We start from the raw sequence: 236,480 nt of genomic DNA, 5'->3' as shown, positions 1-236,480 counted from the left end.
CCATGAGGACCAAGACTGTCCAGTTTTGCTCAATTTCTTATTCCTCGCATAGTGATGGTGTTAAATGAATAGTTCTTATCAAGGCAGTTTAGCAGAGTGGCTGAGCTCACAGCTTCTAGAATCAGCTCTCTAGGTTCAAATCCTGGCTCAGTCTCTCACTAGTTGTGAGTGGCAGATGGCCGCCTCTGTGCATCAGTATTTCACAGATAAAATGGCATGTAGAATAACACCTACCTCTTAGAGTTGTTAGAGTACATAATTTAAAACATGTGTTTTACATTGTTTTAAGAACATGCCTTTTGCCATATCCATAACTTCTTATTCAATGAATATGTGTTATTAAATAAATAAATACACTCTGCAATTGGCGTCTCTTTAGGACCTGCCAGCTCTTCTCTCTGGAAGCTCTTCAGTTACAGGTTTTTTTTTTTTCTTTTTTAATTGTGAATGATATTTTATTTAGCATTTCTGTTTGCAGTTGAAACGCTGAAAATTCAAAATTAACATCCTTGCCCGTGGGCTTTTATAAACACCAAAAAAAAAGTGTCAACCTTGTGTCCCACATTGCTCCGCTGTGTTTATCCAGCGCCATCCAGTTTCAAGCAAATTCTCTTGCCTGCAAATCACACTGGAAGACCGAGTCCTCCCCGATGGGGTCAGGCACTTTTCCCAACTGACTTCGGCAGAATTTTCCTCTGAACAATGGAAACGTCAGGCTTCCCTTTGAATTTTCTGTCCAGTTCCCGTATGGGCTGAATTTGGATTTTCTGGAAAAACGTCTGTGGAGGAACGAGAATGAAGAATAATAGCTTTCCGACTACCACCAACTTCAATTTCCTTGGCTGCTATTGTATGTGGCTCCCTCAGCTGGGGTTTGAGGGCTTAGTTCATAACCAGCTCAAGGGTCAACCCGGCCCCGAGGATGAGGCCTCCTCTTCTGGACATGCGCAGAACCGGCTTCACTGTGCCAACGGCTTGGCGTATCCATTACAACCGAGAGGCCCGAGCTCCAGTTAGCTTGGGTTCCAGACACATAGGGTCTTCCTGTGGGCTCGGAGACATCATCACAACCTATGGTGCATGTTCACAGACCTGAACTTAAGCTACCTGACACCACTTTCTTTAAATTTCTACTGGTAGTCTCCTCCTTTTGTTCCCCCTGGCTCTTGGGGTGGCTTCCTGCATTTCTGCCTCCATAATACTCAGTGTTCCTTTCACCTCTTAAGTTGTCAAGGTATGGCATGGTGGTTTTAAGATATGTCCACAAGTTCTTTCATTTCCTCCCTTCAAGAGGTAAAGCTTAATTCCGCTTTTGAGTACAACTGTGCGTGGTGATTTGCTTCTGCTGAACAGAATAGGGTGACAGTGATGGAGTTTGTAAAAAAACATAGTGACTTCACCTTGTTCTCTTTCTTGAGTCACATGGTCTGAGAGAAGTTAGCTGCCATGTGCTATGGACAGTCAAATAGCCAATGGCAAGCTCCATGTGATGAAGAATTGAGGCCTGCCAACAGCCAGCAAGAAACTGAGGCCTCTGCTATGTGCGGGAGCCATCTTGAAAGGTGGATCCTCTAGTCCCAGTCAGGCCTTCAGATGAAACTGCAGCACCTGCTGACAAATTACCCCAACTTCCTGAGAGACCCTGAGCCAGAACCCCTGGCGGCAACACCACTTCTGAATTCTTCACTCACAGAAACTGCAAGGTAATAGATGCTTATTTTAAGCCACTAAGTTTGTGGGGTAAGTTGCTATGTTGCTTAACAACATTCCAGCCGATGACAGTTGTCTCAATAGGCTATATCATCTAGGTTTACGTAATAACATTCGGTGACGATCATACAAAAATGAAATTTTCAGTGATGCATTTTTTAAAACATCCCATTGTTAAGTGACACATGCTTGTATGTGGCTAATTCACTTGGTTAACAATTCTTTTTTTTTAATGATGTGATATTTATACATAGTGAGAAATGACCACCACAATAAATCTGCTGAACATTCATCACCATACATAGTTATACTTTTTTCTTGTAATGAGAACTTTTAAGATTTACCCTGCAGGCAACATTCAAATATACAATGTAGTATTATTAACTACAGTCACTGTGCTGTACATTATATCCCCATAATTTATTTATGTTATAACTGAAAGTTTGTGCCTTTTCACCCCCTTCACCCATTTTGTCCACCCTCATCCTCCTGTCTCTAGCAATCACCAAGCTGTTCTCTGTATCTATTCAGGTATTTTTTTTTTCTAAGTAGGAACAGGGACTTCCTTTAGATTCCATATATAAGTGAGATTATAATGGCCTTTGCCTTTGTCTTATTTATTTCACTTAGCATAATGCCTTCTAGTTTCATCTATGTTGTCACAGATAGAAAATTTCCTTCTTTTATGATTGAATGATTTTTCATTATATAGATAAGTACATTACATATACATACATACTTTTATATATAGTGTGGTTTCCATGTCTTCACTATTGTAAATAATGCTATAGTCAACATGGGAGTGCAGATATCTTTTCTAGTTAGTGTTTGAATTTTTTGAGGAACTTCCACAGTTCCTCAAAAACTTGCATTCCCAATTTAAAGCAATTTACATTCCCATCAACAATGAACAGGGTTTCCTTTCCTCCACATCCTCACCAACACTTGTTATTTATCTTTTTTCTGTTTTAATTTAGTTTTTCATAGAAGAACTGGGGTGTAGGCCAGAGGTGCAGGTGGTGAGAGGATTCACCAGAGACAGAGTGGGGAGCGGAACAGGTGGACCTACTGAAATACACTGCTGAGGAGAGCAGCGGGCGAGACAGGAGAGGTCTGCTGCGCCATGTGGGTCAGCTCCCTGGCAGGTCGGGGATTGAACTCAGGCCACAGTAGCTGGCAGTAGCTTGACAGTGCTGAGATTGGCTGCAGCTTGATAATGCTGTGTCTTTAACCCCTGAGCCACCAGGGAGGCCCATTAGTTACTTCTTTATGGTTTTCCATAATGCTTGACTTTTTAAAAACTGGCCTATAATCAGGGGGATAAAACATTGTCACTCTTTCCAAATTGAGAGGGGGAATACAATAGGAATAAAAGATCTAGGGAAATGATACCAAGAGCTAAGGCATTTTTTAAAAAAACATATTGGCTCGCAGGAGGAATGTGTGCAGTGTTTCCAAAGAAATAAAACTTCCCTGGAAATGCAGCTTTCTTTAGTAATCTGGTGTCTCTCTCCACCCACTGATAAACTATCATCTTCCCAGAATGCCACAATGATCTGTTCATACTTGTCAACATGAGGCTGTGTGTTTTGCAACGACTTTTGTGCAGGTGCCTCGATTCTGGCTCTTGTGTTCCATGAGTGCTGTTCATTTCCCTGCAGCCCCCTGGGCTGCAGCCTTATCATATTTTTATGAGATGGGACCAAATCCAGGCTGCCCTCACCTCTTAATTCCCCCAAATGATTTGCAATTGAGAAGATCTGGGTCGCTGTGGAAATCTCGACAACCTGAACAACACTGAATAAGTCCTCTGAGATCCTTAGATGTCAAAGATGTTGAGAGCTTTAAAGATTTGCTTCATTCGCCTGGAGATTTCCCCTTGACTCTCTCCTCCTTACCGTCCCTACCTAATTTCTCCTTATGGCCTCTTCAAACTAGAGTGTAAGAAGAATAGACTAGAAAAAAGAGTTCTTATTTTTCTCTTTGGGGGCTTGACATCAGCCCCAGAACTTCACCTGTGTTTAAAAACAAGTTTCCCCCTGCAATACAATTCAAAGCAGAGTTTCCAATGTATGTTATTCTCAGAGAGTCAAGGTGGATGATGCTCATTAAATAATATTGAACAATAGTCTGCTGAGCAGTGATACCAACTCAAGTTTAGCTTACAAACATGGTTTTAACTCCACAGATATTTTTTGAGCTCACACTATGTTCAAGCCTGATCTAGACAATGGAGATACTGACATCACACATCCTCCCCCTTCCCTTCCCAAACAATTCTCATGAATTTCAAATGAAACCTTCCTATTGGTGCTGTTATACACCCCATTTTACAGGTGAAGAAACTAAGGCACAGGGAGATAAAGAAAGGTATTCAAAGTCACACCTTAGTAGGCTGTAGAACGAGTACGGACAGATCATACCTGAGATGGAAGGGAGGAAGTCGATTGGTAAGAGGGACTGGGCATATGATCAGGGAAGCCCACTCTGAAGACATGCCACGTTTCAAAGCTGAGAACTGAAGGTGCAGAAAGAGGCACCAGATGAAGATTTCTAGAAGGAAAGAATTGAGAAGTGCAAAGACTCTAACACAAGAACAAACGGATAGAATAAGTGTCAGTCACTTATGCGACTAGCTGAACCAGAAAGTTGAGCACAGTGGATCAGCTAGAGGGAGCCCATGTGCTTAAGGCTCTTAGCGCAAAAAAAAAAAACAAAGTCATATAAATCTTGAATTGCCCATCTCTGACTATATTTATCAATGAGGCCAAATTATCTTCTATGTTGTTTAAGCTATTGTTCTGCGATTATATGCAACTGAAGCTAACCCTCATTGATCCATTGTCCCCTATGTGTATGTATTCAAATAAGATGTATGCATATATCAGAGCCCAGTGTACTGATTTACTACCTGGCTTGCTTTTGTTGCTATCCCTTGATTTCTTCATCTTTTTCTGGTCTTTCTGTATTCTTTTTTTACTTATTTAATTTGTAGTTTTTTTTATTTTTTCACCTTTTTATTTTTATTTTATTTTTATTTTTCTTGTTTTTCTCCCCAGTTCTCTCATACTTTTTTTTATTTTGCCCTTTGTAAGTCTTTTTTCTATTACACCCGTCTCCCTTCTGAGTCTCTCCTTGGCTTCCCACTTCTGTTTCTGCCCTTGTTCTGGTTTCCTGCATTTATTCCTTCGATAACATAGAACTGAAAAACACTGACTATAGAACGGAGGCATATGGCCAAGTAGGGGCATGGGGGGCAAAAAGAAGAGGGATGAACACAGGCAATGTGGTGATGGTTCACAGGTGTTACGGTGGCAGGAGAAAAGCATGTCCATATGATGGTGCAGTTTTGCTTTTGGTGGTGATCTTAATTAGAAATCATTTTGTTGGCAATGCAGAAATTGCAGCTCTTCTGCCCATCTGTGACTGTGCAGGTGTTTCTTTTCACAAACCTTTTCCCTATGCAAATTTGGAGCAGCAGCTCTCCTCCCTGCCTGTGACTATGCAGGTGCCTCTCTTTTTCTTTCTCCTTTTCCTAATAAACTCATCCTTTTAAAATGTAAAAAAAAAAAAGAAAGAAAGAAAGAAAAGAAAAGAAAATGAAATTGTGGTTGCAAGAAACAGGCACCTGCTAAAGTTAGATTATAGAAGGACTTATTAAAAGATATCAGCTGTCTCAAGGAAGTAATAATAATAATATAAACCTTTAATGAGCATTCACATTTAAGATAGTCTCCTGTGATTCACCCATTTAACTCAATGAATTCTTACATTAGTCCCAGCTTTTTGTTAACAGGTCTACTAAGATCTTATTTATTTATTTGTTTGTTTGTTTGTTTGTTTTTCCTGAAGATTTATTTATTTATGCATACAAGAACTGGGGTACAGGCCAGAGGTGTGGGAGGTGAACGGATTCACCAGAGACAGAGCGGGGAGCAGAACAGGCAAATCTACTGAAATACACTGCTGAGGGGAGCAGCGGACGAGAGAGGAGAGGTCGGCTGCGCCATGTCGGTATCTCCCTGGCTGGTCGGGGGTCGAAGATCAAACACGTGCTGCAGAGGCTGCGGACAGCTTCGTAGTTCTGTGCTTAACCCCTTATGCCACCAGGAAGGCCCTGAGATATAATTTAGATATCATGTAATTCATTCATTTAAAATACCATCATCAAAATTGTAGAACATTTTGGTTAAAAGAAAGGCAAAAAGAAACCCATAGCCCCACAGCCAATCCCCCTACATACTCCCTAGCCCTAGGCAACCACTAATCTACTTGTATGGACTTGTCTCTCTACTGGGCTTTTCACATAGATGCAATTGTGCAATAAGTGAAGGGCTTTTTTCACTTATGTTTTCCAGGTTCTCCCATGTTGTAGCATGTACCAGTACTTCATTCTTTTATATATAACTGAATAATATTCCATTGTTGTTGGGAATGTAAAATGGTGCAGCCACTTTGGAAAATAGCCATTCTTCAAAAAGTTTAACATAGACTTATCCTGTGACACAGCAATCCCACTACTGGATATAGATCCATGGGCATTAAAAACATATATCCACACAAAAACTTGTACATGTTTATAGCAGCATTAGTCATTTAATTTTAAATTTAAATTTTATATTAAATTCTTACATAATTTTTTATTTAAAAAATTGAAACAATCTCATGCCCAAAGAATCAATAAGTAAAATGTAAAACACACAATGGAATACCAGTAGGTAATAAAAAGGGCCAAAGTACTAACACATGTTACAACATAGATGAACCTGGAAAACATTATGATAAGTAAAAGAACAGTCACATGTTTTATGATTCTATTTGTATCAAATGCATTGGGACAGAAAGTAGATTCATGGTTGCCAGTGACTAAGGAGAAGAAAGAATGGAGAGTAACTTTAATGCATGCAGCATTTATTCGGGGGATGATGACAATGTTCTAGAATTAGATAGTGGTGATTGTTGCGCAACTTAATGAAGGTATTAAAAACTGCCAGGGGGCCTCCTTGGTGGCCCAAAGGGTTAAGATGAAACCTATGAAGCTGTCTGCAGCCACTGAAGCACAAGTTTGATCCCCAGCCAGGGAGCTGACCCACATGGCACAGCAGACCTCTCCTTTCTTGCCTGCTGCTCCCCTCAGCAGTGTATTTCAGTCAATCTGCCTGTTCTGCTCCCCACTCTGTCTCTGGTGGAATCCTCTCACCCCTCCCCCCTACACCTCTGGTCTACACCCCAGTTCTTATATGCATAATTAAATAAAATAACTCTTAAAAATATATATATATTTATAGGTGATCCATTGGTAAAGTAGCAAAATTAAGAACTTGAAAGTTTTTGAGGAGGAGGATATTTACCTCATATTAAAGTACCTCTCCACAAAATACTTAATAAAAAGAAAAAAGAGTAAGTATACAGATGCAAACCTCAGAGATGACACCTTAATCAAGCAATAAACATGTTCTTCCAGAAACCATGAAACAAATCCCAACCCCAATCATGTGCCTCCTGATATAATGTAATGAGGACAGAGCATCTTGGGTGTTTGGTTTTCCTATCAGAGATGTATAACCTGGATCAAATCATGAGGAGACCTCACCAGTGGAGGAACATGCTACAAAATAATTGGCCTGTAATCTTCAAAAGTGTCAAGGACAAGAAAGTCAAGGAAAAACTGAAGAACTGCATCTGGGGCCTCCTTGGTGGTGCAAGGGGTTAAGACACAACCTATGGAGCTATTGCAGCCACTGCAGCACTTTCAATCCCCAGCCAGGGGGCTCCCCACATAGCGAAGCAGACCTCTCCTGTCTCACCTGCTGCTCCCCTCAGCACTGTATTTCAGTTAGTCTCCCGGTTCAGTTTCCTGCTCTGTCTCTGGTGAATCCTCTCACCCTTTACACCTCTGGCCTGTACCCTGGTTCTTGTATGCATAAATAAATAAATATTAAAAAAAAAAAGAACTGCATCTGGCATCTGACCACAAAGATCTTTTTTGCTACGAAGGACATTTTTTTTAAACTAAAATGAGAAGAAGTATATTTTTTGAATTATTTTATTTTATATAATTCTTACATTATTTTTCATTTTTGCACAATGTATGCATTTTCATTTTGGTTGCATTCCTCATATAATTCCCACCCCCCAAGGGGGAAGAAAATATTGTTTTAAAAAAATTAAAAAAAAACAATTCCCACCCCCCTTATTCTGACCCCAATCCCTCTTCTTCTCCCCCCCACCCCATAGTGTGTCTCTGGTCTATAGTTGCTTGTTAATTTTGACTTTTACTTTATTACAATTAGTCTTTTTCCTGGTCCCTTATTTAGGTTTTCTAAATCCCTGCAATGAGTGAGACCATCCAGTATTTTTCCTTTTCTTTCTGGCTTATTTTGCTGAGCATGATCCCTTCCAGCGCCATCCATGTTGCTGCAAATGGCATGAGTTTATCTTTTTGATTGCTGAGTAATATTCCATGGTGTATATGTACCACATCTTCTTGATCCAGTCATCTATTTTTGGGCATTTGGGTTGTTTCCATAGCTTAGCTATTGTAAATAGTGCTGCTATAAACATAGGGGTGCAGGTGCCCTTTTGAATTAATGTTTCTGTGTCCTTACAAAGGATGTTTTTGGACCAACTAGTGAAACTTTAAAGGGATCTGAGGATCATCTGATAGTACTCTATCACATTCATTTTGTTATTTTTTTTAATCTTTCTTTCTTTTTTTTTTTTGTCTTTTAGTTAGGTTTTTTTTTTTTCTTATTTGGATGGTTCTATCACATAGAAAAAAGTCTTTGTTGTAGGAAATATACACAAGTATTTGGGGATGATGAGCTTTCAAGTCACACTTACTCTCAAGTGATTCAGAACTAAGGAGGAAAAGTTATCTTTTCTTGCACAAAAGAACTATTCTTACAACTTTTCTGTAAGTTTGTCTTAAGAAATTCATAGATCAGGTTCCAATGAAGTTTTATACTTTCTCAGTTAACTTACTTTAGCATTAATTTTTCCTTCACTTTTCATCCTCCTCCTTAATTCAATCTCATTGAATATAAATAATATCTACCATTTATTTGGCACTGAATTCTTTACACATATCTGACCATGTGAATAAAGAACCCTGTAATTTATTGTATCAGAGTTCTTTGCAAGCAACAAAACCCAGCTCTGGCTAACCCAAGCAGGAAAAGGAATTTACTGGAAGGATATGAGATAGGTCAGGCTCTGTTGGAAATAGTTCTTCCACTTAACAAATGTATGTTGATCTTGGGCAAATGACTTAACTACTCTGTGTATCATTTCTGCATCCATAAAATAGAGGAAATTATAGTACCTACCTCATAAGTTTGTTGTGAGGGTTAAATTAATACATACGAAGCACTTAAAAACAGTACCCAACACATAGTTAGTGCTCTATAAATTTCTTTATTGTCATTAACTGACTTGTCCAAAGAAGCCAATGAGTGGCCAATACAGAATTTGAACCCTAGTTCATCTGAAACCCAAACCTAAGCTCCTTACCATAACAACCCTTCCCACAACATTTCCTGAGCCATAGTTCTCCCTCTTTTCTCCTAAATGCTGATGAAAATCAAAGGATGATCATTCTCCCACCTCACCAGCAGTTACTTCCTTTTGCTTTCTCCTAGGGCTTATAAACAAAAACTTGTCAAGCCGGCTGGTCCCTTTCAGAAGCACAGGTTCATGCCCACACCCTCCAAAAGCTTTTGCTTCACTGGTATACTTTGTTTGCTTTGGGTAATATTATTCTTTTAAGTATAGAGGACATTTAATGTAAGTAATGATGTTTGATCTAGGTATGCAACAGCTGTAGCTGTGATGTAACACGCTTGCTTCATGCCATATCTGTCTGTTTGGTGTTGAAGTATTATCTGTCTCTTTCATATTTAATGGGAAATATCAAGTCAACGTCTGAGAGCAATTTCATGGAAGGTGTTGTGTTAATAATGTCTTTATTTTTAAGCAAGTCTTTACTCTTTTTTAAACATTTATTTTATTTATTTATACATACAAGAACTGGGGTGTAGGCCAGAGGTGCAGGGGTGAGAGGATTCACCAGAGACAGAGTAGGGAGCAGAAAAGGCAGATCTACTGAGATACACCGCTGAGGGGAGCAGCAGGCAAGAGGTCTGCTGTGCCATGTGGGTCAGTTTCCTGGTCTGGGATTGAACTAGTGCCACAGTGGCTAGAGATAACTTGATAGCACTGAGACTTTAACCCCTGCACCACCAGGGAGGCCCCAATGTTTGGATATCTTTAAAAATTGTTGGGAGAGAGAGGCTGTGCCTCCCAGAACTACTCAATTCTTATAGCTAGCAAAGGGCTCAGCTGGGAGTACTTCTTTCATATGCACGCTAACCAATCTCCAACCTCTCGCCCCAATCACCTCTCACACATCAGTCCACTGTTTCTCCAGTCCTAAACACCCCCTAAAACAGGTACCAGGCAACTGGAGACCACCCTTAAGCCCAGATCCCACTGACTTTATTCAAACTAGTTAATCCTAAACTGTTTACTCTGCGCTGCTTTGCCTCTCCTGAAGAAACTCCCAAAAGGCTCTGATTCAGGCTGTTGCCTTTCTCCTGGCGTCAACCACCAGCCCAAGACCCTGTGTCTCCCCTATGCCCCTTTGTGGCACAAGTGACCCCCTTTCTGGGACTGGGGAGAACAATAAACTTCTTCCTTGAAGAAGAAGAGCCTTGGTTTCATTTCCTCCTATAGTTGCATCAACTTTACCCTACTATATCCCACACTTGCATTCCTAGAAATGATATTGTAATGTGAGACTTTTGGGGGAAAATATATTTGACTTACATTTATTATGAAAATACCATTATTGTATGTTAATCATATCAACCAAAATATATAGTAAAAACAGTTATAAGAACATAAGGGAAATTTGAGGAAGAGAAAATACTTACAGTCTACCATTTCAGCAAAGCTATCACTTTCATTTTTAATCTTCCCTCTAACTTTGTTCCATATGCATTCCTCCCTTTATATAACTAACAAGAAAATACTAATGATCCCCATCAATTACAGTGCTCATAGTTGTAGAACATTTTCATCTATCTCATTTTGAGATCTTAGGAAGACAGAAAGTAGTACCCAGAGAAATAAGATGAAAAGTAGGAGAGAGGGCCTCCCCGGTGGCGCAGCGGTTGAGCGCTGGGTTGCGAAGCTGCCCGCAGCCTCTGCAGCGCCGGTTCGATCCCCGGCTGCTCCCCGGCCACCGGAGGAGGGTCCCGCACGGCGCGCAGACCTCTCCTGCCGCCCGCTGCTCCCCTCAGCAGTGTACTTCGGTCCTTCTGCCTGCTCTGCTCCCCGCTCTGGCTCTGGTGAATTCTCTCACCCTCCCGCGCTTCTGACTGTACCCAGTGCTTGTATAAATAAATAAAAATTTAAAAAAAAAAAAAGAAAAGTAGGAGAGAATAGAATCTAGAAGCCCAGAGATAAGTGTATTTCTAGAAAGGGATGATGGACTATGTCAAATTGTGCTGAAAGATCAAGCAATGAGAAATCTGAAAGTGCCCATTGGATTTAGTGACATGTTTTAATCAAGTATTGGCCAACTTTTTAAGAAGTTTGGCTATGAAGGGAAGGAAGAAAACGGTATGGAGCTGGAGAGCAAATGAAACTAAGGAAATTGTTTTGTTTCTGTTTTTTACATAAGAGAGACTCAAACGTGGAAGTCTCTCAAGCATTGGAAGGTTCTAGCTAAGAGGTAAAGTCTATATATTCAGAAGAGGAAATGAATCATTGATAATTTAAGATTTATAGGAAGGAGAGAGGACATACAATCAACTTGGATAGAAAAGACGCCAAAGGGCCTCCCCGGTGGCGCAGCGGTTGAGCGCTGGGTTGCGAAGCTGCCCGCGGCCTCTGCGGCGACGGTTCGATCCCCGGCTGCTCCCCGGCCACCGGAGGAGGGTCCCACATGGTGCGCAGACCTCTCCTGCCGCCCGCTGCTCCCCTCAGCAGTGTACTTCAGTCCTTCTGCCTGCTCTGCTCCCCGCTCTGGCTCTGGTGAATTCTCTCACCCTCCCGCGCTTCTGACTGTACCCAGTGCATGTATAAACAAAACAAACAAACAAATATAATAAATAAATAAAAACATGCCTCTAAAAAAAAAAAAAAAAAAAAAGACGCCAAATACTCCTAGAATAACAAGAGGATTGGCTCAAATGCACATAGATATTTATTTTGGGAAGATACACGAATCTTCCAATAGAATGGTTAGAAAATGTAGCACTTTTTCTGGGCACATAATTACCCCCAAAATAAAGTTGGAGTTCTATTACAATTCAAAAAATGGCAACATAACTGTAGTTAGGCAACAAATGGACTTTCCCACATTGTGTAATACTCATATTACCAGATATTACAACAGTGAAAGTTCGTGTTGCCTCAGAAATTAAGGGTACTCTTAAAACAGACAAAAAACTCAATTGAAAATGGAAGAAAGACTTGAATATTTATTTCTCTAAAGAAGACAAACAAGCACCAAAAAGCTTGTGAAACGATGCTCAACATCATTAGTCATTATGAAAATACAACTCAGAACCACAATGAGATACCACTTCACATTCACTAGGATGGCTATAATAAAATAGTAATTATTGTCAAAGACGTAGAGAAATTAGGAACTTGTACATTGCCAGTGGAAATATAAAATGATCAGCTGCAATGGAAAAGCGCTTGAGAATTCCTCAAAAAGTCAATATAGAATTACCATATAACTCAGCAATTCCACTTTGAGGCATATACCAAAAGAATTGAAAACAGTTACATGAATGTTCATAGCAGCATCTTCACAGTAGTCAAAGGTAGAAACAACGTAAACATTCATAATTTACCAAATTGTATATACCAAATGTACAAAATTGTGGTATATCCATACAATGGAATGTTATTTGACTATAAAAGGAAATAAAGTGCTGATACATGTAACAATGTAGGTGAGTCTTTGAAAACATTATGTCAAGAGGAAGAAGTCAGACACCAAAAATCACATATTGTATTACTCCATTTATATGAAATATCCGAAATAGGTAAATCAATAAAAACAGAAAGCAGTTTGGTGGTAGCTGGAGGTATGGGGAATAACTACATGGTTTCCCTTGGGAATAAAGAAAATGTTTGCAACAACATAGAGGTGGTGTTGCTCAACAATGTGAATATACTAAATGCTGCTGAATTGTTCACTGTAAAATGATCTATTTTGTTATATGAGTTTTACCTCAATTAACAAAAAAAAATTCAGGGGAAGTAGTGTAATATTAGGTATGATAGGGCTTCCCCGGTGACGCAGCGGTTGAGCGCCGGGTTGCGAAGCTGCCCGCAGCCTCTGCAGCGCCAGTTTGATCCCCGGCTGCTCCCCGGCCACGGAGGAGGGTCCCACATGGCGCGCAGACCTCTCCTGCCACCCACTGCTCCCCTCAGCAGTGTGTTTCGGTCCTTCTGCCTGCTCTGCTCCCCGCTCTGGCTCTGGTGAATTCTCTCACCCTCCCGCGCTTCTGACTGTACCCAGTGTTGTATAAATAAATAAATAAATCTTTAAATATATATATATATATATATATTAGGTATGATAGCGAAGTCATTTACCAAGATACAAGTAAAATATTTTTTCATCCCCACCCCCAAGCAAAATTTTAAACCAAGATAATAAACACATGACTGTGTAAGTATGTTCTCACTTTTTTAAAAAAAGATTTATTGGACCTCCCCTGGTGGCGCAGGCAGGTTGAACGTGGCAAGCTGCCGGCAGCCTCTGCAGCGCTGATTCAATCCTGGCCGGCCAGTGAGAATCCCACATGGCACTGCAAACCTCTCTTGTCTCCTGACTGCTCCCCTCAGTAGTGTATTTCAGTCAGTCTGCCTTTTCTTCTCTGTCTCTGGTGAATCCTCTCACCCTCCTGCATATCTGGCCTGAACCCTGGTTCTTGTATGCATGAATTAATAAATCTTTTTTTTAAAGGCCAATGCAGATTGTGTGTGTATGGGTGTGAGAGGATTCACTAGAGACAGAATGGGGAACAGAATAGGCAGACTGACAAAATACACTGCTAAGGGGAGCAGCAGGTGAGACAGGAGAGGTCTGCTGTACCATGTGGGTCAGCTCTTGGCTGGGGATCAAACTCGTGCTGCAGAGGCTGCAGATAGCTTCACGGTGCCGTGCTTAACCCCTTGCGCCACCAGGGAGGCCCATAACAGTAATTCAAATACAACATAAAGCATGAATTCCAAATTTCTTTTCAGCTATGTGAATACAAGTGTATATTAGGAAACGGTTGTGTGCTTCTTGACAGTACTAGAATTTGAAAACCCAATGATGAAGAATTTTTATCCACCACCATCAAGACAAAAAAGAGAAAGAAAAGAAGACAAACCAGGAGGCAAACAAGGAGGAGGAGAAGAGAGAAGGGAGGATAATGTGTGTGTGTGTGTGTGTGTGTGAGAGAGAGAGAGAGAGAGAGAAAGAGAGAAGAAAAAGTTGATTTCTGAGTATAAAGTACTAAGAAACATATTTGTCTCTTTATATGAGAAAGAAAAACTGTACTCTCAAGAACAATGATTCTAAACTAGAATACTATACCCAACCAAATTATCCATGAAGTATGAAGAGAGAATAAAGATATTTCCAAGTATCAGTATCTCAAAAACCTCTCTCCTATATACTTTTCTCAGAAAGTGAATGGAGCATGAAGTTGAAAATCATGAAAAAGAAATTCATGGAATCGAGGAAACAGGAGATCCAGTCCAGGAAAGAGGCCAAAGGAAGTTCCGATGCCACAGTTCCAATCAGAACAGAACAGAGAGCTGCCGAGTGAGGCATGTTTTCAAGAAGAAAAAAGAAAGTTGTGGATTACCTGACGTGTTTGAATCTATTGCAAGGAGGTTTCTATTTCTGTAAGATTTGGTGGATCAACTGATGATAAACACATAGGAAAGTAAGTGTAGCCGATTTTTTGAACAGATGGGAGCTATGGGGTGTAGGCAGAAAACGTTTATTCTTGGATGCAAAATTTATTCTTTGCATCTTTGAATTGTCTCTGTGAAGCCAGTTCTCTGCCCCCCCGCTCTTGATCCCCTCACCCCACACCCTTTACTGACATCTAGGGCAAGTTCCATGACATTTTTAGTCACTTTCAGGTAATTAAATTCTCTTGGTCACTTAAAATCTCCAATCCCAGTTCAATAATTTAAAAGTCCATGCTCATGCATTAAGCTGAACCACATGGGATTGCCATTTCTGTGAGTCATAAGTGGTTAAATAATGGCACTTTTGGTTGATTTACTCTAACAAGAGTCAAAACTTTCAAATTCATTTAAAGTTGAATCATCTCCCTTCTGCCATTTAGGCCTGCTGAGGACTGGCCCCTTGAGGTAAAAAAGGCTGCCTGGTGGATATCTCTGTTCACCACCCAGGCCTTCCACCAGCCGCCTCCACTCAGTGCTCAGTCTCTGGGTCCTCCAGACAGTCTCTTCTGAGCAAACCTCTCAGAGCAAACCTCACCAGACCCACGCTGGTGTTTCTCCAGAATAGCCGATCAGGTCCTCAGGACGCATCACATACCCTGGCACCACCCCCTTCTTCTTTGCCATTGTCAGAGCCACGAGGCAGCCAGAGCCCCTTCCTCTTATACAGCAGGTTTTCAATGTCATTTCATTTAACATCCTTTCATTATAGCTTTTTTTAAGATTTATTTTTATTTATGCATCCAAGAACTGGGGCATCAGCCAGAGACACGGGGGTTGAGAGGATTCACCAGAGACAGAGTGGGGAGCAGAACAGGCAGATCTACTGAAACACACTGCTGAGGGGAGCAGTGGGCAAGACAAGAGAGGTCTGCTGCACCATGTGGGTCAGCTCCCTGGCTGGGGATCAAACTTATGTTGCAGTGGCTGGCTATAGTTTGATAGCACTGAGACTTTAACCCCTGCGCCACCAGGGAGACCCCTAATAAACTTTATTTTTAGAACAGATTTAGGTTCACAGCAAACCTGAGTGGAAGGTTTAGTGATTTCTCCCTTTCCAGACACAGCTTCCTCCACTATCTGCATCTCCCACCAGTGATATGTTGTCACAGTCAGAACCTACAGTGACATGTGGTAGCTTACATCACGGTTTACTCTAGGTGTTGTATATACTGTGGGTTTTTTTTACAAATGTATAATGACATGTACCAACCATTATAGTATGTTCTAGGGTAGTTTCCTGCCCTAGATATCTATCTTCTGTGCTCTCCCTGTTCATCCTTCCCTCCCTCCCACAAAACTTCTGGCAACTACAGGTTTTTTTTTTAAGAGTTAGCATAAGCCTAGTGTGTGTGTATATATATATATATATATATATATATATATTCAAAGAATTGTTGAAGGCAAAAGAGAATACTTAGATGAATAAGAGACAGTCTTGGAATTTAAGGAATTGCCAAGATCGATAGTAACTGTCTCCATTCCCAGAATGTCATATAGTTGGTATCACATGGTACGTAGCTTTTTCAGATTGAGTTTCTTCACTAGTGATGTGCATTCAAGTTTCCCCTTTGTCTTTTCATGACTGGACAACTCATTTCCTTTTAGCACAGAATAATATTCCATTGTTTGGGTGAACATAGTTTATCTACCCATCCACCTACTGAAGGATCCAACCTACTTGGTTGCTCCCAAGTTGTGGCAATTATGAATAAAACTGCTATAACCAGTTTTTAATCACCTCATTTACAAGTCCCACCTAACCAGAGTTACTTTGCAATGGGGAAGCATCAACTGAAACTGAGATTGCAAGAGCTCCCTATTAACATCCTGCTATACAAGAAAATGAAAAACCAAAGCAATCAATAACTTCAAGGGTAGGGAGTTATATAAGAAATAAAATGTAACCATAATACTCTACATGGCTCAGTGGTAAATACTATTCATATAGTATTGATAATGTAAGTATCAAATATTTATTGAATCAAGAATTATGATATAAAGATGGGAGAAGGGTAACTGTGTGTGGGAGTGAGTGGGAACAAGACTAAGAGAACTAAATTCTCATATTCCATAGTAAGCAATCAACAGCAGGGATCTAAATGGAAGAATAAGAAATATCTTCCTAGGCGTGTCATTTAAAAATATGAAGGGGGGCCTCCCTGGTGACACAGGTGGTTGAGCACCGCACTGTGAAGCTGTCCGCAGCCTCTGCAGCGCTGGTTCGATCCTGGCTGGCTGGCAAGAATCCCACATGGTGCAGCAGACCTCTCCTGCCTCTCCTGCTGCTCCCCTCAGCAGTGTATTTCAGTCAATCCACCAGTTCTGTTCCCCACTCTATCACTGGTGAATCCTCTCACCCCCTGCACCTCTGACCTACACCCCAGCTCTTCTATGCAAAAATAAATAAAAATATGAAGGAAGATAGCAGAAGAGCTGAAAAAGTTGAAAGTGAGTGAATGGGGGTGTTGTTTCTTTTATTTAAAAAAAAATTCTTGTTTTTCTTTTAGGAGTATTGTTTTTCATGATAAATTTCTTGAAGCTCCTTGACTCTTCAAACTATGGATCTATATCACATTGATTAAGAAATACTAATTTTAGGGCCTCCCTGGTGGCGCAGCGAAGCTGCCTGAAGCCTCTGTAGCGCCGGTTCGATCCCCGGCCACCGGCAAGGGTCCTACATGGCGTGCAGACCTCTCCTGTAGTGCCTGCTGCTCCCCTCAGCAGTGTATTTTGTCAGTCTGCCTGTTCTGTTCCCCGCTCTGGCTCTGGTGAATTCTCTCACCCTCCCGCGCTTCTGACTGCACCTAGTGCTTGTATAAATAAATAAATAAATCTTTAAAAAAAATACTAATTTTAAAAACAAGGTAATAAGACATAGAAATTACATAGAGACTAGGTAATATTTGATTATAAGAGCAACATTTATGCTCTTAATGAGAAAAAAATCACACAAAGGCAAAAGCTATTTTGCATGAACAAAAAGTATCCTAGGGCCTCCCCGGTGGCGCAGCGGTTGAGCGCTGGGTTGCGAAGCTGCCTGCAGCCTCTGCAGCGCCGGTTCGATCCCCGGCCACCGGAGGAGGGTCCCACATGGCGTGCGGACCTCTCCTGCCGCCCGCTGCTCCCCTCAGCAGTGTACTTCGGTCCTTCTGCCTGCTCTGCTCCCGCTCTGGCTCTGGTGGATTCTCTCGCCCTCCCGCGCTTCTGACTGTACCCAGTGCATGTATAAATAAATAAATAAATCTTTAAAAAAAAAAAAAAAGTATCCTAACATTTTAGGGGGAATATCTCCCTGTAGACTTCTGCTTCTAGTATAATGTGAAAATCCACCCACCTTTTTCCAAATAACCTTTGGATAAGCAATGGAGTCTCCTACAGGATCCATTTAAACTATCACGAGGAATTTGTTTTTTCCCATTGGATTACTTGGTATTAAATTTGAGAGCTAACTAGGTCAACTAAATGAACAGGAGCTACCTTGTCGACATAGAACTAACTCATGATCACTTCTCTTCTTGCCCTGGAGCCCATAATATCCCTGTACAAAATTATATGAAGATTTTTTTGTAAAGATTTATTTATTTATTTATTTATTTAAGATTTATTTATTTATTTATACAAGCACTGGGTACAGTCAGAAGTGCAGGAGGGTGAGAGAATTCACCAGAGCCAGAGTAGGGAGCAGAGCAGGCAGAAGGACCGAAGTACACTGCTGAGGGGAGCAGCGGGCGGCAGGAGAGGTCTGCGCGCCATGTGGGACCCTCCTCTGGTGGCTGGGGAGCAGCCGGGGATTGAACTGGCGCTCCAGAGGCTGAGGGCAGCTTCACAACCCAGCGCTCAACTGCTGTGCCACCGGGGAGGCCCAAAAATTTATTTATTTATGCAAGCACTGGGTATAGTCAGAAGCACGGGAGGGTGAGAGAACTCACTAGAGCAGGGAACAGAACAGGCAGACCAACGAAATACACTGCTGAGGGGAGCAGCAGGCGGCAGGAGAGGTCTGCGTGCCATGTGGGACCCTTGCTGGTGGCCGGGCGAACTGGCGCTGCAGAGGCCCCGGGCAGCTTGGCAGCCCAGCGCTCAACTGCTGTGCCACCAGGGGAGGCCCATATGAAGATTTTTAAGGACATTGGTTAAGAGAAGACAAATTAGGAATAAAAACATAAAGATATGCTCTTCATATAACCTCCATTAAGGCAGATGCGTATCTTGCTCATTTTAGAAATCTCAGTGCCTGGCACATAGTAAATGCTCAGTAAATGTCTAAGTATATACTGAAAAAGTAAATTAATGGGTAACTATAACACCTCACTTTCCCAAGATATATGAACATTAGAATAAAATTACCATCAACTGTAGTTATACTTCATAGATCTACAAAAAAAACCAATAGGCGGCCTCCCCTGGTGGCGCAGCGGTTGCGAGCTGGGCTGCGAAGCTGCCCACAGCCTTTGCAGTACCGGTTCGATCCCTGGCCACTGGCGAGGGTGCCACATGGCGCACAGACCCCTCCTGCCGTGCCTGCTGCTCCCCTCAGCAGTGTATTTTGTCAGTCTGCCTGTTCTGCTCCCCGCTCTGGCTCTGGTGAATTCTCTCACCCTCCCCACTTCTGACTGTACCCAGTGCTTGAATAAATAAATCTTAAAAAAAAAAAAATCAATAGGTAAGATAGCCCTCAAAAAGGGATTTTCAGGGCCTCCCCTGGTGGCGCAGGACAGTGAAGCTGTCCACAGCCTCTGCAGCACTGGTGTGATCCCAGCCTGCCGGCGAGGGTCTCACATGGTGAGCAGATCTCTCCTGTCTCGCCCGCTGCTCCCCTCAGCAGTGTATTTCATCACGCTGCCTGTTCTGTTTCCCGCTCTGTCTCAGGTGAATCCTTTCACCCTCCTGTGCATCTGGCCTGTACCCTGGTTCTTGTATAAAATAAATAAATAAATCTTTTAAAAAAAGGGATTTTCACTGTATATTTTATGAAACAATTACCAGAGAAATGTGAAACCTCCCATGAGGAGATATGCAAGAATGTTTGTAGCAAGTACATTAGGAGATTGGGTGAATACACATGGTATATTTACTTGATCACATACGATATAGCAGTGAAAATGAACAAGCTAGAGCTACATTTATTAATATAGATGAATCACCCAAAATATAATATTGAAAGAAAAAAATAAGAAGAATTCAAATGGTATGATATCATATCAAGTTTATTTATAAATTATTGACTTTTATTTTAAACTGGCTTATGTTGAACCACTATCTGTTCACCAGTTGAAAGAACATCTTGATTATTTCCAAGTTTTGGCTGTTAGGAATAAAACTATTATAGACATTAATGTAAGGTTTTAATGTGAACCGAGTTTTCAATTTATTTGTGCAAACACCTAGGGCTAAGGATGCCGGGTTGTATGACTAGTGTGTGTTATAGGAAATTTCCAAGCTATCTTTCCACATGGGCATACTGTTTTGCTTTCCCCTCAGCAATGAATAAGCATTCCTGTTAATCAGCATTCTTCTACTTGGAGTTGCCATTTTATTTTATTTTTTTTAAAGATTTATTTTTTATTTATACAAGAGCTGGGCTACAGGCCAGAAGTGCGGGAGGATTCACCAGAGACAGAGTGGGGAGCAGAACAGGCAGAAGACACTGCTGAGGGGAGCAGCGGGCGACAGGAGAGGTTTGCCACAACATGTGGGAATCTCCCTGGCCGGCTGGGAATCGAACCTGCGCTGCAGAGGCTGTGGACAGCTTCACAGCACTGTACTCATCCCGCTGCGCCACCGGGGAGGCCCCAGTTGCCATTTTATTTTCACTCCTTTAGTTTGAGCTATCCTGACAGCTATGAAATGGTAGCTCATTGTGCGTGTATACTATTTGCATTTTCCTCATGGCAAGGCTGTGCAGTTCTGCCTCGCTCTCTGGTCTTTAAGTCCTAGGCTGCCAGGTAGACAGTTCCACGGCCCCAAGGTTGCCATGCAGTGAGGAAGCTCAAAAATAGTCATGCAAATAAGCCCTGAAGAGGTGGAGACTTCATGAAGGGAGAGGCCTAGCCAACCCAAGGCCTTCAGTTCCACATTAGAGATCCTGTTAGAAGAGCCTAACCAAGCTCTTTCTAAAACCCTGGCCCATCTATGAGATGGCAAAATGATTGCTGTTTTTCTTAAGCCACCTAATTTGGGAGTAATCTGTTTTGTAGCAGTATTAATGGGAACCTGGGCCACGTGCCATCTTTCATGGCTTTTGTAGGTGCCATCTTTCCCTATTTGGAGCACTTCCTTTGCCTAGTTACCCTCTATGTATGCTTCAGATCTTTGCTAATGCTACAGTGCTTCAGACTGCTCTGTCCCTGAACTCCAAGAAGTAGGGTTCCTGATTTCCTCATAACACCATTTACTTTTCCTTTCTATATGTGTCACAGTTGCTTTTGTTCACTCTTTTTTTTTTTTAAAGGTTTATTTATTTATGCATACAAGAGCTGGGGTACAGGCCAGAGATGCAGGGGTGAGAGGATTCACCAGAGACAGAGTGGGGAGCAGAACAGGCAGACTGACCTAAGTACACTGCCGATGGGAGCAGCAGGCAAGTTAAGAGAGGTCTGCTGCGCCATGTGGGTTGCTCCCTGGCTGGCCGGGGATCGAACTCGTGCTGCAGTGGCTGCGGATCACTTCATAGTGCGGTGCTTAACCCCTTGTGCCACCAGGGAGGCCCCCGCATTTTTTCACTCTTTGGCTATCTTTCTGATGAATCTTCAGTTTCACAGGCCAGCTTTCAGGCTATGCAGTTACCCAGCAGGCCAGGCATTGCGAACTCAAATGTCAACAGGAACAGGAAAGTAACATACATGAGAAACGTGGGCAGGGGAGGACCTGTGGGGAAGTGAAGAGAAAGTCTCCCATCTAGAGAGTGCAGCTGCCACTCAGTAGGCTCTGCACAACCCAATCTGCCTCTATTTTAAAGAGATTATACAAACCTAGATTATTATGTAAGTAGTAGGATGATAGCAACTAATTAAAACTAAAAAATAGACAAAAAAGAAAAGAAAGGAAAAATAACAGCTATCTCTGGATTCAACACTCCTTGGTTTTTTTTTTGTTTTTTTGAGAATGACCAAACTCTCACTTTGTGTAACCAAGAATTGTATCTAAGTGAGGCATAGGTTAGGCCTGGGGCTGCTTGGGGTTTAGGAGTGGGTCGCTTCTATCTGCTTTTCTCTACTTGTACCTAGATATTGTCAGTCAGATTCCTGGGGCCTGAAGGCTTCTAGATGACTTAAAAATAACTAGGGAATGAGCCTCCCTGGTGGTGCAAGGGGTTAAGATGCAACCTTTGAAGCTGTTTGCAGCCACTGCAGCATGAGTTTGATCCCCAGCCAGGGAGCTACCCACATGGTGCAGCAGACCTCTCCTGACTTGCCTGCTGCTCCCCTCAGCAGTGTATTTCAGTCAGTCTGCCTGTTCTGCTCCCCACTCTGTCTCTGGTGAATCTTCTCACCCCTGCACACCTCTGGCCTGTACCCCAGCTCTTTTCTTTAGGAACAGGTATAAGAAACTGTGACCATTAAGTAAGTTTCACTAAATTCTGTATGTTCCTTCTCAGAAGATAAATTATATGTATTTATAGTGAGGAATGGGAAGATGCAAAGCTCTTTAAAGTCCTGCGAATAGTTGATTTTTATCTCAAAGTTATACTTCTTGTTATTTAATGTATCTATTAAAACTCAAAAAAGAAAGAATCTATCAAACCATGAAAAGATACAGAGGAAAATCCAAAGTGAAAGAAGCCCATCTGAAAAGACTACTTACTGCTTGATTCCACCTATAGGACACTCTGGAAAAAGCCAGCTATAGAGGTAGCAGTAAGATCAAGGTTTTGGGCCTCCCTGGTGGTGCAAGAGGTTTAGCACAGCACAATGAAGCTGTCCGCAGCCACTGAAGCACAAGTTTGATCCCCGGCCAGGGAGCTACCCACATGGTGCAGCAGACCTCTCCTGTCTCGCCTGCTGCTCCCCTCAGCAGTGTATTTCAGCCAGTCTGCCTGTTCTGTTCCCCACTCTGTCTCTGCTGAATCCTCTCACCCCCTGCACCTCTGGCCTGTACCCCAGTTATTGTATGAATAACTTAAAAAATCTTTAAAAAAAATCAAGGTTTGCAGGGAGTGGGGGGAGTGAGTGCTGTAATGATGAATGACAACTGGATCAAGGGGTGAACCATGACTAACGAGCATATAGTAGCCTGGGCTGCTCAGAGCTTGCACACTGAGGACCTCACAGCACTAAAGAGAGTCCTATCACTCTTCACATAGAGAAGATGAGACGGGGTATAAATCTCTTAATTCGCATGAGCCCTGGTTAGATAAGAAATTGTTCCTATTGAACCAATAAGGAAGAAACAGAGGCCCAGAAGTATCAAGGTCCAAATAACAGAATAAAATCCAAAGTCTAGGGTTTCTTGCCTTAAGGTATGGAAGGAGGGAAAAGTATTGAGACTGGAAATCATAAGCCCATCACTTGAGTATCCATGAGTGACCATAAAATGAGTTACTTTCACTCCCCTCCACCAGAGATTGCCTGACTGTGCCCACAGACCTTAGCTTTGGGTTTAGTAAAATTCTTTTATGTCTCTTTCTTTACCCACGTGAATTATGGGATCCAGACTACTTGAAAGTTAGAAAAAAATTACCTTCAGCAGAGGGCTGGACAATGTCTTCATGTTGCTTTCTTTTTGGTGTCATAAAATTTAGTCTCAGTGCATTTTACAAGAACCAAAGTAAGGAAGCCTCATTCAGAGAAAGCATTCCTCCCTGGCTGGGGCTAGGTTCCAAAGCATTGTTTGGAGCAGCCCCTTCAGCAAATCAAACTAAATTGCCTTGGCAAGAAAGATTGAGCAATAGTTAGATTAAAAGATACTGTTTGTTTTGTGTGTTTGTGTCTGCAGAGAGAACAAAAGAATGAGAGAGAGAAAGAGACACAGTAATTAGAGGGAAGCAGTAGGTGAGAGGAGGCCAGGATCTCTGCAGTTTCCGCACTCCTTCACTCATTTTCATACCCTGGACTCACACAATGCATGCATCATTTGCAAAGTGTAATTCTAGAGTCCCTAAGAGCCCCCAGCTCCAAACCCCAACCTGCCACATATGAGGGATGCTAAACACCACTTTATCTAACGCTGGGTGGAAGACATAGCGTTCTGGCACTGCTTGCCTCATTATAAAAATTTACTAATTTTATGTACTGTGTTTTACCCCTGCTAGGATGTAAGTCCCTTGAGGGCAGGGATTTGCTCACCACCCTAGTCTTAGCTCTTGGAACAGTCAGTGCCCTTCACATAGCAGGCCCTTCGTAAACATTTACGGAGGAAGAAAGGAGGATCAGCGGCATCAAAAGACGAAGGACAGCGATGCAAAAGGCAAGAAAGAAGGCGGGCGTGAGGATGGGCTGAGAAGTCCCAGCTCCGCGTCCACGCGGCCGGCAGCTCCCCGAACTACAACTCCCAGCAGGCCGCGGGGCTGGGGCCGGCCTAGCCGCCTCCGACGAGACCAGGCCCCGGCCCGTCAGGTTCCCGGCGTGCATTGCGAGCGTCGGCGCCGCCCCGTGGCCAGCCGGGACTTGTGGTCCCGGCGGCGGGTGGGGGTGCGGCGGGGGTGGGGTGGGGGTGGGGCGGGCATGGAGGCGGGCGGGGACCGGGGGCGGGCGCAGGCCCCTCCCCGTCACTTCCTGCCGGGCTGCGGGTGCCGGAGCGGCTCCTCAGCGTTTGCGCCGGCGGCCGCCGCGTCTGCCTCGGCTCCCCCCTCCTCTGACCCCGGCCCGGCGGCGCCCGCCTCCTCGCGGCCACTCCGCCTCCTCCCTCGTCCCTTCCTCGGCTCCCGCTTCCTTCCTCCTCCCTCCTCCGCGCCGCCGCCGCCCAGGACCGCCGGCCGGGGGACGCGCTCGGGGCCGCGGCCAGGTGAGGCGCCGGGCCGGGCCGGGCCGGGCCTGGTGGGGCCCGCGCGGGCGCCGGGGCGCGGGAGGGGGCGGCGGGTGGGGCCTAGGCCGCGGCGGGCCGCGCGCCGACCGCCTCCCGGGCCTCCCGCGCCGCGGGCCTTCCCGGAGGAGGCGGGTCCTCCGCGCCCCCCGGCCGGGCGCCGGGGCCTGGACCCGGGGCGCCTTCCGCCCGCGCGCCCCCGCCGGGGCCGGGCACAGGTGCCGCCCGCCCGCGCTGCCGAAGTTATTCCCGGGGCGGGGGGCTGGAAAGGGCCCCCCGCTCTCAGTCCCGGGGAGCCGGCGCCCCGGACTCGCCCCAGCCGGGGTCCGTGGCTCCCGCCGCCGCCCACCCGGGCGCTGCCCCCGCGCCGCCCCCCGGGCAAGTCTCTCCAACTCCTCGTGCCCGCTCGGACAGGCGGGGGGCTGACCCCGGCCCTGCCTCCCCGGGCCGTTTAAGGTTCAGGGACATGGGGCGTGTAGGGCGCTTATCAGGGTGCCAGACCCACAGCGTGTCCCAATAAACCGTCTGCATCATTGAGAAGCGCGATATTAAGGTCTAACTTCATGGCGGAGCGGCCCGGAGTTGACCGGCCCACCCGGTTGGCCGAAATTGTTCTGCGTGCCCGCCGCCGGCGCCTGGACCTTGTTTTGGGGTGACATCCGAAGGGGTGCCTGTTTAATTGGGACACTCTGTCGTAGGTAGTCTGTGAAAGCCAGATGCTGTTATTTCCAGCTCCGCTGAGCCAGCTGCAAGATTGTCCCCAGCTCCTTCAGCCTGAGCAACCTTTCCATTTTTTTTTTTTTCCCCTGCCATCATCCGGCTTGTTGTCATTCCATTTCTGGGAAAGTTGCTGGCAGAAGCTTCTCTGGAGTTCAGCAAACCGTGCTGGAGCACTTACAGCGTGTCAGGCGCAGGAGGGGGGTTTGTGCAAAGCCTGAAAATGTCTCCTTTTTGCGCTCCATCTCTAACTTCTAACTTTTTTCCACTGCAGCTTTGCTTTTATTTCCCTCCGTCCCTGTTGGCTGACTTTGCTTTTAAGCCTTTGCCCCTCCTCCGTGTTGCAGTCTTGCTTATGTGGAAGTTTTCTTCTGTTCCTGCGAAGATGTGCGCTTCGGTCTGTCCTGCCTCTCTTCTTCTCTGGCGGTGGGGACGTTTTTAAGGTCACTCCTCCCTTCTGCTTGGTAGCTTTGTTTAGAGGGTGGTGGAAAGAGAGTTCAACGAGGTTTTTTGGTTGATTTCGGCCTTTCAGGAATCAGTCTGCGTACCAAATGTAAACTAAACCACTGCTTATTGAGGTGAAAACTATAAATACTATTGGATTATTGAGAACAGTTTCAGTCAGTCCTGGTGACAGGTGAGATTTTAAAAACAGCAATTTCTTTTTTTTTTAAGTGGGCCGAGTTTCTTTTAATTCTGTATTTGTTGTTTGGGTGTACCCTTCATTAAGGAAATGCAACTTACGGAGTTAACGCATTTACGAAAGAGTAAGAAATGTGTGTTTGTGCTACTGAATCGTCCTCGTATACCAGGATCATTTTAGGCAGTCCATTTCTTTATTTAAGCTGTCTTGATTTACATCCATCTCTCAATAGTACACATGATGCAAAGTGGCTTTCTTGTGTGTGACAGTTTCCTAGAAATTCCTGACATAGTGTTTCCATCATTTCTAATTTAAAATCTTTGTTTGGGGATGGTTTTTTAAAAACACCTTTAAAAAAAATACCGCAAAGCAAACAGCTGTACAAGAAATATAAACCATGTTTTCTGCTATGTGGAAAATTGTAGTGTTAGTAAAGTGGTGTTTTAATATTGTAGTAGATGACCTAATTAAAAAAAAAAAACCACCAAAACTTATTATGGAAGACATACAAAAGTCAAATAATATAGAGAACCCCCAGCTATTGGTCACTCTGCTTTGGTAATTATTAACTCATAGCCAAGGTCAATATTGTTACATGTATCCCCTCCCCCAAACTCGGTTATTTTTAAACAAATCCTAAAACATGTTTCTTATCACATTGCTCCAGACTATTAATATATCACAGAATTTACTTTTTACAGAGTCAATGTTATTTTGTTTCTTGGATTTTTCACCTCTGTACACAGTTACTGTGCAGCAGGAAAAATGAGCAGCCCACTTAGCTCCATGCACTGCTTACACCCCTCAAAGTCTTATCTAAAATACTGCCTTGCTTCTTTGTGTACAAAAACAATTTCTAAGCTATTAATGACTGTAATTGAAAAGCAGTCAGAAATACAGATAACCCTAATCCTGTTTTGGTGGAGACCTACCTGTTAAACCACTTTTAATAGAGAATAACTTTGTATCCAAGTTAAACTACAGTTAATAATTCATAATGAAGCTTTCAAAGTTTCTTTCCAGTAGTTGTGTAAATATGCTATCACTTTGGTTAAGAATTAAGCAAAGGATATTTGATTTCAAAACCTTCTGTTGTAGGTTGTTTTCTAAAGACTGCCCCCACCACCAGACTTTGCTGTATTTGCAAAGTTTTAGCAAGTATGAATGAATTCACAGCCTAGATGTTCTTTTTTTTTTTTAAAGATTTATTTTATTTATGCATCCAAGAACTGGGGTCTAGGCCAGAGGTGGGGAGAAGGGGTTAGAGGATTCACTACAGACAGAATGGGGAGCAGAACAGGCGGATTCACTGAAATACACACTGCTGAGGGGAGCGGAGGGCAAGACAGGAGAGGTCTGCTGCCCCATTCCCATGTGGGTTAATTCCCTGGCTGGGAATCCAGCATTTTTTTTTTTTTTTAAAGATTTATTTATGCATACAAGAGCTGCGGTGCAGGCCAGAAATGCAGGGGAGAGAGGATTTACCAGAGAGAGAGTGGGGACCAGAACAGGCAGATGTACTGAAATACACTGCTGAGGGGAGCAGCGGGTAAGCCAGGAGAGGTCTCCTGAGCCATGTGTGTCCCCTCCCTGGCCAGGATTGAACTCTTGCTGCAGTAGCTTCATAGTGCTGCAGCACCACCAGGGAGGCCCGGGAATCGAACTCTTGCTTCAGTGGCTGCCTATAGTTGTCATTGTGCTGAAACTTAACCCCTGTGCCATCAAGGAGGCCTGTTCATGTTTTGCTTTATTGTTTAAAAAGAGATCTCTCCCAGAGTGGAAGTTGATAGCTACAGTACACTTGTCATTGTTAACTTTTCAAATTTCTGGTTATGAACTGTTTCTAGCTTTAGATCTGTTACATTCTTATTTGAATTCTGTAGGTCTGCTTTCTGAATCAGGTGCAGGGAAAATATGTTATGTTTTAGTAACTACAGTCCAGGAGATGGAGAGAGATGTGTATCTTTTATAATAGGAGCCAATTTGGTATTTAGGATGTGCTTTATTTAGAAAAATGCTTAGTGCATTCCACTAGGCTGAAAGTAAAGCTTAAGTATTTGATATTGGTACCATAAATAGTTTGTTCAGACTAAATTGCTCTTTTAAGATGTAGCCCAAAACCCCATTTATGTACAGATTATGTTAAATTTAGAAATGAGTATGTCTCATGAACACCCAACCCCCCCAGTTCTGAAGTTCAACCCATTAACATTCTGGATGTAATCATTAAACATGGGCTGCAGGGTGCTGTATCGTCCAGTGTCTCACCCCAGTAATGCGACAAACATTTACTACAGGGGGCATGGAGTGGGGCTCAGCTGGTAGGGCAACTTTTTTTGATGCCCTTTTACTGGGTGGAGGAGAGTTAAATTCACCAGCATGAAGATGAAACTTTCATGAGAAAGGTACCTTTTTGTGGGATGTCATAAGTCAGTTCCAGTGGCCTTGTTTTTATGAGTTTCCAAACTGGATCATCATATTTGATGTCATACTTAGTGACACAGAATTCTCCACTGGAGTAAAATGTAAATTCCTCCCCCTCAATGAGAGCTTTGTTTCGTTCTCTCAGAATGAGTTTTTTTTTTTTTTTTTAAGATTTTTTTTTTTTTTAAATTTATACAATAGCTGGGGTACAGGGCAGAGGCGCGGGAGGGTGAGAGGATTCACCAGAGACAGAGCGGGGAGCAGAACAGGCAGAAGGACCGAAAGCATTGCTGAGGGAAGCAGTCTGCCACGCCATGAGGGAATCTCCCTGGCTGTCTGGGAATTGAACCGGCATTGCAGAGGCTGAGGACAGCTTCACAGCACTGTGCTCAACCCGCTGCGCCACCAGGGAGGCCCTCAGAATGAGATTTTGGAGCCTTCAGAAATGTTTTAGAGAATTTACGGGGAAAGATTTTATTTCACGCTACACCTTAACAGGTGATTTTAACTTCAGGTGATGGAGGCCTATTTGGTTAAAATGTTTCTGGTGTAATTTTCTACAAGAGCTTTCCCTTAAAGAAAGCTTTGTCAAAATCAGGACTATAGGACTTATGCTGTACCAAAAAACAATGTATATGTTAGAGATTGGCTATGAGAAGACCTATTTGTTGCTATGGTTATTTTTTTTTTTAAGATTTATTTATTTATGCATGTAGGAACTGGGGCACAGGCCAGAGGTGCGGGGGGTGAGAAGATTCACCAGAGACAGAGAGGGGAACAGGCAGACTGACCAAAATACACTGCTGAGGAGAGCAGCGGGGGAGACAGGAGAGGTCTGCTGTGCCATGTGGGCAGCTCCCTGGCAGGCTGGTGATAGCTTCACAGTGCTGTGCTTAACCCCGTGTGCCACCAAGGAGACCCTGCTATGGCTATTTTCCCCCAACATTTTATTACAATAAATTTCTAACAACAAAGTTAATAGGATTATAAAGTGTATCACTATGTTGGTGTTAACAAATATCACTGGATGGATATCTTGGATATCTGTTTTGTTGATAACAATGCTCTGAACTAAGAAAACCTTAACAAAGAAAATTATTTCTAAAATGGGGAAATTGCTGCAATAGCTTAATCCACTCTTAAAATAGTTACATTCCCATACTTAGGCGATAAGGTTAATGTGAAGTCATTTATGTCACCAGATGGATGTAGAAAGATATACAGACTGTTAATTATATTTTCTGGGATTATACATCTTTGTTTATTAAAGGAGTATATTCAGGAGGCTCCCTCTATTTATTGAAAGCAAATTTAAGAAAAGCTATCCAAAAAAGTATTTGCTTTCAATTAAAAATTCGTCTTCTAAATATTAAATCTGTACCCCATCTGCTTCTGTTTGATCTGGAATCTAACTTGGGAGAGAAGTGTGATGACTTCATGAGTTTATAACAGTAATGAAAGCAAAAACAGGCCCTTTTATTATAATATGACACAGAGGTCATAATTGTCCTAGAAGATTTTGTCATAGCTACGAGACTACAAAGTCTAAGAAAAGCTACTTAAGTACCCTGAGGTCTTTTCTCAATGAGAATGATTGCTCATCACAGTGTTTCTATATTTGATGTCGCTGTAGAACTAGTTGCCCAGTGAGTAGGTTGATTTTAGTCAGCATGTTCTCTATTCCCATTTTAAATCTTTTTAACAAACGGAATTTAGCTATATATTTATATTTATAGGTGTTTATGTGACTGAGAATAGGATTAGTGAATTTGCTAATAATTTTTGCTACTATTTTTTGAGCTTTTACCATGTACCAGGTTAGGATTACAGGGTAAGAGTTATTTGATGCGGGAAAGGAATCTGAAAGGTCAGATTGAATTTATCTAACAGTATAAAAGCTGCTCTTCAGTGAGCTCTTCCTTTGGGCCACAGGTTGAAGTAGATGCTTTATGTTGTGCTTCAGTACTCAAGAATGTCTCGCTAACCGAGAATATGGAGGTCTTTCTGGGGGGCCTGATAGTTGCTCGGCTTCTGCCCTCTTCCACCAAGCCACACTGCCGCTCATTATGCTCAGGTGCTCTTTGTTTAGGGTAATTTATTGTGTGTCACCAGGGCTTCCCCTGCTCTCCCTCCTGCTGAAGACAGGATGATCACTAGAACTTCAGGCCAACTTGGAAAAAATAAGTCTAGTTCGGTAATAGTCTTTTAAATGAACTCTATTTGTCATTCTCTTGAAATAGTTTGAAGATGTACAGTTTACTTTTGTTGTAATAGATTGCTGCAAAAAAAAAAAATAGATTGCTGCAGTCAAACCAAATTATATACTGATTCAGAGGTTTCTGGGGGGGGGGTTAGAAGTAAATTGGTGGGGAGGAGGAAGTTTTAGTAACCTTTGTGTTGAGGGAAGCTGCCTCCTCAATGACTGCTCTAATCCTTCATGCAGCTCACTGGAAATGATTTACTAACCACAGGCAAAGTTTAGAAGATTGGTTTTGTTAGCATTACAGTATTGTGCTTTATTGGAAATGAATTAATGTGGCTTCCAGTTGGCTCTATAGGGATGGGTGGTTGTTAACGTCTTTGTTTCCCAGACATTTCTAACATAAGTTTCCTGGCTAATCTTGGGAATATTTACTGTAATTTACTATTTGGTATTGAATTGCCACCTGGACAATTTCCAATTTACTTTCTTTAATCTAAGTAAAAAGCTTCCTTGGTTGACCACCCAGTCGGTAGTCATGTCTTACGGCTGATCTTAAAGTCTAGATCAATGAGATTAAGTCTGCCTTTGGATCTGGGTTTTAGTGAGATGATGTATGAGTTTCCATTCTGTGTTTAGCTTCAACTGAGGTGACCTAATCTCTTCCTCTGTGATGACATACATTTGTCTCATTAATCATGGAAAAGTGTTAGAAATGTGTCCTGAGGATGAAGTGAGTAGATAATGCTGCTTAAATTGTGACTATATTGACTCCCCTCTGGGATAAGCTTTATAACCTAACTCAGTCTTGTCAGATTCTCTCACATCTCTGCTTTTTTGAAGTTTGTATTTTCTATAGATTACAGTGAACTGAGATAGGAATTTTAAAGGGGCCATTGTCTGCTGATGTCATTGTGATTTTTGTATAGGATGCTAGATAGTCCTTTCCTCTCCCAGAAAGAGGCTAAGTTATATGTAATAAATTTGGTTATACATGGAGACTTGTGTTCTTTGTTGCAAATTTTTACCAACCTGCTCATTAAGTTCTGTGACCCTTTCCCTAGATGCCAGTCAGATATAGTTAGGTAAATAAGTCTTTCAGTTTGTTGTAAAAGTGAACCTTTACAGTCTGGAACATTTAGAATCTGACTACATCTAGCTACTGCTTTTCCTGTTAACTGAGAACTTATCTATTTATTTATTTTTTTTTTAAAGATTTATTTATTGATTGATTGATTGATACATACAAGCACTGGGTACAGTTAGAAGCGCGGGAGGGAGAGAGAATTCACCAGAGCCAGAGCGGGGAGCAGAGCAGGCAGAAGGACTGAAGTACACTGCTGAGGGGAGCAGCGGGCGGCAGGAGAGGTCTGCGCGCCATGTGGGACCCTCCTCCCGAGGCCGGGGAGCAGCCGGGGATTGAACCGGCGCTGCAGAGACTGCCGGCAGCTTCCCAACCCAGCGCTCAACCGCTGCGCCACCGGGGAGGCCCGAGAACTTATCTATTTAAACACCACATAAAGAAGGATAAAGCAAAAAAACTTTTTTTTGATGAGCTTCTTTATAAATTTTCTTAGTATGTTTTGAACATGATTAATATCATTTTATAATATTGGTTGTGGTGTACCCTAATAAAAGTCATGTTTAACAGGTAACTTTGGTACGGCATTTCATAATTTACAAGCATTTCATCTATGTTACCAGTTAATTCACTCAAGAATTGTAGGAATATTGTGTCAAATTGGCGGTGGCAAGCCTGGTCAGTGTTAAAAGGTTGAAGCCTACAGGTATACTTTACTCAGGGTTGTTTAGTGAGCACCGGAGTTGAAACCTAAACTTAGGTCCTGAATCGAGTTTTCGCCCATACCTTTCCTAGATAGGCAGTTCACAGCAAGGTTTTTTTGTTTTTGTTTTTGTTCTTATGATCTTACGCATCTTTGGTCTTGAGGTAATGAGTATTATAAATAATTTATTACTACCCAATTAAAATTCCTCTGTGAATTATTTCAGTTTGTCTTAGATTCCAGGTTATCACTGTATGAATGTGAATTCCACAAGAACAGGGATTACATCTTATTTACAGGGATTACATCTCCAGTGTCTAGAATAGTGCCTGTAAAATATTGGGTGTTTAGTAATGATCTGATGTGTGCATAAAGCAATGAATTCAGTTTACTTTCTTGTATTCTAGCCTGCTTTCTTGGGGAGGGGGCAGGGAGGGAATTTTGTTAGCCCAGTCTTCCTTATCTCTGCCACTGCTTCGAGTAAGTGTGTGCTGTATAGATACGCTGGTAACAATTGTGATGGCTTGGATTCTCATTTGAGAATGGGGATATAAAAAAATGAGTTTGCTCCTGTGTGAAGGTATATACAAATTTTAACCATCAATTGTACTTGTGTAAAGATGTTTGAAATCCAGATAGTTGCAGACTGCTATATCCCCCCACTTCCTGCCCACTGATTTTTTTCTTTGCTGTTTAATTGTTGGCAGTTGTTTCTTACGGTTGTCATTATGTCTGAGTCTAGCAGCTCCTTTTTTCCATTCTAATTATTTTCCATTCTAATTATTCTAATTATTTCCATTCTAATTTATTTACTTTAGTTTAGAAAACTAGATCCCTAAATTTACCATCATTATTAAGTATAGGTGGGCTTGAATTGGTGGCAGCCCCCATAGGTAAAAGGTGACTTTTACTATTTGTTGAGCTGCTCAGAGACCTTTTTCAGTTCCTTGTCATCGCAGTCTTCTGAGTGGATTAGGCTGTAAAATAACAGGTTTTTAGACTGGAAAGTTATTACTACAGTATACTATTAACAACATGAAGAATTAGTTAAAATACTGTTGAAAAAATCAGAATTTATGGTTTTGTTCCTGAAATCGTTTGGACAGTATACAGCTACTTTTTGTTACTTATTAAGCCCCAATAGCAGTTAGAGATTGCAATCACTTTACTTTGTAAAAATGCAGAAACATCCATACATACAAATAGGTAAGGAATTCTGTTTGTTACTGACTACAACATTTAAAATGGGAGAAACCTCTACAAAAATAAGACCTGAGAGTTTGAGAATTTAACTCTTAGGTCACCTGAAATCTGGTTCTAAAGAATGATCATAATTTGGATTTACTAGATATAAAGTGCTTTTCATATTTTGCAAATTAGTATAAGAATATTTATATACAAAGTATCTTTTTATAACTCTTCTCATGTAATTGTATTTGCATCACCAGGCATGTGGTAAGGACATTTATGAGTAAAACAGCTAGCTAGTAATTTAAGGAGAGCTAAAACCCCATAAATTTGAAAACCAGACTGGTATCATCAGATAGTATATGATATCCAGTTCCTTTGGGGAAAAAAAAATTCTGACGATTCACAGCCCTCTTACAGGAAGTATTGAGATTGAAAAAGAAAATTTCTGATGTTTCTTGTGTTCATGTCTCTGCAAAATATTCTTTGTTCTGATCCCAGGCTATCATGTCTTTTATAGACTCTGCAGCGTGCTCCTTCATGCCATGACATGCTCTCAGAAACTTTACTACTTGTATATTTTATGCTTTCCCAAATCTTTAACAAAATATATCTTCATTTTCAGAAAGAGATCTACTCTAGTAAATTATTGTTTCTTATTTTCTAGGAGTTTGCTAACCATATAACATCTCAGAACTGAAACAAAACAACATTATTCCTGGAGCTCCTCTTTTAAGGTACACATAACTTGGTTCTGTAATTTTGTGCCTTTTCATAATTTGTATTGTTTTTGAATTCAGTGACTTCCGTGGAAAATTATATACTTTGGCTGTAATATTAGAGAGACAAAAGAAATTTTATGCCATTTGAGTTTCTTTTTATGCTTGAGGCTTAATTAGAAAGTAAATACAGGAAAAATTGTTGGCAAAGATGTAAAACCCACTAGCCAACACTGCCATATGCTTTAAGTATTGAGAAATGTATGAAATTATGAAATTTAACCACTACAGTTGTCATTAATTATAATTTGGTCAACAAGCAGCTTGGTCAGATTGGTTTCAAGCTTGTGGAAGTAATTCAGCATTGTCTTCTGTTGTGTGAGAGGACTTTAAATCAAGTTCCATTTAGTGTTGGCTACTTGTGATCATTTAGACCAAGAAAGTGTTCTAAGAATTCAGGATTTTATGGTTTCGTATCTGGGCGTGGCAAAATGTATTACCTTGCATGGACAATGCTTTGTGATTTCTTAGCATGTTCCCTCTAAGAATCAAAAGCACTTCATCATGTATCTCTGAGATAATTATTAGTGGATAAATTAACCCAACTTTCTTTGGGAATGAGGAAATTGAAGCATAAGGAAATTAGAGATGTACAAAGCTGGGTGAATGGATGCACTCCTCACACTGAATGGATACACTCATCATACCGAATTTGTATAATGGTTGCTTTCCAAACTCCGGAAGAACTGTTATCATGCTTCAGAATTCCTTCTGTGTTTTAGCTTTCAGGATGCTACAACTGAGGCTTTATCAAATATCTGATTATAAAATGTTTTGGAGAAACTGAGGCACCAGGCATTGGATTGCCAAGAATTGGTTATTTAGTTGTCATCTGAGTTGGTAGTAGAATTGAAAGACAGCACAGAAGTTTGATCTGATTTAACATTGTTGGTTGCTACTTAGCAGCATGACTGGTTTCTTAGAAACAGGGTGTTGGCACTGGTATGTTTTGCATCAAGATGATAGTAGATGCAGTCGTGTTTCTAGGTGGATGGCACATGATTTCGGACTATTTCTGTTTTCTGAAAGGAAAAGACTGTTAACTTATTGAACGAATCCTCCTTATTCTAACATGTCACATGGGTACTGCTCTTAAAAATCTTCAACAGATCATGAACAGATACTCAGTTTGGTTGACTTAAAACATTTTTCTGTTTTTATAAGTTGACTTTTAAAAACACTTCTTTGTTTACAAAAATAACATTTGAATTTAGTTATTTTTAAGAATTTCTCCTAGGGAAGGGAAGGGGGTGGGAGAGTGTTAAGGTTTCAAAACAAGAAAAGAAGGTTTGCAGTGTGTTAAGCTGAAGCAACAAAATTTTTTTCACTTTAGTACAGACTGTGGTGTTAAGTTTTTTTTTTTTTTTTTAAAGTTGAACAATTAATAATGAGTTTTCCTTTAGCAAGAGTTTTCTTTAAATGGACCACCCAGTGCTTACATTTGTGTGGAAAGAAAATCCTCCACTGCCCACTTGGCTTTGGGCCAAGTTTGAGCTGGGGCCACATTCAGTTACTTGTATTGGATGCAAAGGTCTTGAACAGTCTGGGTTGTTTCCAGGCGTTCTGTTTGACTGATTTTATTGTCTTGCAAGTGATGGTGCCTACTCAGGGTCTGGTCTCTTTCTCTTGAGCACTGAGGACATAGTCGTCTTTTTTCTTTCTTTTGAGTAGCTTGGTTATATTTCTTTTAAAGAACTTTTTATTTGTGATTTGATTTATGTGCCTGCTGTTGAACATTATTTGCTTGACATGACGTCGTCTTCTTGGAAACGATTATGTAGAGTGATAGTGCCGCCGTGTTTCTGTACTTTTGCTGCCCTGTCTGTAGGTATTCCACTGTTTGGAGTCAATGAATTGCTATTTCCCCAGGGCCAGGGGATGACAGGTCTCCAGGAGGAGGAACGCAGGCGGGAGGCCAGTGGTGGCAATCCTGGGGGTGCGTTTCCGCAGAACGCATGTAACATCGCAGCTAGAAAGACCTGTCAGAAGAGGATCTTAGAGCTGTTAAAAGAGTTGGGTGGCTATTTTAGTTGTACTTCAGGACTGTTTCAGAAGAGTGCTCTTATTAATTCATTTTTTGTTGTTGAAATTTCTCTGAGTAAAGTCTCAAAAACTGAAGAGAACAGATTAATAGATTAAAAGATTAACAGGTTTTTTCTATTTATTATGTCTTCAAGAGAAAGAAAGATTCTTTCCAGCCTTTGAGACTGTACAATCTGCCATATAAATAGGGTTCACATGTAGTAGGTACTTAATTTTTGTTGATTTTTTTTTCCCCCACCCTGGGATCAAGCCATTTTATTGAGGGGCTCAGGGAGATGGTTGAAGGGTGAAGAGGATAAAAACTGATATTCACAAATACCATTTTTTTCCATCAGGCCATTTGGGGATATCCCCAGTTTAACAATTGCAGAAAAGCCAATATTGAAATAATGTATCCTAAAGTTGCTGTTGATATTGCTGATGCCATATCATGACAAGGAACCAAGTACTCCTTTTATATCTGTGTGTCCATATGCATAAAATTTAATTTAGGATTTTGAAGGGGAGATAGTGAAATGTGGCTATCTTATAAGCTTGTCTGGAATTGAGATTACTTGTACTGTACTGCTTTTTCCTTTTTTAAAAAATACCTTGTTTGGGGGCCTCCCCGGTGGTGCAGCGGTTGAGCGCTGGGTTGCGAAGCTGCCCGCAACCTTTGCAGCGCCGGTTCGATCCCCGGCTGCTCCCCGGCCACCGGAGGAGGATCCCACATGGCACACAGACCTCTCTTGTCACCCGCTGCTCCCCTCAGCAGTGTGCTTCGGTCCTTCTGCCTGCTCTGCTCCCCGCTCTGGCTCTGGTGAATTCTCTCACCCTCCCGCGCTTCTGACTGTACCCAGTGCTTATATAAATAAATAAAATAAATAAATCTGAAAAAAAAATATATATATAAAAAATTAAAAAAATAAAAAAACCTTGTTTGGAAAGGTCACTTATTACAAAGGGAAATTATGTGTTTATTACACCAAAGTATAGATAAAGTCATGTAAATTCACTTGAAAGATTGGATATTAAAAATCACCTTTTTCATAATTGCTGAAGTAGTTATTTCATACAATTTAACAATCTGTTGAAAATATCACCAAGCACTACTGCAGATAGTTCTGTAAATGGTTTTTAAAAGGATCTGCTTTTTTTGTGTGTGTTTAATAAATCTCAATAAGGTATGGGTAGATTCACTGCTGAGTGAGGAAATACGTATTTTGTGCCTGATCACTTTTTTACACATCATTTATAATTTTTAAAAAAGCTTTGCGTATGCCCATATTCCGCTTCCCAACTCACTAAAAAGTACTTGACACTTGTAAAAAGGAAGCCAAGGTGAGATATTTTATTTTATTTTTTTTTAAAAAGATTTATTTATTTTTATACAAGAGCAGGGGGTACAGGCCAGAGGCGCGGAATGGTGAGAGAATTCACCAGAGATAGAGCGGGGAGCAGAACAGGCAGACGACTGAAATACACTGCTGAGGGGAGCATCGGGCACGACAGGAGAGGTCTGCTGCGCCATGTGGGAATCTCCCTGGCAGGCTGGGAATCGAACCGTGTTGCAGAGGCTGCGGACAGCTTCACAGCTCTGCACTAAACCCGCTGTGCCACCGGGGAGGCCCCGAGATATTTTATTTTTATCGGAAAGTTTTTGTATCACCAACCAAATGTTAGGACCCTGGGTGGCTTGGAATTAGGAACCTTTTTTTTTTTTTTTTTTTTTTGTGGGACCCTTGCCGGCTGCTGGGGAGCGAACCGGCGCTACAGAGGCTGCAGGCAGCCTCGCAGCCCAGTGCTCAACCGCTGTGCCACTAGGGGAGGCTTGGAATTAGGAATCTTTTAAAAAGATCAAACTATAACTGTCATATCAGCCCTCTCAATGTTAATAATGCTTGTGTATGCTCCATAAATTTAGGATTAGAGACCAAGAGGAACGTGTTTTCCCGAGTTGGTGTCTAAAGTTCTTCAAATAGGAGAAAGCCCAGGAGACACTTTTGTGTTTCAAACTTTTCAGTGGAATTTTACTTTGTCTAAAATATTCTCCTATAAGAAAACTGTTAACCAAGCATTTCAGTCTCTCTTGAGTCCTAATTTAACAGGTAGAAAACAGTCCTTAAAGATAGGTCTAAAGGAAAAGACAAGTTTTCAGAAGAAGCATCCCCAAGATCCCATGACTCCTCTGGATGCCACTGTGACCCGCTCAGATAGCAGCAGTGAAATGCTCTGTTCTTTGAATTATGTTGGCAGAGAATATATTTTCCCTGGCCATAACTGATACCTGCCTGGTTTTTCTTTGGGAAGGAGCATCTGTTTGAGTAAAGTGTTTTAGAGCCTTTTTAGGTGAAAAGAAGATTTTCTTTTCTTAAGGGTAGGAGCTACATATTACATTAACAAGCTTTTACTTGTGGATTTGTATGTGATTTTAGAACAGTCTCCCTGGCTCCTCACTCACCAATATGTCATCCATTTCCCAGTTGTGACAACCAAATAATGTCTCCAGACATTGTTGAATGTCTTTGGCAACCAAACTTGCCCCCTCTTGAGAACTACTGCTTTAGATTCTCTTCCAGGCTTAAAGACACACAGAAGTATTAAATTAACAAATAAGTACTGTTGAATTTCAGTCTTGGTCGTGTTGAAAATTTGTAATCTATAGAATACATAGACTTACTAGGATCAGACTTTTTTTTTAAAAGATTTATTTATTTATGCATACAAGAGTTGGGGTATAGGCCAGAGGTGTGGGGGGCAGGTGAGAGGATTCACCAGGGACAGAGTGGGGAGCAGAACAGGCAGATTGACTAAAATACACTGCTAAGGGGAGCAGTGGGAGAGACAGGAGAGGTCTGCTATGCCATGTGGGTCAGCTCCCAGGCTGGGGATGGAACTCTCTGCTACAGTGGCTGCTGATAGCTTCACGGTGCTGAGATTTAACCCCTTGCACCACCAGGGAGGCCCTGGAGTGTATTTTTAGTTGTGGTTTTGAATTACTTGTTTCAACCAATCTGTCTAAAACTTTAATTCTTCTAGGTGAATTTGAGGTTAACATTTTTTGGGGGGCAGTCTTAATTAAAATCCCGTTCTCTTTCTCAACTTGTAGAAAACTTATATATATATTTCTGGCTGGAAACGTTGGCACTGGGCCTACTGTAGACAGCATTAGCCAAAAATGATCCCTTTGGGCCCCACCCTTTCTAAGTTTAGCTCGTTCATTCAGTCTCAGAGTCACCAGGGCAGGGTTGTTGGGTTGTGGAAGCAAAGAGGGGTGTGGATGTGGAAGCGAAGTGGAACTCTGGAGCAAACATTTTGCCTTACTTTTTTGATGTTGTGACCTGTGGTTGGTGGTGTGGAGTTGTAAGTACTCTAGAAATGATTTTTGAGGGGTGGAGATAGGATAAAAATGCCCTCTAGAGAGTTTAGAAAGAGTGGAGGGGATTAGGAGAAAACATTTGTATTTTGGCAGCTGAAGGAAATAACAATAATGAAACAGGGTCAGAGCTGACTTGTAAATGGTTCCGGACTTGTTTCTGGACACTGGCAGCTTGTTTGCTGAGATAGTTATCTAGACCTTCAGTGGATCTTCTTTGTTATTTTGTTGTGATTCCCAAAGTAAACAAGGAACAACTGAGATGTTGAGGATTTTGTTGAATAAGGTGATGTTTATGTCTCTGTTATCCAGTCATTTTTAAACTTAGTGGGTTTTTTTTTTTTTTTTTGAGGTTTGCAGTCCTTTTTTGCTCTCAGCCAAAGGGAATGTGCTAGGTAGGATTCCTCAAATAACTTTATTGGTCTGGTCATTCATCTTTTTCTAAAGGTCCAACTTTAATTACACATCATCCCGAGACTTTGAAAAGTGTTTATGTAACAGTTACTCTATAGTACAACTTTTAACATTGTTAGTTTGCTGATCTCTACTTTGGTTGACTATCTGTTCTTTGTTGCTACTGGTTATTTTTTACTACTTCTGACTTAAACTTTTTCCGCTTTTTTGAAGAATGGCCATGAGAATGAAAAGAAATGTCTTTATTTTTGACCTGTGAAAAATTTAAATATATTTAGAAATATTTGGAACATACAAGATGGAAGAATACAATCTCCTTTGCTCCCCAGAATCTGCACCTTTCCTCCTTACAGTAAATTGCCAATCTAAAATCTGTTCCTCTTCATCTTCTCCATTTTTTGCTTTTAATCGTACAAATACCTTAGAATGTTCTTTGCTATTCCGAGAATTTCTCAGGGTTATGAACTTTGATATGGGCGCAGCCCTTTCTTGTTTGGGGCCTGTAACTAAATGAACCTACAGACCCTTTCTCATTTTAAGGAGAAAAGAAACAATGCAAATGGGAATTCCTTCCTTTCTTCAGTCCACTTAAAGGAAAGCTCTAAGGGTACAAATCTGAGGTGTGGCCCATAAATGGCAGTCATATTCACTTTCACCTGTGAATGGACTAATGGTGTTAGGAACCCAGCTTGCTTCCAGCATCTTATAATTTTGAGACCAGAAACCTTTCTCCTATCTCATACACTGTGGAAGACCACTCCATACTTCTAAATTTGCATTTTTGAATATAAACAGTAGTTCATAATTCTTAATATTTAGCAATAAATGTTACACCCTACTGATTCTGTTCATAAAATTAATGCGTAGAGCATGTGAATATTGTAAATCATTTAAAGACACTGAGAAAGTCACAACGCTAGGAATCTTACTATAGACCAAGGAGAAGTACACTTCTAATAAATCAACATAGCTGTATGCTCAGCAGAGCTATTTTCAGACTCGAGTAGTGGACACCAGTTTTGACTGAATATTGGCAATTACATATCATCTCTATAATTTACCTTTTTATTTTCTTTCCCTTACAACTTTCAGGTAGAACTTTAGACTTCATAGCACTGAATTAATCTGCACTGAAAGCTGTTTACCTGCAGTTGTTCACTTTTGTTGAAAGTGACCATGTCTCAAGTTCAAGTGCAAGTTCAGAACCCATCTGCCGCTCTCTCAGGGAGCCAAATACTGAACAAGAACCAGTCTCTTCTCTCACAGCCTTTGATGAGTATTCCTTCTACTACTAGCTCTCTGCCCTCTGAAAATGCAGGTAGACCTATTCAAAACTCTGCTTTACCCTCTGCATCTATTACATCCACCAGTGCAGCTGCAGGTAAGCTTATAAATCCAAGTGTCTGCTGTTTCCAATGTTTTCTTAGCCTGTTTTCTGATCTGATAAATAGATTGCAGATGTAGGAAACTCCCACATTTACCTGCAAGAAGCAGAAGAAAATTATTATAACCCACGCTTCTTATCCCAGCTAGAATACACTTTATTGCATATTGTGTTGCTGAAGGTCTCAGTTGATAGAGCATTTAAAGTGTGAGAAAGACATACTTTCTTGGCAGGGGAGTCATCAGCATCACAAGGGTGGTTTTCCCCGGGTGAGGTTTATCCATCACACTCGGGGTGTGCTGACCCCAGCCATTTCCCCAAATGCGGGAAACTTGACTGCATAAGTTGTGGTAGTAGGGGACTGCGTTCGTTACTTTCCCCTGAAAAATAATAAATATATAAGAAGGAAAATAAAAAAATAAGCCATTAAGCCTGGTCTACTGTAAAGTGGTGAGTGGAAGAAAGAACTGAACAATAAAAACCACTTCAGATATTTATTGTTGTATTAAAAATTCTGCTTTTAAAATTATTTCTCAGAATTGACAAAGAAGTCTTGTTATGTGTAAGCCCCCTTTTTCTGTATGTCGTTAAGATTATATCCCAAGGGGGTAACCAGATTTACTAGGAAGCAAAAGAGTATGTTGGCGTTTCTTAATTTTTATTTTGAAAAAATAAGTAAATTGAGATTTCAAAGGTAGTTTAGCAGTCGTAGTGAGGACCAGTTAGCAATTGAACAAAGCAGAGATTTTTTTAAAAAGGAAATAAGCTTAGCATCATTTAAATCTGATTTTTAGGAAAATGAAATGGACTGAAGGTAGTTACTGATTAGAAAAGACTTAACATTTTAAAAAAAAACCACCCTCAAACCAGTATTCTGCTCACCAAAGTGACAAACAAACCCAGTTACATAAAGGGAGTGTCAATGAGGTGGTCTCCACACCAGGGGCACCTATGGCAGGTTCTTTTTGACCCTTTCTTGTGCCTGACAGTTTCCCTTGCATTTCCTCCTTTGTCCTCTCCCTTCCTTTCCTTTGTGAAATCTGTTCTTAGAGTATTAACTTCCCCACTCAGCTGCATGGCATCCATCACACTGCTGCCATACTCCCTCAGGCTGCTTCACCACATAGCACTCTTGACCTGTAGTCCACAAGAGACTTAGTTTTCCCCAAATTTTGCCATTTAAAACTATATGAAAAGGAAATTGTACAGTCCTTTGGAATTGATTGCTTTTTCTTCTAATGTGTTCTGTCCACATCCTATTGACTTTAAACCCCCTCCCACAAGGCCATTTTATTTTACTTAAATTAATTGTCAGAAAGAGGTAAGGTCTGGGGATAGCAACCTCTGGTGAAAAACTTAGGGGGACACCCCAGGAATGAGTCGTCAGCTGAGTGGAAAGCAACAATTGTTGTTAAGAGAAATGGTATTGACATGCTGAGTTTTGTGAACTAACAAGCAGGGTACAGCTAATAGCTGTTGCGGTAACCACTGTGTCTCTGCTCAAAAGACCGCCTTGTTTATTCCCTTGGTTGATTTTAATAGCAGTGCTTCATCTGACTCCAGCTCTTGCTGGCCTGCCGTGGTTTTGTTCTGCTCTCTCTCTTGAAGACACACCCTCTATTAGGTCACCTGACTTCAGTGAGTGCAGAAAGACCCCAGTTGTGTCTTCAGGCATGTGTCCCCCAGTGTGGTTTGCAGTTTTGCATCTGTGCTGCTCTAAATCCTTAGACCTTCGATGTGTTTTCAAACTCTTTTCTTATATCTCTGGGAGAGCAGCAGTCTTAAATACTGCTAGTTGACTTCAATGCTCTTACATTATTTTTCAGTTCCTTCTAACATGGCACACCCCAAAGAGAAAACCCCAATGTGTCTTGTGAATGAGTTAGCCCGTTTCAACAAGATTCAGCCTGAGTATAAGCTTTTGCGTGAGCAAGGTCCAGCTCACTGTAAGGTAAATATTGTCCATACTGCTTGTGCATTTATAACCCACCAGGAATGTTTTTTCTGTCTTTTTATATTGTTGAAAGTGGTGCTGTGATTCAAAATTTGTATTTTCAAATTGCTGAGATTGTCTTAAAGAGATGCAAAAGTATAGAGTTCTGGTGAGTCACTACTTTTCTCATCCTGGCAGAATGGGTCCAAGAAAAGATAGACTTCTTTGGGGGTTAATTGGCTTTAAATACTCCACTGAGTGTGTGGTTGTTTAGGATTCTGAATAGAGACCATTTCCAAGCACCTGCGAATGATTGCCTATGTGTTTTCTGGGCTCTGAGCCTCCTGGCTGCCGCCCGCCTCTGGCTCCGTTCCTGCTTGTTTGCATGTGTACCTCAGGCTGGGCAGCAAAGGAGGTGACCAGGAAATCAGCCACTTGTTAGTGATCCAGGTAAAAGTTTTGGAGATGAGAGTTGGAAATTACTCTCAAAATGAGTATTTTCGTTTGTTTAATTTCAGTTATCCTTGTTATTCCACTTATCTTAGAGATTGAAAGACTGACTGTAATTAGAAATTCCACAATTCAGGTATTCAGTCGTAAGCTTGTTTGAGTCCTGTGCTAGTGTACCTCTTGGCGCTATCTTCTGCATCGGTAGTAAGAGAGGATGTAGTATGAGAGAAGGAACTGGGTCTCCTGTTTCTGGTCCTTGCTTTGCAGTAAAGATAATACAATTAAGGATGAATTGTCTCTTGATGTCTTGTTTTTCTTGACCTGCAAACCTCAAACCATGAACGATCTCAAGTTTCACCTTTTATTTGACTTCAAGTAACATTAGCCACAACCATAATCAGGCACCATAGCATTGCAAGATTAGGGAAGGTGTCTTTGGGGTTTGAATCCTAGTTTCTTACTAGCTGTGTGAACTTGGGCAAGTTCTTTTAAATCTCAGTTTCCTCATCTGTAAAATGGGGATAATAATACCTACCAAATAGGTTTATTGTGAGATTTGAATGACAGATTGTATATTAATGTGTGGAGCACAATGCCTGGCACTTAGTAGATGTTTGAGAAATGGTAGCTATTATTATTAAGTAATTGTGGATTTGAGAGAAACAGAATTTCCCATTCACATGAAGCTAGTTTTAATATTTGAAAGCTTAATTATATTTGAAATGTTTCTTTATGTTTAGAAGGCAATTAGTCATTTTCTGTAACTGTTCTATTTCTTCTACAGGGTTTTTTTTTGTTTTTGTTTTTGTTTTTTTTTTTTGCAGAGCTTAACTTTGGGATTCCCTTTGTTAACTGTTTTGGTATTTTTAAAAATATGTACTTTCTCACTTGAACTTTTAATACTTCAGGCAATTTGGCTGTGTTTATAACCACATTTTTTTTTTTTAACTTTCAACTTGTTCAAAGAAAAAAGTTATTCCCGCCTAGGTAACTATTTAAAAAGTCCGGGGTCTGGTGTTCTTTTAATTTTATCAAAACCAGGATTCTAACCTTGCTACCAACCCTCCACCCAGAAGGCAGCAGAGTGGCAGCAGCGTTGGACGGGGAGAGTCCTGGAGGAAGGCAAGACTGTTAATAATTTTTTTTTTTTTTTTTTTAGCATTTTCCCTTTAGTGTCTTTCCATGAAAGGACCATGAAAATTACCCAGGGATTGCACAGCACTGCAGACTTCTGCTGTTTTACTTCTCAGGCCAGCCAGGGCTTTGAGTTCATGCTCTTGGTGCTTAAATGAGTAACCTTGTGAGCTGCAGCGTGCATACAGGAGATCCCTCATGTTTCAAGAGGGATGAAGGATTATTTAATTTTTTTCCCTTTAGTGGAAGCTGTGCACTGAGGGAATCCTGAAGTTAAGACCTACAAGAAAAATTAGCTGTGAAGGCAAGTTGGCCCCTTTCCCTTCAGCACCAGATTTTTTTCTACCTGTTTATACGGTGCTCAAATCAAGGTTTCTCATGTAAATTACTTGTAAAGGAAATGATGTCCAGTGATAAAGAAAAGCAGAAAAATATAAGCTCAAATTGGTTTTGCTAAATTTAAAGTAGTGTGTCTCAAACTTTGGGTGCATTACAATCACTTTGGGAGCCTCTTAAAAATATGCAAGCTTGGTTGCCCCTATTTAGTCGGAATTCCTGGGCTTTTCCAGACTTCCCAGATTCTTTCCATGCACACCAAAGTTAAAGATCACTGCGCTAACATCATCCATTTTTTCCTTCTTTTTTTAACAGAATATCAACAGCACTGACAGGATTAACAGTACTGATAGGATTACATAGATTAATTTTAAGGATGGGATGTGTGCTTGGGTTACCTTTATACTTAAAAAGCAAAACAGACTGACCGTCATCAGTATTTGTTAAGGACAAAATTGACTGTTTTGTATGCAATTTTTTTTTTTAAGATTTATTTATGCATACAAGAACTGGGGTACAGGCCAAGGTGTGGGGATGAGAGGATTCACCAGAGACAGAGCGGGGAACAGAACAGGCAGACTGACTGAAATACACTGCTGAGGGGAGCAGCGGGTGAGGCAGGAGAGGTCTGCTGCGCCATGCGGGTAGTAGCTCCCTAGCCGTCCGGGGGATCGAACTTGTGCTGCAGAGGCTAGAGGCTGCGGACAGCTTCACAGTGCTGTGTTTACCAGGGAGGCCCTGGATGCTTCTATATAAATGAACTTAGAAACTTTTTTAGATCTTTGCTTGCTGTAGACTTGATTTTCCTCTGAAAGTGGAGGCAGCTTCTGAAGAGCAGTCTAGGAAAATAGAGGGCATTGTTTTAGAACCCGGCTAGCACTCCCAATTTATGTAGGTGTTTTTTTTTTTTTTTTGGTCCTGATGGTGATGTGTTTTCAGACAGTTCACAAGCACATCAGAACAAACATTGTCTTAATTTGTATCAGATACTAATGTGTGTCTAAGTATGTTTGTTAAATTCTCCCATGAGCAGTAATTGGAAGACAATTATTATTTTGATGGCTTCCAAATAATCAGTGTCTAACATTTTAATACATACACAAAACATTTAAAAATTAGTTTCTGTGCTTACCCCCATCTTCAAAGCAGTTTTTTTCATGAAGTGCTGTGCAGTGCTAATCAGTGATACAGATATCTTTTTGTGTTTATAAAGACAACAGAAAAGGGGTTGAAGGGATAAATTATGAAGCTAATGACCAAGCCTTTTAAACCATGACTATAAAAATGTTCAAGGTCCAAGTGACATCTATAGTCAACATCAGGTTTCATGAATTGAGAGCTCACAATTTTCATTTGTAGGTGTTTACAGTACAGCTAACACTTGGAGATCAGAACTGGGAAGCTGAAGGAACTAGTATTAAAAAAGCCCAACACACAGCTGCTGCCAAAGCTTTGGAAGAAACAAAATTTCCTAAACCCATAGCCCGCCCTTTTCGTAGCGAAGGAAGGAATCCAGGTATTATGCGTGGGCCAAGACAGGTTCCTTTCAAAAGTGTGTCTAGAGGTACCCTTTTAGTATGTATTGAGTTCTTTCTCAACTAACGTGTTGATTTTGAAAGCACAGATTCTGCACTACCAGTGGCAAATGCTTATCTTTTCAGAATTCTTAACCTCCTCTGAAGCAGTGGTTCCCAACCTGTGGTCTCCTGACATCCAGGGAGGTCGTCATGGGGATGCCAGGCTTGGGAGGGGTGCCACCAGATGACTTATAAGATTCCAGAAAAGCTTAATGCAAGTATATTTTTTCCCTCAAAAAAGTTTTAATTGTCAAGAATGTAGATTTTAGTTGAAATTGTTTCAACAGAGTTTGGTAATATCAATTATAACATGTTGATCTGAAATCTTGATTGTCAGTTCATGTCTCCTGATCATTAAGAATGAGAAAATAAATACAAATCACTGGATAATATCCCTGCAAACAAGGGACCCAAGCAGGGACGATGCTAGTAAAGAAGAGTGTCTGGTGAAAGGTTGGGAACCACTGACCTGGCGGGTATGGCAGTCACTACCTTGAGCACTGGGGTCACCCTGGACCTTTTGTGTGTAGGAGTGAATCCTGGAAGAACGTGGTCACCTTTTGTTGCTTATGATTTCTTTGTAGTATTTCTTCAAATTCACTATCTACTGCAGATAACTTTTATGGGTCAGAGGTGCTCTTAAAGTTGGATTCAGGTTATACTTAAAATGCAACTATATAAATTATGTAAAAAATGTAATTCTGATGTTAGCAAGAGAGAGGTCAGCTACTCATGTGACTCTGAATTTGCACCCAAAGTTATTCTTACAAATTTTATTCATGTGCCAAATTTAGTTGAACTGGTTATAGTACAAAATAAAGTCTTTTTTATTTTCCCCTAAACTCATCCTAAAGAGGCATTTTAAAGTGATTTCTGTGTGCATTTAAATTGAACTTTGCCATTGCTAGTGTTACTCTGTGTTTGCTGTGAAAGTGTTGTTTTTTAAATGTGATTGTGTACTGACTCTAATCTTTCCAGGCTGGTTTTTTTAAATGATCCTTAAACGGTTTATGAATTAGATTAATTGTGAGGAAAAAAGAAAATGAATAGCATGTTATTTTCTAAAGTTGATATTTATGAGATGACAACCCAAGATAAATGTGCTTCAGTTGTATATGGATGCAAAACTCATTTTCCTCATAAGCATTGCCACAGGTTAAACCCCCTTACAAATATCAAGACTGGAAAAAACTCACTATTTTGTGGGCCTTCTCTGACTTCTCCAGACAGGATCTGTATGCCTCTGCCCATATTGGTCTGCTGCTCTCTGTATAACACACTTTCCATTGTGTTGTAGTTCTTTGTGTTTTGTGATCTTTCAACTTCTCTGGGCAAGAATTTCACTCTTTCAATGGCAGCAGAATCTTTCAAGCTGTTTAACACAATGCTTTGCATCCAGTTAGTACTTAATAAATGCATTGTTCTATGAAATAGTGTGTACAGACATACTTCTAAGTGTAAGCCAATAACCCAGTAAATCAGCACAGTCAAAGTTATATTGGTTAACTTTTCCCAAACAATAAATGATTTGGACAGTCACATGTGATTTTCTAGTCATGGAATTTGATATGTATTGAAACTTCTGACAACTGGAAGGCGTGGCTTTCACTCTTTCACTGATAACATCTTGTGTTAATTTGTTGCTCCTAATAGTTTACAGTGTATTTTGTGCTGTTGACTGTGTATTAATAACTAGAAATGGCAGCAGAATCTTGGATTTCCTCATGTACTTAGCAGTGAAGCGCTTAGACCATTTCTTGAAATGCATCGCGAATCCATTAGTAGAAAGCATGCTGCCTTTTACTTTAGTGACTGTTGTTCACATGTTAGAAAGAAACTAGTTCTTTGTGTTTATTCTGTATTGCAGAAAGCATAACTCCTACCGTAGAGCTAAATGCACTGTGCATGAAACTTGGGAAAAAACCAATGTATAAACCCGTTGACCCTTACTCCCGGATGCAGTCCACCTATAACTACAACATGAGAGGAGGTGCTTATCCCCCAAGGTATGTCTTTGTTTTGAAAAATGCTGAAAATACATCTGATCTCTTTACATAGACTAAAATCTGTAGATGTGGAATGGAAAGTAGTTTTGTTTTCTTTGGAACTGCCAACTGTTGACGTCAGTCTTAATTGTGCTAATACCTTTGGAATTTTGTCTTGATGGTGTCTTTTTATTATATTAATTTTTTGTTTTAATTTATATTTTTTACATAATTGTGTATTCCCCATAAAATTCCCACCGCCAGTTCACCTGGGAACCAACACCATAGTTCCTTGTGCTCTTCTCTCCCTGTTCTGATCCTTCTCCCATTCTCCCTCCCAGGATGTCTCTGATTCATGGTTGCCTGCTAGTTTTTTAAAATTATTGTTCTTTTTTTCTTTTTACGATTTGTTTATTTATGCATACAAGAGCTGGGGTACAGGCCAGAGGTCTGGGAGGTGAGAGGATTCACCAGAAACAGTGGAGAACAGAACAGGCAGAGTGACTGAAATACACTGCTGAGGGGAGCAGCGGGCAAGATAGGAGAGGTCTACTGCACCATGTGGGTTGCTCCCTGGCCAGCCGGGGATTGAACTCGTGCTGCAGAGGCTTCGGATTGCTTCACAGTGTGGTGCTTAACGCCTTGTACCACCAGGGAGGCCCTATTTTTTTTTCTTCTTTTTTTAAAAAGATTTATTTATTTATTTATTTATTTATTTATTTATTTATTTATTTATTTATTTATTTATTTATACATACAAGCACTGGGTACAGTCAGAAGCGCGGGAGGGTGAGAGAATCCCCCAGAGCCAGAGTGGGGAGCAGAGCAGGCAGAAGGACTGAGGTACACTGCTGAGGGGAGCAGCAGGCGGCAGGAGAGGTCTGCGCGCTATGTGGGACCCTCCTCCGGTGGCCGGGGAGTAGCCAGGGATCGAACCGGCCCCACAGAGGCTGTGGGTAGCTTCACAACCCAGCGCTCAACCGCTGCGCCACCGGGGAGGCCCCTATTTTTTTCTTGTTCCCTTATTTGGTTCCCCTATATTCCTCCTATAAGTGAAACCATTTGATATTTTACTTGTTCTTCTGGCTTATTTCACGGAGCATGATCCCTTCTAGCTTCATCCATATTGCTGCAAATGGCATGAGTTTGTCTTTTGATTGTTGAATAGTATTCCATCATGTATTTGATGGTCTTTTAACTCCCATAATTAGAAAGGGCCTGAGCACATTCCTTGCCAACAGTATGGCTTGTGCTGCCCTCAGCAGTCTGGTTAAAGATCATCCTTGTAACGGCTTTTTGTGATGGAGTCATATTTGAACATGATTCTGCAACATGTTCTTTAGTCTGCATTCTTAGATTTCTTTTTTTTTTTTAAGATGTATTTATGCATACAGGAAATGGGGTACAGGCCAGAGATGTGGGGGGTGAGAGGATTCACCAGAGGCAGAGTGGGGAGCAGAACAGGCAGATTGACTGAAATGCACTGCTGAGGGGAGCAGCGGGCGAGACAGGAGAGGTCTGCCGTGCCATGTGGGTAGCTCCCTGGCCGGGGATCGAACTCGTGCTGCGGTGGCTGTGGATAGCTTCATAGGTTGTGTCTTAACTGCTTGTGCCACCAGGGAGGCCCAGCATTCTTAGATTTCTTAATTATTGTTAATGGGGTACTTTCTGACTTTTGAACGTGTGCTTTGTAAATAGCCTTGGAGTGCAGGTGCAGTAAAATATATATTTTTTAAAGATTTATTTATGCATATAAGAACTGGGGTACAGGCCAGAGGTGCAGGGGCTGAGAGGATTCACCAGAGACAGGGTGGGAAACAGAACATGCAGACTGACTGAGATACACTGCTGAGGGGAGCAGTGGGCAAGATAGGAGACGTCTGCTGCTCCATGTGGGTTGCTCCCTGGCTGGCTGGGGATTGAACTCACGCTGCAGAGGCTGCGGATAGCTTTCACAGTGCTGTGTTTAACCCCTTGCGCCACCAGGGAGGTCCTGCAGTAAAATACTAATTGAAACCTGAAAAAGCCAAGCATTAAAACCTTGGGTTGGCCATCGTAAGAAATTAGTAGGTAGATGGATCATCAAAATGGAAATCTTTTTTTCCCTGTCCTCCTGGGCGGGGGGTGGGGAGGGGGCAAATCCATTTTAAAAATAACAGCCTTTGGAAAGTGTTTTAATTTTAATGTATTTTCTAATCCAGTGTGAGTATAGGAAACCAGGCTCTGCCAGGCTATAGGTTGTTGAAATTTCCACAAGTGGAGGCTCTTTCTAAATGACTTCTGCTTAAAAATTCCCAGCCTTTTCTGGAGACATGGATGTGTGAATCATTCTCAGAAAATAGAAAATATAGAGCAAGTTAAGTTTCTGTCTCAGTCAAAGCTTAACTCATTTTAGATTTTGTGAACCTGGATTAGTATTATAAATTGCATGTGTAATTTGTAAATCATTTTGTTTGATGCAACGTAAGTTTAAGTTGCTGAACAGTAGTTGCTTATACTATGGCAGTTCTAATCCAGTGTGAGTGTAGGCAATCTCTGAATATTGACGAGAAGTCATTTTTGGCCAGCAGACTCTAATGTGATAAGGAACCATGATGAAGGAAATAGCTGTAATTTGTGAGAGAATTTAGAGGTGGTTTATCAATTTTGACTGTCATTTTCCTAACCCCCTTTTATTTTTAGGTACTTTTACCCATTTCCAGTACCACCTTTACTTTATCAAGTTGAACTCTCTGTGGGAGGACAGCAGTTTAACGGGAAGGGGAAGACGAGACAGGCTGCGAAGCATGATGCTGCTGCGAAGGCCCTGCGGATCCTGCAGAGTGAGCCACCTCCCGAGAGGCCGGAGGTGAGGAGCGTGGGGACTGCCCGGCCTGTGGGGCCGAGGGAAGCTTAGCTTAAACCCAAGCTGTTTTTCTTTTTCTTTCAAAGAATTTGCTGTCTGCAATTTTTGTTACTTGATAGCTTTGAAGATTTTGTATCTTGTAGCATTCTTGTCTTTTCCTCCTCCCGTTTAAGAAGATGTCTGAGTAACAAAATCAGATTCCGCCTTTTTCATTCTGTGGTGTAGCTTTGAGTGAACACGCTAGAAAGATTGTGACTCAAGATTGAGTTGTGAAGAGCATGCGTGGATAAATTCTTAAGTGCTAAAGATGATGCTGGTCAGAATCTACTGTGATTTATGGGTCCAAGTTAGAGAATTTCTGACACCATTTTGACCAGCTACTCTTACTATACTAAAGTGCCAATTTCTGTCTCTGCGTAATAAACCGTCACAAAACTCAGTGGCTTAAACACCTAGGGGCATTTTTATTTGCTCACCGGTCTGTAGCTTAGGCAGGATTTGGCAGGAGAGCTTGTCCCCGCTCTGTGTAACTGAGGCAGCTGTGAAGGGCCTGGAGGATCTGCTTTCGGGGTGGTTCCCTCACAGGGCTGGTAGGTTGGTGCTGGCCGTCAGCCAGGAAGTAAGTGGGGCCTCTGGCCCATGCAGAGTTCACCACCGTTCCTGTACTGTGGCGAACCTGTCCAAGGGTGAGAGTCCTAGAAGATTGGAAATGGAAACAGCTGCCAGTTTCTTAAGGCCTGTGCTCAGACACCAGCATGGGCACATCCCTTCTGCCATGTTCTCTAGGTCCAGTAGCCACAGAGCTGAAATTCAAAAGGAGGAGATATTGAATCTTGCTTTTTTTTATTGACACAACATTCACATAACATAAATAATACCAGCTTATGCATACAGTTCAGTGACTTCAGTCCATTCAGAGTGTTGAGAACCCCACTTAAGTATGAAAGGAGTATAAAAGCTTTAGGGGCTATGTTTTAAAACTACTATGATAGGGAAAGGATTTTATTTTATTTTTTTTAAAGATTTATTTATTTATGCATACAAGAGCTGTGGTACAGGCCAGAGGTGCCGGGTAGGGGGGTGGTGGTGTCAGAGGATTCACCAGAGACAGAGTGGGGAACAGAACAGGCAGATCAGCCAAAGTACACTGCTGAGGGGAGCAGCGGGTGAGTCAGGAGAGGTCTGCGGCGCCCTGTGGGCTGCTCCCTGGCTGGCCGGGGATGGAACTTACGCTGCAGAGGCTGCGGACAGCTTCATAGGTTGCATCTTAACCCTTTGTACCACCAGGGAGGTCCGGGAAAGGATTTTAGCTCCATGTGACTAAATAGGGATTTGGGTCTTAGGAAAGCAGTCATTATTCCATGCCATTGAAGGGCTAAAGCATTTGTGGATCTGTCTGGTAAGGCAGAGTCTCAGCATCACAGGTTCAGAAGAAGCTCACTAAATAGAAACATTGGGACTTGGTGATTCTGTATGATCACAGCAGGAAACCATACCTGAAAATATCCCCAGGTGGTATTTGACTTTTCCTCCTCAGGAAACAAGTTCACAAAGATAATATCTTGTGCACAAGCTCCATCTTGGGAACACCGGGCTGTGTGTGTGGCGACAGGTATGAGCCTGCTCGGTTGGCAGGGCGCTTTCTGAGGCTGATGTGTCCTGATGCCCACCAGGGAAATCCAGCTCAGGATGGTTCTGTGTGGATTCCTCGCCAGACAGGAGGCCTTTGTCTTTCTTTTGTTACATTGTCTTCCCTTTTTCAGTGCAATTACACTTTCTAAAGCAGATGATCTGCTTCTCAGGTCCACTAAGGACCATATTAGAGAAGATTTATTGAAATTCAAGGGATGAGCTTCTCATTGGTGAGATTTATTAAAATACTGAAGTAGTATAATCTGAGTCACTTTGGAGGCTTTTCATTTTTTATTTGATTCTGGTGCTAATCAGTGGAGTAGGTATTTCTAGGCTCCTTCCGAGCCAGCAGTTCGTTAAACTATTGCTCAACACTGACTGATATGTGGGTTGTCACTTTTGAAGTGATTCTGAAAAAATCAAGAAAATTGATTGGTCCATCCCACACGATTCTAACAGTAGGTCTAGGTCTAGACTCAGGAATTTGGCTTTTTCTTTTTTTCTTTTTTCATGAGCTCTTAGATTTATTCTAAAACATGGTCAATGTTTGGGAACCTCAGGTCCTGAGTATTATCTGTGCATCCCAGGCAGTTCCTTCTTGGAAGTACTCGCAATATTGCTGAAAAGATCTTGATGCTGATCAGCACTGGAAGGAGCAGAGCGGCTGTGGCAGACCTGCTCCCTCAGGCTGTGTTTTCATGGGCTCCTCCTTTCTTCCTCTTTGCCTCCTTTCTCATTGAATATATAGTTCAAAGTAGAGACAGGGCCCTTCTAAAGTGGCCAGAGACTGGCCTACACTAGTGCCTCCAAGATGAGAATCATTAACCAGGACAGGACTTTTTCTTTGAAGTAATAAAATACTTGGCCTCCTGCCTAAACTAGCTGCCCCCTGATTTACGACTCCTTCTGGTGGCTGGGTAGTAGGGGTACTACTACCGGGACATGTCTATAAGATAACTCATTTATAAGCAACGCATGTGAACAATAAAAATTTCTTAATTCAAAAAAATGACTAAATTTGCCACTCATAGATAATCACTGTAAGCATTTCGGTGAATGTTAGTACAAAAACGAGCATCTAGTCCATGAAAATGGGGTGATATCGTACCATAATCACTTTTCCACTGAAGTGTTGTGTTACGCCATTTACTAACAGCTCCGTGGAGGACTCGGATTGAACGTGCATCTTTTTAATGGCTGCTAAGTGTTCCATTGTGTGAAGATACAAGTTTGTTTTTTCAACAACAAAGGTTTGATTCCCAAGGTTGTTTGCAGTTTTTCTGGTTATAATACATAGTGAAAAACACTGTTAAACACTGTTAAATCTTTGTGTGTGTCCCTGATTGTTCTTTTGAACCACAGTCCTGGAAGTAGAATCGCATGATTCTATATATGATCTAGTTCTCCATCAGAGAAGTGGTACCATTTTATACCTCAGCTAACATGGCATGACCAGCCTGTTTGCCCATGGCATGCCTGCATTGCAAATTATCATTTTAAACAAATTGTCTGCTTGGTGGTTGAAATTTGTAGAGCATGTGATTGTTTGGTGGATCGATTCCTCTTCTCTTGAACATAGCTAGTGAAGCTAGCCGTTTCTTTTAAAAGCAGGTGTAGTCTGGTCTCTTGGTTACAGGCATGAATGAAGATAGTGGCACTGCCCCACACCAGTTGAATGGAGCTGACAGGTAATTAGCATGAGTATCATAAAAAAGTACAGCAAGCGCTAGGATGGACAAGTGTGATGAGAGTATAAGATGAGTCTGTTACTCTGTCTGGAGTAAGGGTGGTGTGTTCAGAGAGTCCCCTCTGAGGAAGAGTGATTTCAACTGAGACTAAAAAGAAGTGAAAGGGCAGGGGAATGAACATTCCCAACAGCCTTGTAGTCATGATGATGACTTTCACTCAGTGTCTGAGCTGTTAAGAACAAGGTGGTCATCGTTAAAGGGTGAGTAGGAGAAAACACTAGCTAGCGAATGCCCATTCTAGGGAAATAGTTAAATACGTGGGAATGTTTTTCCAGGAGGTGCTAGATTGTGGCAGTCTGTGTACAGGAGCATGAAAGGGCTGTAGCTGTTGAGTAGGGGGAACCTGGCCCAGGGGTTTTATTGTGTGGATAGTGTGATCTGGTTTGTGTTTCAGTAAAATAAAGAGCCAGTTCTCTGTGTGCTTGAATGTGCATAGTTTCTATCTTACAAGTAGTTTTCTCCTGATGATAGAGGTAGAAGACAGGTTTTTAAAAACTGTGCTGATAAAAGGTTTTTTAAAATGCTATTCCTGTAGAAATAAATAAACGCCACTCTTTATGGTCTTGAATCCTTACTGTCACTTAATTTCATGTTAAAATAGAACTAAAACCAAAATTGGAGATCTGTGTTGCAAGTAAATGTGACCATGTTATACCACACTCGCATTTTCATTTTTGAGCTGCTTTTTCAGGCTCTGGAAGGCTTAATATTGCATGACTTCTAATTCTTTTTTAGAAGTAAGAGATCTTACAAAATACAGATAGAAAACACTTATTTTTAGGAATGGAATAAAACTCATCCTGCCTTGCAGTGATCATGTGGGTCCTTTAGGTCCTTTTATAGTTCTTTCCATTGTGCAATCTTAATTTTCCTATGTTTTGAAACATTTTGCTGTTTGTCATCCTACATATCACTTCCGTGTTATTCACTGGGTGTTCCCAAGTATGCTAAGCAAGACTAAAGAATAAGAAAATGGAAGAATGATAAAATCCCTAGGTCCCTGGTATACAGTGAAATCATTGTCATTATTGCATCGATGTTCTTAACTGCGTTGCTTAACACAATGCATCATCTTTCAACATACATAAAAGAAGATCAGAGACACCATCTTTCTAGTCTGCTTTTTGCTTTCTTTGAATCCCATGAAAATTCAGGATTTTTCTTTTCCCATCTGTTACGGAAGAAAAAGAGAAGAAAATGGACAGAGGAAGACATTCTGTTACTAGCCAAGCCAGAAGATGAGTGCAGAGAGACAGGTAGCAGCACTCAAGGCCCTGATGATGATGGTGAGATTGAATATCTAGTGAAATCTCAGATGATGAGTCCTCAGATGGTATCTTTCAGGAGTGTTCCCAAACTCAAGAATTGATGGGTGAATAATTTATTTCTGTGGTGTGCACAAGGAAATGAACATTCTCTTCTGTCAGTCTTTTAGCGGGAAAGACTTTTTCACACAATATTTTGTGACAAGAACCTGGACCATCCTGTTTTGATCTTTATCAGAAGAAGTATGTGTAGACAGCATTCTCCCGTCTTCCGTGTTTTGCCACCAAAACTCATTTCTTGCCAAAAGTTAAGTGGACAAATGCAAAAGGAGGCATGTGTCTCCCAAGGTGTTCGGAAAGAAGTAAAGGAAGTAATAACCAAAAAAACCGATGAGATTTTTCTATGGGGGTTAAGCTAAACATGAGAGCATTCTGTAGCCAAGATGATGTGTCCTCAACAAAATTAGGAGCCAGCTTCAAAAGTAGTGGTTTGACAGGGATCAGTGGAAGGAGGAGAAGTCGTGATAACTGGGCCCTGTTGGAGGTGGCGTCCCAGCCTGGCTGCGTGGCGAGTGGGCTGTGTGCTTGGCGGGGCACGCCTGTGATGGGCACTGCGGGCACGCACACCTTCTAGACTGTGAACGTGGACTAAAAACACGGGCTTGCTATTTTAAATTCTTGTGAAAATCTTGTGAAATGCATTTCTGTTGTCTTTATTTTCTATATATTATTTGTATAAAATGGCTCTTAAATGTAGAAAACTGAAAAGGGCCTGTTGGAGGCAGGTAGTAGTAAGTGGTGATGACTAGTTTTTCCTAGCATCGTGAGGGTTAAGCTTGGTTCAAAGTGTTTTTTTCTTTTCTCAGTGATGCCTAGATTTTATTGCTGACCCATACTACACTTGCCCGTGTTGCTTGGAATATATTTGGATTTGTTTGGAGTCATTTACTGCTTCCCCCATTGCAAATTTTGTCTAGTCCAGATGATATGAAAGTTATTCATGTAAAAGAGCAATTATAATCTCTCTCACTCTTTGGTTTTTGTTTTATTTATTTATTATTTATTTTTTACATAAGAACCAGGGTGCAGGCCAGATTCGTGGGAGGGTGAGAGGATTCACCAGAGACAGAGCGGGAAACAGAACAGGCAGACGGATGAAACACACTGCTGAGGGGAGCAGCGGGCGAGACAGGAGAGGTCTGCTGCGTCATGTGGGAACCTGTGAACAGCCTCACGGCACTGCGCTTAACCACCTGCACCACCAGGGGAGGCCCACTCTTTGGTTTTTATATTGCCTTTTTTTTTTTTTAAACTGGCTGCTTTGTCCCTGCTGAAACTTCTTTGGCAGCAAAGGCTCAGAGCAGTGAATCTCAATCCTTTTTGCTTGTAAAATCACCTGGGCACATAAAAAAAGGAGTACAAATGCAGCAGACATCCAGGCCCTACCTGCACTCACTTGTCAAGAGTGGAGCTCCAGCCCCTGCCTGCGGCGCTGCCGTGGGGACTTGATGCTGCACCGCTCGGGCCCCTTCTGACCTGGTTTCCTGGTGGCCGACCATTGTTTTCTGCTACCCTCATGTGAAACCATACTGTATAAAATGTGGCTTTATATGGTAGCATTTCATTGCTATGTACTTTTAAGTTTGAATTTTATAATGCAGATAAAAGCTATCTGAGAATGATTTTATGTGAATTTTCAAAGTACAGAATTGCACCCCATGTTGTTTTCATCCATTAAGAAAATGGCTGGGAAAGAGAGTCCCCACGGTGGACTGACCACACCCTGCCGTGGGGAGAAGAATAGAAGCCTTCCTTATTTTCCTTGAAGAAGAAAAAAATCTGATGTCAGTGGAACGCGTTGCCATTTCTTCAATCCAGCACAGTTGCCTGTTACATTATTATCTATACTTTTTTGTATGTTTGAAGGTATAACTTTAAATAATTTAGAGTTTGTAATTTAAAGTGAATATTGAAATGAATTAAGTCGGTATAAGAAAAAAATGGAAAATTTGGGTACATGCATGGTAATTGAGGTCTGATGTGTATCAGCGTTAGCACGCAGTTTATTTCAGAATTTTGTTCTGGTTGCTTGTAAAGAGAACGTTCTCATGATACATATACAACAAGAGTGGCCTGGTTTTTTACAGTGCAAAAAATCTTTTTGATATTCTTCAGCTAAACAGATGTTCAGAAAACTTTGTTGTGCACAAAATGAGTTAACCTGTTAGCAGAATTAATTGATGACTTCTAGTGTGTTAATATTTGGCATAAAATATTTTTTGTTGCTTTTTAGAAAACTAAGATAAAATATAAAGGTTGCCATCTCCCCTGTTTTTAAATGTACAGTCCTCTGACGTGAAATAGTCTTAGTTGTGCAACCATCACTGCATCTGAACTCTCACCATACCCCAAGGAAGCTGTCCACTTTACACACTTCTGCCCGTCTCCCTCGGTCCCACGTGCCTGTTCTGCTTTCTGTCTCTGTGCACTTGGCTGTTCTAGATCACTTCGTACAAGTGAATATTTGTCCTCTGGTGTCTCACCTCATTTATCATAGTGTCTTCAAGATTCATCTGTGTTGCAGCATGTTTCTGAATTTTACTCCTTTTCAAAATTAAAGCTGAACAGTTTATTCCATTTTATAAACATTCCATATTTTGTTCATTCATCTGCTGATGGATTGTTTGGGTGGTTTGTACCTTTTGGCTCTTGTGAATGGTGTTGCTGTGAACATTGATGTCCAAGGATCTGTTTGTGTCTCGGCTGACAGCTCTTGTGGGCGTGCACCTAGGAGTGGGATTGCGGCAGCTTAGGGCAATGTTTTGCTTTCTGAGGAGCTGGCACAATTTGCACAGCAGCCACAGCGTTGTGCCTTCCTGCCTGCGCCGCCAGCAGTGCACACTGTGTCCTCACCTGCACTCGCTCTTTTCTGTTACTTGATAATAGCCATTCTTAGGAGCATGAAGTGGTGATTCGTTATGATTTGGACTTGCATTTCCCTCACGATCAGTGCCTTTGAGTGCCATTTCACATGCACTTTGGCCATTTGTGTGTTTGGGGAGGGAAATACCTGCTCGAGTCCTTTCCCCATTTCTAAATTGGGTTGTTTGTGTTGATGAGCTGTAGGAGTTCTTACATATTCTGGGCAGTAATTCTTTCTCAGATACACAACTTGCAGATATTTTCTCCCTTTCTGTGGGTTATCTTTACTCTTTTGTAGTGTCCTTCAGTGCACAAAAGTTTTTTTTTTTATTTATACAAGCACTGGGTACAGTCAGAAGCGCGGGAGGGTGAGAGAATTCACCAGAGCCAGAGCAGGGAGCAGAGCAGGCAGAAGGACCGAAGGACACTGCTGAGGGGAGCAGCGGGCGGCAGGAGAGGTCTGCGCGCCATGTGGGACCCTCCTCCAGTGGCCGGGGAGCAGCCGGGGATCAAACCGGTGCTGTAGAGGCTGTGGGCAGCTTCGCAACCCAGTGCTCAAACACTGCGCCACCGGGGAGGCCCAAAAGTTTTTTTTTAAAATAGATTTGTTTATACAAGCACTGGGTACAGCCAGAAGCGCGGAGGGTGAGAGAATTCACCAGAGCCAGAGCGGGGAACAGAACAGGCAGACTGACGAAATACACTGCTGAGGGGAGCAGCGGGCGGCCGGAGAGGTCTGTGCGCCGTGTGGGACCCTTACCTGGTGGCCAGGGATCGAACCGGTGCTGTAGAGGCTGCGGGCAGCTTCGCAACCCAGCGCTTGACCGCTGTGCCACCAGGGAGGCCCAGTGCACAAAAGTTTTTAATTTTGAAGTCCAGTTTATTTTGTTCTCGAGTTGCCTGTGCTTTTTGCTGTTGTATCAAGAAACCATTGCCGGATCCAATGCCGTGAAGCTTTTCCCTGATACTTTCTTGTAGAGTTTTAGTGTTAGCCCTTACCCTTAGGTCTTTAATCCATTTTGAGTTAAACTTTGGATATGGTGTGAGGTAAGGGTCCAACTTCAGGTTTTTTTTGTCTGTGGATATCTGGTTTCTCAGTACCGTTTGTTCTGACATACTTTTTAAAATTGTGTGTGTGTGTGTGTGTTTTAGTTTAAAACTTTAAAAATTCCATACCAAACCTCTGAAACCCCAGTGACCTGAAAGCACTGTGCTGGAAGCTTTTTGGTCTTAAGGATTCACTTATAAAAAGGCAGGCCCTCTTTCTGCTTAGGACTTGAGCAACTAAAAGGGTGTTTAAGTTAATAAACTGCCAGAAATGTTATGCAAAGAGTTTTGAAAAGACTGAGGAGGAAAAACCAGATTGGAAGGGAAGCATCCCAACGGGAGGAGCTCTGGCAGTGTGTCTGGCTTTAACTGACTTGTGCAGAGTTATAGTTTTGCTTGTATTCATGGGTTTTGAAACAAAAACCTTAGAATTTGTTTCTTTTAATCATAGCTTAAAATATTAATGTAGTGTAAATCGGGAATCCACTTAAGGAATGCACAGCAGGTAGTCCTGGGTAGCCTCACACCTGCCTCCTCTCAGGTAGTTCCAGCCTTAGAGATGTGATTTTTTCAAGTTCTTTGAGAAGAGTCCTGGTAACATGAAGGAAAACGCAACTTTCTTGCCATGTGTTGGGGGACACTTTGCTATTAGTGTGCTTCTTACCTGGTCTCTCATTGTCCCTGCAGCGCAGTGTAGAGTACCTGTCGTCAGCAGTCGCAGCAGTCTCTCTCTTTAGTCCCAGTTTTGGCTGGAGGGCTGTGAACGGACCATGTCTCAGGCTTTGTTCAGAAGATTTTATTCGCACCTTGCATTTTTGCCAGCAGCACTAAGTATGAGAGAGATGGCAGGTTTATAATTTATTCCATGGCATCCTTATTAAAAAAGTGCTTCTCAGCGACCTCTGTGCGCATAACGAACCATACTTAGGTGGAGACACTTATATTTTGAACTTGCCATGTCCCACACAGATGTCTGTATTTTGACTTTTTCCGCAATGTGGCTTGCCAGTCCTTGAGTGCCTTGGCAGTCCCTCTTCCTGCATTGTGGCACCGAGCTGCCCTGCGATTAGAATTATGCTGATTCATACCCAAAAGTCTATTCTGTGTGGTGTTGATGGTGGATTTATGAGGTTCAAACCAACCCAAGTTTGATAGGACACTAAGTTGTTTAACCTTTTAAATTCACTGACATGGTGGTGTGTGCGGCCTCAGTCACAGGGTGCTCCACCCACAGAGCCAGGGTCAAGTGCTTTTTGGGTTTATTGTCATAGCTGGGATGTTGATGGCTTTCATAAGAGTTAACTATTAAACAGTTATTTTCTCTTTAGGTGAATGGAAGAGAATCAGAAGAGGACAATCTCAACAAATCTGAAATAAGTCAAGTGTTTGAGATTGCACTTAAACGGAACTTGCCTGTGAATTTCGAGGTGAGCTCACTTCACGTGTAGAACTCTGTGTGACAAAATATTGTTGGTATTCGTCATAGGGATTTTTTGCTTAAGTAACATTGGGGTAACACTCACATACTTAATGAAATCTCCAAATTTAAGATTCAGACTTTGTATTTAGCAAAACGATTTGTATTTTCTTCTAGGAGTCGTTGACTCAGGGCAGCCCTGGGGTGCTGGTTGTCATGGATGGTTGCATTTTCTAGAATGTTCTGAAGAATGTTCTGATTATGTTTACATAATCAGAGCCTAGAGGCTCTTTTTTTTTTTTTAATTATAAAGATTTATTTATTTATTCATACAAGCACTGGGTACAGTCAGAAGCACGGGAGGGTGAGAGAATTCACCAGAGCCAGAGCGGGGAGCAGAACAGTACACTGCTGAGGGGAGCAGCAGGCACGGCAGGAAAGGTCTGCGCGCCATGTGGGACCCTCGCTGGTAGCCGGGATCGAAACCAGCGCTGCAGAGGCTGCGGACAGCTTCGCAACCCAGCCTTCAACCGCTGCACCACCAGGGGAGGCCCTCTCCTGGAAGCTCTTTATTTTCATTACATTCATATCTCAGAGGCATTGTTTCCCCCCAAAGTATTAAGAATCTCCTTAAGTGTTCCCTAAAAATCTTGTTAGGTGGTTGTTAAAAGGAGAGGTTTTGTCATTGTCTGCAGTCTCCTGCTCCCTTCCACTATTCAATAACCCCGTTTGTTGTTGGAAACTTGACAGTATAAGAACAGTGGTTAACAGGTGGTTCAAAGTGGAAAGCAAGGTATATTTGGTCTGTTTCCTTTAATGACTTGATAGGTCAAGAGGGAAGAATTTCTAAAAAGTTTCCCTTAATGACTGACACTTGGAAAATTCTTTTACTAAAGTCTTTTGATTTCCATGTTTGGTTATACAAGGTTGTGTTTTCATACAGAATTCTGTTAAATAACTCAAGCAAATTTCTGTGTCAGTTCTTTGCTCTTTCAAAGTTATAAAGAATATGTATTTCATCTTCAAGAGAGATTTAAACTCACATTGTTACTTCAGGCAGATGCAATTTGAATTTTGGAACATTGATTCATAGATTTCTTTTGGACAGATTTATTTATTAATTTTTTAAAGATTTATTTATTCATACAAGCACTGGGTACAGTCAGAAGCACGGGAGGGTGAGGGAATTCACCAGAGCCGGAGCGGGGAACAGAACAGTCAGAAGGACCGAAGTACACTGCTGAGGGGAGCAGCGGGCGGCAGGAGAGGTCCGCGCGCCATGTGGGACCCTCGCTGGTGGCCTGGGAGTGAACCCGCGCTGCAGAGGCTGCGGGGAGCTTTGCAACCCAGTGCTTAATCGCTGCGCCACCAGGGGAGGCCCCAGTTTTATTTATTTTTTAAGATTGATTTATTTATGCATACAAGAACTGGGGTACAGGCCAGAGGTGGGGGGGATTGAGAGGATTCACCGGAGACAGAGTGGGGAACAGAACAGGCAGATCTACTGAAATACACTGCTGAGGGGAGCAGCGGGCTAGACAGGAAAGGTCTGCTGCACCATGTGGGGAGCTCCCTGACTGGCCAGGGATTGAACTGGTGCTGCAGAGGCTGCAGGTAGCTTCATGGTGCGGTGTTTATTAACCCCTTGCGCCACCAGGGAGGCCCTAGACAGTTTGTTTTAAAGATGACTGTCCTATAAAACAATTTTGTAGTGTTTTGCAATTACAGGTGATCCCCAGATTTCATGCCTAATTTTCATAGAACATATATACCATCTCCTGTTAATGCTGCTAGCGCCCTAAACTGGCCTCAGTTCAGTCATTAATCCATCAGTTTAGTGATGTTGATTCCTGCATTACCCCAGGCCATTGCTTACCTGCCTGCCCAGGGGCATGAGCGGGATAGGACTTTGGGCTGCCACCACAGGGCTATTCTGCACCCCCTATACCCACCCCTATCCTGCCGTGGCGGGGAACACCAGGCTTACACTGTCCCCTCTTGGAGTACAGAGCACCAGTGGGTCAGGACGGTATCTTCTCACTGGGCCTTCCATCTCTTCTAGCCTTTTTCACTTAGTTGGCAGGGGTGGAGGTTAAGGAAGGACAAACAGAATGATAGGGCCAGTTGTTGGGTGGGAACTAAGTGTGAACTTAGTTTCCCTTAGTTCCCCTAAGAAGCCAGGGGGTCTCCCCAGGTCCATACTTATTGCAGGGAAGGTAAGAACTGCTCTCTTTTGCTTCTCAGTTGTTGTTAGTATGGCACAGGAGTGGAATTTTTAGAATTGGAAGCAGGGATGCCAGAATTGTAGGAGTGGGAAAAGCCTGACCGCCCACATTACCTTGGAGTCACAGAAGTGACTTCTGGGGCCAGAACTTGTCACCTGTTCACACTGCTTGTTGCTCAGCCTGAGAGTCACAGAACTTTTGGAAACTTAGTGAGGCACTGCCATTTTACTTTTTGGGTTTGTGAGCTTTCGGGTCTAGATTGCTTCTGTCCGCCCTTTTTAGGTTTCAGATGTGACTTGCAAACCTGTGTTCAGGAACACGCACCCTAGAAGGAAATGGTCAAGTAGTCACGTAAAGGAGTGCGTGGGCGCGCCCTCTGGTGGTGGAGCTCGTTAGAGGAATGTAGAACTATCTTTTGTGGCGATGATGACGTTGAGTTAAATGAGTAATTCTGCTAAATAACTCGCATTCAAGGTTTATATTAGTTTCCATAATTAGACCTTTTTGTTTGATCAAAGTTCAGGCTTAGTTTTTAGTGTTTGTTCCCTTCTCTCTTGACTTATTTTTTAACATGGAAAACAATAAATAGTGCCAGAAAATAAACTTACTCAAAAAGATACATTCAGAAGCGTCACCACGTGCTCTCTCCCCGGGCCCTCCTGCTTGCTGTGGGCCACTGACCTCATTCGTTTCCTACTTGTGTATCTTTTTTTTTTTTTTTTTTTTTTTGTGGCACCCTCGCCGGTGGCTGGGGATCGCCTCGCAGCCCAGCGCTCAACCGCTGCGCCACCAGGGGAGGCCCTTGTGTATCTCTTTTGCAAAAAATGACCTTAGAAACACGTGTGTCTACTTGTGTATACACGTGTGCACGCTCCTTTTTTACACGGAAAAGTTGGGGTACCATATACATTCTTGTGCAGTTGGCTTTTTTCACTTACCGGGTTCAGCGTCACGATCAGTGTTCAGAGGTTTCCTCCTCCTTCCTTGCAGATGTGTAGCAGCCGGTGTTTCATAAGCTCGGTGGTGGCCGGAGGCTCAGAGCAAACATTCAACTTGAACTCCTTGTGCTCCGATTATTTCTGGGCTTATCGGGGCCAACTTCCTTTCTGCTAGTGGGGTCAGTGGGCCCCACTAAAGACAGGCCAGCCTGTCAGCCTGGGTGGGGGGCGGTCAGGAGAGGGCGGGAGGAAGGAGCGGCTCCCTACCCGCGCCTGGCGGTTCTGGCCGCGTGAGACCCAGGAACACGAACGCGCTTGAAAGACAGAAGAAGGGAAGAAAACCCTCCAGGGTCATTACCGTGTCCTTGGGTGGATGCACACGCCCTCATTTAAGGGGCTCCTCCTCTCCCCGTTGCCGAGTTTCCCGGGGGCCGTGTGCTGACCAGTGTGTCTCACAGCTGGAAGTGAATGTCTGTCACGCTTTCACGCAGTCTTTCCCTCTCGAACAGGTCGCCCGGGAGAGCGGCCCCCCCCACATGAAGAGCTTTGTGACCAGGGTGTCCGTTGGGGAGTTTGTGGGGGAAGGTGAAGGGAAGAGCAAGAAGATCTCAAAGAAGAATGCTGCTATAGCCGTGCTGGAGGAGCTGAGGAAGTTGCCCCCGCTGCCTGCAGTCGAGCGAGTCAAGCCCAGAATGAAAAAGAAAACGAAGCCCATCGTCAGGGTGAGAACCCGCGCGCGACGGGGGCGCGAGGGGCTTTTGTTTCCCAACTGCGGTTCGAGGGGGCTGTTTGCTGACTCCAGTAAAAGGCGTCGGGAGCTGATGCCAAGTCCTGGGCCCGGCAGACCCACGGCCCCCACCCACAGAGGGCACAGGAGTCTGTGTGGAGACTGCCGCGGGCGCTGGGCTCTGTTCTCCTGTGACTGTTGGTACAGCTTCCCCTGCCGCAGGAGGCGGGCTTTCCGCTTTCCTTCTGCGAAGCAGTAAAACCATGTTCATGTAGAAACGTGAGTGTGCGTTTGCAGGGTTTTTTGGTTTTTTTTTTTTTGGCTTAATATATCCTAGAAATCACTTGTGAAAGGGCCACTACAGAGTAACCGGGATGCTTAGGTTCTTCCCCTGTGGCCTCAGCTTGAGTTGGTTTTTTTTTTTTTTTGTTACTGGGTTGTGAGTCGCCGTTGAGAAAGCAGGCAACACGGCTTGTGGAAATTTTAGGAATCGTGTTCTGTGGTTTTTCTCCTTTATTCATTGTCACATTAGAAATTTATTTTTAAAGTAGACATGACAACAGTTGACTGTTCATAGTAAAATGTTGTTGGTTTGCTAAGACCTTAAAATCACCTCAGTGCAATCACAGAAAATCATCATGTATATTTTAATTTAAAAAGGGTTTCAAAAAGATTTGCTTAATTTCTGAGCCATTACGTCAGCGTAAAAATAATATCCTGTCACGTCCTGAGCTCTGAATTGGCAAGGTTCTTCTTGTGACTAACATGGCTTCTACATTAATTGTTCCTGACAACAGAGTAGCCCAGAATACGGCCAGGGGATGAACCCGATTAGCAGACTGGCCCAGATCCAGCAAGCAAAAAAGGACAAGGAGCCAGAGTACATGCTCCTCACAGAGCGAGGCCTCCCACGCCGCCGGGAGTTTGTCATGCAGGTGGGTCATGTGTCGTGGGCGGCCCTTCTCGGAGTGCCGGTTCTCTGGGCCTTCCTCAGGAGGCTGGTCCCGGGGTAGCAGAGGGATGGCTGTGCCAGCAGACAGCTGCTGGGGCATAACGCATGTGTTCAGAAGGATGATGGGGTGCTGGAATTGTGGGTGAATTCTTTTCTTCATGACATTGTATATTCTTTTCCGAAGATAAATTTTATAAATGATAATAAAGGATCTGATCTGTTCCTGCTCTTTCAGTCCTTCTGTCACATCTGGAGTCCATAGTTGGCTCTTCTCAGATTGGAATGGACAGAGTGTTTTTCCTTGGGCTTAGCATATTAAATAGTTGCTCACTCGGGCATCATCATTGTGATTTGAATTTAATAGTGTTTCTTGGTGAAAAGCAGAATACCTAATTCTTGCAGAGCACCTTACAACGTGTAAAGCACATCGCTTAGTAGTGTGTCCTGCCTACCCAGCCAGAGGCAGCGAGCAGTGAGCCCGCCGTCCTGCTGAGAGGGGACCAGCGACTTGCCCAAGACCAGCGGCTGGTGGCCCGTCACAGACTGGACAGAGCTTCCCTCTCTGTTCTGTGATGTGGGGCTCTGGGTTTTGGTCTGTGGTTAAGACCAGCTTGGGAAGGGATTGTAAGTGGTGGTGTTTGCTAGAAAGTTCAACAGCCACCTCTTAGGGAAGGTGTGAGTGTGTGGGTGTTTGTACTCTACACATATGCATGTGTAATTACCAGTTTTTCTGATAGAAAGGACATGTAACACAATTTACATATAAAACATATAAATTTCATGCAACTGGAACACCACTGTGACTAGCAGCAGTGATAGCCGGCGCTGTAACAACCGTGTCATAAAGATCGGTGTCCAGTGCAGCAAAGAAATTGCTTTGACACTGACAGATGAGTCTAGTTCTAATACACTTTTTCACATTAACAAGTAAGAAAGAAGAAAGTAAAATAACAAAAACATGTTGGAACTTCACTCATTTGTTAACCATCTGAGTAACTTCTCTGCTAAATCAGGTAATTTACGAAAACTGTATCAAGTCTAGAACAGACCGCTGGCAAAATAGCTTAGTCCTTGATATGTAGTATTTGTCAATTTCTTCATGTAGATACTCCTACCTTGGCCATCTGAGTGACCCCTCTGCTCCCAGAATGGGATGAGAAGTGCGGCAGACACCATTGGGTGACAGACACAACAGATGGAGAGAATCTCAAAAGCATAGAAAACTGCAGTGTGGTCGTATTAGGAAGTGATGAGCTTTCAGTATTCATTACTTCTATTAAAACTATTCAATTACAAACTTATGTAATTTAGTGTTTAAATAATTGTCACCTTTAACAGTAACCAGCCTAATTCCTGACTATTTAATAATTGACCCCGACAGGCTGGTGCGAGCCAGCTCCCAGCACTTCTGGCCGCCGCTGGGTTCTTTGCTCAGCACATCAGTTGCCAACTGGTCTTCACTTGCAAGGTTTGAGTGCTCCACTGAGTCCTGACTTCTCTATGCAGGTGAAGGTGGGAAACCACACCGCAGAAGGAGCTGGCACCAATAAGAAGGTGGCTAAACGCAATGCAGCGGAGAACATGCTGGAGATCCTTGGTTTCAAAGTCCCACAGGCTCAGCCCGCCAAACCAGCCCTCAAGTCAGAGGAGAAGGTGACTGCTTGGGGCTCTGTGTCCTTGCTCTCTAATGGCAAGATGACCTCCTCGCCTCATCCTAGGGGACTCTGGCACTTCCAGGGCAAGCTTCAGGGCAAGGATTCATCCTCCTGGCATAAAGCCGCCCTGCTGAGCAGCGTCTTACCATTTGGACCATTATAATGTGGTCAGAAGGGGACGTGCATGTCCATGGCTCCAAGCATGGCTCTGGGTTAAGTCCTTATTGTTTCAGTATCTTTGTGGTCTGGGTGCTTTGCTGGAGGGCAGCTTGCTCCTCTCCATTAGCAGGAAGAGGGGTGACTGGGCTGGAAATCCGGGAGCGTGTGGTTCTGTCACGTGCTCTCAGAAGGCGCCGCCTGCAGACCACCAGGCCTTGTCTCGCAGGTGCAGAGCAGGCTTTGGTCTTTCTGGCGTCTAAGACTGTGTGATTCTAGAGTCAGGTCCAAAACCATAGTTTAGATTTGGGATTTCTTTAACAAACACAAGATAAAAGTAATCCCCTAGTGAGAATTTTTATTTTGCCAAATTTATTTATTTTTAAGATTTATTTATGCATACAAGAATTGGGGTACAGGCCAGAGTTGTTGGGGGTGAGAGGATTCACCAGAGACAGATTGGGGAACAGAACAGGCAGACTGACTGAAATACGCTGCTGAGGGGAGCAGCGGGCGAGTCAGGAGAGGTCTGCTGTGCCATGTGGGTAGCTCCCTGGCTGGGGATCGAACTTGTGCTTCAGTGGCTGTGGACAGCTTCTAAAGTTGCGTCTCAACCCCTTGCGCCACCAGGGAGGCCCTATTTTGCCAAATTTAGACTTTCACTGAAGCAGTGAAAGTCCTGACATTGTTTCCAGTCACCAAAGGGTCCTGTCAGGAGAAACTTGAAAATACCAGAACTGATTCTCGCCTGCCAGTCCAGTCAGCAGTGAGAAGAGACATCAGCCGTGGCCATGTAGTTAATAACCAGGGCCCTGCACGGTCGTCAGATAATCTGCATGGATCCTGGACTTGGCTTTTGGGTTTTTCATTCCAAAGTCTCCCAGCACATTCATAAGCATCCTTGCCTTCTCAGAAAGGAGACCGCTTGTTGACAAAATTTCTATCTGGTAACACTTTCCCCAAGTCTTTTGGAAATGTCGCCTTATCTTTTAATTGGACATTAACTCCAGGAAATGTAATTTGATTTTTTTTTTTAAAAGATTGATTTATTTATGCAACAAGAGCTGGGATATAGGCTAGAAGTGTGGGGTGGGGGTGGGGGGGGATGAGAGGATTCACCAGAGACAGAGTGGGGAGCAGAACAGGCAGACTGACCGAAATACACTGCTGAGGGGAGCAGCGGGTGAGACAGGAGAGGTCTGCTGCGCCATGCGGGTTTCTCTCTGGTCGGGGATCGAACTCGTGCTGCAGAGGCTGCAGATAGTTTCATGGTGCTGAGACTTAACCTCTTGCACCACCAGAGAGGCCCAATCTAAAAGCTGCTTTGCCCACCTTGCCGGGCTCTGCCCCCTGTCACCTTCTGGCTCTTCTGGTGAGACATGCCTCTCTTCTGTCAGGTGCTCTGTGGGGAGGGAGTGGCACGCCACGATGGCCTCGGCAGACAGTGGGCAGGCTTTGCAGCAGGGCCTCTTGTTGATTGCCTCGCCTTTTCATATTCTAGAAACTTACAAAACCAAAGGTTGATGTTGGGTGGAGTAGTGTAGCACAGTATTAGACAGCAGAAATTAATTTTAAACAGCTTGATGCTCATGGTCTTCTTTTTTTTTTTTTTCTTTTTTTTTAAAGACACCAGTAAAGAAATCAGGGGATGGAAGAAAAGTAACATTTTTTGAACCTGGCTCTGGGGATGAAAATGGGACTAGTAAGTGTGATGTTAACATTGTCTTACTCTTAAGTGATTTGAGAGTTGCATGGCTCCTGGTGCCTGCAGGTTGCAGCAAATGTCAGCGGGCCTTGCTGCTGACGTGCTGCTACACGTGCTTAGGGCGGGCCAGAGTGGGGCGCACGTCTTCCCAGCAGCGCCTGTGCACCCGTGTTGACATGTCTCTGTCCCTCCCTAGGCAATAAAGAGGATGAGTTTAGGATGCCTTATCTTAGTCATCAGCAGCTGCCTGCTGGAATTCTTCCCATGGTGCCCGAGGTCGCCCAGGCCGTAGGAGTCAGTCAAGGACATCACACCAAAGATTTTGCCAGGGTAGCTCCGAATCCTGCCAAGGCCACGGTAACTGCCATGATAGCCCGTGAATTGTTGTATGGGGGCACCTCGCCCACAGCCGAGACCATTTTAAAGAGTAACATCTCTTCAGGCCACGTACCCCATGGACCTCTCACAAGACCCTCTGAGCAGTTGGACTATCTTTCCAGAGTTCAGGGGTTCCAGGTAACGTTCGGCACGGGTGGTGTGGGCTGTACTGCGGCAGAGGCCTCATCTTCGGGTTTCTCAGATAATGAGCTTAGTGCCTGTTTTTTAAACAAGTGTCTAGGGGGTTGAGTGAGGAGAGCCTGATAAGAGGGTGGTTTTGAGGAGGGTGGTAAGCTGTGGAGATGGTTACAAGTCTGTATAGCAATCAGAGAAAATACTTGTTCTTCGATAATAAAAATTTAAAACCCCACGTCAGCCATAACAGTCTCTAATCGAGTGGTAGTTACCAATTTAGACTTGGGTGAGAACAGTGCTGACCCTCTCATCCAGGCAGGAAAGGATGTGGTTTCTTCTGGGCCAAGGTTTTTAAGTAGACATCTAGGTTCCTGGAAGGTTCTGGACGCTGGGCGCCTGTAGAGCACGGTGCCCCTCAGCGGCAGGCCAGCCCACTCTGGCTGAGCAGAAGTGACTGTGGGTGGAGCCGGTGGGGTCCTCTCGGGCTGAGATGGGGAGAGAGGTCACCTTCCTGGGTGCTGGGCCCAGCGCTGCGGTCCCGAGCCGCGATCGTCCGCGCCCCTTCTCCAGCCTTGCCTCTGACTTTTCTCTCCCCCCCTTTTAGGTTGAATACAAAGACTTTCCTAAGAACAACAAGAATGAGTTTGTATCTCTTATAAATTGCTCCCCTCAGCCCCCTCTGATCAGCCACGGCATCGGGAAGGACGTGGAGTCCTGCCATGACATGGTAGGTTCCTCGGCCCTCGCGCGGGGCCCGGCTCCGGCTGCTGCTGCTCGGAGTGATGGCAAGGGTTTGCCCGTAGACTTGAGACCAGCTGATTAGCTTAGATTTCACATTTCTGAACTTTTTTCCCTGAAGACTTTGTCTTAGCTTCATTTTATTGGTTTCTCGTTATGTTTATTAAATAATAATGTAACAGCTTTAACCATCCCTTCCCCATGCTGGCCGGGGGTGTGGACTTGACTCCTGGAACCCCCCAGACACTGTACTCAGTTCATCTCTTTCCAGCACAAGGGCTGCAGGCCCAAGTTCTGGCAGCTGTAGAAAACCACTTATTTTGGTATTTTGTTCAGTTGAAATTACTGTAAGAAATACTAAATCTGAGAAAAGAAATGGGGTGAACCGTGGTATATTCACCTGGTGGAACATGATGTGTAACGTGGCCATGGAATTTACGTTTCTAGAGACGGGTATTCCGGCGTGGAAGCGTGGTAGGCTTTAGTCTAAAGCAGGATATAAAATTCCAGGTTTTGGTGACCAGGTTAAAAATACTAGGAGTTATATGAAAAAAAATGACCAGGCGACTCCGTGAGATAACCGTGGGTGTTTTTTTTATTTGTATTTGAAGCTAAAAGGGCTGTGGGGAAAAGGGCTCCTAGCAGTCAAACAGGAGGAAGTTTCGGGGCAGCAGGAGACTCCCAGCCTCCCCTCGGCATCCCGTGCTGTGTCCTGAGCTGGGGTTGAGGTTTGACTTTTCTTTCCCTCCCCGCTAGGCTGCGTTGAACATTTTAAAGTTACTGTCTGAGTTGGACCAACAAAGCACAGAGATGCCAAGGACAGGAAACGGACCAACGTCTGTGTGAGTGAATCGGCTTCCACGGCAAGGCCATTCTCTTCCTCTCGCGTGTCAGAGTCAGTCTGTCTGCTCAGCTCGGCAGCGAGACGCTCCCGGTGTCATTCCTGTCCCGGGCACAGCGCTCTCTCCTCTCTGCGCCGGGAGTCAGGAGCCCGCTGGCGGGTCTTGGCAGTGGAGTGAGGACCCGCCTCCTGCGGTCCGCGTCCTCCCCGCCCCGAGATCCTTTTTCGTGCACCTTCCTTGCGTTTTCTTGTAAAAATATTCAGAGATTTCTCTCCTTTCTCCTGCAGAGGTAGCATGCGCAGTTTCTCCTCCTCGCGTTTCCCATGGGACCTTAGGCCCTGGGAAACCTCAGGCCAGCTATCGGGCGCTCGGTCCTGTCCTCTTTGGACTCCTCAGCGTGTGCTCGTTTCATTTTTAACAGGGGCTTAAATTCTCTTAATATTGCAAAACTGGTGTCATTTTCATTTTTTTTTTCCTTCCTTCCTTAAAGGTGTGGGAGGTGCTGAACCTTTTTTGCCCAGGAACCATTGTAAAGTCCCAACATATATACTGAAAATCCTGAAACTGCTTTGAGAATTTGGAATTTCTTGATACCTCCAGTGGGCCGAGACGTGCTGGGTAAAGACCTGGAGACAGCAGTGGTGACGAAGGTGGGCGCGCAAGGAGGCGGCTGCGGCCACTTGTGCCGAGGTTTGTCCCCACACGGCAGCAGCTGCAGGAAGAGGCGGGCCCGCCACGCGGCCGAGGCTCGTCGGGAACACCAGCACGTGCACACCGCAGGTGCCTCGGGGCCTGGGCTTTGGGTTTTTCTGTCTGCGTGAAAACAGCACGGATCTTTTTTCCAACTGGCTCATCAAACGATTTGGGACAAACCCTGGACACCCACGCTGGAGAGCCTTAGACCGGCCCGTGCTGACAGCACCAGATAATCAAATGCTTCCTGCTCAGCGCAAGCCGACCTTCCTAGAGCGCCGCGGCCACCGCCTCCCGAGTACCCCACCATCACCACTGCTTTCTCTTCCACCAGATACGTATTCTTAGTTTTATGATTTTCTTTTGATTGAAATGACACTATACAAATTTTCATTTGAGAGTTTCTCAATTGTATCTAGTTACATAGTTTAGAAACTTGTCTGAGACTGACTTTTTCAGTAATCTAACGGGCAGAGGTCATACCCGTGTGTCTGTGGTTAGATGTTTTTATTTCATTGGACTAACCCAGGACCATTTCAGTGATGCAGTTGTGTGCCCCTGGTTTAGCTGAAAGAGTCCTGGACTTCTCAGAAACCTTGATGAAGTCTCCCACTGTTGTATAAATTGGACAGTTTAGGAATTTTAAAATTTAAATGATCAGTTACTTTTCTATTTCACTTTTTGTTAAAGCAACAGAACTTAAGTGAGCTTTGGTCTTTGTTTTGAAGTGACAGAAGTGATGATGTGCGTATACACACGGCTCTCGAGGACACCGCTGTCACTGCACGGCGGGGCGTGAGCTCCATGTAGTGCATCTGAAACCAGATCGGTTTTCCTTGAGCGCTTTTTATACTGTTGATTCCATCCCCAAGCAGGACTGAAAAAAATGACCATGTTTCACTCAAAGCGTTGCTGTTCGACGTGCACAGCCGGCGCTGCGTCCTGTCCGGGTAGAGCACACGGTAGCCTTGCCAGCCACTTAAGTTCTGCTTCCATTTTCATTGTTTACCCTGGAATTTTTTCTCCCCGTGGAATGTAAGTAAAAAGAGTTTGTCACCAAATAAATGGTAATACTAATTTTTTTTTGTTAATTTATTCTCAAATGCCACTACTGCTAGGTTGGTCCCCTCCCAACCTGCCCCCTCTTTTTTATTTAAAGAGAGCAAAACATGCTTATGATTCCACCCGGGTGAGATTGATTTGAAGTAACTTTATATGAAACCCTTGATCAATAAACAATACTAATGAATTCTTGGTCCTGTTGAGCAGTAACTAAAGGAGGGAAGCTGGCAGGGCACAGAAGCATGCCATGGGGGGCACCGGGGCCAAGGGAGATGCCTCTCGTCTGAACCTGAGTGTTCCCTGAGGGAGAGACGCTTCTCAACACTGCGAGTCTCTTCGCTCGGCTCAGGTGCTCTCGCACGTGGAGGAAAGGTGAGGTGTCGCGTCCTAGCCTGGCTGACGAGCAGGCTGGCGATGCTGATTTAGAGGAAGCTCATGAAGGTGGTTCACATAAAACCAGCCTGTGGCCTGGAGCATCAGAATAACCGAAAGGGACCAGAGGGTTACGGGAAAATGCTAAGAGGCGGGCAGGAGTCCAGCATCGCAGGGAAGAGCAGCAGTGCAAAGACATTCCCTCTCCCAGCCCTAGGTTCAGCCGTGTCGCCAAGGCTGTCCGCGCCCCGTGATGGATAGGGAACCAGTCTGCGTGCTCGGTGCTCGGCACCTCTCAGCTGTTTGTAGGTTCCCTGACAGCTAGGGAGTGTGTGTGGTGTGTGTGTGTAACTCGTAAGTATTTCCTTTATACTCACAGCCCCTGCATCCCCAGGCTCGCCCTAGAAGGCTTTCCTCATTGTTTTCAGCACTTTCTACAATGTTGAGACCAGATCTCCTGGGCTCCCCAGCCCTCTCCTAAGCGTGTCCAGGGCTGTTTCCCTTCCTCCTGCCTCAGCTCAGCCGAGGTCCTCCGCGCTGGGGCGGGAAGATGGGAAAGGCCCGACAAAAGCCTCAGAAATAACTCACAGCTTCCAGGTGACTGACAGTTGGTCCTCGTGGACAGCACTTCGAAACTGGGAAATCCCCTCTTTATCATGCAGGGTTTTATTATGAAGGTTTCCAAGTTTCTTTGCTAAGAGGTTTTTTGAAGTGAATAGTTGTCTGACTTCTTTGGAAAGATGCCCAGGTGGGGTGTCCTGGAGGCCTGTGTGCTCCTGCAGCCACTTCACTTCTGGGAAGGCCTGTAGCTGCCTTCTCCTGCAGACGGGCTCTCAGCCTGCAGTGCCCTGCTCCCTGTCTCGGGAGACTTGGGAGCGCTGCCCAGGAGCTGGGAGTCTGCACTAAGTTTTTATCCCAACAGTTTAAGAGTTGTAAGAACTTTTGAGCCAAACCTACGTACTTCAGTCCTTGGGACAATGTATGTGGTCCCGGTTTCTAGACTGCTGGCTGACAGGGAAGCAGGTGGGAAGGCAGCTGAGGCAGGACTGAAACCAAGGTCTGTTTGTTTTAGCCCCCTGGCGCTTTGGGGAGGGGTGCCCATGGTTGGGGGTGGATGGGCTCCATCGCCCCACAGCCAGTGAGGCAGCAGAATGTCATGACTGGTCAAGTTCTCTTACCACAAGCAGATATCTGAGTCAAGGTGATTTCCCCATAGCTGTGGCATTGTCTCTAGAAGAGCTGACTGAACCAGTGGTGTGGAAAAAGCTGTCGCTTCAGAATCTAGAATTCTTCCACAGCTGAGCCAATGTGTGGCTTTTCAGGGCAAATGCCCATTGACAGCTGCCTGGCCCCGAGATCTGTTACATCATTGGCGGGCAGGGCGCGGCTGCCAGAGATGAGCCACTGTCATCTGTGACTTGAGGGCTTACCTGTCAGTGCGCCCTGGGAAACATGCAGCTTGAAATGTCCACATCCAGATGTGATGGATTGGTCAAGCAGTTCAAGTTGCCAGTGCGGCAGGAAGAAGTGAGCTGGTTTTCTTCCATGGGCTTTTGAAGAAGTGGATGTTTGTCTTCGGGGCAGGGGGTAACTCGGGTGGGGTGGGGTGGGGTGGGGTGGGTTACGAGAGGCTGAGCTGCTCTTGGGATCTGTCCGTGTGGACTGCAGGTGAGAGACCTGCTGATTGTTAAAACAGTTTCCCGATCGGCCTTTGTAACTTACATGGCAGTCCAGTCTTCCTCAGCAAAAACTGTACATAGGAGATTTGTACTGGTTGGCGTAATAATCCACGTTGGGTGGACTTCCTTTGGACACTGTTGGATGAATATTCGTCAAAACCGCTTTTGATTTTAAATCCTTACCAGGCTGCACCAACAACAGTAAAGCAGTCTTTGTATCGTGGCAGTTTTTTTTAAATTTAAAAGTAAAGAATTTATAAGCGTAGCCATCATTTGCCCCTCCTTCACTTGCAGTTTTTTCAGAATGCTGAGATGTGGGGGGTGTGGTGCAGCTACAGGGTCCGCCACACCCCTTCTGCCCCGGCTGTCCTCGACTGTTCCCCTTAGTCCGCAGTAGCAGCAGCAGCGGGGCGGGTCTCTGTTGACATCGGTGGTGTTGACTGGGTCAGTGCTTGGTCTGATGCTGTGACGTAATCCTTTGTCGCTTCTTCAGACTGCTGTGCTGTATGTAGCATCTGCCTCCTTAATCATGGATGTGCTCTGGCGGCCAGAAGGCCTTGCCAGAATCCAACACAGAAGTCTCTGGTCTTGGTTTTGCTGTGCAAACACTGTAATCCCCAGGATGTGTCTACCCTGCTGAGTGTGTCTCACCTAGAAAATTGCTGGGAATGTGCTGGATTGGGGGATGCTCTTGGACATTCTCCTCTAAATTGCTGGGGGATTCACGAACAGATGCAGTATAAACGTGGGGGACGTCTGAAGCACATTCTGGCTAAGAAGGCAGGCCATGCGCTGCCTTCCCACACCCAAGGGCCACCCTGCTTTTTGGCATTGTGACTGCATTTGGCAAGTGAGGCCCCAGAGTGTGTGTTGGCGGCCAGTTTGTCACCTGAATGACCCAAGGTGGTTTGACATCTTTGTCACTGTCCCTGGAAGCCTGCGTGAGCAACAGCATGGGGGATTCTACAAGGGTGAGGCTTCTGCGCTGGGAAGTGCAAACCATAAACACATCTCGGGAAGGGTCAAAATTCTATATTGTAAATCGGTAAGTATTTCCAGTTGGCAGAGGAGGAATCAGAGCCAACGCCAACCGGGTGGAGGCCTGCACGAGAGCAATGCCCAGTGCAAACAGGAACAGCAGGTGAGTGAGTGAAGCCTGGCTGTGGCGGAAGGTAAGCTCGGGGGTCCACCCTGACTTCAGTCACTTCCTTAGAGATCGCTCAGGCTTTTTGCCTCCCTGAGTCTCAGTTTCTCTCTCTGTAAATTGGAAAAGACACGGACCTCACAGGGTAAGACAGTGCATGTAAGGGGCTTCTCGGCGTGTCCACTGCTGTAAACACTAAATACCGTCTGTTCTTCCCACTCAGATGCTTGGAAATCTGTTACTCCGAGTTTGCTTTTCTAATCCCGCTCAGGATGGCCGGTGGAGAGGAATCTGCCGAATTCCCAGATGGAGACTGCTCTCTGGGATGCAGATTCCAGGGGTCTCCCAGGAAAACGTGTGTAGACATTGCCTGAGGCCTGTGGCTCCTGCAGAGCCTACCTGTCATAGGTGTCTCTGGGCTGCCACCCTCTTCTTTGCGATCCCTTCTTCATTTTGAGGCCGTAAAACTTTAGATCGCTGTTCCCGAAACTTCACTGTCATGGTTCTTGTGCTGTATATGTTTGCCTTTTTTGACTCACTTTAGCTTCTGTGTACCCTAAGTCATGGTTCACCAAACTGAGCAGTGAGCATTGGGATACCTGGGGAGCTGTGATTAAGGTTGCCAGGTTCTATTTGCAGCTTCTGAAGCAGCAGGTCTGGGGTTCAAGAGCATTTCCAGTAAGGTCCTGGATGACGCTGATGGTACTTTGAGAATCAGCCATAACCTTAAGCATTAAAATCCATGAAACTGCTACAGTTTTTTCCTGATAAGAAACATTAACCATAAATGATAGGCAGCCTACAAATCCTTTGGGTCAGGCTTACCCATAAATGCTGCTGAAGGCTAAATGGAGGGCAGCTTTGCCGCTTTCAGACACACCTCTGGCAGCTCTGCAACAGTGTTCCAGCGTCCCGTTGGGGGCATGGGGGAGCTTCGGAACAGTGCTGTGTGGTAGGAAAAGGGCAGAGCTTAAGGGTGGGATAGTTCTAAGGCTAGGGGTTCAGAATGCCCACCCTGCGGTGGTCACCTTAATTTGTTGCCCCCACCTTGCTTCTCCTTGAGAAGCTTGGGCAGCCTCCCTGACAGGCCTGGGTGCTCAGCGGGCTCCAGCCTGAGATTTACAGTCTCCCCAGAGGTGTCCGGAGGGGACTGTCCAGCCTTCCAGCCTGGCAGGACCCCTCTGGGTGCCAGGTTTCTCTTCTACCTGCCCTCAGACCCACTTGGAGACAGATCAAGATCTGTCTTCTTACCTGACACTGCTGCAGAAACCCGTGCTCTTGGGCGCCGTGGTCACTGCCCACTAAACTCAGGTTGACCCTTTACGCTTACAAGAAGTGCGCCGTCTTTCCAGGGCGAGGTAAGTAAGACTCTTTCCTCGTTTTGCTTCCCACTTCTCCGGTGGGTCTTTTGGTATCTGCTCTCCTTGAAAGTAAGTGGAGATTCTTTTTCACATGGATAGTGAGTAGCTGCCACACTGGCAAGCTTTTCTCACTTCATCCAATTTGCAAGGGAGGAAACCCAGAAGCAGGGAAGCGACTTCATGCGGTTTGTGACAGCCTTTCCCACGGAAGGTGGATGGGGGTCTGTGCGCCCGAACCCGTTCCTGACTGTCAGGGGTTCTCAGCTCACGCGGAGAGCACAATGGAAACTTGTTCACGAAGGTCCTTTACTCTTCCAAGCAGCCGTCCTACTGAGCACACCCCAGGGTGGATTTGAGGGGGAGTCTTGCTACCACACCGGGGCCATCAAGTTTCTTGGACAAAGAGCAAAAGCAAGAGAAAGCTGGACTTGGTTACAAAGCAGATGCTCGGTGTTTCTGAAACAACAAAAGGTCACAGGGACAGAGGAGGAACTGTGGCAGCGAAAACGCTATTGTCAGCAAAGACTTCACAGTTGCCCTTACTGAATGGAGACTGGTTTCCTACCTTTGCCAAGCCCTGGCTTGCACGGTGCCTGAGCCCTGTATTCCAGAAGTTAGGCTGCCTGGGTTTGAAGCTCAGTTGCACCTAGCGCTAGGACCAGGGCAGTCCCTACATTTTTAGGAGTAAGGATGTGGCCCTGCCAGATTCTCAGACCAAAGACACCATCAGGTCTCCAGCTCCTGTGGACAGTGGGACAGGGAGGCCTGACTAGGAGCGCTGGCATCTGCCCGAGTTTACACTGGCACACAGGAGTCAACAAGCTATAAAGCACCTCAGAAAAGAGTGGAAGGCATGCCGTGCAACACAGAATGAAAAAGCTGATAAACTCCAAGGAAAGGTTACCAGAAAGGGGCCAAATATAACACAAGCTAAAATGGGGCCTGGCTTGAGCAACTGAAGGCATATGAGGAAAACTAATCCACCCGACCCCACTGACTCTCATGAACACTCTCTTGAGTGGAGCAAAAGCTAAGACATCGACCTGGAGAAGAGGGAATGTAATCTCTCTATACTGTGGGGCCCAGCATGGAGCACACTTCTTTTTTAAAATTTATTTTTATGTATACAAGAGCTGGGGTACAGGCCAGAGGCACGGGAGGGTGAGAGGATTCACCAGAGACAGAGCAGGGAGCAGAACAGGCAGACTAACGAAATACGCTGTTGAGGGGAGCAGCGGGCAAGTCAGGAGAGGTCTGCCCACCATGTGGGAATCTCCCTGGCCAGCCAGGAATCGAACCAGCACTGCAGAGGCTGTGGACAGCTTCACAGCATGGCGCTCAACCCGCTGCGCCACCGGGGAGCCCTGAAACACTATTTACAGCATCAAAACTCAGGTATTTTACCAGGTCTCACCTTTTAAGAGGGACCTACAGAGAAGGCGCAGGAAACGGGACTACCCGTACAGAATGAGTGACTGTGCAAAATGAGGATAAAGCTGGCAAGTTAAAGCAGTGGAGGCATCCTTGTCATTATAGAGAATTGTAGAGACAGTGGCCAGAACTGATGGAACAAGAGTTAAAGATAAAAAGCAGCACAGAATATTACTTTTTAACAAAAACAAAAAACCAACCAACAAAAACCTAGCAGGGTAAAAACAGTATGAACTAAATTCTTATTTTTCATAGCAGGGAGTTAAGAGACGTCTTTAAGGCTGATGTATCAAGAAGATGAAGCACGCTAAAGGCAGTACTAACTGAGAGCTTTTGCTTCCAAGAGGGTAAGTAGGGATAGGGTAGAAATTCAGTGTTCAGTTATGTAAGCCCTGCATAGTATCAGACTCTCTGGCACATGCTAAAATGACTATGCCCCAAAAGGAGAGAAATGAAATACCATTTTCACCCATCAAAAGAAATGATGCATAGTGTGGGTCAGGGGGGTACTATTCAAACTGGCATAACCTTCACACAAAATAGGAATTGGCCTAGAACTCCCACTTTCAGGAAAAAAAAAAGATACAGATTAATGTATATGGTTGTTCATCTTACAAAAATAAGACTCCACATGTCCAGCAATGATTGTTATAATTATATATTAATATTTGATATCAAAATAAGCTATATAGCACTAGAAATGTTTGTACCAAATGTTAAAAAGTATTTTTAAAAGCATATATAAATTAATTGTACACACAGAATGATCTTGATTTTGTTAAGGGGGGGATGAACCACAACGTCTGAAGAAAATAGGAATATGGACGACTTTTAAATTTTTCTAACAAAGAAAACAGCTAATCATAAACAAGTTAAAAATCACGTTTCTCAGAAGGAACAACCTTTGCAATGAATGACATTTCTCCTGTCTCAGAGTGCCCTGGGGTGAGTATCGCCCTCTCTATAAGACCTTCCCCCCGACCATGGCAGGCATGTTGGGGAGCCAGGGCAGTGTTCAAACGGCCCTGTACCCAACACTGCCTCCCAGCCAAGCACCCTTCCCGCAGTGGGTCAAACAGCACTTTAGTCTTCCAACCATCCTGAAGTTATTCTCATTTTCCCAGAGGAAATAAAAGTGTACAGGTCATTGCAACAGTTAGTGGAACTGTCATTCAAACTCAGGTTGACCTGCTATCAAAGCGTGAGCCTAGTTCCTCAGCACAAAGAATTAACATTGTTACTATGGAGGAAGAGCTACCACAACACTTCAGTTTATCAAGCTCTTAAAAGATGACGAAATAAGAAACCTCAGTTTAAAGCATTTAAAAAGTTAAGAATATTAGTGAACTCTATTCAGGGCGAGATAGTAAAGTGTTCCAGTCTGCCTGTCCAGAACATGTAGAAAGCATATTTGTGAATCCAAACCATCTTATATTTAAATGTTTTAGTTAAGGATGGAAAAAATGCAGAACGTGCTCATTCTTCCGAGTGTAAGATGCTGAAAGAGGCTCCTCCAGAACAGTAACTACTGTGCCTTTACTGAACTCACCAACTGCTTGAGCAAGAGCCGATACTCTAAACTATCTGAACATCAATCGAAAACCATCAACACCCATTCTGTTTTCTAATTCAGACTTTACACCTATGTTAAAATATTCATTTATAGTTTAAAAACAAATTCCAGTATCTCAATATCCTCTGCCAATGACCATGATTCAATGCTCCCATTACTATGTTAAAAAAAAAAAAAAAAGCAGCCCTAAAGGTGAGATTGATGCATACACACATAAGTTGGAACTTCAAAAACACTACAAAAAAACCTGAGATATAAACAAAGTGTACCTCTTAATTCAGATAGCCCGTTTTTTCAGTCCCCAAAAATGAATGCCACAGAACTCCAGGCCACAGGAGGATGTCACTGCAGGCAACCTTTGTTCTTCCTTGCCCTTTGAATTCTAAGATGCCAAGGTTCAAAAAGTTACAGGTAACCTCTGATCTGCAGAGAAGAAAGTTACTATGAAAGACAGCAAGCACCCACGCCGTCCAAAGTGCTGCCTACAGCCTCGTGGAACCAGGCACAACATTTCTCCCCACACCACACAGAGAGCCGCGCACCCATGCTGCCACTTAGAAACTGGCATAAAAAATTCTAGTTAGCCCCACACCTGTACTAACATTCTTTTCTGTTATTAGAAAGACCAATCTAAGTTGAACTATTTAGAAATTAGGATAATATCAAGTCATGGAGGGGGAAAATTACAGAGCATCAAAAACCTGTCCTTAAGATGATCTTAGGTACATACTTTAGGACTTCTTTTTATTGCTGATAAACAGATTTAAAACTATGTGCATTTCTTGGCAAGTTATACAAGTGATTCACACTTATTCACATTTCCAATAAAAGCTAAAGGACAAAAATACAAAGAACAAGAGAAACACAAAGGCAACAGTCTCGAAACAGAAGAATTTAGTAACAAAAAGTCTCCACAGTCAACGTCCATCAAAATCTTAAAATTATGCCAACAGTGCAAATGCAGAACTCAAATCAATGTCCTACACCAAACTATTAATACTTGTCCCTTGAAGGTGCAAACTGGAAGTTGCCCATTTAAATGTATGATCACATAAACCACCTAATTTGCTCAAGGTTCAGCTTAAAGCAACATTTAATAATCTTTACAAGATGGGATTTGTGACAAGTTCAATAAGAAAACTTGCTTGGTTTGAACGCTGCTGTGCTCAGAAGTCTGTGTAATTTCCTCGGAAACCATCCTGGGCTTAAGTGAGTGAAAACACAGTTCAGAGCAGAGTCACGCTGGCCGCCTGCAGGTAGCCCTGGAGGTACTGTAGCGCTTCTGCATTGAGGCTGGTGCTCACCATGGAGGGAACCTGCAAGATACAGAAATACACTGGCTACTGGGGAGCCCGGCCTAAGGAATCCCCAAGGGACTCAAATGTCCCTTCAAAAATGGACCCATGTAAAGAGTTACTACTGTCTGGTGTGACAGTGGTACCCCAAAAGCCAATGTATGTGTGTTTTTAAAGTCGTGACCAATTACTATTCAATTTATATATGGGTGGAATAACATTGTCACAGACTTGCTCTAAAATTTTTCACCAAAGGGTGGGAGTGGGTAAGGATAGAACAAGATTGGCAGAGTTTACTGGTAACTGTTTAAAGTGAGGAGATACAGGTTCATTTTCCCATAATAAATGAAAAATAGAAAATTTATCAGGTAGTATGTCTTACAAGACTCCATAATAGGTGCTAATTCAACTATATAACCATTAAATTTATTACACGATTCATTAATTTCTGAGTATACTACAGTTAAAATGTAGGCATTTCCTTTAAGGATTATTTCAACCTGGGAAAGACTGATTGTAAGGTTTTTTTGATCTTAAAATCATTCATTTAAAGTTTTTTGTAGCACATCAACAGGGGAAAAGGGACCCACCATTTTTTATTAAAGTCAAGCTCTAACTGTACCTCTGGATATTTTTGACCAAAGGAACAAAGCACCAGAACTACTACCAAGACTCCTGCCATTCCATAAACTAGGTTTCCCTCAATCACAGAAGTTTGTTAATAAAACAGTTACCCTTCCTGGACAGGCGGTAGACAGTTTGTGAAGTGACTGTGCTAGGTGTATTTTGGGGTTGTTCACCATCTGACCCACAGGATCATGCTCTTTTTTCCCTGCAAATGCCAACTGTGAGAAGGCAGTCTGGTATCCTGGTGTATCTTCTATGTCAATAAAATGTTCTTCATCAGGAATGGTATCATCTTCAGGTAACTCAAAAAGGCCAATCAGAGACTGTAATAAAGGAGTCCTGTATTGGAAGAAAGCAAGACCACAGTCTAAAGTAAATACTTTGCAGACTGCAAAATAACCAATTCTTCAGAAATAATATTGTAGATACATACTCCCAAAAAGTAGCAGGAATGGGTACCATTGTTATCCCTAGCCAAAAACCATGCTTCCATTCTGTCCCACAGCACCCCAATTTCTCTTTTGAAAACTACTCTGTGGCCAGAGCTCTCAAGTTGGCTGTTTTATATAGACCTAGAGGGCCTTTTGACTTAAGTCAAACTCAGGAGACTCAATGTTGTCACTCAGAAGAAATAAGCTTCAAGGTGAATCAGATCACTCTGGAAAAGGCTGGCTGAGTAAAAGCCCTAGTAAGGAAGAGCAAGAGTGTCAGATAGTGAGCACAAGCATGCAAGATCTGCTTTTTTATGGACTCAATTCCTCCTCTTAATACTTAAGCCAGTTAGGTTGAGTGTCATGAAATAGACTAGGGACTGTCAGCAGACTCTGAGACCTATGAATTTCCTGTCAAACAGTTAAGAAAGACAATGTCTCCAGGCCCATAAGGATCCACAAGTTATGTCCTGGATCTGATGATTGCTGTGGAAATGCAGAAAAGTCCTGGTGCTCAAGAGAACAAGCTTGGCTAACTTCGGTCATGAAGGAAGGACCCTGCAACTTCCAAAAACCTTAGCCAGAGTACTCACCACAGCTTGGTATACTCGGTGTCCATCATCGGGGGACATTCTGTTAGTAATTTGGTTATGCCAACTGCACAAATCTTTTTCTCTACATTTCCAGATACTTTCTGAATTTCAGGAATAATGATCTTTTCCAAAACCATTCCAAACATTCTATTAATCAAAGCAAAATAAATCTACTCAATATTACATGTCTGTTACTATAATTAAACAATGAAATGGTTAGATGCTTTTTATTCGATGACATCTTAAAAGTATAAAATACAAAATAGTAAGTTTGCTATTTTTGGTTAACTAAATGGAAAAGATAACTACAGTAACATCAAAACTCTACCCTGTGGCAAATGGGCCCCCTTTGTGAATGCTGCTTACGCCTACCATCACGCAGAATCTTGACAGCCATTTTTTTTTGTTTTTCAAAAAATTACTTGAATATTTAGGAATTAGAAGAGCAAGGAAAAAAACTAAGCTTGCATCTCAACATCCAGCAGTAACTAGTTTTTAATATCCTTAGGTTACAAATATCCCAATTTTCCATATTTTATGACTTACATGTGTTAATGGCTATATTTTAAAAACGACTTGATCAATAACCTTTCTTGTTGCTGACATCCTAGAAGTAAAGTTTCCCATGGTTCTAAATGACATAGATGTCTCAGTTTATAAATGTTTTAAACTGTAAATAGTGGGTGTGAAAGAGTATTGATATTTTAATGCTCTAAAGAGTGTTCATTTTTTGTCCTGGCTTATTTCATGATCAATGCATAAAGCTGATTTCCTTGTACTAGTTTTCTAGCTAATTCATTTTTTTTTTTTTTACTAACTTTATTTTTTTTTTAAAGACTTATTTTTATTTATTTATACAAGCACTGGGTACAGTCAGAAGCGAGGGAGGGTGAGAGAATTCACCAGAGCCAGAGCGGGGAGCAGAGCAGGCAGAAGGACTGAAGTGCACTGCTGAGGGGAGCAGCGGGCGGCAGGAGAGGTCTGCGCACCATGTGGGACCCTCCTCCGGTGGCCGGGGAGCAGCCAGGGATTGAACCGGCGCTGCAGAGGCTGTGGGCAGCTTCGCAACCCAGCGCTCAACCGCTGCACCACCAGGGAGGCCCCTCTAGCTAATTCATTTTTTACACCTTGGTTAATCTAGAATTTTCTGGATATAATACAGAGACAGGGATCTAACTTCAATTTTTTTCTCCGAAGACTTGTCCTTTATCATTCTATATCCTTCCTTTCCCTATTAGATGGGAAATGCTACCTAATCACATTCTTTGTGTATCTGTGTGTGTGTGTGTATTTATATATAAATGTATTAAAAGTCAAAATCAAAGTTTTATTGATTCAAACTTTTCTCATTTGAAAAATCCCTTTGCTGGCCTTAACAAAGTCAGGTTCCTGGAGACACACTGGCCAACAACACAGAACATGAGCTGCAGGGATGCCAGGAGGCCGAGAAATTCTGGGAATCGGGGAATTTTGCAGTATTTTCTTCTTTACATTTCAACATCTCAAGATTCATTTGAAAACCACAAAGTTAACTATTATTGTACCAAGAACCATGAAATCATCTATAAAACAGATACTGGTTTGTGCTTAAATACATCACATTTTTTGCTTCTAAAAATAAAATAAAAGCAAACTTACTTTGGTTGTATACCATCGAATATTTCTTGTAACGCTAGTGCCCCATATTTTATGCAATACAAATTAATAAAGACTAAGAAACCTGTTGAAGAAGATGCAGAATGTCAATAGTGAGGACCTGCTGCACTCTAATGATTTAGTGCAAGTGCATCAAGTGAAATTCATGGAACTGTTAAAACCCAGTGACTGGCTTTGGTATCACACCTTGCCTTCTAACTTCTGCCTTTAGAGTATAGACATATGAGGGCTTTACATAGAGCCCCTCAGATTTGTATTCCTTTATAATTTTCTATTTAAATTGTTTTGATATTCAAACTTACAAAGTATCCTTTGTTTTTTCTCAAATTTTATTGGTTTGCCAATTGCTTATATGGCTGTAATCAAGGGTCGACTTCCCACCTTTGCATGTGCACGTGCTTCCCTCCCCCACACCAAAGCCCAGCGCCAAGGCCTCTGCCCTTCCTCTCCCCCCCCTTCCCTCTGCTAGTCAGTCTATTTTTTCCAGAGTCCAATAATTATTTTTGCTGTGCTTTTGCCAGACAAATTGACCTTTGAAACACATTGTGTTTGAAAATGATCTAGGGTTTGGAGAACATTTCAAAATACAGTACTTGACATGTAAAGTTTACAACTTGATAAAAAAAAAAATTTATATATAATCATAAAGTCTGAAAGTTTCAGTTACTTCATTTCTTTAGGAATGATTTTACTTACTCTTGATAAACTTTGTTGTTTTGGAATTCTGAAGTCTTTGGAATAGCAGAATGAAGATTTGCTTCCTGTATTGGTCAACTGACTCACTGAATAGGATAAAAGCAACAATATAAAGTCAGCATTTTCCTAAATACCTAACAGAATCCTTTATTAAGTGTACAGTGAGGCTGTATTATACTCACGGAGGCATATGCTCTATTATACTGTTTAGAAGATAAAAGCCTTGGTGGTCATTGGCTTTGGATGCAATCAGCTTCTGGAAGACACCTAATAATCCAGGCTACAACAAATTAGATAAAATAATAATAATCAGCTAAAGAGGCAAGGATTAAATGTTCCAAAAGTTAAAAAAGGTTCATGCTGTAAAAATCCAATTAGCATTTTCTCCTTAGTTATTATTTCTCAAGTGTAGAGATAGGGCCTCCCAGGTGGCACAAAGGGTTGAGACACAACTAATGAAGCTATCTGCAGCCACTGCAGCATGAGTTCGATCCCCGGTCAGGGAGCTACCCACATGGCGCAGACCTCTCCTGACTCGCCCACTGCTCCCCTCAGCAGTGTATTTCAGTCAATCTACCTGTTCTGTTCCCCACTCTGTCTCTGGTGAATCCTCTCACCTTCCACACCTCTGGCCTGTACCCCAGTTCTTGTATGCATAAATAAATAAATCTTCAAAGAAAAAAAGTATAGAGATAAAAATTCCACCATAATAAGGCCTTGAAGTGCTTGAAATTAATCTGGCTCTTGAATTTTCATTTTCCACTATAAGATAAAAAACTAAATCACACCCGATTCTAATAAAATGTTAACATTTCCTACTGATTACTTCCCATTTAGTAGAGAATCTTCCCTAGTTTTTCTTTCAGCTACCATAGAAAATGACTCACAATTTTGTCAGCTGCAGCATTTGCTATTGTATTTGAACCACGTTCCAAGAATGCTTGAAGAAGCCTCACTAGAGCAGGGATATTGCCTGTTCTTTCCCAAAGCACTGGCTGAAGGAGATGAGGAAATAAGGCCATGTAGGAAGACGGGATATCATTTTTGTGTGTTTCCAGAAGCAAAGACATCACTTGAAAGACGTATGGAATAAATTCTGTTGACAAAAGCAAAAACAGAGCTGCCAGCTTTAGAATGACTGGCTATGACATGAAAATCACATTATCTCTTAGGCTACATTTTGTGGTAACTTTGATATACATACTTCATTTGAAAGAAAATAACTTCCTTTAACTTACCTTGCACATCATTCTGTAAAATTTCAGTGAACACCAGAAACAAAGCCTCCTCAAAATTTACAACAGCAGCAGGGTTAGCTTTGCAAGTTATCCTTATAGATAAACATATGGCTTCAAACATGTAGTGATTAAAGTGAGGTTTGCTTGGGTTCTGAAATTTAAACAAATGAATTACTCTCCAAGTGACTATGTTAACATCTAAAACACACCTCACCCTTTCAAAACATGTTAAGAGCTGTCATCTTTTTAAAATCAGTATTAAGGAAAAAAGTAGCCATTATACTGAAAAGTCTGTACATTTGTTAAAATTTTACACTGACTTTTAAATTCAGAAAATAATACTTGCTAGTGCAAGTATTATAGTGTTTGGATTTCTCTTCAAAAGTCAAGGCCTACTATGAAAAATGTACTCCAATCCTAGGAAGGTGACTGCACAAGCCCGAGCTCCTAGCACTAGAGCTTGGCTTACACCCACATGTGCTCCTAGAGCTATCCCTATAAACAATGATGGAAACAAGCCAAGGACAAAAAAGGTGACGGGTTTGCAACTAGCCTTGTATGGGACTTTTGGCAAACCTTAGCTTCTATGGCTTTCAACATCTCTACCTACAAAGTGATGACTCTTCATATCAGCAGTATTCAATTTTCTTCCAGCAAGAAAACCCTAATTTCTCTTTAAAGTCTTTTTTGGAGGGCTACCATGTAAGTCGATAAACTCAAATATGAGTGTTTTTATATATACAGAGGATACAGGTAGAAAGATCCTTTATCTTTCTCAATTTCCCAAAGCCCAAAATAGTCCAAGACCTGTACTTAGCACGCAGAGTAAAAATAATCACTCTCTTCTCCAACATCCCTCTAATACTCCAATGAATCTATCTCCTTTTCAGAGTAACTTCTGGGAACAAACATCTAAAGAGGAGTTTGTCAGCCTTAAGCTGATTTTTCATATTCTGAAACTTAATTTTTATCAGAATAAATATTTCACCAGAAAGGTGGACACTGATCATCATTTTATAGATATCCGATGGGCTTTTATGTCCATTTAGTACAAAGCCCACTTTCCTCCATCTAAGAACATTTGAGATCATCTGCATTTTCTCAGTTTTCAAAGAATGTATTTTTAAATGAGAATTAAAATGTATTCAAGTTTCTGAGACTACATTTACTCTAATGCCATCTGTATAGTTCAGATAGGTAAAGTAACTGCTTAGAACTTTTCCTAAGTCTGACCTATTGCCAAGGCATTCTAAAGCTTTGAGTTTGGAGCATAAGTTAAAAAGCAGCACTCGCAAAATTGATTGTTACCTTACTAACAGCTAGTAGCTTCTGGGTAAGCTGAGTGATGAGGGTAGGGATGTAAGGGATTATGGCTTCTTGTAAGAGGGAAAAACTTCGCATAATAGCTGTAAAATATAAAAACAACAAAAAGAGTTTAAACTTCAGAACAAAACAGTGATTACATGGGGGAAAAGTTCACCAATGCATTAACTAAATGGTAAAGACACATTTTATATAGTGGATAAGGTCTAGTATGAACAAACACCCCAGTCCGAGGAAGGAACGAGTACACAAGCACTAGCTCCCAGTGCTGCACCGATGTGTAATGCCCTGGGTAGCTCTCTTCATCTGCAAATAATCTAAATTGCCCTTTCTTTTAAAGCTAGACCAGGTATTGGCAACACAATTTAAGTGGGAATATCCAGAAGACCCAAGGCTTACTTAAATAATTAAAAAAAAAAGGTGGGGGGGAAGGGAACAGTGAAGTAACTGAAGAGGGGGAAGAAGCTGAGAGCAGCAGGTAGAAGGGAGCAGTGTTTGAAATCTCTTTCACTTAGAAATCAGGGGCACCGGAAATGTGAGCACAGCAGCCGGTCATCAACTGAAAGAGAATGTCACCTGGCCATCATCTGCTCCAGAGAGAACAGGAGCCTAAGAAAAATCCAAAAGTAGATCTAAATTTCTGGGAGGAGCCATATTACAAAAATACTGCTCACACATGTCATGGGAGTCAAATACACTATTAAGCTTAAAAAAAAAAAAAAAAAAGTAATGATTGTTTTTCCACAAACAAATTTAAGAATATCTACTATATGTCAGGCATGGGGGACTAACGGTTATCTTCTCTTGCCCCCTAAATTTTGCAATGTGGTTACATCTATGTGAGCCAAAGAACCCCTCACCCCCTTTCACTAGCTAATCCCTCATGTCAGTTTATACATTACTTCAAGAGAAAGTCTATCCTGAGCTGCGTTAAGAGCGTTAAAGGATGGATTATCCTCTGGGCTGACACAGAATCCTTTCATTCACTCACAGAACAGTGTTTCTTGAGACGGCATTGCACACTGGGCACTCCTGAATAAATCAGGAACATAATAATGGAGAAGACAGACCAGTTAGCTGCCTCTCAGAAATGACATTAAACAAAAGTAATTACATGTCACTGTTGGGAAAAGTAGAGTGCTGAAACACAGAAAAATACACAACTAGATAAACACACTATAAACACATTTTCACATTGTCCTAACCTCCCTCCTGCAAAAAAAAAAAAAAAATCAGGGACAGTTTCTTTGAAAAGCATTTCCTATGAGTCAGACAGTGTGCTTAGGCGCTAGACTAAAACTGTCCCTTAGGTCCAAGGACACACGAATGTAACACCTGGCAGATGGTTACAGCGGCCAGTGTCCGTGGCAGCAAGTCCACGAAGGCATAATCTGTGTGAGATTATCAAATGCACTCAGGTATTCACACCAAGAGAGCATTGCAGAGCCATCAATAAATGTCCGATTTGATTTTTACCCTCAAAAAATTTAATCAAGGGAAGGAAAAAGGGGGTTTGCCACTTTTTCTTTAATAAGAAGGGTTCTGATCAAGTTAGGGCAAGAAATATTTTCTGCAAACTATTAAAAAGGAAATTTTATATTTAAAATATCTCCACCTACCTAATTCTTGGCAAACAGTTATCTGGTTCATAGACTAAGTAACCTGAAGTAACCTGAAGTACAACTCAAAGTGTTTATCCTTATAATCTGAGATTAGAGATTAAAGTTGGTACACCAGGGAAATGGCCTACCTTTCATAATATATTCATTTTCTGAAGAGCCAGGAAGTGTGAGAGCTTTGAAAAGGTTTGTTAGCAGAATCTCAACAAACGGTGCAATTTCTGCAGCTGTAAAGCTATAGATGAGAAAACAGCTTTCAGTCACTGCCCACTCTTGTGCTTGTCACTATGGAATACCCTGGCAACACTACATCACACTTCTCAGCATAAAATGGAGCCATCTCCCACCATGGACTATTGGCAGACAACTTAAGGAAATCATTTTTCAAATATGCTCATGCTGAGTTCCTAAGGTAGCACATCTGAGACCAAACAAATCCACGTCGAAAACCGTAAAAATTGCCCCTGGTTCTTATCTATCATCATGAAGAACAGAACTCATACTCTCAGCGTTCTGGGTCATCTTTTCTTCCTGCAGATGGAGCAGATTCAGAACTGTTTTCTGTATAAACTTTGGGTCTGAAGACAGGTAGGTACTGGCTTATCTCAAAGGGCATCTTTTCAACCCTTAAAATTGGCCACTGAGAGTATCTGTACTTCAAGTTCTTAATGAAGAACCTAAAATGGTTTTCCAGTTCACACCCAAAACTCAGATTCAAGACTCAGGCCAGAAGACCATCTCTTTTGAAGTCTGTGGAATTACTTTTATTCAGCTGTGCCAAAATACAAAAACAGCTAGGTGAAAATAACTCTGTTGCTCCACATTGCCAAGAATGCCACCACCAAATAGTCCCTTCTGAGATGCCCACTTGTGAGATGCCTTCAAAGTGAGTATTTAAATTTTAATCTCATGGACACACTGTGCAAATTTAACTAAGTTTTCTGTGACTTGGTTGCTAGGGGATTCCACATAAAATTCTGGCTTCCTTAACAAGATCCTTTGACATACATTAGCTTATTAAGCCAATCTCAGTTATTTTCTTTTGCTCCAATTTCCTCCACTTTATTATAATGTTTCTATTTTTTCATGCTGCCTCTTAAATCCTTTTGGAACAAGAGTGAGGCAGTGTAATGAGTAAAAACAATGCATTCATTTTCCTAACTACTAATGAAATCCCGAATACATTCAGAGATACAGCTGACCAGTACAGCACAGACCCCACCCTTAGCTTAAACACATACATTGTTTAGACTCAAATACTCACAGGGTGGCGTTGTTAGGCCCTCTCATAGTGAACAGTCTCTCAAGAGCATGTGCCGCGTAAGTATGGACAACAATACTTTCAGCTTGAAGATGACTAATCAAGAGAGGAATAGAGACTAAAAGATGCTCTTTTGGTACCTGAAAAACACAATAAACCAATGATGCGAACTAGGAGTAAAAGACAACCGGAAAGGAAGGGTTTGCTGGTTTTAAATGTACTTTCTCTGACGTCCCAGCTGCAGTTAACACAGCTGGGAAATAAAAAACTATCTTTACAGTGGCTCAGGTCACATTTCATTTTTCACAATTTTTTTTTTTGAGCATAAAACTATGATGCTTAAATGCAGATAAATGAACACACCACAAAATGACATCAGAGAAGCAAATTAAGATCATTAATATTAAGAACTATATTCTCACTAGTAGGTATGCTCAGAAAAGTATTTCAAGCTCTTGGTGCCTCATTTTCTCTTCAAAAAAAAGGGGGACAAAAGAAAGATTACCAATCTTCAAATTTGGCAAAACTGCATATGCACTTACCCTCTAGTCCAGAGATGGTACTTTTAGGAATTACCCCACAATTTGCTAAGTGCTAGACACCAGGCATTTATATTAAGGGCAGTGCTACTTAAAACAGTGAAAGATACAAAACACCTTAACTACCTATCTACAGGGATACAGGCTGAGTAAACCATGGGAGAGCCACCAATCGGAGTCCTATGCTATAAAAAAACTTAGGAATATCTGTATATATTACTTTAGAATGACTTATTAAATGAAAAAAAACCAGGTGAAAAATGTGTTCAGTATGCTTTCCTGTGTGTAAGAGGGGTATACAAATAGATCCAGGATAGAAGTAGGTTGTATGTTCAAAAATGTAGGGGACAGAGGAACGAGATAAACCATACTATGAGGATGCAGTAAACCAAATCTAAAACATAAAAAATTGCAAGAAAACGATGGGTTTCTCTAGCAAAAAACAGGCCTAATGAATGGGGAGGAGGACTTTTCTGTTGTAAATGAAGAGACGTGAGATGTAATCAACCTTCAGCAAGGTGTGACCCTGGATCCTAATTTTTAATAAAACCGTTGTAAAATGACATTTTTGAGATAACAGAGGAAAATTAAACATGGTCTGGAACCATGAAGTCTTTTAAGGGTTTACTGCTAATGGTTAGATGTGAACGTTAACTGTAACTGCACAGAAGGGAGAAGCTGGCATGCCTCCTGAGATTTAACAGCATATAATGTAAATGAAGAGATACTTACTTGGTTTCTAAAAATCATAATATATTTGATACCATCAGCTTTAAGGACAGGAAATTCATTCACTGTTAAAAAAGAAAGTCATAGTTATTTAAGTGCTAAGGACTGTCACTATCAAATGGATGAATATCAGATTTTTGAAACATGATTTTGGTAACCAAACTGTTAAGTAATTGAATTAATTATATAATGACCTACTGTAATGTAGTATTAATTCTGGTAAGATTATAAATATAATTCAGTTTTATCCTTTTTTAAGTTTGAATTTCACTACATCCTTAAATAATTTTTGAATACAAATGATTTGGACCCTAACCTAATGACCATATCATCTGTTTCTCAGAAATGAAATCTCTCTAAACTAGCTAGCATTTGCTTTAAATTGCCCTGGTGGTGGGAAAATAACATTAATAAAGGGATAGACGACTGATCAATTGTTAACATTGGTTGACAGTAATAAGGAAGTTCATTACAATATTGTTTTTTTTGAGAATACTTAAATTTATCCATACTCTTTTTTTTAAAAAAAGTATGTGAATCCTGATTAACATGGCTTCATAAAATACAGCAAGTTATCCTTAATTTTTATCAGTTTCAAGTCTCTGAGTGAGTAGGAAAAGCTAAATACAATCCCTAGATTATATACCAGGATAACAAAGCTGAATTTCAATTCAGTTCTACTTGTTTCTATTTTCCTTTTACACAGCAACGTTTTCTTCATAATGTTAATTCTGCCCGGGCAAGAGCTAGGACACCATTTTAAATTTTTATTCGATTAAAAAAAATTAACAGTGCCTTCCCAGGGGCCTAGGGGTTAGGACTCAGTGCTGCCTGAATTTGCTCCCCAGTTAGGGAGCTAACCCTCATAAGGTGCAGCAGACCTCTCCTGTCTCGGCTGCTCTGTATTTCTGCTCCCCACTGTCTCTGGTGAAGCCTCGCATCTGCTGCACCTCCAACCTACACCTCAGTCTGTCTACACAAAAATAAATAAAACGTAAATAAAATAAATTAACAGTAAGAGCCACTTTTCCCCCCTAGGATCATAATCATGTAGACAGAATCCTTACGACTTTTACCACAATGTTATTTATTTTGTAATTTAAAATAACGTAAATAAAAGTTGCAGCCATGGTGTTTAAGTTGCATAAAATTATTTTTTCCACAAAACTCACCATTAGCTGATTTTAAATCAGGGAGAATATGATTCACAAAGAACTCAGTCAAGTTTACAAGTTCATTTGCTTGTGTAATTCCATGCTGAAACATAAAATTTAACAGGGTAAAGTAACATCAAATATCTGTATTTAGCTATCACAACAGAAACTTTGGCAACTTTAATTTTAGTTAAAAATGGAAGTGAATATTTCAAAAGAAACTGCTTAAAATATAAAATAAGACTGTCTTATAGCTAATAAAGAAATTTTCCTAACTTAAAAAAGCAGCTAAATTCAAGGTAACTGTATTTTTATAGTTAAAGCTAAGGAAAAGTTTTTTGTCTGTAAGAAACTTAAATGCTTATTAATACACCAACAAAAAGCTATGTTTGGAACTGTATGAATTCTAATCAAAATGAATAGATTATCTAGCAGAATAAGCTGTTTCATCAGAAATACAACTTCTTTCTGATTCATGATTACCATTAAGTCTGTTTTAGAAACAAAATTTTATTGAAAAAATTCACCTTCTGTGTTTGGGCTTTTGATGCCAAAGAGGTCACTAGGTAAATAGCTGCATCTTTGTGTTTCCAGTTGACAGATGGATTTTTTGCATATTCCTGCAGCATGGAATTAACATAACCAGAGAAGATTCCTGTCACTGGTCCCTCAAAAAACTTGCATAATCCTCGTACTAGATCACAAGCAGCCCTGCGTCTAGTATCAATATCTATAAAATCAAATGGAAATACATCATGGGAGAAACAATTACCAACCAAGTTCATAAGAAAAAAGCAGCCACCTTGTAAGTTACCAGCAATATAAACCCAAAAGAAACACAAAAAGAAATCCAGATAATATGATAAACACATTGATGTAGCTCCTGAGAGTTGCTTTTTAAGGTGTACAAATTGGAGGAAGAAAACAGTTCTCTAATGAAAGCTGGGTGAAGTGACATGCTTATCTAACCCCCACTCCTCCCTGTATTTACTAGAAAGAGAGCAACTTTAAAACTGGTTTGTGAAGACACTTAACAGTTAAAAACCAAAATACATACCAGATCCTTCTAAATCTCTTCTTATGTACTCCTCAGAATTATCTTCAAAGGCTTCTTCATCAGCAGCTACAAACAAATTGACATTTACAGCTGAGTACACAGAAGTGTATGTGGCACTGCCATGTTTTACAGTGAAGCATGTTTTCTAACAACTCCTTCATATACTCTTAACCATCACTTAAAAGGGTACTTTAGGAGGGTAGTTAATAGGTAGTTCATATAGCTATGATATTATAGAGGCTCACTTGCTCTCATTCGATGTCAGTGTTCCCAGAATTGGATTTCACCATGAACTTTCAAAAGCCGAGTGTTGGAGACCAGGGGCCTCCCTAGTAGGGTAGGGGTTAAGTTTCAGCATTATCACTGGTATGGCCTGAGTTGGATCCTCCACCAGGGAGCTGACCCACATATGGCGCAGCAGACCTCTCCTGTCTCGCCTGCTGCCCCCCCCTTAGCAGTGTATTTCAGTCAATCCACCCGTTCTGCTCCCCACTGTCTCTGGTGAGTCCTCTCACCCCCCCACACTTCTGGCCTATACCTCGATTCTTGTATGCATAAATTTAAAAAAAAAAATCTTAAAAACCATAGCCTAACAATTATAATCACCATTATTCATAATAAGCAATGTCAAAACAAAACAAAAAACCAGAATGGACACTATTAGGATAAATATGTTCTTTATACTGTAGTTTTATGAAAACAAAGGGGGGGAAAAAAACCCTCACATTATATTGCCCTTTGTTCTAGTCTGTTAAACTGAGAACCACTGATCTCTAGACTACTTTGATATAAGACACAATTTCTTATTCATATTACATGCTCTTCCAAATATGAGGGAAGAGCAAATATGAGGGGAAAAGACATTTTGTATATAGACTAAATGGGCTTCATCTTTATATTTAAAAGGTATCAATCAGGGGGCCTCCCTGTAGGCACAGGGGTTAAAGACACAGAGCTATCAAGCTATTGCCAGCCACAACAACATGAGTTCTATCCCTGGCCAGGGAGCTGACCCACATGGCACAGCAGAGCTCTCCTGTCTCACCCGCTGCTCCCTCAAATCAACCTGTTTAAAAACAGCTGCTGCCTTGGTAGACTACTGAATCAAACAAAACCAACAAATTGTTTCCTTAAGATCCTGGATAGTCTCTCTCTTTTCAATGTGATAGTATTTTTAAAGATCTTATTCAACACTTCTGTGAAAAAACCTCCACAGTGTAGAACAAAGGTCATTACAGCAACATTCATTTTACAAATGACTTGTACATTTTCAGTATTGGTTTAGAAAATAAACCCAGTTTTTTGTTGTTGTTGTTTTAACACTAAAAAAAGACCGACTTGATTACCAAACGCAACAAGACATTAAGTTTATATTCATGTGGGCCTCCCTGGTGGCATAGGGGTTAAAGTCTCAAGCTATCGCCAGCCACTATGGTCTCAGTTGGATCACTGGCCAGCGAGCTGACCCATATGGTGCAGCAGACCTCTCCTTCCTCGTCTGCTGCTCCCCTCGGCAGTATGTTTCAGTATATTTGCCTGTTCTGCTCCCCGTTCTGTCTTTGGTGAATCCTCTCACCACCCAACCTCTGGCCTAAACTATAGCTCTTGTATGCATAAATAAATATAAATCTTAAAAAAAATTATATTAATGCACTTCAAAAACTAAACTTTTAATCTCTTGAATAAACCTTTCCACTCTGCCATAATTACCTCTAAATTCCATGTTAGGCACAATAACCTTTTCACAGATACTTGTCAGCGTGTTCTGGTCCTCAAAGAGATTCTTATAGTGAGGTCTCTCACAAACCGAAGCCAGAAATTGAATTGCATTACTTACCAACTAGAATAAAACACAAAAATATTTTTAAAAGCAAAACCAAATCAGGTCTTTCTTGGAGGAGATACGGAGAGAATGTCTTATTTGTCTCCAGCACAATCTTACCAAGTCATATTTAACCTCTTGACCTGTAGTAACTAGTAAATTCCAGATGGCTGTGACAAAACGAGGCAGGTACCGCTGAAATTCTTCATCGTACTTCTGTGCATAGAGTGCAGCATTATCACAAATCTGGGACTTCAAGAGTTCCAATAAGCCTGCTTCTTCTTCATCCTCACATAAGAGAAAACAGAAAACTCAAACATATAATTTTAATGCTACCATTAATATGGAGTAACTGAAATTCCTCTACTAGAGTCTCTAAAATTGAAATTCAAGGCCAAGAGTTGTAAATTATATCTATACCACCCATTTAGTCACTTAATCTTTCAAATAAAGTGAGGTATTTACTGATAACTGAGAGCAGCTCTCTAAAGTTTTTCCATAAAGCCTTTTGTTTTGATTGCTGAATTACAAAATACTGACAAATGAAACTGAAAATAGTATATTCCTACAGAAACCCTAAGGATACAAATCATACCACACTTTCCCATAACACGGTTAGCTGTACTGTCTTGTCTTTTAAAGGGTTCTCATTTCAAATACATTAAGATCTATTCTTCCTCTCCCAATAAGGTAAGGCTACAGGATTCTTAAAATAATACACTGCCAATAAAACATTTATCTAAATCAGTGGCCAGTAAACTATAGCCTGTGGTCTATTTTTGTAAGTAAAGTTTTATTAAAACACAATAATAATTCTTTGTCTTAAATATAGTATTATCTATGGCTGCTTTCAACTACAGCAATGGAGAGGCTGGATTAGAGAACTGGTAACTGAAGTCAAAAGGATTTTTACTATGTGGACCTTTACAGAAAAAGCTTGCCAATCCCAAATTACATGATGACAATGATTTACAGACTATCACAGCAATTCACAAAAAAATTCTGAGTTATAGAATGTGCTAAAGAACTCCCTAACAGCTGGCTCGAGGCATAAACATAAGGGGTGTTACACAGCAAGATGACACAAGGGAGAACACAGTTATATAGGCAAATAGTTCCCTGTAAATATTCTAAGTAAAAAATTTCTGTTAGACTTCTGTCCCTGCACTCCACTCCCAAAACCTTATTTTAACCACCAATTTCATCTCATGATAAAGTATTATCAATGTTTTAGTTTTAATAGTTACTTCCCTTGGTAAAGAGGCAGATCATAGACCCATTAGTAAACAACGGGTCACACAGAATGAGTGCTGTCTGCTGAAAAGGACAGGTGACACGATCCAGATCAGAAGAAACTTTTTTTTTTTTTAATAGAGGCATGCTTTATTTATTTATTTATTTATTTTGTTTGTTTGTTTTGTTTATACATGCACTGGGTACAGTCAGAAGCGCGGGAGGGTGAGAGAATTCACCAGAGCCAGAGCGGGGAGCAGATCAGGCAGAAGGACCGAAGTACACTGCTGAGGGGAGCAGCGGGCGGCAGGAGAGGTCTGCGCGCCATGTGGGACCCTCCTCCGGTGGCCGGGGAGCAGCCGGGGATCGAACCGGTACCGCAGAGGTTGCGGGCAGCTTCGCAACCGAGCGCTCAACCGCTGTGCCACCGGGGAGGCCCCAGATCAGAAGAAACTTACATGTTACAAATGATCATGTTCTTGCTTCCCAATAACTTTTTTTTTTAAAAGGGCCATTACAACAGAGGCTCACGTTTTTAATACCATCAATGTCAGCAAGTTCTGGTCTCCAAATACATTCTTAGAGTGAGGTCTCTCACAAACCAAAGCCAGATAATTTCATAAAATGTCCACAATCTGAAAACTCTTGAGGCCTTACTTTCAATTATGTAACGAAATTGCCTTCTCTATACATTGTGACAAAAGCCAGGCCCACAATAAAGGAATAAGTCTGTACACTACAACCACACAGGTATGGAACATTCCATAATTAAGTATTCCCTGCACTCTTTAGTAGCAATAAAATGATTTCTAAGGAAGCAGAATGCTGTTTGCTCTCAATTTTATTTTTCTTAAGTTTATGCTCCAAAGTTCAGAGGGCACTTAAGTAATTCTAAAAAAAAAAAATAAATAAATAAAAGACTACTTAGGAAACAGTACTTACATCAGTTTGTAGAAGCTTATTATCTAGTGTCAAGAGGGTATGGAAATTGTTCATCCACGTTTCCATATTATCTTCAAAAAATTCAGGGAGATCCTAAGGAATAAACACTTAGTTGAGATGTGCTAAAAATAAGGATGCTATTTTAATGTTTTCCTTACCACACCAAATATTTCCCACAGGCCTACAAACTCAAGTCCTCACATCTTAGTCTGAGCCAACCATTCCCTATTTGACAAGCATTCTCTGCTCTATCTAGGTACAGCAGCTGAATAAACCATGCTTACTTCTGCCTGTTTATATGCTTTCAACACAAGTGATGTTACCTCTAATTCCTGTCCCAATCTAAATCTACTTCAAGGTCCAAGTAAGACTGCATCAAGCCTTTCCTCACAAAACTCTGTACACGCCAATATAGTCCTCTCCCTTTCTAACTAATGCATTTATTGCAAGATAATCACCCATTCAGACTCAGCTACAGCCTTATACAGTTACACATCTCCTGTGGCACAACACTGCCTTCATAACGAAGGACGCACCCTCCAAGGGTAAAGATTATGCCTCCTGCCTTTGGTCTCCCTGACTAAGCCTAACAAATTATTAAAAGCCTCATTTTACCTGACTTCTAAGAAGAATTCAAAAGAAGGTAGTAGTAGTAGTACAGAAGTATCCTTTTGTAAGAATGTCTCAAATTGCTGTCCTGCTGAACACTGACGTAGGGATGTCATTTTAGGTTGTTCATCTCCTATTCCACCTATGCCTTTTGGGGAATGCTCTCCCTGTGGCTATGAGTGTAGTCATATTGTGAGGGTTAAGTCCAGGTACTTGGCTCTGGCTATGAACAATGAAAAGGTCAGATCTTTCCTCTTGCATCTCAATAATCTGTATAAGTAATCTGTACCAGTAAGACCCCCTTCCCTTCTTGGTCCTGGAGCTCTGAATTGTAAAGATTTAAGAAGAGAAAAAATGGTTGAAGGCCATCTCAGTAACAATAGGGTGACTAACTATTCTGCTATAAAACTTTGGTTCTTTCTTCTGAAATGTCACAACTTCTCAACATTCTACTGAGTCTGATTCTTCAGCTTTCTGTCTTCACCATATGCTTCCAAAAACAAAACAAACCCACTCTCAACCTTCAGGTATAATCTACTCAGAGACCACCCCCCCTACTCAAAAATAGCCTCCACACCCCCTACAATGATAACCCCTTAAATAAACAAAGAGGGGTCCCCCTGGCAGCACAAGGGATTAAGTCTCAGCACTATGAAGCTATTGGCAGCTACTGCAGCATGAGTTTGACCCCTGGCCAGGGAGTTGACGCATGTGGCGCAGCAGATCTCTCATCTCCCCGCTGTTCCCCTCAAGCAGTGTATTTCAGCATATCTGCCTATTCTGCTCCCTGCTCTGTCTCTGGTAAGTCCTCTCACCCCCTCCCCCATACTTCTGGCCTACACCCCAGCTCTTACATGCATAAATAAAAATAAATCTGTAAATAAACAAACAAAAGAAGACCTGAGGATGTGACTTCTCAGAGCCTTTAATAAAGTAGTACACAGGATGACTTTCCAAAACAATGATTTAGGATGAGGTGTTCCCTAACTTATTGGACTACAAGAGAATGCTACTTTCCCCCATGAAATATACACTAGTATCTCCAGAAACTACCATAAAGCAGAACATAAGTTTGTAGATAAAGGAGGGGAGAAAAAAATATTTTTCTTTCAGAAAACTCAATACTGGTAAAGAAGTCTATCAAGTGGAAAACTATATATTTGATATCAAAGAATAAGAATCAAAAAAGCAAGAAATAAAACTTACCTGAAAGTTTAAACTGTAGAATAGCTTTGAGATCAAGATCAGGGAAGAAAAAAGAATCCTCAGGGCAGAGGCATCATTTGCGTGGGTACTGCAGAGTTCAATAGTGGCCTTGGATAAGGAATTTGGGAACATTGTTTTAGTGTATTTTAAATCTAGCACACTAACCTGCAGGCTGAGACTACTTACTTCTTTCCCCAAATCTGGCATTTAAATAGTAACATATAGCCATTTAAGATATTCTGAAAAGTATGCTAAAGTATATATTTTCAAATCGTCCATACTAGCACTATTGAAAAGTCCAATGTTAGTGTTTTGAAATAGATCCTTCTCTCCTCTACACATAAAAATATATTATAACAAAAACTGTCTTTATATGCTTTTGTTAAATAGTTGCCATTACTTAGCAAGTGGGCTGTTTCTGATCACCCACTGTTCTAATAGGCTTATTTCTAAGACTTTGTGCACACCTCTAATTTTTGCAGTCTGGGATGATACAGGTGTATGTATGACTGAAGCAGCACAGTATGTTCTCTGAGCAAAGACTAGAAACCAGAGGACCTGGTTACAAGCCAGACTGTCATACTCAAAATGAACATTATTTGGAGCAAGTAAGCTGTTTACTGAGCCCCAGTCTCCCATTTATAATATAAGGACAAAGCCCATCTCACAGTGAGAATGTGATAATCAAATAAGAAGTCATACACTCAACCTATTACTTCCTATGTCCCAAAGTTAGGAAATACAGTCTATTCCTTGCATACATCAAGTCTTCTTTATAAAACATTAAACGCTAGAAAATTAGTACCTTTTACATCCCAATGCACAGGACACCAAAGTGTTCATTTTATTATACTCTATGCCCTTTTAACATTATTAAAAAGAAATAAAAATCTCTGCCAATTTAATAGGTAAGGGGAAAAAGGACATTTTGCCTAATTTTATTTCTTAAAGTGAAAGTGTACCATTACTAAGTTATCCTAACCAATCTGTGCATCACTGCACATTTCAGAAAGTTGTGACCCACCATCATGCCAGTTTTCTTTCTGAAAATAAGAAATGAATAGCTTTTCTAGTTAGCAAAACTAGCCTAGAGGTCTGGTTATTTTTTCTTATTAGCTGTGTGTACTATACCCTCTCTTTCCTTACCTGGACAGTAATACATCTCATTTCAATCATATAGAATTCTCACAATGAAGAACATTATGTAGGAAAGTCGCCTGTGCAGTATAAAGTAATGTACAAATATGTAAAATAAACAAAACTTCATTAACGCTTAAAATAAAAATATGGATTTATCCCTTTAGAGAAATGTACTCAAGTAACTTGAGTGAAATAACGATAATGATTTGCTGGGTCTCCCTGGTGGTGCAGGGGTTAAAGACAGCAGCATCAAGCTATTGCCAGCCACTGCAGCATGAGTTCGATCCCTGGCCTGCCAGGGAGAGACGCACATGGCATAGCAGACCTTTCCTGTCTCGCCCGCTGCTCCCTCAGCACTGCATTTCAGTAGAGCTGCCTGTTCTGCTCCCCAGTCTCTGGTGAATCCTCTCACCACCCCGCACCTCTGGCTTACACCCCAGTTCCTGTATGCATGAATAAATAAATCTTAAAAAAAAAAAAAAAAAACAATTTGCTTTAAATATACATGAAAAAGAGGAGGAACAGATTTTAAAATAAATAAAAATGGCATTTGTTTTAAATTATTACATTGAAATGTCACTCCATACCTTAAAGAGATTAGTCAATGGCAAAGCAAAGGCATCCAGAACAAGTTTAATTTCAGTCCATAACTCGTTTGACTTAAATTCATGGCGATATCTAGAAAATTGAGGTAAAATAGGTACATTTACAAATTTTTGTTTATAGACTTTAGTTCTGGTAACTAGAGAAAAAAACTTTGGCCACTCAGCTTTCTGAAACTCAAAGAAAATTCTTCCATTTCTCTTTAAAGGAATCAAGCACATTTTCTGAGACAAGGTATTTCACAGGCAAATCAAATACCTTAAGAAAAAAACAAATGTCCTAATGAATTGAGAGGCTTGTGCTCTTATTCTAGGATCATTATATTCAAAAGAGTGCTAACAGTCACAACAACATAACTATTTACGCAAGCAAAACACATTAAAAAATATGAACCGGTACATTAATACCTTTTAAATAACGAATGTGCTGTACGAAGGACTCCATTAATAACATGGAAATCTCCACTCTGAAAGCGATTCACCATTTCTGTCAATAAATCAGGCCACTTTTGAGGGAAATCTTCTCTGCCAATAATGCTAATGGCATCACTTAACTGGGTGGAGGAAAAGGATTCATTAGATGAAAAAAGCTCTACAACAAGCCTACCTAAGAAGCTGGGCCTTACATCACCTGTTTCTGAATTTGCTCTGGGCTGCTAAGCATCAAGTGCACAATGTTGGCCTTAATGGCAACTCTATCAGCTTCACAAATTTTGTTTGGTTCATCCTCAACCTAAAAGCAAAACATCAAAAAGCAATAATGTAAAATCCATATCCATGACCATACAAATTTATGGTTTTCAGAGAAAAACAGAAAGGTAGAGCCATCCTTATACAAGAGCGGGTTATAGGACCCACTATACGCTGATGAAAGCATGAACTCTGGCCCCAGAAAAAGGTACACTCCCTCCCAAATTCAAGATTTTATACACAAATTCATGAGCTTCTTTTAACTCCCTGGTCCCAAGTAAAAACCTTAGTTCTATATGTAAGCTAATCAGAACATGTGGTTAAAATCTTTATAGCTATATATGCTACTAGTTCTCATTCACCTTCAAAGGCTTCAATTTGACTTTCACCTTAAATCAAAGGTATTTTCTATAAAAACCTCCTGACCTTTAAAGGTTAGAATGTATCGAGGACTGCATCACCAAAGAGGTTCTAGAAGTCTCATTAATTTTACCATTCAAGAAAAATCAAGAGGGCTAGCATGTCTGTAAGTAGAGGGTTGGACTTTCAAATATTCTAAGATTTACTAAGTTTCTTCACCACATGTGGTAACACTTGACTCTATAAACGTAAATGTAATGCTTATTATTTTTTAAAACTCACTGAGGGAATGGAAAAACATTCTTTTTTTTTGTTTTGTTTAGAGAAAGAAAACGTTTAAGGAGCAAAGGAATTGAGAAAAACAATTTTCAATAGATTTAAAGCTGATGTTTTAGAAAAACTGACCACTTCTGACATCTTTAATACTGTCTATAATGTCATTACTGCCATCATTACAAAATAATTCTCATTTTCATCATAAGCCAGGGTTTTTCAACCTTGAGACTAACGACATTCTGGGTCAGAGTACCTTTGTTGCGGGAAGTTATCTAGTGCATGGTTCTTTGCACCCCTAGGTTCTACCTACTAGATGTATCCTCTGCAACCCCCAGCTGTGATAACTAAAATGTCTCCAAATACCTGGGTATACAAAATCACCCCCAACTGAGAACCACTGTCCTAAGCTAAGAGAGAGGAAATGCCATTTTCTTCATTTACAATTTTATACTTGCAGCACAAGAGGATTCATCTTAAAATTAGAATGTAATTCCATATCCAACAAACTATAGGACAAAATCCCTAACCAAAAACTTCAAATCAATATTTTGCATTCTATGTATTTTTAATATATATATACAGGATGGTTTTTTAGCTGTATATAATTTTTCCCTGTTCACAAGAGAAACTGTTTCAATTATTCATTTAGAATGTCTTCCCACACAAAGTCTCTTCACTTGACTATGAGCCAGAGTAAAATTTCAACCATAATGGATAGTAACCCATGTTTCACATTCTCCAGCAAGCTGAGTTATGAAGCTGAAGCAAACTTTGTGAATTCAAGTGAAACAAGAGAAGCTTTGGGAAAACATCCTTATTTTTTGTCAATTCTTTCAGATTTTTAAAATCACATCATCTGTGAACAAACCGAGTTTTATGTCTTTCTTCCCAATCTGCCTGCCTTTTATTCCTTTTTCTTTCTCCATTTGCAAGGCCTTCCAGGAAGATGATGAAAAGAAGTGGTAAGACCATTCTTGCTTTGTACTGGATCTTAGTGGGAAAGCTTCAAGTTTCTCACCACTAAGTTTTTGAGCAATTGGTTTCTTGTAGGTAATCTTTATCAAGCTAAGAAAGTTCTTTATTCCTAATTTACTGAGTTTTTGCACCACAAATGAGTGTGAATTTTGTCAAATGCTTTTTCAATACCTAATGACATGATCATATGATTTTTCTTTTTTCAGTTTGCTGGTGTGATGAATATCATCAATTTTCAAATGTTAAACCAGACTTGCATGTTTGGGATAAATCCCACTCGGTCATGTGTAAATAATTTTTTTTTAATCTCTTTTTGATTTGATATGCTAATATTTTGTTGAGGAAGATGTTGTGTAATTTTATCTTTAATCTATGTCTGAATCTTCTGGAGCACTGCGTATGTAAATTTGATACTTAAACATGGAAATTATATTATGTGTTTGCAAAATACTTACAATTCTCCAGTTTCTTTTAATATAATTCTTGAAAGTTACTGAGGCACACACTTTAATGACATTATCCTGGGAATTCTCCAGTAATGTTAAAAGCAACAATGGGTAATTCTGATTTCCTTCTACGGATTCAAGAAACTTCTCAGCTGTGAAAGAATTTCCATGTTAGAAGATTTATTATAAACAAAATCCTTCCTGTTTATCTATACATGAGTTACATGTATCTGACTGAAGCATCAAAAACTCGAAAGACTAGTATATAATCTTTTTTTTTAAAGATTTATTTATTTATTTATACAAGCACTGGGTACAGTCAGAAGCGCGGGAGGGTGAGAGAATTCACCAGAGCCAGAGCGGGGAGCAGAGCAGGCAGAAGGACCGAAGTACACTGCTGAGGGAGCAGCGGGCGGCAGGAGAGGTCTGCGCGCCATGTGGGACCCTCCTCCAGTGGCCGGGGAGCAGCCGGGGATCGAACCGGCGCCGCAGAGGCCGCGGGCAGCCTCGCAACCCAGCGCTCAACCGCTGCGCCACCAGGGAGGCCCGAAAGACTAGTATATAATCTTAATTGAGGTAACAGTGTACAACAATGACCAGTTCCAAGAGGATATTTTCTCATCACACCCATCATCAAGTATCCAATCACCACCAACAACCAATAAGCCCATTCTACCTATTTCCCCCCACTTCTTCCCCTCTGGTAACCATCATTCTATTGTCAGAGTGAACAATGAGTATATTTTCCTTTAGGAAGTGATAGTCTACTGGGTCTCACTTTTCTTATATAGTAAATGGACTACATAGGATGTGAGATTAAATTTACATAGTGCTTTGGGCCTCCCTGGTGGCGCAAGGAGTTAAGACACAACCTAGGAAGCAATCCTCAAGCCTCTGCAGCACGGCAGCCAGGGAGCAACCCATATGGCGCAACAGACCTCTCCTGACTCACCCTCTACTCCCCTCAGCAGTATACGTCTGTCAATCTGCCTGTTCTGTTCCTCATTCTGTCTCTGGTGAATCCTCTCACCCCCCACACCTCTGGCCTGTATGCATAAATAAATAAATCTTTTAAAAATTTACATAGTGCTTCAGTTTTCAAATCACTTTTTTACCAGCCACCTGATTCTCATAAACCTATAAAAAAAAGTAGTGGACTACTTCATCTGAAGCAGAAGCTATTTTGAGTAGTGACTTTAGGGAAAAAGTCATCTACCCTGTCTGGCTTCTAAAGGATTACTCTTAACATTTTTTCCCCCAAAGGTTTATTTATTTATGCATACAAGAACTGGGGTATAAGCAACAGGTGCGGGGACCGGGGGGGTGGTGAGAGGATTCACCAGAGACAGAGTGGGAAGCAGCGGGTGAGTCAGGAGGGATCTGCTGCACCACATGTGGGTTAGCTCCCTGGCCAGGGATCGATCGAACTCAGGCCATAGCAGTGACAGTGCTGAGACTTAACCCCTAGGCCAACAGGGAGGCCCCAAATTCTTCATTTTAAAGACAAGTTTTAGTACAATCCTCATTTTACCAATTTTCTTCTCAAATGAAACATTTCTGAATACTAGCAATACATTTATACAAAGATTTTACCCACATATTTCTAAATCACCCTATAATCAGGGATGATAAATCTCCAAGGTTTAACTGATCACATGGCAATTTATACCATTTCTTCACATTTTTCCTAACAGTTCATATGGTAACACCTATTCCAAAGTTCCAATGCGTACTAAAAAGGTCTGCCACAAGAATCTACTATCTTATGGAATTTAATTTCACTTAACACCTTTCTTCTTTCTGAATTGAGCTCCCAGAGTTTAACTTCCATCTTCAACCCTCCATGCTTTATGTTCACCATGTCTTTCTTGAAAGATAAAGAATATTGAACTTGAAGATTTTTTTTTAGAAGAGGACACACTATGGTTTTTGTATGAAGCTAGAAGGTTTGGGTTGCTTACCCTAGGTGGCCAGCATTTCGTACAGGGCAATGCAGGACTGCCAGGTTTCTTTCCTAAAGTGTAATCAATATCCTAGAAGCAATCTCCTCATGTGTTTAGTTATTACCCTTTGTATTCATTTCTTTCCACGTGCTCACAGAATATTCACACTGACATGTTTCCGCATACTCAAAGAACATCAAAATGTCTGCAAGGCTAAGCAGCAGCAGAAGGTGGCCATCATCTCTGCTGAGGGTGACTCCATCGTCCCTAAGCTGATCACCACATTGCCTGCCACTAGACCATGGGTACAGGGAATTGCCCTTCTGACTGGCCATTTTAGACCAGGTATCTTTGTGTCCAGAATCCACCTAGACTGCGTGGAACTGGGAAAGGGCTGCCCCCACAGCCAAAGGTGAGCTGAAGGCCTCCACAAGCCAGGCCCCGTCTGGCCGCCAGTCAGAGCCCAGAGAAGGATCCAGCGATTTGGAGCCCAGTGTGAGAGCCATGGCCAGGGCAGTCTGTGGGACCACAAGACCCACCTCTGGAATTAAATATAGGAGGAGATTTTCTGTGACAGCGACCACTAACATATTCATAGTACCACTGCCCCACTGGACTTCGGGCATAACAGTTTTTGACTCAATTGGACCACCAGTTTCCGACATCAAAAAAGATGCCGGCTAGTACCAGTGACACAGTGCCCTAATGCACAGGACAAATTAGAAAACAAGCAGCAGGGACAAGAAAAACCACAAGCAACCAAGCAAGTCCTCAAGGAAAAGACACACCACAACAAAAAATCACCCACCAGAATGTAACAACAGTGACTTGGGTGAACTTCTCAACCTTCCCAATAGAGAATTTAAAATTGCCTGATTAAAAAACTGAAAGAGGGCCTCCATGGTGGAGCAAGAGGCTAAGCACCGCACTATGAAAACAATCTGCAGCCTCTGCAGTACAAGTTCGATCCCCAGCCAGGCAGGAAGCAACCTACATGGTGCAGTAGACCTCTCCTGACTTGCCCACTGCTCCCTTCAGCAGTGTACTTCCGTCCACCTGCCTGTTCTGTTCCCCACTCTGTCTCTGGTGAATCGTCTCACCCCCTGCATCTCTGGCCTGTACCCCAGAGCTCTTGTATGCATAATAAATAAACCTTAAAAAAAAAAACAAAAAACAAAAAACAAACAAAAAACCTGAAAGAAGTTGAAAATGATATGGGAAAAATAATCAATTATCAGAAGAATGAAAGTGAGTCCCTAAAGAGGGAAGTGAAAGAAATGCAGGAGATCAAAGGATTAATGGAAAAGCTAAAGAACTCTGGTAAAAGCAGTGGAAACAGAATAGATGAAATGGAAGAACGAATAAGCACTCTCGAAGACACAGAAATAAAAAGAATCAAAACAGAAAAGTGAAGTACGAAGAAAAAAGAATGACGAAAGACTTCAGGAACTATCTGACTCCATGAGGAAAGGAAATATAAGTTATAGGAATCCCAGAAGGAGAGGAGAGAGACATAGGAACAGAGAATATTCAAGGAAATAATTGAAGAGAACTTCCCAAACATGAAGGAGCTGAAAATAGACATACAAGAAGCAAGAAGAACACCAAACTTCCATGATGAAAGGAAAAATACAGCAAGACACATAATAGTAAAGCTCCCAAGAATCCAAAACAAGGAAAAAATAATGAAGCTGACAAGAGGAAAGAAACAGATAACACACAAAGGAAAACCAATCAGGCTGACATCAGACTTCTCTGAAAAATCACTACGGGCAGGTACAGAGTGGACGGACATAGTCAACCAACTCCAAGACAACAAATGCCAACCAAGAATACTCTATCCCGCAAAGCTTTCTTTCCTCTATGAAGAAAGAATAAGTACTGTCCCAGACAAACAGAAACTCCGGAATTTCATTAGGACTAAACCCCCACTCCAAAAAATACTACAAGGAGTGCTAAAGCCAGAACCAACAGAGGGATGAATGAGAACAAAACAAGACCAAAAAAATTAATTAAAATAAATAAATAAAACCAGAGAAAAGACAAACAAAATGGCAAATACAGATGCTAACATATCAATAGTAACTCTAAATATAAATGGACTAAACTCTTCAATAAAAAGACACAGAGTCACAGGCTGGATTAAGAAACAAAACCCAACCTTTTGCTGGATTAAGAAACAAAACCCAACCATTTACCAAATGTGTATCCAGGAAACACATTTAATTACAAAAGATAAAAATAGACTCAAAGTAAAAGGATGGAAAACAATCCTACAGCAAATGGACCAAAAAAGAAGGCAGGAATAGCTATAACTTACATCAGATAAAACAGATTTCAAACTCAAAAAGGTAAAAAGAGACCCAGACGGTCCCTACATCATGATCAAGGGGACAATACTTCAAGAAGAAATAACTCATTAACATTTACTCACCAAATGAAGGAGCACCAAAATATATCAGACAACTATTATCATCTCTGAAAACAAACATCAGAGAAAACACATATGTAGTAGGAGACTTCAACACACCACTATCAACAATGGATAGATCAAGAAGACAAAAATAAGTAAGGACACTAAAGCTCTAAATAAGGACCTAGAGCTCATGGGCTTAACAGACATCTATAGAACACTAAACCCCAAAAAATTTGAGTATAGGGCCTCCCCGGTGGTGCAGCGGTTGAGCGCTGGGTTGCGAAGCTGCCCTCAGCCTCTGAAGCGCCGGTTCAATCCCCGGCTGCTCCCCGGCCACCGGAGGAGGGTCCCGCATGGCGCGCAGACCTCTCCTGCCGCCAGCTGCTCCCCTCAGCAGTGTACTTCGGTCCTTCTGCCTGCTCTGCTCCCCGCTCTGGCTCTGGTGAATTCTCTTATCCTCCCGCGCTTCTGACTGTACCAGTGCTTGTATGTATGTATCTATCAATCAATCAATCAATCAATCAATCAATCAATCTTTAAAAAAAAAATTTGAGTATACGTTTTTCTCAAGCACACATGGATCATTCTCTAGGATCAATCACATACTGGGACACAAGACACACATCAACAGATACACCAAGACTGAAATCATACCAACCATCTTCTCTGACCATGAAGACATCAAACTAGAAATAAACCATAAAAAGAAGGCAAGGAACCCTCCTACCTCATGGAAATTGAAACCCACACTACTGGAAGACCACTAATGAGGAGATCAAAAAAGAAATTAAAAAATACTTTGAGTTGAATGACAAGGAGGACACCAATTTCCTAAATGTATGGGATACAGTAAAAGCAGTAATAAGAGGAAAATATATTGCAATACAGGCTCACATCAACAAACAAGAAAGAACTCAAAGACACAACCTAATCACACATCTCAAAGAACTAGAAAAAGAACAACAAAAGAACCCTAAAACCAGTAGAAGGAAATAATAAAAATCAAAGCAGAAATAAATGAAACTTAAAAAAAAAAAAAATCCAAAAGATCAATGAAACCAAAAGTTGGTTCTTCGAAAAAATAAATAAAATAGACAAACCCCTAGCCAGGCTCACAAAGGAAAAACGGGAGAAAGCACAAATAAATAGGATCACAAATGAAAAAGGAGAAATCACAACAGACACAGCAGAAATCAAAAGAATAATCAGAAACTACTATGAACAGTTATATGCAAACAAACTCAACAATCTATAAGAGATGGACAAATTCCTACAACTCTACAATCACCCAAAGCTAGATAAAGAAGAAATAGAACACCTAAACAGACCAATTACAAGCAGTGAAATTGAAATGGTAATTAAAACCCTCCCCAAAAAACAAAAGCCCAGGACCAGATGGGTTTACAAATGAATTCTACCAAACATTCAGAAACAAATTAGTGCCTATCCTTCATAAACTCTTTCAAAAAATTGAGTACAAACATGTTCTATGAAGCCAACATTACACTAATACCAAAACTGAACAAGGACAACACAAAAAAAAGAAAACTATAGGCCAATCTCTCTAGTGATCACTGATGCAAAAATCCTCAATAAAAATTTAGCTATCAGAATCCAACAATGTATCCATAAGATAATTCACCACGATCAAATAGGATTTATTCCAGGGACACAAGGATGGTTCAACAATCCGAAAATCAATCAACGTAATCCAACACATCAACAAATTGCCTGCCACGATGGGTGACACTTGATGGAGTTGTGTAACCTGGAGGTCTTAGAAGACATTGTCTATTGGCTCCCCTGCTCACAGAACATCACTGCTTGCTGGCCAGGCAGTTAATGCTCCTCCCACTGCCCCAGTGAAACCTGCCCTATTTCTACCTCCTTGGGTTATCAGGGCTACAGCCCAATGCACCTTCACTCTGCTTTCCTTTTGTCCCACTCCAGAAATCACCGTGAAACTTTATGATTGGACCAAAATGAAGGGAATAAAACTAAATCACTTTAGCACTCTTTAAAAAAAAAGTTTAATTCACACCACTGTCACATTTTAATAACCAAGTGAGCATGGCGGTATCTATAAGCTGGATCCACTATGCATTCCACTTCCAGGTCACATCTTATAAAGATGTTGAATCAGCCTGGTATTTGTCCCCCAAGAATTGCTGTGTTCATAATTCTTCCCAGAAACGGCAGTTTATTCCTATACCCTGCACTAGATTCATAAAGCAATAGCACCCTGACCTTACAAGGAAAATTATTAAAAGTAATTTTTAATAATAGAGTGTTGGCAGAGGCTTTCTGGGAAAATTTAAGAAGATTAGAGCCATTAATTTTCCTTTATCCAGGAACATGTTACTTCCTTAAGTACTAAAGGGAATATCACAATTTTCTCTCTCAGAAATCATAGACTTTTTCTAGAACAGGATGGATGCATTAAAAGTCTATTATATTTAACTTAAGAATATATAACCACCCCCTCCAACATACACACGTTCATATTCATGTGTCTTCATAAAGCCCTCAAACATCAGCTTTATGAGCATGAACATGAGGAACTTCTTTCTGAATAAGCAGGTTAAAGAGTATTTCTGGTTAAGATGGCTTATATAGCAAGGATACCAAATGACTTCTGGCCTTCAGTAATTGTATGTGTTTCAAAATTTTTTAAATAAGTTGCTGTTATTTAAAAACAAATGTGCTCCATATATATGTCCTTATTTTAAAAGAGAAGCTGGAATCTGATCTTGCAAATCCGGCTTGATTCCCTAAGGCTGGGTGGTTCCAAATATTTGCCCTTTTACTAGGGCACAGTGTCACATATTCCCAGTCCCCACTAGGCCTGCCTCCCTCTTTTACCCTTTACATCTCACGCCTAAGAGCATCTGAGTTTGCAATTCCAAGATTATACCAAGTTTCCAAAAGAAATTGGTCAAATTCAGGGAAGGAGAGAGAGGAAGGAAGGCGCCTTAAAATATACTTATTAAATTAAACCCAGCATAGGGATTAAAAGATAATGATTACCTGGCTCCCGTCACTTTATCACTTTTTAGCAATTAACTCTCCTCTCTATGCCTTATTGTTTTATCTCTAAAGCAGACAGATGGGGGGATTTTCAGAAAGATCAAGGCACAAAGCATTCTAAGTACACTAGTACTTTCTACTACAGAAGATGCCAAATAAACCTCTCTTACTAAAACAAAAAAACAAAACAAAACAATCCTATACCATGCTACAGCCACTGCAAGCATGGGTAGAGAGTGAAAAATATACTATGACCATGAACCCAAGCATGAAAAACAAACAAAAATTAAAAAATTTTAAATTTACAAACAGGTAGACTGCACAAAAGTTTTCCTCATCTGACCTTAAAGAATAAATCAAGTACCAAACAGAGTAGTTGTTCTCTTTACCTGGACGTCTGATGGCAGGATCAGGATCAAGAGTTTTCTTTAAATATTCTGTTAGTGTTTGCAAATTTGCATCGCTGAGATCCATGATTATAGAACCTAAGACAGAAAATGAAGTTTGAGTAATTTTTTAAAAAAGATGTATTTATTTGTGCATACAAGAATTGAGGTGTCAGTCACCATAAAGTTTGATTTAATGCTGTAAAAAGGACAAAGGTTAAAAACTCACTAGAAAAATTTTTAAAAAGCCCCATGACAAATTAAAACTTTAAGCAGTAAGGATGCCATATAAGGTTCTGAAATGAAAGACACTGTAACAAATTCCATTGTGTATAGGCAATCACAAGTATTGACAACAAAATACATGCCGAGAATTTGCACACAGAGAGATAATTCTGGGGCTCAAAAGATAGCGATGATTATGGTTAAAAAATAATAATTTGCTACACCAAAATCAAAGGCAACAAAAGCAAAAATAAAGTGGAACTACATCAAACTAAAAAGCTTCTGCACAGCAAACGAAACCATCAACAAAAATTAAGACAGCCTACCAAATGGGAGAAAATATTCATAAATCCTGTGTATGACAAGAGATTAACACCCAAAATATATGAAGAACCCAAATCACTCAGTAACAACAAAAAAACCCACATAATTTGGTTAAAAAATGAGCAGAGGATCTTCATGTCTTTTAAAAGGTTTTAAATTATTAATCCTCTCGTGAAAAAACTGCACAACCACTAGAGAGGAAGTCACTGCAGAAACTTCACTCCTTTTTTGCCAGCACCAGCAAGACATCCAGATATGTATCAGGTACTTGAAAAGAAGCTCAACACCACTAATGATGAGGGAAATACAAATTAAAACCACAACGAAATATCACCTAATACCTGTTAGAATGGCTATTATCAAAAAGACAAGAACAAGTCGTGGAAAGGACGTGAAAAGGGGATTCTTGTGTGCTGTTGGTAGGAATGTAAACTGGTGTAGCCACTATGGAAAACAGTACAGAAGTTCCCCCCAAAGATTAAAAATAGAACTACCATATGATCCAGCAATTCCACTTTGGGTATTTATCCAAAGGAAACAAAAATACTAACTCGGGCCTCCCCTGGTGGTGCAGGGGTTGAGTGCTGGGCTGTGAGGCTGCCCACAGCCTCTGCAGCACCGGTTTGTTCCCCGGCCGCCAGCGAGGGTCCCACAAAAAAAAAAGAAAGAAAGAAAGAAAGAAAAAAAAAAAACTAACTCGAAAAGATATGTGCACGCTCTTCACTGAAGTATTATTTACAATAACCAAGATGCAAGCAACCTGTGTCCATCCATGAATGGGTGAATGAATAAAGAAACTGTGGTGTATGTACAATGGAATATTCAGTAACTAAAAGGAGAAGGAAAACCTGCCACTTGCAACATGAATGGACAGTGAGGTCATTATGCTAAGAGAAATAAGTCAGACAGAGAAAGAAATACACATGGAATCCAAAAATGAACACAACTTTTCTGCCTGCCCATGACTATGCAGGTGCCCCTCCTTTCCTTTCTCCATTTCCTAATAAACCTGTCCTTTTAAAATGTCCAAAAAGAAAAAAAGAAAAAAAAAAAAAAAGAGAGAGAGAGAGAGAGAGAAAGAAAAGAAAAAAATCAAACTCATAGTCTCACAGAGAACAGAATGAGGAATGTCAGAAGCAGAGGGTGGGACTGAGGGTGAAATGGGTGTAGTGGGTCAAAAGGCACTAATTTTCAGAAAGGAGGTAAGTCCTGGGCAATCACATACCACAGAGTGACTATAGTTACTACTTTACTGCATCTCTGAAAGGTGCCAAGAGAGTACATCTTAAAAGTTCCCGTGACAAGAAAATTCAACCATGTGATGGATGTTAACTAGCCTTACTTGTGGTAATCATTTTGCAATACACACATGTACTGAAGCATTATGTGACACATCTGAAACTAATACGTTATATACCAATTACATTGCAATTTCGAAAGGTAACATTTTAATGAAATATATACGTAAAGCTTAAAACGAAATATAACCACAGAATACCCTGTGATACACCAAAAAAATTCACACCCAACACATTACAAATCATAAGCTAAATAAACTGGTAACATAAGGCCTAGGATCACACACATACATGCACATGCATCATTACCAATGGACCAAAAAGTAGGGCTTTATGGTCTCTGAGTTGTTGGTGAGTAGATAAAATTAGTGCAAAATGAGGGAACTTTTCGGGTGGTAGTGTAATTGTGGTTCTAAAGTGTAACGGTGGTGCAGGACACACACTGTATAAGTTTACTAGCACTCATCAAACAGTACACCTAAAATGAATTCATGGAAAGTCAGACCTCGATACAGCTTAGAGTCCATTAGGCAGTTTTTTTTACCAAAAATGTCACATGCAGCACAAAAGGGAACCTGGGAAATGTAGCCTTTCGGGGGCAACAATGGGGCTTTTCCATAACAAAGAAAAAAAAGTTAGTACACAGTGATTTTTGTAAAATGTAAAAAAGCTAAGTGGGGAAAAAAGGTAACACATACAACTCAAACTATGTTAAAACACCAAGACAGACCATATTCTGGGTCAAAAACCAAATCTTAATAAATTTAAAATAACCAAAGCCATAAAACATGCACAGTCAGATCATAATTTACACCACTAAATGGATCATAGATGTAAATGCAAAATTTTAAAAATTATGTTAAAAAAGTACACCCAAATGTATAGACAAAAAATGAAAGTATCCCCCAAAATGTAAGTAGTAGTAATGTCTAGGTGATGGATATGAAGTATTTTTATTCTCTTTATGTGATATTTTTCTAATACCCTACAACTGCTTACATATATTACATTTACAGCCAGAAAGTTATTAAAATGCTATTGTATTTTTAAAATGCTTATGACAAAAGGCAATCAAGTTCCTGCTCTCAAAGGAGCTTATATAGTAGGTATAGTAGTTTGGAAGAGAAGACATAATTGAAATGCTAACTACAGGCCTAAATCTCTTTCCTGCAATTTTGAAATCCAAAAATCTGTAGACCTGAAAGTGTTTTAAACACTTAAAAAAAAAAAAAAAGATTGAATGATTGATTGATTGATTTATACAGGCACTGGGTACAGTCAGAAGCGCCGGAGGGCGGAGGGAGAGAGAACTCACCAGAGCCAGAGCGGGGAGCAGAACAGGCAGACTGATGAAATACACTGCTGAGGGGAGCAGCGGGGAGACAGGAGAGGTCTCTTGTGCCATGTGGGACCCTTGTGGGCAGCCGGGGATGGAACTGGCGCTGCACAGGCTACGGGTTCAACCGCTGCGCCACCCAGGAAGGCCCCATTTTTTTTTTTTAAACAAGGTTTTAGCAAACTGATTTGGCAGCAAAACCTAGACCCAGCTACTTGAGACTATAAACAGTCTTTATCTCAGTATGTAAATTTGTTTCATTAAAGAAATACTAATTTATTTGATTGCAGGATGCTACCCTAAGCCTCATCAGGGATGTTGCATAATCCACAGTATATGCAAAAATCCATTCTGCAGAAAACCCAAAATCCTTAATTCTGAAATGCATTTATCCCCTGGAGTAAAAGCATCAAATAAATTCAAGACAGCAACTGAAATGCAAACAAGGGATGTGAGTTTTGAGTTGAACTTAAATGATACATAGATTTGGATAGGCAGAGGAGAATGAGGATCCATCTGACAAAAATAGTGTGAGCAAGTAACGGTGATGGAAAGAGTGCATAGATGCTTTGGAAAACCGTGAACTTGGAGGATGTGATCAGATCATACAGGTTCCTCAATATTTAGCTGAAAAGTTCCATGATTTAATGTACAAAAGGAAGCAACCACATTTTCAAAAATGGGCACGTAATGAAGTGGCATATAGGGAACTTTGGGCTGGAAAGTTTGCAGAATGGAGTTGACGAAGAGCAAAAGAAAGATCTGTTAGGAGGGTTTTCAAATGGGGGGAGGGCTGCATCTATGAACCAGGCAGTGCTAGATGTTTTATGTATTTCATATTATTTCACTTAATAACCATTTCACCTAAAGAAGACTCAGAGAGATGAACTAACTTGCTCCAAGTCACATATATTTAAAATCAGACTCAAATCTGTCTAATTACAGATCTATTCTCATCCTACTCCCCAAGGCTGTCTTTCTCTCAGCCTCTCTGTTTCTCTCAGAAATAGTCTGAACTATAGTGGAAACACTGAAACAGCGATGGGAAAGATAATGTGAAACAAACAAACAAAAAGGGCAAAAAAAAAAAAAAATAGCCTTAAGTCTGCATCTCCATACATTAAAAAACTTAGAAAGAAAAGGGCTCTGAAAATGCATACATTGTGCAAAAACGAAAAATGATGTAAGAATTATATAAAATATTAATTAAAAAAGGGCTCTACCTAATGCTGTGCCATATGCAGAGAATTCCGCCTTTCTCCCCCCTTACATATGTTCTACATTATTGTTCATTTTTAAACAATGTTTGCTTCCCCTCCTCAGGTGTAGTTTCCATAATTTCCTTCATCAGTTCACCTGTGCACCATCACCACAGTGCCCTGTGCTCCTCCCTCCCTCCCTTCCTCCGCCGCCCCTGCAGGATGTCTTCAGTTTATAACTGTTTAAGAAACAACCACCTTTTAACGAGAGTGATCTTTACCAGTATTCTCCTTACTACAGTCCTTTCCCTTAAAACACACACACACTTTTTTTTTTTAAATCACAAGGGAAGTGAACATTATGGTTGATTTAGTAGGCTGTACAGCTCATCTATTCACTTCCTGTAAGCCAGGGCAAACCACTCTGGGTATGAATATCAAGCTGGACTCAACCACACACACAATACTGAGGGGGTAGTATTTCTGTTTTTTATATCAAAAGTCTGGGAAATGCAAGACATTTTATTCACCCCTCTTTGGACAGTCACTGTAAAGGTCTCAGAACTTGACATAGTAAATTTTCAGTTTTATGTTTTTAAATCCATTTAATACTACCATGACAGTTGGCCACAGAATCACTTTTTATGGAAAACACTTTGGAAAGTGGTGATTTAATCAATTCACTCACATTTTTTTTTCTGTGCTGAATGCTGAATCTGTTATGAAATGTTGCCGTTGCCAAGCAAAACCATTACATCAGTGTATATGAGGTGAGAAGAAAAAAAACAGGCCTTTCTTTGCCACATGAAAATTTATTCTCCCATTTGAGAATTATGCAAGGCAACATTTTACTGTGCTTGTGGTGGGGGATTACAAATTATTCTGTTGAGTTTTTAAATATATTCCTCAAGAACAATGATAATAATCTGCATTTCACTCTCATTATATTCCTTTACTATTTGTACATACCTCATTCTAACACCTTTAAAACTCATCTCCCACCCTGTCTTGATTCTTACGATGTTCCAACCACAAAAGTCTTCAATCTGTTCACCAAAGTAGGCAAGGCAGTTTTCCCTGCCTTTAATAATGCTCTTCCTTCTAACTTGATAGTGGGCATCATTTAACTGTCAGCACACTGTCAACTCTTCAACACAGTTTCCCACGGCTATCATCTCCCTTGTCCCTGTCATAGTGTACTAACAGCAACAATCTTCATCTGGAATATCTTCGACTTACCTCTCATGCACACTATACTGTTAAGTTCTTTCAAGCAGAGATTCTGAATGTCTCTTTAGTTTCTGCATGTTTAGGGCCTTCAATGTTGCCTGGCATACATTAGACAGTCAATAAACATTTGCTGCATGATCTAATGGATGAGTTAACTTGTTAATAAGCTAAGAGTTTCCAATCTGAACTGGTGACTATCAGTTATTAGCAGCCCTGATATAAGGTAACTCGTTACACCTGTCAGATAAACAAATGACCAACTTACCCTACCAAGACTGATTGCTGTTCATTCAAAAAGCACTTCAAGAAAAAAGTGTATTTTGAGATGTGTCCTGTATTACTGCTCCTAGATGTCAGTGCTTATACTTTTTTAATGATTTGCATTTACTGTTCCATCTGCCTGGATGGAGCAGTGGCACTCGAGAAAAAGGCTGGAAAAGGAAAATTCATTCTTTTTTTCTTAAATGAAGAGTGATCCTTTACCTTACCTATAGTTATCTTTGGACATTCCTATCAACACACAATTATAGAATAAAAGCACATGTACCAAGTCTATCAGTTATGATAGACTTATCTAAATCACAAATTCTTCTCGATAAATGAACTGCTTGACCGACATCAACCTTCTAAAACTAAGATCCTTGATCTCAAAGTTTACACCCCAGTGACTGAGAAAGCCAAGTGGAGCAGAAGTAACTCCCGAAATGACGAGTGCTATGAAGTAAATAAAACTAGCTGAGGGAAAGCGGCCTTTAGTGAGGCTGGTCAAGGAAGACCTAAGGCGAGAGAAACTTGAAGGCAGAGACCCCGCCTTGCAAAATTCTGACGCTGCTAATCTCCAAGCGAAGCAAAGGCACATCCCCACGCTTGATGGTGGGCGTCAGCTTGCACCATTTAAGGAGGAGAAAGGTCCGGTCGACACGGTCATGGAGGCTAAGGAGAAGAGATGGACGGGGAGATGGAGAATGGGCACCTCAGGCAGGATCCTGCAGACCTCGGCACTAACTCGGTGGACCCCAAGCCGCTTCAAGGGCTAGATTCTGTTTTCAGCCCAGTTTTGCAGATTCAGACACGGAGGCTCGGGGAGGTGACGGCCCCAGCCCCGAGGTCGGCTCCCAGGTGAAGCGCTACCTGGACCGAACCCCGACGTTCCCATTCTCAAGCTCCGAGCAACCCCCACACAGCGTCTCCGCAAAGAGGGGGACCCCACACGACTGGGTAGGCGCATGGACTCGCATTTAAACTCTCCCAAACTCAGCAAAACGGGCTCCCGACGCGCCGCGGTGGCGGGGCGCCCCCACCCCAGCCCCGCAGTCCGGCCAGACAGGCCTCGCCGGCGCGCTCCACTCACGTTGCGGGCGGCCTGGAGCGCCGAGGACGGACGCGCGGGCGCGACCAATGAGAGGCGGCCTTGTCCAGCGGCGCGGCGGCCGCGCGGCCAATCAGCGTGGCGCTCGAGGGGAAGAGGCGGGCCCTCCGGCCGCTCGCGTCAGGCCGCGCCTGGGCGGCCCTCGCCCCTCACAGGCCCGGGGCCGCCCCGGTGTAGGCCTGAGGCCAGGGGCGCCAGCGAGGAGACCAGACCCGCCGGATGGCGCCCAACCCCAGGCGGAGGGCGCTGCCCGGGGCACAGACGCACGTTCCGCTCTCGCCCAGAGGCGCGGTCCTTGCTTCCCAGCGCTCAGAAGGGCTAAGAGCGCCTCGTCCCTCCCACAGCGAGGTCCCGAGAGGCCACCGCGTTAGGCCGCGCACAGCCCGCGTCTTACCTCGTGGAACACGGGGACGGACAAGGAAATCTCAGCCGCGGACTGGAGCCGGCACTACCCACTCCTGCTGCCGCACCGCCTCACATTCAAACCCCGGCAAAATGGCGCGGCGGCGAGGCTGCCGCCGGAGCGCATGCGCGAGCGGGGCCGAGGCCGCGGGGCGGGGCCAGGGGCGCTCGGCCCCACCCACTTTCGAGCGGCCAATCGCGACGCGCGTCTGTGCGGGCGCTGGGGGCACCGGCGGCAGGGCCTGGGCTGCGCGGCTCCGAAGGGCGCCCCGAGCCCGCGCTCCCGAACCGACGGGCTCGGCGCGTGGCTGCCTGGGCGGCCGGGCCTGAGGTCGGCCGAGTAAGGCTTCCACGTGACTGCAGCTCGAGCTACCGGAAGTTAGCAGCGCCTCGGAAGAGAACTCTCCGCCCCTCTTGGAGCTTACGCTTTAGAGGGAGAAGGGGAATAAATAATCCCAGATGATGTCAGGTCCTGATGAGAGCTGTGGAAAGGCAGTGACAGAACAGGCAACACAACGGGCAGTGACTTGGGAGGGAAACTGGATGGCTGGGGGAGACCTCTGGAGAGGTGACAACCTGAATTGCAGCAAGGACAGTTGTGGGAAGCTCAGCCTGGCCAGTGTTTTATTTTTTTTTTTAAACAGATTTTTTTTTATTTTTTAATTTATGCATACAAGAGCTGGGGTACAGGCCAGAGGTGTGGAGGGTGAGAGGACCCACCAGAGACAGAGTGGGGAGCAGAACAGGCGGATTGAGTGAAATACACTGCTGAGGGGAGCAGTGGGCGAGGCAGGAGAGGTCTGCTGCGCCATGTGGGTAGCTCCCTAGCCCGGGGTCGAACTTGTGCTGCAGAGGCTGAGGATAGCTTCACAGGCTGCCTCTTAACACCTTGCGCCACCAGGGAGGCCCCTGGCCAGTGTGTTAGAAGGAGGGGATGCCAATAGCAAAGACTCTGAGGCGGGAATGAGCTATGCTTAGGCTTCATGGAGGATGGCAGGTGGAGTTAGAGAAGGCAAGGCAGACTTCAGAGTAGTACCAAGGTATTACTTGTCCCTCAACGGAAGAGGACAGAATGTGCTTTATGGGAATGCTTCCTCACTTGACATGTTACATTTACATATTTAACCGTTACTACTTGTGAACCTGTATTTGCATTTCTTCCCCAAAGCCTACAAGGCTATTGTGCTGTGTTCTCTGCTCTGTGGGTCCGGTGCCCATAGGCCCTACAGCTGTCTGCTATCCACGCATCAAATGGCCCTTCCCTGTGTGACACCCCTTAGGGAGGGGCCCCAGGGAGCATCAAGGAAGCCGAGGAAATGAGACAAGAGATAATGGCTCTCAAGCACCTAAAGGAGATGTGGGCAGTGTTTTAAGAGGCAAGATCTAGAGCCAGACTACAGGGCTTTGAATCTAGCTGTGTGACCTTAGGCAAATTCCTTGACCTCTCTGAGCCCCAGGTACCCTTTTATAAAAAGTGGGGTGGTATGAAAATATTTTCTATACTGCCTTGTAGGATGGTAGTAAGAATTAAAAGGAATGATGTGTGCAGAGCAAATGCCTAAGAATCCTATACATGGTCATTATTACTGTTATTGCTCTGCTGTGAGGTGCTATCACAGAAAGGAAAAGGGAAAAAAAGCAAAGACTAAGCAATGTTGAAATGGCTTCTTGTCATTTCAGGTGATCACTAGGGAAGTCTATTAGGAGGAAGAAAGTTTTTTCCCCCACTTCCTTTGGTAGAGGGGAAGAGGAAGTGTGACCCAGCAGGAGTCCAGGGAATTCAGGACTATGGAATTTCAAACCAGAACCCTTTGGGCACCTCAATCAAGGATAGCACCTTGCAGAATTCAGAGGTGAGCAGGCTTTTGGTGCTAATTTCCATTTACTAATCTAGACACTGCTAAGATAAGACACAAATCACTAACTCAAGGGCAGTTTAGTAGCTTTATTAAGAAAACAGGTATGATACACAGGTTTGCAAAAATTCCAGGGAATCCCTCTGGTCCTGAAGGAAACATAATTGCCTAAAACGTGTTCTGGTCTATTGGCAGGGTGCAAATGCAGTGCGGTTTCAAAATCGTCATTTAAAATGCTTAAATAAGGAGAACTTGCACAAGGTTGAGTTGGCTCTTCCTCAACCAGTGACCTCAACATGCCCTCCATCAGAAAATAGGTAATCAGAAGTGACTTCTTTTTGACAGGGAGGCCAAAGCAAGCTGAAAATATCTGCCACAGGTGAATTGTTAGATCCTCCAATATCAGGCTGAAGACACCTAGTTAGACACAGAGGAAGTCACTTTAGCTCAGGGCTTTCAAACTCAGCACCATGACATAGGGACCGGCGATTCTCTGGGCTGGGGGCTGTCCTGTATCTCAAAGAATATTTAGTACCATCCCAGGCTTCTACCTACTAGAGGCCAGTAACATCAGAAAATGTTCCAGAATTAGAAATCAATCACCAAGTGTTGCAAGTAAGTATGGGGGGCAGAACTGAAAACCATTGGCTGGCAGTCCCTGGGCACTAGCTGTTCTGAAGAGATAAAGATGCTTGAGAAATCTTTTCCAAAAGAAAGGACTGGCCCTTTGTTCCTCACTGGAAGCACCTGAAAAGCAGCACCACAGAGCAGTTTTACTCCAGAAAATTGAAGACAAGGGTGCATTAATCAACTTCTGCAGTGGGCTAGTTTAAGCACAATAATGATTTACAACTTTAGAAACTTTAGAACTGCCTCCCATTCAGTGCCTGGTGGGCTGCTCTGTGTCATCCTCTGTAATCTTGCCTCTACTGCCAGCAAGAGAGATTTCGAGAGTTAATCCAATGGTCAAATTAACTAATGAGTTAAAGTGTATCAAGAGCTAAATAAGAATTTTCTTGTGACTGGATGGTTTTCCCCTTTTCACGAGGTGGAGGGGAAAAGTTAATGGAATTTAATTTTTACTTAAAATTAAAAACTACAGTAAATAATTATGTTTTTAATAATTAATAATTACGTTTACTAAATACCAATTAATAAATACGCAATTAATAATTACGTTTACTAAATACCAATGGAGAACTAGTTTATACCTGCCATAAGACCAAACCCAAAATTATGGCTTGAAATCTACCTATTACTACTACATTAAAAACAACGTTACTTTTTAAAACTTTATTGATTTACCACCTGATTAAAGCATGGGATAGTTTAACAGTATTATACATAATATTTTTACATAGAAAACTTTACATAGCATTTCATATTATATAATTCTGCTTATTCTTTCAAAAATGTATACATCCATTGGGCAAGGAATGCTTTTCATTAAATTACCAATATTAAATGCACTTAATCATTGTGTATAGATTAAACAAAAGTAGCTAATAACTAACTTTTAGGCATTTTAAGGAGGTAAAACATACACTTTGCACATAAAGAAATATTGATGCACAAATGCAGATAAAATTTTTTAAAAATTAGAACACTGAGAAAAACTACACCTTTGATGAATGTCCTTTTATTGAGAGCAAGGCTTTCCAGACACACTCATTGCTTTAAATATTCAGCTTTGGTTTCTTTGTTTTCCAAACTACAAAGCTGCTCGTAGCAAAACTCCAGGATTTCATGTGAGTACAAGCTATGTCTACCTTAACACAAATATTAGAACAGAATTCAGAAAATGCAGTATTAAGGATCCAGCTTCTAGAGAACCCAGTATCTGTTTGCATCATAACAACAAACATTTGAATGAGATGGTTATTCTAGTATTTGTCAGCAGGCTCTTTGAATAACTGTAAAGACGACTAAAGGGATAGCCATAGTCACAAAAGAACAACAGAAAACGGTTTTTTTTTTTTTTTTTTACATTTTGTAAAAAAGTCACCTGTCAGAGGAAAATGTTGTGTTCTGAAATATTATACAATTTCCATCACATAAGTTCTTTGGTTGTACGCAAGGAGGTACAGGGAAAAGGTGTACTTTACTCTAAAGATGCATTATTAGAAATAAAATTTCCCATTCACTGTTTGTTGTTAAAATGCCAAAGCTGGTGATTTCCCTAAAGGACAATGAGAAAAACAAAACTGCTTGAAGCAGCAGTATCGTAACAAAGGAAAACTTCTCTAGAGACCCAGCACATATAATCAACACTTAAAGCATTCTGAGAGAGAAGTAAGGCCTTGGAAATGCTTCACTCTTCTCCTTGGCTCTGTTAGTAAGTGATGTCCTGGCTCCTTTTCTAGTGTCTGAGTGGCACAAGCCACATTGACATGAGCTAGGGTAGATTTAGTCACAAAATAGAATTTAGGCTAAATGGCTTATTCCAGGAATTTCCTCTGTACATCACGGTCCACCACCAAGAAAATGACACTAAATAGTTTTACGTCCAGTTTTCAAATGCTCTGTGCTGGTACAATTCAGATGCCTTGTTCAGAAAATCGAATCTCTTAAAAGACAATGTTAAAAAGAAATTCAAATCTGACAAGTTTCAGCAAGTAACCAAATGCACTAACACATCTCTTATTCTGCAAGAGGAGGCAAAAATTAAAGAGAAGGCATATACTGGAAAAGTCTTGCAGTCACATTTGATGAAGAAAATGTCACAGAAGACCCTCAGAGGGAAAGGAAAACATCTCTAACCAGGTTTGCAGCTGCATGAAACCTATATGTTCTGAACAAAACTTGTGTTCTCCATTTATGCCTTTAATACAAACATCGATGGAGATGATGGGCTTGTTGAGATCGGAACACATTACAGTACCAGGGAGCAAGTCCTAGAAGGTAGGTCCAAGCTGTAGTTTAAAGGATCCCAGGACATGTCATTCAAATGTGCTAACACTTTCTACTCACAGAAAATACTCTCTCCGTCCCTTCCTGCTTGAGAAAGCTTTTCTCCCCTAATGTATGTAAATAACCTAAAGACCTAATAAACCTGCTCTTTTTCTTTGGTAGAGAAATTAAAATACTTTGGGGGGCAGAAAAGAGTGGACAGAGTACTACTGGCCCAAACCAAGCATTCCTCAAGGCTGTTAAAAACAAAAACAATTTAAGAAATCGATCCTTTAGTAAACAAAAGCACCAGAAATCCTTCTATATAAAGAAAAAATATTGGATTTTATAGATAGGTTCCCAACTTACTAACTGCTAAGGCACCAGAGTTGACATCAATACAACCCAATTCACAGGACTAAAGGGCGTGGGTAGAAGTCTGAATGTTGGAAGAACTCTGTAACACTTTTGCTAACCTGAATGCCACTCCAGGCAGCGGATGAGCGGGCAGAGAATGAAGCATGTGTTCTCTTTCTCACTGACTCAGAATAAATTAAGTTTCCAAATCTACTGCTTGCAGGCTTCAGGCCCTATCTATATATGGCCCACTTTTATAGAAGCCGCATCCTCATTCAGTTCTACTGCAGTTAAGAGTATTGCACCGTCATTAACATAATAAGGAACCCAGAATCAAATCTTTCCAAAGGACTCAGCTCCTAGGTTCAAGTGAGCTGGAACATTGGGCACAGGATACCTCCCTCCGCAGTCACAGTTCAGCTGTGCTGGCCCCACCACAGTGAGGGTCCGCTCCAGTTCAAGCCATGGCGTGTGGCTGAGGAGGTGCACAGGGGCACGCCTTCTCCCGCACAGCACGTTCCCCCTTCTCGAGGGCCCTTTAATGGGGATTGTGCGAAGCTGGGATGCTAACCATTGGTACCCTCATTATTCTGAGGTAAACTTAAATATAAATTAACTCTGTTAAATTACTACTTCATTTTCATTTCTACTTCATATATTAGATTTCAAAGTGTGTGAGATGGACAATGAATTCTGGAAATTTTAATTGAATACCCATCCACAAATACTTACTTCAAGGAAGGCTAATCATCTTTATTAAATTGTTTACTTTTTTCCTATAGACTTGTTCTCCCCAAGTACTAAAACAGGGAGAGCCAGGAGGCACTACAATTTTTTAAACCTTGCAAGCTCTTAATTCTAACTTATTCACTAAACTCTGCTTTCAATCAAATCTTCAATAACATTTTTTTTGTAAAAGACTTTAAAAAAATCACTCAGACATCAGCAAAACAAAACAGGAAAAAAAAAATCTTCTTTCCCCTATCTTTCCCCAAACTAACCTAATTACAGCTGACTCACAACTGACAAAAAACACTCAAACTTCTCTAACACACTCAAACAACAAAAAACCCAGCATATTTTAGGTGGCATTTAGCCATTACAAGAAATTTTATTAATATACTCTCTAATAATCACGAACCTATACAGCTATGTTCAGTACTTTCAACAGGAGTGACTTCCTCTGATGAAACATTAATAGCCGATCAGGGGACATAGCTAGAAAATGACGGTGGGGGCCATGACAAACTGGACGGACAGTTCAACCAGTAAAATGGAATGACAGAGATGAAACAGACTCCCCACCTACTGTGGTGACTGGGTATGCAACAGTTTAATGAATACCACAACGCCTTAGTCAGAGACTCTGATGGGACCAGTGGAGAGGCCATCTTTATCCAGGCTGTTCTGAGCTCCCAGGTGCCGACTCCTGTTTCTGTTGTCTGACCCTTGATGAGATGTGCTAGGCAGAGGTGGCATGGTAAACCTGCAGAGCTGCAGCAGCGGCTCATGGCGGGGCCAAGGCTACCACAATGGTGACAGTGTTCCTGGTCCCTGTGATGGTTCTTCTGGAATCCATATTTTATACACAACACCTATTCTTAGGAAGAACTTCCGCAGAACAGCTCGGAGTTCAGGAATCAGGTCAAACTGCATAATTTCACACAAGTAGGGGTAGTATGTTGAAGCATGTGCTTTGAACTTGAGGTGGGAGAGAAGAAGAGAGAATTAGACACGGCACTATTTGCGGGGGGCACAGTTTCAAAAGTATTTATATCACCCTGGGAACTGCTTGTAATGTTGGTGCTTTTTCTTGCTATTAGAAAGTAGATACAAAAAACCTAGAAATTCACAATTCTTTTAATTCTATTTAAACACAAACTAGTTGGGGACAGCCTTGCCACCAAAGTCAGTTTTCATTTCAGTAAAGCAAGGTCCCAGTTTTAAACAAGTGCTTCACAATCTCAACCCTCTCCTCAACAGAGCCACACTGAAATCACTGTAGAGCAAGCTTGGTTTCAACGTCAGCATTTCTCAACTGGGGTTCTTTGAGAGAAAAAAGACCTAATGTACTAAAGCATCTGTGGCTTGTAATGAGAAGTGCTTCTCCCCATTTTGTCTAGAACGGTGCTAGTTATGTAAACATCCTTGGAAGAACTGAGAAAACAGTTCAAAGTCTGAGTAAAAAGCCCACCCACACTGATATCCTAGTGGAGACATCAGCATTTAGTTGCTTATACCTTTTCATCATTTATTTTGAGGGTTTTTGTTAAAAGCAACAACAGAAGACTTGTCCAGGCCTCCCGATGGCTTTCAGAATTCACCGTGATGAAATAGGCAAGGGCCTCACTGCACACACTGGAAGAGTCAGAGAGGAGGAGGCACAATCAACAAAAGTTCACGTCTCATATTCCCCTGGAGTAGAGAACTGTTTATCTTGCCCTGAGTATTTACTGAGCACTGAGTACACTCCTGAGCCCTGATTTCTCAGCTGTAACATGGGGATAAGCAAGTGTACCAAAACTCGAGAGGTTGCTGTGAGATTGAAACAAGCAGGTTCGATGGTAGCTTCACTCAGGCCTGGCCCAGTGAGGGTTCGATGCCCGTCTTAGCCCAGGGAGCCCGGAGTGTATTATCCGAGTTAAGAGCATGTGGCCTGCCTTTCTCTTCTCACCTAACATCCTGGTGCTGTTTTCTTCAACATGTTGTGCTAGAAGCTAACATTTATGTATCTATGTTAGAGGAACTTCATGAGGATGTGTAAGTAATTCTCCTCTGGGCTTGATATAAGTTGACATGTCCCCTTTAATTCCTTTTAGTTTATGATTTGTTAGTCACATGTCATCATTGTTAGGATGACTGAAAGACAGACCCCTAAGTCTATCTTTCAAGGGATACATGCTAATATTTTGGCAAGTTTCATTCCAGTTTTTTTTTTTTGTCTATGATTTAAAAATCCATTACTAAAACTCATAAGTATCGTAAGTTTTACATTCTGTTCATTTGTGGTGAAACATTATATATATATACATATATATATATATATATATATATATATATATAGTTTATTTATTTATTTATTTTTAAAGATTTATTTATTTGGGCCTCCCCTGGTGGTGCAGCGGTTGAGTGCCTGGCTGCAAGGCTGCCCGCAGCCTCTGCAGTGCCGGTTCATTCCCCGGCCACCAGCAAGGGTCCCACCAAAAAAAAAAAAAAAATTATTTATTTATACAAGAACCAGGGTACAGGCCAGATGCATGGGAGGGTGGAGGACTCACCAGAGACAGAGCAAGGAACAAAACAGGCAGATTGACGAAATACGCTACCTAGGGGAGCAGCAGGCACGACAGGAGAGGTCTGCCGTGCCATGTGGGACCCTCGCCGGCTGGGATCAAAACGCTGCTGTAGAGGCTGCGGAGAGCTTCTCAGCATGGTGCTCAACCGCCTGCGCCACCAGGGGAGGCCCGAAACATTATATTATGAACATACTCCGCATCAAGGAAAACTGATTCAAAACCCTTTTTTAAAAAACAAAACAAAACAGGGCCTCCCCGGTGGCGCAGCCGTTGAGCGCTGGGTTGCGAAGCTGCCCGCGGCCTCTGCGGCGCCGGTTCGATCCCCGGTTGCTCCCCGGCCACCGGAGGAGGGTCCCACATGGCGCGCAGACCTCTCCTGCCGCCCGCTGCTCCCCTCAGCAGTGTCCTTCGGTCCTTCTGCCTGCTCTGCTCCCCGCTCTGGCTCTGGTGAATTCTCTCACCCTCCCGCGCTTCTGACTGTACCCAGTGCTTGTGTAAATAAATAAATAAATCTTAAAAAAAAAATTTAAAAAAAAAAAAACAAAACAAAACAAAACATTGGGCCTCCCTGGTGGCGTAGTGGGTTGAGCGCTGCGCTGTGAAGTTGTCCGCAGCCTTTGCAGCGCGGGTTCAATTCCCGGCCAGCCAGGGAGAAGCACACATGGCATGGCGGACCTCTCCTGCCTCACAGGCTGCTCCTCTCAGCAGTGCTTTCGGTCCGTCTGCCTGTTCTGCTCCCCACTCTCTGTGGTGAATTCACTCAACCTCCCATGCCTCTGACCTGTACCCCAGTTCTTGTATAAATAAATAAATCTTAAAAAAAAAATTGTTAAAGATTGCATAATATTCTTTCATCTGCTATACTATAATTTAATTATCCATTCCAGAGCTGAGCTGTCTTAAGTTTTTTCTCTTTACAAATAAGTCTGAAATAAATATTCTGGGTAGTAATCCTAAGTCTTATTTCTTTTTTTTTATCTTTTTTTTTTAAAATTTATTTATACAAGCACTGGGTATAATCAGAAGCTTGGGAGGGTGAGAGAATTCACCAGAGCCAGAGCGGAGAGCAGAACAGGCAGACTGATGAAGTACACTGCTGAGGGGAGCAGCGGGCGGCAGGAGAGGTCTGCACGCCATGTGGGATCCTCACCTGGCGGCTGGGGATAGAACTGGCGCTGCAGAGGCTGCGGGTAGCTTCGCAACCCAGTGCTCAACCGCTGTGCCACTGGGGAGGCCCTCCTGAGTCTTATTTCTAAGATATTTTCTTAAGTTGATTTCATAATAGTGGAAATACAGAGTCAAAAAAAGAGAATGGGGCCTCCCTGGTGGTGCAAGGGGTTAAGCACCGCACTATGAAGCAATCCGCAGCCTCTGCAGGATGAGTTCAATCCCTGGCCGGCCAGAGAGAAACCCACATGGCACAGCAGACCTCTCCTGTCTCGCCCGCTGCTCCCCTCAGCAGTGTATTTCATTCAATCTGCCTGTTCTGCTCCCCGCTTTGTCTCTGGTGAATTCTCTCATCCCCCCTGCATCTCTGGCCTGTACCCCAGCTCTTGTATGCATAAATAAATAAATCTTAAACAGCAAAAAAAAAAGAGAATGAACATTTTAAGTTTCCAGATCTAAAGCCACCCAATTTCCAGAGTGACCCTGTCACTGTACTCATCCTAGTGGTATAGGAGCGCGTGTGTCTCAACACACAGTTGCTAGCTCTGCATGTTTATGTTAGTAAATTTTAAAAAAGTGAAAAAGAATATAAGCATCCTGCTCAGAGTTACCTAAGAACTGAGTGGCAAGATCTACTTTTCTGTTTGGGGCCCCCTCAATGGCATCCCGCCATCTCCTCAGGGCTTCATTTCCATGTAGTCAAAGCCAGTACACCCTGGAAGCCATATGATGCTACTACATTCCTCTTGCAAAGACTGATGGGAGGTTAGAGCTGACATCACTCTTGAGAGGACCAGTCAGAATCTCATTCCAGGTCTATTAACTCTAAGCTCAGAGTACTTTTCACTGCCCATGTTTTTGTGCTAAGAAACTTCTGAATCATAAAGTAAAAATCAAAATCAACAAGCAACTATAAACCAGAGACACACTACGGGGGCGGGAGGGGAGGAGGGATTAGGGTCAAAATAAGGGGGGTGGGAATTGTATGGGGAATATAACCAAGAAGAAAATGCATACATTGTGCAAAAATGAAAAATGATGTAAAAAAAAAAAAAAAGATTAGTTTTGGATGATTTAAAAAAAAGAAAGAAACTTCTGAATCAAAGAAATGAGGCTCCCCTCTCTTCAGGGTATTAAGAAAACTGAAAGAAGAGCTACCAGACAGAAGGAAAAAACAGAAAAGAAAGTAGTTTGTTAGGGCATCAACCATGTAGGTATTTTTCTCCTACTCTTTTCAATTCGCAGTATTGTTGATGCATCTGTGTATTAGAGATAAAAAATTTAATCTTACCCTAAAAGTCGCTGCTGTATTTCTTCCCAAGAATCCTTGCGGTTCTCATCAACATACATTCGAAACAGGATCCTCAGGCAACAGGCCAGGCTGCTGGTTTCTTGTTTGAGAAGATTAGGTTTAGACTTGCCCTTAAAACCTACATGTGAGAGAGTCATATAAGTAGTGCACACTGCTGGGATAATGCCAAGAAATCATGTGGGAGCCTACGACAGTCACTTGTGGGAATGCTGGAGTATCTCACATTCTTATAAGCTCAACTGTGGATATCAGAAATGACATTTCCCAAAGGTTTTAACGTTTTAGGCCATGATCACAGTGGTCTATCTGCTGTGCGGCTTACCTGCTCGCCACAGGACTGTCCTCTGTTCGTAATTGGAATTGAAGGCCTTTGAGAAGGAATGGGATTCCTGCAAGCAGTCCAGCAGCTTGAAGAGGTGCTTGGAAGACATGCACTTATACATGCCCTGATCCTCCGTCTCTATGTGGATATCCGCATCCAGTGTGTCTTGCTAGAGGAGGAAGGAAAGGGGAGCTAAGTAAAGAGGATAAGCAGTACAAGCTGGCTCCAACACCCCACGGCGCGGAAACAGCCTCCCCGGAGACAAGGATGCCTTCTCGAGTCCCACTCCTATTACCTGGGCAGCAACCATGTGTTCTGCATCTTCCTTTTTGCTTGTTGCAGGGTAGAACACGATGTTGTCAATGGTCTGTATCAATTCCAACTGGACCACACACTTGATGAGGAGGCTGGCAAACAGTTTCTGATCTATATTAGATGATAAAGATTAACCCTAATAATGATTCAGCCAGTACTGAATAAATGCTCATTGAGCTTCTACTATGTGCCAGGCATGACTGATGCTATGGCACAGAAATGAATAAAAAATCCCTATTTCCATGGCAGAGGCAGATGATAAGCAAACATTCAAGTATAAGATTATTAAGTCAAAAGATGACACAGGTAGGGGTGGGAACGGGAAGTGTCAGAGTGGGACTGTAAGCTTAAACAAGCTGGTCAGGAATGGTCTCCCGAAAATGTGATATCTGAGCAAAGAGGTGAGGGAATCAGTTATGTAGACCTGTGTCCTCCAGAAGATTCTCTACTGGTCACTCGTACAGACTAGTTTTGAACTGCCCTAGTCACGGGAGATTGGATACCCAGGGCAGCCAAATTTTCCAGAGAAGTCTTACTCCCGGTGCTGAGGAGTGGAGCAGGGATGGGCTCATTTAAAATCTTAGTTCCATGGTCCTCTCTGGTGGCGCAGAGGTTAAAGTCTCAGTGCTATCAAGCTATAGCCAGACTGTGGCCTGAGTTTGACCCTGGCCAGGGAGCTGACCTACATGGTGCAGCAGACCTCTGCTGTCTTGCCCGCTGCTCCCCTCAGCAGTGTATTTCAGTACATCTGCCTATTCTGCTTCCCACCCTGTCTCTAGTGAATCCTCTCACACCACCCCCACCTACCACCACCTCTGGCCTACACCTAGTTCTAGTATGCATAAATAAAAAAACTTTAAGAAAAAAAAAAAAAAGAAAATCTTAGTTCCTGGATCACTTTCTGTCTGCTGTGGAGTTAGGAGTTACTTTCGACATTTTCTACTTCCTTATTTCTCCAGTGTTGTCTTTTGGTGGTGAGTCATCTTTGGCTAGTTAGCAGTCTTTATTTAGAACCCTCTACTCATACTGTTGGTGTGGTTTCTGCCAGCTGACTAGACTCTGAGTAGTGTCTTATCTATCTTGTTGTTCTTAATCCTTGGCTCAAGGGTAGCCCACATCAGGCACTACATTAATGCCTGACTACAGAATTTGGCTACATAATGCCATAATGCCAATTTTGACTGGAGTCAAAATACAGATTCCTTTTTAACTTACTGCTATAGAATCAGAATATTGAAAACATGAAACAAAGCTTTTAGTGACAGAAAGCAAAAGAAGCTGGGTCAGCTTCAGGTTTTTTTAAAGTGAGTGTGACATTTAGAGATACATATAAAAATTCACCAAGTAGAAGTAGATTTGCTTACAAAAAAATATAATGGAGTTGCAGCAGATGTACATTTAACTTATGCCAATTCAACTGTGTCATCTGGGCCAACAGTAAAAAGGAAGACGGCAATACAAGTGGTGTAAGTGATTCGACTGACTGAGCTTATGCCCAGAAGGGAGGCTGAGATGGGAGAAACAGAGGGGTCTCAAGTTCCAGGCATTTCTCAGAGGAGAGATGTCTCGCCACATTGAAAGAAATTCTATTTAAAGAAACCTGCACTTGGCATCTACACACAAGTCAGCCACTTTATCTGGAGCTGATGAAGAAACAGCTCATTCTCACTGGAACTGGAGAGATAGTGGCTGAGCTGCAGGTACTGGGACAGCAGTGCACCAGTCTCCAACACAGCACCTTCTTATTGGATGCCTTCAAAGAGGGTGGTCCAAAGAGGGTGGGATTGCTATGAAGACAAAGGGGCACACAACCTCAAAGCATCCAGAATGTCGCCAGAAAAATTCCAACTTGTCAGTCAGCTGGGTGAATCTTTACAGAGATTCTACTCTCAGTAGCTGAACCACATATTGGTGAGTCGTGTCATCCAAGTCCCAGTTCATGGGAGGAAGGTAAGACAGTACCTCCTCAAAGGGTTAGTGTAACGATGATGTGAGAGCACACACATGAAACACAGACACAGTGCCTGGCACACAACAACTGGGAAACCAGTTTTGTAAATGATGGACAGTGAAACTGTAGGCAGCATTAAGAGACAAACTGGCAAAAGAGATTGAGATTCATATCCAGAAAAGGGAGCTCTAACATAAAAAGAGCTTCTCCAAATGAATAAAAAAGACCAACAATCAATACAAAATAAGTAACGATTATGCACACACAGTTCATAGAAAACAAAATAGAAGTGGTTTATCTTAAGTGTATGAAAACTATCAGTTCCACTCACAATTTAAAAACTGCAAATTAAAAGTACTCCAAAGTGACCAAATTTTACCTGGTGTTCCTGCAGATCATGTAAATAGGTACAACATTACCAGGGGGCAACCTGGAAAACTTGCTAACATAGAAGGTATGCTTATCTGTTAACCCAGCATCCTATTTCTAGGAATTTGCTATTTAAACTACCAATGGCTATTATGAGATTATTCCAGGCAGTATTGTTTTTAACAGAGAAAAGCTGGAAATACTAGAAAGGACACAATTAAGCAAATAACAGTACCTCTACACCCTGGGATAATATAAGGCAATGTGAAAGCTCTTTAGGCACTGTTTCTAATGATCTCTAAGATACAGGAGAAAATGATGCAGTAGTCTATAATCCGCAGACAAATGTGCTGTATATGTGAATGTATATCTGTATTTGCTTGCACATGGACAAATGTCTCTGGAAAGGCACGTAAGAAACTAGTGGCACTGGCTGCCATAGGCAAGGGAACTAGAGACTGAGCCATGGGGGTGTAAATGAAATGAAATGTAAATGAAAACAAACCAAAACAAAAAGTGGCCTTACTTGCATAAGGTCTACCTTTCCAGCTGTCATCAGTTGGGTTAGAGAGTTGACTCTGCCCTCTCTCTGAGGCATTTTTATCTATGCTGCTTAAAGACTGGCGGTCCAGGTCCATGTCCTAAAAGTAAATCAGAGAGAAATACCTTGTTCACTTTCCTCCATTTGAGCAAAGGTGTCTGGCATAATGCTGCCTGGCCCCCTTGAATGTAGATGACTCACTCAGCCAGAAGTCCGATTATGCTGCACGCTTAATGCAGTGCAAAAAGCAGCACAGGGAGATCACAATTCCAATTATTCCCCTTTACCCCCCCCTCAAAATTTCATACTTTTGTTATTTCAACTTAGAGGGCACATCTTTATGTACGATGTAATAAATTTCCAATGAGATCAAGTACAAGAAGACTAGCAGGGGTAGTAGCTAGCTTTTTTTTTAAGTTCACTGCAGAAAACAAGTCAGAAAAAAACAAAAACAAAAACAACAGAAAATGTCAAAATGTGTTTCATTTTCAACTTGCTGTGTCCCAAATGCCTTTTAAAATCTAATGACCTTAAAGTTATTTGGGCATAAAAGTTAATATTACAATACCAACCTTCCCTACTCTGGCAATAAAATCAAAGTATTTTAAAGTGAAACTTGAAACAGAACTTTTTTATGTGGCCTCACATAAAGAATAAGCACTATTTCATTGGTGGAGAGTAAAGCACTCTATTTATTAGGGTAATAAAGATAATTATGCCGAAGCATCATTTATAATTATATAACATGAACTCTAGAACTGACCTGAGTCACAACAAGGGAGAATTAGTTAAATACTTTATAATAATGTGCAGCCACTGAAAAGGCTATTCTCAAAGAAGATTTAAGAATACTGAAAAATGCTCACAATGCTGTTAAGCAATACCATGTGCCAAATGAGCCCATACTTCAAACACGTGTGGGTTATACGTATGCAGTCACATAAAGATAATATGAGAAATGTAAACTGTGGTTTTTATTGGGTGTATTGACTTATTTTCTTAATACTTTTCTATACTTTTGAAAAAACACATTAATATAATTTTACGATCTTATAACCTTTTTAAACTCACCATCAGAAAAGCACAAACTCTTTGGGGTGCTCAATTTTTCACTATAATGAGAGATCAGAGAAAAGACAACAACAAAAAATCCTACCAGATGTTTTTCTGATGACTCTTCCTCCATTCCTGCAGGTCTCCATGTCAGCAAACTATGGGAATGCAAGAAAAGGAAAATGGTCAGTGTACAAGGCCACCCCAAGTCCACAACACCCAACAAACACAGAAATAAACAGCAAAAAAGGCATCAACACTTACACGTGTGGGATGGTTGTTTTGAAAATGTCCAACATGCAATTGCACGTTTCATCCCAGACATCGGGACTGAATTTCTCTCCATTGGAAATTACTAAGTTTTCTAAGCAATTTGTACCTGATCGAGCCAGCTGCTCATTATCTGCAAAATAAAATAACATCTTTCATTAAAGTCAACTGTTTATTTTGGCTCTAACTAGACCCATGATACCTCATATTTTAAGATGGAGACTAAGCAACTAGTGGGTTAAGTAGCCTTTTAATTAATGAAGAAATATTACAGACAGCACTATAATTTTAATAGTTTTAAGAAGACTACAAATAGTTATTTATCATTGTTAGGGATGGAAGAGGTCAAAAATTTGCAACTTAATAAACTGGCTCTTGTATAAGGAATGGTAAATGACTATAGAAAATAGTGGACCAGTGTTTCTAAATTTAGTCATTCAAATATAACATTTTTCAATTTTGCCACATCAGCATTAGCCTTCTTAACACTTATTTTAAAATCAGATCATTTTGGGAAAATTTTACTAAATTAAGCCCTAGGTCAAAATCACCTATGAAGTCCAATTGCCATGAGGCAATATACACTAAAATAAGCAAAATAAGCCCATTGATGAAGCTGCTGATCTTATTCCACATAGTATATTAGAAAAAAATTTAATTTCAGGAAAATTCAAAAATACAAAAGTAGGAAGAATAGTATAACCTCCAACAGTACATTTTTTAAAATAATGAATAACTACATCACATCTTAGATAAATAAAGGGAGATTTTTTTTTTGGTCTAATTAAATTATACACCTATGCCTTTAATATCTTGAAAAAATTAATTTCTTGTTAAGCACTATGTCAAGAAAAATGATGCCTAGAGACATAAAGTGTACCTTGTTTTACACACCACTGCAATTGTGCAAATACATCAGAAAGAAGAACTTCATTCAAAGCTTCATAGAATTGGGTAAATACATCACAAATAGCATAGAGTGCATGATTGCATGTTGTTGTCATCCACTCAGATTTCTGGAAAAACAATAAAAAGATAATGCTAAAACCACGTGCCCTGTGTGAGATGGGCAGTCTCATACATTATGTTCAAATGTGTAAAACTGTTCCGGAAGGTAATGCCATATACCAAAATATTAAACAATCAAAGTGATGCTTAAAAAGTTTTAATGATTTAGAAAAAGCAAGCATGAGATTTTTAACTACTCACATCTTATACCTAAAATTTAAATATTAAAAATGATGCCATGAAATTACCAGAGGGGAAGGGGAAGGTTGATAAGCATGTTTCCAAAAACAGAAGAGCCAACTGATTTGGTTACTTGAAAGTTAAAATTTTCCAAAGTGAGAAGGAAATTGAGGATAGCACGGTGGGTAAAATCATCTGCAATTCATGTACATTCATGCTGAGTTACTTATATGTTAAAAAAACTCGTAAACCAATAGAAGATGACTAACCCTGAAGCTGGACTGAGGCTGTGGAAAAGCACAGAAGAGGACACAATCACTGACATGAAGGGAAATATGCAACCTCATTAGCAATTAAACTTTTTTAATGTGATACTTTTGGTCCATCAGACTAATAATGATTAAATAAATCAAAGTATGAAGTGATGGAGAAGTGTGAAGAATATGGAGAAACGGGGGTTCTCAGGCCTGGCTGGCAGGAGAGTAAAGACTGCTAGGTCAACTTAGAAGTTGTATCACAAGCTTCAGTGATGTGCATGCCCCAACCTGACCCATGTGTCCAAAACAAACAAAAAGAACAATTGAAAGTGTAGCTGGTGGGCCTCCCCGGTGGCGCAGCAGTTGAGCGCTGGGCTGAGAAGCTGCCCACAGCCTCTGCAGCACCGGTTCGATCCCTGGCCACTGGTGAGGGTCCCACATGGCACGCAGACCTCTCCTGCCACCCGCTGCTCCTCTCAGCAGTGTATTTCGTCAGTCTGCCTGTTGTACTCTCCTCTCTGGCTGTGGTGAATTCTCTCACCCTCCCGCGCTTCTGACTGTACCCAGTGCTTGCATAAATAAATAAATAAATCTTTAAAAAAAAAAAAGTGTAGCTGGGAAAAAGTTGATTTCAGTGTTGTTCAAAGGAAGAAAAACTAGAAGCAATTTTTTATGGGCTATGGAATATCTATAGCTGTGAATATGATCTAGTCTGTAAAAACATTTTAGGAAAAAAATGTATAGTTGTAGAGAAACATTCATTTATTAAAAATTCATTTATAAACATTCATATATTAAGTTAAAAGGCAGGTTACAGTATGTTTGGTGGGATTCCACTCTTGTGAAAAAGAAAGGAGGTGCACGCTACAGCACACACACGTAACACATGGAGTATCTGAAGGTAACAGTGCTTGTCTTTGGAAAGTGGAACTATGAGTGTTTACATTTTTTCTTTGTTTTCTGTTTTCTTTTTTTTTTCCATTTTAAAAGAACAGGTTTATTAGGAAAAAGAGAAAGGGAAAAGAAAAGGTACCTGCATAGAAACAGGTGGTCAGTTTGGGGATGAGAGCTGCCCGTTTTACTGATTTCGGATTTGTTTTTTTTTTTTTATAGAGGCATGCTTTATTTATTTGTTTGCTGGTTTGTTTGTTTGTTTTGTTTATACATGCACTGGGTACAGTCAGAAGCGCGGGAGGGTGAGAGAATTCACCAGAGCCAGAGCGGGGAGCAGAGCAGGCAGAAGAACCGAAGTACACTGCTGAGGGGAGCAGCGGGCGGCAGGAGGGGTCTGCGCGCCATGTGGGACCCTCCTCCGGTGGCCGGGGAGCAGCCAGGGATCGAACCGGCGCCGCAGAGGCCGCGGGCAGCTTCGCAACCCAGCGCTCAACCGCTGCGCCACCGGGGAGGCCCTTGTTTTATAATAAAGAAAAAAAATGAGGTTATGGTAACAGAAAATGTATCTATGCTATGACTGTGACCACATTAAATGATATTAAATGATGTAGAAGACTGAGGGAAATTTGCTAAAAGTTTATCTCTAATTTCTGAATGGTAAAATTATGAATTTTCTGTATATCCCTAATCTTTCATATTAAACATATTACTTTTATACTGGGGGTGTGTGGGGGGGAGAGAACGGTGTTCCTAAAGGAGGTAAAAAAATTACTCCTCCATATCAAAATCGTGAGATAGAATATCCTTTCCCCACCCTTCTGCCCCAGAGGAGAAATAACAAAGACATCCAGAGGCATTAAACATCCGTTTTAACAAAAGGTCTAATATTTCCCAATATCACCTCCAACTATAACTTAATTAAAAATCCTGTTAAAATGGGTTTTAAAGAGACCAGAAACATTTGCTGTTTATTGGCTGTTCAGAAGTCAATACAGGCCACGTGACTAAGAGGACCAGTCAGGTGCACTGCGGAACTGATGGGGTGAAGCCTTGAGCGCAGGCACCAGGGGCCTGCCCAGGTACCTCCCACTCTTCCTCAGATGAAGAGAGTCCCTTACTACTTAATTCCAGTAGAAGAGGGCCAGGAAGGGAGTTTTCTTTAAAACATCCTTTCAGCAGCTCAGTATTTAAGACTTCCATTTAAATTCTTAAAGGTCTTCCCCCATCTTACCTGGGGTAGTACTTTATTCATCACCTACCTCCGACTGCTGCTCAGGGAGTTTCATATTGTCAAAAATCCTGAACACAATTCTGAACAGGTCCTGCCACCAGTGCTTTTCAAAGGTGTGGCCGTAGCTCTTCATGATCTCGAACATGACTGTGAGTCCCCTGGAGGAAACAAAGCCAGGTGCAAAAGAGGGAGTGGGATGGGGGAAGAGAACAGCAGAGAAGAGAGTGAGAAAGCAGGGGGGCAGTGAGCAGGTGATTGAGGCTCATTCGGTGACGGGGTGGGGGGGGTCACGGCCCGGGACACGGTTACCTTGTCCGTACATCTAGTTTGCATCTATTAATGATGCAGGACAGCTCAAAGAGGATGGGGAACCAGCCTCGGACCCAGACTCTGTCGCCAGGAGCCACATTCATGTCATCGCTTGTATATTCTTGTAACACCTGCAATGAGATTCACCTCTCAGTCGCAGAGCAAGCAGGCAAAGGAAAGAACTGAAATGATTAGCCCCACATGTTTTCCTCTCCTAAAGTTATCCATTTAGCCAGGGCACAATGGGGTATTTAAGGAGAAAGACAAACCTGTCCCACGGGCACATAAGCAGTTTTCCCATATGAACCAATGGACTTTTGTGGGTCTTCTTTTTTTTTTTTTTAAGATTTATTTATTTATGCATACAAGAGCTGGGGCACAGGCCAGAGATGCAGGGGGTGAGAGGATTCACCAGAGACAGAGTGGGGAACAGAACAGGCAGACTGAGTGAAATACACTGCTAAAGGGAGCAGTGGGCGAGCAGGAGAGGTCTGCTCTGCCATGTGGGTTGCTCCCAGGCCGCCGTGGATTGAACTCGTGCTGCAAAGGCTGCGGATTGCTTCATAGTACAGTGCTTAACCCCTTACGCCACCAGGGAGGCCCTGTGGGTCTTAGAATAAGGTGAATGGGGTGGCTCGCAAAGTCCTGGGGTTGGGAGTGATCCATTAGGAAGAGTACTAGATGTTACGGTGCAAGCAAAATATCCAAGAAGAATCAACATCTGAGGTCTTTCTGAAATGTTCTTGTGCCTCCTACTTGAAATAATAGCAGCAGCACCACTGTTTACTGAGTGCGTGCTGTGGGCCAGAAACTGGGAGGGGGTGTTATATAACAACCCCCTAAGCTGGGGGGGTGGGGAATGGCCCATTTTACAGAGGGATTAACTAAGGCACTAAGGGGTTAGGTGAACTGCAGCTAGGAGTTGACAGTCTTTCCAGTTTGGATGTGAAGCCCTGTTCTCTGCCTTATCTCGGGGATTTCGTGGCTTCTACTCAGTATTACCATTTGCTGTCATGGAATCTGTTTACCAATGGATTTTCTAACATAAGGCAATTTCTCTCTGTGTTTCATTTAACTCCCCTGGAGACCTGGGATATTATTACCCATTTCCCAGGTCTGATGTGGACATTAAACAAATCAACACACAGAAAATAGTCAGAACACTGCCTGACGCATGTAGGTGCTCAATCAACAGTGGCTCCTGACCTCATCCGTCTTAACAAGCTGGGGTCGGGACCAGTTCTGGCCCCCTTGGGGTCTACCTTTCCATACAGAATGCTCAAGAAGAGATCTGTCCTGGCAACCATGGTTTGGATGAGCTTGGTTCCACCCAAGTGGAGTGTTTGAGATTGTCATTTAAACAAAGCATTCTCCTTTGGGAAAATGAAACATACCAGAAAGACCCCAAACATTTTTAGGAGAAAACACACAGTGATGTTTAGGTGTGATTTCTCAGCTATGTCACAATGGCAAAATTTCATGTCCTAGAAAGGAGGTTCGTTTTCTTTCAAAGGTGTCAGTTTTCCAGTTTTGCCAAAATTCAAAAGCTAAATATACCATTATTTTCTATAAAAACAATCTATAGGAAACCATGTAAAAGCTCAACAGGAATAAAATGATTCCATACAGATACAACACCAGCAAAGAGGACCCTGCAACAGCAGCATTCTAGGGCAAACGCGCATTTGGAGCAGAGTGGCTGGAAAGTGTTTTGCCAGGAGCAAGGGTTGTGTCCATGACTTGTCTTCCCTTCACCACCCATGGAGTGAGGAGAGGAGAACGTACCCGAGGCCTCTCGGAGACGTACTTCCCACAGAAGCGGATGAGCCGGATGGCTTCCATGCTCGTGTCGGGGAAAGCAGCATTGCAGGCGAACTCTGATAAACACTTCACAGCATCCTGAAAGGAATCGATGGCTGCAGGGAAGTGGTGCTGGAAGATAGTTGCTGGGGGGAACACAAGGCACATTTTTTTTTTATAAGACCATGATTTATAAATGGGGGTTAAAACACACACACACACACACACACAGTGAGTGCAACCCCCAGAGATGTTCACCTTTGTGAGCTCTAGGAGAATCATTTTAGTATCTCTGGAAGTTCTTTATAATAAATTATTCAGGAATGAATGCACTGAGTCCAGCTGGGGCTAAACTAGTTCCTGAGTTCAAGCAATGAAGTAAAGGCCCAAATATTCTTTCAATCAACAAACATGTGTTGAGTGTCAACTATGCCAAGCATGGTTGTGGGCCCTGGGGACACAGAGGTAACCATCAAATTTCCCTCCTGCAGGATGCTCAAGTTCTCAGTGGGCTACCATATTGACCTAAATCAATATATATATATAAAGTCGTCACTGTGGGGTGAGTGGTGGGTGAGGGGTCAGAGGGTAGGAGGGGCTGTTTAGGGTGATCAGGGAAGGAATCGCTAAAGAGAGCCTGTATCAGAAGTGTTCCTAAGGAAGTGACACGGGACAGCCATGAGAAAAACAAGTATCACCATGATGCCAACATGTTCATTTTAACTCAGGCCATTTGAGGAGGAACCTGAGGAACTCTCTAAGATATAAACGTTGATCTGTGTGAACAGACACTGAACACTGAGCACAGCTCTGGTCACACTTCTGGAATCCTGAACATCCCCCTTCCTTCCTTCCTTCCTTCCTTGGCCATTTCTGTCCTGAGACCACAGCTTGTGCAGACATCTCATGAAGACAAAGTGGGACATAGAAGGCCAAAGAACTGAAGTTGAAAGATAATGCAGAAACTTACAAGTTTTTCAAAGTCCCATAAATATCATCTGAAAGAAAAATGAGTAGCAAGCTGCTAATACAGAGTTAAAAAACCTCAATGATCACCCCACATCTTGCAATTTTTACAGAGCCCAATATCAGCCTACAGCTTGCTGCATGATCACTGGCAGGACCAGGGACTCCTGGTCAGCAGAGTGGAGGGACAAGGCACCTTGGCTGGCCTATGTGGGTGTGAATCTTGACTCCCAACCGTGTGGCCTGAGGCAAGTTGTTCTACTTTACTTTTCTGTGCCTCAATTTCTTCTTTGGCAAAATGGGGGAAGTTGGTACAATGAATTCTCATTATTCACGGTAGTTGCATTCTATAAAGTCACTGTGGACACTAATTAAGCAAATCGAACCACTCCACTGGGGGATGCAGGGCTTGCCATAGTACTTGACTCAACAATCAACATGTGACCTTGTTTGATATGTTTCTGTTGGAAGACAACTGCTTTAATATCTACTGCTCATTTATTTATTTTTTTTTTTTTTTATATATAGAGGCATGCTTTATTTATTTGTTTGCTGGTTTCTTTGTTTGTTTTGTTTATACATGCACTGGGTACAGTCAGAAGCGCGGGAGGGTGAGAGAATTCACGAGAGCCAGAGCGGGGAGCAGAGCAGGCAGAAGGACCGAAGTACACTGCTGAGGGGAGCAGCGGGCGGCAGGAGAGGTCTGCGCGCCATGTGGGACCCTCCTCCGGTGGCCGGGGAGCAGCCGGGGATCGAACCGGCGCCGCGGAGGCCGCGCGCAGCTTCGCAACCCAGCGCTCAACCGCTGCGCCACCGGGGAGGCCCCTCTACTGCTCATTTAATAACGCTGAACTGACGGCCAGCAGTGCGATGACTCGTGCCTGGATGAAGTGTGGATGATGCTTCTCTGCAAGGCACGCATAACCTTCCTGTGCTCAGGAACTTCAGCACTGCCCTTGGGAGCCATTTTAAATAGGCAAATCACCAACAAAGACAAAAATGAAAAAAACATGGCACTAAATATAATGCCTGCTTTCAGAAAGAGCTGAAATAAGAAGACAGAGCATCACCTCATTCAACCTCAGCTAGGGACATGCACCTCGGGTGATTCAGGTAATCTGTTGCTCTGGTGTGTGTGTATGCATGTTAGTCAACAAAAACAGAAGCACAAGAAGAATGGGTTTGAAGTCACAGGTAAATTTTAGTGAGTAGGTGAATTCACAGATGTTGAATCTGCAAATAATGAGGACTGCGTCTCTCTGCATGTGTGCACATGTTGTGTGCTCATGTAAGCACACATTAAATCGATCTGGCACAACATTCTGTCACATGTTAGCTCAAACAGGGAGCACCTTTGAGGAATAAAATAGCAAGTAAATAGTCTTCCTTCTGGACTTGCAGGTGGGATATTTCTCAGGGAGGAGGAGAGCTACTTACTGACGATGTGGCCAGTGGTCTGGAAGGCCAGCTCCACTATGTTCCCGTCATGGTCAGAGGCTGCCTGGTGGAACACAGCAAAGATGTTCTTCCAGCCTGAGCGGATGTTGGCCGCCTGCGAGTTCACCATCTGGGCAATGCAGCGGATCACCATGTCCCGGATGGTCGGAGACCTGAGGAAGGAATGGGCAGCCATATCATGTGTACTACAGTGGGAAGAAAATGACCACAGCTCATCGCTCAGAAGTAGAACTTAAAAAACAAAACAAAACAAAACAAAAAAAACAACTTTTTTACAGTGCCCAGTAATCCACATTTATTTTTAAAAGAATCACTAGAGACAACAAAAAGAAAAACAATACCATAACCACTGTGGTAGACACTGTCACGGCTTACCGGGCAGCCATCCTTGATAAAAGAACTGATTTCATATGGGCAGCAACCTGCCTGACTTCAGGGCACCAATCACAAATGGCCTAAGACAACATGACAATCTTTCACTCATGGACCAAAGCCTTAGTTTTCCAGCATCCCTTGCAGCAAGGGCGACTACATGATCTGTTCTGACTGAGACGGAAGAGAAAATCTATGAGCACGGGCGAGGAGGAGTTTCTGAAAGGTTTTTGCTTTTGTCGCTTTCCTCTTGGTCTCATTTTGAACACAGTATGATGCCTGGAGGTAGAGCTGCTGTCCTGCCATCATAAAATAAGCTCAAATCAATCCTGTAGTCAAACAGAAGGGCAGAAGGAGCGGGGGGCCTTAAGGACTGATTGAACAGTGGAACAGAAGTCGGGACTGCTTGCCTCCGATATCTTGGGCCTCCCCGGTGGCGCAGCGGGTTGAGTGCAGTGCTGTGAAGCTGTCCACAGCCTTTGCAGTGTGGGTTCGATTCCGGCTAACTGGGGAGATTCCCACAAGGCACAGCAGACCTCCCCTGTCACGCCCGCTGCTCCCCTCAGCAGTGCTTTTGGTCCATCTGCCTGTTCTGCTCCCCACTCTGTCTCTGGTGAATGCTCTCACCCTCCTGCGCCTCTGGCCTATACCCCAGCTATTGTATGAATACAAAATAAATCTTTAATAAGTCAATAAAACAATGTTTAAAAAAAAAAAAACACAGTCTTGTGGTTTAAGCCATTATTAGTTCATTTGGAAACTCAAAAATTTTCACTCATATTCAAAATTCTGCTACCTACGTGTAACCATTATCCCTCAGGCCCTCACCACCACCACTACCTTGTAAGTCCAAACTTGGACAGTGACAATGGCTGCCTATCATCCTACTGTTCTCATTTTCCATGGATAAATGCTAGGTGATTCTTTAAAATATGTCAAACCATTTCACTTGTCTGCTTAAAGTTACCAATGGCTTCTACCTCTTACAGAGAACAAGCTGAAGTGCTTATCAAGGTCAACAGTTCCCCCATGATGTAGGTGGCGTGCCACCTGCCACTACTGGGATTTCAGCTTTTAGTACAGTCTGCCTTGCTCACTCCTTACCAGTCACACTGGCCTTCTTGGTGTTTTTTTTTTTTTTTGCGTAGAAGAACTGGGGTGAAGGCCAGAGATGCATGGGGAGGGGAAAGAAAGGATTCACCAGAGACAGAATGGGAAGCAGAACAGGTAGATTTCCTGAAATACACCGCTAAGGGGCAGCGGGCATTACAGGAGAGGTCTGCTTCTCCATATGTAGGTTAACTCCCTGACTGGGAATCGAACTCAGGCTGTAGTAGTGATAGCACTGAGACTTAACCCCTAGGCCACCAGGGCCCTGACACTCTGGCCATCTTGTTGCTCCTTAACTATGCCACAAGGCTCTTGTTCTCCTTCTTCTCTCTGCTCAGAATACTCTTCCCAAGGCCATATACAGCTACTTCTAGCTTGTTCCTACTGTATGCATGAAAACAAGGTCACATTATTCTCAGACCCTAGAACACAAAAGGGATAAAAACTTATCTAACTTCTTTGAGGCTATGTTCACAGATAAACTTTGACACACAATGACACAACCTTGTCTGAATCCACTGTTAGTCAAAGTTAAGGGACCACCAACATAGAGCTGGAGGGGGAGGGGGCTTGGGGCAGAATTTGGTTGGGGGTGGAGAGTGAAACACAGAAGGTCATTATTAAAAGAAAATCTCTTGCTATATGAAGAAATTTGCAACTAGCTAATGCACTTCAGCTAGGTCTTTGCTCTTAGCTCACTTTTTTTTTTTTCAATATTGTATTTATTTATTTATACAAGAACCAGGGTATAGGCCAGATGTGCAGGAGGGAGGGAGGATTCACCAGAGACAGAGTGGGGAACAGAACAGGCAGACTGATGAAATACACTGCTGAGGAGAGCAGCAGGCGAGACAGGAGAGGTATGTAGCGCCATGTGGGCCCCTCGCTGTCCGGCCGGGATCGAACTGGTGCTGCAGAGGCTGCGGACAGCTTCACAGGGCTGCGCTCAACTGCCTGCGCCACCAGGGGAGGCCCCTCTTAGCTCACTCTTAAGCCAATAAAATTTAACACCTTTGTTATCAACCCCTTCCCCAAGAAACTAATATAAACCCACTCCATTTCCTAAATGGGGACACAAATTTGACTTCTGGCTCCTGACAACTTGTGCGTGAACTTGCAACAAACTTTCTTTACTCAAAACCTGGTGCCCTAATAATTGGCTTCTATGTGCAGGGAGAAGCAAGCCCATTGCTTGGTAACATTCAGACTCTGTGTAAGGATTGTTTTAACAAATGCTTGGGCAGCCCCATATCAAGGAGTGCTTCCCACCCTCTTACCTGGATTTATTTAATGGTCTTCAAAGCAATCGCCACTACTGACCTACCTACTTATCTATCTTACTCTAATATAAATGATTTACTTTTAAAAATTTATTATGGCGGGCCTCCCCGGTGGCGCAGCAGTTGAGCGCTGGGTTGTGAAGCTGCCCGCAGCCTCTGCAGCGCTGGTTCGATCCCTGGCTGCTCCCCGGCCACCGGAGGAGGGTCCCACATGGCACACAGACCTCTCCTGCCGCCCACTGCTCCCCTCAGCAGTGTACTTCAGTCCTCTGCCTGCTCTGCTCCCCGCTCTGGCTCTGGTGAATTCTCTCACCCTCCCGCGCTTCTGACTGTAACTAGTGCTTGTATAAATAAATAAATAAAAATTAAAAAAAATTTATTATGGCAATTTTGGAACATATATAAAAACAGGGTACTATAAAGAATACCCACATACCCATCATCCAGTTGCAATGACAATCTAGTCAAGGCCAAACAAAAACAGGGACTTTTGACTGTTTTCTTCATTGCTGTATACTCAGCAATTAGAGTAATACCTAGCAGATGGCAGGCCTCAATAAATACAAGATAAATGAAAGAGTAAACAAGCTGACTTCTTGAGAGGGACAGTTGCTGACCTTTTTTATTACCTCCTTGGGGCAGGAATGCTGGGTCACATAATTCTTCAACTAGTTTTAGGCTGCATAGGTTTATGGCTCTTTCTCTGAACAACTCAGCTCCAGTTCTAATAGGAATGCATGCCACATTTATACTAGTTGCAGTGTTGGGATCTGTCCTTCCGGCAGAGGCTACACATAGATCTGAGCATGATTTACTTAGAGACAACAGATGTAAATTAGTCTGTCCATTTTATTTGCTTCCACTTAACAAAAGAGAAAAAAATTAACTGCGTGGTTATTATTAGAAGGTATTTTTAGACCCTCAGGGGGAATGTGACCAAAGGTCTTCCAGAACGTACATACCTGTTTTTCTTCATAATATGCTCAAAGGGCCTCAGAAAATCTTTCTGGAAGCGGAAGTTGGCTAATTCTCCCTTCTCAAGAAACTTCATGGAGAGCTGCCTTAGTGAGTCAACAGCAAAGATAGCCACATCTTCATTGGGGTTACAACCAACCTAAACAGAAAAAAAAAGTCAGGTGAAATAGGCACAGTGCAACAATTGTGTAGGTGGGTTCCAAACACCAAAAATGGGCAAATGTTCTGGAAAGACTACACCAAACTGGTGAGAATAATTACCTTCAGGGAGGGTCAGTTTGGTGGTGATGGTTAAAGTTAGTTTCAGCTGTAATTTTTTTTTAAGGGAAACGTGTTGATATAATTAGAAACTAGTAAGAATATCCTCCTAAAAATCTGGAGGATTCAGGAATACACACCATGTTTACTATGCTGCTCTGCCTCCCCAGGATCGTATGTGTCCTAGTTGAGAACATCAGGTGACTGTTCCAATGACCCTGCTAGAATCCCGAGAGCTAAGTTATTATAGCTGGACTCAGCCATCCATTTCCTTCAAAGTGGGGGATTCTTATGTGCTCCTGTTCCCCAGGGAAAGCAGAACATTTTTCTGAGGTGGTGGAAAGAATAAAAAGCCCCAGAGTGAGCAACTGAACTTTCCACAACTTTGTGCTTATTAGCAGCACTGATTAGAAGGAATGAACATTAGTAACGAAGTTGACAACCACAAAATGTCTAATTATCATCTGCCAGTCTATGTCCTAAGCTTGCCTTTAAATCTAGATAACAGAGAATTGGCATGCAGAGTCTTGACAACAGAATTGCAGGTAGGAAAAGTAACTTCTCTGATCTTAAGTTCCCTCAAAAAAGTTCCACTGAAGATGGAAGTTCAGGTTCTTCCATGGGAAGAGTTGGAAAAACACTTTTGGATTAACACACACACACAAATGTTTATATAGAGAGATAGAATTAAAAGATTTTATAGAATAATTGAGCAATGTTTGGTATAGCTTAGCTGTCACAGGTTTGGACAAGAATGTAAGGTACAGTAAAGTTATGATTCACATTTTCTTTCTGAGCAATTATGTCAAGTGGTCTACTAAGAATTTATTTACCCAGATAGTGAGAAAGATGGTTGCCGAGTCAGATGGTTGCCGATTACTTTATACGAGACTGTTATTCACTAGATGGTACCCTGGGTCATCTGCAGGCTCTGTGGTTGTTTCCTCACTGAGGGTTCAGACAAAAGGAAGTCTCCAAAGAGGCCTTCCCTGAGCACCCATGGCAAGAACCCTGATACACTGCATTGCCTGATCCTTTATTCTCATTTATCTTATCATAAAATGTGGGTGAGCTCCACACAGGCCAGGACCTCATCTGCCTACTTCCTGGCACAAGGCAGTCAGGCAGTTTGTCAACCAGATGATGTGCAGTTAGGTACCTTACTTTGAGCCGATAGGAAATAAGGGAAACAGAGAACCTTGGTTAGCTAGTGTGTCAAGCTAGAAGCAAGATTGCATCTGACAATGCCTCATTTCAGGGGGAAGCTACAGCAGGCTAGCAGCTACCTATGAGAGTCAACAGTGCCTATATCTTCCCCTCTCCACGCCAGTGACCTCACACTGCTAGCTCTAAACAGAAATATGGAGATGCTACAAATTCTTTACCAGCTCTCCACTGTGTTCTACATTCCAATGACAGACTACTTTTTATGGTTTTTCTTCTCTTCAATGTAGAGAGGGCAATTCTCTTTTGGATAAACCAGTTTTTAATAACACTACCTGTAAGCATCTGTTCTACAACCATCCCCATGCCCGTGGAAACGATTTTGAAACCATGAAATGCATTCTGATGGAAAATAGTATTATTAAGCTCTTAAATTTCCCTGAAGAAGCAAATGAAATCAATCCACATTCTTCTTCTGAGTTCCTTATTCAGTGTGTGTGTATGTGCCAGTAAGTACATAAAACCCCTAGTGGAAAGAAAGAAGTTCAGTCTGGCTTTCTCCCAGCAGTTGTCACTTTTAGTTGTCAGCTATCGTTGGTTTGTTTCTGACTTAAAAATAAATGTTAACTTCCTTGACAAATGTTACAGGAAAATGGTGGCATTGGAAGCCAGAATACAAGCAGTAGTAACATTTATGAGTGAAGCTATATAGCCTATAACTTGATCTCTGGTCACTAGAAGGCACTCCAGGATCTGGCAATGTTTTCAAATGCCAATGTTTGTCCAGGGACTTCACAACAACCTTTGTGGTGTGGGATATTTTTAGTATCACTGGATTTTTAATTCATTCTCTGAGTTCCATCAATTCCTACTTTGGGAAATGAATTATAGGAACCCAGAAAATATGGCCAATTCTCTATCACTTCAATTATTTTTTCTCAGTTGTCTGCCTTTCTTTTTCCTTTCTTAATTTTTTCTTTTTTGGGGGTTGGCGGGGAGGACACCAATGGAGTGGTTTTTGAATTTGAAGCAATACCTTATTGAAGTGATCACCAATCACATGCCATATTCGGGACCACTGCAGCCGGATCCGATTCATGTTGTAGTATGATATCTCCACGATCTTCTGCAAGCTGAACATTCGGGGATGGTGGGGAGAAGCCAGCTCATCCATGGACACGGCACACAGCCAACGGACAAAGTCAACTACAGGCCAGACCCAACAACACAGGAGGCCTTATTAGTATTGGCCACACAGTCACAATGCAAGGTTTCTGGAGTTGTCACAGGTGAGTCAAATACATACCTATTGCATTTCCATCCAGTCTGGTGGATCCAGTAAAAATTCTAGGGAGATAATTATAGACATAATAAAATAAAAATTAGATTTGGAAGCTGAAATTTCAATTTTGAGCACTTACAAAAGGCAGGAAGGAAACATTTTAGGTCTGGCACCTCCATGAAAATAAATAACAAGGCATCAAAAGTGCAGAACTGAGCTGAGAGCAGAATACTGATAAAGAGAATGTAAGAAGGGAAGGGAGGCAGAATCAAACTCTAAATAACAGCATGTCATGTGGTGGGAGTGGTAAAGTGAGGACCCCAAAAAGCTGCTTGCTTCTCCATAAGAGCACCAAGAAAAACAAAAACAAAAAACTGGCAGAAAATGATCAAAGTCAACTTTTTCAGAACAGAACTCTGGAAATTAACCAAAAACTTGTGAAAACCTGAGTGCTTATTCAAGAAAAATGGATGAATCTTGGTTTGAATAGTGAATACTGTGACATTTTTAACTAGGCCTATTTTCATTACTTTCTCCCCAGCTCTACAGCAGCCTTGAAAACTAACAGCTTTGAAATACTAGTAACTGGAACCTGATGACCATGGAGAGGGAAATGTCTTACAGTTCCCCCAAAACACTATTTTCAGATTGGCATTATTTGACCTGCGTGGTAGTACCCTGAACAGCCCCATTTGCCAGTCTTGTCTTTATTTGACCTGACTGAAACCTCCTTCAGGGAAAGAGCCATTTCCCCGTTGGCTGGTTGTTTTTTCATAAAAAACAATCGGCAGCAACTGTTTACTGATGCAGTTAACTGAGGTGGCAAAAACAATTGGAACAAACAGGAGATGTGGTCAAAAGCTGAGATGAGACAGCCACAGGAGGCAAAGGAGCCAGGTAATGAAAATAAAGAGCTCAGAATGCTAGGTGAAAACAAAACCAACAAAGAAATAAGAATAAAACACTAAGAGAATTGTTCTGAGAACACTACAATTTATGTCAAATATTCTACACTGTCAATACTGCAAAACTGTCTGTATTAAATGTCCTGGGATAGGTCATTAACCAAGTGAATAGTAGTTCACATGATTATTCAATGGTAATTTTTAGGAGTTTGGTGATTTTAAGAAAATGTGTATTTTCAGCACTGGTACCAAATGAATGTTTTTAAATAATACCTATATTTCTCCTGGATATTTCAGTCCAGTTTGAAGCAAGCAGGAAGGCTTGAGTAAATAATGGAAAGGTTTTGAGTAAAAAAGAAACTGTCAACTCAGCCAGTTCTCATTAAAAATATAAATCATTCTTGGAGAGTTTTTAAAAAGTAATTTCTACTCATGAAACGAAAATTCAAAACATCAGCATAGACAAAAACTCATGTTTTTGACAAAATCTAGTCATAGTGTTACTTATGAATTTTTAAAGGCCATGATACAATTTAAGGTCACAATTCAAATGAATGTGAAGGTCATTTGTTGTGGACCATGTTTGCCACTTTTACTTTCTTAGCAGACAACACTTTGTAATAGTTAAACACCTGAGGAGTCATTCACACCTGGTAGCCACTGAGGATGCCCAGCCACTGGCTAGGCCAGCTTCAGTGGGGAACAGAATTGTTACCTGTCCACAGCTACAACCACGCTCTGAGAGCTGGTCTCGCCCACAGACTCCTGGAAACTGGCCATCTGCCTTTTATCCACTCCACCGCTCACCAAATTACCTGAAACATGATGTGAGGAATGAGTGATACTTCAAAAACAGCCAAGTATCCTTAACAAAGTACCCTGTGCCACCCACAGGCAAAGACGAGACATAAATGAGAATGGTCCACAGGCAAAGGGCCCCTCAACTGATGACAAATGATACTGGGCATTTAAAATACATCCTTATTCCAAGCTCCCTTGTTTGTACCAACCAATTCACTTTCTTAAGTCTTTTACATGTTCATAGTATCAAATGCCTACATTTAGGAATAGAAATGCGAGCTTCTAGAACATGTCATGGCTTGCACCTGCTGAATGCCTGGGTGCTTCCTGGGAGTTCACTCCAGTCATCCTCACCAGCTCCCTGCCACAATCCCTCATCTTCAGAGTCCACACTTGCAACCACTGTATTCTCCCACTGCGACACTCTATGTGGCAACTGGGAGCCTGGTCTCTGCAATCAAGTGGCCTGGGTTTGAAACCCACCTCTGCCACTTGCATGCAGTGTGATTTTGCTCACATTACTTCACCCTCAGTGCATCAGTTTCCTCATTTACAAAACAGGGTTATCGTCCCTACCTCATTGAGTTGTTTAAGCAAGTTAAAGTTTATATATAGAGTATATAAACTAAGTGCCTGGAATGTGGTTTGGCACCTTTGTTTGTTCTCCTTACTCCTATCATTATGTTACACCACTAACAGGAGTCTCTCAATCCAATGCACAGTGAGAAAAAAATCCTACATTCATAAGGATACCATTCAAAAAAAAGCAACTCCCAAATAAAGAGATGCTGACACTTCCTTTTAAAATCTAGAGACATAGGGCCTCCTTAGTGGCACAAGGGGTTAAGTCTCAGCGCAATGAAACTATTGGCAGCCACTGCAGCATGAGTTTGATCCTCGGCCAGGGAACTGACCCACATGGCACAGCAGAGCTCTCTTGTCTCTCTTGCTCCCCTCAGCAGTGTATTTCAGTGGATCCGCCTATTCTGCTCCCCACTCTGTCTCTGGTGAATCCGCTCACCCCTGCCCCTGCACCTCTGGCCTATACCCTACCTCTTGCGTGCATAAATAAATAGCAGAAATCTTAAAAAATAAATAAATAAATAAATAAATCTAGAGACACACCCCCCCCACACCCCTCGAATACCAGGTACTAAAGTTGCAGCCTCCTAAAGAAAATGGTTTCCACCCATCCCCCCATCCCCAACAATGTAGTTACATGTATAGAAAGGAAAATAATGCACCCTGCTGGTTTTGGCAAAATAGGCATTTTACTTGATAGCTGAATCACAATTAAGAGAGCCGAAGCAACACTTCCATTTTCATTCAAAACACAATGCCAGCTGGCACACAGAAAGTGACAGTGCGTGACAGTCTTGATGAAACAAGAAATGTGTCATCCTGGTTAACTTGCAAACCTTGATGGCCAGCTGTGGGGCCTGGTGACTTACTGAGGCCAAGGCCCATGAACTCGTCTCCCGCCAAGGTGTGGCTCTTCAGGCTCCCTTCTCTTTCACGCCCAGACCCAGACAGGTAGCGGGTCTTCACCCCTGTTCCAATCAGCTGAGCGAGCTCCAGCTGGCTGATGCATTTCAAGATCTAATGACAAGAGACAGTGAAGGAATGAGCTCTCACTTTACAGCCTGAGAAGGGCACTATCATCTTAATCATCAAAGTGATCTTGGAAACAGCTTTTCTTTCTTTCTTCTTAGGATGGTTTCCCTAGCCCTGGCTAGGCAATCCATGGAGTATAGGTCTTAAAGATTGACTTTTTAAAAACAATTATTAAAAAGGGAAAAAGAAAATGAGCAAAAGCAAAGCTGTCCAATGGAGGCATGCCACTACACGTTTAATTTACAAATAAGTGCTCAATAAAGAGAGAAAGAGCACTTGATAGAAGGGGATTCCACCCACCATGTACTAAGTGAGCGCACCCTCTAGCTTGGCCCAGCCACCCCCACGGTCTTCCTGCTTGCCCTCTCATAACATATTGGCTTCACTGCTGCCCCTTTAACTTGATGGGTCTGCTCCTATCCCTGGGCCTGGCACTTCTTTACTCTTCCTTATGCCATGGCTCACTCCTTTGATTCTCACCTTAGATATGTCTCCCTCAGAGAGACCTCCTTGACCATGCTGAGATCACACCCCCATCAACATCCCCAGGTGACACTTTTTCCCTTAGCTTCTACCACATTTTGGCATTATGCCATATATTTCTTTGTTCTCTGCCTCACGTGCCAACAGAGCATTAACTCTGTCTTGTTCACTGCTGAATCTCAAGCACTTAAAATAGTTGGCAATCATGATTCGGTTAAGTGGATGAATGTGAATGTGCCCCAGGACAGGTGTGCTGCGGGGGAAGACTAGCTTCCAGGCTTGAGGGGTGGCTCTGGTGCTTGGGGACACTTATTTCACACAAACCTCGACTGAACTTGCCTGAAGAAAAAGAAATCTGTCTCAACATCTCCTGGCTGAAGACTGGCTGCATGAGACTCACAGGCGGGACGACAGGAAGACTTCCAGGCAAACTGTTCAGGCAAATTCCTTCACTGAATTTTCAAGGGAACTTATGACTAAAGTTGAGTTTTTTTCTTTCATGCTAACCTTGTAATACAGTCTGAGAGTACAAGACTCTCAGTGGTATTTTAGAGCTGAGCATTTTTACTTATAAATTGTCTTCCTCTTGATTGAGAGACTTAAAGAGAACTATCCGCTGATTTTCTGCACAGCATGATCTATTAAATTTTCACTAGTAAACCTATCAATGCACCCTCTTTTCCAAAAGCTGGGGACTGTGTATTGTAAAGTACGTCATCTATACTGTACCCAAGAACCTTTGGCTCCAACTTGACTTCTCAAGGCCTCTGACCATCAATTAATTCAACTCAAGTTGTGTCTAACATTCCCAGGTGCTGCTATCTATTTGGCAACTGGCAGGATGGCACAGTACACTGATCACACCTCCCAGGTTAAAAAGTCATAGGAGAGAAAGCAGCTATTCACTGATTCACTAGGTATTTTCAGCAACGTCATTTTAAGTGGCCAGGTAACATTCTAAAGAATGGTGTAACACACTTTAAAAAAAAAAAAAAAAAAAAGAGCAATCTCTCATCCCAAATTCATTGGGAATTTGATGCTGTTTCTAATCTTTTCCTTAGAATAACGATAATTTTGATGAATCACTTTTTTTTTTTTTTTTAATAGAGGCATGTTTTTCTTTATTTATTTGTTTGCTTGTTTGTTTTGTTTATACATGCACTGGGTACAGTCAGAAGCGCGGGAGGGTGAGAGAATTCACCAGAGCCAGAGCGGGGAGCAGAGCAGGCAGAAGGACCGAAGGACACTGCTGAGGGGAGCAGCGGGCGGCAGGAGAGGTCTGCGCGCCATGTGGGACCCTCCTCCGGTGGCCAGGGAGCAGCCGGGGATTGAACCGGCGCCGCAGAGGCCGCGGGCAGCTTCGCAACCCAGCGCTCTACCGCTGCGCCACCGGGGAGGCCCTTGATGAATCACTTTTCAAACATGTTTGTTACATCAATAATTGTCATCCCTAGGTGGTAATCTTTGAACATTGTTTAAAAAAAAGTGAGCCCACGGGCAATCTCCCTCAATGGTACATCGCAAGTGTTGACCATTTCTTTTTAGGTACTATCACAAGAGAAATCAGGCTCCTGGCTTTGTTTTAGATGAGTATGCTGAAGATAAGCACTCCCAGGAAGTGCACAGGCCATGGGGAAGGTGAAGCCAAATTAGGAAGTGCGCCCCATGCCTGCACTGGCCGCTGGTGCCAGGGCCCTCTGTCAGGTGGTGCATCTGAACACACTTCACCCAACATGACCCCAGAGAATCTGACTTTCAGACACAGAAGGTATTTGGATAAGAAAAAACCTACAGTTAAAGTTAGGCTTGATTTCAAGAAAAATGGAACTGACCAAAGAATGACAGTCAGTGAAAGGGAGGCCCGGAGTAAACCTAGAGAAGAAGTAACTGTCAGGCTTTTAAAGGAAAACACATACCTCATGCCAGGAATTCCCAAGGTAGTTGCCATCTGTGTGAGCCACAGTAATAAGTGTCTTTATGGTGTCAATGTTTTTCTGCTTCATTTCTGTGATGCTGGAGCTGGCTGTCAGAAGGGAGAAGCGAGCAAGAGCCTGAACATAGGCATCTCGTTCCAGCTGTAACCGAGAGAGCATGGAGAATCCACCCTTAGTATGACTGTGCTCACATCTGCAGGACTGAGCGCTGGGCTCTCTGAGACCTTCTGCATACACATCAACAGGCTTTATGCACGTGACCAGGCCAGCTATCCCATACGGCATCATGCTAGTGAACATCCCCTAAAGTTCCTTACACACCACATGTTGGAGAACTAGCTCTCGCCTTTCCAACTGGCCTCAAACTTAATGCTCAGCATTCCACTTCCTGTGAAGGGAGTAGGGAAGAAATCTGTTGAATGCTTCAACTAATAAATTCTAGTATCTGCAATAATCCTGCAAGGCAGGCCTATTTTCTCAAGTGAAAAAATGAGGAAATAAATGGTGTCTTTAAAAGAAGTGAGCTATGAGCCTCCCTCGTAGCACAAGGGGTTAAGACACAACCTATGAAGCTATCCACAGCCACTGCAGCACGAGTTCGATCCCCGGCTAGGGAGCAACTCACATGGCACAGCAGACCTCTCCTGACTTGCCTGCTGCTCCCCTCAGCAGTGTATTTCTGTCAATCTGCCTGTTCTGTTCCCCACTCTGTCTATGGTGAATCTTCTCACCTCCCACACCTCTGGCCTGTACCCCAGTTCTTATATGCATAAATAAATAAATCTTAAAAAAAAAAAAAAAAGAAGTGAGCTGTGTCAAAGTTATGTAGCTACTGAAGATGCAGAGCTGGATTCTGAAATCCAGATTTTCTGATGTCAAAAAGTCTGTGGTCCTGGTGCAAAAGAAAATGTCTACCTGAACAAGTAAATGGGACCAGCAGACAGGTTTTCAAAATAAATGGGTGCAAATTTTGACTGATTTAGAAAGTAATGACATGAGACCGACAACCTCCTAATTTCGTTAACAGGCAGGGAATTGTATTTTGCTTTTTTGCTTGAATTTTTCAAGAGTCAAAAGGCTTACTGACATTCATTTTGCAGTGAACTATTTTGTTCCCCAGAGAAGAATTGGAAATAAGGGAAATTATAATTAAAAACTACTCATAAAAAGAAAAAATATCTTAAGTACTGGGAAGGCAAGACTATTTTATCAAATTTGGTCAGTTAGCTTGGACGCCACCTACGCTGAAAGAATGATCTAGCCAAATGTCCAACTTTCCCCTAATAAGGCTATTGCCAGCACAAATCTGTGAGTTTCTTCTCAGCAGGCATACGTAAACAGTTTACTGAGCCATTTCTGGCTAATTAGAAATTTCTGATAATTTCTGAGTTTTGCCAAGTCTAAAAGAACACAGTCCACTGGCATCTCTGGGGCTTTTCTAACTTACGCCCACCTGCATTCCAAAGATGCAAGCAATCCGGATCGCACAGCGGATGCCTTCCAGACACAGGGAGGCCACTTCAGTGTCGTCACAGTTCTGCAGTCCAATGCTGTAGGCGGCCAAGAGTGGCGTCCACACCAGCTGCCAAGGGAGGAAGGTTTCCATAATGTCAACTTCCAGGATGGAAAGGGCACATGGCGGCTGCACTGCTCACGAGGAGCACAGCCAGAAGAGCAGCTCACTGCTACTCTGATTCCCACAGATTCCATTCACAATACAAGAGTTCCTCCTGAATTCTGGGCAAAGCTATTGCTATAGAGGTGTTAGTTACTAAATGTAGAGAGAGGAAATAGGTGGTGAGTGTGCCGCCACCATCACATCCACCTGTGCCCACGGCAGATGCACTGATTAGTCAGAGACTCATGGCAGCCATTACCAATCACAGGCTGGCTGCCAAAATGTACAAGTGACTTATGTTCTCTAAACTAAGCTTATGAAAAGGTTCCTTATTATTTTGAATTGAGGTGGTATTAACTTATAGTGATGTAGGTTTTAGGCATACAGTTTTTCCTCACCTCAGCACCTAATTCAAATTATTTAAACTTTTCCTTCAATTTTCTGGTGAATCTGTTGGAAATAAAAGCTAACAAAAATCTCGAACTTAATGACTAAGGAGACTGACAATTATTATATCTTAGAGAAAAACTAATGCTATGTATATAGAATGTTTCTTTTCCAGACATTTAAAATGCAGAGACTTCACCTAATCTCACCTGATAAACCGGCCCTGAGGCTACTCAGATACAGCTCACAATAAAATGGTTTCTTTGGCCAGAGTAACTACTAATTCATTCAATCCCCAGCAGCCCTGACAACAATACTGTTTCTGACCCCATTGCACAGATGATGAAGAGAGAGAGGCTGAGCGCTCTGATCAAGGTCACTACAAAGCAGCTAAGGCAAGATTCCAATGGGACAAAGCCCACATTTGCAGCTAAGGCAGGCACTTCCCCAGCATCATCAAAGGGCTTCCAGGAAGGCCCTGCTTCAGTCACTGGCTCAGAGAGAAGCACACACACTTGGCCTTTGCTCTCTTCGATCTCTTCACCATTATAACTCTCTGGTCAGCTTCCAGCTGGGCAGCTCCAGAGTCAGGCTTAGCCACATCCTCTCTCACCTTGAACATTGGCCGGACGTGATCCAAGTGAGTGGCGCTGGTAAATGGAGCTTTGGCGTGGCTCACAGCCTCCATCAGAGCTTTGGCTGTTTTAGCCATTTGTTCCATCTCCAAATTGTATAGTAGCCTCCGTTGTTTTTCACTAGCTACATCTACAAAGAAATAAGAGCATGGCAATAGCAGCTTATACCCACTAAATGCCTGCTATGTGCCAGGCACAATTTCAGGATTTTTGTTACAAATATTACAATTTTGCTGATGGAAACAATGAGGCTCAGAGAAGTTAAGTACTTGCCCAAGGTCATGCAGGAGTAAGTAGTAGCGTAGGGACTTGAACCCAGGCAGTGTGGTACTAAAGCCTGTGTCTAAATCCCTCCACTCTGCTGCCTCTTGACAAAAAAATGGAGTTTCACAGGGGACTTAACTAACAGAATCCTCACAGAGATTGGCACAATCACCACAAGCAAAGTTTTAAGGAACATTTCTGGGGAGTAATTTAGCTCCCAGATTACTTATTTTATATTCCCTCTTGTAACTAATCAAAAATCTAGCAAGAAAATGGTGATATTATGAGGGAACCAATGAGGGAACCAACAGAATCACAATAATTAATTTAATCACATTTCTTATTCAGACACCTACATATGCAAATCAAATTTATCATCAGGGACTTTAATCATGCATTCTGATACACTCAAAAATTGAAATCAATAGAAATAATTTGCCATTAGACCTTACTCTGCTTAGTAGATTTGGTTGCGATTGTATGCTCTTTTGTTTCTTTCATTGCAATTTTCTTGCCTTCAATCTCTTCGTAGATGCTGGAGAGATACTCTTCTGGTAAATCTTTACTATCGTTGATACCCCGATTCATTTTAATATACTGCTCTTTTGTCATTTTATTTTTTACCTAAAATTAAAAACCACTTAGAAAATGGCCAATCGTGCAAAATCACTTATTTAGCCACAGTATAGGTCACTAAATCTTTTACCTGAGGGCTGTGCAAGTCTGTAGTTAGCATGATGATTGAATATGCGAGGACATATGCAGTGTCAGCACTAGCAAACAGAGTTTGCCTGGAAGAAAAGATTACAATGTGAGAACACGGCTGGACATGCAGCTGGAGGTGCACTGCTAATAGGGAGACACTTCACAAAAAGCAGCCAGGTGTACCCCATGATGCCAGAGACTTCATCATCACAGAATGAAGACCAACGTCCCTGACTGTAGAAAAGCTAACTGATTCTGCCTTTGCCAACCATACCATCTCACCGGGACCAATTAATATGAAAACTGTATTGCCTTGAGAAGCAGAATTGTTACCCAAATGTTTCCATTCAACAGTTTTCACATCAACTTCCAGACATTCTCAACTGGAAGGAGCATGAGCTTCTGAAGGAGCATGAGCTTCTGAAGGAGCATGAGCTTCTGAAACAATTTATATTAAATTCTGGCTCTGCCACTTAATAGCTAATTAATTACTAAATTAATTAAATGAAATGTCTGTCATGGCATGGCTGACACACAGGAATATATGTTCTGTTCAATTTCCACTTCCTACAAAATAAGGCCTACTTATCGCAAATGGCCCCAAGATAAAATCCGACACTTATGCAGGTTTTATTAGTCACATGGTCATTTTTGTAACCTGCTAATCAGTCTGTAACCAAACAGACCCAGAATCTTCTACATCTACCCAATATATTAAATCAGGGATCGGTTCTTGATTAAGGAAGTGCCTCCCTTAACTTATAAAATCACTCTTTGATTGTAATTCACGGTTTGGGCTCTAGCCTCCTGGTCCTCCAACTCCTCGTCTGTAGAAAGGGTACACAAACACTTGCTTGAGGTTTCATGTGGGCTCATCCCTGAGAGCACACCAGGCACATAACCTTTAGTTACCTGGCAGAGATTTTAAGATTAGACTCAACTTCCAACCAAATTACAATTAATGTCTGAGGTAGGTGAAAGGTAATATGGAAGGGGTGTAAACATGACACGCACCCCTGGTTGCACTCTATGTATCTTGCAGCAAACTTCTCCATTAACCGATCAATTTTCTGGGCTTCTCCAGGTAGGCGGAAACCTTCTAGAAACGTTCGCAATGCTGAGACAAACTCCTTTTCACAGAAGTCAAGTTGGTCCACGTAGGCATACATCACCTCCTTATTGAATCGTGTGCTGTCTCCCAGAAAATCACCTACTTGGGTCTGAAACATACACACATCTAGAAGTTGTCAAATATGAGCCTACAATAAAAGACACTTCAGGATTGCGGGGGTGGGGGTGAAGTGAGGAGAGGGTTAGGAGAACGCCCCAGCATTAGTAAGCACCCAGAGCAGGCTTATCTGCTGGAAAACTAGGTGACTCCTTCAGCCTGCCCACCCACTGATTCTAGGTTCAGTCTGTCCTGCTGCAGATGAAGGAAGAGGAGGAGACACAAGAGGTGGAAAAATGGAGGAATGATGGGACACATTCTGGAAGGTTAACTGCAGACAGAGAACCCAAAGTACAATTTCTAGCAGTCAAGATACACTTTTAGCTCTAACACCATTCTACCAAATACACAACTGCCTGCTGGGAGGTTAGTTTATTCCCTTCAAAGAACTGATTCCAACACTAGTGAAAGGGATAAATAGGACCACGGTAAGCAGGGGTATGAACAGTAGCCAGTGGCCGACCTTTAGGTCAAAGCCATAAAGGTTTTAGAACCACCTGAAGGAACCCACATTCAAGTGCCCAAGCCTCAGACTTACAGAATCAAGGCGCTCCTCCTGGTGCAGGAATTGGGCAATGTCTTCAACTGACGTTCCCAGCATGCCCTGCTCCTGAAGAAACTGGATCCCTCTCTTGGGTTTCTTGTTGAATCTGTTTCAAGAAGAGAGAGTACAAGGGTTGCTTATTTCAAAATATGGAGGACAGAAAAGGCTGGCTGGCATTTGAGGCAGATTACAGTATCAGCATGAAGGCTAATCACTGCAACACATAATCACACCAACACATCAGTTTGGAAGGGCTGTTGGGTTTGGTAGGTTTTCTAAATTCCACCTTTAATTTCTGACCTAGCTATAGCAGCATCTGCTGGTTGTCACCCAATGTCCATTCTCCCCTTCTCCAATACCAATAAAACCTTATATATTTAGCTAGGTAAACAAGTATCTGGATCAAAACTACATTTGCCCACCTCCTTTAAACAAAGTATGGTCATGTGATAAAGTTCTGGCCAGTGGGACGTGAGCCAAAGTGGTGAGGGGATTTCTAGGAAGAGTCCTTAAACAAAGCTGACTTGGCTGGAAAGTATGTATTTTTTGCACTTTCCCACTCCTTTCCTGGAATATATGCATGATGACAGGGAACCAAAGTCACTGGTGATCCAGTGGTCATCTTAAACCTTGAGGCAACACTGAAACTAGAAATGTAGATGATGATGAAGCAGAGATCAAAGGAGCCTGGAATCGCTGATGTCCATCAGAGTCACCATAGCAGCTCTGCACTGACTACTCTGGGATTTCCTTTAAGAGTGCTGAAGCACTGTTACTTTGTAGTGCCTCTGAAAGGCAGGCAAACTTAATTAATGTTTAGATTCAATTTGTTATTAAACAGGCCCTGCTTTATAGAATGCTATTCATAATCAAGCACAACTTGTGGCAGAGCTGTTAAGGATGGACATGAATAGGGTGAAAAAGAGAACAACTCAGGACCTGCTTGGATAGTGTGGTTACAGAAGGCCTCTTTGAGGAAGAGATGTTTTGATAAATCTGAAGGATGAAAAAGGCCTGAGAGTGCTCAAAAGCAGGGAGGCAATGGTGAAGAAATAGCTGAGGCATTGAAATAGCTGAAATGCATTGCGTGACTGAGGGCTATTGGCAGGAGATGAGGTCAGTGAGGCTGGAACAGGCTGTGATGAAGAAATGGGAAACATGGGAAGATTATAGGCAGGGGAGTGATAAGACCTGAATTACGCTTTTAAGAGGACTTTAACTGCTATGGGGAGAACAGACAGGGGGTGAGCAGGAATAGTGAAAGTGGAAATGAGATTAATACTTCATTAATAAATGAGAATTATAACTTCAATTTTTAAAATAAACCGAATTTACTGAGTTAACGAATCATTCAAAAGCTGGACAGAGGGCCTCCCCTGGTGGCACAGAGATTGAGCGCTGTGCTGTGAAGCTGCCCACAGCTTCTGCAGCGCTGGTTCTATCCCCGGCCGCAGGTGAGGATCCCACATGGCGCGACAGACCTCTCCTGCCGTGCCCGTTGCTCCCCTCAGCAGTGTATTTCGTCGGTCTGCCTGTTCTGTTCCCCGCTCTGGCTTTGGTGAATTCGCTCACCCTCCCGCGCTTCTGACTGTACCCAGTGCTTGTATAAATAAATAAATAAATAAATCTTTAAAAAAAAAAAAGGCTGGACAGAGGGCCTCCCTGGTGGCACAAGGGGTTAAGACGCAACCTATGAAGCTACCTGCAGCCACTGTAGCACGAGTTCGATCCCTGGCCAGGGAGCTACCCACATGGAGCAGCAGACCTCTCCTGACTCGCCTGCTGCTCCCCTCAGCAGTGTATTTCCATCGATCTGCCTGTTCTGTTCCCCACTCTGTCTCTGGTGAATCCTCTCACCCTCCCGTGCATCTGGCCTGTACCCTGGTTCTTATATGAATAAATAAATCTTTGGAAAAAAAAAAAAAAGGACAACAAGGTAGTAACAATAAGGGTGTGGCTATATGGGAATATTTCCTTAATTTTCAAACATGTAAGGTTGAAGTACCACCATGGTGACAAATTACTTCTAAATGATTCAGAAAAACAATAAACATATATAAACCTAATATGGCAAATGTTAATTTTTCTGTTTTTTGAGCTTTCTCATAATATATAATTGGAAAACAAAAACATTACTACTGGTAATTTCCTCTAGGTAATTTTATCAGCAATTTTTACATTCTTGTTTTGTATTTTTCTGTCCTCTAAATTGGTTTCATTTTTTCATTATGCAAACAAACAAACAAACAAAACCTAGTCATCAATCACAAGAAAGTATTAAATCTCTACCCCCAGCAAAATCTCCCTCTGTCTGGCTCAATCAGGCTCAGGTAAAAGTACCAGTAATGAGCATTTCCCCTTGAGAGTCTGTCTAGGTTCTCAGAGGAGACTGGCTTTGTCAGAGGCCCAAAAGATCCAGCTGGAGTGACAGCCATACTCACAGGTCAATGCCATGTTCAATGATTTCCTTTTGTTGCTTGATGACTTCAAACTGCTCTGGATCATCCTGGACAGTTGTCTGGGTCCCTGAGGACATGGTGGACTCCAAGGAAGTTACACTGCTCCGTCTTGCCATGTCAAGGCCTTTCCCATCCCCCATTTCCTGATCTGTGCTCCTGTCCTGACCTGCAGGGATATCAAGGCAAAGGAAACCAAATAAGCAGGTGGGACACAGACACAGCTGAGCTCAGGTCTGGCCATGTGATTGCCTTTCCCAAATCTGTAACAATAAAGCTGGTACTGTAAGGACCAAATGCATGAAAACTTGGTATCATTCAAACACTTTAATTAAATACTTATTTTTTGGTGGAACTTGATAAGCTGACTCTAAAATGCACATGAAAGAATAAAAATGTAAAAACAGCCAAGACACTTGAAAAACAATGAACAGGAAAACCTGCGCAAACTATAGAACTCCAGTCATTTGAAAAGCATGGTACTGGTGTGAGAACAGACAAGTCAGTAGAATAGAAGAGAAAATTCAGAGACAGACTAACGCACACAAGGGAACTCGGTATGTCATAAAGGAGGTGCTTCAAAAGTGAGGGAGGAACTCCTAAAAAGAGGTAAAAAAAATCAACACAAGCTCTCCACTTGGAAAATGAGGGAGGATCATAACTCACACTATTCCCCCAGAGAAGCAAAATCTTTAGAATATGACAGGAATTTCGCAACCTGAAGTGTTTTGCTAGCTCTACGACAATGACACCGAGGCAACTTTCCCGCAGCCCTAAGGAGCCTGTCGAGAACTGAGGTAGCGGTAGAAGCAGTAACACCCCCTCACCGAGGCTGGTCTGGTGGTTGGGATTCACATACAGGTCTTTGCTCCATTCCACCATGCACTTGAGGATGGACACGAGGCACTCCAGGCCCTTCTTCCTCAGACTGAGCTCCTGAAGGACGGAAGTGACACGGCAGAGACATAGCAGATAAATTAAGTGCAGATACCAAGCAGGCATCTCAGACGTTCAGGATTATTCAGTACAAAACCCAAGGAAAAGTTAACCGGTAGCACAAGTATTGAAAGGGCATGCTGCAGAGAGCCCCGAACACCTCTACAAACACCCTTGCAGCCAAACCGTGGGGTGGGTGCTTTCCTAAAATTAACACCACTTGGATTTTTAAAAGAAAGGTCTCATTCTTAGTTTGGATAATTTTAAAAAACACTTGAAACTTTTATTTCTAGTAACAGGATGTTGTTAATCAGTGAAAAGAGAAAGAATATTATACAAGTGAGCAAATATGGATAAAGCCTTATCCTTAAACACCCGCAACTGCATTCCATTTTAAGGCTCACTCTACAAGTAAATAAAAACACTGATTTTAAAAAAAGAAAAAGCATTTTACATAAAAAAAAGTTGAATGAGCTGCAGAAGACAATGAAAATGCAAATATTTTAGACACAAAACAGCATCTAAGGTGGTACAGACTTTTCTGTGAATCTAATAACTAAGGACCTTTTTTTAGGAAAAATGCCCAGACACCAAAATTCTACCCATAATTTCAGGCAGCTCACAGACCTTCTGACTGTTCATTTAGGATCCTATTCTTCGTAGGTATCTTAATAATGTGTCAGTCTCCTAGTAAGAGGCTGTCTGCTCTGCCTATACCGGAGACTAAGATCCTGTTTCCACACCATCTTTGGAAAGGTGACGTGATCTCGCTGAGTCCAGCTTAACTGTCCCCTTCCCCTCCTTGGGAGACAGGCCTGAGGCCTGTTAAAAAGACAGCCTCCCACTCCCAGCTCTTCTCTACACCCACATCTTCCTTGTTTGCTTCAAGTGCTGCGCCAGCAGCAGTTGTGTGCCAGCATGCGTGTGTGTGTTCACTTTTGTGAACAAAACGGCACTGAGAACAGTACCTGGACATGACAAATGTTTATTGAAATGAATGAACGTTCAATATAAACAAGCGTTCTCAGTATTTTTACCTGCAGAGGTGTCATTCCCAGCTCGTGTCCACTTCTTCCCTGAGCGATTTTGGATAAATCATTTACAAGGCGCTCAAAAATGTTAGCAGCATTTAAATCACAGTCGTAGTTGACATAAATATCCACAACACACTGGGCATCTTGGAAAATAACACAGATATGAGAAATTCTGATGGAACACAAGTAGCAGCTATGTATTCTTATTAAATGAGATCCTTTTATCAAATTCCTTTCCCAGAGAACTACTGACTCAGGTAGACAAACCTCATTCAGGAAATGGATGCTGGAAGTGCTAAGAAGGTCTAGCTTTAGTATTCACTGAATCTCAGGCAACTCATTCCACCTCCCCAAGGCTCCTTTCCTCATCAAAAAAGGGGACAACAGTTGCCTGGCCCACCTCTAGAAGTTGTATATTACGTTTGATGAAATTACTTGTCTGAATGACAGACAAGTGGCCAACAAGGATCAGCAGCACCATTCCATTGGCCCTGTGACCAACAAATGCACATAGCTTATAGGAAGGTGGCCAGCTGTTCTGGTTTTCCAGGGCTTTCTAGGGGCTTTCCCAGGAATGGGGGGGGGGGTTCCCAAGACTCAGACTTCCAGTGCTAAAACCAGAAAGTCCTGGGCAAACGAGACTGAGTCGGCCATATTCTAAAGCAGAGGTGGTGTGGGACTAGTTACTAGGTTAGAATATTTGCCTTTAAGGTAATGATTTTCCCAACATGTCAGTAAAACTCTAAAAGGAGGTCTTAATCTCAACTTCGGAAAATGAAGCACTGAAAGTGTTTCTGGGCCAATAAAATGGATGAGCACCCTCAGGGGGGAAATACCTGCACAGATCCTTGTCAGAGTCTGAATAACCATCCACCTGTGCTCAAAAGAACTTGTTGATGTTTCTAAAATGTTCAGGAAAATCTCCTTGAAAAAGACCTATATGACATGAAGACAAAGGAGGACACTGGTAAACAAACAGTTGTAGGGTTCAAAACCCCCAAACACTTTAAAGTAGTGAAGTGGCTTGGACAGACAGAGCAGAGCTGAGCACAGGTGCTGCTGGACAGCATGGGACTCTGGCCTTGGTGTGACAGCTCGGGGATAGGGCCATGGTGACCTGGAGGCCGTGGGTCCTATCAGAGGAAGCAGTTGCCATGAACTGCCAAACGGACAGGCAGGATCAGGGTTGTGATTTTTCAAGAGAAACCAGAAATCTGGATTTTCTGTAAAATCTGATTTCCCAATTTAGCAACTGATTTAAGCCATTTTAAACAATTTACAGATTAATCAAACACGTCTGTAGGGCTCAACATAGCATACAGGTCATGCAATTTAAACTTCTGTTTAAAATTTGGCACGTAAGATTTTGGGGCAGTAATTTTTCATGTTCTTTTCTCAATCAAAAGGTTTTTTGGGGGTGCCAATTATACTTGCTGTAGTTTCTGGTGACTACACCAACAGCAGTGAACTCATCAGGCTTACATATCATCAAATTAAAAAATCAATTTGAGCCATACCTCTATTTGCATTTTCAAGTGCATTTTAAAGTTTGAAAGAAGAGTAAGAAAAATGGCAAGCGAGAGCTCAAAAACATCAGGCACTGAAGAGACGCCGTTTTTGGACAATGCCACGCAGAGATATTGCTTGATTGCATTGATGAACATCTCATGAGTCCTGAAGACTGGGCCAGCATTCTGCAACACGGAGAGGAGCAGCTGCAGGGAGACCACTTTGGAGCGCAGCTCGTGGGATCTGGCAGAGCAAACAAAAAACAAGAGTGCTAAAGATAAAATTTTAGAAAGCATGCTTAGAGAGAAGACATTGCTCTTCTACCAGGGAGCAGAATATGCTGAGAAGCCAATGATTTAAGAAGTAGCAACAGTACCCAATGTCAACACAACGAGGGCAGATGGGACAAGGTGGGTTTATTCTTGGAACTAGCATGGCCTGTGAGAAAAAGAGCTGCCAGCTCCTATTCTTTCTGGGCCTCTCCATCAGAAAGCAGAGAACACAGCATAAGTAAATTATGTGTCAAATGGCTCTGGAGAGCTTGTTCTGCAGCTGTGCTGACAGAACCAATTATTTTACATTATTCATGTGAGAACAAGACATCTGCCCCCAGATAAGGGAGATGGCATACTCTATCACCCCTCCTTATCCTCCCCCAGTCCCAGGTATGGTGAAAAATTGACAATTTTCCTAATGGTTATCATATCCTCACTAGAAGAGTTGAAGATGATCATTAATGATGGGTAACAAAGATAATAGTGACTATAAAATTTTAAAGGGCAGGGCCCTGTGCTTGGGCATCATAGTATCATGATTTAGTCAATCGCTCCTGTGAGGTGGCTTTCCACAGCCCCATTTTTCATGTGGGGTCTGGTAACTACTGCAGTATAGAGCTGGTCGGCGGGGAGTAGCCAGAACTAAAGGCAGGCAGCTCTCGCTCTGAAGCTGCACTGGGACATGTCACAGAACGGCCATCCTACAGGTAGTTCATTCACTACAAAGAAAAGTTTGACTTTTCTGGGTAGAATGTGGGGTTTAAATCTGTATCCACAAAGCAGGTTTCTAACCAGGGCAAGAACTGAGGGTGGTATACATCCCGCCCCGCCTACCCCCATCAAATTAAATCCGAGTCAGTAACAATAGTGTGCATGTCAACATAATGATTATTCTCAGCATACCAACCAAAGAAAGCAAAACTGGGCAAAATCTTGGTTGGAGGGGACATGGAAATGATTCACTATGGAAAGACCAGCAGGGACCACATGAGTCTGAAAAGCTATTCTGAGTAGATTCCTGAACTTGTATCCCCCCTCGCCCCAGGGAGACTGAGCACTGGGGATTCTTGGGGCCTCTGAAGAGCCTCCTGGATCACTGGAGTTAAAAACGGCTGAGAAGTGCTATTTGCTCACTTTGGATCTGGGGGGCCATCACCAAGGGGTTTCATGGACAGCTTGCAAAGGGAGCGAAACACAAGGAAGGCGTCTTTCTGCAGAATGTGAGAGAATCTAGCGGCCACCTGGTGTCCTTGAGCATCTGATTCCTAAGATTAGAAATAAACAAGAAAAAAACCAAAAGGTCAGAAGAAAAGGATAATGCTTTTCAAAAACAAAAAATATAACTATGTCATGTAAAGTCCAATTTTCAAATTTATTCAATGGGGAAGTGAGGGATGTGGGGGAAGAGAAGACGTGGCAAAATTGGAACTACGGGGGTGTCATCACAGCAATTCTAGAACCTTGCTCCTCATCTTCCAAAAATGGGAAGGCTTGGTTGAAAATGATAAAGAAGAAATGTTAAAAAAACTAAAACAGGGCCTCCCCTGGTGGTGCAGTGGTTGAGCACTGGGCTGCGAGGCTGCCCGCAGCCTCCGCAGAGCCGGTTCATTCCCCGGCCGCCGGCGAGGGTCCCACACACACACACACACACACACACAAAACTAAAACAAACAGGCAATTATTTAGATCAGCTTCACTAAAAAGGCATTTCTAAGAATACTATTGTAGGATAAATGAGGAAAAAATGATAGGCATTTAAAAATAAATTTCTTTAAAAAGTAAGTTATATTTAAAAAGTTTTAAAATAAATACTTGTAACATATGACACGGATTAACAGCCTCCACATATAAAAAGTTCTTATTACCCACTAAGGAAAGAGGGAAACCTTACTACCAAATGAAAAACAGGCAAAGAATAAGAATAAACAACTCTCCAAGAAATGCAAATGACAGGTGCGCCTAAATTACCTTACTAGTAATCATTAAGGTAGGATCTTCATCCCATCACACCAGCAGAGATCTGAATGAATGCTATTGCCCAGTTTTAATGAGGGGATGGGAAAATGAACACTGAGTGTTTACAGGTAGGCAGAGATTAGCTCCCCAGCAGGCTAATTTGATACAAAGGACAAAAAACCTCCAAGTTCCCAACTCTTCCAGCAATACCACTTGTAGGAACTCATGCTCAAGGAAGTGTGAAAGATGTGTTCAAGATGCATCTAGAAGGGTGTTTGCTATGGAATTTTTCCTGCAATAAAAGTGAAATAACCTAAGAACCTAACGGGGAATTGGTTAAATACATTGTGGTGACCCACATGACAGAATTTTTACATGGCCATTTAAAAAATTAGTTAGAGGTGTAAGTACTGATATAGAAAAATGTCCATGGAATAGTTTTGAACGAACAAAGCAAGTTGCAGGCTTGTGAATAAAACACAGTTGCTCCTCTGGATTAAATTCATACCTGTCTATGTTTCTTCATGGAGTGACATGACCCCAAGGGGGCTGCCAGGGACTGAAAGCTTGTGCCCCCGCCCCCATTCATGTGTTGAAACCTAATCCCCAATGTCACGGTGTTTCAAGGTGGAGCCTTTGGGAGGTGACAAAGTCATGAGGTTGGAGCTCTCATGAATGGGTTAGTGTGCTTGTGACAGAGATCCCTAATCCTTTAGCCAAGTGAGGTCCCAGCAACAAGATGGCCATCTGTGAACCAAGAAGTAAGTTCTCATTAGATATCAAAAGTGTCAATGCCTTGAACTTGGAATTCCTGACCTCCAGAACTGTAAGAAATAACTTTTGCTGCTTGTAAGTCACCCAACCTATGGCATTCTGCTGTAACAAATGTTATAGCATTTTCCCATCCCCTCATTAAAACTGGACAAAGAGCAAAAATTGGTTGTTGAGGAGAGGGACAAAAAAAGGCACTTATTCTTCTAAAGCATGAAGTACAAAGATACAGATAATACATAAACAGATATCCAATTTATCAATGACTTTAAAATTTCATGAAAGGGGGTATGGTGATTAGGAAAAAGAAACTAAGAGATTCCTTGTGGGGAATGATAATGAAAAAGGTTGAGAAACACTGATGAAAAGTAGAGAGATGTTAATGTCTTCAGGGAGATGTTAATGTCATATCACTTCCTGCTCTGAATGGTTGTACACAGCATTTTCAAGAGAACAATAAGGCTATTTAAAACATGTGGCAGGGCCTCCCCAGTGGCACAGCAGGTTGAGCGCAGCGCTGTGAAGCTGATTTGAATCCCGCCAGGCCGGGGAGATTCCCACATGGTGCAACAGATCTCTCCTGTCTCATCCGCTGCTCCCCTCAGTAGTATATTTCGGTCATTCTGCCTGTTCTACTCCCCTCTCTGCCTCTGGTACAGACCCCAGTGCTTGTATAAATAAATAAATATTAAAAAAAAATTAAATGTGGCAGAAGAATGTATATAATATACATGAAATGTTAAAAAGCAGGTTACAAAACAGCACATATAGTGTGTTATTCTACGTAGGTGGAAAAAGACTATGAGGGGGACAAAAATTTAGAAGGATAAAGATAAAATGTTAACAAGGGCTATCTCTGGGTTATGGATGACTTACTTCCTTCTCTATGTTTTCTTATTTTCCTGTAATGAGAAAGGGTAGGAAATGTACATTTTTAAAAGTCTGAATAAACAGAGCTTAGTAACAATGTCAGGTAACCAATATTAGCATGCTCAAGAATGGAAGCTAATACAAAGAATGCCAGGCCAGGGTGCTGTGACTAATAACTAAGTAGGGCTTATTTGTTTTCACTACTTTTGATAGAAGTTTAATTCTGCATCATCTAAAAAAGTAAAAATGGAAATGAGCACAGGAGGATCACCAACATACCAGATTATCCGCTGATGACAAGGACTGCCTGTCATCTGCTATCCCATTGGTCTGTGAGTTTTCGTCAACTCCCGGGGGAACAGCACATTCCTGGCTCTCCAACTCACCTGGGGCCCTCTTGGGTTCTGTGAGACCATGCTTTTGTGCTGCTTCTAAAACACAAGTGCAAAAGTCATCAACACATTAAAGGTGGCCTGGCTTGACACCAGGAAGTCATTCACAAAACCTTCCAGGTACTGCTTCTTCCCCTTCCCTGCACCAATAACCCATGATTGACATAATATTGGAAAGGGTTTCTCCACAGTGGTGCTTAAGCTTTACATGAGTCTAGTATTCAAGCCCCAATCCCAGGAGGCTTCATTCATATTAGTCCATGTCAATGGTGCCTACAGAATTGTATAAAACCATAGTTTGCCCAACCCCTGTTCAAGTTTGAAAAAGTTTAGAAGCAGCTAAACACAAAAGCACAAATTTTCTTGAAGGACTAATACTATATGGGTTAAATCAGGACAAATTGAACTCAATGGGGAGTTCATTAACCTTTTTTTTTTTTTTTTTTGTGGGACCCTCGCCGGTGGCCGGGGAACGAACCGCCACTGCAGAGGCTGTGGGCAGCCTCGCAGCCCAGTGCTCAACCACTGCGCCACCAGGGGAGGCCTGGGAGCTCATGAATCTTTAATGAACAACTTATTAGTTAAGCACAATCTTCAACAATGGTTTTATAAAGCACACATTCATTCAACAAATACTTATTAAGTGTCTAATAAGTACCAAGCTCTATGCTAGGGGCTGGGGGATACAGAAGGTATCAAATGTTCATTATGTGGTAACTTTTTACTGACCCCAGAAAAAAAGCTAAAGGTGTAAAATAAACTTACTCTGTTTTAAAGACATTACTGCAAGGAGTTAAATAAAGAAAATCTATGCACATAGCTTGGTGGTGGCCTATCTTAATAAGAACAGAGCTGAAAGACGTTGTTCAAATTTCTTTGACCACTGCTCTCAGTAGAACTAAATTTTTAAATTCATGACCGTGTACATGGCATTATGCACATTAATAACTGAAACACGATTCATGAGACCAATTCTTAACATATGACACAGGCAGCTTATATTCTATTTTCATTTAAGTCTGTCATTAAAAAAAAGTGCTGATTGCAACTCCACTATCTTATTGATTTCTCAACCCATTACTGGTTTTTGGCACTGGAACTGAGTGTTTAACACATAGCCATTGATTTGAGATTTGGGGCATAAACAAAGAAAAAAATCATCCAATAGTCATTCTGGATCTATACAAGTTTAATTCAACTAGAACTGCACTACGAAGCTGAGGGAGTTCTAAAGGAAGTCTAACAAAACAAAGCTTTCCTGTGGACCCAATACCTGCGTATGTGGGGACTGTCCTCTGGATACATCAGTGGTTGGCCACAAAAATTCACCAGCAAGGGACACATCTCAGGGCTCAAAGCCCACTCCCAGAAAAACCTATATATGGACGGAGTGCCCCTCCGTGCCACCAGATGGAGCACACAGACCTAAAGTGGTCAGACGGTGCTTCTTGAACCCCATCCCAATGAATAAAATCAGCCACTAAAAACAAGAAATCACTGAATTCACACATAAATGGGCACACATGGCAGACTCAGTCTCCATGAGTGCACTGGTAGTGGGATACTCCACCACTAAATATATCCTGCTAAGGACTTTTATGGAGGAATGAGGTAGGAGGAAAGGCTGGGTACTTGGTGCTCACCTTTAACAGCAGATGTGACCACATCTTCCAAGATCTCCTTCACCATCTCCTGGGCTCCATCATCAGTCCCTACACACAAACACAAACACATGGGCAATTCCAGGGAAAACAAAGGAAAGGGGAGAAGAAAATGCCAATGTTCTCTAGAGTTACATTTTGGAAGGCAAAGGATGCAAATGAGTACCCTCCAAAGCCAAATTTGATTGTGCCAACAGAAGACAATCCTGTGAAATATGGAAACTCTTAGGCAGCTTCTGCCATGATTTTGAGTTTCCCTTTGGGGAACAATAAAACCCTCTGACTTACACCCTCTTCCTTCCTAAGTCACAGTTGCTTGGCCCAGGGCCCCCTCCACCAACCCCCAGTTGGAGGCAGGAACTGGATTTAACCAGTGATGGTTCCTGACAGAACAAAAGATGGAGCTTTCTCTTGTGCCCTCACCTCGCTACCACGAGTCTTCTGCCTCACACTATAAACCCATAATGTAGCATGAGGTTTCAAATGTACTGTTGGGGATTTACTACATTTTACATTGAATCATTCTGTAAAATGTTAACTTTAAGTTGAAGAGGTTTGGTACCAGTTGTTTTTGTTGGAAAACTAGTTCTGGAGGGTTTATAAGTCCTTGACCAGACTTTTAGAAGTAAGCATTACTGATTCATAAAATGTCACACTGCCCAAAATGGCCATGATGTTATTAAATCAGCAAATCCAAATTACAGCCCTTTTAATTCTTTCTTAATGAGATTTTCAATCAAGCCACTATTTTTATATGAGTTCTGCGCCTGGTCCACAGGGTCCTGGAAAACAGCATGAAGTATTTCCATTGAGCACTTAGCCCACCATAAGTATGCAAATATTCATGTTACATGCTTTTCTTAGAGCAAGAAACAACTTAAATGGATGTCAGGAAAGTCTGCAGCCACAGACACAATCTCCTAAGCACATTTCTTCCTCATCTGAAGAAGATGGTTTAAACTAGACTGATGGACACTTCAGTCATTCTCAAGCAACCTCCAACTCTCTGCCCTATTTATAGTCTATGCACTCACCCGTGCTCTTAAATTAACTCACTGTAGGCATTAATACTCACAAAATCAGGTTTCATATGCTTACCTTTTCGGAATGCAAGTTAAAACAAATGCCTAACTCTTAAAATGAAAACTGTTCACTTGTGAGCCAACCTAACATCATGCACTCTACACCATGAGTCGGTAAACATGTGACGAGCTATTTCCAGGCTCCTTTCCAGGTCCAACTCTCACTGATGCTATGATTTAACAGAACGATGACGACAGTTTCTGAACTCTACCGTACATTCCCAAGTCCCTGTACACATACGGCGCCCAAGAAACACGGGTGTGATGAACACACTTTGTAGACAGAGGAGCCGCAGGCGGGGTGAATGAGAGCAGAAGCGTGAGGTGGCTGCTGAAAGCGTCATGCCTCCAGCCACTCGCTCTTCCCCCAGCCCTGCAGCTTTATGTAATAAAAATTTTACATATATTCAAGGTATACAACTTCATGGTTTGATACACATTTATGCTGTGAAATAATCAAAGCAACAAGCTAATTAACATATCTATCACCTCATATAGTTACAATTTTCTTTTTGTGTATAGGGTAACACTTTTCTCTACTCAGCAGACTTCAAGTCCTGTTAGAGCTCCAAAACGTGTTCATCTTCATTTCCCGGATTAGTGAAGTAGAGTGCCTTTTCAAATATCTGCTAGCCATTTGTGTATCTTCTTTAGAGAAATGCCTATTCAGGTCCTTTGCTCATTTTTTAGTGGGGTTATTTGCTTTTTCCTATTGAGTTGTATGAACGTTTTATGTATTTTGGATAGTAACTTCTTGTCAGGTATGCTCTGCAAATATTTCACCCCATTCTGTTGTCTTTCCACTCTGTTCACCTCATTGTGCCTAAGTACTTGTGCTTTAAAAACTTTTGAATAAGTTGTAAATATTTAAAACGAACTCGGCTTCTATGTAAAAAAGACTATCTGACAACACTGGGCCACAACAGGCTGGAAGCAGGAGAACTGCCCCTTTTAAGCAGGGCACAAACTCTGCAGATGACCTGTTGCCTTAGTCTTCACCTCTCCCAACGGTCTCTCCTCCTTTGAGGCCAAGTGCCAGTCACCTGTGTTGCTCTGGTGCACTGAGTAGGGAAGTAACACACATCCACTAGTGTGTCTGTCAAAAGTGGGAAAAATGGAAGACAAACAGGATGGTTTAAGAAGATCAGAGAGAAAATGTTCTTTATGGGAGCGACTTCAATGCCGTATTAAAGGTATGGGCTCTGGAGCCAATGTGCCTGGTTTAGGTCCCTGCTCTGCCACTTCCCAATGTGAGGACTTAAATTACTTAACCTCTCAAGCCTCAGTTCCAACAGCATCAAACAAGGATGAGTACAACAGCACTTAACCTCACAGGACCCTGTGAGCAATAAGAGAGGCGATATATGGAAAGCGTGTAAAATGGCGCTTGAAAGAATGAGCATCACATGTTAATTTTTCTCAGGCCTGCATGTATTATGGGTAGAGTGCAACTGTGGTAGAAGACGCTCTTGTGACAGAAGCCTGCTCACTCCTGTCATTTCGGAGTGGCCTCGGAGAATAAGTCCATATTGAAATTTCCCAACTAACCATAACTGCAGTTTCAGTTAATTAAAGCCCTTACTATCTTTTTATTTCCGAGGAGAAAAAAAACAACTCTATATCAACATGCATCTCCTCTTTCCAGCACTGCAGTTTTTTCATTTACACAGCATCAGAATCACATTTTTCTGGACAGATAAGAGAACTGGACTCATTTTCCTTGATAGGCTGGATCCATAAAATCACCTGTGCAAAATCAACAGATTCACAAGGCCTGGAACGGGTGGGAGAGTCAGTAAGCCCTACTCTGACAGAAGGTTTCTGTAGCCGGAGTTGCAAATGGAAAATCCCAACAGAGGCCCAGAAGCAGCAGGAGCCCTGGGCTGCTTCCCTTGCTGATGTGACAGCTTGGGGTAGGTCTGGGATGAGGCTTTCCTGGATGTCATCATGACCACTAATAAGTCTGTTTTGTTTCAGCTTCAAGCATGTTAAAAGTGGTAGACAAACAAATCAAATCCTTGCACGGTTCAGAGTACACTTAAAAGCACTGGCTTTGTTGGTTCCGCTGGGACGTCCAGCAGTCACACTAAGCCACAACTGATCAGGAACTGGACCCTATCTATTTCACTGACTCTCTAAGATGGTCACCTTGTATAGGTGCAGAAAGGAGACCGTGCCATTCCCTCCCTAGGCAGTGGGAGCACAGTCCCTAGGGCAGGCACTACCAATTACCTTCATTCTAACAGATGTCCAGTTTTGTTTTGGAAGGGGCTGTACCTACATTCCTAGACTTCTAAGCAGAAAGGATGGCCATGTGACCAACCTACTCAATGACAGGTAAGCACCCGTTGCTGGGGATGGCACCTTCCAGGAAGACTTCTTGCCCCAGCAAGAAGTGGGAATCCTTTCTTCTGGAGCAAAATGGCAGCCTTCTGAACCATAAGGTGACTTTGAGGATGGACATTCTATGCTAAGAACAATGAGACAAAAATAGATGGAATCTGAGACAAGTCTCCCCATGCCCTATTTTCTGGCCAACGAAGTAGGGGCTGTGGAGGACGGAGTACACACATATTCACCGAAGACACATTCATTCAGCCACCAAAATGAGTGACCGTGTCTGGCACTATTCTGGGCATTTCAATGACATCAGTGTTTAAAACACAGATTCCTAACCTCAAGGTGCTTACATTCTAGCTGGAGCCAATAAAGAAGTAAATTATACTGTATGCTACAGTGGCAGGAAAAACGCAGAGTGGGAGGAGGGACATCTAGAGTCAGAAGGGATAAATGTGAACACACGGAATAAAACGAGACATGCCAGTTTCTAGCATTTAGTTCTGTCCAATGCCTAAGCACTTAACAATACATAAAAATACGAAAGGGAAAAACCAGAGAACAAAGCCATCTGCTGTCACATTCTGGCTACATGTCAATATGGTTCCTGCACAGGAAGAAATACTTAAGGGAACTTATTGGCAAGATAAATGTCCATTGAAAGCTAATAAAAATGCTGAAAACCAATGAGCTAGAAAGCTTCCCTGTAATGCAGTTATGTCAAAAGCAAGTCAGAAAGGAAGGGGACCTGGGGGCATGTTTCGTTATTTTTATGAAGCTTCAGCCTAACAAAACTATTTTGTTGGTGGTGAACAAAAAAATCATAAAATTCCTGAAGCTGAGATCTTGGTATTGCTAATAGGGAAACTAGGCCCACTTTCAGATACCCGAAATAGTAGTTATCTTTCTTTAAATTAACTCAATTTAAATCTGAAATGTATTTGAAAGATAATACTAGCAAACACTTACATAATCCTAAGTGTCAGATACAGCTCTGAAAGGTTAATTCTCACAACCTATAAATAGCGACTAGTTGCATCCCCATTTTACAGATGAGGAAACTGAGCCTAGAGAGGCTGAAGATTATGCCCAAGCCCACAGAGCTACGAGGTGGCAGGGCCAGCATCTGAACTCAGGCTGTCTGCTCAGAGCCTGTTACTGGTGGAGGGAGGACGCATTTTCTCGATTTGATAGTGCTTGTAGTACTTGAGAGTTGCGTCGCTTTTTGCCCTTAAAGAGATACAAGGAGGAAAAAATGAGCCAAGTATCCTTAAACTTAACATGGAGCTGCTCACCTCCACTCCAACCCACCATTCACAGGTGTGCAGTGTGAATCTCACAGGCAATCTGATTACCAGTTCTTGGGAGAAGCCTCACACAGCGCATGAGTACAAGCAACAAAATCCACACAAGACCCTAACTACGAGTCATTCTCTTCATTAGAGCACAAGGTTAAGTTACCGTGTTGCTGAGTAACCATATTCTCAAAAAAATCATGTTTTTTCCCCCTTCACTCAAAAAAAATTATTTACTGTCTGCGTCCAGGTATTGGAGATACAGTGGTGAACAAGGTGACTTAGGTCTTGTCATTTGTTTTAGGTAAACAGATTCTTCTGTAATCTCAGGTACTGATAAGAGGATGATGGGACAGAGTGATAGAGAGCTTCAAAGAGGGTAATCAGGGTAGCCCCTCTCAGTTTGAACTATCAGATCTAAAGATAAACGGTGGTAGGGGAGTTGCAGGGAAGGGAAAATAAGTGCAAAGGCACTGAGGCACTTTCCAGAACTAGTACCTGTGCATTGTATAGCAAACAAGGGGGAAAGAGGTGCAAGGAGACAGAGGTGGGCAGGTGGGGCAGATCTCCCAGGGCCCTGGAATCCAGAGCCAACACAGATTTTTCTTGGAATACGGTACAGGAAATTACCAAGGGGTTCAGAAGAGGAGGGTCATGGTCTAATTTATGCTTTTGCGAGATCACTGCGGCTGCATGGAGAAAGTGGGCTGCACTGGAAGACTAGCCTGCAGCTCTGCGAGCCTTACTCTTTTTGCACAGGCTGCTTACTACAGCGTGCTTAAATATTAATGTTTATTGACTGACTGCAGCCTGATAAGGGTTACAGTAAAAACTTGCTCCTCGCCCTGAGAGTTAAGAAGGCAAAGGTGACGTGTGAGGGGGGGAGGGGCAGGAGTTCCCAAGCACCTTCCTGACACCTGACACACAGCAGCAGGATTGAGAAGACACCCACCCACTCTGCTCCCCGTGACACACGCCATGCAGCCAGCAACTTTCCCTTTTGTTCTTTCCCCGAGTGAATGGACTCAGAGCAACATTCCAGCAACAACACGTGTTCTGCTCTTATGTATGCCAAGCGCTCTGGTAAATTCCAAAGAAAAGCTGCTCTAGTCAGGAACATGCCACCACTAAAAACCATCACCAATAATGTGAAGAAGAGATATGAGAGCAATTACAGAGACAGGTCAGAGGTTCCAGGTAGTACAACCAGCCAGAGTTAAGAATTATTTGACAGGATCACTGGGGGAGGTATAAATTCCTTGCGAAGGAGAAAAGTATGAATCTCGGATCTGGTTCACAAAAGTAACAAACATTAAAAATAATCTTGTGACAATACAACTCATGATTTCATGCCTAATATTATATTTACTTTAAAGCTACAATCAAGCATGGGATCTCTCTTTCATTTGAAAAAGCATAAAAAGTAATTAACATACTGGGTCACAGACAAAAACAAAACTAGCTGTCTAGCTGTCCATCGATGCATCCGCCCACCCACCTTCTTGCTCCTTTCACACACGTCTGAACAGCGTCTGTCAGGCAGTGGGCAAGGCACAGAGGTGCTGTGTACACAGCACAGAGAAGAGCCTTGTCCTCTTCTGGGTGGGTGAGACAGACAAGGAGCAACTAACTACCTAAATAATTAGCTGTGAGGAGATAAATGCCCCAACTGACCCCACTGCGCTGGAGCTGACACCACGAAGCCGCAGCCAGACACAAGCCAAGCACTGTTTAGAGAAAAATATAACGGCCCATGGGACATCAGCCAGCTGCCCCCTGGTGGGTGCTCCCAGAGAGGAAAGCAAAGGGGATGGCAAGGGGAAGGCCCAGAAAGAGACAAGCTGCTCTCAGGGGTTTCTCGCCGATGTCACCAGACTCTTGCGGCTGGCCCTCAGACATGGGAGGACCCCCTCTCACAGCTGAGAAGGGGTAGTGCGAGGCATACCTGACAGGGATGAGCCTCTTTCTCTGGGCGCATCTCCGTTCTCTGAGCTCACTTTTCCAGAACCACTGCTGGCATGTTCACCGTTGGTTAAATCTGTTTTTTCAGGAGTTGTTGGTTTGCTCTGTGCCTGGCTCTGCTTCAAATGACTCAATTTTGGGGACACGGCTGCAGCCTGGATCACAGGAGACTGGGGTTTCGACTGGATTGGTTTCTCTAGTTCTCTGGCTTCCTGCAACTGAAAAGCAACACAAAAGAAATTCAATCTAAGTGGTCGCAGCATTTTGACACAGAACAGAAAAGATGTCAGCTTACTGTTTAAAAATTTTCTAAATAGAAGGGTAAAATCTTAAAAAAAAAAAGAAATTGCTTTGATAAACTCAAAGCAAATTCTGAATGCAAATGTCAAAGCCCATGCTAGATTCTCCTTCCACTTCTAAAAGCAAAGATGAAACATCATACAGAGAACCCAGAGAAAGAGCTATAAACTCTAAAATGCCAAGTGATTTCCTCCAGGCACTGAGGGCACACGTGAAACTGTTCCAGCACCAGCAACTCACCACTTGGTTTTCCATGCGGGTGAAAATGACGTTCAGCATCTGAGTAAGAGTAGCCTTGGCAGTGGTTTGATTGATGAGATTTTTGCTGGCCAAATAGATATTGTAACATGTCCTAACGGTCTGCAGGATAGTACCCTCATGGATTTCTATGTGCGGCGACGTCACTGCTGTCAGAAGAGCCTAAAACAAAAATCCACACCCTTCACCTTCATGACTCCTCCCACCTGGCCACCCTCCCAACTCCAACAGCTAGCCTCTTCTATGGGTTTGGCTTTGGTTTTGTTTGGGTTGGTTTTATAAATTTTAAGGAGATGGTTCTGTAATTATTTGAAGTAATTATGTTGAAGAGGGCTTTCTATCCACTTTTTTAAAAGCTGAAAAATATAAAATTTTTCCTCTCAGGAGGGAAATGCTCCAACATGAAAAATGACCTCTTTGATTGGGGGAGGGGGTGTCAGTTTCCCAGTTCCCCTAAGGGTTTTCAAGGAAAAGTGTGGCTAACAAGGAGCCATCGTGCCAAAGCTGACATCATTAAGGACCTAAGATTTGGGAACCTGGCCACACCAATTCTGCTCCTGCTCTCAGCAAGCAAATGGTACCACCCCTTGACATCCAGCAGAAATGGAACAGGGAAGTAGATTAGGGGGACAAGAGGATAAGGGGCAAATTGGTGATAAAAGTATCAACAAGGACCGGAGGAGAAATGTCCGAACAGGAACCCAGAATTCGAAGAAGGAAGAGGAGAGGATTTCAAACTGATTTAATTAATAACTTACACTATTATTAGTGGGACTGTTGTGTCTCCATCCATGCTAATAAATCCTGACACTTAACAAAAGATCTAAGCGATGCTTACATTTTCCTGTTCCAGCTCAGCACCACTTGATACAACTTACACATGGTAAATTAGGAGCCCAAGTTCCTAAAAGGGTCTAGCTTTCTCATTTAAAATCCAGACCAGGCAAACAGAAATACCTTAATTATTTGTAACTGAACTCCCTCATCGGTCTGAGGACCCTGAAAACAATTGCATATGGTTTCCACGATCCGGTCGATCAGCCGTTTCCCTGGGGCTCCACTGTCGGGGGCGTTGCCAGTGATGTGCCCATACGCGATGAGTTTCTAAACAGAAGGAACATGGATGAGAAGTTTCCGCCTGGCCAGGACTGAGGCCGCCCACGGCAGCAATATGCAGGCAGGCACATGGCCTTTAACTTCCGGTTCCCACAACTCCTCTGCCCCCCTGGGGTGTGGCGGGCACTGCACCCCATGAGGACAGTGCTCACCCTGTCTCCCAATGGCAGAAAGCCCCACAATAGTGAAACAGTGCAGAACAAGATATAGAATATTCCCCAGTATGTTCCACAACCACTTGTACAAAAACTGAGACAGACAGTGGTGAGAGGCTGCCTGGTGAGGGTGTCAGAGCAAAATGGGGAGTGACTGCTGATAAGCACCTGATTTCTTTGAGGTGAGAATCTAATCTAGAATTAGATTGTGTGATGGTTGCACATTTGTTAAAACACAAAAATTACTGAAATGTACACCTTCAAGTGGTGAGCTGCATGTACTGAAATATTCCTTGATGATGTTCTTTTAAAAACATAAACACTTTCAGGTCTCCCTGGTGGTGCAGGGGTTGAGACGCAACCTATGAAGCTGTCCGCAGCCTCCGCAGCATGAGTTCTATTCCCCAGTCAGCCAGGGAGCAACCCATATGGAGCAGCAGACCTCTCCTGTCTCGCCCAAAGATGACATGTTTTATTTGGGGGGAGAACTCTGCACCGTGGCAGGGGTGGGAATGACACTTTAGCCACATACTTTGAGCCTTTTTGAATGCAGAATCATGACAGCATACTGTCTACACCGATGTCCTTGAACAGTGTTTGTCACCCATGTGGCTGGAGACAAGTGGCTCTTCTTGGTCAGGTGACAGATGGGTTTGGCCAGGGGACACCTTTGAGAGGTCACCTGCCTGGGTGACCTTAATCATGACCTGGATTTCATTATGGAGAACCTGAAACTCAAAGGGCAGGGTGATTTCCGAATCTGGCTGAGATTCTGAATCACCTGAGGTAGCTCATTAAAAATACACATTCTTGGACTTGAACCTACACCTACTGAACCAGGACTTCCGGGGTGGACTCCAGAAGGAGAGTGCAGTTCTAAGTCCAGATTACTTACTTTGATGGCTAACCTGGTGAAAGAAGTACTCCTCTGACACAAGCCCTCTGGGACACTGAATTCTGAGGCATTCTTTGCCTATGATTTAGTACAGACTCTTAAAAATGTGCCTCTGTTCTTTACCCTTGTCACATCCTTGCCTCTAGCTGCACAAAGGGACACAAGATCCTGAGGTCATCTACAGAGTCACCACCCTGTGACAGGAATACCTGCCACCCTGCACAGGCCTGACACCCCATCCCAGTGATTTTTCCCATCATCAGCCTTGAAAGCACCACCACTCAATAGGTAGAAAGAAAAACAGTTAAGACAAAGTAGCTGCAAGTAGAAATTTGATGCACTAGGCGGGGTAGGGGGAAGGGAGCCTGCATGGACTGGACAGAGGCTGGCACACACTCTGCTGATCAAGTCCAATCCCAGGCATCTCCAGATGGGGGTGGGTGTTGTGCTGAACGGTATTTTTGAAAAACAGATGCCCTTTTCCTCATCCCCTCTCACTGCTCAATACATGCAGGCTTCCGAAGAGGGCAGTGCTGGGTACCTGGTCAATCAGTTATGGTTTTTGACTCTGCTTCCTCCTTCCTCCTAAAGAACCCAAGTCCATTCTGAGCACTGAGTGATGAGTGGGACAGGCTATACAGAGTCCTAAAATACAGGCTGGATAGAGTCCTAAAATATGAATGTTGAAAGGGAGGCACCACTGAACCCCACACTCAAGCTGCAAAGCAAAAATGCTAGATGTTTAATTCAAACCTGATCAAAGATTAGAAGTATACTCCTTTTTACAGACTCTTTCAGAGGCACCCTTTCTTCAAATTGGGAGGGCTTAAAGTCTGACTTTACTTTCTTGTCTGTGGGTGGGACCAGGCCAGAGGACAGCAGAATTCCTGTGTCCTGTGGGCCTTCCAAGCCCTGCCTTCTTACCTTCCCTGTGCCAAGTATGTTCTGGGTACTGAGGGCACAATGATGAATAAGATTGAATACACCCTTTTACTCAGGGTGTATATTTTCCAGGCTGCAGACCAAAGCCAAAAGACCCGACTGGGACCTATGGGGCCCTGTGTGATTTGCAGACATCATGAAAAAAACAAACTGTAGTGATAAGCATAGCATGATCTTATTTTTAGAAAATGATGAGGTGAGTATGTGTAGAAGTATTTTTGTAAATGTATACAGAAAAGCCTGGAAACATATCAGAGATTCAGCAGCATGAGCATGCTTGGCAAGCTCGCTTGAGCAAAGTGCTTTGCACAGTGAGTGAGGTGGAAAGCTTCTGGCAGGTTTAGGCAAAGAATGATCACGATGTGATAGATTTCTAAAGGCTCCTCTGATATGGAGAATAGGCTGGAGGTACCACCAGTAGAAACAACGGACCCATGAAATGACTACCTCAAATGTCCAGAGGGAGATGCCGGTGGTTTGGACTTTGTGGGGGTGGCAGAAATGGAGAGTAGCAGTTTCTGCCTACTCCTTGCCGATGCTGCAATGAGGTGGGAAGAGGGACAGAAGAAAGAGACCTTTGTGCAGCTGGTTCACTGATACATCATGTGTCTGAGGAGGCTACTTGACAGGGATTGTTCTTGTAATCTAGTTTTCAGTGCCCCCTTATAGGGCAGGGACAAATAAAATGCTCACACAAAATACCCACATATATTTTGTAATAATGTAGATGTGACAAAATACAGTCAAAAGAAATGCTTTCTATTACATGCAGCAATATAGTTGGATCTTAAAAACACTGCTGAATGTGAGAAGACAGAAAAATTAACGCCAATGGTTTTATATGTGTGTGTGTGTGTGTGTGTGTGTGTGTGTGTGTATATATATATATATATATATATATGAAAAAGAAAATTCTGTGATCAAAGTAGGCAACTGGGCTTGGGTTTGGGGTCCAAGACACTTCAGCATTATCTGTAAAATTCTAAAAAAATATTCAAGAGACAATGCTCATGTACAACTAATAGAATTAAAAATGGATTTTAAAATGTACATTAAAAAAAATCCAAAGTTTTCTAGAAATAAGAATTAAAAGATAATGCTTGTAGTATGAACAGGATGACAGACCATTGGTTCCCCACAGCCTTCACTGTGATGTAGAAAGACAGTATTAGAACTCTATTTCTATTTCTCCTTGTATTATTGTTTTAAAAGTAATTTAATAACAGCAGTACATGCATGTAATCATACAATTGATGACATGTGAATGAACACATCATGAGGATCTCCTAAAAAAACATGTTACTGATATGTGCCAGAAAAAGCTGAAGTCCACTCACTAGCTTGGACAAGACTGAACCCTGACCCTTTTCCCCAGACCAGGTCTTGGGGAAGTATATAGCATAGCAGATGCCAAAGGAAGGAATGCAGAGATTCTTTATTACAACAGAAGCTGCAGCCAGGAAAGGCTCCAGGCTTTTCCCAGCAGGAGAGAGAACTTTGAACTCACGGTGCACGTGGCAAACCAAACTCTGAGCACCTTTGCCGCCCCATTACCTCTCCAAGCTCAAAAAAAGGACATTTTCAAATGTTCAGGGCATATCTGCAGCTGGTTCAAGTCAGCCGCCACCAACCTGTACCCCTAGGTGCTGGCCTCCCATTTTCAAGACTGCAGTTACCTCACCAATACTGGAAAAAGCCTGTCACCCAGGCTTTTCGAGGTCAACCACCAAGAGGAAATGACTTTTCATTCAGTATTCCATGCTTCTGTGGACATTTTCCAAAACATTTTGAATTCTGTATATTAACTAAAGAAACCAGAGCACCTATTAAATTACAGAGAACTCCCATTCTAAAAAGAAGAGCTACCATATGTCATAAGGCTCACGACAGGTAACTACACCTTTATACTGACAACTAAAGACAGCAGCTGAAGTAAAGCAGGGTGTCAGTGTTTCCATCAGATAAGATACTCTCAGAAACGGAGTGCCAGAAACACTATTTCTAGGAAAACACAACATATTTTTTAACTAGAGAGGTCAGAATAATGGGGTAATAGTGAAGTAATAGTGGGGTAATATGGGGTAATAGTGAAGAGGCAAGGTTGGCAATTTTTTTCTGTAAAGGACCACACACTAAATATTTAGGCGCTGCAAGTCAGATGGATGCCATTTCCAAATACTCAACTTAGCGGTAAGAGTGGGAAGGCCCCCCCAGATAATACATAAACCAATGGGCACAACTGTTGCTCTGGGACTGCATGTTTCCCACCAAATTCCTATGTTGACACCCGACCCCCAGTGTGATGGTGTTAGGAAGGTGGGGCCTTTGGGAGATGGCTAAGTTTAGATGAGGTCGTAATAGGATGAGCGCTCTCTAGGAGACTAGAGAGCTAGATTCTCTCTCCACCACGTGAGGACACAGTGAGAATATGGCTGGCTACAATCACTTGCAGGAAGAGGACTCGCAACGGGAACTGAACCAGTGGGTACCTTGATCTTGGATTCTCCCAGTCTCCAGGATTGTGGGAAATACATATCTCTTGTGTGAGTCTGTGTATTTAAGTTCGTGGTATTCTATTTTAATAGCCCCAGTAGATTAAGACAGCTGTGTGCCAATAAAACTTGGCTGACCAAGCAGGCAGCAGGTCCAATGTGGTACATGGTTAAGAACATGCACGGGGGGTAAAGGAGTTCCAGATCCCCCACCAATTACATTACTTCTTGGCCAGGGAAACTTGGGGGTGTCAGTCACTATTTTCTAAGCCTGTTTCCTCCATTCAAAAACAAAGATGAGAGTAAGTACCTCAGAGGCTTGGATAAAGCACTCAATGCCCAGTGGAGGCTGAGCACTCAATACATGTTAGCCATCGTTCTTAGTATCAATGAAGTTGGCTATCAGCACCAAGTTCAAAACTAAACTTTTCTTTTTTTTTTTAAAGATTTATTTATACAAGCACTGGGTACAGTCAGAAGTGGGGGAAAGTGAGAGAATTCACCAGAGCCAGAGCGGAGAGCAGAACAGGCAGACTGACGAGGTACATAGCTAAGGGGAGCAGTGGGTGGCAGGAGAGGTCTGCACACCATGTGGGATCCTCGCCCGGGGGCCAGGGATCGAACTGGCACTGTAGAGGCTGCGGGCAGCTTCGCAACCCAGTGCTCAACCGCTGCGCCATGGGGAGGCCCTCAAAACTAAACTTTAACATGAGGAGAAAACAAGGGAAATTAACTTATGCCAAATTTCCTCAGAAAATGTTCACAGCAACAAATATTTTAGGATAGAAGTAGAACTTGAGTCTGCCATTTGAGAATTCTTGGCTCATTGTATGTTTCGCATAGGACAATCTGCACAGAATTACACTGAATGAGAAAATGGCTTCTCATTTGGAAGAGCTGCTTCTGTGAAGGAGCTGTCATCAATCTTCAAGTACAGATACATCAAAGAAGAGCGATTAATAGAGTAAATATTAGATGAGAAATGCCAAAAATGTGTTAAGCCCACTGCCACTTCACAGTCCTGAGCCTCAGCAGACATAACCAGTCAATTGACAGCATTTCTTAAGAAACCCAGATGAGGCTACAGATTCTCATTCAACATAGCTTCTAGCTATCATAACATAGAACCTAGCCACTATTCTGTTCTAGAAAGTATTGGAAACTGCAAATGTCTTCAAAGTGTTTTTTGAATTTGTCAAGTTTTCACTGATGTAGATGCCCACTGGGGTTAAGAAACATTTTTTCACGTAACTAGAAACCTAAGGAGTAAATCTTAAGAATAAATATAAAACTGCTGGACCAAAAATTAAGAAACACAAGGTGTGGTGCTGCTTCTGTCTCTCACTATCTGCATGCTGTTGGAAAAGCCAGTTTAACTTCTCTGTACTGCTGCTTCTTCATCAATAAAAGGTAACTGATAACAAGAGTACTGGCGGCTCTAAACAGCCAATCCTCATTATTTGCAGAGTCTGTACATGCAAACATACCATGCACTGAAATTTACTTGTAAATCACAAAGTACCAACCGTGGCTCTTGTGCAGCCATGGCAGACACAAGCTGAGCGTGAAGAACTTGGACCACCTGATGTGCACATTCCTGGCCGAGGCCAAACAAGGAGATACTTGTTTCAGCTCTTTTTGTGAAGTTTATTGAGTGTCTTGTTTTTGCATTTATGCCTTTTTGGGGGGTGTTTTTGTCATTTAAAATGTCCCTGAGGGCCTCCCATGGTGGCGCAGGTGGTTGAGCGCCACACTGTGAAGCTGTCTGCAGCCTCTGCAGCGCCGGTTCGATCCCGGCTGGCCAGCAAGGGTCCCACATGGTGTGGCAGACCTCTCCTGTGTTCCCCACTCTTGTCTCTGGTGAATCCTCTCACCCTCCCATGCATCTGGCCTATACCCCGATTCTTGTATAAATAAACAAATAAATCTTTTTTTTTTAAAAAAATGTCCCTGAGCATAGTGCTGAAGTGCTCTCTACTGTTCCCAAGAGCAAGAAGGCACTGATGTGCCCTCTGGAGAAATTACATTTGTTGGATAGGTACTGTTCAAGCATGGATTCCAGTGCTGTTGACTGTTAATGAATCAGTAACAGATGTTAAATAATGTGTCTTAAATAGGAAAAACATAAAACAAGGTCCTGTAGTGATCAGCTGACAAACATGTGGTGGTGACCAGAGGCTTGTAGGAACCTAGCCCTGTATTTCTTCTGGAAACAGTGGTTTAGTATTCGCTCATTCAGTGTCTGCAATAACTTTATACATTACCACAAGTAATGAGAATTAACCATATCTATTTCTGTACTTCATATCATGAATTTTAATGCCATCAAGAAAGTGACTGCATAAAAATATCTATGTGCCCATGTGTACCAAATATTCCAATCAATGCTTAAGGTTTCATTTAGAAAAACATAAAAGACTAGACTCTTAGCAGTGACCTTACTGTACTATATACACAAGTTGATTTTCAACAATGAACACCTGAAACTTATATTATAAAGCCAAATGACTTCAATTGAAAAAAAAGAAACATACTAACTGTTTCTATAAAAACAAATTCTCCTTTTACTTAAAAAGCTCAGAACCCTCACTGCTCCTTCCCTCACAAGCCTCCATAAAGAGTGTGCGGGGGCCTCCCTGGTGGCGCAGCGGTTGAGCGCTGGGTTGTGAAGCTGCCCGCAGCTTCTGCAGTGCCAGTTCGATCCCCAGCTGCTCCCCAGCCACCGGAGGAGGGTCCCACATGGCACGCAGACCTCTCCTGCCGCCTGCTGCTCTCCTCAGCAGTGTACTTCGGTCCTTCTGCCTGCTCTGCTCCCCGCTCTGGCTCTGGTGAATTCTCTCACCCTCCCACGCTCTGACTGTACCCAGTGCTTGTATAAATAAATAAATAAATCTTTAAAAAAAAAAAAAAAAAAAAAAAGAGTATGCAGGATTGCACCTCTCCCCACCACCTCCGAGAGCATTCTGAGCACACGGGGCTCGCCAGCATCACTCTTGTGTGAGGACGCTGGTGGCCTGCAGAAAAACCCCTGGACACCACCAATGAGTTTCAACATGGTACCTGCAAGCAGTCGAGGGATGTGCTGACCACCCGGGGGGACTTGGACTGGCAAGCTAGCTCGAATGGAAGGAAATACTGGTCAGCTTCAATGAAGTTTGCCTTTGGTGGTGCAGCAGCGCCAAGCCTGGGAGGAATGCAGGAGAGGGTAGGAGAGGGAAAAGGAAGAAATTAAAACTGGCTTTTTCTACTCCTTACTCTAACTCTGAACCCATTTGCAATCATTTAATTAAAAGTGCCTGCAAACTGCATTTGTGGGACTAGACAATTAAAATTAAACATCTGAATTAGGAGAGATATCAAGTGCCACATGCAGAGAGCAAGGTCTCTCTGATTAGCAAGCCGCAGTGATGGCATCCTGGACTCACCCTGGCTTGGCCGGGCCACGGTGGGATTTCTGAAATGTCACTAACTGGCTTCACTGCTATGAAGAGGAGCAGCAGCCACATACAGGGCAAGCTGTCCTGTCTAAGGAAGCAGGACATACAAGAGACAAGGACTTTGCCTCTCCCGGCAAGAAAAGGCACAGCGGAAGTAACTCGATCTTCCTTACCCTTTCCTGTGAACACCCCACTACTGAGCCAGAAACCTGTGAACCAAGCACTGGTTCCAACAATTCCAGAGTCATGCCACGTGCCCAGCACTGTGCTGGGAGAGTAGGTGCTACTCACAAGGATTAGAAATAGTAGAAAACATGCAGAGAAAGGTTCCCATGGCCACTCCCTGCTCCCTGTATCCCAGCAAGGAAAAAGTGCCCCAGCTTACCTCTGCTTTTCTAGTTCTGCTTTAATTTCATCTGGAGGGGAAGAAAGAAAGGCATATTAGGAGCATGTAATATTTATAAAAACAAAAACTACTAAAAGATATTTAGAAAGTATTGAAAAGTATTTGCCATTTTTTAAGTGCAGCAATGCTGCTTTGAGGTGATGTAAAGTGGTTCTGACAACATGAACCATAGCTAACAGTTACAGCGGTTCCTATGAGCTGGGCCTCATTCTAAGCACTTCACATATTTTAACTAATTTATCCTTTGTGGTGGGCACTGTCATCTCCATCTCTCGTTGAGCAGGATTCTCAGTCTCAGCACCCCTGGCATCTGGGAACCGGCCTGTGCACTGCAGCAGGTCTAGCCCAGTCCTGGCCTCTTACTTCCTGGATGCCAGGAGCAACCTCCTGGGCAATCCAAACCAGAATGGGCTCCAGACATTGCTCAATGTCCCCTGGGGCAGAACTGCCCCTCCCCTCCAGGGTGGAGAATCACTGGCTTAGAGGAGGAAATTGACTCACAGAAAGGTTGGGGAACTTGCCTGCTGTTCCCCAAATCAGAAACTGGAGAACCAGAATGGGGACTTGGGCATTTTGGCTCCACAACCTGTTCTAGCTATTTCCTTATTCTGCAATCTATATGTTAATGATAGCTAACACAAAGTTAAAAGTAATACAGTAATATTTCAACTATATAAATATATGCACAGAACACTGGAAACATACGATGAAATACTGAAAGTTGTCTAAGTAGTGGGATGATTTTTTTCTTAATTTTTTTTCACATTTTCTATAAGCAAATATGTATTTCTTAAAATTTGTGGTAAAAACACAAATTTACAATTGTAACCCCATTCAGCGGCATTAAGTACTTTCATATTGTGCTAAAGCATATATAATTTTTATGAATTAAAATTAATTTAAAAATCTTTACCACGTAGGTTAAATTACACAGTTAGGGATACAGAAATAAAATGTCACTAATGAGAAATCAGTCTCAAAGAGACAGTCTTATTTTTAGGAGAACAAGTTTTGTATCACTGAGACACACACTCTCCAAATACGCAGAGCCATCATGCCCAGCCAGTCCTACGTCTTCCTATGTGGTAGGCTCCACGGGCTCATCATGTGACAAAGCAGCAGGCCAAGCCGGCCTACCCTGAATGTGTTAAGCTTCTTTAATCTCTCAAGAGCCAGTGGTTTGGATGTGGCATTAGTTATCTTAGCAATCCCAGAACACAGCTCTGAAAGTCACAACTCAACTCTAGAGTGAATTTTAGGACATGAAAACTGATTAACTGGACTCAGGAGAGGTAACAATTTCTAGCCTTCGACTCAGTCCTTCAATTACACACCCAAGGAAAGAGAGAGAAGAGAAACACTCAGATGACTAAGAGCAAACATTCTGCTCCTGGACCTTTGGCCTGAGACATAGGGGTCTGTGAAAGAGCGCTCTGTGGCATGGCTCCTGCCCCTCGGGGACAGGAATCCACTGAGGAAGGAGCTCTGGCTCCCTCCGGCTGTGGCCTGCAGGCTGTGGGGGTGGCTCAAGAGAAACAGCCCGAGGCTGGTGGCAAACTTGAGATTCTGTCACTGTGTGCCGCTCCAGAGGGACACTGCGGCCTGAAGACAAGCCAGTCCTGGTTACCTTAAAAGAGTTACATTTAGATGTTAAATGTGTCTGAAGCAATTAGGCCTTTCCTAAAGTCTGTGCCAGTCTCCGAGCTCTAAAATAATTTATTTTGGAATGTCACTGGTGCCAGTCCAACTGATGAATCAGTTGCTAGGGGTGCCACATAATTGAGGCAGGGAAGATAGTAAGTTCAAATGCAGGGGCTATACACTCAAAAGCTCCCAGCAGGGAGCCTCAAGGAGAGACATGAGTGGACATAAGACACTAGGGGCAGGGAGGACCCTGTTCCCACCAAACAGGGCAAAGGGTGCAGCCACCTCAGTCCCGGCTTACTGGTAGCTCTAGAGTCCCTGGGCCCAAAGGTACCAGCTGTTCTGATTTTTTCAGAAGTAAAAACACAGATTTTAAGTGAAAGATCAAACTGTAATTCAAAGCAACTTCAACTATTTAAGTATTATGGTTCAAGTAAAACTGCCCTGGCCCCGGAGCCACCTGTCTACAACCTTTGCTTTATGGGGCGGGGAAGAATGGAAGAGAAAGTACGTCACAGGCTGCAGGGCAGTAAGTAACCGAAGGGGTAAGAGTGACTTCTGCACAAACTACATGTTGCTCGGCCAAAGAGTAACTAAGAAGCCAGAGGACAACCAGGGTTCAAGGTCAAACGCCACTAAATTTTACAGATGAAGAAAAAAGACCGAAGAGTTTTAAAATTCGTAAGTAGTGGAGCTGGCATTGAACCCAGAGAATTAAGTGCCAGAGCCCGTGCTCATAATCTTGTGGGTACCCTGACTGGCATATAAGCATGAGGAATTACTCTGTAAACTGTAAATGCAGAACAATACAAATGTCGGTTTTGCTATCACTGGTACAAACCCTGAACTTGGCAATCATGGTTCAAAGCACTGGTGCTTGTTTTGCTCTGGTCTGGGGGAGGCTGTTTACCAGCAGCTCTGGAATCTCTGGATCTCTCTTCCTGGTTTGCTGCCGCAGGAGCACAGAGAAGGCGTAGCCTGGCTTCCCCAGGGATATGAAGAAGGACCAGGGTGACTGGCAGCAGTGCCAGTTAGGGCACCCCAGGGGCAGGAAGAGGAAACTGCCGGCAGGCACAGTTGTTGCAGAAGGCAAGAAGCACTGCTGCGAACCTGGCTTCACAGACCTTTGGTTTTCTTAATTTACAATAAGGTATTCCCACAAGAACTAGGTATTGTTGCCCTGGCTAAAATACTTTGTGAAAGAAAAGAAATCTTGAAAACTCCTCCCCACTGAATACAGTAGGGGTCCAGGTCACAGGAAGATCCCTAGGGAGGCATGGAGGGAACTGCACAGGCCTCTGTTTTCACAACACTCTGGGTGCTGTTTAGAGTAAAAGAGGAGGGTGGGCATGGTAGATAGAAACTCTGTCATGCTGGGAACCCCATCAAGAGGCTTTGTTAGTAATCCAGGCAGGTACTAATGTGGGCTTGGACCGGGCGGGGGAGGCTTTGTGATGGAGACAAGTATCAGTCTGAACCACATTGGCCAAATATGATCATATGGTCCAACCTAACAGTTGGATTCTAGATATATTCAGATAAAACAGAATTTTTTCCATGAAAAAGAGGCAGAAAAGGGGACAGAGAAATGGTGTGTGGCAGGGGCCTCACAGATAGCTGGGCACAGCCTGGTGTGGCAGAAAGAAACAGGTCTGAGATTCAGAGAGCATGAGGTTCAAATCCTGGCATGGACATCTGGTAGCTGAATGATGGGTTATTAAACCTCCCAGAATCTTGGTTTCACTTTAACAAAGGAGGATGATATAAAGCAGTCCCAGGTGCTCCAGAAAATGTAATTAGATGTTGGGTGCAGGCAATCTTCTAGACAACCCTGTGAGAGAGGTATTGTGAGGTTAATGGCTAAGGCAAAATCTGGCATACAGCAGGTGGCCAATAAATGTCAGTTCTCTTGCTTTTATCTTAAAACAGCAGTTGGCAATACTGCAGAATCTCTAGCGCCATTGTGGGACCAAGCAAATCCCAGGAGAAAAGGAAATTAATGGAGCCCAAATCATAACAACAACAGCTGACATTCACTAGGTGCCTGTTGGGTGCTGGCTGCAGCCAGAAGGCCAGTGCACCCTAGCCGTAGCTGTTCCTGGGTGAGGAATCTGGGCACAGAGGGATGAAGCCACCAGCTCACAACCACATTGAGGAAGGGTTCTTGTCAGCAGGATTCCCTCGAGGCTGGCTGCCCCAGAGCCGGCCCTCCAGGTTCCCTAGATGGAGATGAGGAGGAGGGCGGGTGAAGGAAGACAAGCATATGGTGCGGCACACCTGCTCCTGTTTATTGCTCCACATCTTGACAGGCAGTGCTTCCCCAACCGCCAACTGGACAACTGGTGGCAATAAATGAGTGGACTGGAGATGGAGGAGACCTGGGCAGGGTGTGGCAGCTTCAGTTCAAAAGCCAGAGAAAGGCCAGAGAAAGTCTTTCTGGGCCTCGCTGTCAGCAATGGACCTCTCAGGTCATGCACCCCTGTCCATGAGTAACTTTGGAAATGGCTCATGTTCCCTCCTGAGCTGAGTCCAACAATGACCATCAGCCACCTCAACAATTCAATCGCTGGTCATTCCCTCAAAGTCCCAAACACCCCTTTAACCCCCAGTCCTCCTCAGACATCTGATCTGCCACCTCCTTCCCTTCTATGCAAACCAGTGCTGCCCTCAGTGCCTTCAACTCCCCTCCCGTGACCTCCAAGCTAGCCTGGGTCCGGCCCGTACCCTGAGCTCTGTCACCATGTGGAGCTTGTGCCCATCTGGAGCTGTCAGCTGCTGCTCCCCAAGCAGTTGGACCCTTTCTTGGCCAGTGAGATTTCCTGAGGCCCACATGTCACTCTTCCCTTTCCAGAATGGCTCCCACTAGAAGTTCTGGTATCGGAGTGATAGGCGATCAATAGTCTTGACTCTCTCCTTTGGTCTTTAATTCCTGGCAAAATCCCAAATACAGATTGTACTATTATTTCCTTTTGACCTGTCTCCACCTAACTACCACACCTCTGACTACAGGACAAGCTGGGCAGTGTGCAACCAGCAGCTGAGGCTAAGTCCTTGGACGTCTGAGGGACTGCTGCCCAATTCTCTGCTGGCCTCAAACCCTCCCCCTGGCCCCCAACCCTCACCATTCCTCCTGACTCACAACCAATGGAAGGGCCTCTTTCAAGCAGAAATTAGAAGCTGCCACAAGGAAACTCCCTCAACTTCCTGTCATTGAACCTGCCAACTGACCTACTTCTGTACCCACCCTCCAGCTCTCTCTGCTAGAAGACAGTCCCTCCACCTCTGCAGCTCCCCACTCACACCCGCCTTCTTGGGAACTCCATGCTCTCTGTATTAGAGTAACACCATGTCTCACCATGCCAGCGCTCTACTATCACCTGAAGCCAAGGTGATGTCACCAACACGTCTCACCTGGGCCACGGAAACAGTCTCTTAGTTGGTCTCACTGCTTCAGCCCCACCCTCTCCCCTACACCTCCCGTCCCCACAGCCTTTCTCCACACAGAGGAATTCCCCTCAAAAGCAAATCAGATTACATCGGCTCAAAACAGATTATCCATACTGCTTATAATGTAAATCAGTTTACATCTGCTCCTTTGCTCAGAATTCTCTGCTGGCTTCCCGTCTCTAAATAAAATCCAAAATCTTGACCTTGGCCTTCAAGTCTGTTATGATCTGGCCCCCTCTGATCTCACCTTCTAGCATCCTGCCTCCAACCTGTTTGCTGCACGTTCCTGTGTGAGGGACTGCTATTCCTGCTATTTCACGTGCTATTCCTGTTGCCTGGAATGCCTCCCCTCACCCAGGTATCCTTACCTCCTTCAGATCAGACTGCTCCGAGGTCATGAGAGGCCTTCCCTCCCCACCTAAAACTGCCACCTCATGCCCTCCTTGTCATTCTGCATCTCCTTACCTGCTTGCCCTCCACACTTCACTGAGATTTACTGTTCTAATCTCTCTTCGCTGTATTTACTATCCATGACACATTATGCATCAGTTCATTTATTATCTGTCTTCCAGTAAAATATAAATTCTGAGACAGGAGTGTTCTGCTCACTGCTGAATTCCCAGCATCTCTGAGTTTCTAGTCACACAGTATATACAATATTTGTTAAATAAACTGTCCTTTTCTCTTTTATTTTAACCTCAACTGGCATCCTTCCCAGAAACATTTAGACAAATTTGAGTCTTCTCTACCTATAAAAAAAAAATTTTGAAAGTCCCATGATCCATATTTCCCTCCTCCCCTCAAACCACAGCCAGACTCAGGGGAAAGAGTTGCCTGTGCTCACTGTCTCTTTCCTCACCTCCCACTCGGCCCCAACCCACTCTAGTCTGGCTTTCACCTTCATCATGCCACCCAAATGGCTCAAACTAGTATCACCAATGACCCACATTTCTAAATCTGATGGGCATTTTTCCAGTCTTCATCTCCTTAACTTCCTTGCAGCATTTGGCCTTACTGACCTTGCCTTCCTTGAAATTTTCTCCACTTCTGGCTTCACAAGCACATGCTCTCCTTATCTATACTCTGGTTCTCCATTTACTTTGCAGACTCAGCCTCCTCTGCCCAGTCAGGGCAGGTGGGGAATTCCATGGGCCCAGGTCCAGGCCCCTGGCCTCTCTTGTACACTCTCTCCTCACTACCAAGGTTCTGATGACTCCTAACTCTCGATCCACTCTTATGACACCAGGCTCGTACATCAGTCCACTTCCTGTACAGGCCATCTGTCCAGCTGGATGCTCAACATATCCAAGTCCCAACTCAGATCAACCTCCTCTCCCCAGATGGTGTCCCCACATGCTCACCCTGAAGACTAGCACTACAGTCCATCAGGTCAATGGGTCAGAAACTAAGCAGCCTTACCGATCCTCTTTCACAAGTTCTTACCCAATGCATCACCAGGTTTTGTTAGCTTTACTTTCTAAACAAGTGGGGGAAGACAGTCACTTTGCTCTGCTGCTACCGCCACCAACAACTCTTGCATGGATGATGGTAACTTCCTCCTCACTGGTCCCTGGGCAAGCCCTCTGTTCTTCCTCTAAGATGTTCTGAACTCAGTGATCTTTACAAAATACAAACCTGGTCATCCCCTTGTCTTTTTCCCGAGTTAAACTCTTCTGTGTTGTGTCATTGTTTTTGGCCTAAAAATCAAATTCCTCCCTGTGACCTTCAAGGTGTTACATGGTGGGGCCCTGGCCTACCTCTCCCACCTGCTCCTCAAGGATCCTCATTAACCAGGCTCCAACCTCACAGAGGCCCCTTTTAGTTTCCCTAACAGTCACAGCTCCTCTATGCCACACGGCCTTTGCATGTGCTATTCCCCTCATGTCAAAATATCTCATACCTCAACCTACTTAATTCTTATTTATTATTCAGAGCTGAAGACTTCCTCAGGGAAGTTTTCCCTCACCCCCTGGTTCAATGCCTTTGCAAGACCAGATTTCTCTCCTTCGCAGACCTTCTCCTTTATTAGTATGACCGAGACGGCATGATGATCTGAATAATGCCCATCTTCCACATTAACTGCAACCCCATGGGAACAGGGTTCTGGTTTGTTTTGTTTCTCTTGCATCAGGACTCCAGTTGTGACACCAAAGTAAGTGCTTCTGCAAGAATGGTGGCCTGATTTAGTCAACAGACAAAAGGGATTATACAAAGAACAACAAATATGCACTGATCACCCTTTAGGCCTAAGGTTCTAGCAAAGATGACTGTGCCCCATAAATCTATAGTAAAATGACATACCTACTAAAAAAGAAGCTAAAAGACTTATTTACAGCCAAGGCTATAAATTAAAAAGAAGCTCCTTACAAGAAGACTCCAGGAATGAATTAGCAAACACATGAAACAACTTTCTAAGATAACCTTGCTGGAAGGAAAGTCAAGTATATTCCTGGCAGGGCCCCTCAATCTGGTGAAAATGCTAAGAACTAAACACAGCTCTAAGCTATTTATATAGAAGACTCCGTGTACTTGCTGATTAAGTACACATTTTCACAAGTTTGCTCTTTTCCGTAAAGAATGGTCTTACTGTTTCCCCAGCAGTGCTTATAGTCTCCCCCAAGACTCGTAAGCACAGGATAGAGCTCTAAATTCATCCAGCCCCTTGTTTCCCAGTGTCAAAAGACTTACAATACATCCATAAGCCAGCAAATAATGCAGGTAGTTTTAGTTAAAACTATACTAACATGTCTGAATTTTAGCAGGTTATCTGGTTAGGTGTCTTGTGTCTTTCCTTTACCACATTAGCTCACCTAAACAATAATTCTGTGACAGATGTCATCACCTTTATCAGAACACCGCGGCTCAAAGAAGCTTAATCATTAGTCCAGAACCACAGGACTATTAACAGGCACTTTAAAACTATGCTCTCGATCCATTTCTACCAACCCAATAAATAATTCTTTTCAATAATCAAAATCCAGTATCCAGATGCTGCTTCTAGACAGATGTCATGCTCCTGAAGAATCAACATAAAGTTTTTCAGCAAAAAGCAGTAAGGGTCCTGAGCCCAGTTATTTCCTAAAGCTTTTACAATTTAGGGCCTCCCCTGGTGGTGCAGCAGTTGAGTATTGGGCTGCGAAGCTGCCCGCAGCCTCTGCAGCACGGGTCTGATCCCCAGCCGCCAGCGAGAGTCCCACATGGCGTGCAGACCTCTCCTGCCATGTCCGCTGCTCCCCTCAGCAGTGTATTTCGTCAGTCTGCCTGTTCTGTTCCCCACTCTGGCTCTGGTGAATTCTCTCACCCTCCCGCGCTTCTGACTGCACCCAGTGCTTGTATAAATAAATAAATAAATCTTTAAAAAAAAAAAAAAAAAAAACCTTTTACAATTTACAGTATTCATAAACAAATGTTTAATCAAAATACCAGAATCTGCTAAATTAAAGGTTTTATCCTAACTTTAACTGCTCCTACAAGTTTAGGAAAGTTTTGATGTTCCTAAGGTGATCAATTATTTTGAAGACATCAAAATCAGAAGAACAGTAATGGTAACACCATCATATGGAGGAAAAAGGAATCTACCATATAGGGCCTCCCCGGTGGCGCAGCGGGTTGAGCACAGCGCTGTGAAGCTGTCCGCAGCCTCTGAGGTTCAATTCCCAGCTGGCCAGGGAGATTCCCACATGGCGAGGCAGACCTCTCCTGCTTTGTCTACTGCTCCCCTCAGCAGTGTCTTTGGTCCATCTGCCTGTTCTGCTCCCCACTCTGTCTCTGGTGAATTCTCTTACCCTCCCGCGCCTCTGGCCTGTACCCCAGTGCTTATATAAATAAATAAAATCTTAAAAAAAAAAGGAATCTACCATATAGCATATGACATGGACATTTGCAGTCTTTTTCGCACATTAATATACAACCAGGATTTATGAATGCGCTCCCTTCCCAATGGCATTTTTAAAAGTTCAAGTCTTTTTTCTACTTTAAGAAACAAACAAAAGAAGTTTCATGATCCACTTCTGTCTCCTCTACTTTACATCACAGCCGGCCTTGAAAGAGTTGCCTGTACAACTCTTTCCGTAACTCCCACTCAGCCCCAACCCACTCCAGTCTGGCTTTCACCTTCATCACGCCACCCAAACGGCTCAATCGAGTATCACCAGTGACCCAAACATCCCTGAACTTGTATATTAAACAGTCAGGGTAGAAAACCTAAAAATGGATTTTATGATTTACATGCCAGGGTGGAGCATATGTGGTGGCTGTTTCTCCACCTGGCTGTGAGGATGGAAGAAAGTTGCTCTCTGAGTCTTGGCTTCCCTTTGCCTGCTGTACCCAAAGATGGATATCAAATACATGTCATAGAATAAGAGCATCTTTGTTGCTGATAAAGAGTAAATCAGAAATCAGAAAAATTTAAAAACCCAAATAAAGCTCATGGAAAACCTACTCCTTACCCTCATTTCTTTCTTCCCACTAGTTCTTAAATAAAGTAGACCAAAGACATATGCAGTAAAAACTGTAGGGGGAAAAGCTGTGATCTTTTTAACTAAAGGCTTTCAAATATATTTCAAAATTCAGTCACAGAAAATATGGTCTCTTTACATACTGAATGCTTGGCTTATTGAAACTATACCAAAAACTTCATGGCAGTGTAAAGACTGCTTTAAAGACCCAGTGAGCACTTCATGTACAAGAATTTTCATATGGAGAAGCTGTACGGGAGTAATGGTTAAGATCTTGGCTCTGGAGCCAGATGACCAGTGATCACACTCTGGCTCCACAGTTTCTAGCTGCATTTACACTGGCAACTTCTCTGGGCCTCAATGAGGATAATAATAGTAAGAACTAAACTGCATGTAAAGCACATGGCACCATGCCTGGACCATAGAAATGCTTAGTACATGGTAAATACCATATAGATATTACATAACATGTAATTTAAATAAATCCTTATAATCACTCAAGTGGAGGATGATGATATGTCAATGTAGATTCATCTATTGTAACAAATGGACCTCTCTGGTGGGGTGTGATAAAGGAAAGGCTATGCATGTGTGGAGGAAGATTCTCTGTATCATCCACGCAACACAAAATTGCTCTAAAATAAAAAGGTTTTTTTTAAGCCACTTAACTTCTCATAAAAAATAGACAAGTATGTTTACTATTCTTTTTGTTTCTTTGACAATGACTAAGAATGACAGCAATTATAAAGCACTTAGCCCTAACTTAGCACTTTGTGTATATTAAATTATTAAATAAGATGCTGCATCTTTTATCATACACAACACACACACACACACACACACGTTTAGTCAGAACAATTCAGTTAAAGTTTTCCAGATTTCTGGACAAATATTTCCATGCCACTTTAATAACACTCAGATTATCTTGTCAAGTCTCCAAATGCCACATAACTTATGAGCAAAAATGCAATTTTAAGAGATCATGGGAGAAGATGGTCCTTAGATAAGACAGTTAAGAAAGGGAGGCTTAAGAAAGTAATTGCATTCCCCAACAGAGGGCTAGAAGGGTCAAGATTATTCATGTATATATATCAAAGCTTCCTCAACAAAGTAAAGCGCCACAATGTCTTTGGATGATGTATGGCTGCTTTTGATTTCCTTAGGGAAAGGGTGGAAGGGCAAGGCCCCTATCTAGGCTTTTGGTATTTAGTACCGATGCATCCCTGATATTATTCCAAACCTGTTCCATCCTGATCACAGCTCTAACAAGAAACAGTCCTTGTCTTCACTGAGTTTTACACTCTGTGTTAACACTGAGTTAGTTAACACTCCAATAAAGTCTCTTGTTCATGTAATTACATTCTTATTTATCGCATCTGCAAACCAAACAGAGCAATAGTTCTTTCCTGAATGAGGAAACCAAAGTAGGCTAAGAACATCAAGCCAGAGTGCTTATAGTTTCTATGTTCTGTCACAGCTTAAAATAAAAATAATAGTAGCAAGCCTTTACTGAACATCACGCCAAGTTCTATGAGCAAGTCAATCTTTATGAAGGCGGTATAAGATCTATCCAAGATGATAAACATAGCAAGCAGAAGACAAGGGATTTGAACCCTAGCAGTCTTGAGTCCAGAAAACTAGCTCCTAGTCCGTGCACTATACAAACTGCCGTCCTGATCTCCTCCCCCAACACTCTACGATTGGTGGACTCGTGTCACAGAAACAGTTTTCTGTAAATGTTTTCTATTATCTGAGCATTTCGACTCTGAGAGCTCACTTACAGTTTCTTATCAAAATGAATGATAATCTGCACATGCCAGTCTCAAAATACAGCCACAATGTAAAAATTCTTTAAGCTATCTTTACTGGACACCAGACATGCCTTGAGATGCAGGCTGAAATATCACCAGTACTTTGCTGTATGTTTCAAAGTAAAAACAGTTATTGCTACTTAATAATACACAATAACTTTCTTTAAAAAGATGGCCAGTTTATGAGGCAGACCTCTCCTGTCTTGCTGCTTCCTTCAGCAGTGTTTCAGTCAGTCTGCCTGTTCTGTTCCCCCCTCTGTCTCTGGTGGATCTTCCCCCGCCCCCTACTCTGGTGGATCTTCCCCCGCTCCCTACCGCCGCATCTCTGGTCTGTACCCCAGCTCTTGTATTCATAAATACATAAATCTTAAAAAAAAAAAAAGATGGCCAGTTTAAATCAACACTATGTATAACAGAGTTGATTATGATGATTACCTGAGCTGATGAACTATTGTCTACTTGCTATTCACCTATCCTATAGTCAGATTAATTTTACATAGATTATGTCTTACAATTCACTACTAAAACACTAAATATGCATACACAATCCAGCTTGGAAAAATCTTGAACTTCTGAACAAAGATATAATTAAAAAACATCTAATAAGCTTCCAGTGGCCCTTTACAACACATTTAATGATTTTATTAGTAGGTTCCAACAATGTGATATACTAATTTGGTGAAGATGTTTATATTAAGAAATTTTCTGAAGGAGGAATAAAAACTTTTCTGCCAAATAACTTTGAAACATCCAAAACCATACTCTCAAAGTAATATTGAGAGGACAGAAGCCAAACAAATTTCCAAGGGGAGTTTTTGCCTAATTAACACACTGCTTTGTAATGGTGCTTATCGTGTATTTCTGATTAAACAATATCTAACAGTTAACCCGGGTTTTTTGAATAGAAAAGCTCTTTAAAAATCTCTCTCAATAAATTCCTCCCATTGATCATGAATTTCACAGGGCTAGCATGTTTCCAGATTATTTAAACAACAACTTCTTGTAGCAATAATTCTTGACCCTTGAGGGAGTCTCAGACCCTTAAGAGAATCTAATAAAAGCCATCAACTTTATTTCCAGAGAAGTTCAAAGTTCATAAAGCTATTCATAGGTCCCAAGAATCCCAGTGCTGTACCTTGCATTAAATGAAGGAAGATAGTGGCAACCTCCAATTGCAACAGAAAATCAAATTTTCTACTTACACAATTTGTTAGGGAAAAACGGGTCCTTTTAGAGACTCCAAACCAAAGGTATTGGGTGGTGACTTAGTTTGAAGCTGGCTCTGGTCAAATGTATTGATTTTCACCCTCCAGAACTCTCTTCTCCTAAAACTCCAGAAGGTATATACTTCCTGCCTGTCAGCACCCAACTCAAATGTCACCTCTCCAGAAAGGATTGCTTTCTTGACCACTATAGTAAAAGCAGCCCTCTGACCCTCTTTATCACATCTCACACTTTAATTTTCACAATTTATTATTATTCAAAATTGCCCCAATAGTTTTGTCGCCCCCATTAGAGTTTAAACTCCATTAATGGCAAATACTTTGTCGTGTTCCCCACTATGTAGCCTCAATGCCTATCACAGTGCCTGGGACATAGTTGGCATTTGATACATATGTTAAATGACTTAAAATAAAAGACAGGATGTTGATACTGGAATGAACTATCAAGGTTTTAACTGGTTGTGAGTTATGAGTTTGTTTCGCCTTCTTTCCATAACCTGCGGTGCAGTCAATCAACACCTGCCATGTGCCAGGCACTGTTGCAGGTGCAGGGGATACAACAGTGGATAAAACAGACAAGCATCTGAGACAGAAGAAGAAGAGAACGAAGGGCGAAAAAAAAAAACAAAAAAAAACAGACAAGTATCTTTGCTCTCACAGCCCCTCTATTTTAGTGGGCCGCCCGGAATAAGCAGACCTCTTGCACACTACAACACCTGGGAGGTGCAGGTGAACCCTCAACCTTCCTTCCCCTTAAGAGAGTTATGGGAGATCCTCAAATGAAAAGTGAATGCGGTCCAATCGGGCACTTCCAAAGCAAGCCTCTGGGGGTTTCCCTGAACCAGTAGGGCAGCTCTTCTTCCCCCCTCCCCCCTGCTCCACTCGCAAGGGGAGAAGCCCAACTAGCAGAACCCAGGTAAGGAGAAACTCAGGGTAAGGGCTCCCGCTTCTGAGGGTGATGAGGGGAGGAACCAGGAACCAGGACGGCACGGAGTCAAGGCAAAAGTCTTGGGCTGGGAGGCTGGAGAGCCAGTCCCGGCTGTCACCAACTTGCTAGGTGACCTTGGGCCAGTCCCGAGCTGCCAGGACATCAGTTTTCCCCGGGATCTAACGAGGAGGCCGGGTGGGCTGGGAATCGGGGTCGGGGGGTGGAGGCCGGGAGCCCTGGCGGGGGCCGGGCGAGGTAACGGCCGGCGTGAGGAGGCCGGCGCGGGGCCCGGCTAGGGCGGCTCACCCACCGAGCGCCACCTGGCAGGCCCTGCGCAGCTGGGAGTGCTGGGGCCGCTTCACCTCCTTGTCGGCTAGGATCTTCTCCAGGGCCCGGGACACGAACATGCTCTTGGTCTGGCTCTCCTGCATGGCCCCGGCCCGGCGGGGGCTGGCAGCCCCGCGGGCGCGCGGCGCGAGCGAGCGGGCGACCTAGGCTGAGGGCCCGGCGTCCGGGCCGGCACCGGCCGCGTCCGTCCGCGCCGCCCCGTCAGGAAGCGACGCCGCGGCCCCACGGCGCCGCCATGTTGGAGCGCGTCACGTGACCACGTGACTGGCGGGGCCGCTACGACCGCCTCGCGTCCGTGGACCCCGTGACCCCTGCGGGGCGGGGCCTACGCTGGGGTGGGGGCGGGACCAGGTGGGAGGGGCGGGGCGAGGGTGGCGGCAGGAGGTATAAATAAGGGTGGGGAGCAGCGCAGAAATGGGTGAAGGCAGGAGGGGACAGAAAGGGCTGGGCGAAGGCAGGAGGTGAGGAAAGAGAAAGGCATGTCGGGCCGTGATGGTGGAGATGAGAGGTAATAGATAAGGAAAAATTTGAGGAGGGAAGGATGGAAGGAAGGAAAATTGGAAGTGAGGGGACTAGGGTAAGAAGAGGCGAGGGGGAGAGAGAGATGAGTGAATGAATGAGGTGATGAGGGAGCCAGAGGAAGTGCAGAGAAGAGAGAAGCAGGGCTTAAAAGAGGAGGTGAAGTACCTAGAGAGGAGGTGACGCGTGAGAGAAGAGGTGGGGCTGTGAAGGTGAGAGAAGTGATGGGAAAGAGGTGATTATGGGGGGGCCTCCCTGGTGGCGCAAGGGGTTAAGACCCAACCTATGAAGCTATCCTCAGCCACTGCAGTACGAGTTCGATCCCCCGGCCAGGGAGCTACCCACATGGCGCAGCAGACCTCTCCTGTCTCGCCCGCTGCTCCCTTCAGCAGTATGTTTCAGTTAGTCTGTCTGTTCTGCTCCCCACTCTGTGTCTGGTGAATCCTCTCATCCGCCCACCCCGCATCTCTGTACCCCCAGCTCTTGTATGAATAAATAAATAAATCTTTTTTTAAAAAAGAGGTGAAAATGGGGAGAAAAGAGGAGCAAGGGGAGAGTTCAGGAGAAGAGCAGAGAAGAAAAGAAGATGAGAGAAAGGAGAGGAGATACAGGCAAGGGGATGAACTGGAAAAATAAATGGTGTGGGAGGTGAAGGGGGAGTTGGTGAGAAAGATGGCAACAAAACATTCTGGGAGAGGGAGACACAAGGAAAAGAAGGGCTTGAGGGATAGAAGGAAGGGAGAGGACGTCAGTGGGAGAAGGAGAGAGAAGGTGTATCACTAACACTCTCCACAAACAGGATTTCACCTTGCGTCTTGGCAAGACACACCCTCCTGTCACCAGTTGAGGCAACGCCTGGCCATCTGCGTGCTGAGTGTGCACAGGGTGACCATGACAACTCGCCCCCAATGTATTTCCCTTTGGGGCATATCATTTACTTTCATAAACCTGGGGTTCCTCACAGTACATTGAGCAAGATGGGGGGATTTGAGGGTGTCTCACAGGAAAGACACAGTGCTCACCAGCCTGCAAATGAATACAAGACAGACTTTCTGCAACCCAGGGCACCTGCCACTCCATCTCACTGCCAATGATCTCCAGACAGCTGTTGGTGATGTCCCCTGGACCCTCTCCTCTCTCTCTGCCCACTTCCCCCAAGAGCTCATGAAAGGACTGTGTTTTTCTTGTAAACCTCAGAAACTCTCCACACAGCCTGCTCAGATGCTCTGTTCTCAGCTCACACATCTTAGGGTGTAGCCCTCTTTGACCATCCTGTCAAATGGAGCCCTTTGTCTTCCTAATTGATGTTTTTCACAGCACTTTCTGACCTTTTTTACTGGTTTGATTTGCTTGTTTTCTGACTAGGGTGTAGGCCACAGAGGGGTAAGCTGTATCCCCAAGGCCTGGTCCCAAGAGAGAATGTTCCCTGGTCACATTCCATTGTTGGAATTACTCTGCAGCGCCTTCCATCAGGAAATAGAGCTTTCTCTCTACCCCCTGGACTAGCTCTGATTTGCCTTGAACCCTAGAACATGGTGGAAGTGCTGCCATGTGGGTTCCAGATCCTAGGCATCAAGGATCGGCTCATGAGGTGTGAGAGGCTGAGTCTTCTCAAGGTTCCCAGCTAAGCCCAGCCCCAGCTGACCCATGAGCTGAATCCAGCATCTTGCGTATCCCTGGACAGCAAAAGAACTGCCCAGCCAAATGATAGAAAAGCAGAAACCCACATAGCATTATTATTTGAAGCCACTACAACTTGGGGTCACTGTTACACAGCAATAGTTGACTGAGCCACCCTCAATCCTCATGTGTTGAGTGAAAGAGCTGGTAAATGAATGAATGAATGTGTAAAACTCTCAGAAAAGTGTGAATTATGGAAGTTTTGAACTGCTATCTACTGTTACACCTTAGAAAGAGGTTAGGGACCTCCCCGGTGGCGCAGCAGATTGAGTGCAGCGCTGTGAAGCTGTCTGCAGCCTCTGCAGCACCGGTTCGATTCCCGGCCAGCCAGGGAGAGTCACACATGGTGCAGCAGATCTCTCCGTCTTGCCCGCTGCTCCCCTCAGCAGTGTATTTCGGTCCTTCTGCCTGTTCTGCTCCCACTCTGTCTCTGGTGAATCCTCTCACCTTCCTGCGCCTCTGGCCTGTACCCCAGCCATTGTATAAAAATAAATAAATCTTTAAAAAAAATGGAAAGAGGTTAGGTCACCTTACTCCTCTGCTGAAAACCTGACAGTTTCTCCTCATTGCTCTTGGAGTTGGGTCTAACTAAGCATCTCACTTGACCGACTTCTCTGCCCTCATCTTGGTTCTTCCTTCCTCCTTCTCGGGGCTCCCCAGCCACTCTAGAATCCATTTTATTCCCATTGAGGACTTGGCTTACACACCTCTCTTCCTCTCTGTGCTTCTCCATGAGGGCAGTAGCACGCCCAGGGGCATTTTGAAATGCCCCTGTCATTTCATATGACTATCTCTGACTTGTTTGTCTCTCTGTCTTCCTAGTTAGGATGGTCAGATTTAGAAAATAAGAACTTAGGCTGTCCAATTAAATTTGAATTTCAGATAAAAGAGTAGAGTGAATACCTTATTTAGTATCCGTTTGTCCCATGCAACAATTGGGGCATAGTTATATTTTAAAAGTACTCACTGTTTACCTGACACTTCAATTTAACTGGCTAAGTTGTACTTTACCTTACAATCTTATTCCTACCCAGCTTGGTCTGGCAGCCATGTTGGATTCATGAGGCAATCTTTGAAGGGGAAGTTGTTTTCCACAGAGCAATAAGAGAGAAGGCAGCTGGGTCCCTGGCATGGAGTCATGGCAATTCTGGGGTGCTTACCTATCAATGTGCACATTAGAGAGACATAAACACTTTTCACTTCCAGTTCCCCATCTTCTGCAGCCACACCTCGTTCTCATCCCTCTGCTCTGACTCCTGCTTTCCTCTGAGTAATGTCTCAACTTGGAAATGCAAGCTGGTCATTTCAGGCCACATTTCAGGCTAATTCCACCACACCCCATTTTGAAACATTTATTCTCTGTATCTACTTTAAGTCAAAACTCAGATGCAACCTTCTGGATTCACGATGGGGAGGGGCCTCGAGGCAGAAGTCCCCTTTGGCCAGGAGTCTCATATTAAGTAGTGCCACACACAGAGACTGTTGGTATTCTCCCCAAAGGAGTTTATAGTCATTGCAATTGCATTCATCCAGCAATTGGGTCCAGCAGTACTTGGGTCCAGCAGCGGTTTGCTTAACATAAATGATGCAGTCATGCATCACTTAAAGACCAGATACCTTCTGAGAACATACATCGTTAAGTGATTTTGTTGCCAGGTGAATGTAATTACACAAACCTCAGTGGCTCAGCTCTTACACACCTAAGCTGGATGGGGTAGCCTCTGGGGACCTTCATCATCTATACAGGGTGTCCTTGGCAGGTGGGTCATGCAGAACCACAGGGTATATTAAGGACAGCACAGTGTGGTTTTTCTTATTTCTTTTTATTCTCTGTGTCTTGCTTGGGATCCCCCAAAAAAGGAGCAGAGCAGAGCAGCAGAGGAATGAAGAAGCAACCAGGACTATGTGATAGCAAGTCCCCATGAGAGCATCTGGGGCGCTATCCCACTGAGGGTTCTGGGAATGCCAGTGGGGGTTCAAGACAAATGAGGGGAGGGATTTGAAAAAGGAGCTATGTTGGGACAATGTGGTCCCTTGCTTCCCTGTGGCCACAGGCTGGAAACCTGGCCCAGCAATTCCATGTCAGGTTCTTGTTGAACACGAGGGACAGGCTGTGGCAGAGGTTCCTGGCAGCTTACCTCAACACTCATTCTTTCCTTCCTCTTTAGTATATAATTCTGAGTTTTAGCTGGGTGCCTGAAGGCTCAGCCAAAAACCATCCATCACCATCTTTCTCAAATGTAGGAGTGGTCTTATGATTAAGTATTAGATATGAGATAGAAGCAAAGGTATAAAATGAGATTTCTAGGAGGTCTCCTTTATTTTTTTTTTAAATTTTTAAATTTATTTATACAAGCACTGGGTACAGTCAGAAGCGCTGGAGGGTGAGAGAATTCACCAGAGCCAGAGCGGGGAGCAGAACAGGCAGACTGACGAAGTACACTGCTGAGGGGAGCAGCGGGCGGCAGGAGAGGTCTGCACGCCACGTGGGACCCTCGCCTGGCAGCCGGGGATCGAACTGGCGCTGCAGAGGCTGCGGGCAGCTTCGCAACCCAGCGCTCAACTGCTACGCCACTGGGGAGGAGGAGGTCTTCTTTAAATGGAGGGGTGTGACCTTCATTTCTCCTCTTCCCTTCTGGACACAGTGGCTGGAGCTTGAGCAACCATTTTAGACCACGAGGCAATGCCTAAACAGAGGCAGAGCACTAAGACATGAGGATAGTGTCCTGGGGCACCTGACTGCTGACCTCTGTACTACCGTCACATAGAGAAAATTGCCTCTCTTATTTAAGTCAGTTATTTTGGGTTTGTCTGATGTATGCAATCCAACCTAATCAATACTCTAACTCTTGCTAACTTAAGCAGAAAAAGGGTTTTACTAGAAGGATGACAGGTCTTTTGCAACATCAATCAGAAGGTAGAGAACCAGGCTGAGAAAATAAATGGGAAATGAGGAACATTAGGGCATCAGAAACTACACCCAAAGAAGATTCTGGAAAAGATGCTGCTGCTTATTGAAGTGGATACCTGGTCTCCACTCTTGGTTTTGTCTCAGGGACTGCCTCTGGTCTAGTGCCACCACCACCTCCTTTAACAATAAGTCCCAAAAGTCTTGCTCCTCTGCTTTGCCCACTATAGATTCAAAGTCCTGAGTCACAGCAGCTGCTGGACACAGCCCTGCTTGCCAGCTGGGACAGGAACACAAGACTTCTGAGCTGTGCTCTGCCCTGTTTACCAGTGGGCGGCTGACAGTGGAATCCCAAGGTCAGCCCCTCCCTGGGCCTAATGGACCTTCTACTCACACAGAAGTCTCGCTCCTTCCTTCCTGCGGTGCAACAATCTACCCCCAAACTTAGCATTTTAAAACAACTTAGTATTTATCTGTGGTAAATTGGGATCAGCCAGGTGGTTCTTCTGCTGCATGGGGTATTGGCTGGTTCAGGCCACAGTCGGGCCATTCTCCCCTTGAGAGGTGAGGTTTATGTCCCCCTTCCCCCACCTTGAAACCAAGTAGACTTTTGAGACTGTATCAACTAACAGAGGGTGGCAAAAGGGACTCTCTATGACCACTGAGTTTAGGTCACAAATGGCGACTGGGCTTCCACGTGGCTTACGGGCACACTTGTGCCAGATCCCGAGTTACTGTGTCACCAGGCACTGCCCTGAGTCCACCATGTTGTGAGGAAACCAAAGTAGCCCACATGGAGAGACCATGTGAAGAAAGGCTGATGCCGGAACCCGAACAGCTCCAGCTCTCAATATCTCAGCTCCAGTGGTCTGACTGCAGTCACATTAGAAATCTCCACTGGAAATGCTAAGCTATGACCTGTCCTAACAGCTAACCCACAAAAACAATGAGCAGTGCTAAATAGGGGGATGAGTTGTCCTGCAGCAATGGTAACCAGAGTGGTGTTTTAATCAGGGAGAGACCGCCCTGCTAGGATGTTTCTTTGAGAGAAGCTTCTGAAAGAGAAGCTTCTACCATGTTCTGGTTGACAGGGGTCGTGTTCTGAACAAGGGCTGCAGCAGTGCAGTGGTGAGAAGCAGACGAATAGACAGCCTCAGGGGCTGTCTGAGTGTGAGGATGAGGCAGAGTAGGGCACCGAGGCTGACCCGCAGCTATAGGTGGTGAGACCAAGAACATATGAACTCTGGGCCCAAAGGATAAGCTGGTTTCAGAAGGAAGAAAGATGTTCTAGACCTCAACTTCAAAGCTGTACCTTCCGATGGGCATTCCTTTTAAACAATGCCAGCCTCTCTAAAAGGTCCAACCTTAATCTTTTCACCAAAGGGAAACAAACAGTATTCTAGCCCCTTCCTCAACCTTAATGCAATTTACTTCTGGGACACCAGAGGGCGACAATGTTCAGGGAGTTCCGATACACTCACCACCTGGTCCTAGTTTACTCCTCTCTGAAATAAAAAAAGGGGTGGCGGCTGTGCGTGGGGACTGGGGGTGAGGGTTAGAGTGTGTGCGTATGAGCGGGTATTTGGCTTTCTCCTCTTAGAATCATTCTCTTAAGCGACCCTGCCTGGCACCAGAATAAAATCCAAAAGCTATGTCATGTGTGAGTTTGGCGCTGGCTTTTTGTCTCTCGCTGTCATCAGAAAAAAATCTCACCACAATTTTCCCTGAACCCACCTCACAAAGCTTGGGGACTTTCCCTCATTGATTTTCATCGCCAGTCTTAAGCGCAAATCAGTCAAGTCTGATCCTGATGCGCTCACACTTCTGTCCCACGACCCCCTCTGTAGTGTCCTTCCTCATCGCTGAGCTTCCAGTTGAAAGTGGGAGCTAGTTGGAGGGACTGGAAAGCCAACAGGATAATCCATCCCTTCATGTGCAGCTACAACACCTCCTGTGCCCCCTCCTGAGGCCTCCCAGGGGACTCAGGAGCCTGGGGAGAGGTATGGCCTCAGAGCCTCACAGACCCCAGCCCTGTGACTTCTCCTGGCCTCCTGGGGCGGCTGCTTCCCTTCCAAACCTGCCCCAGGGGCAAGTACCTTAGGGCTGATTTCCCAGCTGGATCCTGTCAAAGGTGATGGGTCCCAGAGCTCAGGGGCTGCTGGGGAGGGGGGGTGGTGAGGGGACCATACCTCCCCACTGTTTTCATTAATACCCCAACTGGAAGAGATTATGTGGCAACAGAAGCTCTCTTTGTTTCTAAAGGTACCAAGATTCTAGGAATTGCAGATTCTCCCTAGTCTGGTAAAAATTATCTCCCAGACTTGTGGGAGCAGAAGATCCATCTCAGCCGGCCCAGGTCTCTGCTGCCCACCTGGCTTTCCCACAGTCGGAGCTCATTTCTGTCTTTGGTTTCTCCTATTGTGCCTCGGTTAAAACAATTATGCTGGTTTCTATTCTTCTTGGAGCCTGAAGCTCCTTAGGGCAAGAACCACTTTTTTCCCCCCACATTTCAGAATTCTTTAGAGCTGGGGTACCCAACATCCCCCACTACACACACACACACACACACACACACACACACACACACATTCTGGTTAGACTATGAGGAGGGTTTTGTGTTGTTTTTTTTTTTTTTCTCTAATTCATAGTGCTTTGGAGAAACCCAGGAACAAAGTAAAATTTTCATAAACTTTAACCAGTGCTGCTTATTCTAATACTTTATCTCTTTCTCTTTTGGGGGGCTCATGATGGTGGTAGTAGAGGTGGTGGTTAAATTGTTCTTTTGTGATGAAGTAATGATTAAAATATTCCTTTGATTTTCTTTTATCTAAAAGTCTTTGGTTGGCAATACGACATACAGTCCAGGTTGTGTGATTGGTTTTGTTTTTCAGCATTTTCAGCATTTTGGCCTGGAGAAGTCCCCGGGGCTGGGAATCATTGTCCTGGCACACCCAGCACTATCTCCCAGGCAGAAACCATCCTGTTGCCACAGGGCACAGCAAGTTTCACTCTGAGGTGTACATCCTTGAGAACTGAAAACGAGGTTCACAAAATCTCAGAAAGGAAAATTCGGAATAGCCTTATATGTGCTTGTTGCCATGGAAACTCCCCAAATGTCCTCCACTGATGAGCGGGTGAACAAAATGGGGCACACACTCAGCATCTATTAACCACAAGGCACATTCTGAGAAATGGGTAGTCAGAGTGTGCTTATGCCCAGATGAAGGCAGAGCCCTGGCAGGATGGTACAGCCGGGCGGTACTGCCCTCTTTTGCGGTCCTGCTGACATTGAGAGGTCATTCATCAAGGGACACTCGGCTCTGTTCACACAATGGAATAGTATTTGGCTTGGAAAAGAAAGCAGCACTGACATAGGCTGCAACCTATAGGGGGAGATGGAAAATTTGTGGGTACAGGTTTATTTGGGGGTGATGCAAATGTGCCGACATTGATAGTGACGATAGCTGCACTGCCCTTGCCTTGTACATTTGAAGGAGTGAATTTTAATGCATGTGGACCATAACACAATAAAAAAAAAATCAAAACAAAATATCAAGTTGTTGTTCTCAAATGTTAAGGTCTTTGACCAAGTTATTTGGATGATTTTTCTAGTGGTTCATCACCAGACTGGTCTCACTGCTCTGATTCCCTTGTGACTATAATCCTGACAATGTGGATGCACTTGTGGGGACCATGGAGCCCACACAGATTTGCTAGGAAGTCCTTTCATTTGCTGGATGGTGAGTTCCTGGTCTTTGCAACAGGAGGAGACAGGAAGTGCCTTTTTTTGGAAAGACTATGGTACCCTTGCACCCCCAATAGATCTCCTATGTCTTAAGAATAAAGTCTATGTGTTCTTTATGGTGTAATTCCCAGTACTGCACATAGTCATGCATTTAGTCATTCATTCATTCATTCAAAGTGAGAAATATTCATCGAGCACCTACTATGTGCCACAGCAGTTGAGGACACAAAAGTGAAAAAAAACAACAGACAAACTCTGCTATCATGGAGCTTATGTTCTAGTAAAGAGGTGGTTCTCAAGTGGGGGCCACTGTGCACACCAGAGGACATTCATAATGCCTGGAGATGTTTTTGCTTGTCATGACGAGGAGCAGGGTGCCATTGGCATGGAGCAAGGAGAGGCCAAGGATGCTGCTAAGCATCCTACAATGCATAGACCAGTCCACAGCACAAAATTATCTGGTGCCAAATGTCAATAGTGCCAGGTGGAGAAACCCTATAGAGGACTAATTGCTCAATGAGTTGTAGGATTTCTGTTTTTCAGCTTTCTTGAGATATAATTGATTTAATTGAACTGAAGCTGCAGCCTCAGGCAGAACTGTGAAAAGTCATTTTGCCGTAGGCAAGTTGATTTTGTCCTTATCTCCCATCCTTTTTGAGGGTGAAGGGTAATTAGTTACCCAAAAGTTTTTTCACGGTCATTTTTTCCTTTGTGTTTTTCTCCTTTTAGAGGCTGGAAAGCTAAAGCCCTCACCTTCCTGGAGGCACCTGAAACAGGAATGACCATGTCACACATGCCACTCATTATGGCCAATGAGCTGGAGCAGAGCTGCCGGGTGAGGCAGGAATGCCTTTAGAAGGTTCACACTCAGTTGACTACCTCTTGGATTTGTCAATTTTCAGAGCTTTGTATTTTCTGGCCTCGGTGACTGGGAATGGACAAGAGGCTCGAATGAAACTCAAATTCAGTAGAAACAATTGAAATAGAGAAGAAGTTATGATTGCTATTAGCCTAGAGCTGTCATGGACCATCAAGTAGGTCCTGCTGACGAGTCATGTTAACCCAGAGAAGAGAAAAACAGAGCCAGGAGATGAAAAAAAGCAAGTCTTTTTTTTTTTTTTTTAACATATGGCCTTTCTTTTAAGATTCATTTATTTTTTTTTTCTCAGCAAGATTTATTTTATTTTTTTTTTTTTTTTTTTTAAATAATAAATTTTATTTTTATATTCCCCATACAATTGCAACCCCCCCATTCTGACCCCAATCCCTCCCCTCCCGCCCCTCACCCCTCAAAAAGTGTCTCTGGTTCATAGTTTCGTAAGCACTGGGTACAGTCAGAAGCGGAAGAGGATAAGAGAATTCACCAGAGCCAGAGTAGGGAACAGAACAGGAAGACTGATGAAGTACACTGCTGAGGGGAGCAGCGGGCGCGACAGGAGAGGTCTGCGCGCCATGTGGGACCCTTGCTGGTGGCTGGGGATCGAACTGGTGCTGCAGAGGCTGTGGGCAGCTTTGCAGTCCAGCGCTCAACCGCTGCGCTACCAGGGGAGGCCTGAAAAGAGCAAGTCTTGATGACATTAAGCACCTGGATCCAGCCATGCTTGAAGATATCACTCCAGACTTTTCCATATCTGTTAGCCCCAAAGTCCTTTTTGGGTTTAAACCAGTTTGATTTGTGGGTTGTAGAAGAGAGGAAAGGTCTCTGGACTGAGATTCCCCCAGGGTCATTTCACATGAGGCAGTTGGGGAATGAGGAAAAACCAGGAAAGGAGGCTGAGATGTAGCAGGTGAAAGAGGAGGACACCAACATGTGACAACTTGGAAGGGAAGAAAGGAAAACATTTAAGGGAGGAGGGAGTTAAGTTTACTGACATACCCACCAATTCCATACCCTAGAGAAGTGAAAACCTGTGCCCATACAAAGGTTGTACACCAATGTGCACAGCACCATTCACAGGGGCCAAAGAGTGGAAATGACTCCAGCTTTCATCACCTCATATACAGATAACCAAAAGGTGGTAGGACCATAAAATGGAATATTATTTAGCCATGAAAGGGAAGTACTGACACATGCTGTAACATAGGTGAACCTTGAAATGTTATGCTAAATGAAAGAAGACAGATATAAAAGGACAAAGATTATATGATACCATTTATGTGAAATATATAGAATTGCAAAGTCATAGAGACAGAAAATAGATCAACAGTTACCGGGTGCTGGGGGTAATGGAAGATGGGGAGTCTGTTGAATGGGCACAGATTTCCCGTTTGCAAGGGTGAAAATTTTGGAAATAGATGGTAATGATGGTTGTACAGTTGTGAATGTAATTGATGATTTGGACACTTAAAAAGGACAGATTTGGTCATGTATGTTTTATCACAATAAAAGTAATGTGGAAGCAATCCAAATATCCACCAACTCGTGAATAGATAAATAAGATGTGGTCTGTCTATATGGTAGAATGGTATTCAGTAACTACAAGGAAGAAGTATTGATTACATTTGCAATATGAAAACCACAAGTCCACCAGTATGAATGTCTAGAAGAGGGAGACAGGTATAGAAAGTAGGTTCACTTACCTGGAGCCGGTGGAAAGCATGCAGAGTGTCTGTGGATGGGCTTCAGGGACCTTTTGGGAAGGATAAAAGTGTTCTAAAATGTAATTGTGCCAATGGTTGCATCACTCTCCATTTCATAAAAATCATTAAATTGTATAATTAAGGGCCTCCCTGGTGGCTCAGGGTTTAAGTCACAGCACTATGAAGCTATTTGCAGCTGCTGCAGCATGAGTTTGATCCCTGGCCAGGCAGCTACCCACAGGATGCAGCAGACCTCTCCTGTCTCACCCGCTGCTCCCCTCAGCAGTGTATTTCAGTTGATCTGTCTGTTCTGTTCCCCACTGTGTCTCTGGTGAATCCTCTCACCCTCCTTCCACCCCCCACATCTCTGCTGTACCCCGGCTCTTGTATGCATAAATAAATAAATCCTAAAAAAATAAATTGTATAATTAAGAAAAGTCATTTTCAAGGTATAGAAACTATACTTCAAAACACTGTTTTTTAAAAAGGAGGAAATAACCAGTGTAGGTGAGGATGTGGAGAAATTGAAACCCTTATGCATTGCTGGTTGGAATGTAAAATGATGCAGCTGCTGTGGAAACAGTATGATAGTTCCCCAAAAAGTTAAAAACAGAATTACCGTGTGATCTAGCAGTTCCACTTCTGGATATATAACTCCAAAGAATTGAAAGCAGGGCTGGAATAGATATCTGTACTCCCAGATTTGTAGCAGCATTATTCAGGATAGCCAAAAGGTAGAAGCAACACAAATGTCCATTGACTCATGGTGGATAGACAAAATGTGGTCTATCCACACCACGGAATATTATTCTGCATTAAAAAGAAAGGAAAGTCTAACAGGCTATGACATGAATGAGTCTTTGAAGACATTGTACTGGGTGAAAAAACTCATAAGGACAGATAGTGTGTGATTCCATTTTTACGAGGTACCTACAATAGTCAAACTCATGAAACTAGAATGGTGGCTGCCATGGATTGGGGGAGCGTGGAATGAGGAGGTAATGTTTAATGGATACATATCAATAGTTTCAGTTTAGGAAGACATAAAAGTGCTCCAGCTAGATGGCGGGGGTGGTTGCACAATAGTGTGATTGTATTTAGGACCTGTACTCTTAAAAATGGCTAATGTGGGGCCCATTCTTGGATCCTGTAGTTTGGGAATGCTAACCCCACTCTCCAGTTCTAGTGGCTGAATATGTTAACTATTATCTCATCTTGCTGGGCACAATGCATGTGATCAAGGGCATGTGATCAAAGCTGAATCAATGAGAAACCTTTCATGGACTTCATTTGGAAATATTGAGAAAGAGGATTCTTTTTCTGTTGGAGTCATTAAGCTGGAAGGTATAGTCTAGTTGATGCTGGAATGTCCTTTGCCACCATAGTGGAAGAGCTTACCTAAGGATGAAATTAACACAGAAGAAAGAAAGACTGGAGATGGAGACACTGACAATAACATAAAATTCCTGGATCAAATTGTGCCTGAAGGCAGTTTATCCCCTGGACTTTTCTGTTATATAAGCTAATAAATTTCCTTTTCTTGCTTAAACCATTAGGGTTGGGTTTTCTGTCACTTGCAATCAAGAGTTCTGACTGGTATATCTAGCAAACACAGACACTCTTACATTCTGGATAGGCTCCATATATTGCCAAGAGCTTGTTATTCTGATATCTAAGAACATGGCCTAAGAAATCAAATCCTGCGTGTAGCAAAGTTCAATCAGAGATGCAAAAACCCCTCTAGGTGTATAAAATGAGAAAACATGCAGGGAATTATTTCCACAAGTGCTGGAAGCACTGAGAAGCCAAACAGGGCATGTGAGGACACTTCATCATTAATTTCAGCAAAAAAATACTGCCACCTTTGTGGGGGAGGAGTAGAGGAAGGAGTTGGTGTTCCCAGGCCTGGGGGTAACCGGAGCCACAACCTCCGAGAAAGTGGCTGTCTCCGGGAGCAGCAGCTGCCTCGATTTCTCTCCTCCTCTCACACTCCAGTTTCCTCTTAGTGCCTCCCATTGGCCAAATCCACCCAGAAACCAGTGAGATTATATAAATGCATTCAATACTGCCCTCAGCTCTAGTACACAGCAGACTCTTGGTATTACTGGTTGGATTTGAATTTGAAGCGAAGAGAGAAGTTCTTCATCTGTTCAGTGAGGAGAGAAATGATAGTGGCAGGTAGGAAGGGCAGAGGGTTTAAGAGCTGGCACATGCCAAGCATCAGCAGCCTGTGCACATACTAAGCTCTCAATAGACTCTAAATAATGACCATCCTTACCCCGCCGTACAAGGCAGAGGTTTCTGCATGAGCATCCCAGTTGCGCTTGGAGGCTTCATTATTTTCAGGGTAGTGGGTCTCATGTGGGGATGATTTTGACCCCAGGAGACAGTTGGTTGTCATCACAGTGGGTGGAAGCACTTCGGGCATCCAGGGAGTAGAGACCAGGAATATTACTGATCCCTCAAGCACAGTTCAGTGCCCACAACAGAGAAGTGTCTGGAGAGAATCCCCCACACGCCCCACAGCTGCAACGGAACCAGTTTGTATTTCCTATCCCCCCTCAAAGTCCCCTCTTCCCCTCACCCAAGTCCTCACATTGCTTTCAATCCCCCCACTGGTTTTTGAGAAGCATTTCTTCCTGTTTGTAGAATCTCAGTTTAGAAGTTCTCATCCTAGTCGCTCAGCCCAGCCATGCGGGTACTGTGCCGGGAAGTTATAAGGTGTTAACCCTAATCCTGACAACAACCCTGAGTGCCTGGCATTGTTCCCTGCCCTTCACAGAAGCAGAGACGGAGGCAAGTAGGAAGTGCTGAACACAGGGAGGTGAGAGCCCAGAGGCTGGCATAGCCACCACCTTGCCAAGAATTCTCGCAGCTTCTCAAACAGTTGTAGACAATGGAAATCACCCAGGAATCCAATGCCAATGCAGTCCGTCTGGGGATTGTCTGGGCTGCTGTGGGGGTGGGGGTCGGTTAAACACCAAAGGGGCTGAGCATCAGTTTCTCATGAACCAACCAGAGCTGGGAGAGGAGTAAATTGGCTCCAGTGGGTGCTGGAATGGGGAGAGGGAGAAGGTTAGGAGCTGAACATGATATTAGACAAGTGCACTAGGCAAGCACTCTCTGGTGATACAGGCTTTGACACCATGGCAATTCCCAGGAGACAGTCTTCACATAGTTCCAGGAGGGCAGCTTGGAAAAACGTGAACCCAGATGCAGTGGGGAGAAATGCCAGAACTGGCCGGCAGACCCGGGAGGAAGAAGGAACATGAGGAAGGGAGAAAAGACCCAGGCTTGCAAGAATGAAAACACTGTAAGGTGGAAACCCTACCCCACCAGTCTGTTCTGCAGAAGGTTCCAGAAAATGTTCCATTTTCCAAACCTGTAAAATGTGTGCAGAGGAGAAGCTCAGGGAGGAGGCGGATGTGGAGGCCTCTGCAGACCAGGGCTGGTGATCGGAGTAACTATCACCAACCGGTTCTGTAACAGCTCCCTTCTTAAAGAACACGTCAGGTATTTCCATTTTATTGCTGTTGCAAGCAAAGTCTCAATCATGCCTGTGTGCAGTTTATTCCCTGGGTAGACAGGCAGTGGAGTAGCTCAGCCAGAGGGCATGTATGATTTTAATTTAATAGATATGCCAAATTTCCCTCCAAAGAGGGGGTATCAGTTTATAATTCTGTTTCCCTATGCCCTTGCCAATATAGTTGATAACATCAAGCTCCAAAATAAGTATTTCATAGCCAGGGAGGTTGAAGTTTTTCCATATGTTTGTTGACCATCTGTTTTCCCTCTTTGGAGAATTGTTAATGTCTCTCCTTTGCCAGCTGTTGTATTGGGCCTTTGTCTTTAAAAAATTAATTGGTAGGTGTTCTTTATATATCTTGGGCACTGATCCTTTGTCTGCATCAGCTGCAAATATTTTCTCCCCTTCTGTTCCATGCTTTTAAACTATGTTTCTGGTTTTCCTTTTGGGTGTTGAGGTGACATATTTACAAAGACTCTTTGCAACAATTTCCTGTGTAGAGTTAGCTTCCAATAAACAGTAGCAGTATCAATGGCTAATTTGTACTGAGTACTAGGTTTAGACAAAGCAAAGTTGGAGCTAGGTAGGTGAACAAAGCTGACCAAATTTAAGGGGATGCCCAAAACGCTGGCATCAGGATAAATAATATTTGTAATGTATTGCTTTTTAAAAAATTAAAATTAATGGAAAAAATTATAATGAACAAAATGTCAGCATTTTATTTTTTAATTTTTTTTAATTTTACTTTTTAAAAATTTCATGTATTTTTTACATCATTCTTCATTTTTATACAATGTATGCTTTCTTCTCTCAGGTATAGTCATCATATCAACATTTTAAAGACAGGTGCAGGATCACCCACTTTGGCTTTAGGCTCTGTAACAGGGTGGTCCCCAGGAAAGGGGGAGGTTCCCTGCCCCACCCAAGGGAGGGTGGAGCTGAGCAGGAAGAGAAGAAGCTGCAGAAGAGACTGAGGAAGGAAGCAGGATGGAGCCAGAAGGAGACCTGGAGGAGGCGCATGGAGCCTAGAGACATGTGAAGAAACTGTGCTTGTCTTTTGGTCGTGGACTGGGTGACACAGATGTGGGTGAGACCCGTGGGGAGGTGACCATGGCAGCTTTTATCTTGATGTTGATTTTGCTCTTTTCCTTCCGGGCTTGTCCGGTTGTTTGTGACCCTTTTCTGTGGGTCCCCACTGGAAGATGCTTTAGACTTGTAGCAGGCTTTGGGGCCTTGTTCTGGGCCGATCCCATTTGGATGGAGTTTTACCCACGAGGGGATGGGTAACTTTGGGTGCTTCATTTAGAAACTAGACTCTTTGCCTTACCTGTATTGTTTCCTAGTTTTATTAAAGTTCCTTCCCATTAAAGTCTCCTATGTTTTGTGTTGATGCGGCGGATGGCAGAACCCATTTAGAATAGGCAGGGTTGCAGGGTTTTGGGCTGCCCCTCTCCCTGTTCTATAACAGCTCCAATACAGCTTGACATGACACCTTTATATAGTTCCGCCTATTCATCCCTCTCTTACCCCTAAGTCTGATAACCGCCAAAATTTTTTTTCATTGTTCCAAAGTTTGTCTTTTCCAGGATGTCATATACTTGGAATTGTACCAAAAGTAGCCCTTTCAGAGGAGAGGTCTGCTGCGCCATGTGGGTCAGCCCCCTGGCCAGGGATTGAACTCAGGAGGTAGCAGTGATAGCTCTGAGATTTAACCCCTAGGCCACCTTGGAGGGCCCCCCCATAATCAAATTTTTTTCCACAAAGAAAAGTTAGAGTCAGAAGACTTTATCTGTGAATTTTACCAAATGTTTAAGGAAGAATTCATGTGAACTCTTCAAAAATGCTTCTAAAAATTGGAAGAGGGAACATTTTTCATCTCATTCTATGATGTCAATATTACCTTGATAACAAAGACATCACAAAATAGGAAATTGCAGATCAATAACCTCATGGATAGGAGGCAAGTATTCTCAAAAAAAAATGGCAAACTGAATCTAGAATATATAAAAAGTGTCACTTACCAGGAATTTATTCCAAGAATGCACAGTTGACTTAACATTCAAAAATCAATTACTATGTTAATATTATAATCCCTATTGATATCTATATTTAGTCTAAATCTATACTTAGTCCATTTCAATACACTAAATGATAGAAACTATATGATCCTCTTCTAAGTGTAGAAAAAGTATTTGACAAACTCCAATATCCTTTCATGACAGAAAAAAAACCACTAAAAATATATATCAACAATAAAAAGACAATAAGCCAACTGAAAAGCGGGGAAAGGGTATGAATATTTCTCCAAAGGAAATATAAAAATGGCAATAAGCACATTTAGAGATGGTCAATATTATTAGTCATTAGAAAAATACAAATCAAAGTCATAAGCTACCATGTCACACTCACTGTTATGGCTAAAATAAACAAGACAGACGATAATAAGTGATGATGAGGCTGTGTATATGTACATTTATAACTGGTGTATATGTAACATACTGGTGGAAATGTAAAATGGCGTGGTCACTTTGGAAAACGTTTCTGCAATCCTCAAAATATTAAACATAGCGTTACCATTTAATCCAGCCTTTCTACTCCAAGGTTGGTACCCAAGAGAAATGAAAGCACATATTCACACACAAAAATGCAGATTCATATTAGAATTTTTCAAAAAAGTCAAAAATTAAAAACAACCAAAAATGTCCATCAATTGATGATTGGGTAAACAAAATGTAGAATATCAAGAGAATGGAATAAATTTAATTATAAAAGGGTCTGACGTACTGATACACACTATACTGTGGGTGACCCTTCAATACATTATGAGAAGTGAAAGAAACTAGTGACATGTACTAAAGATATTGCGTGATTCCATTTATATTATGAAATATAAAGAAAAGGCAAACACATAGAACCAGAAAGCAGACAAATGGTTGCTTAGGGTTGCAGTGCACTGGGGGAAGGAGAATGGGGTATAATTACTGTGGGTATTTCTTTTGGGGCTGATGAAAGTATTCTAAAATTAGGTTCTGGTGATGACTGTACAACCCTGCCAGACCCTAGTGAATTGTACACTTCAAAATGGTGAGTTGTATGGTATGTGAATTATATTTCAATAAAGCTGTTCAAAGAATAAATTAATAAGGGGGCCTCCCTGGTGGCACAGGCGGTTGAGCACCGCACTGTGAAGCTGTCCGCAGCCTCCGCAGCGTGGGTTTGATCTCCGCCGGCAGGCGAGAATCCCACTTGGCGCTGCAGACCTCTCCTGTCTCGCCCGCTACTCCCCTCAGCAGTGTATTTCAGTCAGTCTGCCTGTTCTGTTCCCCGCTCTGTCTCTGGTGAATCCTCTCACCCTCCTGCGCATCTGGACTGTACCCAGGTTCTTGCATAAATAAAAAATCTTTTTTTTTTTTTAAAAAAAGAATAAGTTAATAAATAAGGAAAGTGGATAAAAGGCCAAAATCTATGAGGGTGTAGTTCTGATAGAAACCACCTGTCAATTAACTTAAAAGTAAATTTATTAAAATAAGCATTTTAAAAAGTAATTTTAAAAATTGCTTTGGATCTACTACACTTTAAATTTGTTTTTATTATGGAAAAATGGTAAACATACACTAAAGTGAAGGGAAACAAACTCCTATGTCTCCAGCAATTACCAACTCATGGCCCATCTGGTTTTAGCTCTACTCCCACCCACTCCCTCACCCCAAATTTTGGAAGCAAATCCCAGAAGCATGTCCTTCCATTAATTTTTTTTAAAGATTTATTTATTTATGCATACAAGAGTTGGAGTACAGGCCAGAGATGTGGGGGTAGGGGAGTGAGAGGATTCACCAGAGACAGAGTGGGGAACAGAACAGGCAGACTGACTGAAATACACTGCTGAGGGGAGCAGCGGGTGAGTCAGGAGAGGTCTGCTGCGCCATGCGGGTAGTTCCCTGGCTGGGGATCAAACTCGTGCTGCAGAGGCTGTGGATTGCTTCATAGTGCGATGCTTAACCCCTTGTGCCACCAGGGAAGCCCTGTCCTTCCATTATTGCTGTGGCAATGGCCCACCGTGCCCCATGTCTTCCTCGTGAAGACCTGTGGGTAGAGTTTTTAACCTCTGTGTTGGTTTTTCACTGGGCAATGAGTTTGCTTTCTTTGCTGAGAGAATGCACTTTGTATTTAGTCACGGATTCCTTTCGGCCACTGGCCCCGGCATGGGACCATTGGCCCCGGTGGGGTCTTGACGGGAGGCAGTGCTGTGAGTCAGCTGCACGTCTGGCTTTATTTCCTTTCCTTACCTGTCACAGAGATTATGAGCGACCTACTCATTGTCCTTTCTCTTTTCCCTTCCTAGGAACTGAGCCTCAATTTTATGTGAGGAGACACTGTGCAGAGCTAAGGGAATGCCTTCCCCAGCCTCCTCTGAGCCACGGCTCAATTCTGGCTGGTGAAATACAAGTAGAAGTTTGGGGCTGGAGCTTCCAAGGAGCTTCTTAAAGAAAACTGGAATGGCAGGGTTTTCTCCCTTCCTTCTTGTGGCCTAAGCAATAGCGGAGTTCCCATGACCCTATTGAAGCATAAGGTGGAGTTGAGGAGAAAGCCACACTAAGAATAATGAAGCAGGATGCTAGAAAGAGCCTGCATCCTCCGTTTTGTGGAGCCGCTTCATCCATTCTCCCTCCCCTCAGAGTTCATTTATGTAAGGAAAAACAAAGTCCTGTGGTGTCAAAGCCACCATTATTTCTGCTCTCTCTTATAAGCAGCTGAGCACAATACCTATCAGATCTATTGTTCCTTATTGTTTCCGTTTCCCTGAGTCCCTCAAGTATTGATTTCATCTGCTATGTATTTTTATAAACCACTTTAAATCCTTTATGGATTTAGAGTCAAAATAAATAATTTATTAAACGGCAGCATTACACAATCCTGCACATGGATTCTTATTTCAAAGCGCAACAACCAAAAGCATTTGCAGACAAAAAGTTAAACTGTGTCTTGTGATTTGCAAAACTGAAGTCAGAATCAGGAAGGAAATCCGTTGCCTATTACCAGAAAGATGGGCACCACATGGAAATTCAATTTCCAACAGAGCGAGTTTTTAAAATTTGAAAAGCTGAACAAAAACGGACCATATGTCCTGCAGTGGAGGGAGGGTGAGGCCAGCATTTGTGTGTTAAAACAGAGGAGGATCAGATTGCTGCTGGGGATGACAAATATGACCGTGATGGAGAAGTAAGGCGAGGTGTCTGCTAGGTACAGGCAGGGAGAGAGACAGGGCTTGGTCGGGTGCCCTTGTCTGCTTAGTCATCCCTGTACAAAATTGAGTCCCTGGCATCATTCGGATCAGAAGAGGTTACAGAGTTAACAATAATTGGTGATTTGAGGGATGTAGGGTGAGGCTCTTATTTCGTGGAACTGTTGATAATTTAGTGTTTTCATTTAAAGTGTGCATCTGGAAGAGCTGATAGATGTACCCAGAGGTGATATCAAAGTGACGTAGCCTTAGTCACAAAGCAGTGTCCAGAGGGGCCCCTGTCAGCTCTGGTGTTAATCCCTTAGGTGCTAGGCTGTAGGACGGAGTGAAGCATTTCCAGGGAGGGACTGGGCGTGTTCTGGAGAGCCAGGGAGTACTTGAAGAATCAAAATGGTCCAATTCATCAACCATTAAGCCTTTCATTATTTTATTTTATTTTTATTTTTTAAAAGATTTATTTATTTATGCATACAAGAGCTGGGGTACGGGCCAGAGGTGTGAGGTGTGAGAGGATTCACCAGAGACAGAGCGGAAAACAGAACAGGCAGATTGACTGAAATACACTGCTGAGGGGAGCAGCAAGCGAGACAGGAGAGGTCTGCCACACCATGTGGGTATCTCTCTGGCCGGCCGGGCATCTAACCTGTGCTGCAGAGGCTGCAGACAGCTTCACAGCGCTGTGCTCAAGCTGCTGTGCCACCGGGGAGACCCTCAATTCGTTTGAACAAAGAAGGGAACCTACTGTAAAGCATGTAACTAAAAAACCTGGTGAGATTCAGGCATGGCTGAATCTAGGGGCTCATTGACATCACCAGGACTCAGTTTTCCTCCTGCCTTACTGCTCTACTTTCCTTAGTATCTGTCAGGTAGACTCTCTCTATAGTTGGTAGTTCTGGCAGCTCAATGCTTGTCTTATCTAACATCAGCAGCAAGAGAGCTTTTCATTTCCAGTTGTTCCAATGAAAGTTTCACGGTTGAATCCCCTCAGATGGACCTGGATTGCGTGCCCATCCCTGAACCATACTCTGAATGGTTTTGGGAGGCTACTGGCTGCTGTGATCGGGAGTCTCAAGTCCACTTCCAGATCTGGGATGGACTCAATACTTAGGAAACTCATAGGGGTGAGTGAATGCCACTGAGTTGTCAGAAAGAGCAGGATACTGGGCACACAAAATATCAGATGTTACTCATATGCCTCCATTTCATTAACAAAGAGGCTGAGATACTGCATGCCAGTTTATTTGGGGGTTCACAAGGAAGACAGCCTGGCTGGCAGCTAGTGACCCCTAGTGAGTAAAGGGACACTGGTGGGAGGGAAGTCAGTGAGGAATCTGATCTGGGTAGGGGTGCAGGTCATGTAGGGCCTCGAGGGCCATTGCAAGGACTTGGGATTTTGTTTTGAGTGAGATGGAAGTTTCAAGCAAAGGTGAAATGATCTGGTAGAGATTTTATCAGATCTACCTGCTCTGTTGCTCAAATATAAAATAGTATATTGCTATCACTTAGCCTTTCATGTTTGTTCATGTAACAAATATGAAATGGGCTTAAGATCCAGGCCTGGCCAATCAGCATATTTGATTTCCTTGGCCAGTGATTATATCAAGCATCAATATGTGTCCTATGTTGTTCAGACAAGATCTAGTCCAGGCACATCGGCTGTAACTATTGGGAAAAAAGAAACCTTTCAATTGGTATTGCTAAAGACGTAACTTTTGTGACCAAGAGTCACCCCTTAGTAAGAATCCATCTGAAAAGGTGGCAAACCCAAAGAGATAAGTGATGGGGAGGAGGAAAGTCTGACCTTTATGACATTGGTTGACCCCTTGATCCAGCCTTACCTGAAGTTGCACTAGCTCTGGATTTCTCAGTTCTGTGAGTCAATGTGTTCTGCTTTTCTTTTAAACCATTTTGAGCTGAGTTTCTAACACAAATGAAAGGATCTGGAATGAGGTGTCATGTATACAGAGACTTACCAGGTGCTTGGGTTCAGAGACCAATGGTCTGACAAGGCCCTGCTCTTAATGAGCATACCATATAGGGAGATAGAGGAGGAACCTGTGCCTTTTTCCCTGTCTAGATGCTAGACTCCTTTTGCACAAAGACAGTCTGACCTTTTCTGATCCTCCAGAGAGCATCTGGCTCAGGCTAGAGTTGTTTGTTAGATGTTCCCCAAATGGTGCCTACCTGTTTGCTTGAGGACGTGGCTCTCAACAAGAAAATGTTAAAAATCCTGAGTGGCTGGGAAACCTGCCTGCCTCCCAGGCCAGATTACACATCCAAGAGTCCCCCACAACTCCCGACCCACAAACTGCTGGCTGGCAATTTACTAGGAAGTAAAAGGAGAGAAAACAAGAACAGCTCTATTCCTTTTCTCTGACTCCAAGGAGGAGCTAGCTTGATATGATCAGCACTTGGCTACCTCCTGCCATCTTTCATGTTGCATTGAGTTTCATTCGTGTTCTCTTGGGGGGCCGATCCTGCAGCCAGAGCTGTCTCCAGAGGACTCTGATTGGCTTCCATCCCGCCCACCTGAGGTCAGGTGGATGAGAAAAACAGCTTTCCAACCTCTATCTTAACAGCAGACCTGGGCTGAAGCCCACTGGGGAAAGGGCTTCTTGACCTAGGGATTGGGGATAGTCTTACAGGATCTGTCACCCCCATCTGCCTCTTTGACCCCCCCCAAAGGTGTGTCTTTGTGTGGAGGAAGGGGGTAGGGCCCCAAATACCTCTCTGTAGTCCCTTGGGGTGAGAGCACAGAGATGAATCCAATATATTATTACGAACCACCTGATCTTCCTGCTCCCCAGTTTTGGTGTCGGACGTGGAAGGCTCTGCACGACTAATGCCCATAATGGTACCTTTCCCCACCTGCTCCCTGCACCCAAGGACACCTTCAGAACACCCTACCTTTGCCTCTGCTGTGCCTTCTGCCTGTTGCGTCCTTCCTCCTATCTGGGCACCCCTTGGAAACATTGAATTTTTAAAACATAGAGATTGAATCGATGCATCACATGATATTCATTTAATTGTAAAATGCCATGATTTGATCATCATATATTCTGTGAAGTCTAGTCCATGTGCATCACACACATAGTTACAAAAAAGTTTTTCTGTTGATGAGAATTTTTAAGATCTACTCTCAGCAACTTTCAATTATACACTAGAAACCTGGACGCTTCAGCTGCAGACCTGGATGGGTTAATCCAGAGTCATCACAGTTTACACAGAAGCTCCGGGCCCTCCTTCAGAGCCATCAGCGCCCTGACCTTGCTCTCCTAGATGCTCATCCAGCCACTCTTGCACAACGGCCAAATGCACAGTGGCACCAGCTTGTGGTCATGCTATCCTCCCTCTTCTTATCCGCCTCCCAACCACAGTTCAGTTCGGGCCCCTGCATGCCCAACCCCTGCCAACCGCCCCTCTTATCACCTACCACTTCCCTCGCGCCAACCCCACCCTTTCCTCAGCTCCCGGCCTCCCTTGGCTGCCCGTGATGCCCAAGCTTCTCCAGCTTCAATCAAGGCTTCCCAGCCACCCTCTCCCTTCTCTCCCTCATCCACCCCTAGCTCCCAGCCAGCCTGCTGGTTTCTGCTTGAATATCATCAGCTCCAGGGCCTCCAATCTAAGGGAATCAGTCCCCCTGGTGACACACTCCTGTCCCACAGGCCACTGTGGTGAGGGTGGCAGTGTTCTTGCTGCCACTTCTCACTGAGATTTGTTCTTTCCCCTTCTCTGCCCATTTTCTGGGAGTGTGGTTAGGGCCACCTGCTTGCCCAGGGTGGGCAGATGCCAGGGCCTGGTGGAGCTGCCTCCAGCGTTCAGCTCTTAGATGGACAGATAACAAACCTCCCGTCGGTGTGGGTGCCCCACGCTCCAACTGGCACATCCTGCCTGCTGTCAAACCCTTCGAGGGAGGCTCCGTTGCTGTAGCTGAAGTCCAAGTTATCGAGTGTGAGGGTCTCTTCTCTACACCATTCTCCTGTGGCCCCTCACACAAGTCTGGTAACGGTGAACACTCCCCTTTCCTAGAACACACCCATCCTCACGCACAGCCCCCAACACATACACACACACCAACACGTACACACACCCTCATGCATACATCAGCACACACATACATGTGTCAACACTGACATGCATACACACCCCTTCACACACACATACACAACAGATATCAACACATACACATACCCTTATACACACATCAACACACATATTCACACCCTCAGCACACATACACAACACAGACATCCACACATACACACATCCCTTCACACACACAACCCCTCACACATCAACTCACATCAGCATTGTTTGTTGGTACAACTCACTCCCCCTTTATGGCGGCAGCGTCGTGATTGAAAGAATTTTTGCAAAGTCCAGGTTCGAATCCTGCACCAGCTCTTTAAGGGGTGTCCTAGTTTGGATAAGCATTTAACCTCAGGTTCCTTTTTTATAAAAGGGAGACCCAGAAAGTCAATTACAGGGTCGATATATAAGTCAACAATTGGTCCTTCTAACTGGCATGTGACATCCACACAGTGTGATCTCATTGTGCAAAATAAAAACCTTCTGTGTGTGTGTAAGCCTGGGAAAGAGTATGATGGGAGTGGTTATGCCTGCGGGGGCCCAGGGTGGGGTCGGGGGATGGTATTTTCATTGCTTGTCATACTTTTATACTCTCTTGTTTGGAATCATAATGAGCCTGCGTTTTCATGTTTTACTGGCTGTGAGCAAATACTAGCCTGTCTCCTCCACTTCTGGAAGTGTTGTGCTTCTCTATCCCTCGTCCTTGGTCTTGGCCATGGACTGTCTTGGGCTAATGTGGGATTTGATTGAACATGACATGAACACAGGCTTGAGGTTTGTGGGTGAAGCTGGCTATCACCTCACACCCCTGCCTTCCACCAAGACAAGGACATGCCCTGTTTAGCCCCCCAAAATGAATGACATGTGAAGCAGATCTGACCCAAACCCAGTGTGAAGACTCAGCTGAGAACACGAGATCAATAGTATCTCCCTAGAAAATCCATGGACGCATGAGCCAGAAATAAATGAGTTTGTTCTATAACAAACATGGATGAATTCACTTGGGTTACTTTTAAACAGAAAAAAAAAAAAATTCAGGAAACATAGGGTCAAGCAAATAGCTACTCAGGAAATGCTGGGGCCTCCTCCAGTCCCTGATCCTCCTTACGGGCCATTCCCGAGATTCTAGAGGCCCCGTCAGGCCCCGATTTGAAGGAGGTGCCCTTCCCCGTGGCATTTTGCCCCCATTACTTATTTTACTCTATCTTGCAGAGTATTTAGTATAAGCTCCTGCCTTCCAGGAGCTTATACTCTAGTTGCATAAGCAGAATACAAATACTAAGGACTCTCTCATGGCCTGAGCATCTTGGTGAGCTGGGCCTGATTCCAATGTCTCGGGTGTTTATTTTGTGTCCGCTGTGTTACCAAGTATAACTCAAAGTGGGACTGTTATTACGTCCATGTTACAGTTGAACAAATGAAAACTTGGGAGAGGTGGAGCCAGGAATGGGGTTCAGGTCTGTCTGGGTGCAAAGCTCACCTTCAAAGCTTCTCCCTGGGTTTTAGTTGCACACTCACTTCTGCAATGCAGTAGGCCTTTGGGTAGTGTCACTGCATTTGAGGTCACTTCATTAAACCATTGATAAGGAAACCAAAATTCCTGGCCAGCGCTACTCTCTGTGTGGGGTTTGCTTGTTCGGGGTTTGCATATTCTCCCCATGTCTGTGTAGGTATTCCCATGTCCTAAAGATGCATACCTGAGGTACATTGGTGGGTCTCAATGGCCCTCAGTGGCCTCAATCTAGAAACTTAGTCTCTGTGTGTGTGTGTGGTGTGATGCATCTGTGATGGAAGGGTGTCCTGTCCTTGTGCCCTGAGCTTCTGGGAGAGACTCCAGCTAACTACAACCCTGAACTCGAATAAATGGGTTGGAAATGAATGACTACAAATTATTGTTTAATAGTAGACATGTTTGGAGTCTTTATTTAAAATTTGGTGATGATTTTGTGACCAGAAAGCACACTGTAGGAACTTAGTTTTTATTTATATTCATTAGATTATGATGAAATTAGTTGCTTATACATCATTTTACTTAAAAATGGACATTCCCAAGAACCTTTTGATGATCAGTGAAGACTTACTGGATGGGATTTTCTTAAGCACTTGGTAAAGGGTTTTAGATGAGAAGAATGGAAAGAAATGACATTGTGGCTGATTGTTACACAGCAAAAGCTGACTGATGTGGCTTCTTCTACAGTCAACAGCTGCAAATAACCTGGATTTTTCTCTCTTGAGCAGGCATAAGCTCCAGGTGACTGCAGAAGTCCCAGAGTTTGTCACTCTGGAATAGGTCAAGATCCCTCCTGCCTCTATGATTCCTAGACAGTCCCTAACTTGCTGTGTGAACTTAGAAATACCATTTTCCGTCTCTGGGCAGCTATTTCCCTTCCTATAAATGCCAAGCTTGACATGGATTATCCCAGCGACTTTTCAGCTCTGAGCATCTCCCTTGGTTTCTCCTTGAGCAATTCTTTGTCTCCAGAGAAAGATGCAGTGGGCTGAGGGCTGGGGTGAGGGGACTAGCAGCCCCCCTTTCAGGTTGGGGCTGTGTGGGAGGCTTTCTTTTTATTTCCTTCTTACCTTCTTCTTCTTTTATTTAGCCAGAAAGTTATTTTAAATCCTAAGTGGGGAGCTGCTAAAAGCCACATGCCTCAGATCTCACGTGCTACAACCCCTTGCGGGGAGAAAGCAAGCAGAGTTTTTTTTTAATTCTAACTGTTCTCTCTCGTCCTGACCCCAAGGGAGGGGAAACTCCTTCCATTCATCCTTTCCCTGGCTGAATCACAAAACTGAAAAACACTTGCCTTCTGGCCTCTGGCAGCCACTAGGACTGCAGTCTGAAATCCAGTGCCTTGCAAACTTGCCTGCCTCAGCCGAGGCCCTGGGACATCTCTTTAAATGCCAGTGCTGCTTCAGCAGGTCTGGGGTGGGACTGAGGTCCTGCATTCTAACTATCTCCCAGGTGGGAGCAGCCTTGAACCTGCAAGGTCCTGCAGGGTGCTGTTAGCTCAGAAAATCCAGCTGGAAAATCACTCCCTGTCTCCTTCTCATTTTGAATGTACCCTGCAAAATTTTGCCCTGCAAAAATGCTATTTTTAGTAATATCTTTAAACATGTGATCTTTGCACAAGGTAAAAAAAAAAGTTAAACATTTTACAAAGGGTATACACTGAAAAGGCAGTCACTCTTTATCCCATCCACCATGCTCCCAACCATTTAGCTGTTAGGATCCAACTTTACAGTTGAGGCAAGAGAAGCACAGAGTGGTTGAGTACTTTGCTCTTTATTGCACAGCCAATGAGGACCAGAATTGGGATCCCCGGCTGCATTGTCCTCTTTCATGTTTCAACACCTCTATGGTCAAGCTCTCCCCCCATCTCTTTTTGTTATGACTAAGATAGCATCAAATTTTCTGTTTCTTTCTCCCTTAATGATTTACCTTGAAGAGAGCTCAATCATGGTACATGGACAGCTCCTTCTTCTGAACAACAGCATAGCATCTCTTTGCAAATACAGACCTTACTTATTTAGGCAATGACCTGTTTAGGGAATGGGAGAAGGCTAGATCACTCCAGGACCTTCACTGCAAGCTGCTATAACATACAGGCTTGACCATCTATCACTTTTCACATCTGTGAGGAGAACTCAAGGATGAACTCTTGGACCTGGAACTTCTGGGTGGCTGGGTCAAAGGCTAAGATCCCCTAAAGTTGGGGAGTTGATGTCAATTGTTTTCAAAACAACTGCAACAGCTCGCTTTCACCAGCTGTGGAGGGGTGTGCAACAGTCCCTTGATCCTAGTTTCACTTTGAGAGATTTCAGTTACCCACAGTTAACTGTGACTGGGAGGGGAAGCTATTATTTACAATAAGATATTTTGAGAGAGAGAGAGAGAGAGAGAGAGAGAGAGAGAGAGAGAAGCACACTCAACTTTTACTATGGTATATTATTATAATCATTCCATTTTATTATTAGTTATTGTTGTTGATCTCTTACTGTACCTAATTTAGAAATTGAACTATATCATTGGTCTACATGGATACAAAAAAACAATACATGTAGAGTTCGGTACTACCTGCATTTTTAGGCATCCGTTGGGGGTCTTGGAGTGTATCCCCTGCACTTAAGTGGGAACTCCCCTACCTGTTTCTCCAGAGCCTCATCAACACCATTCAATAAACTCTGGGCATTTTCTGCCATTAATTTTGACCTTCTCTGTAGAAAGCAGGGTTTGGGAGCACCGCCCTGCCCTGCTTGGCGGTCAGCAATGCCAGCTGAGGTGTGTGACTTTGAGATCCTTCTACCCAGTGACTGTTCTCTTGGTCAGATCAGCCTGCTCCTCCAAAGAACAGCATTTGTCAACGGGGATTTAATGGCTTAAAAATAAAGGGGATTCAGTTGCACTCAGGAGTACTGGCCAGCCATGAGCCCTGGCTGTGAACTCCAGGCCCTTTTCTCTGCACACCCTCCCACCCCCATCTCTACAACGACCACCCCTCCACCCCACCCCCCGGCCCGGGACCACAGCTAGGAGACTGGTAGAAGCCATATAGAACAATTAAGTTCGGCTTCTTGGAGCCCTGAAGGGCAAAGGTAAAGTGGCCCCAACACAAGGGAGATGAGAAGTCAAGATCAGGGTTCCACCTGGATCAACTCTGAGTTTGAAATGACCCCCCTTCGTTTAGAGCAGTGGTAACTCAGGAGCCTGGACCTGGACTCAAATTCTGCTCCCTCTACTTTGGAACTGTATGACCTTCCCTGAGTGATATAACCTCTCTGGACCCTGGTTTTCCCATCTGCAAAACTAGGATAAGGGTAGAATTCTCAGGGTGCTTATGAGGATTAACTCCTTAAAGCCCATGAAGATTTTAGAACAATGCTGGCGCCAAGAAAGCACACCATAAATACTAGTTGTTATTTCATTATTCATATTATTTATTTACTTACTTGGTTACTGTCTGTCTAGAATGTCAACTCCAGGAGGACACAGACCTCATTCCCTTTGCTCCCTGTCATGTCCCCTGCCCAAGCACAGGACCAGCACATAGTAGGTCCCTGAAAATATTCCCTGGAGGAATAAATAAAGGAACATGCCACTCCCCTTCCCCAACCCTCAATTTCTTTATTTTTAATGAGGAGACTTTTATTTCATTATCTAAACTGGCCTATGTTATCCTAATCTATGTGATCCTATGTCATTGCTTCTTGCAATTGGAAGAAAAAATTATAAAACCTATACAAGCCCTTATTCCCAACTGTCAAAACTTGGACGCAACGAGGATTTCTTTCAATAGGTGAATCTGTGATAACACAGTGAAATATCGTTCGGCTAGTGAACAAGGAAAAGAAATAGAAGAATCCGAATCTAATCTTAATCTAAGTGAAACAAGCCAAACTGGAAGGGATACACACTGTGTGATTCCAAATCTATAGCATTCTGGAAAAGGCAAAACACGATGACAGTAAAAAAGATCTGTGGTTGTTAGGGATTTGGAGGGAGGAAAGGGCAGGACAAAGAGGCGGATTGCAGGAAATTGTAGGACAGTGAAACTATTCTGTGTGATATGACAGTGGTAAGTGGATGTTACTATACATTTTTCCAGACCCATAGAATATAGACTATAGGGGAACCTTAACTGAACCAATGGGTTTAGTTAATAATGATATTTCAGAAAATGATCTATCAATACTACATCCATTATAACAGAAGTACCCCACAAGTGCAAACAGTCAATGATAGGGGAAGCCAGGTGATGGTGGGGGTGGATGGGGAATGCCCTATATTATCCTCTCCATTTTTCTGTAAATCTAAAACTACTCTTTAAAAAATCTATTCATTAAAGAAAAAGTATAAGCTCAGTTTCAAAAATTGGATTAATTGGCATCTTTGCTTGGTCAGTTTGTGATTTCTTTTACTTGATTTGACCATTAGCAGTGAGTTCTCATTGCAGATTTTTCAAAGTGGACGGGTACACAGAATTCCTTGCCCCTTTGGCCTGGGTCTGTGCACACATGAAGGGCTTCCATCTCTTTCATGGCAAATTTCTGGATCTCTCTGAGCATCCTCAGGAACTGGAGACCCAGGCGGCTGAATCCTCCCAATAATTTCCAGGCCCCCCCCCTCCCCCCCAGAGTCAATATCAGAACTCCATTTCACTGCTAAGCTGCTTTGGGGCAAAATCCGTCATTAATGTCTGAGGTGGCTTCTCTTAGGCCTGCCCCAGACTGTTCCTGTACAGAGGGAGTGACGGGGGGCGGCGGGTGGGGGAGTACTGGATGACACTATCTTTTGCGCCAAAAAATGAGACCTCCTCTCTGGGCCCCAGCAAAGGGGCAGAGACATCTTTTTCCTTTGCCTTTTTTTTTTTTTTTTTTAAGATTTATTTATTTATTTATACAAGAACCAGGGTACAGGCCAGAGACGCCGGAGGGTGAGAGGATTCACCAGAGACAGAGTGGGGAGCACAACAGCCAAATGGACGAAGACACTGCTGAGGGGAGCAGCGGGCGAGATAGGAGAGATCTACTTCGCCATGTGGGACCCTCACCGGGCGCTGCAGAGGCTGCGGACAACTTCACAGCGCGGTGCTCAACCGCCTGCGCCACCAGGGGAGGCCCTGGTTGTTCAGAAGTTGTCTGCAGCCTCTACAGCGCTGGTTCGATCCCAGCCGCCCCGCGAGGGTCCCACATGGCGCAGCAGACCTCTCCTGTCTCGCCCACTGTTCCCCTCAGCAGTGTATTTCGTCAGTCTGCCTGTTCTGTTCCCCACTCTGTCTCTGGTGAAGCCTCTCACCCTCCCACGCATCTGGCCTGTACCCCCGTTCTTGCATAAATAAATAAATAAATCTTAAAAAAAATTTGTTTTCACTTGTGGCAAATGCACGTAACATAAAATTTGCCAGTTTAGATTACTTCTCAGCTTACCGTTCAGGGTTGTGGTGGCGTGAATCACCACCTTCCAGCTCCAGAACCCTTTCTTCTGGCAAGAGTGAAACATCATTCCACAAAACTCCATTGCCTTCTCCAGAGACTTCTCTGCAGTCTCTGGCAACCTCCACTCTACTTCCTCTCTCCATGAATTTATTTTTTCTAGGAACCTCCACAGAAG

The 236,480-nt window shown here is 43.0% G+C and overlaps 3 protein-coding genes, 2 long non-coding RNA genes and 1 other non-coding gene across 20 annotated transcripts; 3 read left to right on the top strand and 3 right to left on the bottom strand.

Annotated features, from left to right (window-relative positions):
- The first annotated feature begins 948 nt into the window (after nucleotides 1–948).
- Nucleotides 949–76,047, top strand: STAU1 (staufen double-stranded RNA binding protein 1). 13 transcript variants are annotated; one of them, XM_054698141.1, is made up of 16 exons: nucleotides 949–1,703; nucleotides 34,290–34,359; nucleotides 41,306–41,594; nucleotides 43,424–43,548; nucleotides 46,810–46,966; nucleotides 48,895–49,033; nucleotides 51,695–51,860; nucleotides 61,800–61,898; nucleotides 65,543–65,773; nucleotides 66,576–66,713; nucleotides 68,237–68,383; nucleotides 70,168–70,243; nucleotides 70,443–70,762; nucleotides 71,364–71,486; nucleotides 72,254–72,339; nucleotides 72,830–76,047. In XM_054698141.1, exons 3-16 carry the CDS (start codon nucleotides 41,390–41,392, stop codon nucleotides 72,843–72,845), a joined length of 2,028 nt encoding a protein of 675 aa, XP_054554116.1. In that variant the 5' UTR covers nucleotides 949–1,703; nucleotides 34,290–34,359; nucleotides 41,306–41,389; the 3' UTR covers nucleotides 72,846–76,047. The 13 variants fall into 13 exon arrangements, with proteins under 13 accessions (XP_054554116.1, XP_037356001.1, XP_037355930.1 ...); XM_037500033.2 differs by lacking the exon at nucleotides 949–1,703 and adding an exon at nucleotides 24,610–24,648 and having other exon boundaries at nucleotides 65,561–65,773; XM_037500024.2 differs by lacking the exon at nucleotides 949–1,703 and adding an exon at nucleotides 24,610–24,648.
- On the bottom strand, nucleotides 40,464–62,109 carry LOC119236316 (uncharacterized). Of its 2 annotated transcripts, XR_005123029.2 has the most exons (4): nucleotides 61,995–62,109; nucleotides 61,136–61,298; nucleotides 52,334–52,660; nucleotides 40,464–41,694 (listed from the first exon to the last, which is right to left on the bottom strand). It is a non-coding gene; the product is annotated as an uncharacterized LOC119236316 (long non-coding RNA). The 2 variants fall into 2 exon arrangements; XR_005123028.1 differs by lacking the exon at nucleotides 40,464–41,694 and having other exon boundaries at nucleotides 52,286–52,660.
- On the top strand, nucleotides 41,816–41,980 carry LOC119237779 (U1 spliceosomal RNA). Its single transcript, XR_005123424.1, has one exon. It is a non-coding gene; the product is annotated as a U1 spliceosomal RNA (small nuclear RNA).
- A 6,325-nt stretch (nucleotides 76,048–82,372) lies between the features above and the next one.
- On the bottom strand, nucleotides 82,373–121,442 carry CSE1L (chromosome segregation 1 like). The gene is made up of 25 exons (XM_037500013.2): nucleotides 121,321–121,442; nucleotides 113,949–114,044; nucleotides 106,183–106,325; nucleotides 104,058–104,159; nucleotides 103,835–103,980; nucleotides 103,412–103,502; nucleotides 101,685–101,792; nucleotides 99,870–99,962; nucleotides 97,815–97,982; nucleotides 97,583–97,712; nucleotides 95,873–95,938; nucleotides 95,343–95,545; nucleotides 94,834–94,918; nucleotides 93,665–93,726; nucleotides 92,397–92,533; nucleotides 91,264–91,367; nucleotides 89,499–89,596; nucleotides 88,191–88,341; nucleotides 87,840–88,048; nucleotides 87,135–87,232; nucleotides 86,953–87,038; nucleotides 86,239–86,320; nucleotides 84,601–84,747; nucleotides 83,684–83,915; nucleotides 82,373–82,970 (listed from the first exon to the last, which is right to left on the bottom strand). Exons 2-25 carry the CDS (start codon nucleotides 114,031–114,033, stop codon nucleotides 82,881–82,883), a joined length of 2,916 nt encoding a protein of 971 aa, XP_037355910.1. The 5' UTR covers nucleotides 114,034–114,044; nucleotides 121,321–121,442; the 3' UTR covers nucleotides 82,373–82,880.
- Nucleotides 121,443–121,635: 193 nt separating this feature from the next.
- Nucleotides 121,636–137,184, top strand: LOC129146280 (uncharacterized). The gene is made up of 3 exons (XR_008552853.1): nucleotides 121,636–121,797; nucleotides 123,009–123,181; nucleotides 136,898–137,184. It is a non-coding gene; the product is annotated as an uncharacterized LOC129146280 (long non-coding RNA).
- ARFGEF2 (ADP ribosylation factor guanine nucleotide exchange factor 2) lies at nucleotides 124,459–205,345 on the bottom strand. 2 transcript variants are annotated; one of them, XM_037499993.2, is made up of 40 exons: nucleotides 205,046–205,318; nucleotides 191,205–191,235; nucleotides 190,443–190,566; nucleotides 182,740–182,886; nucleotides 181,765–181,944; nucleotides 181,208–181,442; nucleotides 174,531–174,599; nucleotides 172,775–172,926; nucleotides 170,033–170,163; nucleotides 168,632–168,866; nucleotides 167,951–168,050; nucleotides 167,118–167,257; nucleotides 165,972–166,080; nucleotides 165,130–165,313; nucleotides 162,683–162,794; nucleotides 161,931–162,136; nucleotides 160,918–161,002; nucleotides 160,664–160,835; nucleotides 159,926–160,077; nucleotides 158,761–158,889; nucleotides 157,290–157,448; nucleotides 154,728–154,875; nucleotides 153,191–153,290; nucleotides 151,595–151,635; nucleotides 151,325–151,494; nucleotides 148,854–149,005; nucleotides 145,109–145,281; nucleotides 142,691–142,851; nucleotides 140,906–141,036; nucleotides 140,625–140,754; nucleotides 138,484–138,501; nucleotides 137,907–138,042; nucleotides 137,021–137,159; nucleotides 136,860–136,914; nucleotides 135,689–135,803; nucleotides 132,823–132,953; nucleotides 132,528–132,696; nucleotides 132,185–132,323; nucleotides 128,671–128,788; nucleotides 124,459–128,131 (listed from the first exon to the last, which is right to left on the bottom strand). In XM_037499993.2, the coding sequence occupies exons 1-40, from the start codon at nucleotides 205,164–205,166 to the stop codon at nucleotides 127,955–127,957; spliced, it is 5,376 nt and encodes a 1,791-aa protein (XP_037355890.1). In that variant the 5' UTR covers nucleotides 205,167–205,318; the 3' UTR covers nucleotides 124,459–127,954. The 2 variants fall into 2 exon arrangements, with proteins under 2 accessions (XP_037355890.1, XP_037355898.1); XM_037500001.2 differs by lacking the exon at nucleotides 138,484–138,501 and having other exon boundaries at nucleotides 205,046–205,345.
- Between the last annotated feature and the right edge of the window lie 31,135 nt (nucleotides 205,346–236,480).

Source organism: Talpa occidentalis, unplaced genomic scaffold (assembly GCF_014898055.3).
Source record: "Talpa occidentalis isolate TD23 unplaced genomic scaffold, MPIMG_talOcc4v2.1 talOcc4.10, whole genome shotgun sequence".
NCBI classification, from domain to species: domain Eukaryota; kingdom Metazoa; phylum Chordata; class Mammalia; order Eulipotyphla; family Talpidae; genus Talpa; species Talpa occidentalis.
Note: the sequence above shows the minus strand (reverse complement) of the source record. Positions and strands in the feature narration are given on the sequence as shown.

Excerpts from the sequence above, each read along its gene's own strand:
- ARFGEF2 (XM_037499993.2), bottom strand. The coding sequence starts at position 205,166 with ATGCAGGAGAGCCAGACCAAGAGCATGTTCGTGTCCCGGGCCCTGGAG. Across the intron at positions 168,051-168,631 it reads ACTTGAAAATGCAAATAGAG|GTCTTTTTCAAGGAGATTTT; the intron begins GTATGGCTCAAA and ends CATGTCATATAG. Across the intron at positions 157,449-158,760 it reads CTTGCATCTTTGGAATGCAG|CTGGAACGAGATGCCTATGT; the intron begins GTGGGCGTAAGT and ends TCTCGGTTACAG.
- STAU1 (XM_054698141.1), top strand. The coding sequence starts at position 41,390 with ATGTCTCAAGTTCAAGTGCAAGTTCAGAACCCATCTGCCGCTCTCTCA. Across the intron at positions 66,714-68,236 it reads GCCGGGAGTTTGTCATGCAG|GTGAAGGTGGGAAACCACAC; the intron begins GTGGGTCATGTG and ends TTCTCTATGCAG. Across the intron at positions 71,487-72,253 it reads TGGAGTCCTGCCATGACATG|GCTGCGTTGAACATTTTAAA; the intron begins GTAGGTTCCTCG and ends CCTCCCCGCTAG.
- CSE1L (XM_037500013.2), bottom strand. The coding sequence starts at position 114,033 with ATGGATCTCAGCGATGCAAATTTGCAAACACTAACAGAATATTTAAAG. Across the intron at positions 95,546-95,872 it reads AAGAGATTTAGAAGGATCTG|ATATTGATACTAGACGCAGG; the intron begins GTATGTATTTTG and ends TTGATTTTATAG. Across the intron at positions 86,321-86,952 it reads AACAACAAAGTTTATCAAGA|GTTTCTTAGTCTTTATTAAT; the intron begins GTAAGTAAAATC and ends CTTCTTCAACAG.